This window comes from Eleutherodactylus coqui, chromosome 8 (genome assembly GCF_035609145.1).
Source record: "Eleutherodactylus coqui strain aEleCoq1 chromosome 8, aEleCoq1.hap1, whole genome shotgun sequence".
Taxonomy (NCBI): domain Eukaryota; kingdom Metazoa; phylum Chordata; class Amphibia; order Anura; family Eleutherodactylidae; genus Eleutherodactylus; species Eleutherodactylus coqui.
The window spans coordinates 177,678,864-177,967,221 of NC_089844.1; the positions used below are offsets into that span (position 1 = coordinate 177,678,864).

Here is a 288,358-nt window from a genome sequence, read left to right on the forward strand (position 1 = left end):
GCAATCTCTGGTTTCTGAGTTTTCATTTGTCCATGCAAACAGTTCTTTTGACGGAACAGGAACAGCCGAGAAAGGAAAACTAGTGGCACCAGGTGTGTGTACAAGTCCAAAAGTCTTTCACCTGTGAGGTGTTCAGTCCATCTACCAGTATTTGGTGGTGTCTAACAAAGTGGTTCTCGGCATCGTCTTTTTGCACCCTCTCATAAGGGTGAAGCATGGAGTGAGGAGTCCAAAAGTCCATCAATAAACAAAATGTCCTTCATTTTTCCTTCTCATGGGGGGGGGGGGCAAAGTAGGGCGTGAAAAGTCCCATTAGTCTCAAGACAAGCAACAGTTCCTTCAACTTTCCTGAAGTAGGTGTGGTCAGCAGGACTTGATAGGGCCCCTTGAATCTGGGCCCTAGGGATTTCCGGACACGTCTCTTTACGACCACCCAATCTCCAGGTTGTAGGGAGTGAGATCCCCCTAGGTTGTCTGGGTCTGGAATAGGAGAAAAAGACTAGATTCTGGGTTGATGGTAGTTGGTCACACAGGTGCTTTACATATCCGGCTACTGTGTCATAGCCCTGCTGTAGGGCCTGTGGATGAAACAGCCCCAATCTTGGCATAGAGCCAAACAACGCTTTTAACTTAAGCGTACCATTTAGTCTTAACTTTGTCTAAACTCTGTGGGTGGTATGGAGTGTGAAACGCTTGTTCCACTCCAAGGGCTGACATCACCTCTCGCATCACTTTACCTGTAAAATGTGTACCTCTGTCACTCTCAATTGTCTCTAGTACCCCGTATCTGCGGATTACCTCATTTATGTGCTTCTGTGCGGTTACCTGCTTATTTACTTTGGTAACAGGGTAGGTCTCCGTCCTGAAAAGAAATCAACAACAACAAGCACATATTCATACTTCCCAACAAGTGGGAGCTGAGTGTAGTCAATTTGCAATCCCTGAAATGGGTAGAGTGGTCTAGGCAAGTGTTATGTGGCAAATTTACTTCTGCCCTGTTGCTTATGGCAAAGATCATGCAAAATTGGACAGATGATGATGCAGCAGCTACAGAGAACCCAGGTGTCACCCATTCTTGTTCAGTGTCGACATCATTGCTGTTTTTGATAGGTGTGTCTTTCCGTGCATCAGCTGGGCCATCATGGGGGACAGGGACCTCTGTAGGCAGTTCTGCTGACTGTTCGCCATACGCCGTTCCATTTCTGCTGCTCCCATATTTAGTCCATTTGTCTTCCTTGCTGGCTTGTAACTGTAAAGTCTTTAGCATATCAGAGTCCAAAGTTTTTATCAAAGTCCAAAGTTTTTATCAAAGTCCAAAGTTTTTATCAAAGTCCAAAGTTTTTATCAAAGTCCAAAGTTTTTATCAAAGTCCAAAGTTTTTATCAAAGTCCAAAGTTTTTATTGTTAAATTCTTCTTTTCTTCTTTTCTTCCATGGCTTGAGGGCCGCTGCCTTTGCTGTGTGGTCTGTGATGGCGTTGCCTCTTGTCTCTCTGGTGTAGGAATTGGTGTGAGCTTTCCACTTTGTCAGGTAGAAGTAAGTAGGGCCTCCGTGAGACTCTGCACCACTGCACCATTCTTAATTGGCTGTCCTACTGAGGTAAAAGAAAACTGTCTGGCCTTCCATGTTGGGCCGTAATCATGAGCTATGCCAAATGCATACCGGGAGTCAGTGTAAATGTTTGCCGTCTTACCTTCTACCACTCTACACGCTTCAGTGAGGGCCTGCAATTCCGCTTCTTGTCCTGAGACATGCGGAGGCATTCTGCTTTTAGGACATCTTGTTGTGTGACCACTGCAAAACCTGTTACAAACCTTCCCTCGTCATTTAGGTATCTAGATCCATCCACAAACAGCTCAAACTGGGGGTTCTGCAGGGGCTTGTCTGTGACATGCGCAAACCCAGCCGTTTCCTGGGCCATGAGGGCCACACAGTCATGCTGGTTTACGATGTCAAATGCCTCCTGTTCGTCAGTCAGGGAGTTGTAAAACAACTGATCCCCTGTACTTACTCCCCCATTTTGAATCTACGTCACCTAATGGAAGTAAGGTGGCTAGATTCAAGGTGGTGCACCTTTTGGCTTGAGATGTTTGAGGAGGCATGCACTGCGAGTTCCATTGTATCTGTCTGGCAAAAGACAGATGTCTACGGCTTACCTGTGTCAGGATACCATGTATATCATGTGGGGTGTAGATCACCATGGTGTGATCTAGGACGTCGTCAGAACTTTTGTCCAGCAGTGCCTGGACTGCTAGAACCGCTCGGACGCATGATAGAGACCCTCTAGCCACCTCGTCAAGATGCGCACTGTAGTATGCTACAGGTCGCTTTTTGTCATCATGCATTTGTGTCAGTACAGTGGTGGCATGTCCCGCCATCTCAGTGACGTACATCTGGAAAGGTTTGTCATAGTCTGGCAGCTTCAGTGCGGGTGCACTGGTTATCTGTACTTTCCCTGCGGGGTCAGGGCAAATGGCCGTGAACCCAAACAGTCGTACAGAGGTTGCATGATCATGGAGGCAAAGCGTGTCCACGACCGCCAGTATGAGTCCAGTCCCAAAAAGGTACGCAACTGAGCATGGGAGATGGGAAGTTGCATGTCACTTACCACATTCGTGCGTTCCGGCGTCAGGTGTCTAGTACCTGGACCTAGGCAGTGGCCCAGGAACACTACGTGAGATTTGCAGAACTGAAATTTGTCTTGCTAGCTTTGCAGCCATTCTACTCTGATGGAGGAAACACAAAAGGCTTAGTGATGCATTGAGGCAACTATTTGGATCAGGAGCACACAAAAGTAAGTCATTAACATATTACAAGAGGGCGCTGCCCTCGGGAATTGGCCAGGCGTCTAATACCAGCTTCATGCATCTGATGAACTGGTTTTGTGCTATTCTGTGCCCCTTATGGCAGCACTGTCCAACAGTACTGCTTTCCTCTGAAAATAAATGCAAACCATTACTAACAGTCTGGCTGGCCCTTTAAACTCTTTCTGTTAATGGAGAACAAAAGGGGTATTGGCTGGGAAGACACATTCCTTAAGGGCTTTAAGTTAACATAAAGAAGAGACAGTGTCTGCAATTGCATCTTCCTGGACATGTACCAGGGGGTACTGACGGACCAAGGGGCTAAGAGCTTGTTCCTCTGCGTGCGTAAGAGTGAGGACAGGGAGAGGTGTCGCTTGGTCTGCTGCCATCCGACAGAGGGTCGGGTGACTTTCAGACCCGGGGTGTATACGAGCCTCACCGGACGGGTGAAGTTTGATACAACATCCCAAGGGTCCCATCACGTCAGTTCTCAATATGCTTTCAGGACCTTCCAGCACAAGGAAGCGCGTGAGGCATCGTGGCCCTTTAAACATTACCTCAAGCGGTTCAGTTTCTGCCAGCTGAAACCCCTTGCACCGATTACCGCTAGACAATCAGGCTGGTATTCTATTTCAAATAGATCATAACCTTGTTGCAAGAAGGAAAAGAATTTTTTTTTTTTTTAAATTAAAAAATAGCTGACCTGCAATACCTAGATCACCTATGTCTTCCCCCCCCCCCCCCTTTGAACTAGGGTACTTAATTGGAAGAGTAACCAGGTTCAAGGTAGTAGCAACAGTGAAAAGAATGACGAGCACATTGTAGCTGGATTTGACGGGCCAGAAATAAGTGCTTGGGTTGCACTTGTATGCTCCGGGTGTCATGGGGGGGGGGGGTGAGGACCACTAGGGGGTAGTTCAATACCAACTCCGAAGATTTGTCAACCATTGCCTGTACTGCTGCCACCGCACAAACACATGAGGGAGTTCCTCGAGCCACTGGATACAGCCTCATGGAGTAGTATCCAAGTGGCCGTGGTTGTCCTCCGTGCCTTTTGTGTCAATACTGTCGTCATATTGCCAGAAAATTCAGTACAGAAAAGAATAAAGGATAAAGTGTAAAAGGGTGAGAAATGAGTAGTTGCATAAGAGAGGAAACAGAGTGGACCCATGGACGGCAGTATGAAAAGGCCCAGAAAGGTGCGGAGTCTGGCAGCAGGTATAAGTACAGGTATGGCCGTTTGCGCGTTTCTTCTACAGAACATTCTCTCAGAGGCAGTATAATTGTTGCTTGTTGGCAGGCTTCCAAATTATCAGCACACAGCGCCTACATGCGGTGGGTGGCTGACTGACACCTCATCAGCACACAACACCTACGTCACACATTTTACATTCATTACAGTCTGAGCACGGGTCATTAACTCTCATCCGTTTATGCGGTCAAGTCTCATTCAAATGTTAGTAAGAGTTCACACAGGAAGTAACGCGTATGATGCAACTGTCCTCATCTTGCAAACAAATGCATTCAATTCTGTTCAAGCAAACAAGGCTACTGTCCAGGGTTCTCCGCTCTAATCTTTGGGCTTGAGAAGCACACATTCCTTCTCTGCAAATCTCACTAAACTCTGTTCCTCCTCACTGTACCCCCCCCCCTCCCTTCGGAGACAAGGGGGGGGGGGGGGCGACTTGCAGCTGCGGCTTTTCACAAATCAAGCATTAACCCTCTATTTATTCCTATATATATATATATATATATATTTTCTATTTTTAAAACCATATAAGTCACGTAATTCATTCAACGTCTGTCTTTCTTCTATGACTTTGAATTTTACCTCTCTTATTAAACAGATTTTTGAAAAGCAGCCAGAACATTCAGACTCTAACAACATTAACCCCTAGTAATTATAAGAGGTATATTTCTCTGCACAGACTATCAAACAGACGACAGGGGAATAGTTAAACACATAAAAAAAACAAAAAAAACAAAGAAGACTAAAACGTATAACAAAGATTAGATTACATGACATCAAGACAAACAATATTGGTTATTTGTCACATAATTATCCACAGATTCTGCATGAACTTGCTTTATGTCCCAAAGGAACACAAATAGAGAAGAGCGAGCACCAAAATGCTCGGGTGCTCGTTACTCGGGATGAACTTTTCGCGATGCTCGAGGGTCCGTTTCGAGTAACGAACCCCATTGAAGTCAATGGGCGACTCGAGCATTTTTGTATTTCGCCGATGCTCGCTAAGGTTTCCTTGTGTGAAAATCTGGGCAATTCAAGAAAGTGATGGGAACGACACAGCAACGGATAGGGCAGGCGAGGGGCTACATGTTGGGCTGCATCTCAAGTTCACAGGTCCCACTATTAAGCCACAATAGCGGCAAGAGTGGGCCCCCCCCCTCCCAAAAACTTTTACTTCTGAAAAGCCCTGATTAGCATGGCATACCTTTGCTAAGCACCACACTACCTCCAACAAAGCACAATCACTGCCTGCATGACACTCCACAGCCACTTCTCCTGGGTTACATGCTGCCCAACCGCCCCCCCCTCCCCCCCACAGCGCACACCAACGTGTCCCTGTGCAGCCTTCAGCTGCCCTCATGCCACACCACCCTCATGTCTATTTAGAAGTGCATCTGCCATGAGGAGGAACCGCAGGCACACACTGCAGAGGGTTGGCACGGCTAGGCAGCGACCCTCTTTAAAAGGGGCGGGGCGATAGCCCACAATGCTGTACAGAAGCAATGAGAAATAGAATCCTGTGCCACCGCCATCAGGAGCTGCACACGTGGGCATAACAATGGGGAACCTATGTGCCACACACTATTCATTCTGTCAAGGTGTCTCTGCATGCCCCAGTCAGACTGGGCTTTTTAATTCATAGACACAGGCATGTCCAACTCCCTATTGTGAAGTCCCTGTCGACCGACAGCATGGGTGGCTCCCTGGAACCCACCGGCGATGCACAAAAATATCCCATTGCATTGCCCAACACAGCTGAGGTAGTAATGTCGTGCTTAATGCAGGTGGGCTTCGGCCCACACTGCATGCCCCAGTCTGACTGGGGTTCTTTACAAGTGGAAACAGATGCATTTATAATTCCCTGTGGACCCACAGCATGGGTGGGTGCCAGGAAGCCACCGGCGGGACATAGAAATATCCCATTGCATTGCCCAACACAGCTGAGGTAGTAATGTCGTGCTTAATGCAGGTGGGCTTCGGCCCACACTGCATGCCCCAGTCAGACTGGGGTTCTTTACAAGTGGACACATGTGGTTAAACTCCGTGTGCACCTACAGCATGGGTGGCTCCCTGGAACCCACCGGCGATACACAAAAATATCCCATTGCATTGCCCAACACAGCTGAGGTAGTAATGTCGTGCTTAATGCAGGTGGGCTTCGGCCCACACTGCATGCCCCAGTCAGACTGGGGTTCTTTACAAGTGGAAACAGATGCATTTGTAATTCCCTGTGGACCCACAGCATGGGTGGGTGCCAGGAAGCCACCGGCGGTACATAGAAATATCCCATTGCATTGCCCAACACAGCTGAGGTAGTAATGTCATGCTTAATGCAGGTGGGCTCCGGCCAACACTGCATGCCCCAGTCAGACTGGTAATATGTACCTTAACAGTAACCGCGTTGGTGGTAATGTGGTGGTGACTGCGGACCTAGTAGCGCGGTTTTATTTTGTTGGTTTTCGGAATGTGGCCAGGATTAAGTGGGCCGTGGCGGGGGATGTTTTGAAGGCACTACGTGTCCTCTCCACGTGTCCGTGGTTATATGCACCTTAACAGTAACCGGGTTGGTGGGAAATGGCCACGCCGCCATCATGTCTTTGGGAAGCCTCTGTTTCCACACCCCAGAGACATACCATTAGCAGCGGTATAGGCAGAGCCCAGAATTAGTAACATTTCAGCCGTAGCATTAGCGACAGGCCCCACTAACATATCACTAGCAGCATTATAGGGGGAGCACAGTCTTAGTTCCATTTCAGTAATAGTAGCAGCCTACACAGGCCCCAGTAACAATTCCGAAGCAGCAGTATAGTGGGAGCGCAGTCTTCGTTCCATTTCAGTAATAGTAGCAGCCTACACAGGCCCCAGGAACAATTCCGAAGCAGCAGTATAGGAGGAGCATAGTCTTAGTTCCATTTAAGTCATTGCAGCAGCCTACACAGGCCCCAGGAACAATTCCGAAGCAGCAGTATAGGAGGAGCATAGTCTTAGTTCCATTTAAGTCATTGTAGCAGCCTACACAGGCCCCAGGAACAATTCCGAAGCAGCAGTATAGTGGGAGCGCAGTCTTAGTTCCATTTCAGTAGCTGCAGTATAGCCAAGGCCCAAGTTACATTTATGTAGCTAAAGTGTAGGCCAACCACACACACACTTCTGTACCATGAGTGCAGGCGATGAACATACAAATTGCTATGATTACACTGTAGGTGAGGGCCCCAAAACATTGGTGTACCAACAGTACTAATGTACCTCAGTAAAAATTGGCCATGCCCCACCAAGATGGCAGGTGAAACCCATTAATCGCTTTGGTTAATGTGGCTTAAGTGGTAACTAGGCCTGGAGGCAGCCCAGTTTAACTAAAAATTGGTTCAAGTTAAAGTTTCAACGCTTTTAAGAGCATTGAAACATATAAAAATTGTTTAGAAAAATTAGATGAGTGAGCCTTGTGGCCCTAAGAAAAATTGCCCGTTCAGCGTGATTACGTGAGGTTTCAGGAGGAGGAGCAGGAGGAGGAGGAGGAATATTAGACACAGATTGATGAAGCAGAAATGTCCCCGTTTTGGATGGTGAGAGAGAACTATGCTTCCATCCGCGGGTGCAGCCTACGTATTGCTTAGGTATCGCTGCTGTCTGCTGGTGGAGAAGAGAAGTCTGGGGAAATCCAGGCTTTGTTCATCTTGATGAGTGTTAGCCTGTCGGCACTGTCGGTTGACAGGCGGGTACGCTTATCTGTGATGATTCCCCCAGCCGCACTAAACACCCTTTCCGACAAGACGCTAGCCGCAGGACAAGCAAGCACCTCCAGGGCATACAGCGCTAGTTCAGGCCACGTGTCCAGCTTCGACACCCAGTAGTTGTAGGTGGCAGAGGCGTCACGGAGGACGGTCGTGCGATCGGCTACGTACTCCCTCACCATCCTTTTACAGTGCTCCCGCCGACTCAGCCTTGACTGGGGAGCGGTGACACAGTCTTGCTGGGGAGCCATAAAGCTGTCCAGGCCCTTAAAGACTGTTGCACTGCCTGGGCTGTACATGCTGCTCGATCTCCGCACCTCCCCTGCTACCTGGCCCTCGGAACTGTGCCTTCTGCCACTAGCGCTGTTGGATGGGAATTTTACCATCAGCTTGTCCGCCAGGGTCCTGTGGTATAGCAACACTCTCGAACCCCTTTCCTCTTCGGGAATGAGAGTGGGAAGGTTCTCCTTATAGCGTGGGTCGAGCAGTGTGTACACCCAGTAATCCGTAGTGGCCAGAATGCGTGTAACGCGAGGGTCACGAGAAAGGCATCCTAACATGAAGTCAGCCATGTGTGCCAGGGTACCTGTACGCAACACATGGCTGTCCGCACTAGGAAGATCACTTTCAGGATCCTCCTTCTCCTCCTCCTCCGGCCATACACACTGAAATGATGACAGGCAAGCAGCATGGGTACCGTCATCAGTGGGCCAAGCTGTCTCTTCCCCCTCCTCCTCATCCTCCTCATGCTCCTCCTCCTCCTCCTGAACGCGCTGAGATAGACAGGAGGGTGCTCTGACTATCCAGCGACATACTGTCTTCCCCCGACTCTGTTTCCGAGCGCAGAGCGGCTGCCTTTATGGTTTGCAGGGAACTTCTCAAGATGCATAGCAGAGGAATGGTGACGCTAATGATTGCAGCATCGCCACTCACCACCTGGGTAGACTGCTCAAAGTTTCGAAGGACCTGGCAGATGTCTGCCAACCAGGCCCACTCTTCTGAAAAGAATTGAGGAGGCTGACTCCCACTACGCCGCCCATGCTGGAGTTGGTATTCCACTATAGCTCTACGCTGCTCATAGAGCCTGGCCAACATATGGAGCGTAGAGTTCCACCGTGGGGGCACGTCGCACAGCAGTCGGTGCACTGGCAGATTAAACCGATGTTGCAGTGTCCGCAGGGTGGCAGTGTCTGTCTTGGACTTGCGGAAATGTGCGCTGAGCTGGCGCACCTTTCCGAGCAGGTCTGACAAGTGTGGGTAGCTTTTCAGAAACCGCTGAACCACCAAATTAAAGACGTGGGCCAGGCATGGCACGTGCGTGAGGCTGCCGAGCTGCAGAGCCGCCACCAGGTTACAGCCGTTGTCACACACGACCAGTTGGAGGCTCAGCGGCGAAAGCCAGCGGTCGGTCTGCTCTGTCAGACCCTGCAGCAGTTCGTGGGCTGTTTTCCTCTTCTCTCCTAAGCTGAGTAGTTTCAGCACGGCCTGCTGGCGCTTGCCCACCACTGTGCTGCCACCCTGCGCGACACCGACTGGTGGCGACGTGCTGCTGCTGACACATCTTGATTGCGAGACAGAGGTTGCGTTGGAGAGGAGGGTGGTTTAGTGGAGGAAGCATACACTGCCGCAGATACCACCACGGAGCTGGGGCCCGCAATTCTGGGGGTGGGTAGGATGTGAGCGGTCCCAGGCTCTGACTCGGTCCCAGCCTCCACTAAATTCAGCCAATGTGCCGTTAGGGAGATATAGTGGCCCTGCCCACCTGTGCTTGTCCACGTGTCCGTTGTTAAGTGGACCTTGGCAGTAACCGTGTTGGTGAGGGCGCGTACAATGTTGTGGGAGACGTGGTCGTGCATGGCTGGGACGGCACATCGGGAAAAGTAGTGGTGACTGGGAACCGAGTAGCGTGGGGCCGCCGCCGTCATCATGTTTTTGAAAGCCTCCGTTTCCACAAGCTTATACGGCAGCATCTCCAGGCTGATCAATTTGGCTATGTGCACGTTTAACGATTGAGCGTGCGGGTGCGTAGCGGCGTATTTGCGCTTGCGCTCGAACAGTTGCGTTAGCGACGGCTGGACGCTGCGCTGAGAGACATTGCTGGATGGGGTCGAGGACAGCGGAGGTGAGCGTGTGGGTGCAAGCCGGGAGACGGTCGTGCCTGTGTCCTGAGAGGGTGGTTTGATCTCAGTGGCAGGTTGGGGCACAGGGGGAGAGGCAGTGGTGCAAACTGGAGGCGGTGAACGGCCTTCGTCCCACCTTGTGGGGTGCTTGGCCATCATATGCCTGCGCATGCTGGTGGTGGTGAGGCTGGTGGTGGCTCCCCGGCTGATCTTAGCGCGACAAACCTTGCACACCACAGTTCGTCGGTCGTCTGCATTCTCAGTGAAAAACTGCCACACCTTTGAGCACCTCGGCTCTGCAGGGTGGCATGGCGCGAGGGGGTGCTTTGGGAAACAGTTGGTGGATTATTCGGTCTGGCCCTGCCTCTACCCCTGGCCACCGCACTGCCTCTTCCAACCTGCCCTGCTGCTGAACTTGCCTCCCCCTCTGAAGACCTGTCCTCAGTAGGCTTAGCAAACCAGGTGGGGTCAGTCACCTCATCGTCCAGCTGCTTTTCCTCCGAATCCTCTGTGCGCTCCTCCCTCGGACTTACTGCCCTTACTACTACCTCACTGATAGACAACTGTGTCTCATCGTCATCGTCCTCCTCACCCACTGAAAGCTCTTGAGACAGTTGCCAGAAGTCCCCAGCCTCATCCCCCGGACCCCGGGAGCTTTCCAAAGGTTGGGCATCGGTCACGATAAACTCCTCTGGTGGGAGAGGAACCATTGCTGGCCAATCTGGGCAGGGGCCGAGAACACTTCCTGGGAGTCTGCCTGCTCCTCAGAATGTGTCATTTTCATGGAGTGAGGAGGCTGGGCAGCAGCCAGAGGATTCAGAGTTGCAGCTGTGGACGGCGTAGAAGACTGGGTGGTCAATAGATTGCTGGATGCACTTTCTGCCATCCACGACAGAACCTGCTCACACTGCTCATTTTCTAATAAAGGTCTCCCGCGTGGACCCATTAATTGTGAGATGAATCTGGGGACCCCTGAAACTTGCCTCTCTCCTAATCCCGCAGCAGTCGGCTGCGATACACCTGGACCAGGAGCTCGGCCTGTGCCCACACCCTGACTTGGGCCTCCGCGTCCTCGCCCCCGTCCACGTCCTCTAGGCCTACCCCTACCCCTCAGCATGGTGTATTACGAGATTAGCAGAAACAGAACGCTGTAATTAAATGTGCCGCTTATTGGCCTGTGGTTGGAGGCTGACTTCGCGTACATAACGCACTGCAGAGCAGGAAACAATTATGCGCAAGGCTGGGTATTAATTCAACAACTACTACCCCCACCAGAGACGCAATAAACTGAAGGCAGTGACAGGCAGGCCTAATATTGTATTTTTTGGAAGTTTTTGGGAAAAAGCCCACTGCCTATATAGCCAGTATACCTCTTTCCCTGCCTCACCAGTACTGCCCCTATACTGAGTAAAATGACTGCAGACTGAGGATGCAATGGTCTGCACGCCCGATATACAAAAAAAAATAAAAAATTGTGCAACACTGCTAAAAGCAGCCTCAACAGTACTGCACACGGTCAGATGTGGCCCTAAGAAGGAGCATTGGGGTTCTTGAAGACTAAAATAACACCTAACCCTCTCCCTATAGCAGCAGCAGCATCAGCAGCACTGTCCCTGATCTATGTCCGCATGCATCTGTGGCGAGCCGTGGGCGGGGCAGATTTAAATACTCGGGTGTCATCTGATCTCCCCAGCCACTCACTGCAGAGGGGTGGTATAGTGCTGGAACGTCACAGGAGGAAGTTGTAATGCCTTCCATGTCTTTCTATTGGCCAGAAAAGCGCGCAAATTTCTCAGAGATGAAAGTGAAAGTAATTCGAACATCGCGTGGTGCTCATCTCGAGTAACGAGCCTCTCGAACACCCTAATACTCGAACGAGTATCAAGCTCGGACGAGTATGCTCGCTTATCCCTAATCATCATCATATTTTCATGGTGGGTCACACCTACACAGAGTTATGAAGAAAATATATACTCCAGGGATTATGTGTTCCAAGGTAAGCCACCCCTCAGGGGCTGGAAGGAACTAAATGGGAGTTACCCCAGTGAGAGTTTAAAAACCACACACGAACGTGTGCTTGGCATCAGCCACTTCGAGGTCACTTATGTGATGACTGCCCCATAGTAACCTGCGAGCCTCCATGCATATCAATGGTAACACTCTTCTTTTAATCCTTGCTATTTTACTGTCTGTGATATCATATGTAAGTCTCTTGCCATTTATCTTGTAACATCATTTTTGTATTTTTCTATAAATAAGCACTGCGCTTTTCTTTGAGAATTAAACTTTAAATTAATTAATGAGCCTCGTCTGTGTAACACGAAACCATATTTTCCAAAGATTGTATTCATAAATCGGGTTCCAATTTACTGTTACAAAATTGGTGGTGACAGCTGTATGCATATTGTAGAGCTCTGGAGTGTGTTAGAGTGGATCAGGTGGATGTTTTGAGCTTCCGCTTTGCATGCGTGAAGAAGTCTGGGAAAGCTGGATACAAATCGGCCTGTATTCTAACGACTGCCAGCTTGCAATACTGCAGAGTGCTGAAGGACAGAGGCGGGACAAATTGGTTTACAATGCTTGGCCACGTGGATTGCTGTAGAGTGTGGCTGTGGCTCATGGTCACTTGTCTGGTGTCTTGGAAAGGTGAACACCAGTCACTCCACAATCTAAGAGCCTTTCTCCTTGACCTCGCCCCGCTTCCCCCCCCCCTCCCCCGCCGCTACGTGACACTTAGATATTCTCATGCACCAAACACCTGACTACAATTAAGTGTACTGGTTGAAACCTGTGATAGACCTTCCACACTGCTGATTAATAGTGAAGTAATAGCTTGGGGAGCATCACTAGTATGGGGGCTGGGGATTGGCGATAACTAGTGGCAGGGTAATAAATGGTATATTATGTGATATGGCAAGAGCACTTAATGCTACCTTATAGACCTTTGACTTGTTACTGGTGGATGTACAAGGTACTTAGGATGCCGTTCTATAAAATAGAGCTACAATTGATGTTATTTGATCATAGATGTAAGACATTTGTGGTATTTATTATTTCAACCTAACTGATAATTTGATTGACTTCCTGTTTCCTGGTTCAGTATATTCTTGGGTTTTTGCTTATTTTTCTGCATACTTTGTAGTATAGTGGTGAATTATATATTCCTTAGGTGATCTAGTATTTTTACAATCATTGGTTCACGGGTTCGTTAATATACAGATTTGTAGTTCTATGTTTTATTAAAAAGACTAGCTTACCCGTCGCGCGTTGCTGCGAAGACAGACAGACATACATTCATTCGTTTTTATATATCTAGATAACAACCAATCACAGCGCAGCTTTCATGTTACCTTAGCAGTAAGAGAAATAACAACCAATCACAGCGCAGCTTTCATGTTACTTCAGCAGTAAGAGAAATAACAACCAATCACAGCGCAACTTTTATTCTGCCTCAGTAATATAAAAAATAGCAACCAATCACAGCGCAGCTTTCATGTTACCTCAGTGGTATAATATATAACAACGAATCGCAGCACAGCTTTCATGTTACCTTAGCAATATAAAATATAACAACCAATCACAGCGCAGCTTTCATGTTACCTCAGTGGTATAATATATAACAACGAATCGCAGCACAGCTTTCATGTTACCTCAGCAATATAAAATATAACAACCAATCACAGCACAGCTTTCATGCAACCTCAGCAGTATAAGAAATAGCAACCAATCACAGCACAGCTTTCATGTTACCTCAGCATTCTCAATATCCAGCAATTGTCTTGCGAAACGTTCGGCGGATGCATCATTTTGTAGTTGAATACGCATCCCATTGGTCGTAATGCCTTTTGCTTTTGTGCTTGAGATGGAAATCAAACAATCTTTGTCTGGGGGGCATAACTGTCGACGATGCTCGCACGCGCACCACCTATCGTAGGATAGTTGTACTATGCCTATAATCTTCCCAGGAGTGTACTCAACAACTTCCCAAAGTCTCATGGCAATTGGATGAATGGTGTAGTAATGCATAAAGGACAGACAGACATACATTTATATATATCAGGAAGTGAGAAAATGACATTCCGTACGTAAAATTTGGACGCTAATTCTTTTGCGCTTAGAATTGAATAATGGAGTTGGGACCCATTAGCTTTTCCTATTTATGACATAATCAATGCCCGTGCCAAATTTCAAGTTTCTATGTGAGAAAATTACATTCCGTACGTAAAATTTGGACGCTAATTCTTTTGCGCATAGAATTGAATAATCGAGTTGGGACCCATTAGCTTTTCCTATTTATGACATAATCAATGCTCGTGCCAAATTTCAAGTTTCTATGACATTAGGAAGCGAGAAAATTACATTCCGTACATAAAATTTGGACGCTAATTCTTTGGCGCTTACAATTGAATAATCGAGTTGGGACCCATTACCTTTTCCTATTTATGACATAGTCAATGCTCGTGCCAAATTTCATGTTTCTACAACATCGGGAAGTGAGAGAATTAGTGGCAATGATGGAAATTGAACGATCTACGTGGGGGGTCGTAACTGTTGACGACGCTCGCGCACGCGCCATTTATCATAGAATATTTGTACTATGCCTATAATCTTCCCAGGAGTGTAGTCAACAACTTCCCAAAGTTTCATGGCGATCGGATGAATGGTGTAGTAGCGCATAAAGGACAAACAGACAGACAGACACACAGACACACATACATTCAATTTTATATATATAGATGAAAATGGTTGTTTAGGTGAAATCTAACTCAGATATGACTAAATGGTTGCCGCATGCTGGGATAGATGACGAAGCATGACCAGACATGACTCCTCTGCTTTCAGACCCAGGGTTAGAATAGAGGACTTTACATGGGTGTAATCAGAGGATTATGGATGGTTCCTAAGAACCTCCATCTTCCTGGTCAGGTAAGGCAGTACATTCCCTAGTGGTTAGCTCAAGTTTTTGGAATGAGGGAAGAGGTCATGTCATTGACAGTATGGGGGAGGAGCTGGGTAGCATGATGAATTGGCCGCAAAAGGGGGGACTCTTAGTGAAATGGATATGACTCCATGTTCTATCCTATGCATAGCCATTTTGTAAGCAAGTAGCCATCTTCAGTGTCTCTTTTCACTGTATTCACTTGTCCTCTTTTGGAGGATTTATGGATATTAAGTGCTTATTTAACAAATCTTGAGTGAATCACTACGACTTTTGCTCCAGAAGATAGCTACTGTGGCCTTTAGACTGGCCGATGTGTCAAACTGGCATGTTCACATATGTTCATAAGCATTCTATGTAAACATTTTATTGTTTATATTTACTGTTCGAAGAAGTTAACCAGGTATGGTCCGCTCTGCGCCTGCCTGCATTTGGTTGTAATTTTAGAAGTTAAATCCCTTATCTAGTATTTTTATGTTTTGTTTATATTTCTTTCATCGATCGTGACAGATGAATTATGATTGATTTGAATTATTGCAATTGAACACGTGACCCTATAAAATCTGTCATTTGTCACTGAATAAACAGATTACTTTGGATGATATCCCATGCTGTGTGATTTGATGTTAGTCTCCTGAGCTCAGTTTACCTCTAATAATTGAATTTGGACCCCAATGGCATATTGTATAGCGAATATTGGTTTGCACTAACACAGACATCTAAGCCTGAATAATGCAAATCCACAGTTGTTTCTGTAAATTAATTATCTCTCTCTGTTGATCCAGCACCATGGTCTGTAATCCAGGAAATGTCTCCTGGAAAGAGACACAGAACTCTTGAAGCTTTGTCAGTTGTTTCCACAAGGTGGTCACTACAGGCTGCATTTTGGGCCTGATTACTTTGTAGCAGATTTAGGCATTAGGGTGGAGCCTTAGGTGTAGCAGCCACAGGTGTGGATAGTAGTCAGGGAGGATCCAAGAGTCGGCAACTGGAGGTCTCGGTTTAAAGTACAGAGGAATGAGGTGGGTGGCGTAGTCAGAAGGGGACTCAGAAGTCAGCAACAGGAGGTTTTGGTTTGCAATACAGATTGATAAGGTGGGTAGCATAATCAGAGGGGAAGCCAGAAGTTGGTATCAAGGGGTCTTGTAGTAATAGCAGGCAGAAGTGGAGCTTGACCAATGCTGTGGAGTGGAATAATCATGCAAGGAATGAGTACCAGGGCCAGGCGTTTATAGTAAGTCTTAATCAGGAACAGGTGGAGCTAGAACAGGGGTTTGATAGTAGGATCTGGAAACACGGAAAAGGAAGGCAGGGAAGGAGTAATTAAATAAATTACTCTTCCAAACTCCCTGACTCAGCAATTCCACTAATCCCAAATCACACTTATGACAGTACAGTTATAAGAGAGCCACACAAGCTCATTTAGGTTTTGATTAATATAACACTTAGCTGTAGCACGTCTGTTCCTCCTCTGGATATTGATCTCCTCTGAAGTAAGTATGCTTTTTTTCTACTCTCCTATCTGAGACAACTCTACCTACATGTACACCGAGCAGCGCCGGCATATTTTACTCCATCTAATCATTATGACCTTCTGACAATGCTGATCCCGAAGTATCTGGAACAGTATAGGGATTTGATACATGTAGCGATATATATTTGAAGGCACACTAGAACAAGTGGCATGGGTGCCTGTCATTTGGATCCCCCCTCCCCCCACTAGGTGACTCCACCCCTTAATTCCTTGCTTCATTCCACTTATATACAATTATATATCTTTGGAGCGCCCACAGACATTTTTTCTTGTTGCTGATATTATCAGGGCAGTATATGGAACTACAAATGGCACATGATACACTAGCTGGGATGGATTATGCATAAATGTCAGCAAACTTCACATTATGTCAATTGTACTTGGATTAACACCTGTGTATTATATGGACAGGAACTGGTTGAAATAATAAATCAGGATGAAAGTGTGTGGTGCAAAAATGGCTGGCTATTTGTAGCCCTCCATTTTGTACCCTTTTGTAATGCAAGCCTATATAATTGGCTATTTGTAGCCCCCCATCTTGTATCCATACAGCCATGAATGTTCACTGTATAAATGATAAGGATTGTATATCTGAGTCTTATAGCCTTGCTGGAGACCATGTTAATATCTGGACATACTGTCACCATTGTCTTGTAATTCTACCACCATTGTCTATAGTCTTGTGATCTATTGTCTAATTAATCATGAAAATCTATCCTCATTGTCTTAAAGGGGTTGTCCCGCGCCGAAACGGGTTTTTTTTTTTTCAATAGCCCCCCCCGTTCGGCGCGAGACAAACCCGATGCAGGGGTTTAAAAAAAAAAAACGCATAGTACTTACCCGAATCCCCGCGCTCCGGTGACTTCTTACTTACCTTGCGAAGATGGCCGCCGGGATCTTTACCCACGGTGGACCGCAGGTTTTCTCCCATGGTGCACCGTGGGCTCTGTGCGGTCCATTGCCGATTCCAGCCTCCTGATTGGCTGGAATCGGCACACGTGACGGGGCGGAGCTACGAGGAGCAGCTCTCCAGCACGAGCGGCCCCATTCAGAAGGGAGAAGACCGGACTGCGCAAGCGCGTCTAATCGGGAGATTAGACGCTGAAATTAGACGGCACCATGGAGACGAGGACACTAGCAACGGAACAGGTAAGTGAATAACTTCTGTATGGCTCATATTTAATGCACGATGTATAATACAAAGTGCATTAATATGGTGATACAGAAGTGTATACCCCCACTTGCTTTCACGGGACAACCCCTTTAACCCTTTTCAATCCACTGTCTGACCTGTGAAGACATTATGATTTAAGGCTGTACAGCTCCGATGTTGGAAGACGTCCATCGGGGTTCTCTTACTGTGTATTGCCAGCCTCTCTGCTGTCGGAGCCTATCCAATGTGTCACTTCATGCAGTACTGGCTCTAGCCAGCAGATAGCGCCGTTGTATAACAGCAGAAAAAAAGTAAGCCCCCTAGGAAAACCAGGATACAAATTGGATTGGAAGGGGTTAAGACTGAACTAGAGCCCTATATATATATATTGAAAGCTTAGTGCTGCCATTGCTTTGTCTGATCTGGCTAATGGTCAATTCAGATTGTGACCTTTTCAGACAAGCAACTCTATGCATTGATATTTATAAATAGTCAAGCAATAGATCCTACTAAGTATAAAGTCAGGAGAGGGTTTGGGGGAGTCAGAAGCATTTTGGACCTGTGTTGGGGAATGCCCTCTCACTGTGTAGTTCCCAAGATGCCCTCCTGTTTCTCTGACTTCGCCTTTGCTTCTCAGGCTGATGCACAAAGCAGATAAGTATACCTAAGGATCTTGGTGATGTAAGTATTAATGTAACCCTTGTTTAACTATTTTTACCAAAACGTTTATGCAATATTACCAATTTTATGTAATTGTTTTATCGTAATTATTTTTGTTTATATTAATAAATTGTGTTGTATCAACCTGCTTGTCCTTCTTTAAAGCCGTATCTGAACTTGTTGTTTTCAAGTTGGCAAAACAAAGTGAAAGCTGCTTCAGTTCCTGGAAAGGAGCTGACAAACAGCAAACAGGGAGGAGAAGAATGTACGGACTTTCCTGAGTGCAGTAAACTGATGCAGCAGAGCTATGTTTGCTCTTCTCAGCTATTGTTCATTATTTTCCAGGGCCGGGCCGCTATTGTGTAAATGTAGCCAAGTAGAAAGTTCTACACAACAGACTTGTGGCTTATTAAGTAATGCAGATTCTCTGACATACAACTGACTGTTGTGTTCATCAAAACCCCCAAACCACTTTCTGGCATTTGTGAAGTTTTGGAAGAAGGTTGTGTGGCTTGTAATCTACGATCTGCTGCACCATCGGGGTGCTTTCACGTGGACACATGTTCTATCACAGGATGCAGTGGAATCTACTGTTGTGAAAATCCAAAGCAAAATCTGTGTGTCTCAATGTGGATTTTGATGCGGAATTCCCATTTGATTTCTTCAATTTTCAATTTAACCTCTGAATCAGCACATTAGTCATGTAGATTTTGTAGCAACATTTTCTGCATCCTGTAAAAATCTTCCTCCCATGTGACAGCACCCTGACAGGATAGAACACATTTTCCATACTACCATGGAGTTGTAGAGCTTAGTAGTTAGAAACCTCTGAGAACAATGCTCACGATCGCAGCTGTGATCCATCCACTGCTGGGAAGTCTGGAGGGCTGAGGCTATGCCTCAAGGGTCGCCTATTGGAAGTTGACTTTTCTATCTCCAATTTGCATACCAAATTTCCCAGAGGAGCATTGCATGGCCTAAGAGTCTTCTACTTAGTGCTCTTCAAGAGGAGAAACTGTATTCCTCTAGGGGGGTTAAGAGAATGAAAAACTACTTCATACATTCTAGAGCCACATTCTTCAACTGTTTAATGTGGCGCTGGGGATTGAACTGGATTGAAGTTACCTCCACCACTGTGTACAGTTTGGAGACATGGACCAGGCTGCTGACACAACAGGGTATGCAAGTGTTTGGACTCCTGTGACACCATTGAGGAGTTCATAGTGTATTTGTCAACTCATTATAGGATTAGGGTAATTAGGCCTTCATGGCCCAGGTCAAGCCAGGCCAAATTGCCCCATAGTCTGTGGTGTTCTGTCTCATATACTATTCGGGACTGGTAATTCATACTGTGTGGATAACTCTGGGAAAATGGGACTTGACTTGTCTTTTCTGCTGAAATAACTTTAATTGAAACAGAGGAAAACAAGTCCAATGCAGAGGCTTTACTCAGGCCACAAACAAACTGGTGGTGAACAACTAAAACAGTTCTCTTACAAGTCCTTACTTGGGCTGCGGTGAAATGTCCAACTATTCCTGTGTTCAGGAAACCGCAGAAGCAAAGTCTCTGTATGTTTTGGTAACCAGGTTTACTCACTCTGGTGAGCTGGTGGATTTTTCCTGCCATTCGTCATCTGGCTCATTTGTGGTAGGAAAGCGTGATGATAGTTTAACCAACTCCCAATGATAAGCGGTGTACAAACCTTGTGTGCTGCTCTACACTGAGCCGGCCTATAAGGCATAGCTGGTAGCCTTATAAGGGTCAGCTCTTCCTTGAACATACACACTTCTGATGCTGAGCATCTATCAGAAACTGCAACTCTCATCTGCCCACCATCGCCACTTAAAAAGGGCCCACACATAAAAATGAATACAAAACGTATTATAAAGCTGGGTGAAAAACATAAAATCACCCTTAATATAACCCTCCCCCTTCCTTTTTCATTCACCAGTCCTTTTAACCAGAGAACTTGAACTAAGTTACTAACCAGAACACATCACTGTCAATGAAACAAAAACAAATTTACCAGTTCAGTCTCGGTGGTCAGAGGGTGGTGGTGGTGGTGTGTGTGTGTGTGTGTGTGGGGGGGGGGGTGCCTTTTTGAAGGACAAGTGGGGAAAGTAGAAAACTTTGAGATCATAGTGATTCCATCCCCCTCTTCTACTCTGCTAGTTAACAAAAAATACAGAAGGTTGTAATTGAGACTGTTTCCTGCATCAAAGTCACTTCCCTTGGTAGCTGTTGACACTGTTGGTGAAGAGGGATGCTGGTAGGCTGTCTTTTGAGCCCCCTCAGGATCATCAATCCAAGAAACTGCTCTTTAGACCCCCCTTCCATCCCCGTCTGACCTTCCTAGGATGGACAGTTCTCACGTTAGTAGTTGTCATGTGGTTATATGAAGTGGGATCTCTACTCTCCCCCCATGGAGCTCACTGTAATCTGCTAGACTATGGATGTTCAAGAGATGTCCGAGAATTAAAAGCAATGTGGTGAAGATGGGAGGAGATGGTGGTAGACAGATTGTTACCGAGCCATCATGTGGTTTTCAGTAATAGAGAATATTATTGTGCACAAGAGACCAGATAAACATTCAATTACTGATCTAGTTTCTGGTTTGTACTCAGCATTTTATACATAGAGGATGCATATTAGTAACAATCACTTGGTGCGTTCCTGAAATCCCCATAACATTAGTTATATCCTATAATATATCAGTAGTATAAAATACGTCTTAAGAAATCATTGAGAAATCTAAAGAATTCTCATAATTCTAAGAATTAGACCTCGTTCGTACATCACTGTTTGCACCCTGTTATAGCTTCTGTTGCTCTGCTCCCTCATAGCAACGAATCGGGAAAAAAACAGCATCATTCATATGCAAGACAAAAATTGCGCCTGATAGAGCCCAATGACTAAAATCCCTACTGCTAAAAGAAAAATCTGTTGTGTAGACGGAACTCTCCAGAGGTTCCAATAAAGGTATCAGAACAATTGGATGAATATCCCACTTCTCGTTTTGTTTAGAATATAAAAAATAAAATCCAGCTAATAAATGCGTTTCGGGGTAAACCCCTTTATCAGTAGTCCTGGGATGACTAAGGCTGGCTTTCCATGGGCATTGCAAACTCCTGCGGCAGATCTCTGCTGCGGGAGCCGCCGCCCGGGGGCAGGAGCCGCCACCGAGTCTCTGCCGGTCAGCCCTATCTAATGCCCTAACTGCCTTACCTATCCAACTGTTTAATCAAGCGAGCCACATATCTAAACATGGCTGCTCGATGGGGTGGGGGCAGGTAGACTCCATTAACACCCTGCACATCTACAACCTCATCTCCACACTAGCCTTTAGCACCATCCTCACTGCCAGCCTTAACCTTCTCTTCCTACGCCCTCGCCCAACACACTCCATCCACATTAATTCCTCCCTCCTCCTCACCGATGTACAGCTCTCGCACACTATTCACCTTCCTCTAATGCCTCCATCCCTTCACACCACCAAGAATTATCATAGCCACCCTCACAAATCCCACAATCACCTGCTCACCCTCGCTACCCTACTACCCGTAGCTGTGGGGGACATATCCCCCAACCCTGACCCCCCCCCCTAATATTGCTCCCTACCAAAATCTTCCCCCTAGTGTACCAACCCCCCCCCCCCCCACGCCCCCCGGCCAACCCATTAGCCCACGCACCTCTGCCCCCCACTTCCTCATTCAAATGTGCCCTATGGAACAAACGCCCTACTATCCATGACATCTTCACCACCAAATGTCTCAACCTGCTCATCCTCACAGAAACGTGGATACAGCACTTCGATTCTACCTTCTCCGCTCCATTGTCCTTTCATGGCCTGCAGTTCTCCCACACCCCCAGATCGGATAACAGACGACATGCATCCTCTTCTTGCTGAACAGCCCCTTCCAGATCATTCCCTCCCTTACCTTCCTGTTGTTTGAAGTCCACACCCTATGATTCTTCTGTCCACTGTCCCTGTGCATTGCAGTTATCTACCGGCCTCCAGGTCCCAACCGCCTGTTCCTCGATCTCATTGCCATCTGGCTCCCCCACTTTTTATCCTGTAAAATCCCAACCCTCATCCTCGGTGACTGGAGAAAGTTAAAGCAGCCCACAGACATATTCCACTTCAAAACCTTCAACCTCGCCCTCCCCCATGCACAACAAACTTACTTCACCTCCCTTGTCTCCTCACTATCCTATGACCCCAAAACGACTCTTCAACACATTCCACTCCCTCCCAAGCCCCAAAGAACAGGCCCCCATGACGGATCTCAGAGCTGGAGAATCAGTGGTGCATTTTAAAGAAAAAAAAACAAAAACATCTTAAAAGAATTCCCTGAAAACTGAAAGGCTAGCCCTGATCCCAGTCTCTTCGGCACTGCATCCATCACCTACTCACTTTCTATACTAGAACCAATGACAGAGGAAGTCTCCAAACAGCTTCCTGCTGCTCACGCCACCACTTGAGCTAGCAACCCTCTTTTTTCACACATCTTCCAGTCTTTCTCCGGCTGTCATTACCCACCTCACCACCATCTTTAACCTCTTCCTGACATCTACCATTTTACCCTCCTCATTCAAACACTTCATCATATCCAGTCTGCTAAAAAAAACAATCTTTGACCCGACCGACAATGCCAATTACCGACCCATCTCAAACCTCCCATTCATCTCCAAATTACTAGAGTGCCTGGTCTATTCCCACCTCGCACTCTTTTTTTCTGATAACTCCCTCCTCAACTCCCTCCAGTCCAGCTTCCACTCTATATACTCGACCAAAACCACCCTCCCAAAAGTATCAAAAGACCTGATGACAGCGAACTACTAATCTTCCTTGACATCACTGCTGTATTTGACACCATTGACCACGACCTCCTCCTCCCTATGCTTTGCTCTGTCAGCCTAAAGGACACTGATTTTTCTAGTTCTCCTCCTATCTCTCTGACTGCTCTTTTAGTGGCTCTTTTGCTGGCTCTACCTCCTCTCCACTTCATCTCATTGTTGGGTTCCTCAGGGCTCGGTCCTCGGATCCCTCCTCCTATCTAAACAGCCTCAATCGAACAAATCATCCGCAAATTTGGCCTTCAATATCATCTCTACGCTAATGACACTTCCGTGACATTTCAGCACTATTCTTCCAAAACTTCACACTGTCCACTGTCTTACACCATATCATCTTTTTTTCTCAAACTTAACCTTTTAAAAACTGACCTTTTCTTTCCACCCTCAACTAGCCAAACTCCTGTCAACATCTCTATATCTGTATCGGGCACCATAATAACCCCCAGAGAGAGTACACCCACTATTTTGAGGTCACACTGGATTCTGACCTCTCCTTCACCCCCTACATCCAATCTCTAGCCCGACCATGCCACCTACACCTCAAAAATATTGATAAAATCTGTCCATTTCTCACCATAGACACGCTAAAGACACTTGTCACCCTCATCCTTTCCCGACTCGACTACTGCAACTCGCTGCTTATTGGCCTTCCCTGCACCAGACTCTCTCCTCTCCAATCCTTCCTAAATGCGACAGCTACACTTATCTTGCTATCCAGCCTCTTCTCAGATGCGTCTGCACTATGCCAATCGCTGCACTGGCTGCCCATCCATTGCACAACTAAATTCAAACTCATCACCCTCACCCACAAAGCTCTCCATGGTGCCACACCACCATACATTGCCTCCCTCCTATCGGTATACCACCCAGTCCACAAACTCCAATCAACTAACACATTTAGATTAAACACCCCTCCAGTTCGATCCTCACATGCTTATCTCCAGGACTTCTCTAAAGCAGCACCGGCCCTCTGGAATGTACTACCCTAAAACATCCAGACAATCCCTGATGCACGGAACTTCAGATGCACCTTACAAATGCACCTCTTCAGGCAGGCATACCAAATCTTCTGATCTAATCCCCTATCCCCCATCCCCCAGAACATGCCCCCTCCCCAAAGTTTCCACTCCACCTATCATAAACATTTTCTGCCCGTGTACTTCCTTATCACCCCTCCCCATTTTGTTTCCTTATAGCTAAATACGACACGTACTCTTCATACTGTTTATGTTCCCCCATGCCTCATCTCGTGCCCCTGTACCTCCTGTATCACCCACAACAAATAATACATGTAATTGTTGTATTGTTTGTGTCCCTCTGTGCTTTTAAAGTGCTGCGGATTAAGTTGGCGCTATACAAATGAAGATTATTGTTTAATTGGCGCAATCAATGCCAGTCAGCTGCCGTAAAGGCAAATAATGACTTGGGGTGCATTAAAAGAGATTTAAGGGTGATGGATGAGAACATTATTCTTCCACTACATAAGGCACTTGTCAGGCCTCCTATAGAATACGGAGTACAGTTCTGTGCGATGGTAACAAGAGGGCACCCTCTGTTTAGAGGAAAGAAGGTTCCATCACCAACACAGAAGGGGGTTCTTTACTGTAAGAGCAGTGAGACTGTGAAACTCTCTGCATGAGGATGTGGTGATGGCAAAATAAATTGAGAAGTTTAAAAGGGGACTAGATGCCTTTTCAGAGCGCTATGACATTACATGATGTAGACATTAAATAACCAAAGGAGTTGCTGATCCGGGACTTGGAATTAGGCAGGAACTTTCAAATGTTGATCCATGGATTACTCGGACTGCCATTATTAAGTGGGAAATTAACTTTTCCCTCCAACATGAGGCAAATTGGCTTCTGCCTCCTCGGGGTGTTTTTTGCCTTCCTCTTGATCAACAGGGGGAGTGGAAACAGGCTGAACTGGATGGACATTTGTCTTTTTTCAGCCTTATATAATATGTTACAATGTAACTGATGTTCCATCAGTGATAAATCTTGTCATTTAGTGAGAATTGTTCGGGTAAGATAAGGGATGAATAATGTGAAATGAGAGGGTGTGGCCTGACTGCAGACCGAGCCAGATGCTTCACGGTGAGCTCTGCTCGGATTCAGCCTTCTGAAGGACTAAAATAAACCAGTGGCAAAACTTGAATTCAGTTGTCCGTGTCTCACGTGTACACTGACCATGACCAAAAAAAATCCTCTAAAGCTCTTCCACAGGAAGTCTTCGACTTCTTCACAGTGAGCAACTCTGGCCATAATCAAGCTACATACTCCTGGAGGCTCCCTTTCCCTGTCGGATCCCCTGCGTGTAAGGATGCAGCGTTGGCTTCTTCCCATTCAGTTATTTCTACAGCTGAAACCTCAGCGACCGCTGGACTGCTGCAGAGGGCATTTCCAGGACTTCTCTCTCAAGATGGGGTAAGTGAGGCAAATAGAAAGACACTCTCCATCCCTGCTATATCCAGCAAAATGGTGCCGGAGCACTCATCTTACCTGGTTACCAGTTCAGGGCAAGATATCTTCCCTAGATTTAATCTATATACGGGGCTGTTCATCTAGTATCCTACCTCCCACGCAGGGGTTGGCTGTTAGCCATGCTGGATTGGATCTTCACCTACCCGGTAGGTTGACACAGTGGTTTCACATCCACAGTTTTTACAGTATACTGCAGCCAATCAGGAAGGTCTTTCTGAATTATTCCAGGAGATGATGCAGGAACGTGAGAGGCGGGGGGCTAATCTTGGTATATCTTCACAATGCCGGCAACTTCCTCCAACAGGCTTTGGTGGACCGAATTCCCATCCGGCGTTTCGAGAAACCACTCATGGTTACTATTGTTAATGGCAGTACCCTCTGTGAGATGATCCAGTTTGTCACAGAGCCGCTGGAGTTGAGAATTGGCACTCTCCATTCTGAGAGGATTTTCGTACTGGTGATGCCTGGGGCAACCAGCTCTCAACTTCTAGGTTAGCTGTGGCTCCAATTACACAACCCCACCTTGGACTGGAGTACCGGTGAGGTATAAAGTTGGAGTACCACCTGCTATACCAAATGCTTGCGTCCTGTGCATCCTGTCCACCGGGTTACCATCTAACCTTCAGGGTCTACAGGAACCTTATCAGGGTTATGCAGACATCTTTGACAAGAAAGAGGCTGAATGTCTGCCACTGCATCATCCTTACGATTGCCCAATTGACCTTGTGCCTGGTTCTGTGCCTCCTCAAGGTAGAGTATACCCTCTTTCCTTGCCCAAGACCCAGGCCACAACCGAATATTTTATGGAGAACCTGGCCAGAAGGTTTATCCATAAGACTTCATCTCCTGCCGGAGCAGGTTTTTTCTTTGTCAAAAAGAAGCATGGATCACTACAGCCTAAATACCCTTAACCCTTGATGTTAAGCGCCTGCGGGGGCTGGTATTTTCACCAAGCTTGATCTGCATGGTGCTTATAACTTGATCCGCATCTGCGAGGGAGATGAGTGGAAGACCGTTTTCATTACCCGAGACAGACACTACTTGTTGATGCCGTTTGGTCTGGTTAACGCTCCAGGCGTCTTTCAGGAAATTTGTTAATGACATTTTCAGAGATCTCCTTCAGCAATGTGTCGCTGTGTATTTGAATGATATCTTGATTTTTTTCCCCAGATATACCCTCGCACCAGAGGCAGGTTTGCACAGTGCTCCAGCGATTAAGGGAGAATCATCTGTTTACTAAATTGGAGAAGTGCGTTTTTGAACGTGAGTCACTTCCCTTTTGGGGGTATATTGTCTCCAAACAGGGTTTGGAGATGGATCCTGAAAAAGTCTCTGCAGTACTGAATTGGCCTCATGCCTCCATCCTTTGGGCAATACAGTGATTCCTGGGCTTTGCAAACTACTACCGACAGTTTATCCCACACTTCTCCCTGATTTCTCCCATCTCTGCTCTCACACGTAAGGTAGCTGATGCCAAACAGTGGTCCCTGGAGGCAGAGTCTGCATTTCAAGCTCTAAAGGTAGCCTTCTCGTCTGCCTCCGTGCTGCACCGGCCAGATGGTACTAAGCAGTTATTTCTGGAGGTCGATGCTTCTTCCTCAGGTGCAGGGGAGTCCTACTGCAAAAAGGGGTATCTGGCAAGAAGGTAACATGTGTTTTTTTTTCTCGTAGTTATTTTTTACGGCAGAGCCGAATTACTCTATAGGGGACCGTGAGTTACTGGCTATCAAGATGGCTCTGGAATTTTGGCAGTATCTGCTGGAGGGAGCTTTGCATCCCATCGTAATTTACACTGACCATAAAAATCTGACGTATCTTCAGATGGCACAACGGCTCAACCCCTGTCAACCTCAGTGGGCCTTGTTTTTTGCACAGTTTGATTCTATATTGTATTTTTGGCCTGCCGACCAAAATCTTAAGGCTGACGCACTATCCAGAGCAGTTGACTGTAACGACACTGAAGAGGCTCCACAATTCATCATTGAACCTGCCAGATTGGTGACTGTAGCTCCTGTTCGGGTTAAAGATATCCCACCAGGGAAGATGTTCGTGCTTGAGGCTAAGAGGAGAGGTGTCCTATCCTGGGGTCACTGTTCCAAATTAACTGGTCATTCTGGGCAACACAAGACTAGTGAGTTAATTTGCCATCGGTACTGGTGGCCATCCATGATGAAGGATATCCACAATTTTGTGTCCTCCTGTACCTTCTGCACCCAGTATAAACCACAGAAATGGAGACCTGCATGGCTCTTATGTCCATTACCCATGCCTGAGGCTCCATGGCAGCATATTGCCATGGACTCTATTACAGATTTACCTCTGTCCAGTGGCTGTACTGTTATATGGGTAGTAGTGGACCAATTTTATAAAATGGCCCATTTTCTGCCTCTGCCTGATTTGCCGTCCACCAGTCAACTTGCCGAGAAATTCATTGATCACATTTTCTGCCTCCATGGCTTTCCTAAGCATATTGTGTCTGATAGAGGGGTGCAATTTACATCAAGATTTTGGAGATCTCTTTGTAAATTGATGGATATATCATTAGACTTCTCTTCAGCTTATCACCCACAGTTTAATGGGCAGGTGGAGCATAGTAACCAGATCCTGACTGGATATCTCCACCATTTTACCAATGCTCACCAGGTTGATTGGGTCAGTCTTCCATTCTGGGCAGAGTTTTCTCATAACCAGCACGCCAGCGACTCCACGAAGACTTCTCCCTTCTATATAGTATATGGGCATCAATCCAGAGTTCCCCTGCCAGTCTCCACAATTTCCAAGGTTCCAGCAGCAGCTTCTTCAGCAGAGAGTTCTGCAAAGACTTAGCAGGAGACCAAGGTTAATCTGAGAAATCAATAGCTTCCATGAAGAGGTTTGCCGATTGCAGGCGTCTGTCCTCCCCACAATTTGTCCCAGGGGATAAAATGTGACTTTCCTCCAAACATATAAAGCTGAAAGTTCCATCTTATAAGCTCACTCCACAATTTCTGAGTCGGTTTGAAGTGTTGGAGAGAATTAATTGTTTGTTATAGGTTGTGCCTCCCTCCCTGCGTATCCCCAACTCCTTCCATATCTCTCTCCATAAACCACTTGTGCTCAATAGGAAATGGTCCTGCAGCAGCATACACGGGTGCCAAAATGATGAAAAAGATTTTTATTCTTCCATAGAAACAGCAGCGACGTTTTGATCATGCATCTTTCTGAAGCTTGAGAAAGATCACATTGTGTGATTGAAACGTCGCTGTTTTAGTGGAAGAATAAAAATCTTTTTCATCATTTTGGCACCCGTGTATGCTGTTGCAGGACTATTTTCGATTGCATCTCATTTTTGGGAGCGAGGGCCTGGGCTCCTTTACTCTGTGGCTTTCTGCATTGTTTGGCTACATTTTGTCCTATCCAACTAGGGTTATAAAGTGTGCTGCTGGTTGATGTATTTACTTGTGCTCAATAGATTTTCCAAAAATCCCAGGCCACATGTCACTCGGGTGAGTTCAGAGAACATTGAGGTGAAAAATATTCTTAATGTTAAGAAAGTCAGGAACAAAACCTTTTACCTAATGGATTCATAGGGTTACAGACCGGAGGAGAGGTCATGGGAGCCATCTGAGAACATCAACGCTCCACCTCGGATTCAGGAATTTCTGTGGAGAACCATCAGGAGGAAGAGGGGGCATAAGGGGGGAGGTACCGTTAGGTGCACTGTCTGTTTTTTCCTCCTTTGTTTTTGTACTCCCCATTGTTGTTTTATCTTTGTCTTATAGGTATTCTGGCTCACCAGGGTAAGTCAGCGCCTAGAGGAAGACAGTGGGGTCGTCCTTATCGGGACAAGTGCTCGGCTTGTAGGCAGGAGTCTCCCTCTCCTGGTTATTAGCTCAGGGCAAGAAACCTTCCCTAGTTTCCATCTATATACGGAGTTGTTCATCTGGTATCTTACGTCCCACACTGGGGTTGGCTGTCAGCCGTGCTGGATCTGATCTTCACCTACCCGGTAGGTTGATACAGTGGTTCCACATCCACAGTCCTTACAGTCCCTAACAGCAATGAGATCCCCAGCTTGTTTGTTCTCTACACAGGTCATGAAAACATTAGGGAATTTTGTATGCTGAAATTTGTGAGGGTTATTGTGGGGAAAATCTGTTTCTTGGAGACACAGTATATCTGTACATGTAGAAAGGGCTTCCTTCCATTTTGCGGCTCTTTTAAAGGGGCTGTTTAAACCATTAAACCTTCAATGACATAAATGTAAATGGACCAAAGATGCATACGGTGTCAGATGGCTGTAGGGAAACCGTTCAGTAGCATGGTATATAGAGTACAAAGAACATGAATAATTAGCACTCATAAAAGGAAAAATAACAAATATAACATATGTAAGTATGAAGCAAAAGCAGTAATGTTAGCCTATTGTACCATGCCATGGTTCTCTGTTAAGAATAGGTAAATGGTGCAGTAATGACTACTGCTGAAATTGGGGGTGTAAAGTTCGCCTGGGAAAATGGAACATCCTCTGGGCCTATAAACAAACAAACAAAAAAAAGACAGCACGTGCAAAACGCACTGAGTCTCATTTAGTAGACCAATCTGGGGAAAGGCGACGTGGCGCTTTTGGTTCTCGCCGCTGGGCTGATGTTCATATTTGGAGATTCCAATGCTTGAGAAGGGAAAGGCCTTTTTCTTTTCCATGTATGACATAGGTTTTCGCCATCTCTTTTCACAAGCAATTTACTTGGGAAGCCCCATATATATTTAACGTTGTGTTGTTGCAGGGAAGATGTTTTGACAGAGAATTTTTTTCTCATTTGTATTGTTACTTATAAAAGCTTGGTATACCGGTAGACTCCTCCATAGGGGTCCGGAAGTGCTGAGTTCTTCCTTGCAGTTTGCATCAGGACTTCCTTGACATGAAAATAGTGCAATCTTGCAATAACGTCTCTTGGGAGTTCTTCAGGAATGTATTTGGGTTTGGGTAGCTTATGTGCCCTGCCGATTAGGAGGTCAAGAGGCTAGCAGGATGGGAGCACAGGTTTTATTAAATTCTGTAGGTACTTTGCTAATTTAGAAGTGGGAACATTTTCCATAATGCCTTTAAATTTAACATTGTTCCACCTATTGTGATACTCCATATCTGCAAACTTCAGCTTTAATGCTTTCACTTCTTCTAGAGAATAGTGCGCATTCATCATGTCATAGGGGCTTGGGTTATTTCTCCCATTTTTGTTTCAATATGATCAACTATGTTCCCCACATCTTCTATAGCAGAGTTCATTTTGGATGTAAAGCAGGATATATCTGGTTGCAAGGAACCTCGGAGTGCTAGAATTATCTCCTTGATGAAGAATTCTGAGGCAGCCTTGTTTGTAGTCAAAAAGTCCTGTAAAGGATCATTATCGGGTACACAAAGGGCTAAACCTGCTGTGGCCTTATCTTCCCTTCTTGGTCTTTGTTTAGCTGGACTGTCTGTAGGAGATTGCATGTAATTCTGCTGTCTCTGATAGAGGCTGGGGAGTCTCAGCACGCACTGACTGTTAAACCTGCTGTAATGTTCTCTTTCCCTGGGGGTCTGATTTTAGCCTGGCTGCCTGATGGAAATTGCATGTAATTATGTGCCATGGTCTCACCTTGCTTGTAGGCCGCAGAGTGTTCCTTCATGCTTGTTATTATCCCCTGTGCTGGAGGCTCTCCTCACTGTGTTTGTGGAGGGCTGCTGGTACTACTGGAGAGTCTTAGGAGACATTTGGTTAGCGCCATCTTTGTTGGAAGGGAGCTCACCAGTGAGAATTCTGTGAGCCTGAGGGGCTTCTGTCTCCCTGTCTTCTTCCTGGGCATACTGTAGGAGTTGTAAGGGTCTCCCTGACTGTTTTTGGTGCGCTGAAGGAGTTGCTGGTCATAGCTTACATACATAAATCCCTGGAGCTCAGTAAAGCACAGCCATGTCTGAGCTCAGCCAGACTACACCCCAAAGGTAGTCTTGATGGTGGCTTCCTGGTTCTCATAAAGTGATCTTATCAATTCTTCCTGATCTGATATTCCCATTTGCTTTAGGCATTTCCACAGCTTGTCATGTTCAACACAGTCAAAGCTTTGCTGAAATCGATGAAGCACAGATTCATCAGATATATGACTTTTTGAGAGAAGCGTATGTCATACCAGCAGCACTTATAGTCCAGTAGGGGTGGGACAAACCTATGATGCAACAGCCGTACTGCGCATATCATTCCTTTGATGAGGACTGAGCATGCGTCACAGAAGGTGTATCGGACATAGTAGTGTGTCATTCATTCAAAGATGAATGATAACGTAGTTACATTGGCGATCAATTGTTAAAACAAACGCAGCAGTTAATAGCTTGGTTGTCAAAACTATAATGGGTATAGACAAAGTTAAGTATTGGACAAGCATATAAATACACCTCATACAAAGTGATCAATAGTAATACACAATCACGGGTCCCTTTTACACTTTGTTACCATATATAGCAAGTAATGACCACTATCGGTTCTGGACCATAAGTATACATATGGGCACTAATATAATATTATATGCATAAGGGTAAATAGACAACCCATATTAATGACAATCACAAGATGGCACAGCAGAAAAAAAAAATTTCAAGGTATAGATGTCATCTTAATTTTTATTTTAAACCATAGTCATAATAAATCCAAATCTGCAATTTCTGTGCACATCATACAAACTGCAGTATATGTCATCAAAAGTATAAATGTCACCAGTGTAAAAATGCAAAGTACAATAGCCGTAAGGATGGATCCACTTGCAGCGGAGAAAAAAAGCACATAGACCTATGAGACAAAAAAGTGAGTTAAAAACAACTTAAAAACAAAATGACATAATCAAATATCCTGAAGTAAGCAACGGACCACTTTACTTGCAACAATAATACAGTATAGTTCAAAGATGGGGGGAGTAATTATACTCTAGATTCAATCCCCTAGGGGTCATTGTGTCCAACTCGTGGATCCACTATAACTCTTTATTTTTAAGTTGAAAAACCCTATCACCCCCTCTTAGTAACGCCGGTACGTGGTCGATGACATGGAATTTCAGTTGATAAATGGCGTGATTTATTTCTCCGAAATACTTAGGTATCGGTAAGCTGTTGTTTTTGGTGCGGATAGTGCTCTTGTGGCTGACAATATGTGAGCGGACCTCCATTGTGGTCTCACCCACGTATGCCAAACCACAAGGGCATGTTATCAGAAAGATTACATAGCTCGACGTACATGAAAATCGTCCCTTAATTCTATATTTATTTCCACGTAATGGATATTGGAAGTGGTCACCCTTCAAGAGGTTGCCGCAGCAAGAACACCCAAGACAGGGGAAATTGCCATTCCTTACCGGTGTAAAGGTAGCACTGCCGGACGCTCTCAACATGGTGTCTAAGCTTTCCTCTGCACCCCCTACTCCTGTATGGGTCTTATTAAGCCCTACTGACAGCTCATCAGATCTAGCTGCAGGAAACAGGCAGACACAGTGGGAGGAGATGAAGAACCTGGTGTAGGATAAGGAAAAAGGGCCACATAAATCGAGATACTCAGCACCGGTTCATGCTCAGTTTAGCAAGATGGCCACCGTTGATCTTTCTTGTCCCTCCTCTCATCCCACATCTCTGTCAATGAGCCCAAAGAAAACAGAAGCCTAGCTCTCTTCACCTTCCTCCCCACAAAAGAGCACTGGTGTTGAAGAAGACCTCATTATAAATGTCCCTGCATCCAGCACTCCAACCACAGAGGACTTTATCAAAAATATGATTATAGCTCTGAGGGGTTCATTGCAAAGTGACATAAAGCATATCTGCTCTGCATTTACAGTAGTTAGGAGAGCATAACAATCATGTCAAAAATAAGATGGAAGAATTTTCAACTCTTCGGCAAGATAATATATACCATTGTTATGCCAATAATTTGGCGTAACAAAATCGCTACTTAAATCCCCCCAAAAAACAAATATTGATCAATGAAGCCTTAGGAGACTATTTCGAATTAAAGACTAATGCAGATGTGAGTAAATTCTCTTTATGGAATGCCCACAAGGTGGTCATCAGAGGAGCTCTAATAAAACTGAGTCCCCAACACAAAAGAGCAAACAGACCCAAATAGACAACTTGTTCGCCAAAATTCTGATACAAGAGAAAACTCTACAAAATCCCTAGCTAAATGATTATCAAACAGACCTAATGTCCCTGAGGCGTAAACTGAGGGCAATTCTGCTGGAAAAATACAATAAAAATCATGAATATGCAGGCACAAACTTTTACTTCTCCTTTAACAAACCCTCAAAACTAATGACCAATCTAACAAGGAAAAAGCACGTTAAAGCTAAAATCCCATATATTGTCAAAGCTAATGACTCTACAGCTAAACTATCCTATCCTCAAGCCATAGTGGAGGAATTTAAATCATTTTGTGCCAAAATGCACAATTTTAAAGATGATCCCTCTATATCCCAACCCAACATTACTATCACAAATTATTTTTTACACAAAATGTTCCTCCCAACATAGGCAACAAAAACACAAACTAGACAAACCCATCTCATTAGAAGAAGTAGTTAAAACCATCAGTCTCCTAAAAATCTCTTAGTCTCTAGGCATTGATGGATTCTCAAATGAATGTTATAAAATATTTTTTTACATATCTTGTCCCCCCATCTCACCACTACTTTTAATGAAGCAATAACCACAAGTATTCTTCCTGAAGAGATGCTACAGGGTATCATAGTCACCATTCCAAAACAGATAAACCTTCAGACTCAGTAGCCAACTACAGGCCAATTTCACTCCTAAATTCTGATACAAAATTGTATTCGAAAATCTTGGCCATGAGACTTTTTGAAGTTTTGCCTGGCATAATACATAAAGATCAAGTGGATTTCACTAAGGATAGACAAGCTGCGGATGGCACGAAAATATCTTAGACCCCATTTACGCTAACAGATCGCTCAAACGACAGTTTGAGTGACAGTTTAGAGTGATCATCTTTGCATAGTAGTTACTTAAGAGTTATGCAGGCAGAGCTGGGCACCGCCACTATTGCTCGGTGAACAATATAGCTGTTCTGCGTAAGCTATATTGCTCAATTCAAGAAAACCAGAATTGAGTGAGGAATGACTCGTGCACGAAAACTGCACAATGTCTGTGCATTTAGACCCAACGATTCTTGCTCAAAAGACTGTTTTGAGCGAATTTTAAGCGAGAATCGTTGTGTCTAAATGGGCCTTTAATCTGCTTGCAGCTATGGAGTCAAGTGGGATGCCTTCTCTCCTCCTTGCCCTGGATGCTGAGAAGCCATTTAATAGACTGCATTGGGGGTTTGCTATTGCCACCCTCCAAAAATTTGGAATAGGAGGAGGCGTTTTGCAGGTAATCTGAACTCTTCATTCTACTCCATCTGCCAGAGTCTTAACAGATGGAACTCTATCTTCACCTTTCCCCATATCAAATGGAACACGACAAGGATGCCCTTTCCCCACTAATATTTATTATAATCAGGGAACCTGTGGCAGAATTGATCAGAATGTCTCCGGGGAACAAGGGTTACCTGATGGGGCTTAGGCAAAACAAAATTGGACGATTTGCTAATGATGTGCTCCTATGTCTAACTGATCCCCTTTATTCCCTGAAAGGAGAGAAAGATTATTTCTTCTTTTGGTAAGGCTTCTTACTACAGCCTAAATGTCGATAAATCCCAGATACTGGGTATAAATGTTGAGTCCGCATTAAAACAGGATATAAAAAGGGAATTTTCCTTCTTTTGACAATCAACGATCCTGTATCTCGGCATAAAGTCGTGTTATCCTCTGTCAAAAATTATATCCTCCAACTTGAATCCTTTACTTATCTCAATTCAGGAAGAGCTGTAGTCAGTGGGGAAGGCAGAACCTTCCTGGTTTGGGAGAATAGTATTATGCAGAATTCTAAAGGCAACTATTAAGTTTTATATGGAATAATAAGATACTAGGGTTGCAGCATGCGTATTATACTTACACAGGCAACAAGGAGGCCTAGGAGTTCCTAATCTCTGGTCTTACTACCAAGCATTGATTATGAATCAATCTATGGTATGGCTAAACAAATCCCAGACAACTACTTAGAGCACTATGGAAAAGCTAATCAATAGAAATGGAGCTTTAGTCTAGTACCTTAAGGCATCAATGCCTGGTGTACTATATGTGACACTCTCCCCTTCCCTAGATATTCACAATTTGTCTCCCCCTATGATATCAACTCTTGAAGCTGCAAAAATGCAGAAATTGCAGAGCGTGGCTTGGCAAGCTAAGGGAGAGGAAGCATGTTGCTGAGCTCCACCTCTAGAACCAAAATTTTTACCCGGAATCCAGGTGCCCAGACAGAAAATGGACACAGCACACCTACAGCAGCCCACTGGATACTTTCTCCTGCTACTTTGAGGCTTTTTGGAGCATCTCTGGCGCTGCACAGAGGGTTAGGGGGCTGCTTGCCAGTACAGCCTTTACAGCTGCTCAAATTCCAGGCATGGAAGGACAGAACCTGTTCACCTTGCGGTGTCCATACAGTATAGTGGCGGCACCAGGTAATCCCCTGGCCTATCAGAGGAGAGGTAGCAGAGCCCATTTAAACCTCAGACGAGAGGGTTCACCACGCTCCCCTTGAGCAGGAGGATCTGCAATAAATACATATAACTCCCTGACATAAGTTCAGGGGGAAGGAGACTGCCGTGACACCTCCACTCTTGCATAACTGCACATAACTGGGGATTCATCAGGAGGACCTAGACGGGCAGGGAAACCGCAGGCACCTCCACCAGAGCTCTCAGCCCTGCAGCACCTCAGCACAAATTAAGTTTACAGTGGCTCATTTGGGACTGTTGGTGCTAAAAAAGGTAGTTAGAGATACACAGCCAAAAAGCCTCTTTCTGTTATATAAAAAGGGCCAGATCGAGTTGCCCAAAACAGCTCCGAGCATACCTAGTTCTACTTTAAGGTAGCAATTACAGATGAGCGAGCACACTCGTCCGAGTTTGATGCTCGATCGAGTATTTGGCTGCTCGAGATGTTCACTACTTGAGTCGAGCACCATTTCATTTCCCCTCCCCGCATGTTTAGCGCCATTTTTTAGCCACTAAACATGCAGGGAAGTCATTACCACCTCCTGCTGAGATGTGCCAGCCCTGTGCACGTCTACAGCAGTGAGTGGCTGGCTGAATCAGGTGACCGACGAGTACTTAAACTGGTGCGGCCCGCGGCTCGCCTCAGACGCATGCTGGCAGAGGTTAGGGAAAGAGCTGCTGCTGAGATAGGGAAAGTGGTAGTGTAGGGATCCTGACTTCAAGAACCCAACAGTCCTTCTTAGGGCTACTCCTCATTGTGTGCATTAGCATTTTGTCTGGCTGGGACCAGTAGTGCACCAATTGTTTTTTCCAAGCATCCCAGCTGCATTCTGCCTGCTGGTAAAGGTTGTATGTAGTGTACTGCCAGGGGGGTACACACAGTACATAGGAATTTACCATTTTTAATTTACATTTTTTCTGGCCTTCCTCAGAGTCTATAAAAGCTACCAGTCTCTGTGTGCGGTGAATTAGCCATAGTTCTCATCGCAATACAGTGGGCTAATTTTTTGCTGAGCCTGTGCAGAGAATCTCACATCTACCAGTCTCTGTATGCGGTGAATTAGCCCCAGTTGTCAGCACCAGACAGTATTTTATTTTTTTTCTGGGCCTGCCCAAAGTCTATCATATCTACCAGTCTGTGTGTGCGGTGAAATAGCCCCAGTTCTCAGCACTATACAGTTGGTTCATTTTTTTCTGGAACTGCATATAGCCTCTCTTATCTACAAGTCTCTGTGAGCGGTAAATTACCCATAGGTATCAGCGCAATACAGTGGTTTAATTTTTTTCTGTCGCAGCATAGAGCCTCTGCTATCTACAAGTGTCTGTGTGAGGTGAATTAGCTCCAGTTCTCAGTGCTATACAGTGGGGTAATTTATTTGGGCCCTGCTCTATCCTTTATCTTACATGATGAAGAGTAGGGGTAAGGGTCGAGTTCGAGGACGTGGACGTCCGAATCAGAGTGTGGTCAGAGGCTGAGGTCCTGGGGGGGGGAGGGGGGGGGTGCAACTGTGCCAGGTTTGGCCTGTGGAACTTCTTTGTGGTTCATCCAGTCTTTGGAGCGATGAAAGAAACCGTAACTAACGGCACATTGGGTCAACCAGGTGGAGGCTGGGACCGAACCTGACCCTGGGCCCGCTCACGTGTTTCCCGCACAGAGGATTGTGGGTCCTGCCTTGGTCACAGTTTCTCGGGCTTATTATGCCACCTCCTCCTCCTCCTTGGGGTCTGGGGATCAGCGCTGGTCGACATGTATTTGCTCTTGTGTTACCACAGTTATTTGGTTTGGACCAATCAAAAGAAGTGTAACTGATTTAATGAGATGTTCACAGCAGTACTAGCATCTGAGTCCGCTTTATTCCCACGTTTGTTGTGCCTAGTCGTGCGCTCTAGGCTTTTGCAAGCATCTCGGCTGTATAACAGGTCAACTCATTGTACACTGCCTGCTTTTGGATGTCTGCTGACGTATAATGCCCTGAGTGGTAAACAGCCGGATTGGTTTGGGTCTGTTAAACGCATGCAACACTGGAGGGCAGCGCTGGTCACCATGTATTATCTTTCATGTTACCACAGTTATCTGAGATACTGGATTGGAGCGTTCACAGGAAGCATGACTGATTTCATGAGACTTTCACAGGGTCACTGTATACCTGTGGTGACTGCTTTGGCGACACCTCCTGCTTCAAACCAATCTTTGGTTTAAGAATGTGTTGCTGTATTGTGGAGATGTGTAGAAGTGCTGGCATCTGAGTCCTGACATTTTTGTGACAGAGGTGGCACGGGATTGGAATTATGATCGTACGTTACTTTATCAGCAATTCCCATCAGCATTGTGGGCTATCACCCATACTTTTAAAGAGGGTTGTTGCCAGGCCCTGCCAACCCTCTGCAGTGTGTCTCCGGTTCCTCCTCGTCCAATACGCACTTATAAATATACATGTGGCTGGTGTGGCTGGTTTGGTTATCAAGTGAGCGTGTGGTATGAGGGCTGCGCAGGGAAAAATTTGAGTACGCTGTGGATGCTGGCTCATGCGGATGATTGGACAGCCATGCCAGCATGTAACACAGGAGAAGAGGCAGCGGTGTCACCCACAGGTGGTTGGCCTTGGTTGCACCTAGTACCTTGCTGATTATGGTCTGTCCCAAGTAAATTGTAAGGGGGGTGACCACCAGGCTCTTGCCCACAATTTGGCTTAATAGTGCGACGTGGGAGCCTCAGATGCACCCATGCATGCTGTCCCTGCTCTTTCCTATCCATTTCTGTGGTGTTTGCATCACTTTCTCATGTTTTCAGATGATTCACACAACCTCCCCCATGTGGAGCATTGGTCACCTTGAAAAATGCTCGAGTCTCCCATTGACTTCAATGGGGTTCATTACTCGAAACGAGCTCTCGAGTATGATGAAAAGTTCGACTCGAGCAACGAGCACCCGAGCATTTTGGTGCTTGCTCATCTCTAGTAGCAATCTAATCTCTATTGCAAACAGGCTTCATTCTACTGACCTCAAATTAGTGGACTGTAGCACCACCTAGTGGCTGAAAACAATACAATCAGCAGTTGACTTTATATGGACTCTCTTTTTGAGCATTCTTACAGTTCAACTTTATTCCAATAGTTAGGAAGGCTCTGGGCTTATGAAAAAAATGAACATCCCTTTCAATCAAGCCCAAAGACGCGGCCGCCTTGCCTTCCCTATAATACAGACCGGACAGTCAGGGTTGTGTTTTTCTCCAGGAAACATCCGTTAGACATCATTTGGCCAATGTGGATAAAGATCCCCCTCCTCCCAGCGTAGTGACACGAGAAAGCAGACACAATGGGGAAAACACACTGGAGTTGCCAATCCTGAAACAAAGAAAAATTCTAAAACGCCTAGCAGACTTTTGGAAAATGAAAAAATTTATTAAAAAACTCCAGCCTGAAAACACGAAAGTTCTAAGAACAAATATTATTGCAGAAGAAGATAAAACCAGATCTATGCTAGATCCAATCGCAGATTGTTACTGATTCTGAAGAAGAGACACATGCACGAGATGACTCAGAATTAAGAGACTACAATAAAGCATTACCGACCAAAACCTGTACAAGAGATCTTTTCAAGGAATTACTCATACAATTAAAAAGGAAATTTCGAAATTGAGAAAGGATGTCAAGCAAATCAATTCAAGAGTACAAACCCTGGAGGACACTTAGACGCAAGTGGTTCACCATTCAGAGAGAGTGACAGATCCTCATTGACAAGCAGAAAGAATCCTATTTCCAAACATTACAAATTGACGACCTCGAAAATCACTCAAGGAGAAACAGTATACGAATTAGGTAAAGCCCTGAATCGGTCTCAGACAAAGAAATACCAACGGTCTTGTCTGCTATTTTTAACTAGCTCCTAGACAAAGCAGACTATTTTGACCTGGGCAAGGAAAGAAAGAACGCATCATGTCTTTAGACCGAGATCGATCGATGCAGATAAGCCAAAAGATATATTATGTTGCCTGCAAAGTTTCAAAATTAAGGAAGAGATCTTGTACAAAGCCAGACTGGCAAGAAAGATTGAATATGCTGACAAAGAGATCCTGATATTCCAAGACTTGTCCAAATTGACTCTCGACCTAAGATGACAGCTTCAGCCTCTTACTAAGGCTATTAGAGAAAAAGCTATAGTCTATAAATGGCTGTTCCCTTTTTAGCCTGGCGATATCCAAGCTCAACAGAACATGGACCATCAGAACCCCTGAAGACCTTCCTCCCATCCTGACCACATTAGATCTGGGTAACATTCAAATACTGGACTGGACCACAGATGCAGACCTCTTGAGTCTGCGCACTCTCCCAACCTGCGAGATCTGGTCATCGGTGAAACCGCACAAGTCCAAGAAGTCTCGTACCCTTGACACAGACTCATTTAAATCTCCTAGAAGAGGGTTACCCAATGATAATGCTTGAATGTTATATCTTTTTTATATAACTTAGGTGGTGCTATTTGGCAACACCATTTTCTTTTAATTTCTTTGTCTTGCTTTTTCTTTGGCATATGTTTATTTGCTTCTGCTTTCATTTATTCATTTCTCTACAGATATCAGACTGCAGCATCAAATAGGGTGACCCCGGACATGGGGCTTACGTTGAGGAGCTGCGAGGGTAAGATGATGGCTTGTCATGGCGGCACTTACCCGGCTCCCTCCCAAAGGGACATACATAGCCCCGGCCAGAGTAGCGCTGGGCCTCTTGTGGACACCCCTAGGATAGGGATGCCCAATAAATTGTAGAACAGGAGTAGCGTTTGTCACGGGTGACGCCACTGTTCCGTTACCCACCGGCATGACCCTCGGCAGAGAATAAATGAGCCGCAGACAGGAGTAGCGTACCTCAGGTCCCCAGGAATGGCCAGGGCCTGGCAAAACTTTACTGAACACGAGTTCCAGGTACAGGCACAATTTATAGACATATTACAGTGCAGGAAAAGGAAACAGACTTGAGATCCCAGACTACAAGATGGCCTGGTGTGAAAATAAATTGGTGTAGCTCTACGTGGTGATCCCAGACTTCAGGACGGCTGTGTAGGAAAAGCAACTGCAGAGTACCTCTGCACTGGGCCTGGGCATATGCACCTTTCCCTGCTCACGCTCTCTCTCACACGCGCGTATCAACTCACTCAGCCATGGTTGCTGTCACTCTTGCAATCAGGAATCGCTCTACTTCTTTCATTCTTCACCCCCTGAAGGTTGATGGTACTCCTATGTGGTCAGACCTCTTGAAGTATGGACCCAGAAGAACAGAAGACCCAGAACTCACTCCAACATATTTATAATCTCACTCATACCACGTGACAGGACATAAATTGCTACTTCTTCCAGACATGACCCACACTTTTGCAGACACTTAACTCTTGTCATTCTGTTATGTGTATTGCACAGTTGCAGCAAGTGAAGACACTTTTGCACAGTGTATCAACGCAAGATATTACATGTATGACATTTATGGAGGGGGCCAGGATAGCATGTACTGGGCCACTACAAGACTATGCTGGGAGTCACAAATTCTCTTTGCCTTTCCAGGTCCCCCAATTTTCCTTGCTTGATAACCCAGTTCCAGATAGGACTCCATCCTTAAAATCTGGTCCAGAAGCAAAAGGTCATAATGTGTTTGTTTATTCTTGGCCCAACAAAGGCCAGTTGTTATAGTTTTGTGTTTTCACCTTTTTATATTTTGAATTTTGTTAATAGTCTTGCTGGTGTTTTACGCTTAGAAAGTACTCCCCATAATTCTACTTATGGCTAATTTACACCTAGCTTCATTCAATGTAAAGGATATTAACATTCCACAAAAAAGGTCTCACATTTTGCATTACCTAGAGAAACAAGGTGTAGATATAATTTTCTTTCAAGAAACACATTTCAAAAAAACCTACACCCCTATTACCAAAAGTAAAGTTTTCACTAATTGGTACAACACCTCTTCACCATTGAAAAGGCATAGAGGTGTAGCTATAGTCTTACATAAGAGAGTTCCTTTCCAAATGTTAATCACCTTAATTGAGATGGCAACACTTCCTCGAACAAGCCCCGAAGGCACAGGTTGTTGCACCTGTGACTATTCTCAAGGTTGTCAAGATGCGCCAAAATTTCCACTATTTGAAAAGCTTGTGCATTTATAACTTGGCTTTGGGCATCAAGTATTAGAGAGAACCTTAAGCCTCCTTCACATGGGCAACGCTGCATCGCTGTGAGAAAATCGCAGCAATATCGCATAGCTGGTCCGTGAGATATCGCTGCGTCTTCTTGCGGCAATACCATGATTTTGTAGCGCTACAAAGTCACATGTGGTGCTACAATGTTGTTCGACTTTGTAGCACCACATGCAAGGATTTTTTGGTTGGGGGGCTTGAAATATAAGCCCTACACTGAAAATATACCCTAACTGCTGAATTTTTTTTTTAAAAAAAAGCATACATTACCTAGAAGCGCTGTGCTGCACTCCGCTACAACTTCTTCCCAGGTCCCCTGCATTTGTCTTGTTCATCCCTTCTGGCCAGGGATTGAAAATCCCCGCCTCCTGGAAGCACTGGCTGTGATTGCTTAATGCTTAGCCAACCAGAGCCAGTGCTCGGTGAATGGCTGTGATTGGCTCATCGAGCGCTAGCTGTGATTGGCTAAGCATCAGCCAATCACAGTCAGCGCTTCCAGGAGGCGGGGATTTTTCAATTCCCGGCCAGAAGGAGAATAGTGCCTGGGACCTGGGGAGAAGATGCGGGCCGGGCTGACAGCTCCAGAGAGGTGATGTATGTTTTTTTTTTTGGTTCTTTTTTTTAATTTCCAGCTAGGGATTAGATTAGGGCTTTGACAGTAGGATTTCCTACTGTCAAAGTTGTATTGCACCACACAAAAATCACATTTTTGTGCGATGCGATGCATTAGAGAGGAAGGCTCCTTAGGCAAACATGGCCTACAAAACCTCGAGTGTTTCGGGCATATCGCTGTACCCACGAGGTTTTTGTGTTGGGTTGTTGCATGCTACAAAACATCACATGTATGAATTAATCCATAGGAAAGAATGGTCTTCACATACATGCGATTTGTAGCATTGTAGCAACGCGACAAAATCAAGCACCTCTGTTGCCCGTGTGAAGGAGGCCTTATCTTGAGATTCCTCAACTGCATTTAGGCAATTTCACATTTGTTTGAGCTCCTGTTGTAAAAGGGAGAATGCCTTTTTATGAAAGGCCTCCAGCCTCTGAAAGTCCCTTTTTGTCGGGAGAGCTCTTAAGTATTCCTTCCAATTCCACTCATCATCAGACGAGGGGTCACATGGAGAAAGTGGGTGAGCTGGCATGGTTTTAACTGTTGCAGTATTCCTCCTATGGACCCTTTATGGGAGACTACTACTCCTATCTGACAAGGTGCTTGTGTTCCCAGAGGGACTGATGGACAGGGGTACCTGGCTGCCACCCAGGACTTCCCTAGGGGCCGGCAGCAGTGTTGTGCACTTGAGGTGATTAGAGCTATTAGTGCTATGTGTGGAGGCTGCCTGCTGCACTGCAGCCTGTGAGTATGTAGCCCTGATGGGAGAACTACTACTTTCATTATGTAGAGTGTTGTATCTGAAAAATCGCTACAGTCCTCAGACTCAGGAATAGAGCTACTGTCCTCATTTATAGTAGTGTCAGTCCTGAGAGCTTTGATAGACTTATCTAACCCTCTGGATGAAGGCGATCCCATGTCCTCTCTGCCATGCGTCTCCTTTATGCTGCCTATATTAGGAGGCGAGTGCACGTGGTCTGGCACCATTTTGGAACCAGGAGCTGTCAGCCCGCGGCCCGTGAAGTATCGCTGAATTGTCTTTGGCTCGTCCTCTACTGCCTTCTGCACCCTTCCTGTGACTCTTTTCTTCCCCATGGACCTGGTGCTGCCAGATAAGCAGTAAGCTGGGTTTTACCAGCGGGTGTAGCAGGAGCTCGGCTGTTGCACGTCCGTTGCACGTCCTACCCAGGCATCAGCAAGCTCCACCCCTTCTCATATTAATTATATATCACCATCCTTGATCAGTGTTGGACTGGGTTACCCTGGGCCCACCAAAAGACATTCTGAGGGACTCTTTCCTTCTGTACAAAATTAAGTATCTCCCAAATCCAGCCAGCTCCCAGGCAGATGCTGCATAGTTTGTTCTTCACTCCCAGGAAGACAAAGAACTCATCTATATATATATAAAGCTGAAAGCCCTCACTGACTCACTGACTGACTCACTGACTGACTCACTGACTGACTCACTGACTGACTCACTGACTGACTCACTGACTGACTCACTGACCAACTCACTGACTGACTGACTGACTGACTGACTCGCCCAAAGTTCTCCAACTTCCCGACGTCGTAGAAAAATGAAATTTGGCACACGCATAGATTATCTCCAAAATAGGAAAAGTAATTGGGTCCCAACTCGATTATTCAATTCTAGCGCAAAAGAATTGGCGTCAAAATTTTACGTACATAATCTAAATCTGACACTTCCCAATGCCATAGAAACTTAAAATTTGGCAGGGGCATTGATTATGTCATAAATAGGAAAAGTTAATAGGTCCCAACTTGATTATTCAATTCTATGCGCAAAAGAATTAGCGTCCAAATTTTACGTACGGAATCTAATTATCTCACTTCCCGATGTCATAGAAACTCGAAATTTTGCAGGAGCATTGATTATGTCATAAATAGGAAAAGTTAATGGGTCCCAACTCGATTATTCAATTCTATGCGCAAAAGTATTAGCGTCCAAATTTTACATACGGAATATAATTATCTCACTTCCCGGTGTCATAGAAACTCGAAATTTTGCAGGAGCATTGATTATGTCATAAATAGGAAAAGTTAATGGGTCCCAACTCGATTATTCAATTCTATGCGCAAAAGAATTAGCATCCAAATTTTACGTACGGAATGTAATTTTCTCACTTTTCGGTGTCATAGAAACGTGAAATTTGGCACGAGCATTGATTATGCCATAAATAGGAAAAGTTTATAGGTCCCAACTCGATTATTCAATTCCATGCGCAAAAGAATTAGCGTTCAAATTTTACGTACGGAATCTAATTATCTCACTTCCGGTGTCATAGAAACTCGAAATTTGGCAGGAGCATTGATTATGTCATAAATAGGAAAAGCTTATGGGTCCCAACTCGATTATTCAATTCTATGCGCAAAGGAATTAGCGTCCTAATTTTACGTACGGAATGTAATTTTTTCACATAGAAACTTAAAATTTGGCACGGGCATTGATTGTCATAAATAGGAAAAGCTAATAGGTCCCAACTCGATTATTCAATTCTATGCGCAAAAGAATTACCATCAAAATTTTACGTACGGAATGTATTTTTCTCACTTTCCAATGTCATAGAAACGTGAAATTTGGCACGAGCATTGATTATGTCATAAATAGGAAAAGCTTATGGGTCCCAACTTGATTATTCAATTCTATGCGCAAAAGAATTAGCGTCCAAATTTTACGTACGGAATGTAATTTTCTCACGTAGAAACGTGAAATTTGGCACGGGCATTGATTATGTCATAAATAGGAAAAGTTAATGGGTCCCAACCCGATTATTCAATTCTATGCGCAAAAGAATTAGCGTCAACATTTTACGTACGGAATGTATTTTTCTCACTTTCCGGTGTCATAGAAACGTGAAATTTGGCAAGAGCATTGATTATGTAATAAATAGGAAAAGCTAATGGGTCCCAACTCCATTATTCAATTCTATGCGCAAAAGAATTAGCGTCCAAATTTTACGTACGGAATGTAATTTTCTCACATAGAAACTCAAAATTTGGCACGGGCATTGAATATGTCATAAATAGGAAAAACTAACGGGTCCCAACTCGATTATTCAATTCTATGCGCAAAAGAATTAGCGTCCAAATTTTACGTACGGAATGTATTTTTCTCTCTTTCCGGTGTCATAGAAACGTGAAATTTGGCACGAGCATTGATTATGTCATAAATAGAAAAAGCTAATGGGTCCCAATTCCATTATTCAATTCTATGCCCAAATGAATTTGCTTCCAAATTTTATGTACGAAATGTAATTTTCTCACATAGAAACTTTAAATTTGGCACGGGCATTGATTATGTCATAAATAGGAAAAGCTAATGGGTCCCATCTCGATTATTCAATTCCATGCGCAAAAGAATCAGCGTCCAAATTTTACGTACGGAATGTAATTTTCTCACTTTCCGGTCTCATAGAAACGTGAAATTTGGCACGAGTATTGATTATGTCATAAATATGAAAAGTTAATGGGTCCCAACTCGAATATTCAATTCTAGCGCAAAAGAATTAGCGTCCAAATTTTACGTACGGAATGTAATTTTATCACTTTCCGGTGTCATAGAAACATGAAATTTGGCACGAGCATTGATTATGTCATAAATAGGAAAAGCTAATGGGTCCCACCTCGATTGTTCAATTCTAAGCGCTAAAGAATTAGCGTCCACATTTTACGTATGGAATCTAATTCTCTCACTTCCTGATGTCATTTTATATAAAGGAAACGTCGCATGGTTACCTCCACGTGGTGTTTTCTGGGTAACACAGAGAACTATGCAAAATGGTGAACATATGTTTTTCCGGTATCTCTAAAGTAACCACGACTTCATAAGATTTTCCGTGTGAACACCAGATAAACACCAGTACCAAATTAACTCGGGCGAAGCTGGGTATATCAGCTAGTATATTATATAAGACAATTTTTATAACATGGTAGGCTTAGATAAAAGGGTTCAGCTCTAATATATTTCTAAATTGCAGTCACCATATAATAGATCCCAGCTCTACACAGATAACAGATCCCAGCTCTACACAGTGATAATCATTACAGTGCAGTTACCTCCAGTGATTGTGATTACAGTGCAGTTACCTCCAGTGATCACAGGGGGAATCTTCTTTGATTGATGATGTTCTCTTTTGCTTTTCTCCCCCATCTGACACTGGACTACCACGGAGATTTCATCCAGCCATATGTTGTCTTTAAACACAAACTTGCTATCATGCTGCTACGCCCTCCTCTTAGTGCCCCCACTTAATTATAGAGCCCCAGTCTGAGGCCTCAATAGATCATAGAGCCCCTTCTGTAGCTCGCCCCGTTTATGGAGTTATATTTGTGGCCCCACTTAGCAATAGGCCCTCCACCCCTTTTTTTTAAGTTCGTTTTATTAACAAGTCACAAGATAAGCATCACATACATTTCTGTGTACATACAATTTTTTATTTGTTTTTTATCTTTGTGAATTTGGTATTATTTATTATAACAATAAACAATTAAAACAAAACTCCAATATGCTTGGTGAGTTGCGTGTTTATTTTCTCCTCTCCTCTTCTCGCTATGCTTATTCAATCTATGGTATGGAGTGTGAGTTTATCCACAGGCCCCAAACTTTCTCAAATTGGTCAGGACATCGTCTGTTAATAGAACACTTTTTTTCGTAGGGAATTATTGTGTCAACCACCTTTATCCAAAATGAGATAGAGAGCAACGTCATTGCCATCCACCTCATGGCCACAGTTTCCTGGCCAGGAACAATACTTCTTAATAAATATCCTGTCATGATCGGTCCACGCCTCCTCATCCAGTAATCCAAATAGTGCCACCCTTGGGTCTAGGACCAGAGGAACTAGAAGAAGCGTGGACAAAAAGGTAAAAATTTCTTTCCAAAAATTTCCAATATGGGGGCATTCCCAGATCAGGTGCAAGAAATCGGCATCCGGCTGGTGACATCTATGAAGGGATGATATATTGATTCTGCCCATCTTACATAGTTGGACCGGCATAAGATACGACTAATGTATGATATATATATAACGGTATAAGCTTATTGTTTTTTGCCAGTGACACTTGTAAATGTGATGCCATTACCTCCCACCTGTCTTCTGGTGTCAACCTGGGAATATTCGTTTTCCATTTATCATAAATAGAGGGTGGGTCATGGTCTATCTTGGCCGACAGCAGATGTGTGTAAAGTGCTGAGATAAGTCCTCTAGGTCCTTGTGTTTTTAGAATACCCATTATTGCATAGTTAGAGATTTTGGTAGAGTTCAGTGGGAATCGGGCATTCAGAGCGTGTCTTAACTGAAAGTACCTAAAGAGTTGTAATTCAGGTGCCTGAAAGCTTTCACGAAGCTGTGTGTAAGACAGCAATGTATTATTTTCATATATATCCCCCAATGTGTGTATCTCTAGGGCAACCCAAGATCTAACATCTTGTAGTAGTTGTAATGAAGGTAGAGTGGGTTATTCCACAGAGGAGTATCAGTCATTGTATCCGTAAATCGCTGGATACTGTTAACTGTACACCACACAGATAGGGCCACTTTGAGTATAGATATAAGTCTAGATGATATAGTACATGCCGGGTGTTCCAAAAAGCCAATTAAATTTCGCAGCTTCACCCCATTAGCTAGGTAATAATTAGTTATTGGCATCTCCTACCTCATAAACCAGCACCGCATGTTGAGTAGTTGTCCCGGCATCAGCAATAGGAATGTTTGCACCCTACCTGATTCACGTTCAGAGATTGTGCGCACAATGGAAGAAAATAGACACCGAGACAGACTGTCAGTGTAGAAAGTCTTCCTTGACTCTGCTTTATTAGTAGGCTTTTATCATCTTTTATAGCATTGAGTTAACTGACCTTTATTGGCATGCTGGAAATTGTGTAAGCAATATGTGAAAGCATGTGAGTGGGTGGACCATTTAAGGTCTTCTTACATCCGGTCCTGCATGTGCGTCTGTGGACGTCCAACATCATGTGGTTTCAGTTGGAATGAAGACGACATCTTAGGTGTTTGATGGAGGGGGCAAGGGTGGGGTGAGCAGCATGTTGTCAAATGACGCCTGAGGGTTATGTGTGGGTAAAAAAAATGTGGCCTGAGGTTATGTGCGTGTATTTCTATCAAGCTGCATATTCTGATAACGGTTGGCAGACAGAATATGGCCGGCACATTCCATTCTGCTGGCTCAAACAGTAAAATAGACATTTCACCTTATATGTTCTTCATTACAGACAACACTTGCACCCTGGGCTCTCCCAGCATTCAAAGCTGCACTGCATGTTGCTGATACATAATTTTCGATAAATACGAGGTATTAGTTAATATTTTGGCCAAAATATAAATGCTCACAACCCATGTTCTCTTGTGAGTCCCTACACTAACATCAGTTAGAAACACAGAAAAATGAAAAGGGACATAAGCAAACAAACAAAAAAATGGCCATATACTTACTATTGTGCTAACATAGTAGGGCAGGTAGAGGTACCACAACCCTCAGCATTCTAACGGCCAAGCTGTCTAGGGAGAATGTGTGAGTGGTTTTTAGCAGTATCTTGCACCTGTGCTCCTCCTTATATCAGTTTGGCTGTCTGCATGTAGAGGGATGTGGTGCATTACCTGCCCTCTTGCTTTAGCACAATAATAAGTATATGGCAATTTTTTGTGGTTTTTGTTTGCTTATGTCCCGTCTTTGTCAACGAATCCAGGTTTAGTTTAGGCGCTCATGGTGGTCATGTTCTTGTCTGGAGACCTTAGGGTGAGCACCTCAATCCTGCTTTGCTGCGGAGTTGCACATTGTCCATACTACTGGTGATGTGGTCTGCGGTGCCATCGCATATGACAGTTGGTAACCACTCGTGGTGGTACAATGGACAATGACAGCTCAGCATAAAGTTCAGGACATCTTGCAGCCACATGTATACCTCCCATGGCAGGGCTTCCAAGAGGCATTTTCCAGTAGGATAATGCTTGGCCGCACATGCAAGGTGGTCACAGGAATGTTCCCACAAGATTGCCATACTTCCATGGCTGCTCAGTCACAAGATTTATCACCAATAGAACAATTATGGGACCATCTGGGATACCAACTTTGACAGCATATGTGTTTGCATGATCTAGAGGCTCAGTTACAGCACATGTGGCCTGATATGCCGCAGGACACCATATGGAACCTTCATGTCTCCTTGTCCACCAGTATCACATCTTGTATACAAGCTAGAGGCGGTACAACAGAGTAGTAGAGACTCTCTTCAAGTGTTCAGTTTTCCACAATAAATTATACTTTTGCTCTGATATTGTAATAATTTATTTCAAAGTTGCAATCATACAAAGAAAGCTTAATTCCATTTAGACAATTCTATTAGAGCATGTGAGAGATGAAACAAGCAGCATAGCCCAGTTTATACAAAATCAATGTATCTCTGAAGATGCTCCTTTATTTCTCCCAAAATATAAAAAAAACATGCAACGTTTCAACCCCGCCTGGGGTCTTTGTCAAGCTGAGACAAAGAACCGAGGTGGGGTTGAAATGTTGCATGTTTTTTATATTTTTGGAGAAATAAAGGAGCATCTTCATAGATACATTGATTTTGTATAAACTCGGCTATGCTGCTCGTTTCATCTCTCACATGAAGTATACCTTGGATCGTGGAGTCCGATCCTCACCTGAGCTCTGCATGCCCTATATGCCTCACACCATAGGTGTTACCTTCTGGAGTGCTGCTGCTTTATTTATATTGTGTATGACCTCTATTAGACAAATCACATAATTTAGGTAATACCCAAGGGTATCGTAGCCTTATCAATCAGGTATGCCTAATCATACATGATGCAAAAAAAAAAAATAATACATCACCTAAGAGGCATTGAATGGCTGTGATTGGTTCATGGAGCACTGGCTCTGATTGGCTGAGCTATGGCACTTGAGAACCATTCACAGCCAGCCCTTCCTGGAGACAGGGATTTTAATCCTTCAATCCAGGAAGGGCTGGCAGAAGACTAAAGACAAGTGCCGCATGTGAATAGGAGACACGCGCCGGAGCTGACAGTGCCTCTTAAGTGATGTAATATTTTGTTATGCAGCTAGGGCATACTCTTGGGCTTTTACAGTAGGATTTCCTACTGTAAAGGTTTCATCACACCGCATGAAAATCATATTTTCGTGTGAAGGGATGCAACAGAAAGGAAGACTCCATAAGGAAACATGGGCTACAAAAAAAAAAAAAATATTGCAAATCGCTGCTGTATAGAGCATGCCTCGATTTTGTAGTCTCGCAATGTCGCAGGCTACAAAACATCCCTAGAGTGGAAGAACCCATAGGGTTCTACATATATACGACTTGTAGCACTGTCACATAGCGATAAAATCACGTGATAAAGTTGCCCATGTGGAAGCGGCCTTAAAGCTGGATCATCTTAAACTATATCAGACAAAACAACATCCATTAATTACATGATCCTTAGGGTTTATTCACACGAGCAAATATCGACCGTGTTTTCATGGCTGGACAAGATACGTGACCATCTGATGCATTGGATTTTTGCTGTGTAAAAGCGGACGACCGGATCTATATTTTTGGCCGTAATACGGCGGCCAGTCCCATAGACTCCTATGGGAGCTGCTGAAAAAGGGATGTGGAAGGGAGTTTAGCAGAGGCTCTGCTAAACTCCCTCCCCCTCTCCGCACCTTGCAGGCTGTCTACAATGGGAGGGGATGGGATAGGCGGGAGCTAGTGTGCTAAACATCCCTCCCCCTCTCTGCCCCGCACCAGCTGTGACTTGGTCACGGCTGCCTCTCAATCATGCGACTTTCAGCCGCATTGCGCGGTGCAGCGCCCGTGTGAAGGGGCCCATAGTCTGTAGTAACTTTATGGAAGGAATATCCGTTTCTTTATCAGGGGTCCTTAGTTGAACCGGATGTTGATTGTGCTCTCAGTTTTTTCTTTCCATCTCTTTGATAATTGGCTCATTGTGGCACTTTACAATCTTATAGAACGTATCCTTGTCTTTACGGCCCCAAAACTGCACAAAGCAGAGGAGTTCTCTCATCTGATCCTGAGGTGTTAGCTGACTTGTTATGATACTGCACTGTTCTTCTTTCAGGAGTCCCTTCTTCTTGAGGTCATCTAGAACAGGTTTGATGTACCTCACCTTTTCTATTAGCTGCACACGATGTTTATCCACAAAATGCTCAGGAGTAATTCCTACAAATATAAGAATATAATGAACATAACAACCCATCTCCTCAACTATCTACAGCTCTTTATGTGAACAGACTATAGGACTATACAATGCTACAGTTGCAAAAAAAGCTAAGTGAACCCTTTGGAACTCCCTGGATTTCTGCATTGATTAAAACAGGTATTTTGTAAGTGGAAGTGGAATTGGGAATACTGAATTTATAGATGTCACTTTTCAGTCATTGTGTGCAGATAAAAGCAGAAAGGGGAACAGGAGGGCAGCAGAGAAGATATGCGATACTCCTTTCTCTCCCGCAGTCGCAGGGGTTGGGTGACATGAATTTTGGTTCATGTCATTACCCTCCCCACATCAATCAATGACCATATTTGCTCTATGATTGTCACACCTTTTGCCCAGGAAAGAAGCGAACTGATGAGGACTTGCTCATCTAATCACTGCTCTACATCGTTTAACATAACAGATGCTGCAGTCATTGCTCACTGGAATCTATTCTGTTTTACAGAAAAAAAATTAAAAACCTTTTCCCCCTTTTACAGGGCTTTAATTATTGAAAAAGAGAAAGAACCAAACAACTGCACATAATTGATACCACCACATCCATAACAACCCATACTGTGAAAAAATCATTTTATTTATTTAACAGAGTAAACTTTGTAAAAAAAAAAAACTAAAAGAGAAAATGCCAAAGCAGCCGTCTTCTGGTCATCTCACTTCCGCAAAGCAGAAGTAAATAATAACATAGTTGTATATACTTCTAAATGTTACCAATAAAACTGCACGTTGCCCAACAAAAAGAAGCCCTCATATAGCTCTGTTGATTACAAATTTAAAATGCTCTGGTCCTGGAATGTAGTGCCACACAAAAAGTATTTTAGTTAACAATAAGTGTATATTTTATGCAAAAGTAGTAAAGCATAATAAAACCTCTATAAATTTGGTGTTGTCATAATCATGATTCAGTTTTTTAGCGTTTTTTAATGCTTTTTGCCATGCAGGATAAAAAGCATGTTCAGCTTATTGTACGTGTCTTTACAGACACGATACCAAATATGTGGGATTTTTATTTTTTTCATGCTAATATAAGAAAAAGAATAAAAAAGGGTTTTTTTACATTTTTATTTTTTGTACATTATTTTTCTCTTTTTGTACTCCATCTAGGGGATTTACACCATAGCACCAATTATTGCTGTGATAAGGCATTGTAGGACTTCTCTCCTGCAATGCCTTATCGCCTATCACAGCAATCATAGGCAATGGTAATACAGGACACCTGTAGGTGGTGTCCTGCTACCATGGCAATCAGCCAGGCTCTTTGCAGTTACATCGCGAGAGCCTGCTGACGTCACAGAGGGAGCGCGCCCCTCCTGTGAATCCTTTCCCTGCCGCGATCTACATAGAGTGCGGCAGGGAAGGGGTTAACAGCGGGGGTTGCAGCGGGAGGCCGGCTATTAGTGACAGCTGGCTTCCGCGAGATCTGTCATGATCTCGCGCTATCCCCATGACATAAGGGAACGTCATGTTGTGGGAAGTATCACCCTGCCATGACGTACCCTTACGTCATATGGAGAGAAGTAGTTAAAGCAGAAAACATCAAGAGAAGAAATATTGAAGTGTATTCCTCTGCTTAAAAAGGCTACAGCTTTCCTAGTAGATGCTTCAGTGGAGTCCGTGAGGTTCGTTGCCAGAAATGCAGTATTAGGGAATTCCACCAGGCGGGCATTATGGTCTAGAGCCTAAATCGGGGACACAATTTGTGTTCAATCTCCTTTCAAGGCGGATATCTGGTTATTCCAGTTTTAGATAAGATCCTGGAAAAGGCAGGTGATAGAAAAAGAGGATTTTCAACAGATTATTTACTGAAAGAGATCTCATCCTTTCGGAAAGAAACATACCAACCCAGAAAGGGCAAAACAGGCAGTTGGTCATAACCAAAAGGAGGCAAGAATAAAAGTTCCAGTTTTATCCCTAGGCCCGAATCCAGATGAGACTACAGGTCTGGTAGGGGGTAAGCTCGCTCAGTATCAGGGAGATGAAACCAGATTTCTGGGAATCCCTGGGCTCTAAAAGTAGTATCGTTAGGCTACAAACTGAAGTTCTCATCCCTCCCCCCTAAAGGATTTTTGATCACTCGAGTACGGACCCCTTTTCTTCAAGAGCGACTAGAGGAAGGGGTTTCAAATGTATTGCTAATGGGAGCTATTGCACCAGTCCCTGTGAGGGAACAGGGTTGTGGTTATTATTCTTCCTTATGTTTGGTGCCTAAACCAAATGGTTTGTTTAGAACCATACTTAAATTAAAAGGCCCTTAATGAATATATCAGAGTTTTTTGTCTTAAAACGGAAACAATTAGATCGACAATTCCTATAACTAGTCGAACTAATGTCATGTGTACGGTGCACTTGAAGGATGCCTAATAGAGATGAGCGAACGTACTCGTTAAGGGCGATTTCGCAATCGGGCATCGCTATGTTCGAGTACCTGGCTACTCGGGTGACAAGATTCAGTGGGCGCCGGGGGGCGGGAGGCGGCGTGGTGGAGCGGGGGGTAGCAGTGGGGAACAGGGGGGAGCTCTCTCTCTCCCCCCCCCCACTCCCCTCTGCAACCCCCTGCTCACCCCCCGGCGCCCCCCGAATCTTTTTACCCGAGTAGTCAGGTACTCGAAAATAGTGATGTTGAATTGCGAAATCGCCCTTAACGAGTACGTTCGCTCATCTCTAATGCCTACTATTACATACCCATTGATACTGCATATTAGAGATTTATTAGATTTGCAGTAAGAATGGATGCAGAGATATTTCATTTTCAATTCATTTGTTTACCTTTTGGTATTACCTCAGCTCCAAGAGTTTTTTTTCTAAAATAATGATTGAGCCAATTGGTTTTACTTAGAGAAAAGGGCAACAACATAATTCCCTATTTTGATGACCTTCTAATCATCTCGAAGCATATAAGTTCTATGGAGATTCACCAGAAGCAAACGCTAAAACTCCTTTTGTATTTAGGTTGGCTTATCAATTATGAAAAATTTAGCCTAAATCCGGATACTCTGAAAATCTTCCAGGGGGTTCTTTTAGACTCCTCAAAAGGCGTCAATTTCCCCCAAAACCTAAAATGAAAGATATTATAGAGTTTTACAGGGCTCCTGGTCAACATATGTCAGCTCTCAGTCTTCAAATTATAGAGAGCTTAGAGCAGTCTAAGAGACTCTATATCAGGCCAAGGATATAATACGAGGGAAACGTGAAGATACTATCAGACAATATGACAACCGTATCTTTCATTTGTCATCAGGGCGGCACCAGACATTCTCATCTTCAACAATATTCTTTTGGGCAGAGATCAACATAACATTCTTGTCTGCTGTACACCTAAAAGGGTCACTGAATTATGTGGCAGACTTTCTGAGCCAGGAAGCCTAGAAGCCAGGGAATGTGCCCTGAATATAGAAGAGTTCCATCTTCTCACGTCACAATGGGGTCTTCCCCAAGTAGATCTTTTTGCAAGAAGGACAAATTCAAAATGCCAAAGATTCTTCTCACTGAACCTTACAGACAATCCTGTGGCTCTGGACGCACTATCCCAGGAGTGGGATATGGAACTGACATATGCCTTTCCTCCTCTTCCCATGATTTACCGATCTCTTCGGAAAATGCAGAGCTGTCAAGCTACAGTTATTTTCATTGCCCAACCATGGCCAAAGGGGCCCTAGTTTCTGCTACTGACCTCAATGGTGAGACAGACCCTAATAATGCTGCCTCTCAGGAAGGACCTTCTGTCACAAGGTGTGGTGTTTTGCCAGGAGATTTGTTGGATGAAGCTAACGGCCTAGCTATGGAGCGACAAAGATTAAGGGACCAAGGGCTATCACATAAGGTAATAAACACACTCTTGAAGAGACATTACCTCCAATATTTATTCTAGGATATGGAAAAAATGTTGCCACTGTTATGGGTCAGATAGTCCAGACCTAAATAATCCCGACCATACGAAGATCCTAGATTTTTTACAAAGGGGTCTAGATAGAGGTCTTAGCCCTAGAAACCTGCGAACAGGTAGCGTCTCTCAGTTCCCTTTTCGAAGTCCATATGATAGAGAACAGGTGGGTGAGCAGGTTTCTGGGGGTACAGATAGACTTAAGCCTTTTGTGAGAAAATCACAAAAGGACCTTAATGTGGTGCTAGAAAGTCTATGAAACTCCTTTTGAGCCAATACAGGAGGTATCCCTTAAAAATCTATCTATTAAGGTAGCCTTTCTAGTAGCCATAACAACCCCCTATATGGATTGGGGAGTTACAGGCACTATCTTATAGGCAACCCTACTTAAACGTATTGGAAAATCGAATAGTGTTGAGGCTAGACCCATCCTTTTTTTCCTAAGGTGTGTGCACATTTCACATGGAACAAAAGATAGTTTTGCCCTCCTTTTGTCAAAAATTTAAGAACGACAAAGAACAGTGTTTACACAATCTAGATGTCTGTGGCGCAGTCCTGACATGTTTATCAGTCTCACAAACCTTTAAAAAAAATCGAATAATTTATTTTTTCGATTCCAAGGACATAACATAGAGAAAGCAGCGTCAAAAGACACTATTGATAGATGGATGAAGACAGCAATTCAGGAGCCATATAAATCCAGAAATCTGTTGATCCCAGAGGGGATGAGCTCACTCTATGAGGGCTCTTGCTTCCTCATGGGCCAAATTCAGTGGTGCCTCGACAGAGAAGATTTGTAGGGATACAACGTGGTCTAGTGTCCATACGTTTTCTATGTGGATGAGGAGGAACAAAAGGGGTGGAGCAAAACCCGTACAGTCGTGTTTGTAGTGAACAGTGATACTACATATGTGGTGAAGAGAGTGGAGTGGTAACTTCAATAGTGGAGGTGCTGCCTGACCAGATGACGCACCACCTGGGTGGGTGGGTGCGATAAAGCAAGAGAAAAGGACCAAAAACTGGCAGTGGAGAAGGCACAACACTCCAGGTAATGTTTACTTTATAGCTTGCATATTTTAAACACCAGCCAAACTGATGAAGAGGTTAACCCGAAACGCATTTTCATAAGCTGATCACGTACTTTATTAAAAAAAGGACAAGTTTTCCCCATCTTTGGTCACTTCCTACTTACTTTAACCTAGAGTGTTGCGCCTTTTCCGCTGCCAGTTTTTAGTCCTATTCTCTTGCTCATACATTTTCTAAGCACTATCGCTTAGATCTACATTCTGGTAGAAAACTGACCTTTGGGCTGAAGGTCCTCCAGGCAGTGGTCACCCCCTAAGGTTATGGTGATGATCTGGTATTTCCTCCATGTTTGCTGTCAGGATGGACGGTATAGTAAAACTGTAATTATTCTTTCCGTTAATTCCCTTTCCATGAGTCCATCATGACAGCACATACTTACCCAGCCATGTAAATTAATGTATATTGTACATGTAAACATAATAGTATGTTGATTTTTTCAGCAACAATAGAAGACTGGGCCACGTATCCATTGTGATAGGTTGAAGCCACTGGAGAAAGGTGGCGTGAGTTGGCCTTAAGAACCCTCCTCTTCCTGTCCCAATGAGCACAAGAGGGACAACTTCCATGTGTGCTGTCAGAATGGACTTATGGAAAAGGAATTAACGGTAAGAATAATTAGTTTTTTTTTATTACCCCACAGCAAATAAAATCTACAGTAATAGAAATATTCAATACATTATATGCACCCAAAATTCGTTGCTATGAAAACTAGAACCCATTGCACAAAATACAAGACTGCACAGATAGATTAGATGGATAGTAGAAATGAGCGAGCACACTCGTTTGAGCTTGATCGAGTATTTGGCTACTCGAGATGCTCGCTACTTGAGTCGAGCACCACGTACTACTTGAGTCAATTTCATTTCCCTTCCCCGCATGTTTAGTGCCAATTTTTAGCCACTAAACATGCAGGGAAGGCATTACCATTTCCTGCTGTGATGTGCCAGCCTTCTGCACGTCTACAACAGTGAGTGGCTGGCGGGATCAGGTGACCACCGAATACTTAAACTGGTGCCGCCCGTGCCTCAGACGCATGCTGGCAGAGGTTAGGGAAAGAGCTGCTGCTGAGACAGGGAAAGTGTTAGAGTAGGGAGGATCCTCTCTACAAGAACCCAACAGTCCTTCTTAGGGCTACTCCTCATTGTGTGCATTACTTTGTGGCTAGCTGGGAGCAGTAGTGCACCATTTTTTTTTCATGCATCTAGGCCTGTGCAAAGCATTTCACATCTACCATTCTCTGTGTGCGGTAAATTAGCCATAGTTTTCATTGCTAAACAGTCGGTTAATTGTTGGCTGGGCCAGTGCAGAGCATCTCACACCTTCCATTCGTTGTGTGCGATGAATTAGCCATAATTCTCAGCACTAAACAGTGGGTTAATTTTTCCTGGGGCTTTGCAGAGTATTTCACATCTCCCATTCACTGTGTGCGGTGAGCTAGCCGTAATTCTTAACGCTAAACAGTGGGTTAATTTTTCCTGGGGCTCTGCAGGATATCTGACATTTCCTATTCGCTGTGTGCGATGAGCTAGCCGTAATTCTCAATGCTAAACAGTGGGCTAATTTTTCCTGGGGCTCTGCAGAGTGTCTCACATCTCCCATTCGCTGTGTGCGGTAAATTAGCAGTAGGTCGTTCCCATCGCTAAACAGTCCGTAATTTCTTCTGGGGCTGTGCAGAGTATCTCACATCTCTCATTTGCTGTGTCCGGTGAGCCAGCTGTAGGTAGTTCCCATAGCTAAACAGTCTATTAATTTTTTGGGGGGCTCTGCAGAATATCTCACATCTCCCATTCGCTGTGTGCATTGAATGAGCTGGAGTTCTCATCGCTTAACAGTCTGGTAATTTTTTGTGGGGCAGGGCAGAGAATCTCACATCTCCCATTTGCTGTGTGCGGTGAACTAGCTGTAATTCTTAGCTCTATACAGTTGGTTAATTTTTTCTGCCCCTGTGCAGAGCATCTCACATCTACCATTGTCTGTGTGCTGTGTAGTAGCCGCAGTTATCAGCACTATCCACTGGGTTAATTTTTTCTGCCACTCCATACAGCCTCTCTTATCTAAAAGTCTCTGTGAGTGGTAAATTACCCCTAGGTATCAGCGCAAGACAGCGGTTTAATTTTTTCTGTCACAGCATAGAGCCTCCGGTATCTACAAGTCTCTGTGTGCGGTGAATTAGCCCCAGTTCTCTTCGCTATACAGTGAGTTAATTTATTTGGGCCCTGCTCTATCCTTTATCCGACATGATGAGGAGTAGGGGTAAGGTTCGAGCACGTGGATGCGGGCGTCCAAGTGAGGGTGTGGGCAAAGGCCGAGGTCCTGGGCGGGGTGAATCAGAGCCGGCTGCTGAGGGATTAGAAGAGCGCCGCGTCTCTCCGCTCCCCAGCTTCATGTCACATTTTGCGGGTCCGCATGGTAGACCTTTATTACAAGCACAGCAGTGCGATCAGCTCCTGTCGTGGATCGCGGATAACGCGTCCAGCAATGTATCAAACACCCAGTCTTCCACGCAGTCCACTCCTACCGGGCTAGGGACTGCACCTCTGAATCCTCTGGCTGCTCCTCCTTCCTCCCAGCCTCCTCACTTCAGTAAAAGGAGAGATTCTGAGCAGGCAGACTCTCAAGAACTGTTCTCGGGTCCCTGCTCTGAGTCAGAAAAACAGTTCCTTGCCCACCCGAGGAGTGTGTCGTGACAGATGCCCAACATTTGGAAATTTCCCAGAGTCCGAGTGATGAGGCTGAGGACTTCCAGTAACTGTCTCAAGAGCTTTTTGTGGATGAGGATGATGAGTCACAGTTGCCTCTCAGTGAGGTCGTTGTAAGGGCAGTATGTCTGAGGGAGGAGCGCACAGAGGATTCAGAGGTAGAGCTGCTGGATGATGAGGTGACTGACCCCACCTGGCTTGCTAAGCCTACTGAAGAAGGGGCTTCAGAGAAGGAGGCAAGTGCAGCAGCAGGACAGGTTGGACGAGGCAGTGGGGTTGCCAGGGGGAAAGGCAGGGCCAGAGCAAATAATCCCCCAACTATTTCCCACAGCACCCCCTAGCAGCAAGCCTCCGTGTAGAAGGCTAGGTGTTCAAAGGTGTGGAGGTTTTTTAGTTAGAGCGACGACCGACAAACAGTGGTGTGCAACCTGTGCCGCACCAAGATCAGTCGGGGAGCCACCACTACCAGCCTCACCACCACCAGCATGCACAGGCATATGATGGCCAAGCACCCCACAAGGTGGAACGAAGGCCATTCACCACCTCCGGGTCACACCATTGCCTCTTCCCCTGTGCCACAACCTGCCACACAGATCCAATCCCCCGCCCAGGACACAGGCACGAGTGCCTCCCGGCCTGCACACACCCCCTCACCTCCACGGTCCTCCACAGCCTCCAGCAATGTCTCTCAGTGCAGCGTTCAGCTGTCGCTAACACAAGCATTGGAGCGAAGGGGAAAGACACCACCACCCACCCGCATGCACAATTTTTAAACGTGCACATTGCCAAATTACTCAGCCTAGAGATGCTGCCATACAGGCTAGTGGAAACGGAGGCTTTCCACATCATGATGGCGGCAGCGCTCCCTCTGACCTCGGTCCCCAGTCGCCACTTTTTTTCCTGCTGCGCCGTCCCTGCCCTACACCAACACGTCTCCAGCAACATAAACTGCGCCCTCACCAACGCAGTTACAGGGAAGGTTCACATAGCGACGGACACATGGACAAGTGCTGGCGGGCACGGACACTACATCTCTCTGACGACACATTGGGTGAACTTGGTGGAGGCTGGGACTGAGTCAGAGCCTGGGACTGCTCACGTGTTGCCCACACCGAGGATAGCGGGTCCTACCTCAGTGATGGTTTTTCCAGCGTATTATGCAACCTGCTCCAACCCCCCCCCCCCCCCTCTTGCTCCGCCACCTCCACCTCTCAATTAAGAAGTGTGAGCACGTCGCCAGCAGCCGGTAGCGCGCGGCGCAGCAGCATAGCAGTGGGGAAGCGTCAGCAAGCCATGCTGAAACTAGTCAGCTTAGGTGACAAGAGGCACACCACCCCACAGCTGTTATAGGGTTTGGCAGAGCAGATCGACCTCTGGCTTTCGCCGCAGAGCCTCCAACCAGGCATGGTCATGTGTGACAATGGCCGTAACCTGGTGGCGGCTCTGCAGCTAGGCAGCCTCACACGCGTGCCATGCCTGGCCCACTTGTTCAATTTGGTGGTTCAGCGCTTTCTAAAAAACTACCCCCACTTGTCTGACCTGCTCGGCAAGGTGCGCCACGTGTGCGCTCAGTTCTGCAATTCCACCACAGATGCTGCCACCCTCAGGGCACTGCAACATCAGTTCCAGCTGCCAGAGCACCGACTGCTGTGTGACGTGCCCATGTGCTGGAATTCTATGCTGCACAAGTTGGCCAGGCTTTACGAGCAGCGTAGAGAAATTGTAGAATACCAGCTGCAACATGGCCGATGGAATGGTAGTCAGCCTCTGCAGTTCTTCACAGAGAAGTGGACATGGATGGCAGACATCTGTCAGGTCCTCGGAAACTTTGAGGAGTCTACACAAATGGTGAGCGTCGATGCGGCCATTATTAGCGTTACCATCCCGCTGCTTTGCCTGAGAAGTTCGCTGCTAAGCATAAAGGCCGACGCTTTGCGGTTAGAACAGCAGATAGGGGATGACGGTATATTGCTTGATAGCCAGACCACCCTCATGTCTGTATCTCAGAGCGTTTTGGAGGAGGAGGATGGGGAGGAGGAGGAGGAGGAGGGGGAAGAGACTGGCCACACTGCAGAGAATACCCATGCTGCTTCCCTCTCATCTCTTCAGTGTGTATGGGCTGAGGAGGAGGAGGATCATGAGTCATCTTCCTAGCGAGGACAGTGATGTGTTGCATACTGGGACTCTGGCACACATGGCTGACTTTATGTTAGGCTGCCTTTCCCGTGACCCTCGCGTTAGACGTATTCTGGCCAACATGGATTACTGGGTGTACACCCTTCTCGACCCACGGTATAAGGAGAACATTTCCACTCTAATTCGCGAAGAGGAAAGGGGTACGAGAGCGATGCAATACCACAAGGCCCTGGTGAAAAAACTGATGCTAAAGTTCCCATCTGACAGTGCTAGCAGTAGAAGATGTAGTTCAGAGGGCCAACTAGCAGGGGAGGTGTGGGGATCAGGCAGCATGTCCAGCGCAGGCAGGGGAACACTCTCCAAGGCATTTGCCAGTTTTATGGCTCCCCAGCCAGACTGTGTCAGCACTCCCCAATCAAGGCTGAGTTGGAGGGAGCCCTGTAAAAAGATGGTGAGGCAGTACATAGCCGATCATACCACCGTCCTCCGTGATGCCTCTGCTCTATACAACTATTGGGTGTCAAAGCTGGACATGTGGCACGAACTTGCGCTGTATGCCCTGTAGGTGCTGGCCTGCCCTGCCTCTAGCATCTTATCAGAGAGGGTGTTTAGTGCTGCTGGGGGGGGATCATCACGGATAAGCGTACCTGACTGTCAACTGACAGCGCCGACGTGTTTACACTCATTAAGATGAACAAATGCTGGATTCCCCAGACTTCTCTTCTCCACCGGTGGAAAGCAGCGGATCATAAAGATTCTTATAGCTGCAGCAGAAGAAATATGCATCCTCTCTCTAACCCCCAAAAGGGGGAGAAGTAGCTTGATCTATCCCTCTCGGATATTACTCCTCCTCCTCCTAAAATAGCATGTCATCACGTTGGACTGACAATTTTTCTGTGGGCCAAAAGGCTCTGTTAAACCCAATTTTTTCAGAGGGCTGCCTCCAGACTCAGTTGCAAATTCAGCAACAACCTCTATCTTTAAAAAATGTTTATGGGTTTCACCTGCTCTCGGGGTAAACCAATTTTTCATGGGTACACTTTTACTCTTGGAACAACAATTTTTCAGGCCTTCGCCTGTACTCTTAGCAAACTAATTTTTCCAGGATTCGCCTATACTCTTGGTAAGCAAATTTTTTCAGGTGTTCACCTATAGTCTTGGTACACCATTGTTTCACGGGTCAGCCTATACTATTGCTACAGAAATGTTTGAGGTGTTTGCCTATACTATTGCTACAGAAATGTTTGAGGTGTTTGCCTATACTATTGCTACAGAAATGTTTCAGGGGTCCGCCTATACTCTTGCTACAGAAATGTTTTTCCGGGATTCGCCTTTACTATTGCTACAGAAATGTTTTTCCGGGATTCGCCTTTACTATTGCTACAGAAATGTTTTTCCGGGATTCGCCTTTACTATTGCTACAGAAATATTTCAGGGGTTCGCCTATACACTTGCTACAGAAATGTTTCAGGTGTCCGCCTATACACTTGCCACAGAAATGTTTTTCCGTGTTTTGCCTATACTCTTGCTACAGAAATGTTTCAGGGGTCTGCCTATACTATTGCTACAGAAATGTTTCAGGGGTCTGCCTATACTATTGTTACAGAAAGGTTTGAGGGGTTCACCCATACTCTTGCTACAGAAATGTTTCAGGGGTCAGCCTATAAACGTGCTACAGAAATGTTTCTGGGGTTCGCCTATACACTTGCTACAGAAATGTTTCAGGGGTCCACCTATACTATTGCTACAGAAATGTTTCAGGGGTCCACCTATACTATTGCTATAGAAATGTTTCTGGGGTTTGCCTATACTGTGGGTGCTCAAAGGCTTTCCCATTGCGTTGTTCAGCTATCTGACACATACACAGAATGAATTGGGCAGAAGTGTGGGCCGAGGTCCTGGGTGGGGTGAAACTCTGCCATATTTGGTCACTCTCTTTTCTTCATGTTTAATATTGTCATTGGGTTTCATGGGCTCACCTTTGCTGTGGGTGCACAAAGGTTTCCATAGTGGTGTTTAGTTATCTGGCACAAATACACTGAATGACTTGGGTAGGGTGCAGAAGGCTTTCTCATTGCATTGTTCAGCTATCTGACACATACACCGAATAAATTGGGCAGAAGTGTGGGCAGAGGCCGAGGTCCTGGGTGGGGTGAAATTGCCATGTTTGGGCACTCTCATTTCTTCATGTTTAATACTGTCCTAGGGTTTCATGGGCTCGCCTATGCTGTGGGTACACAAAGGTTTCCCAGCGTGGTGTTCAGCTATCTGGCACAAATACACTGAATGACTTGGGTAGGGTGCAGAAGGCTTTCCCATTGCGGTGTTCAGCTATCTGACACATGAATGAATTGTGTGGGTACACATGGGTTTCCCATAGCTATGAACTCACGGCACCTTGGGTAACACAAGGTGGAAGCTGGAACCGAGCCTGACCCTGGGCCTGCTCACGTACTTCCCACACAGAGGATTGCAGGTCCTACCTCAGTCACGGTTTCTCGGGCTTATTATGCCACCTCCTCCTCCTGCTTGGGGCCCAGGGATCAGCACTTGTCAACATGTATTTGCTCTCGGGTTACCCCAGTTATCTGAGACACTGGTTTGGACCAATCCAAAGAAGCATAACTGAATTAATTAGACGTTCACAGCAGTGCGAGCATCCAAGGATGCTTTATGCCCAAGATTGCTGAGGGTGTAGGCAGAGGCCGAGGTCCAGGGGGTACGCAACTTCGCCATGTTTGGCCTGTGGAATTTTTTTGTGGTTCGTCCAGTCTTTGGAGTGATGAAAGCAACTGTAATTGATTTAATGAGACATTCACAGCAGTACTAGAATCCGAGTCTGCTTTATGCCCACGATTGGGGGGATGCAACTGCGCCTGGTTTGGCCTGTGGAATTTCTTCCGGGTTCATCTAGTCTTTGGAGCGATGACAGCAACCATAACTGATTTAATGAGATGTTCACAGCAGTACTAGCATCTGAGTCTGCTTTTTTTTGCCCATGATTGCTGATGGTGTAGGCAGAGGCCGAGGTCCTGGGGGGTGGGGGTGCAACTGTGCCAGGTATGGCCTGTGGAACTTCTTCGTGGTTCATCCAGTATTTGGAGCGATGAAAGGAACCCTAACTGACAGCACATTGGGTCAACCAGGTGGAGGCAGGGACAGAGTCTGACCCTGGGCCTGCTCACGTGCTTCCCACACAGAGTATTGCGGGTCCTACCTCGGTCACAGTTTCTTGGGCTTATTATGCCACCTTCTCCTCCTCCTTGGGGTCTGGGGATCATCGTTGGTTGGCATGTACTATCTCTTGTGTTACAAATTACCACAGTTATCCGAGATACTGGATTGGAGCGTTCACAGGAAGCGTAACTGATTTAATGAGACTTTCACAGGGTCACTGCATACCTGTGGTGGCTACTTTTGCAACATCTCCTGCTTCAAACCAAAATGGTGTTTGTATGCTCTGCTGCATTGTGGAGATGTGTAGAAGTACTGGCATCTGAGTCCCCTTTATGCTCACGTTTGCGGCTCCTGACAATTGTGTGACGGAGGTGGCACAGGATTAGAATTATGATCTACGTCAATTTATCATCAGTTCTCATCAGCATTGTGGGCTATCGCTCACACTTTCAAAGAGGGTCACTGCCTGGCCCTGCCAACCCTCTGCAGTGTGTATTTCCAGTTCCTCCTCATCCAAGACGCACTTATAAATAGACATGAGGGTGGTGTGGCTATCAAGCCAGCGTGTGGCATGAGGGTAGCTGAACGCTGCGCAGGGAAAATTTTGTGTGCTCTGTGGATGCTGTATCATGCGGTGGGTTGGAAGGCAATGCCAGCATACAACACAGGAGAAGAGGCAGTGGTGTCACCTGCAGGCGGTGATTGGCCTTGGTTGCAGCTAGTGTGGTGCTTAGCTAAGATGTTCCAGCGCATGTGCCTTGCTGCTTATGGTCTGTCCCAAGTAAGTTGTTAAGGGGTTGACCACCAGGATCTTGCCCACAATTTGGCTTAATAGTGCGACCTGGGAGCCTCAGATGCACCCATGCATGCTGCCCCTGCCTTTCCCGATCAATTTCTGTGGTGTTTCCATGATCTGATGTTTTCAGGTGTTTCACATAACCTCCCCCATGCGGAGCATCGGTCAGCTTGAAAAATGCCCGAGTCTCCTATTGATTTTAAAGGGGTTCGTTACTCGAAACGAGCTCTCGAGCATTAGGAAAATTTCGACTCGAGTAATGAGCACCCAAGCATTTTGGTACTCGCTCATCTCTGATAGATAGATAGATCAGTTTCCTCTGGACATCTATAATAGCATCCCTGAAGTGGCTAATGGGCCATTTACATGGGATGTTTATTGCTCAAAATTCATTCGAATACACAAATTTGAGCGATAATTGTGAAATGTAAATGAATAAATCACTCAAACTTGGTTCACAGATCTTTATCGCTGACTATCGCTGGATCGTGGGCTTGTTGTTCTGTATAAGCACTCAGCAGTTCACATTGAAGATGAAGCACATTGAGTGAGAAGCCCACGATCCAGCGGTGAAGTCTATTGGTGTAAACTCTCTACACAAGCGCTAATGACCTTAGCAGTGACGTCAGCACTTGTGCAGTTGCTTAGCTAACTGTCTGCCTGTGTAAAAGAGGCATTAGTCAGCATGTAATGTTTCACCATCAACATTAACAAAAAAAAATGTCAGACCAAGGTTGGCTGGCTCCCACCACCCAAGTATTCTAAGATTTCCCCTTCCCCTCTGTGCTGCAGAGATCCCCTCTCTTCCCATAATGTCAAACAGCTCTGTTGTCTACTACCTTGCACTACACAGCAAGTAGGGTTGGTGGACAAGTGGGAGGAGCCGGTGACCATGCTGTCTCTGCACGGTGGTGAGTGATATGAGTCTGCAGAGGATGCCATGTGACAGGAATTGGTGCAGCGGCAGACGGACTGCTGCACTAATACCAATCTATAAAGCGTTAGTTCTGGACAGCAAAGGAGGAGGAGGAAGAAGCTTGTTATTCCTGTCTTCCTCTTCTGAAAGTGGCATCTGCAGGAAAGTGGGGTTGGACAGAAGTTCAGACTCCCCCATGCCCCTCCCCCTCCCTGGTTTGGCAGCAGGCAGGGTTCATGCACTGTCCAAGGAGTGAAAAAAATAATTCTGTTCTGCCTGCTCCTCAGATCACCCCCATAACTGAATGCCCTAGTCACTGGACTTTGCTTGCTGAGTGACCTGGATGATGTCTGCTATGTCCACCATGGGACGGTCCAAGCTCATACATTCCCCATATGATGAAGAAAAGCCACATGCGCAGATCGTTTAGCCCTAGTACAGTCACATTTGGCTGACCTTTCTGCGCACGTGCCAATGCTTGGTCATACTGCACATCTATTAGAAATCCACAGTCCCGTGGATGACATAGAAGACGCCATCCACATCACTCAGCAAGACAGAGGCAGGGTTATGAAATGAACTGCAGCCAAAAAAAAGTTTGGCAGCTATTACCATACAGCATTAGACCTCTTTAAAGGTGTATTTTACAAGGGTTGCTGCCTTTAGCCACTATAAGGGCTCTTAGTACTTACCCTTATAGTGGCTAAAGGCAGTTTAGTTTAGCATTTTTTTTTAATGCTAGGATAATGCTGCATTTTTTTAACGTGATTGTCAATGGGACTTCCTAATGTTAAAAACGCATCGCACAAAGATCGCACAGCACAAACTTGCGATGCGCTTTTAAGATTAGAAAGTCCCATTGACAAATGCATTAAAAAAATGCAGCGATATTGCAGCGTTAATAAAACGCAGTGTGTGGGAGCCCTAAGTATCTTTGGAATTAGCACTATTTTGGGGATCTGAAGCTGCCAGCGGTTTATTGATCAGTTTATTCCCTTTAACAAATACAAGGTATATTTCTTCCAAACTGAATTATTTTCCCTGAAGGTCACACTCGGCTTCTCACCTTTTAGCCACTACAAGCAGCCCAAAGCTCCTTTTAGATGGAATGATTATATAGTTTAAAAAATTGTTCAAATGAGTGAAAGTGAATGGTGATGGTGCGGCCTAAAGGCAGCCAACGACTGAATGATGATGGCTCACGGTTCGTTCATTGTTCATTCTATGCAGCCATAAAATCCTGGTTGGCTCATTCACTTATGGTTCAGTTTATATGGCCATCAGTCAGTTCTTCCCAGTCACTTATGCAGTTCTTGTTTGAACGAGCGAACAATGTATCAGCAGTATAAACAGTCTGCATGAGCGAAACTCTGATGTCATTCGCTTGTTCAAATTATACCTTTTGGGTGTAAATGGACCCAAAGCCACGAGCTTCAGATCATATAGCAGGATGCTGGATAAAGAGACACGACATCATTAGAGTAGGATAGTGTTACCTCTCTGGACGGCTTGTCCTGACGCTTCTTCTATATCTGCTAATGAAAATAATACATTTATAGACCAGGCAGAGGAGAACATCAGGATTATATGTGAATTATAGAGGTGCAAGATTATAACTTTTGTACAGGTAGCTTGGACATATACTGGATGGCCCCTTTATTAGACCCCCCGGCTCTCTCATAATTGGAGCTTCCCTGTATGGAAATTAGAGCCACAACCGCAGAGCGCGGCATAAAATCACGTGCAAGATTTCAGTTTAAATACGCATAAGATGGGAAAATCCAGCGACTTGAGTGACTTTCAGCAAGGCCCGGTCATCGGTGCTAGACTAGTGGTGGGGCCGGGATTTCACTACTAACTGCGTAGGATTTTCCTGTGTAATGCTGTGGAGCGTATACTGAGAATGGTGTGAGCGAGGAACAACATCCAGCAAAAGGGGGATCCTGTGGATGGAAACAACTCATCACTGAAAGGGGTCAAAGGAGGATGTTAGGAATCGTTCTGAAGTTATGAAGACCAAAGGAGGTCCAACGTGCCACTAGATGGTGGCTCTAATAAAGGTGCCATTTCGTGTATTGTGTGTAGTATTAACCCTCAGTTATTTCTTGTGTATTATTCTGCTCACTCACGTACATCCATTGTTAACTATGTGAATGAAATAGACCATGATTTACAGGGACCCTTCACTAAGGTCCGTATCAATGGACCATCAGGGGTTTGCGTACCGCATACACCATTGCACTGCCAGGGTCTTTGGTTACTTTGTTAGACCAGATCACAATAGCTTCACAATGTTGCATTTAGGCCAAGTCTCCTTTCCCACAAAGCCTAGCAAATTTTAGATCTGCAGCATGCTGACAATTTCACCTCCTCAAATTGAAGCATTCCAAATGATTATAAATAGAGATGAGCGAGCACCAAAATGCTTGGGTGCTCGTTACTCGAGTCGAACTTTCAGTGATGCTCGAGAGTTCGTTTCGAGTAACGAACCCCATTGAAGTCAATGGGCGACCCGAGCATTTCTGTATATCGCCAATGCTCGCTAAGGTTTTCATTTGTGAAAACCTGGGAAATTCAAGAAAGTTATGGGAACGACACAGAAACGGATAGGGCAGGCGAGGGGCTACATGTTGGGCTGCATCTCAAGTTCCCAGGTCCGACTATTAAGCCACAATAGTGGCAAGAGTGAGACCCCCCCCCCCCCACTGTCAGCATAAAGATCGTTCTCCTCTTCCACAGCTGTAACAGCTGTGGCAGAGAAGAACGATGTTAGCCCATTGAATTCAATGGAGCCGGCAATACAGCTGGCTCCATTGAAAGCAATGGGCTGCTGGCGATCGCGGGATGAATTGTCGGGAAGGGCTCAAATATATAAGCCCTTCCCTGCAATTCATCCAGAAATGTGTAAAAATAAAAAAAAATATATACTCACCTTGTCCCGGCAGAACGATGTTAGCCCATTGAATTCAATGGAGACGGCAATACAGCCGGCTCCATTAAAAGCAATGGCCTGCCGGCGAGCGCGGGATGAATTGTCGGGAAGGGCTTAAATATATAAGCCCTTCCCTGCAATTCATCCAGAAATGTGTAAAAAAAAAAAATATATATATATACTCACCTGGTTCCGGCAGACGGAGTTCAGCGCGGCCAGCGGCAGTCCTCCTGAACTGCTCTGAACAGCTGTGAGTAGTATTCAGCAGCCGGGGATTTAAAATCCCCGCCTGCTGAATGAGCTGCCTCTAATTGGTCACAGCCTGACCAATCAAAGGCAGATTCCACTCACACACCCACTGATGAATTTATGAATGGGTGTGTGACTGCTGCCTCTGATTGGCTCAGCGGGACCAATCAGATGAGAGGCAGCAGTCACTCACCATTCATAAATTCATGAATGGGTGTGTGAGTGGAATCTGCCTCTGATTGGTCAGGCTGTGACCAATTAGAGGCAGCTCATTCAGCAGGCGGGGATTTTAAATCCCCGGCTGCTGAATACTACTCACAGCTGTTCAGAGCAGTTCAGGAGGACTGCCGCTGGCCGCGCTGAACTCCGTCTGCCGGAACCAGGTGAGTGTGTATATATATATATATATATTTTTTTTTTTACACATTTCTGGATGAATTGCAGGGAAGGGCTTATATATTTAAGCCCTTCCCGACAATTCATCCCGCGCTCGCCGGCAGGCCATTGCTTTCAATGGAGCCGGCTGTATTGCCGGCTCCATTGAATTCAATGGTCAGTGCTCGTTTAATCGAGACGAGTACCGCGTGGTGCTCGTCTCGAGTAACGAGCATCTCGAGCACCCTAATACTCGAACGAGCATCAAGCTCGGACGAGTATGCTCGCTCATCTCTAATTATAAAGCATGAAACAGTTCTGCAAGCAGCACACAGGAATCTTTTTTGTTTAAAAAATTACATCCTCAGATGCCTCTTTATTATGTCCATTTAAAAAGCGACGTTTCGGCCGACCGCAGGCCTTGAGAAAGGCCTGTGGTGGACCGAAACGTAGCTTTTTAAATTAACATAATAAAGAGGCATCAGAGAAAAAAATAACAGTTCAATGAGGGAGGAATGATGGTGGTAACTATCGTTTGTCCCCTAATAGAGTTTGAATCGGCCAGTGTATTGGCCAGATAGACAAACGCTGATCCAAATGACCGGCACTGGTCTACCGGAGCAAACCCTTACGTGGGGAGAAGTACAGTTGACCAACAATCATTTTTAAGCTCGTATCAATGAGCTGACAAGTGAGCGTTTGCTCATTCGCCGGGTGACCGTTTGCACTTTTACTTGGTCAAATGATCGGGCAATAGAACGTTCAGGTATATACCACTGGATCAGAGTAGGTGACACTTCTAACTGTGCAAGTTCTACTATCATAAGTGGCTGTAGCATCTTCCACTTGACACCAGGACTACTTTTACTACCCCTTTAAATGAGAACTGTGTTTGCATAAAACCCTGTGCTCCAACATTTTCACTTGAACCACCCTATGATTACACCAGGGACGTAGCTGGGCAGGAAATAATATGATCGGATGGGGAAATGGAAATGTGCGCACATAAGGAACGGCCCTTTTTGGCCAACAGCAGAATGAATCCCATATACATATATAAACACTGTGATACCTCTTGAAAGCCGGCATTCCCACACAGGTTCCAACTCTGAACTGTTTTCTGCCACCACTTGTAATGAAATCGGATTTGCACTTTTTAAGATTGCATTTTTTGAGATGTTGATCTCTGCGAAGGGGTGATTGTTGATCTCCTTATGAACTATGAACTGCAAGACCTATGAAAAAAAACACAATAAATGTGTAATGCATTACCATGGGGAGCAGGTATGGAAAAATGTGTTTTCACCAGAGTGTTTTCGCTCGCTATCTTGCTACTACTAGCAGCTGGGGATATCTCTCCCAATCCTGGCCCACCCTCCTCTGCTCCTAACTATTACCCCCTGCTCGACTCACTAAGAAAACCCTCAAGCCCAACTGCTAGCTCATGCAAACCCTCCCCTTTAAATGTGCACTCTGAAACTGCCAGTCAGCATGTAATAAACTCCACACCATCCACGACTTTTTTACTGCTAAATCTCTAAATCTGCTAGTTCTCACAGAAATGTGGATACAACAGTCTGAAACGGCCTTCCCTGCTGCACTGTCTTACAATAGCCTGCAGTTCTCCCATACCCCAAGACCAGATGACAGGTGTGGTGGTGAAGTAGGTGCTTTTCACTCCAAAAAATGTACCTACCAGTACATCCCCTGGTACCCTCACTCACTTTCCCATTGTTTGAGGTACATACGTTACGGCTTTTCCGCCCGCTGTCAATGCGAGTAGCTGTTATCTACCGCCCTCCAGGTGCTCCTCGACAGTTTTTGGACCACTTTGCTGCCTGGCTCCCCCACTTTCTATCCTGCGAAATTCCAACCCTCATTCTAGGTGATTTTAACATCCCCACTAATGACCCCATCTGCCTCTCGGCTGCTATCTCTCGCCTCCTCCCTTGGTCTTAGTCAACTCACAGCCTCTCCCACTCACAGGGATGGCAATACTCTGGATCTGGTCTTTCTCCGTCTCTGCTCTGCTTCCCACTTCACTAACTCCCCTCTTCCGCTCTTGGACCATAACCTCCTCTCTTTCTCTGTCATGCTCCCTAACATCTCTCCAGACCCACCTACCTACCGCACTTACAGGAACCTTAAGGCCATTCACACCAAGGGCTTTGCTGAGTCCTTACAGTCCTCTCTGTCCCCTATCTCTCTCCTCTCCTCCCCCAACCTGGCTGCCGCTCACTACAACACTGCTCTCAAACATCCCCTGGATGAAGCGGCATCCCCCATGACCCAAGCCATCCGTTGTAGAACCCTGGCTCACGCCTCAAACATGCTTCATCCGGCAGTGCTCTAGAAGTACTGACCGGCTGTGGAGGAAGTCGCAAACGTCCACAGACTTTCTCCACTACAAATTCATGCTCAGATCCTACAACCTCGCCCTCCACCATGCCAAACAAGTTACTTCACCTCACCTCTCGCCTTCTCACTATCACACAACCCTAAACGGCCCTTTGATACTTTTCAGTCCCTTCTCATCCTTAAACCGCAGTCCCTAGTGATGGATCTCAGTGCTATAGAGTTGGCTGCCTACTTCAAAAAGAAAATTGATGGCAGTCAGGAAATAACTTCCCAATACCAGACTAGCCCTGACCCTAGTCTAGCTCCAGCTCACTGCCTGTACTCAGACCAATGACAGAGGAAGAAGTCTCCCAATTGCTTTCTTCTGCTCGCCCCACCACCTGCGCTAGCGACTCTCTCCCCTCACACCTCTTCTGATCTCTCTCCCCAGTGGTCATCTCCCATCTCACCACTATATTTAACCTCTCTTTGACCTCTGGCATCTTTCCCTCTTCTTTCAAACACCCCATCATATCCCCACTGCTAAAGAAGCCGACTTGACGCGACTGATGCTGCTAACTACCGACCCATGTAAAACCTTGCCTTCATCTCCAAACTGCTAGATCATCAAATTTACTCCTGCCTTGTAAGCTATTTATCAGAGAAGTCTCTCATCGACCCCCTACAGTCTGGCTTCCGACCTCAACACTCGACAGAAACTGCCTTTACAAGGGTATCAAACGACCTCCTGACAGCCAAATCGAGGGGCGATTACTCCCTACTGATCCTCCTCGACCTCTCCGCAATATTCGACACTGTTGACCACAAACTCCTCCTCAGTATGCGTCACTCCATTGGCCTAAAGGACACTGCTCTCTCCTGGTTTTCCTCCTACCTATCTGACCGCTCATTTAGCGTCTCCTTTGCTGGCTCTACCTCCCCTCCTCTTACCCTTGCTGTTGGGGTTCCCCAAGGCTTGGTCCTCGGCCCCCTCCTTTTCTCCATCTACACAGCCCCTATTGGACAAACCATCAGGAGATTTGGCCTCCAATACCACCTCTATGCTGACCTCACCCAGCTTTACACCTCTTCCTGTGACATCTCTGGAGTTTTCCTCCAAAACATCACCGACTGTCTGTCCGCTGTCTCTAACACTATGTTCTCTCTCTACCTAAACCTCTCTAAAACTGACCTACTGGTATTTCCGTCCTCCACTAACCGACCTCATCCTAACCTCTCCATCTCAGTATGTGGTGCTACCATCACTCCCAGACAGCACGCCCGCTGCCTTGGGGTCATATTCGATGCCAATCTCTCCTTTAACCCCTACATCCAATCTCTGGCCTGAACATGTCAGCTGCACCTCAAGAACATCACAAGAATCCGCTCTTTTCTCACCAGTGCTAAAAACACTTACTGTTGCCCTCATCCACTCTCGGCTCGATTATTGCAACTCATTGCTGATTGGCCTCCCCTGCACCAGACTCTACCCTCTCCAATCCATCCTGAATGCAGCAGCCAGGCTCATCTTCCTGTGCAGCTGCTACTCGGACGCCTCTGCCCTGCGCCGGTCACAGAATTCAGTTTAAACTCATCTCAATCCATCACCCAGCCCGGGCTCTCCACTTTGCTAATGAAACTAGACTGCATGCCTTTTTAATTCGAACTTCTCATTCCCGCCTCCAAGACTTCTCCAGAGCAGCACCAGTCCTCTGAAATGCACTACCAAAAGCTATCGCTCGACCTCCCGCCTCCATTAACCCCTTAGTGACCAAGTCTGTTTGCGCCTTAGTGATGGAGCCAAATTTTGGAAATCTGACGTGTCACTGTAACATAGAATACATCTGTAAAGGTTTTGCATATCCAAGTGATTCTGACACTATTTTTTCTACACATATTGTACTTCAGTGAGGTGTTAAAAATACACCAATAGAATTTGAGGATATTTATTAATTGTCAAAGTGTTATAAAGTGTCAAAATTGGGAAAGGATTGTAATTTTCAACTGCAATATGTCAAATATTTGCAAACATACTGTACAGATTATGAAGATATATATTTCCAGGGATTTACTTTATTCTGGAAGCACATTTGAAAAACTACTTTTTTAACTATTTAATAGACATGCAAATTTAACATTGATTATTAACATTTTAAAAAACATTTTGTTTTCCTATACCAAGACAAGATTGCAAAGGCTCAGAGGTGTCAGAATGATAGATACCACAACAAATGACCCCATATGAATAAAGACATGCACCCCAACATGGATAGCTCTGTTTGTTCAGAAACATACCCCTTGTAGCCCCAATATACTTACAGGACACATGACTAGGCCTATAATGGAGGGAACATCCTTTGGATTTCAGAGCATAGCTGAATAAATTCCAGTCCCCAATTGCTCACTTGTGCAGAAAAAAAAATGGACTCCCTAAAAATAATCCCCCTACCCGTCCTTTTTGGCATTCCCTAAATCTTAGATAAAAGTAATGATGTAAACTGTGTGGTATGTCTGAAAAGAGGGGTAGTTACGGAGGCTGGTTGGGATGGGCACATTGGGCAATAAAACCAGGTATATCTCTCCTCCTCCCGAGCTTGCTACAAACCCTACACATTTTTGGGGGTTACTTCTTGACCTTAGTGACAGGGATGGGGTGTAAAAAGTGGCGCTCTGTGAGGCTCCGTAATCTTGCTGAGGTGCGGCGGTCTCACACAGAAGGTGCTCAAAAAGCTGCTCTTGTAAATTACGTATTACAGGTAGTGATCTGAATAACACCGAGCTCATACGGCCATATGTGGGATTCACTCGTGGAGGCCCGCAGCGGATCCCAGCTGTGAGCCCGCCCATGGCCCTGCATAGGGCCGCATAATATACTGCGCATAACTGCGTACTCACACAAGCGGTCATGCGCAGTACACTTTTATTGTTTATATTTCCTGCACCGTCGCTTGGCAATGACGCGGGTACCCGCAGCCCGTATACAATGTAGTTGCATATAGACTGCGGGTATATCCACGACCATGGAGCACAATGGGCTCTATGTTGCGGATATCCGTGGTAAAATAGAACATGCTGCATTCTGTTTCCTGCAAGTAGATTATGGAATTCCAACCCACTAATATGAGTAGAATTGTGTGCAATGCATTTGATTGATCCACATATTACACGAATGCGGAATCCGCAATTTCTATCTGGTCATGTGAGACCGGCATAACTGGTAGATGGCTAGCTTTTTAACACATGACCGGGTACGACTCAACTAGACCAGGGTTCCCCAACTCCAGTCCTCAGGGACCGCCAACAGGTCATGTTTTCTGGATTTCCTCAGTGTTGCACAGGTGATGTAATTATTGTCGGTGCCTCAGACATTGCCACAGGTGTTCTTACCATAGGATATCCTGAAAACATGACCTGTTGGTGGTCCCTGAGGACTGGAGTTGGGGACCCCTGAACTAGACCACCGGTCATTACTCTAGGTCCTTAGCTACCTTTGGTAGCCGGGAGCAAGGAGACTTTACATTTTTCGGGCCCTCCATGGCTTCTGCGCATGTGTCTGTGAGGGGAGATGAAACAAACTTTTTATACTTTACATGATCCAATGGATAACGGCAATCATGTGAACCGGGGACCGCATACAGTGGTCGCTGGTGACATCTCCCTGCTATCAGCTGGCGCATATGTGCAGGAGTAATTGTCAGGTCCTGGAAGGACCAGAACACCATGGAACATTGCGGACAACGGAGGCGAGTAGTTTCAGCTCCGCTCTTGGATCCAATCTGTGAGGGGAGCTAAAACTTTATTTGACTTTGTGTTTACTTTTATGCAATCGCCGTTATCCATTGGATAATGGCGATTGCATGATAGGTGGTCGGCTTTAATCTCCAGATCGAGCATGTTTTTACAGCCATGGGGATTAAAGCTCACAAAAAGTCAGGAAGTAAAAACACATTTTGGCGGTCACTAAGGGGTTAATAGTAAACAGGCTGTCATTTATAAGGAACGATGGCCTATTTACACAGACCGATCGGTATTTCATTTTTATGCCTGCACAAACTGAATAATGAGCGATAGGCGAACCATGTTCATCGCTGGCAGCATTTACACTGAACGTTTACACTGGGGAACACAACCCTTGCTGCCTAAGATGTTAGAACATTTTTGGGATATTTCTTTGTTGTAGATTCTGAAAATAGCATTCATTTTTGCCTATGAGATCTCCTTTCCACCACAAACTATTTTAGTTCAATATTATACAACAATTAACTAATAATAACATTATTATTTAAAAAGTTATGCTATTGGAAGGATAGATTTCATAAAGTTTAGAAAAAGAACTACAAACAAAAGTTTCTTCGTTGGGACATGTCACTGAACCCTTGTTTCTGTGATTTCCTACGATCTGTAAGGACTGTGCATGTAGAACCACTCTGTCAACCTTCCGGGTAGGTGAAGATTCAATCCAGCATGGCTGACAGCCACCCCCAGTGTGGGAGGTAAGATACCACATGAACAGCCCCGCATACAGATGAAAAATAGGGAAGGTATCTTGCCCTAAACTGTTAACCAGGAGAGGGAAACCCCTGTCTATAAGCGGAGCACTCGTCCCGATAAGGACAACCCCATGGTCTTCCTCTAGGCGCTGACTTAGGGTGACTACCAACTACAGTTTTTTTTCACTGCAAAATTTACAGTGTTTTCTTTTCTCCAGGGGTCTATGGGACTTGTAATGTTAAAATTGCGATTGCGCAAAATTGCGATTTCGCTGTAAATTGTGATTTTGCGCGATCACAATTTTAACATTACAAGTCCCATAGACCCCTGGAGAAAAAAACGCTGAGAATTTTGCAGTGAAAAAAAAACTGTAGTGGGTAGTCACCCTTAAACTGGCGGGCCAAAACATCTATAGGACAAAGATAGAACAACAGGAAGTACAGAAACAAAGAAGGAACTAGCTGACAAGGATACAGAGAAGCGGACAATGAGAAAAACAGACCACAGAGTACACGAACAGAGAACACAAGCGAAACACAAGGTAGCAAGATGACTGCCAAAGCAGTGGCTGGACATGACGTGAACAAACTCTCAACAACACTGCAGCATGGTCTGAAAGGTCCAGGGCAGCTATATAGGAAGGTGATTGAATAAGGAGCATCAGCTGAACAGGAGACCAGAAGCCATTAACCCTAGGAGTGCTGGAAGAGAGTGAATATAACCTCAGGGAACAAAGAGAATGGGAGGACACCCATATTTGCCAGACACAGAAGTAAAAGATTGTGTCTGAACAGTTCACCCAAAATGATGCACTGTTCCTGGACGAGGTGACCAGGACTCATACTGGGTTGAAACGCATCCGTTTGCTCTGATGTCTGCCGGCATTCAGCAGTAATAAAAGCATTTTATTTTTTCACGATAATTTTTATCCTGTCTTGCGATGTTCCTGGACATCCACAATGGATGCTCCAACAGTAGGCTGCTGTCATATGTGCATCCCATCGTCCACAGTATCGTTCTTACATGATCCTTATTTCTTTGTGAAATTATTCCCGCTGTTCACCGCTAACATCACCAAGACACAATGAAAATTGATCCAAATGACTGTACAGACAGTGCAATTTGATACTCAGCTGAGTATACAAAATGCAGTGAGCATACTCTCGACGAGTGCCTGTAGTTAGTGGCCATTCTTTACAACCATACTAAACGATGACCACACACATGACTCATGTTTATAGAATCTTGGAGACACTGATATTTTATGAGTTCCCTGATTAGTGGTGCATTGAATATATCTGCTTATAGTTTCTCCATGCTCAGCCCAGGAGATTTTCTACATATGTAGTCAAAACACGTTCCATCTCTCCCAAGAACATTTACAAATTGTTTCATCAAACCAAGTTTAATGTACAATGGTGGCGATATGATCTTTTCTCTGTCCACTAAAGGTTCTGTGATATTGTTTTCTCCAGGAACCATGTTTTTCTCCAAGGACTGTCTTCTCACCCAGCGTTGATCTTTAGCTCTACTGTCCCACAGACATAGGAAACATGGGTACTTCGTGTACCTGCTCTGCTGTCCTAGAAGGAAATTCACTATTTTCAAATCCACACAGATGATCCATTGGTGATTGTGATATGCTATTTTCTGTAGCACTGTGGCTATTGTTGACTAATCTTCCTGCGTACTAACTGAGTGACCAATAGGAATTGACCTGAATCTGTTTCTGTTATGTGGAAGTAAACATTTTAGGCTGAGTTTGGAGCTATGTAAGAACAGCAATTTGTTTGGTGTGTATTCGATAATATTCAGTTTCATGAGTAACCCTAGCACGTAGTTACAGAAAACCAGGTAATTTTTTTCTCCAAAGAAATATCAGAAACTCTTTGTCTCTGTTGTGGTATACTGTGATTTTTCTTCCCGGTAACAGTAAACTTTTTTCTGCCAGCCAGGAAGTTAACATTTCAGTGCTGGAGAACTAGCCACCTATTTAAAAAAAAAAAAAAAGCAACATCCGGAAAGAAATCTCCGAAAACTGCATGACTACACCCCCCACTCTCCTCAGCACTGCATCCAGCACCTACTCATTTTCTATGTTAGCTTGGAGACTTCTTCCTCTGTCATTGGTTCTGTTTTCCTCTGCTTGCCCCACCACCTGCGCTAGCGATCCTCTCCCCTCTGACCTCCTCCAGTCCCGATCCCCAGCTCTCATTACTCACCTCACCACAATCTGCAACTTTTCCCTAACCTCTGGCACCCTTCCTTTTTCATCTAAACACTCCATCATATCCCCTCTGCTTAACAAACAAACCCTTGACTCGACCGATGCTGCCAACTACCGACCCGTCTCAAACCTTCCCTTCATCTCCAAATTACTAGAACACCTGGCCTACTCCCACCTCACACGCTTTCTCTCTGACAACTCACTCCTCCACCCCCTCCAGTCTGGTTTCTGGTCTCTACACTCGACCAAAACTGCCCTTACAAAAGTATCAAGTGACCTGATGACGGCAAAGTCGAGCGGGGACTACTCCCTACTAATCCTCCTTGACCTCTCTGTTGCTTTCGACACTGTTGACCATGACCTCCTTCTCACTATGCTCTGCTGTATTGGCCTAAAGGACACTGCTCTCTCCTGGTTCTCCTCCTACCTCTCTGATCGCTCTTTCAGCATCTCCTTCACTGTCTCCAGTTCCTCTCTACTTCCTCTCGCTGTTGGGGTACACTAGGGCTCGGTCCTCGGTCCCCTTCTCTTCTCTATCTATACAGCCCCAATTGGACAAACCATCCTCAAATTTTGCCTCCAATACTATCTCTACGCTGACGACACCCAACTATACACCTCTTTCCATAAGATCTCTTAACCATTCCTTCAAAATATCACTGACTGTCTGTCCGCTGTCTCTAGTACTATGTCCTCCTGTTTTCTCAAACTTAATCTCTCTAAAACAGAACTTCTCGTCTTTCCGCCTTCCAACCGATCTCCCCTCCATTCCAGTATCTGGCACCATCAAAAACCCCAGACAGCATGCCCGCTGCCTGGGGGGAAGGGGGGGGGGGTGTCACACTGGTCTCTGACCTCTCCTTTACCCCTACATCCAATATCTGGCCCAAACATGCCACATGAACCTCAGAAATATTGCTAAAATCCAGCTGTTCCTCGTCATGAATACTTGTTGTAGCCCTCAACCACTCCTGACTCGACTACTGCAACTCGCTATTCATTGGTCTTCCCCGCACCAGCCTCACTTCACTCTAATCCATACTAAATGCAGCAGCTAGGCTCATTTTCTATCTAGCCATTACCCAGACACCTCTGCACTATGCCAGTCACGGCATTGGCTGCCCATCCACTGCAGAACTAAATTTAAACTCCTCACCCTCAACCACAAAGCGCCACCATACTTTGCCTCCCTTCTGTCCATACACCAGCTAGCCCGCACACTCCGATTTGCTAACAAACTCAGATTAAACACCCCCTTAATACGAACCTCACATGCTCGCATAGAGGACTTAACCAGAGCAGCACCCATCCTCTACCCCAAGGCATGCAGACAATTCCCAATGGATGAAATTTCAGATGCACCTTAAAAACTCACCACTTCAGGGAGGCATACCAAATCTCCTGATGCAGTCCCCCTGCCCCTCCCTATGGCTCACCACACCTTTCATCCTGCTTATCGCAGTCGACCTCTAACCCTTCAACTCCATACCACCCCCAGGCACCCTGTTTGCTTTCTAATAAATGATTTCTACATGTAATTCCCATACTGCCTGTGTTCCCCCAAGCCTCATCTCCCCCCCTTGTACCTCCTTTATCACCCCACATTGTTTGTTTCAAATTGTTTGTATGTCACATGTAATTGTTGTATTGTCTGTTTCTCCCAGAAAGCGCTGCAAAATAAGTTGGTGCTATACAAATAAAGATTATTATTAATAATTCAGACACTTTTTTTTGGAAAATTTAAGTCTCTTATGAGTTCGTTCAATTTTATTTGATTGAAACCTGATGCAGCTAATGAAAGTCCTTGGAAATCATCGTCATGTTGCTCAGCATAGCTTTCTTTCTCACATGCAGGTTCATCGGTTTCTTCGGAGAGCTCTGGAAGGCTGCTACATTATTAGGTCCGCTGTTCTGACTTGCTTTTCTCTCAGTTTCTGGCAGACGTGGACGTCGCTCAGCTTTTCTTGCAACCTGAGCTTCTAAATACTTTCTCTAGTACAACAATGGTTACTTTCCCTGGTATTCTAGCTCAACTGTAGGGCATGGCTAATAATTGCCTTATTTAGCTGAGCTGGGAATACTTCCCATTGCCTCAGTATTGTTGTTTTGAGTTTCTGAAACCAAGCTTATGTCCTGCTTCTGCATGTATCCCATTTTGTTCATTGTGCTTCTGTTTGCTGTTCTTGCCTCTGCACTCTACCTGTCAGGCAGCTCTTCACCTGTTTCTCTGTCCAGTTCTAAGTCGCTTCTCCCCAGTTCTCGGTTTTTGCTCTTTTGTTGTCCTCAGTCTGTCTTTTGGTTTTTGCATTGTTTTGTCGTATGCCCAGTCAGGGTCAGCTAGGCCATAGAGGAAGACAGCCAGGTCATTCTTCTCAGAATGCCAGTCCTGCTTCTAGGAGCTTCAAAACTAGGGTGGAACAATGAGGCTCTAGTAGTGACATTCTGGGAGGGTTTGGCAGGACGCATCAAAGACGAGTTAGCTAGTCGCAATGTCCTGCATTCTCTGGACACCTTGATTTCTCTGGCCACAAGAATTGACGTTCGGTTCCAGGAGAAGTCTAAAGAAAGAGGAGGTTGCTCCGCCTGGCTCCTAGATTCCAGAAACAGCTTTCTGCTCAACCTATCAGCACCTTGGTTAATGATCCAAAGCCCATGCAGGTGGATTGTCTCAGATTAACTGAGGAGAAATACATGCTCAGATGCTCAAAAAATCTATGGATGTACTGCGAGTCATCTTGTCTGCACTGGCCCCTCAAACTTCTCAGCCTAGGGTCAGTAGGAGAGACTACTCTAAGTGAAGATTGCTCCTCTCCAACATTGAATCTGCCAGTAATGTTGGTTTCCACTGGAGCCCAGATCATGCTGCTGGCCTTTCTGGATTCTGGCTCAGTGGGGAACTTCATACAGCAGGCCAGCGTGGACTGCTACAAAATTCCTGTCCGGCGCCTTGAGAAACCTCTAGTGGTGACTATGGTAAATGGAAGTACCCTTTCTGAGACCATCCAATTTGTCACTGAGCTATTGGAGCTCAAAGTAGGTGTTCTTCATTCTGAAAGGATTTTCATTCTGGTTCTTCCCTGCGTGACCAGTTCCCTACTACTGGGTTTGTCATGGCTCTGGCCACACAACCCTACACTGGACTGGAACACTGGTGAGGTGTTCAGTTGGGGTACATACCAAGTGCCTGCTTCTCGTTCACCCAGCTCACTGTTATACTGCACCACAGAACCTGCAGGGTCTGCTATAGGTTTACCACAGTTTTGTAGAGGTTTTTGACAACAAAGAGGAGTGTTTGCCACTGCATTGCTTCTATGACTGCCTAATTGAGCTCATCTTAGGTTCTGTACCCCCTCAAGCTGAGACTCGGGCAACGGCCGAATATGTTAAAGATAACCTAGCCAAAGGATTCATTCGTACATCCTCCTACCCTATAGGACCACATTCTCCTTTCTCAAGAAGGACTGATCGCTTCATCCCTACATCGACTATCAAGATTTGAATATGATAATGGTCAAAAACAAATATCCTTTACCCTTAATCCCAGCGCTGTTTGACTGCCTGCGCGGCGCACAAATCTTGACAAAACTTGATCTGCAAGGGGCATATAATCCAATCTGCATCCATGAGGGAAGCAAGTGGAAGACTACTTTCAATACTCGAGATGGGCACTATGAGTACTTGGTAATTCCTTTTGGGCTGGTTAATACTCCAGACATCTTTTATGACTTTTGAATGACATTTTTACGGACCTTCTTCACACATGTACTGTCGAGTACTTAACGAATATCCAGTGAAAACATCAGGATTAGAGATGAGCGAGCGTACTCGGATAAGCACTACTCGTTCGAGTAATTGGCTTTATCCGAGTATCGCTGTGCTCGGGTCTAAAGATTCGGGTGCCGGCACGGAGCGGGGAGCTGCAGGGGAGAGCGGGGAGGAACGGAGGTAAGATCTTTCTCTCCTTCTCTCCCACCCGCTCTCCCCTGCTCCCCGCTGCGACTCACCTGTCAGCTGCAGCGGCACCCGAGTCTTTAGACCCGAGCACAGCGATACTCGGATACAGCCAATTACTCGAGCGAATGGTGCTTATCCGAGTACGCTCGCTCATCTCTAATCCTGATGTTATCCCTCACCAAAGACAGGTCTGTACCGTCCTCCAGCGGTTAAGGGAGAACCACCTCTTTGCCAAATTTGAGAAGTGCATTTTCGAGTGCGAGTCCCTTCCTTTTCTGGGATATATTGTGTCCAAGCAGGGCTTACAAATGGATCCCGATAAGGTCTTAGCCGCGCTGAATTGGCCCGTCCATTTGGTCTCTGGGTAGTTCAGCGATTTTTGGGCTTTGCAAATTACTACCAGCAGTTCATTCAACACTTTTCCTCCCTGAAGTCGCTCATCTCTGCTCTAATTCGAAAGGGAGCTGATGCCAAGGAATGGTCGCCTGAGGCTAAATCTGCTTTTCAAGCCCTGAAATTAGTTTTTTCATTTGCGTCCGTGCTGCACCGACCAGAGGTCACAAAATAGTTCTTTTTGGAGATTGATGCTTTGTCCTTGGGAGCTGGTGCAGTCCTATCACAGAAAAGTGCATCAAGAAGGACGGTGCTCTGTGGCTTTTTCTTTGCTGCATAAAAAAATTACTGTATTGAAGACCGTGAGCTACTGGCTATCAAGATGGCTCTGGAATTTTGGGGTTTCTGCTGGAGGAAGCCTCTCAACCCATCGTGATTTACACCAACCATAAAAACTTGACTTATCTACAGACCGTCTCAACCCTTGTCAAGCCTGGGGGTCTTTGTTTTTTGCACGATTCGACTGTCTTACATTTTCATCTGGCTAACCAGAATGTTAAAGCTGACGCGCTTTCCAGAGCATTTGATTCTTATGATTCTGAGGACGTTCCACAGTTTATCATTGACCTTGTCAAGATGGTAACCATGGCTCCAGTGCAGGTTAAGGATATCCCACCAGGAAAGCCTTTTGTTCCCGAGGCTAAAAGGAAGTTTTTCCTGTCCTGGAGTCACTGTTCTAAGGTAGCAGGGCACTCCGGTCAATGAAAGACTATCAAGTTAATCTGTTGCCTTTATTGGTGGCCATCCATGGTGAAGGACATCTACAACTGTCTCTGCGTGCACCTCCTGTGTCCAGAATAAGTCCCTGAAACTGAAACTCACTGGGCTGCTGTGTCTGTTACCCATTAAAAAGACTCTATGGCAGCATATTGGCATGGATTTCAACACTGATTTACCCCCTGTAGAGGATGCACGGTTATCTGGGTGGTAGTCAATCAATTTTCAAAGATGACTCATTTTGTGCCTTCTCCTAGATTACCTTCCGCAAGTCAACTTGCGGGGAAGTTCATCGATCATATTTTTTGCTTCCTTGAAATCTCCAGGCACATAGTTTCTGATAAAGTGGTACAATTCCCGTCTAAGTGTTGGAGATCCCTGTGTAAACTCATGGGTATATCTTTGGACTTCTCCTCGGCTTACCACCCACAGTCCAATGGGCAGGTGGAGCTCACTAATCAAATTCTTACCAGTTGTCTCTGCCATTTCACTAATGCCTATAAAGATAATTGGGTTAGTCTGTGGTCCTGGACAGAATTCTCATATAACCAACATGTCAGTGACTCCAGAAAGAATTGTCCCTTCGCCATTGCATTTGGTCAGCAACCCAGAATTCTCCTGCCTGTTTCGACTACTTCTGTGGTCCCAGCAGCAGCTTTTTTTCAACAGAGAATTGTTCTAGGATCTGGCATGAAACTAAGACAACTCTGGAGAAAACATTCACCTCTATGAAAAGTTTTGCTGATTGCAGGCCCCGACCCTTTCCACAGTTTTCTCCAGGGAACAAGGTATGGCTCTCCTCCAAACATATCAGGTTGAAAGTGCCATCTTATAAACTCGCGGCACTATTTTTGAGTCCATAGAAGGATTTGGAAAAAGTGAATTCCGTTTGTTAAAAGCTATGCCCTCCCCTGCGTATCCCCAATTCCTTTCATATCTCACTGCTTAAACCAATAATGCTTAATAGGTTTTCCAAAGAACCTAGATTGGCTTTGACTCAGATCAACTCAGAAAACATCTTTGAGGTAAATAATATACTAGATAGCAAGAAAGTAAGAAAGAAAACCTTCTTCCTAGTGGATTGGAGAGGTTACGGCCCGGAAGAGAGGTCATGGGAACCTGCTGAGAGCATCAACACTCTTCGTCTGGTTCAGAATTTTTTTTAGTAAGTTCTGAAAAAGATACCGCGGTTCCTGGTGACATCTTCCTGCTTTTGTCTATTCATGCTAGCTGGGAGCAGGTAGATTTTTAATCTACCAGGCTCCCCCGGCCTTCTGCACATGTATCCCTGACATTTTACGTCTGGCATGCATAGGAAGAACAGCGCCATGTCCTGAAAGGAAAAGAATGCCATGGGACATTGCAGAGGACAGAGGTGAGTACTTTCAGCTCCCTTCGTGGATTGGATCCATGAGGGGAGCTGAAATTTTAACTTTTTCTACACTTTTATGGGATTGCTGTTATCCATTGGATAACAGCGATCATGTGATCGGGGGGTGCTCAACGCGGCCCCCTATGACAGCTAAAGGCTCTTGACTACCTTGGGCAGCCAATAGCAGGAAGAGGTCACCCGCACAGACCTCCGACTTTAATCCCCAGGGCCGTAAAAACACGCTTGTCCTGGGGATTAAAGTCAGGGAACGTAGGACGTGAATACACGTATGGGTGGTTACTAGAAGGTTAAACAGGAAAAACTGGGGATAGGCACCCCAAATTTTATAGCACTAGTTCTTCTGTGTTCAGAAATACCCTCATTGTAACCCCAATCTACTTACAGGACACACAGCTAGGCCTATAATGGAGGGAACACCCATCGGACCTCAGGGCACAACTGAATAAATTCCAGGCCTCATTTCACATTTGTACAGTAAAAAAATTCACTCCCTAAAAATAATCTCCAAGTGTGTGTCTGTGTGTCTCTAAGCATATGTCACGTGACAGGGGTTGCAAACCGGCAGAGGCACGTGACAGGGGTTGCAAACCGGCAGAGGCACGTGACAGGGGTTGCAAACCGGCAGAGGCACGTGATACGGGTTGCAAACCGGCAGAGGCACGTGATGCGGGTTGCAAACCGGCAGAGGCACGTGATGCGGGTTGCAAACCGGCAGAGGCACGTGATGCGGGTTGCAAACCGGCAGAGGCACGTGATGCGGGTTGCAAACCGGCAGAGGCACGTGATACGGGTTGCAAACCGGCAGAGGCACGTGATACGGGTTGCAAACCGGCAGAGGCACGTGATACGGGTTGCAAACCGGCAGAGGCACGTGATACGGGTTGCAAACCGGCAGAGGCACGTGATACGGGTTGCAAACCGGCAGAGGCACGTGATACGGGTTGCAAACCGGCAGAGGCACGTGATACGGGTTGCAAACCGGCAGAGGCACGTGATACGGGTTGCAAACCGGCAGAGGCACGTGATACGGGTTGCAAACCGGCAGAGGCACGTGATACGGGTTGCAAACCGGCAGAGGCAAGTGATACGGGTTGCAAACCGGCAGAGGCACGTGAAGGGTTGCGAACAGGCAGAGGCACACAGGGAGTGTGAATTAGTTTACTTCCGTTAGTTCTGGAAGTAAATTTGTAGATCACTAGAATGTGTTCCGTGCTTGACAATGCCATCCAGTGTGCTACTTGTGCAATGTATGCAGTCCTTGATCGGCCGATCGTGGGTGCACACTGTTGCACAAGATGCATGCACATTGCACATTTGGAAGCTCAGATCCTGGATCTAAATGAGCAACTGGCAACACTGAAATATATTGACAATATGGAATGGAGTTTGATGCTCACTGAGCAGGAACTCACTGGGGTAGAGGCTGGGACGGACAGTAATTTGGAAGACCATGGGGAGCAGGCAGCTAGCTGGTTGACAGTTAGGAGGGGTAAAGGGAAGAGAGCCAGGGAGGCTAGTCCTGAACTGGCACACCCCAATAAGTTTGCAAAGTTGGCAGATGAGGGGAATGCCATTACAGAGCCAGCACTGCTGCAGCATGACATGCCCTCTGACTGCCAGGGAGATGACTGCTCCAGTAAGAAGGACACGGGGAACACAGGGCAGGCTAGGCAAGTCCTAATGGTGGAGGATTCAATTATAAAGGGGGCAAACAGCGAATCTGCCAAAAATATCAGGATCGTTGAATGGTGTGTTATCTTTCTGGTGCCCGAGTTTGACACGTTGTGGATCGGGTTGACAGATTACTAGGAGGGGCTGGTGAGGATCCATTGGTACCAATGTGCACCATGACCAATGACAAAGTTAGTGGTCAATAGAGGACCCTCAAAAACGATTTTAGGGACCTAGGATCTAAGCTTAGGGTGAGGACCTTCAAGGTAGTTTCCTCGGAAATACTACCTGTACCACAAGCTACACCAGAAAGACAGCGAGAGCTCAGGGAGGTGAACAAGTGGCTTCAGAGTTGGTGTAAGAAGGAGGGCTTCGGGTTCATGGAGAACTGGGCTGACTTTACTGTTGGCTACAGGCTCTACAGTAGGGACGGGCTGCATCTCAATGGGGAGGGTGCAGCTGTGCTGAGGGAGAAAATGGCTAGAAGGTTGGAGGAGTGTTTAAACTAAGGACTGGCAAAAAGAGTATTAGGAGGAAAGATAGTGTAGCCAGTGACCTGGGACCAAGTACTAGGAATGGGGGTTGAGCGGGGGGAGGGGTAAGTACAGTTAGAACTGACAGAACAGCTAATAGGACCATAAGCAGCAAAATGAATACAAAGAATAACAACAACAGTATAAATTGTATGGCAACGAATGCAATTTCTTTAGAATGTCTAAAGAAAATGATGACATAGTAGGAATAATTGAAACATGGCTTGATGATAAGTGGGATTGGGTGGTGAATTTACAGGGTTACAATCTCTTCAGAAGGGACAATAGGAAACAGAAAGGGGGAGGGTTATGCATGTATGTTAAATCCTACTTAATATTGAAGCTATGGGAAGATATAGGTGTAGGAGATGAACACGTGGAATCGCTGTGGGTAGAAATACAGGGAGGGGAAAATAACAAAATCTTGATAGGGGTTTTCCATAGGGCTCCAAAAATAACAGAAGAAACTGAAAAGTTATTATTAAAGCAAATAGAAGAGGTGTCAAACCGCAATGAAGTAATTATTATGGGAGACTTTAGTTATCCCAATATAATATGGGATGACAAAACCTGCGAATCTCACAAGGGTGATAAGTTGTTGAGAACAAGTAAAGATAACTACCTTGCCCAACTTGTACAGGAACCAACTAGAGGGAGGGCCACTCTGGGCTTACTACTAACTAACAAAGCGAACAGAATCACAGGAGAGCAGGTTGAGGTACACTTGGGAAATAGTGACCACAATATAGTTAATTTCCAATTATCATTAAGAAGCCCTATCAGAGAGCGACAAAAAAACTAAACTTAAGTAAAGCAAAATTTGATCAGCTCAGAACTACTATCGGTAACATTAATTGGGACTGCATCCTCAAAAATAATAGTACAGGCAACAAATGGGAGAAGTTTAAAAACATCCTAATGACCTCATGTAAGCAGTTCATACCTTTTAAAAATAAAAGAACTACAGGTAACCTATGTGGCTTAAAAGATAACCTATGTGGCTTGACAAGGCTGCTAGGGGGGCAATAAGCAGAAAAAAAAGAAAGTGTTTAAATTATTAAAACAAGAGGGTAGTGAAGAAGCGCTAAAAACATACAATGAAAAAAACAAATTATGCAAGGAAAAACTGCAAATGAGGAGGCAGAAAGACTGATTGCTAAAGAGAGCAAAAATAACCCTAAACTATTTTTTAATTATATAAACGGTAAAAGGATTTGCAATGAAAGCATTGGCCCTTTAACAAACAATACAGGAGAAATCATAAAAGATGATGGGGGGGGGGAGGCAAACCTATTAAATAGTTTTTTTCTCAAGTGCCGAGCCCAAATGGAATACACCCAAGTGTTCTAAGGGAACTAGGTGACATGATCAACAGACCACTATTTATTATATTCAGGAGATGAAAAGAAAAAAAATCACCCAGCGCTCCCGAAGATAGACCACCAAAAGAATCACCAAAGTAAACCAGTTATTCTTTATGCAGATGCAATGCGTTTCATCACTCAATCAGGCGACTTTATCAAGCATATAGTTACATTATTCATCCCCAACATTTATAGCATGAAAGTTCACTCACATTAACGCCAGCATGTATGGAAACTAGCACTTCTGGGTTCCATCCACTCGGGTAAGAAATGAGGCATGTCACTACACACAGAGGAACGCAAGATGAAGCGTCATCATGTGATGTGTTCCATCCTGGACGGAAAGACAGCGCTCTCAAATCTCATCCCCGTCTACATGAAGTACATGTTCCTAAAATCCTAAGAACTCATTGTACCCTGTATGTAACATCTAAACAACCATATATACAATGTAAGACATAGATTTAATGTAATATATACATGTGTAGATATAAAAATACATATAAATTTATGTACCATATACACTAAAAACTGTAAATCATATTATAGACTGTACATAAAGTATATATATATATATATGAATAAAATACATATCGGGGTGGTAGAAATATACATAAAAAACTATTAAAAAAATTTATATATATATATATATATATATATATATATATATATAAATAAAAAAATCAACAGTCCTCTTGACAATAAATTATTGGTAATCTAAAATCTCTCAGTACCAATACGTAAAATCATTTTAAAAAAACGCTTGCTAATTAAAAAGGGCATTAAATACTCATTATAAACATTTCCAGCTTCTCCAGTATCTCGTTCAATCCATTTGATTCTAGAGTGTTCAATTTAAAAATGCAATACATCTCTTCAATCCGTAACTCCTGTATTGACTTAGTAGAAATGCATTCCATGGGGGTTACTTTTAAAAGGGAGGAATCACAATTATGATAGGTTTAAAAATGATGAAAGACGCTATGTCGAAGGAAGCTTTTTTTAATATTGCTCCTATGTTTTGAAACTCTAACTCGTAAAGCATTGCTTGTTCTCCCCACATATCATTCGCCGCATGGACATTCAAGCAAATAAACTACAAACTTAGTTTCACAAGTAAGTCTTTGTTTTATCATAACACGTTCATTCTCATCTATTTTTATCTCTCTTATTTTGCTTACTATATTAGTGCAACACTTGCACTTTTTTAGCCCACATTTAAATGCCCCTACTTCACCGTGTTCTATTATCCAAATCGGAGCTATATTGATTTTATTTTTCTTTCCTTTTTTTGCGCATGAAGGGGCAAGTAAGTTTTTTAATGTTTTCTTTTTCGAAATATGCTGTGAGGGATTAACGTCAGGATAAGGTAGCAGCCTGGGCATCCACAGCCAGAGACAGTGACGCGAAGGGTAAAGTTCAAAGTCCAGGCTTTGCCTGGGTTTATTTCAGCAAAACAAAACAAGACAGGCCTTAACTCCAGGCCAACAGAAAAACAACACCTGTTCGTCTGAGCACTTACTATACACAGGAGATGTTCCTGACTATTCACTGCACAACTCCATTTGCTGCTCACAGCCAGTCTGGTCCTCCGACATGCAGAGGTTTTCACCAGCTTTTATAAGGCCTGATACCAGCCTCACCTGGCACGTGGGAGTGCCCATCCCACTCTTCACTTTGACCACTCCAGGAAAAGCCGGCCTGGACTATGTGGCTTGGAGCCACTATCTTACACTACAACGTGTCAGTAACTTAGTGTTACTAACACACAAACGCTGGCTTCCTCCACCGAGCCCAGGCTGCTCGGTGACACGTATCTGCCCAAGTACTCCCTAAAGCCACATAAGAGAGCATCCTAGGTGAAACATATCTGCGCTCAACAACTTTGCCAGTCACTGTCTCACAATGCATACTAGATTTTCAGACAACTTTTTCCCCAAATATGGATCTTCTTTGAGAATGGACCAGTTTTTTTCTCAATATACCTTTGATTAGCCCATATTGAGAGCTGTACGTTGTAATAAATGCTGTATTCTGTTGTCCCTTTCTATCTGGTTTTCTTTCCACCCTTTTTCCTGTTTCTTCATCATCTCTTTCTTCATTAAGTACTTTTTTATATGCTGATTCAAGAATTGTGTTTGGATATCCATTTTTTTTCGAAACCTAGTGTCTATGATTTCTGCCCATTTCTCAAATTCCGATCTTCTGGAACAATTTTGTTTGACTCTTTGTAGCTGGCCATATGGTATGTTCATTTTCCACTTTTTGTAGTGACAAAAAATTCAAGTAGCTATTAGTATCAACAAATTTAAAGTGCGTTCTTGTTGCTATCTTATTTCCTTCTGATCTCAAATCAAGGTAGATGAGTTGGCGTCGTTTATAAAAGAGCTTAATATGAATGAATTTAATTTTAAGTTTACAGACAAAATAAGTAAGGACGCAGTTGTATTTTTGGACCTTGAATTGAAATCAGAAGGGGAAGGGGAAGTCCCGTTTAAATTATATTCCTATCATCGCATTCATTCCAGTGGAGCGCTGTTCTAATCCCTTTTTTATATATTTTTATAGATCTCTTTTATATATTTCTTATATTTAGGGACACTATTGAGACCGGGGTTGTACCACTGGATTGTCGTATTACCAATGTTGTTCCAATATACAAAAAGGGGTCAAGAAGAGAGCCTGGTAACTACAGGCTGGTAAGTCTCACTTCAATAATTGGAAAAATATTTGAGGGGTTTCTGAGAGATGGCATCCTAGAATACCTCAAGGAGAACAACGGAATAAGCATGAGTTCATGAGGGGGCGATCATGTCAGACCAATCTGATCAGCTTCTACGATGAAGTAAGTTCTAGGCTGGACCTGGGAGAGTCTATTGATCGTGTGTATCTGGTTTTCTCTAAAGCATTTGACACTGTGCAGCATAATAGGTTGATATACAAAATGAGATAGCTTGGTCTGGGTGAAAATGTGTGTATCTGGGTAAGGAACTGGCTCGGGGATAGAAAGCAGAAGGTGGCTCGGGGATAGAAAGCAGAAGGTGGAGCAGAATGGTTCATACTCTGATTGGACCACCATTGCTAGTGGGTTACTACAGGGTTCAGAATTAGGCCCCATCCTGTTTAATATATTGATCAATGCCCTGATAGAAGGACTGCACAGTAAAATATCAATATTTGCAGATGATACAAAATTATACAAGATCATTAATAAAAAGGAGGACAATATGCGGCTACAAAAGGGCCTAGATAAGCTGGGGGCTTGGGTAGAAAAATGGCAAATGAAGTTCAATATTGATAAATGTCAGGTTATGCACATGGGCAGGAGAAAAAGATGTCAGCAATACACACCAAATCGGGTACAGCTAGGGAAAAGTGATATGGAAAAAGACCTGGGAGTACTAGTTGACTGTAGACTTAACTGGAACAATCAATGCCAATCAGCTACTGCAAAAGCAAAGGCAAATAATATCTTGGGGTGCATTAAAAGAGTTATAGGGGGCGAGGGATGAAAACATTATTCTCCCACTATATAAGACACTTGTCAGGCCTCACATGGAATACTGCGTACAGTTCTGGACACCAGTGCTCAGGAAAGATGTTGCAGTGCTTGAGGGGGTTCAAAGACGAGCAACTAAATTCATAAATGGAATGGGAGGACTGGAATAGCCAGAGAGACTATCAAAACTGGGATAATTCAGCCTGGAAAAAAGATGATTAAGGGGTGATCAAACAATTACGTGTAAATACATTAGGGGACAATCAAGGATCTCTGCCATGATCTGTTTATACCCAGGACTGCGATGGTAACAAGAGAGCATCCCCTATGTCTAGAAGAAAGCAGGTTTCATCACAAACACAGAAGAGGGTTCTTTACTGTAAAAGCAGTGAGACTGTAGAACTCTCTGCCTGAGGATGTGGTAATGGCAAAATTGGTAGAGGAATTTATGGGGGGACTAGATGTCTTTCTAGAGCACTATGATATTACAGAAAATAGAAATTAAATAACCAGCAGGGTTGTTGATCCTGGTCTTGGAGTCATGCAGGAATTTTCAGATGTTGAAATATTCTGATTGCCATTATGGAGTCGGGAAGGAAATTTTTTCCCCAAAATTGGCTAAATTGGCTTCTGCCTCATTGGGTTTTATTGTCTTCATAAACGCAAAACAATCCAATTGCAGGAATACAGCTTATTGTGGAAAAACTTGCTTTTTATTTTCTTTTTGGTGCTTGAATGATACAGAGAACGCGTTTCGGTTATGAAACCTTGTTCACCTCTGACTAACAAAGCCATTATGCAAACCTTAAAAAGGTTTAGTGAAAATAAGTGAATTAAAAACACATGTGCAATTAACCCATGGCAGTCTATTATTTCAATTACCAAAACCTGTCCATCCTGCAGGAACTTGTCTTGGATGTTATATATATGCATAATATATTAAATGTTATATAGAAACGAACATTCATGTATTATATGCTCCACTCAATAACATAAAATGTGAAATCTATACATCATCATTGCAGAAGCAAAAATAAAAATAAAATAAGAATAAGAATAAACCTTCTGACAGCAACATAGAAATAAAACACAAATTATTGGTATATAGTAATGCAGGCAGCAACACATTATAATTAATGACAGTACATCATACATTACTGATAAAGTGGAATTATGTTGGAATTAATATCCATTTTTTGATGAACAATATTTACTGCAACTAATAAATGTATAAAAGGTCTGTTTTATAATTCATTCCTTTCGGGAATCTTGTGTTTAAGTTTAATATCCAAAACGCTTCCCTTTTAAACACTTTATCCGGGTTAATTGTTCCTTTCTTTTTGTTTATGACTTTTTCAATACCACAGAATGAGAAACTATTTAAATTTCCTTTGTGTTTCTCACAAAAGTGTTTTACCGCACCTGAACTATTCACATTATCCTTTTTAATGTCACGGATATGTTCGTTGATTCGCGTCTTCAACTTCCGTGTAGTGCAACCTATGTAGTTCAAATTACACTCTCTGCAATGAATCATATAAACTACATTAATAGTGTTGCAGTTAATAAAATTGTAAATTTTATACTCTCTATTGCCATCGCTGTCAGAAAAGGTTTTTCTCTTATCCACTAAGTGACAGACAGTACATCTAGGATTACCGCAGCGGAAAAAACCCTGAAATTTCATCCATTGCGGTTTTTCCTTTTTGGAAGAAAAGGTACTAGGTGCTATTAGATCTCCCAAGTTTTTACTTCTTTTTGCAACACATTTAATTCCTTCCTTTAATATCTTATCAACAGTGTCATCCTGTCTTAAAACAGGCAAAAATGTGAAAAATATTTTTTTAATTTCATAAAAATTTCTGCTATATGCCGTCGAGAAAACCATTCCCTTGTTAATATTCCCTTTTTTCTTTGTACATTTATCCTTAAGTAATTCTTCCCTATTAATTGTTTCTATTTTGGTACATGCCTCATCTAATGATGTCTGTTTATAACCTCTTTGATGCAGCCTATTTTTGATATCCTTTTTAGCTGCATCAAAAAAAGCATTGTCTGAACAGGATCTTTTTGCCCGTATTAGTTCCCCTACGGGGATAGCTTTAATAGTGTGTTTGGGATGCCCACTATTAGCATGTAGTATGGTGTTACCTGCTGTCGTTTTTCTGTATAATTTGGTCTCTATTCCTTTGATACAATTACCTCTTAGGGTTAAATCTAGAAATGGTACTTCAATATTGCTATGTGTTACGGTGAACTGTAAATTCACAGAATTATTATTGATATAATTTTCAAACTGACCAATTTGTTCATGTACACTATTTTGTTCCGGACCTTTGTTCCAAATAATTATTATATCATCAATGTATCTCGCATACCACACCATGCGGCCAGCAAAAGGATTATTATGATTAAATATAAAAGAATCCTCCCACCAACTCATAAAGAGGTTGGCTATAACCGGAGAAAATTTAGACCCCATCGGGGCTCCGGAAATTTGTAAGAAAAATTGTTGATCAAAGGAGAAAAAATTATGTGTTAATAAAAATTCCGTGGATAACAAAATAAACTCCTTTAATTCATTACTGTAGTTACTGTACAGTAATGTAGTTACATTTGAACTACATAGGTTGCACTACACGAAAGTTGAAGACGCGAATCAACGAACATATCCGTGACATTAAAAAGGATAATGTGAATAGTTCAGGTGCGGTAAAACACTTCTGTGAGAAACACAAAGGAAATTTAAATAGTTTCTCATTCTGTGGTATTGAAAAAGTCATAAACAAAAAGAAAGGAACAATTAACCCGGATAAAGTGTTTAAAAGGGAAGCGTTTTGGATATTAAACTTAAACACAAGATTCCCGAAAGGAATGAATTATAAAACAGACCTTTTATACATTTATTAGTTGCAGTAAATATTGTTCATCAAAAAATGGATATTAATTCCAACATAATTCCACTTTATCAGTAATGTATGATGTACTGTCATTAATTATAATGTGTTGCTGCCTGCATTACTATATACCAATAATTTGTGTTTTATTTCTATGTTGCTGTCAGAAGGTTTATTCTTATTCTTATTCTTATTTTTATTTTTATTTTTGCTTCTGCAATGATGATGTATAGATTTCACATTTTATGTTATTGAGTGGAGCATATAATACATGAATGTTCGTTTCTATATATCATTTAATATATTATGCATATATATAACATCCAAGACAAGTTCCTGCAGGATGGACAGGTTTTGGTAATTGAAATAATAGACTGCCATGGGTTAATTGCACATGTGTTTTTAATTCACTTATTTTCACTAAACCTTTTTAAGGTTTGCATAATGGCTTTGTTAGTCAGAGGTGAACAAGGTTTCATAACCGAAACGCGTTCTCTGTATCATTCAAGCACCAAAAAGAAAATAAAAAGCAAGTTTTTCCACAATAAGCTGTATTCCTGCAATTGGATTGTTTTGCGTTTATTCAGAGCCAGAAGTAGCCGGATGGCAACAGCTTGTGAGTATACTTGCTTGCGGAACTGAGGCTTGCAGCACATGAAGATAAGGTGGGACTTTTTGTTTTTTATTGTCTTCCTCTGGATCAAGAAGGAGGGCAGGGGGGTGGAAACAGGCTGAACTAGATGGACATTGTCTCCTTTTAGCATAACATACTATGTTAATATGATCCGCGTATTACTGTGGATCGAACGTTTGCAGAATCCACAATTCCTATCCGATCGTGTGAGACTGGCCTAAGGTAGATCGCTGCCATTTCATTACATTGGATAATGGTGATCATGTGACCAGGGTCCGCTTAGTGAGGCCCCTGCTCACTGCCCCAGGCTCCTGGCTACTTTAGCCAGGAGGAAGGAGATTTACAATTTTCAAGGCCCTCCCTGGCTTTTGCACATGCGTCTGCCATTTTGCCAGTGGGCACATTTACAAAAGTTGGGGAAGGTCCGTGGAGGATGATTACGTTGGGGGACAAATGCGGTGGCCTCCAGTAAGAAGATTTATCTCCCCTCATGGATCCAATCCATGAGGGGAGGTGAAATTTAATTTTTTTTAAAAACTTTTATGTGATCACCATTATCCATTGGATAACGGCGATCATTTGACAGGGGACCACTGACCACGGCCCCTAGTCACTGCTTTGGGCTCTCGGCTACCTTTGGTAGCCAGGAGTGAGGAGGTTTTAAATTTCTAGGGCCCTCCCCAGCTTCTGTGCTTGCGTTCACCATTTTGTCAACAAACATATGCGCAGAAGCCGTGGAAATGTCTGTGGATAAAGATTACTTAGGTAAGTAATTTCATCTCCCCTCACGGATCCGATTCTTGAGGGGAGCTAAAACTTTAACTTTTTTTTTACTATTACATGATGGCTGTTATCTTGTTACTTGCAGTACCAAATCGTCGAGAGACATCGCGGAGGCCATAGGTGAGTAGTTTCATCTCTCCCTATGTAATCATATCATTATAACAATATGACAGGAAGAATGACAAGTCCATTGTTCTGTCTGAGCGAAGATAAGCAGCTTTCATCTATGAACTACTGCTGATTACTCTGAATGGAGGCAGACTGCCTGAAGAGATCCCCAGCTGCTCCACCTTCATTCCCGGAATGCCTGTTGCTCCTAAGTGACAGCCAAGGAGTGCATTGAGATGGCTGTCGGGTGTTTAAGCGGCCAACAGTTATCCCATGTAAAAGTACCCTAACAGGGCAAGGCTGTGGGGTGTGTGGGTAACTTTACACTAAGAATGTGGGAATATCTGAGGCTTACTTATGATATTAAAGAGTGCAGGGATAAGGCGAGGGTATCAGGGCAATACTAGTGAACTCACAGAAGAGACAGGGCTATATGGGCAGAACTAGTCATGTCACAGACTTTAATGTCATTGTATGGCGATGTGTATTCAGTAAAATTTCAAACATTAACTGTTACCTTTGGCCATATAGATCGATTCCGCTTTCCACCAATTAGACAGATCATGTAGTTTGTTTCAGTGTACACACTGCCGGTGGTTTGGGATGGTTTATCAATCCTATTAAACCCATGATCTCTCTTCAGGTCATCAAGGTCCTGGGGAGAAAAAAGAAAGCTATGACAAGCGATAGATACAGAAATGTACATTGTAGATGGATTATGTGCAACCTTCATCCCCCTATGAACATGACCCAATACAGTATGGATAATAGGCAGGTACCAGTTACAGAGGGGCTATGGGGTTTTCTCTAAGATTAACCCTTTGCAATCCAGTTTTGGATTCAGGGTTTCCTAGGGGGGTTTCTCTTTCTGCCATTTCACAATGGCATCATCTGCTGGCTAGAGCCAGTACTGCGGTATGGGACATGCTGGAGAGGCCCCCGACAACAGAGCGGACAGTATTATACAGTAAGAATACCCAGACGGATGTCTTCCGATATCGGAGCTCTACAGCCTTCAATCAGAATGTCTTCAGACATCAGACAGTGGATTGGAAAGGGTTAAGAGGAAATGTTGTGCATCCTTGTAGTCACCCGAGTAATCGATGTCTGTGCTTAAAAAAATCAACATTTTTGTAGACGTCACTAAATTCTGTCGTTATAATTTGTAGAAAAATGTTCCTTTATCTCATCAACTGGTGTCTTTGGCTGAGAGTGATTTACTAGTGGAGGTATATACACTATACGGACAAAAGTATTTCGACACTGCATGTTTTTCAGATAAAGTGCTTTATTCTTCTATTTAGTAACGTGTCGGCCCTTCTTTTGCTTGTATTACATACTTTTCACAAGTTCTCTGCAAGTCTGGGCAGGAATAGCCGCCATTCCTCGTACAAGGCTGTGAGAAGAGATTGTTGTGAGGATGGGTGTGGGTGGTGGGGTCATACTGGTCGCTCCAGTCCGTCCCACAAGTGCTTGAACGGATGAATGAATCGTTATTATAAAATGAGCAGCTTTTTATTTTACCCATGCTCTTCCCAGCATGCCATGCGGCAAACCCAGTATTTGCATATTTGCTGATTTTCTTCAGTGTCCAAAGACTTTTATCTATATAGTGTAGACAACATGGCAAGGGAATATTACTGAAGCCAAGTATTTCACAAAGACCCTCAATAACAACAACTGGGGTCTAACATTCACACCCCACATCAGTAAGGTATCAATGATCATTCTAGACCTAGAATTAGGTCACTTCTAATGGCAATACCATCCCAGAAACACTTTAAAAAGTGGGCACAGTCACACATCAGGTGGAGGCACCCTGAGTCACTGATTGATTTGGCTTTGGGCTACCACTGAGGGCGCTCTAAGGGGTCCCCTGCTTTTCACCTCCCTGTATTGGGTGGTTTTTCACCATATTCTGCATTATACAATGATTACTCCAGTTTTACCTTCAAATGGGGTATGTCAGGATAAAGCAGGTAGAGGTGAATTCTGTACTCCATATGATCTTCCTTCTCTGGACAGACTACCCGGAAGTATAAAATAACCTTCCCATTAATTGATTTATCTTGTTCCACAGTAGCAGTAACACAGGAAAAATTGGGATGTTTCAGTACAACAGAAGGTTTAGTACTAGTTGGGGTTTTCAAGACAGTTTTCCAATCTTTGAAGTCAAATGTAATCATTGATTGGTCTTTTAAACCTGTAAGAAAGAAATGAAGTAAAATATTATACAAGTATTCAGCTAGATGCTCATTAATAGCTTCATCTTTCAGATATAGCCAGAAATCTTCCTAGTCCCCTGGGCTGCAGCCTGTGTGCTCCTTGTTGTGTGCTGCCTGTTCACAGACTTCACCTTGCAATGAGCATTTCTTCATTGTAAGGCAGTGCAGGAGAAGATGCACACAGGATCTGCTTACCGTGTATAAAGCAAGAAGTGTTCAGAGTGGGTGATTACAGTAGGTCTGCACTTTAGGCTGGATTACGGAAATGTAACCTCAGTGTTTCCTAATATCGTGGGCATCTGTCACAAATAGTGTGGGTAATGACATGTGACTTAGATCTTTGCATAACCTGGCTAATTGGATTGCATTACTTACCCTGTGCAGCTTCCGAGTACCAGGCCTTCAGCCAAGGAGACAGCGGGGTACAATATAGCAGTAGTTCACAGTGGCTCTACAGTCTCCTCTCCAGATGGCTGAAGAGTAACCCGACCTCATTACCAGCAGGAGAGATAAAGTTGTGTAACCTTAGTTACCTTGAAGTAGTTCTTGATTGTCATCGTGACGCCAGTGTCCCGCCAGTTTGTGGGTGTGCACTAATGTGGTGATTGGATATTGTCACTATTTAATTGGATCATGGATGCTTATGGTATATGCTTGATAAAGACCATAGCAACATTGGTCGAAACATTGCGTTTTTTCTATTGTGGGCTACGATTAAAGATTCTTTTGATGAATAACATCTGGTAAGAAGATTCATTCCCATGTGCTGCCTTCCCTCCTTGTATTGACTACATTTTTTCTGTTGATGCCTGGAGTCTGGCATCTTGGTTGGCGGGCACAAAACAGTTATCCTTTTCTCTCCCACAGCTTATGCTGTTATCTGATTGCTGCAGATCCCTTTTCTATTGACTGGGAGTGTCCCGGGATAAGTGGTGAATCACCCACCCTGAATAAAGAGTAGTCCACACACAAAGTGCTTTTCCAACAAAACTGGGGACGCACGATTTTCCTTTTACTCACTATAACCTTTGATTTCTTCCCCAATACAAAATAATGCAACACTCCGTGTCTCAGAATAACTTCTGGGGTTTACATTTTTTAGCTTTTTTGAATAACGTACAGTTTCTTTCCCCAGTCACATACATCCTCAGTCGCTGTTATCTGATGGATACCTTCATTGGGACAAACACTCTTCAACTTCATGGCCTTTCAAACATATTCATATCTGTGGCTAGCTGTAGTTAGTTCATTACTGGTTTCTTTGAGTTGTGGGGGAGTGTGCGGTTCTTGTATTCTCACAACAACTCTTTCCCTGCATGTCCTGCACTCCAATCCCCGTAGGGGACAGACCTCCTATGGAAAGAGACATCATCCTGGCTCAGCTCTGGCAGGAGCAGCAGCTCATCTCTCCTCCATCTCTATTCTTCCAACTTCCTTCTTTCACATCTTGCTCCCAACTCCTCTCCACTCTCCCTCCAAACTCCTCCCCCCAACACCCAAAACACCTCAGCATGTGCAAACAGAAGCCAGGACAGACAACACACGCAACTAGACCAAACTGATACACTTCTGTTATGGCCCAAATGGGTCCTACAAAGGTGCCTTGCTTTTAAATGGAGATACTCAGTTTATGTATAATCAGCAAGGGTTAACCACTACTTAATTTGCCCTATGACAGAGCTATTAATAATATGCCAGGTGGACAGTTAATTTTGATTGGTTGCCCGCAGATTGAACTGATTGGCTGCAAGCCAGTGGAGTGATGGTTGGGAAGTTGTTGATTGTGTAGGTCTGGGGAGTGAAGAAAGAGAGGTAGGAGAGGGGAGTCGTGTCGTAGTAATAGTGAGATCGTTAGTCAGTGAGATTTCAGTCAGATCAGAACAGTAAGTGCGCAGAGAGTTTGTCAGTAAGTCGGCTGTTAAACTAGTGAACCATATAGTTAGTCAGAGTGACCATGTGAGTACTTGAGAGGAGTTAGTCAGACAAGTGAGAGAGTTAGAGAGTAAAAATTTTCAGGGGTCCATCAGAGAGAGAGAGGGTATAGAAAATGAGTTAGGATTACCAGGAGAAAAAAGATCCCTGTCAGCATTGTAGTCAGGGAGCTGCCTGAAGCTACCGGAATAGTTGTTGCATCCAGAGGTAGGCTGCAGCCTGTCACAGGAGAATCCCTGCGAGGTGGCTGAGACATGAGAGGTAAAACACAGAAATATTCATTTTACCGGGAGGAGAGGGCCCCGAAATACAGAGCAGAGCTATAATTGTGGACACCAGAGCTACGGAATACCCTCACAACCTGGGCCAAAACGAACTGGCTCACAGTTCACACCACTGAAGAGCCATTAATCCGACCCAAGGAAAACTAATAGCACTGTCATATGTTACCCCCCGTATTATCTCTATCTGTAACCTGAAGAATCCCATGTACATTATTCCTGTTAATGATACTCCCAACATGTAAAGAGAATAACCACTATTACTGAAAGGCTTGTATGTGTCCACTGATATATGATCACTACTAACAACAACACAAAGAAAGTTATTACATTTTAAACCCCGGTTCTTGTGATTTCTTAATTGCGTCACATTAAACATTCTTTTGCTAATGTAGTACTGGCGTCACGATTTACTAATAAAATCAAATCACAATAACGCCAAAAAGAGGCTGTTGTGGCTCTGTCTCAGATGACAGGGAGTCACTTCAGAGCACCTACGCAGCCCATTGGTGTCAGCACAGACAATCCTGCAATATTCAACACTCCTAAGAGTGACACACATAAAACATACAGATTCACAAGTACTGGGGGACCCTAACTCTTGGTCACTACACCTCCACTGATCCTCAGCTGTATTATACTCCAGAGCTGCACTCACTTTTCTGCTGGTGGAGTCACTGTATACATACATTATGTATCCTATACTGATCCAGAGTAAAGTTGCTCATCTTGATCAGCTGGGTGATCCAATTTTAGCTAAATTGAATTGGATGGGTTTCAACTGATTTGGGGAGAAAAGAGAAGCAGCATAATGCTTATATGCCCATGTAACATATGGTCTGTTAGCCTGTGGTGCAAATACAATTGCCTATTACTAGCCCTCTATCTTGTATATGAACAGCCATGAATGTTCAATGTATAAATGATAAGGATTGTATAACGGATTCTTATAGACTTGCTGGAGACCATGTTAATGTCAGCACATAGTGCCACCATTGTCTTGTAATTCCACCACCATTGTCTATAGAGTCTTGTGATCTATTGTCTAATTAATCATGCAAATCTATCATCATTGTCTTAAGACTGAACTGGGGCCTTATGTATATTTGAAGCTCAGTGTTGTCATTGTTTTAAAAAACAGTTTGGTTTGTCTGATCTGGTCGATTTGAATTGTCACTTCAGACAAACAACTCTGTGCATTGATATTTGCAATGCAAATATTCAAGCAATAAATCATACTTAAGTATAAAGGCCCATTTATACACAAAGATGATTGCTCAAAAGATGGCTTTTGAGCAATCATTTTCCATAATCTACTAATTGGTACTAATGCCTATTAGTACCAATTAGTACCATGTGAGTTGCTGGGAGCTGAATTTATTCAGAGGACTACGCGCTGTTCTCTGAATAAATTATCTTTGTTCTGCCGGCAGGGCTAGCAGCTGAGAACAGCTGAGGCAATGCAATCAGCTGTTCTTAGCGCTCCCCAGGCAGAGCACAGCGTGCGGTCCATCCTATCAGCTGTTCTGCTGAACGATGGATTTCAAACTGAACTGAAATCTGTCAATCAGCAGAAAAATGAGAGATGGGCACATTTAAACAAAACGTTTATTGTTCAAAAGATGGATTTTCTTTCCTTCTTCTGGCTCGCTGTTCTTTTCAGTTTGGGCCCCGTTCTGCATACAGGCATAATATTAGGGCCACAATGAGAATGTTTCTGAACATGTGAGAAACAGGGGTGTCCATTGTGGGGTGTAAATCCTCATTTTCATGTGCACTATAGAAAAAAAATGGGGGGGGGAGTAGTTTTTTTTTGTCCTCTAAATTGCATTAATTCCTGAAAAAAAAACTGTGGGGTCAAAATGCTCATGACCGCCCTCAGTGAATACATGGGGGGGAGTAGTTTTTAAAATGGGGTCATTTGTGGGGGTATCTATCATTCTGACACCTACGACCCTTTGCAATTTTGGCTTTGTGTAGGAAAATAAAGTGTTCCTCAAAATGTTAATAAGCAATGTTAAATTTGTACGTCTCCTTACTGGTAAAAAAAAACCAAAAAACAAACACTACGTTTTTCAAATGTGCGCCTAGAAAAAAATAAACAGATGGAAATATATAGCTTAGCAAAACTGTGTACAGTATACTTGCACATATTTAAGGTATTGCAGTTGAAAATGTGAGAAAAACACATTTTTTCCCAAATTTTCCCAATTATGGAATTTTTAATAAATATACACAAATTCTATTAGTATATTTTTACCATCTAAATGAAGTACAATATGTGTTGAAAAAACAATGTCAGAATCACTTGTATATGCAAAACCTTTACGGAGTTATTCTATGTTAAAGTGACACATGTCAGATTTCCAAAAATTGGCTCCATCACTAAGGCGCAAACAGGCATCGTCACTAAGGGGTTAAAATTCCTTCTAAAAATGGAGGCAAAATGCTTACTTTGCTTGATTTGTCTCCCAAAAACCGCAATAATAGTGATTTAAAAAGCTGTATGTACCCCAAAATAGTACCAATAAATCCTACAGCTCTTCACGCAAAAATCAAGCCCTAACAGAGCTCCATCCATGGAAAATTATTAAAAAAAAACTTATGGGACTTTGAATGTAACAATGTAAAAATAATGTTAAAAAAGGGTTTTTATTGTGCAAAAGTGGAAAAACTTGAAAAAAAATTATGTTTTTGAGATCATCGTAATTGTACCGACCCCTCAGAAAAAATGTATCCATGTCCAGTTTGCCATGCAAAAAACAAGCCCCTATATGGCCATGTTGACAAGAAAGTAAAAAAGTTTTGGCTTTTGAAATGTGGAGATGAAAATCGTTGCATCCTCAATGCAAAACTAGGTTGTTTCCCTAAGGGGTTAAACACAGATACTCCATTAAGGATATATTGCTATTGGGTATGAAAGATCATACACCAACAGACAACTTAAAGGAAATGTATCAGCTCAAACATGCTGTCCATACTGCCGGCATGATGTTATAGAGCCAGAGGAGTCAGGCAGACTGATATATATATAGTTTTATGGGGAAAGATACAGTTTAGCTTGTATTTTATTCATGTAATCTTTGCTCACTCTGTGCTGAACAGTCCAGTGGGTGGAGCCATCAGTGATTGTACATACAGGGAAGATTGGCAGTCATACACACATAACTGTCAACCACTGATTAAAAAATACCACGCCAACCATCCACAAGCAGAGAGCCTGGACAGAAGCGTTACACAGCTGCTTACAATGGAGATGCTGCTCTTCAGGCTCGTGGACACAAATGCCTTCCGCAAGGTGATGCTCTGTGTTAACCCAAGGTACTAGATGCACCGCCCTGTGAGTGAGAACTGGTGTTGCAGAATGCTTTCAGTGGCAGGTGTCACTTATTTACATATCGATTGCAGGTTGTACACAATCTGTACACATATCCTTAACAGCATACTGGGTCAATGTCCTGCAGGTCGGGCATGAAGCCAAAAGTGGTGGTCCGCCTTTCATGGTCAACCAAGACTGTGGGACATTCATCCATATCTACCCCCTCCTCCTGCACCTCTTCATACCACCTTTAAAACCCTCCACATTAGCACAGATATCAATATGTGTCAAAACCTTGCCTCCATACAGCGATGCATGTGGTAAAAGCCAACATGCTGTGCTAAAACCAATATGTCTAGGGGAGGGCAGCCACATGGCCAACGAGCTGTTGATGGCTCTGCAGGCCTAAGCTGACATGTGGTTAACCCCACACAATCTGAAGCCAAGTAAAGTTGTGTGTGACAATTGAGCCTTCCTTCTGGCAGCCCTAACTGGGCCATTTGCTGAACCTGGTAGTACAAGTCTTATTAAGCAAATACCCAGGTTTACATCCACTGCTGGAAAAAGACAGGAAACTGTGCTTGCACTTTTGGCGTTCACACTCGGCCACCTCTTGCCTGGCGGAGGTGCAGCAATAGTCAGGGCTATCATCTAACCATTTAATCTGTGATGTGCTTACATGGTGAAATTTCATGTTGCATGTGTGGGAGCTGACTGAGATGGTTGCCATTTTATGTGTATTTCCTGTTGTCACCTGTAAAGATTTTAAGATGGGGATGTCACTTGTGTCTCTAATCTGAACCTCTGGTGGAAGGGAACATTCCCCACAAGAATTGAAGGAGCAGTGTATTGCTTCCAAAAGCAGGTCATACTACTTTTGTTTGTCAGAAAAAGACACCAAGGCTCAAGTTAGTTAAAGCCAGAGGGCAAAAGGAATGTCTTTTTGTTAAAGGACAGGAAATGACTGGAGAGAAACACAGGAAGTAATTCTCCTATATAGCAAGTCAAGAATGAATAGAGCATGATCAGGGGAAGCTCCTCCCCAGTGAATGAGTTCACATGACTTATCAGAACACAAAAAGTTGTAATATACCTGAAAGTAACACCTTTCTGTGTTTGAATGCCCATATAAGTTTGTTCTCCTGCCTAAATAAGGCAGATGCCATGTGGAGTACACTCTATGATGATGTGTGTTTATTTGGGGAACTCCAGGCTCGTACACTAAACATATCTAATATGGCAGCCACATAGTGTATCTAATATGGAACCCACATAGTGTAGCAAATAGCGCTAACACATGTGTTGCAGGGTAAGCCAGCGGCAGAAAGCAACCACAGAGTATCAAATGGTGTATGCCATTAACAGACGCTGTATAAAGTTCGGTCACTTGATGCCCGTGGAGCGGCTGGAACAGATGATACAGGGCCTCAGGGACAATGACATGCTGCTGTCACAGGAGGAGGAAGGGATACCAATCTACAAACTATCTGGTCTGTCCGCCATTACTAAACTCTGCAGGGAGGGTGGCTTTGGGCAAGAAAGGGGGCATCTTCTCCAACACATTTCTCCACCCATGGGGAAAGTATAGAGCAGCAAGAGCAAGAGGAAAAAAAGGAAGTCGATAAAAAACAAGTCCAGTGGAAGGGGAGGGGGATACAGAACATTCTTTCCATTCATCACTAACCCCAGCTATTCTATATGGTTCACAAAAAACAGCCAGAGGACACTCTTAGGCCTGAACCCGAGGAATGTGGACAATTACCGTTAGGGAGTTTGAGGCATATGAGAATCTTTATGTTGCGGTGCTTACAGAAGGATTGTCGCATAGCCCACTTCAAAACATTAATCTATCACACAAGGCCTGAAGTCCAATACCAATTATTAGACACAGTCTCAGAGTTGAACCAAAACAAAAGGAAAAAATATTTTTCACTAAAATACAACTTTATTAATATTTATATTCAAGCACTCAAAACTAAATGATAAATAATTAACTGAGATGTGAGGCTACACGGCCATGCAGTGTCTGAAATAACAAAAAGATATTATGCTTCCAGAGCCTAAATATTATACCTTTGGCTCTAAGCACAGAGGGAGGAGAAAAGATCTTGTTTCCCGAACTCAGATATTCTGACAAGGACTCGTGTATTCATAAAGACTAGAGATGAGCGAGCACCAAAATGCTCGGGTGCTCGTTACTCGAGACGAACTTCTCGCGATGCTCGAGGGTTCGTTTCGATTAACGAACCCCATTGAAGTCAATGGGCGACCCGAGCACTTTTGTATATCGCCGATGCTCGCTAAGGTTTTCATTTGTGAAAATCGGGGCAAATCAAGAAAGTGATGGGAACGACACAGCAACGGATAGGGCAGGCGAGGGGCTACATGTTGGGCTGCATCTCAAGTTCCCATCTCCCACTATTAAGCCACAATAGCGGCAAGAGTGGGCCCCCCCCACCCAACAATTTTTACTTCTGAAAAACCCTCATTAGCAATGCATACCTTAGCTAAGCACCACACTACCTCCAACAAAGCACAATCACTGCCTGCATGACACTCCGCTGCCACTTCTCCTGGGTTACATGCTGCCCAACCCCCCCTGCACGACCCAGTGTCCACAGCGCACACCAAATTGTCCCTGCGCAGCCTTCAGCTGCCCTCATGCCACGCCACACTCATGTCTATTTATAAGTGCATCTGCCAGAGGAACCGCAGGCACACACTGCAGAGGGTTGGCACGGCAATGCAGCGACCCTCTTTAAAAGGGGCGGGGCGATAGTCCACAATGCTGTACAGAAGCAATGAGAAATCCAATCCTGTGCCACCTCCATCTGGAGCTGCACACGTGGGCATAGCAATGGGGAACCTATGTGCCACACAACACTATTCATTCTGTCAAGGTGTCTGCATGCCCCAGTCAGACCGCGTTTTTTTATAAATAGTCACAGGCAGGTACAACTCCGCAATGGGAATTCCGTGTGCACCCACAGCATGGTTGGCTCCATGGAACCCACCGGCTGTACATTAATATGTCCCATTGCATTGCCCATCACAGCTGAGGTAATAATGTCATGTTTAATGCAGGTGGTCTTCGGCCCACACTGCATGCCCAGTCAGACTGGGGTTCTTTAGAAGTGGACACAGATGCATTTACAACTCCCTGTGGACCCACAGCATGGGTGGGTGCCAGGAAGCCACCGGCGGTACATAAAAATATCCCATTGCATTGCCCATCACAGCTGAGGTAGTAATGTCATGTTTAATGCAGGTGGGCTTCGGCCCACACTGCATGCCCCAGTCAGACTGGGGTTCTTTAGAAGTGGAAACAGATGCATTTACAACTCCCTGTGGACCCACAGCATGGGTGGCTCCCTGGAACCCACCGGCGGTACATAAAAATAACCCATTGCATTGCCCATCCTAGCTGAGGTAGTAATGTCATGTTTAATGCAGGTGGGCTTTGGCCCACACTGCATGCCCAGTCAGACTGGGGTTCTTTAGAAGTGGACACAGATGCATTTACAACTCCCTGTGGACCCACAGCATGGGTGGGTGCCAGGAAGCCACCGGCGGTACATAAAAATATCCCATTGCAGTGCCCAACACAGCTGATGTAACGTCAGCTGTAATGCAGGTGGGCTAAAAATTTATTTGATTACACTGTAGGCGAGGGCCCACAAAAATTGCTGTATCAACAGTACTAATGTACATCAGAAAAATTGCCCATGGCCAACCAAGAGGGCAGGTGAAACCCATTAATCGCTTTGGTTAATGTGGCTTAATTGGTAACTAGGCCAGGAGGCAGCCCAGTTAAAATAAAAATTGGTTGAGGTGAAAGTTTCAACGCTTTAATGAGCATTGAAACGTATAAAAATTGTTTAGAAAAATTATATGACTGAGCCTTGTGGGCCTAAGAAAAATTGCCTGTTCGGCGTGATTATGTGAGGTTTCAGGAGGAGGAGCAGGAGGAGGAGGAGGAATATTATACACATATTGATGAAGCGAAAAGGTCCCCGTTTTTGATGGGGATACAGAACGATGCTTCCATCCGCGGGTGCAGCCTACGTATTGCTTAGGTATCGCTGCTGTCCGCTGGTGGAGAAGAGAAGTCTGGGGAAATCCAGGCTTTGTTCATCTTGATGAGTGTAAGCCTGTCGGCACTGTCGGTTACGCTTATCTGTGATGATTCCCCCAGCAGCACTAAACACCCTCTCTGACAAGACGCTAGCCGCAGGACAAGCAAGCACCTCCAGGGCATACAGCGCGAGTTCAGGCCACGTGTCCAGCTTCGACACCCAGTAGTTGTAGGGGGCAGAGGAGTCACGGAGGACGGTCGTGCGATCGGCTACGTACTCCCTCACCATCCTTTTACAGTGCTCCCGCCGACTCAGCCGTGACTGGGGAGCGGTGACACAGTCTTGCTGGGGAGCCATAAAGCAGTCAAGGGCCTTAAAGAGTGTTGCCCTGCCTGTGCTGTACATGCTGCCTGATCTCCGCGCCTCCCCTGCTACCTGGCCCTCGGAACTGCGCCTTCGGCCACTAGCGCTGTCGGATGGGAATTTTACCATCAGTTTGTCCGCCAGGGTCCTGTGGTATAGCAACACTCTCAAACCCCTTTACTCTTCAGGTATGAGAGTGGAAAGGTTCTCCTTATACCGTGGGTCAAGCAGTGTGTACACCCAGTAATCCGTAGTGGCCAGAATGCGTGTAACGCGAGGGTCACGAGAAAGGCATCCTAACATGAAGTCAGCCATGTGTGCCAGGGTACCTGTACGCAACACATGGCTGTCCTCACTAGGAAGATCACTTTCAGGATCCTCCTCCTCCTCCTCCTCCTCCTCTTCAGGCCATACACGCTGAAAGGATGACAGGCCAGCAGCATGTGTACCCTCACCAGTGGGCCAAGCTGTCTCTTCCCCCTCCTCCTCATCTTCCTCCTCCTCCTCCTCACCGCGCTGAGATATAGACAGGAGGGTGCTCTGACTATCCAGCGACATACTGTCTTCCCCCGGCTCTGTTTCTGAGCGCAAAGCGTCTGCATTAATGCTTTGCAGGGAACTTCTCAAGAGGCATAGCAGAGGAATGGTGACGCTAATGATTGCAGCATCGCCGCTCACCACCTGGGTAGACTCCTTAAACTTTCAAGGACCTGGCAGATGTCTGCCAACCAGGCCCACTCTTCAGAAAAGAATTGAGGAGGCTGACTCTCACTGCGCCGCCCATGTTGGAGTTGGTATTCCACTATAGCTCTACGCTGCTCATAGAGCCTGGCCAACATGTGGAGCGTAGAGTTCCACCGTGTGGGCCCGTCGCACAGCAGTCGGTGCACTGGCAGATTAAACCGATGTTGCAGGGTGGCAGCGTCCATGTGGGACTTGCGGAAATGTGCGCAGAGCCGGCGCACCTTTTCGAGCAGGTCTGACAAGCGTGGGTAGCTTTTCAGAAAGCGCTGAACCACCAAATTAAAGACGTGGGCCAGGCATGGCACGTGCGTGAGGCTGCCGAGCTGCAGAGCCGCCACCAGGTTACGGCCGTTGTCACACACGACCATGCCCGGTTGGAGGCTCAGCGGCGCAAGCCAGCGGTCGGTCTGCTCTGTCAGACCCTGCAGCAGTTCATGGGCCGTGTGCCTCTTATCTCCTAAGCTGAGTAGTTTCAGCACGGCCTGCTGACGCTAGCCCACCGCTGTGCTGCCACGCCGCGCGACACCGACTGCTGGCGACGTGCTGCTGCTGCTGACACATCTTGATTGCGAGACAGAGGTTGCGTTGGAGGAGGAGGAGGGTGCTTTAGTGGAGGAAGCATACACCGCCGCAGATACCACCACCGAGCTGGGGCCCGCAATTCTGGGGGTGGGTAGGACGTCAGCGGTCCCAGGCTCTGACTCGGTCCCAGCCTCCACTAAATTTACCCAATGTGCCGTCAGGGAGATATAGTGGCCCTGCCCGCCTGTGCTTGTCCACATGTCCGTTGTTAAGTGGACCTTGCCAGTAACCGCGTTGGTGAGGGCGCGTACAATGTTGCGGGAGACGTGGTCGTGCAGGGCTGGGACGGCACATCGGGAAAAATAGTGGCGACTGGGAACTGAGTAGCGCGGGGCCGCCGCCGCCATCATACTTTTGAAGGACTCCGTTTCCACAACCCTATACGGCAGCATCTCCAGGCTGATAAATTTGGCTACGTGCACGTTTAACGCTTGAGCATGCGGGTGCGTGGCGGCGTACTTGCGCTTGCGCTCAAACACTTGCGCTAGCGACGGCTGGACGCTGCGCTGACAGACATTGGTGGATGGGGCCGAGGACAGCGGAGGTGAGGGTGTGGGTGCAGGCAAGGAGACGGTAGTGCCTGTGTCCTCAGAGCGGGGTTGGATCTCAGTGGCAGGTTGGGGCACTGGGGGAGAGGCAGCGGTGCAAACCGGAGGCGGTGAACGGCCTTTGTCCCACCTTGCGGGGTGCTTGGCCATCATATGTCTGCGCATGTTGGTGGTGGTGAGGCTGGTGGTGGTGGCTCCCCGGCTGATCTTGGCGCGACAAAGGTTGCACACCACTGTTCGTCGGTCATCTGCACTCTCAGTGAAAAACTGCCAGACCTTAGAGCACCTCGGCCTCTGCAGGGTGGCATGGTGCGAGGGGGCGCTTTGGGAAACAGTTGGTGGATTATTCGGTCTGGCCCTGCCTCTACCCCTGGACACGGCCCTGCCTCTTGCAACCTGCCCTGCTGCTGCCCTTGCCTCCCCCTCTGAAGACCTGTCCTCAGTAGGCGTAGCAAACCAGGTGGGGTCAGTCACCTCATTGTCCTGCTGCTCTTCCTCTGAATCCTCTGTGCGCTCCTCCCTCGGACTTACTGCCCTTACTACTACCTCACTGATAGACAACTGTGTCTCATCGTCATCGGCCTCCTCACCCACTGAAAGGTCTTGAGACAGTTGCCGGAAGTCCCCAGCCTCATGCCCCGGACCCTGGGAACTTTCCAATGGTTGGGCATCAGTCACGATAAACTCCTCTGGTGGGAGAAGAACCACTGCTGCCCAATCTGAGCAGGGCCCGAGAACAGTTCCTGGGAGTCTGCCCGCTCCTCAGAATGTCTCATTTTCATGGAGTGAGGAGGCTGGGAGGAAGGAGGAGCAGCAGCCAGAGGATTCTGAGTTGCAGCAGTGGACGGCGCAGAACTGTGGGTGAACGATAGATTGCTGGAAGCACTTTCTGCCATCCACGACAGGACCTGCTCACACTGCTCATTTTCTAATAAAGGTCTACCGCGTGGACCCATTAAATGTGCGATGAATGTGGGGACGCCAGAAACGTGCCTCTCTCCTAATCCCGCAGCAGTCGGCTGCGATACACCTGGATCAGGAGCTCGGCCTGTGCCCACACCCGGACTAGGGCCTCCGTGTCCTCGGCCGCGCCCACGTCCTCTAGGCCTACCCCTACCCCTCAGCATGCTGTATTACCAGTAATGCAGAAACAGAACGCTGTAATTAAATGTGCCGCTTATTGGCCTGTGGTTGGAGGCTGACTTCGCTTACGGAACGCCAGGAAATAATTTGGCGCAAGCCTGCTGTAACACCTAGCTGGCTGCGTATGATTTTGTAGAACTACTACACCCAGCACACACAGACCCAGAACACTGAGCACAGTGACAGGCAGGCCAAATAGATTTTGTGCCCAATATTTTTTAGAAAAGGCCCACTGCCTATATTCAATCAATAATATGTCTTCTGTCCCTGCCTCCACACTTCTGTCCCTGGAGTATTACTGCAGGGCGCAATGCTCTGCACAGCCGATATACCAGAAAAAAAAAAAAAGTGCAACACTGCAAAAAGCAGCCTCCACAGTACTGCACACAGTTAGATGTGGCCCTAAGAAGGACCGTTGGGGTTCTTGAAGCCTAAAATACTCCTAACGCTCTCCCTGCCTAAGCACTTCTGTCCCTGGAGTATTACTGCAGGGCGCAATGCTCTGCACGGCCGATATACCAAAAAAAAAAAAAAAATGTGCAACACTGCAAAAAGCAGCCTCCACAGTACTGCACACGGTTAGATGTGGCCCTAAGAAGGACCGTTGGGGTTCTTGAAGCCTACAATAACTCCTAACACTCTCCCTATAGCAGCTCCAACACGATAGCACTGTCCCTCAGCTATGTCAGAATGCATCTGTGGCGAGCCGCGGGAGGGGCCGATTTTTATACTCGGGTGACACCTGATCTCGCCAGCCACTCACTGCAGGGGGGTGGTATAGGGCTTGAACGTCACAGGGGGAAGTTGTAATGCCTTCCCTGTCTTTCAATTGGCCAGAAAAGCGCGCTAACGTCTCAGAGATAAAAGTGATAGTAACCCGAACATCGCGTGGTACTCGTTACGAGTAACGAGCATCTCGAACATGCTAATACTCGAACGACTATCAAACTCGGACGAGTACGTTCGCTCATCTCTATTCAGGACGTGCCAAGCCACACCGTGATTTTTTTTTTTTTTTTTAATATATAAACTATACAACACTCTGCCTGCCGCAGCCTGGGGGCCATGCCCGCTCCACCAGTCCGTGCCCAAAGTTCAATGTTCGGGATGCGCCAGGCTACGACTCAAGGCGTTAATCCCACTCCCCCCAACACCCCACCCAACCTAACTACTACCCAGAACGTGAATATATACATATACTAACCAATACACATGACATACACGATATATATTAACATAACCTGAAAGCCTAAGGTCAGCTTACCTGCAGCCTTACTTCACTCCATCTTGCCCAAACCAAAACAAAAAGCTTCATGGTGCACTCACAGCCCCCCACCAGGATTAGAGGGGATAAGCAGGGCACAGACATCACAAAGTACTATCCCTTGCATTTTTTTTTTAAAAGGTCTCCCTATTCTTTTCCTAATTTGCCCTAGACTGTCCTTAATCTGTCCCTCAGTCTGACCCTTCATAGAAACTGCCCCTGCCCTATCCCTCCTCTCTACCTATCCTGTCCCTCCTCTCTCCCTACTCTGCCCCTAGAAAATTAAGAAAAGACTGTCCCTAACGAAATACAAGCCCTCTCCATAGGAGAGAAGCCTTAGATGTGCCCAGCCTCTCATACTCCACAGAACGTATATCTTCACCAGGTCACCCAGGATGTTCCTGCATACCGTATCCACGAGGAGGACTTTCAGTTCCGTCGAGATTAAACACCGTGCACTCCAGATGTGGAACCTGACCACTAGGCTAACTAGAAATAAAGTGCAGTGGTCCCTGCCACCAAGACCTCTGAAGGCTCCATAATCCCACTCCGCATAGGAGAGGTGTGCCAGCTGAGGCCAGCCTATGGAGACCCCTACCCGTTGGTATACCTCTGTATTAAAGGGGCACTGAAGCAGGAAATGCTCCATGCTTTCCAGCACGTCGCTGCACTCCGGACGGGGGCAACCCCTATCCACCAGAGGCCTGCTCTTCAAGTTACCCCTTACATACAGTCTCCCGTGAAAGCAGTGCCAAGCCAAGTCCCAAAACTTCAAGGGGACCCAGGGTGAATTCAGTAAATGTAACCCTCCCTCCAGGTCCTGACTTGGGCAGTCCTTGAGCACCAGGGGCTCAACAAATGGGTCAACAAAACTCTTTCATCGAGGAACCTCCTCGTTAGAGTCCTGATCTCCCACATCCCCAGACCCCACCGGCGTATCACCTTCAGAACCAAAGTAGCGTAAGCCGGGAGATATCCGTGCTGCGTGCGAAGGTCCTTCACTCACCCTCCTGTCTCCCATTCCTTGAAGAAAGGCTGAAGCCATCCCCGGCAGGAGTAGACCCACGGAGGAGCCCTCTCTTGCCAGAGGTTGCCTATGTTGATCTTAAAAAAGGTGTTTACAAGAAACACCACGGGGTTGACCATAGAAAACCCCCCTAGTTTCCTTGTGCGGTATGTAACATCTCTCCTGATCAGGTTCAACCTATTCCACCACAACATTAGGAAGAACAGGTTATAGACCCGGGTCCAGAGAGGTTCTGGCAAAATGCATACGCTGCCCAGGTAGATGAATAACGGGAGCAGGTATGTTTTGATCAGACTAATTCTTTCCCGAAGGATCAAAGACCAACCCTTCCACTGATTAAGTTTGTGAGTTGCACCATCCAGCCTGTCCACCCAATTTTGCATGGGGTAATCCCTCTGGCTGAATTTGATGCCAAGTACTTTTGCTGAAGTTTGTGGCACCGGAAGGGAGTCCGGGAGATCAAACGCAGGATCCCCCCTTCCTAACCAGAGACTTTCACACTTATCCCAGTTGACCATAGACCCGGAAGCTTCCGAGTAGCGATCCACCTCCGACACCACAAACTCTGCCTCCTCTCTCTCTCAAGGACACGAAGAGCGTGACATCATTGGCATACGCCACTGCCCTATAGTAGCCTCCGGCACTGCCTGGTCCATCCCAACCCTTGCTATAGGTCCACAATCAACCCTCCTAAGGAAGGGATCTATCGCAAACACATACAATAGGGGACTTAGAAGACAGCCCTGACGGATGCCGGACCCCACTTCAAAAGGGCGGCTGGGCCAACCATTCACCAGCGGGAAAGTCTCAGCCCCTACATATAATGTTCGCAGCCAATCAACAAACCCCACTGGCAGGCCGTATCTCACAAGGACTGACCAGAGGTACTCATTATTAACCCGATCAAATGCTTTGGCCTGATCCAAGGACAGCAACTACCCCTCCCAGTGACCAGCCCTACCCTGCTCCACTGCCTCCCGGACACCGAGAACAGCACTAAAGGTGCTACGGCCTGGAACAGAGCAATGCTGGGCCCCCGAGAGGAGCCGGGGTGCAAACTTCACCAGCCGATTAAGCAGCACTTTTGACAGAACCTTCCTGTCCATATTGAGAAGCGCTATGGGACGTCAGTTCTCAATACGGCTCGAATCTTTACCCTTTGACAGAATGATCAAAGCTGACCTCCTCATTCACTTTGGCAGAGTGCCCGAGGAAAGACACTCATTGAATACCTCAGTCAAGAGAGGACTCAAGGGGTCCTTGAAGGTCTTGTAATACTCGGATGTTAATCCATCCAGACCTGGTGACTTTTTGAGGCGGAGCCCATCAATCGCCAATCTTACTTCCTCTACTCTGATCTCTTCTGTCAAAACACCAAGAGAGGTGTCTACCCCCAGCTCAGGGACAGTTTCAGCCAGGAAAGCCGACATCACTTCCGAATCTAGATCCCTCTTTCCCAAGAGTTGCGAGTAGTATGATCTGACGACGTCCAGAATCCCTGATCTGGATCGATTCAGGGACCCCGTACTGTCAATCATTCCAGTGACCACTTTACTATTCACTGACATCCTACAGTTTCTATAAGGGTCGGGCGAGCGGTACTTCCCGAAATCCCTCTCAAAAACCAAGGATGCGTGTCTGTCATACTGGCACGTCTTGAGTAAAGATTTCACTCTGGAGATCTCCTCGCAGCTACCTCCAGTCGAAACGAGATGTTTGAGTTTCCTCCTCAGGCCGTTGTACAGTCCTTTGAGGATTTTCTGCAGAGTGATGGGAAATGTTCAAGAGGAGGGCAGCGAGATTCTTCCATGAGCTCTCCAACCTCAGATGCCTGGACTGTCTTATCTCTGCTTCCTCCAGGAGTGATGAATTCAGTCTCCACAAACCTCTACCCATCCGGGGGGCCTCTGTAACATTCAGAGAAAATAATATTAGACAGTGGTCGGAGAATTCCACCTCAACAACGGACACTGGTGAAGAGATGGCTTCCTCCTTCAAATAAAACTTGTCTATTCTAGACCTGCTCTGACCCCTATAAAAGGTGAATCCCTCGTGGCCTGGGGTGTGCCGGATGTGGACATCCATCAGGCGAGCCTCGCTAGCTACACTATTAAGTGCGATGCCATGAAAAGCCAACCGCCTGTCTCCAGAGCCTCCCCTATCACGGGCTCTTGTGACTGTATTAAAGTCACCTCCAAAGACAACTTGGAGGCTGGTAAAAAGGTAGGGCTTGATCCTCATAAAGAGACTCTTCCTGTCCTTTTTTGACTGGGGACCATAGATGTTTACAAGTCTCAATTCCTGTCCCTTCATGAGGACATCTAGAATCAGGCACCTTCCCATTACTAATTCAATAACTCGTCGGCATTCAACCGCTGCGGTAAAAAGGACCGCCACTCCGCTATACGGCTCGGCCGCAAGAGACCAGTAGGAAGGGCCGGACCTCCACTCCCTTTTTGCTTTATGTAAGGCTGTCACATTGGACAGCCTGGTCTCCTGCAAAAATAAAATGTCGGCTTCAACGCAGCCGAGAAAATCAAAGGCCGCAAATCTAGCCGTATCCGACTTAATGCTGGCAACATTAATCAATTCCAGCGTCAGCGGAGTGGGTGCCGCCATCATGAGTGATTAAATTAGATGGCTTTCTTCCTCACACCCGCTTCTTCGGGGTCGGAGGAAAGCCCCTTGCTTCTTTTTTTAGACATGGATGTGTCCATAGCAGGGGATCCCCCGACCCCATCGTCCTTGTTTCCAGGCTCCAGAGTAGCCCCCTCCCCGAAAGGAACTATGCCTCCACAAGGAGGAGACTCAGCGCCCCCCGTTGACCCTTTCTTTGCCCCAGGCACCTTGCCCTTTGCTTCCCCCTCAGAGGAGGAAGAGATGTCTCGAAGGGCCCGGTACCTATTGGAGAGTCCAACTGCAGACGAGCAGGCTTCTCCTTCTAGTACTCGGCCCGGGGTGGGAGAAGATCTTGAATCCCCACTTCACTTTCTCCTAGTGGCACCAAGCTTACGCTGTTTCTCTAACCACCTCTTTCCTTCCTCATCCACACTCTCATAGTGGGAGGAATCTGAAGAGTTGATCTTTCCCTCCTCCCTCTGGATCCTCCTGTCCTCTTCGCTGTCCCTCAAAGCCTCAACCGCAAAATTTGCTTCAGGAACAGGGGCCACCATTGATCCACCTGCTGTGGGTGCTCCTGTCAGCTCCCTGCTCCGTCTGCATTTGTCCTGACGCCTCTGCTCAGCAGGCGTCTTTTGCTGGTTCTTTCCTGGCTCCTGAGCTCCCCCACCTCTGCTAGTTCCCTCACCCCTGGAGGCCGCACCATGGCCCCCATCCGTAGGGGCTGAGACCGCATTCGCAAAGGAGCATGGACAGTGACTGAATGGGTGACCGAGATCACCACACGGGTTACACCTAATCTCCACACAGGAGGCGGCTAGATGACCCACACCCCCACACAGAGCGCACTTCAAGGTCTTACAAGAGGCGCTCAAGTGTGAGGGGTCGCCGCACCTGTAGCAGAGCTTTGCTGCCCCTGGTAAAATGCCAGGATACGATCCCTGCCGAGGAAAGCTGCAGATGGAATGTGAGCCATTGAGTTACCTGAACACTTCAGCTTGACCATAAATGTCCAGGCCCCGGACCAGATGCCGTGCTCGTTCCTGTTCTTTCTGGGCATGTCCGTCACCTCTCCATATCGACCGAGCCACGTCATTATATCAAAACAAGAAAGCGACTCATTACGACTCAAAACGGTCACTTTCTTGACTTTGTTCTGGCGAGACACCACCTGGACGGCAAAGTCGCGCCAGCCGGGCTCGCTTTTCATCAGCTCATAATTCCCCCAGAAGTGTTCTAGACCCTCTGGGTGAACGAAACTGATATCAAACTCAGACATGCCGTAGGGATGGATCAGGGTAAAGATGTCAACTGCCCTGAAGCCCATCTTTAGCAGAAGCTCCACTACCCTCGCCCAAGGGGGGCATGCATCATTGCCTCTCCAACAAAGACGGACCACATTCCTACGACTGACGTCCTGCCCGGATGTCGGTAGGGACCATACGGTGTCCCCCCTTTGCTCTCGGAAGGCCCCTAAACCGTGTCTCTCTGTCCAAAGAGATAGGTTCACCTCTCTTTCTCCAACTGTGATTGAACTCTCCCCCTTCCGTAGAGCCCCCAGGAGGCGCTGTTGCAAGACGCCCTCTCTAGAGCCTGGAGACAAGGAGGACCCCTCCCCTCCAGCGGCGACACTGGCATAACTCCTCCCAGCTGTTGTCGCCGCCGGAGGGGCAACTGGAACCTGTGATACACCCTGACTATCCGCAGAACCTGTGCCTATATGTACAATAGGTGCCCCTGTGCTAGGAACAGTAGCTGCAGCCCGTACCTTTGAGTGCGTCGGAGCATCAAACACGTGGGCTGCACCAGAAACATCCGCACCTTTCAAACCAATACCCTCTGGACCAGACTTGGGGTTACAAGCGGGTTTTGTTTTGGCCTTGGCAGACCTGGGGGGGTGGCACCGCTGCCCCATCTTGCGCAGCTGCAACCACCGTAATGACCCCCCATGGTCAGCACTCTGCATTCTGGCGCTTTTAATATTTTTATTTTTGCCTTTTCCTTTACTTTTGCCAGCAGCCTCCACATCACTGGGTGCCTGGGACCTAGACTGGGACCTAGACTGAGGGACCCCTGCAGACCGACCTTTTGCACGGGGGACCCCCGATCCCGACCCCGCAGCACCCTCCGCATCACTGGCCTTACTTGCGCAGGCAGTTCCGCCATTGCCATAATCTTTTGCCACCTTGCCTTGTCCTGTGCTGGCCGCCCTGCTGGCTGTTTCTGTCACTACACTAACTGAAACAGGGACAGAGGAGCCGGCCAGTTTAATTCCTTTATCCCCGTTCCCATATTCAAAACCCACTGCAGAGTCTGAAACCGGGGTTCTCAGGGTGGGGGTGCCCTGATCAGACTTTGCAGCCAAACCAGCACCCCCCGTCACATACACATACTTTTCCTGTACTAGGTTTTTTTTTTCCCCTTTTCTTCGCCTTGATTTTCACATCCTCTTCTGGTAAATCACCACCAAACTGAAGGCCGCTCATATTAGGGGGGATTTCAACAGCCGTATCTGCTGCATTATCAAAGCGCCCCAATCGCTTTTATCTTCCTCCGGATCCGAATCCCCGGAGATTGGAGGCAGCGCTACCTGCTCCGGCTGGAGGCTGCTGGTGGTTGTAGTGCCACTCTGGGTCTGCTCTCCTGAGCAGACAGGCTGCTCCCTCAGAGTATCCTGGTAGGTGTCCTCCTCAGAACTGTCACCACTGCTGTCCCCATCGCTGGAGTGATCAGCCTCCTTGTGACCACTGTCTCCTGACGCCATTTTGGAAAATCTATCACTGTTAAGTAATTTTTCCCTAAAGGGACCACTTTGCTCTAGAATCTTGTCCCTCTCTTCCTTGCACCTTTGTATGCAGTCCTTAAAGTCCTGTATGGACTTGCTGATTGCATCTTTGTTTCTTTTAGCGCAGTCTGGTCCTTCAGCAACCTTGCCGACCGCAGCTTCTCCTTCTGAAGGATGATTTCTTTCCCCGCACGCTCATAATCCGCCATGCTGGTGGCCAGACGGGAGGCAAGCTCTACCACAGACTCCCCTTTCTGCCTGTTGCTCCATTGCAGCTTACCTCCTTTGCCAAGCAATTGGCTGCGAGTTTGACTGCGGGTCATGATCTCACTTCCGGCGCTATCAGATGCGGCTGCACCTACCTGTTGGGCCATGTCACTGCGCCTGCAACCTAGACCCTCTCTTTTCGCAGCTTTCCCAACTGCTCCGGCTTTCTTAGTTGTTGCTGCTGAGACCACGTATGCCGCCATCGCCGCTGATGGTGTTGTCGCTGCCTTCTCAGCACTTGCCCCCCCGACCGAAGCCGGGGGGGGGGGGGGGAGGTGCGGGACTCCATAGAAAAAGAAGCCCAGCTACATGCACTGATCCTGGGATCCAAAACAAGCTTCCTGCTGGGACTGCAACCACACCCTGGTTCTCTGAGGAGCTCCAACAAACCACACCTTACTCCAGGGCTGCACTCACTATTCTGCTGGTGGAGTCACTGTATACATACATTACTTATCCTGTACTGCTCCTGAGTTACATCCTGTATTATACTCCAGAGCTGCACTCACTATTCTGCTGGTGGAGTCACTGTGTACATACATTACTTATCCTGTACTGACCCCGAGTTACATCCTGTATTATACTTAAGAGCTGCACTCACTATTCTGCTGGTGGAGTCACTGTATACATACATTACTTATCCTGTACTGCTCCTGAGTTACACCCTGTATTATACTCTAGAGCTGCACTCACTATTCTGCTGGTGGAGTCACTGTATACATACATTACTTATCCGGTACTGCCCTGAGTTACATCCTGTATTATTCTCCAGAGCTGCACTCACTGTTCTGCTGGTGGAGTCACTGTGTACATACATTACTTATCCTGTACTGCTCCTGAGTTACATCCTGTATTATACTCCAGAGCTGCACTCACTATTCTGCTGGTGGTGTTACTGTGTACACATAAGCTCCTCTAAAGTAAAGCCCTGGACCGCACTGCATTTTGGGAGAGTATACTGTACAGTGTCTAATGTGCATGAATCTACTTTTCTGAATGTAATTCATTAGCTGAACACACTGAACAAGGAGTAAATAGTGGGAGATGATCATCATCAGTATTGTGTCAGCAGCTCCAGATGTGACTGGCATATAAGAAAAGATCAGCGCAAGTTACTCAACTTATCACTTCTACACCAATTATGTTTAGCTGTAAACTGTAAAGCTGCTGCGTGCCGGTCGGACATAAACCCCATTTATGATTCCCAGCAATGGAAACACGTCTAACAAGTCAGACCTCATCTGGAATACTGTGTCCAGTTCTGGGCACCGCACTTTAAAAAAGACAAAGACAAATTGGAGCAAGTTCAGAGAAGAGTTACCAAGATGGTGAGCGGTCTGCAAATCATGTCCTATGAGGAACGGTTAAAGGATCTGGGAATGTTTAGCTTGCAGAAGAGAAGGCTGAGAGGAGACTTAATAGCTGTCTACACAAATCTGAAGTGCTGTCACAGTGCAGAGGGATCAGCCCTATTCTCAACTGCACAAGGAAAGACTAGAAGCAATGGGATGAAACCAAAAGGGATGAGACACAGATTAGATAGTAGAAAAAACTTTCGGTGAGGGTGATCAATGAGTGGAACAGGTTACCACAGGAGGCGGTGAGTTCTCCTTCAATGGAAGTCTTCAAACAAAGGCTGTACAAATATCTGTCTGGGATGATTTAGTGAATCCTGCACTCAGCAGAGGGTTGGACCAGATGACCCTGGAGGTCCATTCCAACTCTACCATTCTATGATTCTATAAACAAGAAAAGTGGCAACAGGAATAAACTGTGTAACTTACCGTCCGGACATATATAAAGTGGTAAGTGGACCGCTGAAACAGTGCCAGAGTCACCCTGTTCATTGACTGTGGGCCCCAATAATTCATAATCGTTCTTCTGGTTCAGGTTCATGTAGTCAGTCCCAGACTGCACTGAACATTCAATAATCACTTTGGTTTCCACCTCAATCCTTAAAGAGATGAGATCCCGTAAAACTGAAGTCAGCTCTTTATTTTATACAGTAATAATGTATACAGTAATATTACTAAAAATACAAACAAATTTGAGCAATAATTGTTCAGTATGAATGCGAAAACAATCACTCATCATTAGCGGTTGTGTAAGCTCACTTTTCAGCCATCTTAAAAAAGTCTGCTAGCTCACAGGCTTTTCATTCCGTATAAACACTCCCGACTCAGCGCTTCACATAGGAGGTGAAGCGCTGAGCAAGAAGCGAATGAGAAGCCGGAGATCCAGTGGCAACTCTTTCTGTTTAAATACTCTGCACAAGCGCTAAAGACTTTAGCGGTGACATTCGTGCCTCTGCAGTCGTCCAAAAGACTGACGGCCCATGTAAAAGCACCTTAACCCCTTAGTAACCACCCCATAGACTTTTTACGTCCTACTTTAGTAAAGTTTAATCACCAGGGCTCTATAAACACGCTCTGCGGATTAAAGCCCTGTGGGCTGTGGACATGACAGCTCCGTGCTGCCAGTTAACAGAGGTAGCCGACAACCTGGAGCTATCATGGGGAGCTGCGAGAAGCCCCCCAGTCACGCAATTGCCGGTAATTGCATAAAAGTGAATAAAAAGTAAATAAAAAGTTAAAGATTTAGCTCCCCTCATGGATCGGTTCCATTAGGGCAGCCAAAAATACTTACCCCCGTCCTCCGCAATGTCCCGTGGGGTTCTGGATTCCCGCTCCCGACAGCATCTTCTATGCATGCGCACCAGATGTCATACGTCGAGTGTGTACACACAAGGGCGCAGCCCGGGAAATTTAAAATGTCTCTGGCTTCCAGCTAGCATGTGCAGCCCAGAACAGAGAGATATCACCGGGAGCCGCTGTATGCCGTTTCTGGTCACATGATTGCTGTTATCCAAAGTGTGAGAAAAAAAAAGTGTGAGAAAAAGAAAAAAAAAAGTTTTAACAATTGAAGTTTCATCTCTCCTCTTGGATCATATCTGTGAGGGGAGATAAAATTAAGTACCTAAGGTCCCTGGATTGCCAGTGTAATTTAAAATCTCCATGCTCCTGGCTACCAAACATAGCTGAGAGCTTTGAGATTTCACGGTCCACAACAGATATGTTTCTGAACACAGGACATGGGGATCTATTTTTAGATGTAAATACTCATTTTGATGTGCCCTATAGAAAAAAATCCTGTCTTTAAAACGACATCTTTGCAAAAATATGACTTTTTTCTCCTCTAAGTTGCAATAATTCCTGAAAAGAAACCGCATTGTGCACTTTTCGTCTGAACAAGGATTTTAAGCTTAAAATCCATCCTGTAGCTGCGTGTAAATGGGCCTCCAGTCGACACTGAACATTTAGCTTGCAGTCTGGCTCCCTGCATTCTACCAGGGTCTATGGTGATTGAGCCGCCCTGCAGTTTATCAGATGGAGCATTCTTGGATTACTTTTCTGTGAGTTATGCGTTTGTACATTTTTTCTCTCACTTCTCACCTTCATCTTCAGGCCAGGGATTGTGAAATCCCCACCTTCTGGAAGCGCTGGCTGGGACTTGCTGATGATTAGCTAATCACAACCAGCGCTCGATGAATGGCTATGATTGAACCAATTACAGCCATTTATCGAATGCTGGCTGTAATTGGCTAAGCATCAGCCAATCACAGCCAGCGCTTCCAGGAGGCAAGGTTTTTTCAATCCCCGGCCAGAAGAAAAGATGATGATCAATGCCAGGGGCCCGGGGAGAAGATGCGGCTGGGCTGTCTAAGGTGATGTATGTGTATTTTTTTTTTTTCTTCTTCAGCTATGGCTTATTTTCGGGAAAGGGCTTATATTTCAAGCCTCCCCTGAAAATCCTCACATGTGGTGCTACAAAGTCACGGTATCACCGAGAGAAACAGCAGCAACATCGCATGGACCAGCAATGTGATATGTCTGCGATTTTCTCGCGGCGATGCCGTGTTGCCCGTGTGAATGAGGCCTTAGGAAGGCACCTACAGATGGGATTGGTTCTTTGTCTTTCGCTGCGTCTTCCTTCAGTTGATGTTCCAAGACAGATGAGGTTTATGGGATGTAAGTATATTCATGTGTAATGTGAATGTGTTCATGGATGTCTCTGGGTGATATCAGTATTTAGTCTTTGCCTAAGAAATATGGTAAAAGTGTACGGAATATAAACTATTTAATGTATCTTAGTTTGACTATTACCTATTTTATATAACTTTGTTCAATTCTTATCTTATTAATAAAATTGTGTTTATATTAACCCATATGTCCTCCTTTATAGCCACATCAGAATTTGTTGCCTTTCAATTTGGCAAAACAAGACATCAGACATCATTCATCTGATAAAGGGCCGCAAACGAAGCTCCACACAGCATGCATGCACAAAGGAGAATGACCAGCACCCACTAAGGGCGGGGCTGGAATATATACACTTAGGAAATGGCTGATTGGCTGCCCAGGGAAAACCCCTCCCTGTCAACCAATCAAGCCATTTACCACATGTAATATATTGTAGCAGAGACAAGAAGAAGGGAATACTAAATGGACCTTTTTCAGACCGGAAACCGTAAGGGAATTTTGACTGATGTCAACACATGTTCTGTACTTCATAGAAAATCTGTGGTGGTGAGCTAGGCATGCCTTATGGGTTATTCTCCTCCTACCACTCACATGGCTTTGCTTACCCCTTCCTACAACTGTTCCCCCAACATGCTGCTGGTTTGGGCCCATCTACAACTTAAAACCACTTTGGGTTCCCAATCTAACCCTGCTTACACTTGGTTAGTATTTGGTAGAATTACTTGAGTCACACACTTCAGGATGCCTTCCACAAGCTTCTCACAATAATTTGCTGACAGACCTGTGTAATGAGTCCAGTTTTTCATCCTCCTTGCTTGCACACACTTTTTCAGTTTTGCCTATACATTTTCTAAGGGACTGAGGTCAGGGCTTTGTGATGGCCGTTCCATTACCTTCCCTTTGTCATGACTTTGGAAGTATGTTGGGGGTTAATATAGGCTTTAACTTCCTGACTGATGTCTTGAGACATCATTTGCCTGCCTCATAGTGGCAAATGATGTTTGTAAGGTGCGCCAGTCTTTCCTGCAGCAGAGTGCCACACAACATGATGCTGCCACACCCAGTATCACATTTAGTGTGGTGCTGTTTGGTCCTCCCATTCTTCCTCGATACATAACAATGGTCAATATGACTAAACACTTCTATCTTTGTTTCATCAGTCCACAGGACAGTTCTCTAAGTAGTAAGATCTTTGTCTGCATGGGCAGTTGGCTTTTTTATAGCGGTTTTGAAGTAGTAGCTTCTTTAGTGGTGAGCAGCTTTTAAAGGGGTTGTCCCGCGACAGCAAGTGGGGGTTCAGCACTTCTGTATGGCCATATTAATGCACTTTGTAATATACATCGTGCATTAAATATTGGCCATACAGAAGTTATACACTTACCCCCTCCCGGTGCTGGCGTCCCCGTCTCCATGGCGACGACCAAACTTCTGCTCTGGTCGCCGCAATAGTCGCACTTGCGCAGACAGGAATCCTCTTCTGGATGGTCCGGGCTCACGAGCTGTGTCCTGGCTCCTCCCCCTACTCAGCGTCATCGCGTAGCTCCGCCCCCATCACATGGTGCCGTTCAGCCAATGAGGTGGATGTAATCGGCAGTGGAGCTCAGACTGGAGAAGAACATCTACGGTGCACCATGGGAGAAGACCCGCAGTGCACCATGGGAGAAGACCAGCGGTGCACCTTGGGAAATGACGGCGGCCATCTTGGAAGAAGATTTTTATAACTTCATAAAACAGTTCATGGTGAGCAGAAACGCTCTAAAAACCGATTTACATGGGTAGTTTGTGATGCTTGCTTAACACGGGGGACTGGGGTGTGAAAATTTTTTCGTTTTGGCCGCGGGACAACCCCTTTAAGGTCCTATCAATATAGGACATATTTTACTGTTACATGAGTTAATCAGTTATTAAAAAGCAAACGGGGTGGGGCTGTAAGGAGATGCAGGGATAGGGGTCGCAATAAGCAGGGTGGACGTTGTGGGGAGTCATAGAGAAGGGCAGGGGGACTAAGTCAGGAGATTTGGTATGCCTCCCTGAAGAGGTGCATCTGAAATTTCGTGCACAAGGAATAGTCTGGATACCTTGGGATAGAGTGTTCTTGAGGATGGGTGCTGCTCTGGTGAAGTCCTGTAGGCGAGCATGTGAGGTTCGTATTACAGGGGTGTTTAGTCTGAGTGTGTTAGCGGATCGGAGTGTGCGGGATGGGTGGTGTACGGACAGGAGGGAGGCGATGTATGGTGGCGCGGGGTCATGGAGAGCTTTGTGGGTGAGAGTGAGGAGTTTAAATTTAGTTCTGCAGTGACGGGCATAGTGCAGAAGCGTCTGAGAAATGGCTGGATAAAAATATGAGCCTAGCTGCCGCGTTTAGTATGGATTGGAGAGGGGAGAGTTTGGTGCGGGGAAGGCCAATGTATAGCGAGTTGTAGTAATGGAATCGGGAGTTAATGATTGCATATACACATATATACTTATGGTGAAGTTTGTATTAGTACACTTAAATATGCACAGCACAAAAAAGTAAAACAGAGCAAACAGTACATTATTGTTGCGGCTTGTCGGTCGTGACAGCGTCATGGCATGGTGGCCTCGACGCAGGCTCAGACCTGTTGTCCTGCTGTGCAGGGCAAGGGTTAATGTACATTGTGTGGAGACTGCTGGTTGCTGTCTCTCTATGCTACATGGGTGCATGATGACTATTAGTCATTCCTGGGAGAAGGTTGGAGGTGTGGTTCTCTAGTTGCTCTTCCGATCAACAGGTGTGGAGAGCTTTATATTCTTAGCCCTCCCTGTACTCCCCGCTGCTTATTCAGTTCTCTAGAGGAGAGGCTGGAGCCTGGTGATCCTATATACTGGGTGAATTGCTCCTTATCCAGATAACTGCTGCGGTATCCTGGCAGTTGTATTTCTGTTACCTTTATTGTATTGCTTTGCGGTGTCAGTTCATCTCTTCAGGGTTTCCTATAGGGATAGTCAGGGCCCAAAAAGAAGAAGACAGTGGGGCTGTCCTTACCAGAAGAATTCCTCCACTTTCAGGCAGGGAGCCTTCACCTCCCTGTTTGGTTAGGTACAGGCTTCTATCTTCCTGGAGTGGTGCTCACTGTCCTGCATAGCGTGGTGCACTACTATTACCAGAGCGTGGGGCTCTTGTGCCGCATGGACGAGACATCCAGGCTTTCATCTACCTGGAGTGGTGCTCGCTGTCCTACAGTGCATGGTGTTATATAACTGCATTAGGTGTGAACATCACCCTGCGCCCGTAATAGCGTGGTGCTCTTGTGCCGCACGGACGTGACATACAGGCTTTCATCTTCCAGGAGTGGTGTGCGTTGTCCTACAGTGCTTGGTGTTATACAACTGTATTAGGTGTGACTGTCACCCTGCGTCCGTAGTAGCGTGGTGCTTATGTCACATGGACATGACAATTATGTTCCCAATCAACATGCTATAAATGTTACTTTTAGGGCACTAGGTATACTGGCTGATACCAGGTGAGGCTGGAACCACTTGTCAACTCAGCATGAACCAGAAAAAAAAAAAAAGTCTGCTGTTTGACTATCATACTACAATACATGGATGGTAGCTATAGTAATAAACTGCCCCATATACTTCCAACCATTACATGTTACTCACCACCTTAACGGCCACCCCTAAACCTTTTAACGGTGCTGAAATAAAAGCTTAGCACGGTAATCATCAGACAACCCGGCTCCAGCTCTGGTGTCTGGGATCAGAGAAACTGCTGATCCTTGCCGTTTAGTCCTTTACATGTCGCTATGACTGCATCCATGGCATGTAAAAGGCGGAAGAGAGAGGGGCTTCATCTGTTGCCCATGGGACTCCTGCTGATATGATCACGGGGTCTTGATAGGTTTTATATGGCACCCATCTGTGTCTGCCTTCGGCTGAGCCTGATAGGACAATACATATATATTATAGGAACAATCAACTGTGGGGACATTTAAGTTCCCAAGTAGGACAAAAAAAGTCAAAACCCCACCTTTTCCCCCTAAGCCTAACTTCACACGTGTGACTGCAATATGGAGCCACAGCAGAGGATTGCTGAGTTTTGAAAACAATGGGGCTGGCGATTATGGCGCAGGCCCCACTGAAACAATGGGCGTTGTGATATAGAGACTGGTAGGCTGTCAGACATTTTGTGCATCTCAGGCCCTAGGGGTGTGTTAGAGTCCACTTAATATCAGCCCATTTAGGCCTGGCTGTATGACATCCATGTTGTCTACAGATAGATAGCATTGGTAATTGTCAGGACCCTGGGAAAGCTGAGTAGACTCAATATTCATCCCCTCTTCCTAACCCTCAACTGCCAGACCCTTGCTGTAGATGTGGCCATAGGAAGGTCCTTTGTTCTGGTGGCAATCAAGTTCAGGTCCATTTACATGCAAAGATAATCTTTCAAAAGATTTAAAAGTGTGGAAGTTTTAGCGATCATTTTGCACAAAGTGTTAATGGACAATAGTAACCATTAATACTTTATTACCTTCATTTCAATGTAAATGGGCCTCCAGGAGCTGTTTGCAGAGCTCAGCATGTGGGCTGGGCTCTGCACACAGCTGTATTGTTCTCACACAGGCTGCTGGTAGAATACAATGTAATCTCAGGGGTCCGTGGAGAACACAGCATTTGGTCTGTTGAGAGATACTTTATCTCTCTGTGGCTGAACAATGGTTTTAGGCTCACCTAAAAATGATTATTCAGACGAAAAGTGCATGATGCCCACATTTACATGCCATAATTATCGCTCAGTTGGGTGTAAATAGGCCTTTTTAGTCAGTGACAGGGGGATGTTAATTTATCCCCTGCCAGTGAAGATTGACACCTTAGATATTTGCCATAGATATCCTGGCTGCAAGAGTCACATCAGAAGGAAATCTCTTAATAAAGATTATGGGGTATATTAAGGTCCTATCCCGATATAACTCATATTTTTGGAACCTGGTGGGCCAGCTGAATGAAATGCATCTAAACACAGTGAGGTCTGAAGCCCAGAACACCCCCGAATGGTGTACCCACATAGCTGGTTATAATTTATGGGTCACGCTTTATATCGATGAATAGATAAAATCATAACCAGAAAAATTTGGAGGTTCGCTTGCGGAGATATGGGGGAAATGGGGAATTACGATTTTTCCACAAGAATGCAGGGCCTTCTGAATGACTTCAGAGATACCATCACAAATTTGATATCTCCATGTTGGTAGTGACCTATGCAAAAGAGTTAGTACATTATATAACTGCAAGAGCACACCATGAAAAAAGCATGTTGAAAATAACACATTTTGCATATCTTGCCTCACAAAACTCAAAATAGAAAGATCAAATGTAATAAAAAAAATCACCAAGTTGTACCATTAAAAAGGATAGCTTGTCCTGCAGAAAAACACATCACACATCTCCGTTGACAGAGGGGTCTTTTAATGCGGTGGTAAAAATACAAACTTTTTTTTTTAAAAAGTGTAAAAAAAAAAAAGCAAAACATGAAAAAAAAGAGTTAATTTGGTATCAATATAATCATACTGACCTGCAGAATAAATCTAAAATATTATTTATATTACATGGTGAATGCAATAAACATGCCGGAATTGCAGAAAAAAAAATGGAATTAAAAGTGATGAAAATGTTATATGTTCCCAAAAATAACATCGATGAAGACTAGCATTCATCCTGCAAAAAACAAGCCCTCATAGAGCTCTGTCAATTGAAAACTAAAAACATTAAGGGGGGTAAAGATGGCCAAACGCACCTAGTTGCAGCTCCTCAAGACACCTATCATCCTTTCACCATCCTGCCGTTAACCTGGGACTAAATACACCCCCGGACTCACAAAGCTGCGGAGTGGCCAAGGAGCGTGACGACCGCTGTAGTGAGTAGCCAGTAGGCTCCCACCTGCGGCCAGTATAGAGGCTGTCATGCTGGGCCGGCACCAGGTCGGCTCCCAGTCCAGCACAGAGCGGTCGCAGAACACTGCAGGAGCGGAAGAGGGCACAGGAGGACCCTTCTCCCCCCACATGAGTTAAGAGGCAGCTGTGGAGTGAGGTGTCCTGCCAGGGGAGGACAGATAACATAAGTGGCAGAAAGCCTCTCAGCCTGAACCTGTGAGAGCAGCTGGAGACAGCTCATTAGAATACAGAGCCTCCAAGTCCCCACAGAGAGAAGCAGGCTGCCTATCTGATCCTTGCACCAGCAGAGGGAATGTGTCAGACTGCAAGACTCTGCTACACCAGTGCAGGTCAGATTTGAGTTTGTCATTTGTCCTCAGTCATTGTACTTCTTCCCACTGAGATTCTGAGGACCTGTATCTGTACAGGCTGCACAGAGATGAGTGGGTCACACAGCCATTTGCATCAAGTTTCTTCCCTCTGTGATACTGGAGTCCTACATGCATCCTGATAGAGCAGAGCCGAGTTTGATTTACAACCACCTGCATTGAGCTTTCTCATTCTGAAAAACTAGGAACCTGCATCTAGCCGACTGCGCAGAGCCGAGTTTGTCACACAGCTACTTTCATTGTGCCTCCTCTGTCTGGGATTCGGAGTCTTGCACCCACTCTGGCTCTGCAGCGGCCAAGAATCAGTCCTTCAGCCGATGAGACAACGGGGTACAAGATGACAGCAGTTCACGGTGGCTCTACCCTCTCCTTTCCTCAAAGGCTGAAGCATAACCAGCCACTAGCAGGGGAGATAAGATTGTAGTGGACTCATTGACTGCAATTCAATCCCAGATTATAATCGTGACACCAGTGTCCCTAGATAAGTTATTAGTTACTCGCGTTGGATAAAGGAGTTCACAGACAATTAGGATAGTTCCAACTTTAATTTTCTAATACAGTCAAGTTACTGGTAATTCACAACATGAAGTTACAAGCTTTGGAATAGTTTCCTGAACTTTTGCTGAAGTTCTCTGACAAAAGACGATTCCTTTATCAAGCACAAGCATTTTAAGTCGCTGCTATCTGAAGGACACTTGGTTAGATTTCACGGTCTCTCAAACCACTGTCACTTTGGCCTTAACGGACTTTCATCCCTGGAGGAGTCAAACCTTATAGCAGCAGAGACATAGCCACAGCTTAGCGCCGGCAGGAGCATTGGCCCATCTCTCCCGCGTGCACCTCCTTCCCTGACAACTCACACCACACTATTTCTCTATCTCTCCCTAACTCCTCCCTATTCTACTCAAACAACCAATCATAACATGCTGACAGGACAAAGAGACAAAAAACCTATTTAAAGACAAACAGACTTACAAATGATGGGGGGGGGGGGGGGGGCACTACTCTGGGCCACTACAGCTGCACAGAGCTGAGGTTGTCATACAAACACCTGCATTGGGACTCTTCCCTCTGAGAAACTGGGAACCTGCATCCACCCCGGTTGCGCAAAGCCGAGTTTGTTATTCAGCCACCTGAAGTGTGCTCCTTCCGACTGAGAAACTGAGACCTGCATCTTTCCTGAATGAGCGGAGCCAAGTTGGATAAACAGCCATCTGCATTGAGCTTCTTCCCTCTGAGAAACAGAGGTTCAGATTCTAACCCCATACTACTCTTCTCCATCCACAACCATCGGCTCACAAGTGGGAAGGAGGGGGAGTGAGGGCAAATCATCCAAAATGAACCAACATTCCTCCTCCACAATAGCAGAACGTATGAAGGAGGTTGCACATGAGCCATCTACCAGCAGCGAACAGGGGGTGTCTGGCAGTGCTGGATGGCAGCCTGAAGCACTAGACTCTTTCCCCCATTTTCCAACAGAGCCAAAACCCACACTATATTAGGTTACTGCCCAGCTTCTGTATGCCATGCAGTCCAGTACATCCTCATTAACTGCCATAATTGAAAAGGTCAAGGTCGACACAGGCCTTTTGCGCCATGATATGCAGAATCTTCGCGGCCGTGTGTAGGAGGCTGAGAGACAGATTTTGCAGCTGCAGGACAATGTGGCTTCTGTTCCATCTACAATTTCTGACCTAGAGAAGGTGGCAGACTCCTGGTTTCAACAAGCGGATGATCTGGAGAATAGATTACGCAGGAACAATCTCTGTATACTAGGGTCGCCAGAGCGATCCGAGTGACAAAATGCATGCCAATTCATGGAAGGTTGGCTGAAAGATCTGTTCCCTGAGGCCGTCATCTCTGATTCATTTGCAGTAGAACATGCCCATAGAATCCCATCTCGTCCCCTTCTTCCAGGTGCTCCATCAAGGCGGTTACTTCTCCATCCCATTAGCAGAAAAGATACAGTCATCGCCATACAGACAGCCAGAGGCAAGCAAGAACTCAAATTTAACACTGCCAACATATCCATTTTTTCAGATTTCTTGGCGCCTTCGAAAAATTTAGAGCCTCCTCAACCTCAAGCACAGGCTGCGAGATGCGGACATAAAGTACTCTATGGTGTTCCTCGGTCGCATTTGTGTCACACACAATGACATAACAATGTTTTTCTTGTCACTCAATGAGGTGGAGGACTGGTTAAATCAGCTGCCAAGGCCTGCAAGGCATTAATTATTAAGTCTTATGCAAGACCTGAGAAAACTCCCACCTCAAGGTTGGATTTCAGAAAGGCAGATTTTAATGAACTCAGAAAGAGGGTAGGAAGAATCCAATGGCTGGATGTTCTTAAGTACAGAATGTCCAAGAAGGTTGGGAAATATTGCGAAATGAGATTCTCAAAGCACAATCGTTAACAATCCCTAAAAGAAGGAAGAATGGGAAGCACTTAAAGAAACCAGGATGGATGAACACAGAACTTGCACACGTTAAAAAGGAAGAAAAATATGTTTATCAAATGGAAAGAAGGGGGAATATCTAAAAAAAGAATATAATGCGGTCTGCAGAAACTATAGGGAAAGTGTCAGAAAAGCTAATAATGAATTGAGGCTTGCAACTGAGGCCAAAAGCAATAAAAAAAGGATTTTGGGGGTATGTCAAAAGAAAAGTCAAAGATGCTATTAGATGCTTACAAGATGAAAATGGTGAATTGGCTAAGAATGATGTTGAGAAGGCCGAACTTTAAAATTCCTATTTTGTATCTGTTTTCTCTTAAAAAGTAGAGGGAACATCAACTGATCTTCCCTGTGCTATTGGGGTAATAAAAGAATGCAAGCTATCTGTAAGCAGAGAAATTGTGAGGGAACACTTAGCTAACCTAAATGAATTCAAGTCTCAAGATCCAGATGAATTACATCTTAGGATACTAAAGGAAGCAGCAGACGTAATTGCTGAACCACTCGCCATAATCTTTGAAAATTCCTGGAGAACAGGAATGTCCCCATCTTCAAAAAAGGGAAGAAGAAGGTGGATCCAGGAACCTACAGGCCTGTGAGCCTGACTTCCATACCGGGAAATATCTTTGAACAAATTATTAAACAGCATGTATGCAAGTACTTGGATAAAAATGGAGTAATTAACCAGAGCCAGCATGGGTTTGCAACCAACAAGTCATGCCAGACAAATTTAATTTCCTTTTATGACAGAATCACTGACTAGGTTGATCAGGGAAATGCGGTGGATATAGTAGATCTTGACTTTAGTAAAGTATTTGACAAAGTACCTCATACTATACTTATTGGAAAAATGACCAAATATGTGACTGACAAGGCAACTATTAGGTGGACTCACAACTGTCTGAGTGATCGTACTCAAAAAGAGTGGTCATAAATGGCTGCACATCCAAGTGGAAGAATGTATCAAGTGTGGTACCACAAGGCTCTGTCTTAGGCCCAGTGTTCAACATTTTTATAAATGATCTGGAGGAGGGAATTGTTGAGAAACGGATCAAAGTTGCTGACGACACAAAGCTAGGAGAGATAGCTAACACCAGTGAAGAGAGAGTATTAAAAAAAAAAAAACTAAAAAAGCTTGCACAGTGGGCGGCAACTAAAAGAATGGTATTTAACAAGAAGAAATGCAAAGTCCTACATTTGGGCAAGAAAAATGAAAGCACATACAGAATGAAAGGTATTGGGCTAAGCATTAGAACATGTAAAAAATACTTGGGTATACTAATAGATCATAGATGAAACATGAGTCAACAATGTGTTGCAGCAGCCAAAAAGGCAAACACAATTCTGGGATGTATTAAGAGAAGTATAGAGTCCAGATCATGTGAGGTAATTGATGTATTAAGAGAAGCATAGAGTCTAGATCACGTGAGGTAATTATCCCCCTCTACTCTTCCTTAGTCAGACCTCATCTGGAATACTGTATCCAGTTCTGGGCACCCCAATTTAAAAAAAGACAGACAAACTGGAGCAAGTTCAGAGAAGAGTTACCAAGATAGTGAGCGGTTTGCAAATCATGTCCTCTAAGGAACAGTTAAAGGATCTGGGAATGTTTAGCTTGCAAAAAGAAGACTGAGAGGAGACTTAATAGCTGTCTACAAATATCTGAAGGGCTGTCACAGTGCAGAGGGATCAGCCCTATTCTCATTTGCACAAGGAAAGACTAGAAGCAATGGGATGAAACTGAAAGGGAGGAGACAGAAATTAAATATTAGAAAAAAAACTTTCTGATAGTGAGGGTGATCAATGAGTGGAACAGGTTGTCACAGGAGGTGGCAAGTTCCCCTTCAATGGAAGTGTTCAAACAAAGGCTGGAGAAATATCTGTTTGGGATGATTTAGTGAATCCTGCACTGAGCAGGGGGTTGAACCAGATGACCCTGAAGGTACCTTCCAACTCTACCATTCTATGATCTATGTGACAGTCAGGTAGGGCCCCTGTGTGTATTTGGGCAGTGAGTCTATTCCTTATCGCACCCTTCCACATTCTCCACCCTCCTTCTCCCTTTCCACCACCTCTTTTTCTTTCCTCTCCTCCTCCTTTCCTCGACTTTCTGCTGCCCCATATTTTCTTGAAAATGAAATTATATTACATTATGATTTAGCGTATTTGGGGAAATGTTTTTTTTATATTTGTACAAGGTCTGAAGCTTCAAAAGGGGAAGCGAAAATTCTTAGATTGTGCCCCTATATCAAGGTCCTAACAACCACGTGTCCGTGAGTGCTTCTCATGCTCCACCCCTGATCACATGCTGGTGACGTTATCGCAGGTTCTACAGCATAAAACATGCAAAGTCTGACAGCAACCTTGTGCTCACAGGACCTTTGATTATGTCACCGTCATATGATCAGTCACCTGGGCTCTTTGCTTCGCCTCTAATCACAGGATGCTGACAATATCTCTGCTGCTTTACTTTATTGAAAACCTGCAGAGCCAGACAGCAGTCATCTCCTGAAAGGTGATATGATGATGTCATCGTCATGTGATTAGTCACGGGCTGCTGGCTCTGCCCCTGACACATGATGGTGACGTCATCACAGAATCCTAAACTAGCAGAGGGCAATCAAGACTGTATGCAGCACAGTTGACTGTAACGCACATATGTAGCAGAGCTGTGTGGTGTGTGTGACGCGCATATATAGCAGAGCTGTGTGTGCTTTTGTGACGTGCATATGTAGCAGAGCAGTGTGTGATGCACATGTGTAGCAGAGCTGTGTGTGCGGTGTGTGACACGCGCATATGTAGCAGAGATGTCTGTGGTGTGTGTGATGCGCATATGTAGCAGAGCTGTGTGTGCAGTACTCAGTCTGGAAGTTTGTATCTGGTTGTGAGACAGCTGGACACCTGTGTGGAGACTCTAATAAAAGGACACCTCACAAATGTCCACATACATAGCTGGTGGTGCATACTGACCAACAACATTGAGCATTGAAGCATAGTCCTTCACCACTATCTTTACATCTCCTGAATGTGATATCATGTCATCTTAAGTGCTAATGCTGCCAACACCAGTCCAGTCTTCAACTAATCGTCAACTGTCAAAACAAACCATCGCTGTCATGCAAACATGTCACCACAGAGGGTTTAACGCCACCGTGAAGGTAGTGCAGCTTACATGACGCAGCAAGAAGACATGATTTCACTAGCTGAAGTTTGTAAATCTCGTGCAGCAGATATGCGATACCCAATACCAGGTTTCAATATTACCAGAGTGAACTGAATGATTTTCTGTCCAACACTCTATTTCCAACTCTTACTCCAGATAAAAAAAAATATATGGATGCCCCATTCACATTAGCACAGCTGTTGGAAGCACTTTTTGAAAAGGACAAATCGCCCAGCCCAGATGGCCTCCCAGTAGAAGTGTATGTTAAATATAAAGATATAACTTCCCATCCTATTAGCTTTATATAATGAAGCCTATGACAAGGGATCTTCAGCATTCTATGAAGCAATAAACATACTCCTGCTAAAACCAGACAAGGGTCCTCTTAATTGTGGCTCATATAGGTCTATATCTCTCCTGAATATAGACTACAAATTGTTGATTAAAATGTTAGCCATTGCCTCAATTCCATTACTCTAGATTCAATAGACCTGGAACAAACAGGTTTCATGCCAGGGAAATCCACTAGAGAAAATCTACAGAGGGTACAGGTCGTGGCGCATATAGGAGAGGCCACAAATACAAACTGGGCACTAGCTTCCCTAGACGCCACAAAAACATTTAACTCCATTGAACGGCCATTTCAATGCTCTATAAACCACCTCAGACATTTGTATTGGTAAATGGCTCCTGCTCCCCATACTTCCAGCTACATAGGTGAACAAGGCAAAACTATTCTCTATCCCCCATCCTTTTTGCTTTGGCTATAGAACGCCTGGCCATAATGCTTCAGAGCAGTCCATTATTTGAGGGTGTGGTCAATAGGCAGCGCGAGGATCGAGTGGCATTATACACAGAAGACCTCATGTTATTCATGTTGAGCCCAAAAACTTCTCTTAAGCATGTATTAGAACTTATAAATCAATATAGAGGCTTTTCGAGTCTGCATATTAACTGGGCGAAATCTGCCTTGATGCCTCTCTCTAGAACAAGCCTGTTGTGTAACACTGACTCGCTATGTGGTTTCCAGATTACTGAGGTCTTTAAATATCTTGGAGTACAGATTTCGAATAACTAAGGTCGGGCCTTAGATTTTAAGGTCTACCCTTCTGGTAGACTTATTTAAAACTAAAATTCAAAACCTGGGGATTCTTGCCGATTAGAGTCGCTGGGCGTATCAACTTGATAAAGATTATAGTTTTTCCGAAATGCCTCTATATGATACGACACGCCTCAGGTCCATGGACTCACTCATGACATCTTTCATATGGGGGAGTTCCCGTTCAAAACTAAACATTTCCACTCTTCAGAGACTGAGGCAGGAGGCTGGGGCTGCTCTCCCAGACTTATTGCTATATTACATTGCTAGCCAATTGGTCCACTTAAGATGCTGGGTGAGAGATGACCCGCTCCCTAATTCGCAGTCACATTTAGCTCATTTCCTAAAAATTCCTAATTTGTGGCCAGTGCTCCCAATACACAAACTGGCCTCTAATGTATGGAGACAATCTAAATCAATGAATACATTTACCGATGTGTCTGACACCCCCTTATGGCATAACCCTGGTCTGACAGAGCTGCTTCCCCTGGGTGGGAAAACTATGGAGTACGAACCCTGGGTAATCTGTACACTTCTAACACTTTCTCTTCCCTTGAACAACTACAAGCTAAATACAAACTTCCTCGTACCCATTTCATCAGATTCCTACAAATCAGACGCGCACTACAGACACAATTCCCATGTCCTGGACCCGCTATATCACACTGCCCCCTGATAGACATATTATGCTCCTAAGACCCAGATGGCCTCATATCCACATTGTACTCCTTTCTAATCACAGCAAAGACCTCTTACAATACTATCCCAGCCTTTCTGAAATGGAAAACACGATACCAACTTTGACAAAGAACTCCTTCCAAGATTTACTAGCATCCCCTCTAATTGTTTGCCCTTTGGCTAACATCAAGATGATACAGTTGTATATAGTACATCAATGCTGCCTTACTCAGGTGAGGCTGCAGAGAATAGGAAGAATTTCATCATCTAAGTGCATTAGATGCCCAGACAGCTCTGCTGATTTTGGCACATGACATGGGAGTATCCAGTTATTCGAGGCTTCTGGGGAGAGATCACTGATCTCCTCTCTGAGTTTTTGGAAATCCCTGTCCCTGTTAGCCTTGAAACATGCCTCTTCGGGATACTCGATGAGGAGACTTGGCAGCACAATCTTAGAATATTCTTGAGAGGTACTTCACTTAGCTAGGAAAGTAATAGAATTACGTTGGATGGATCATAGTAACCCCTCAGTGTCAATGTGGTGGAAATTGGTCAATTCCGTTATTCCATATAATTATATAGTTTATAATGGGCACAGATGCCCAGGAAAATTTGACAAGGTATGGGGTCTGTGTGCGGTTTCCCACTAACATCCTACCCTCCAATTCAATGATTCAGAGAAGCACATCTTGGGGCCTACTGATAATATGTCTAAACTCCTTCGCTTTCCTTCTGTGTAAAGACTTGTGCTATTGGGGTGAATTGCCCCCTTTGTCATATGCTCTCATCTGTACGTTAATCTGTCATGCCGTTTGATGTACTACAGTGCTACAAAATATGCTGTAATTCATTTACTTTTCAATAAAAGGGGGTTGAAAAAACAAAAACAAAAAAAAACAAAAAAAAAAGTTTACAAAAAAAAAAGTTTACAAAACTTGGTATTCCTGCACTCGTGCTGACCCAGAGAATTATACTATCATAATAATTATTCTGCATAATGAGGACCATAAAAATGAAATCCAAAAAACAATGGTGGGATTTTTTTTCCAAATTTCACCTCCCTAAAAAATGAAAACATTAAATGTAACCTTAAAAAATACAACTGGAGGCACCATTAAACAAGCCCTCATACGGCTATGTTGACGGAAAAATTAAAAAAAGTTTTGGCTCTACGAATGCGATTATGATAAACGTTAGTTGGTCATTAAGGCCTAAAATGGGCAGGCGATGAGGGGTTAAGCTATTCATTGCTTGTTTGTATAACCGGAGATTAAACCAATGTTTAGGCATAATATCATTGAACCTTTTAGAAGGCCGGAAACACCCTTTAAAAATGTAAACTTCAGAATTAATAGCAGAAATCTCATTGCTTTAGGATGTCCATGATTATAACAGCTCAGTCCCCGGCCTGCCTGGAAATCATGTAATTCCCAACAGTATGTGGGGCGTCACAAGCCATCTTACGATAAACACTTCTATCTAATGATAGTCTTATAATCCATCTCATGACAGTCAAAAGACATGACTTTGGGCGCATTAATGAAAGGTTTTCTGCCAGTTCCTGGCATAAAAAAGTTACCAATTATTGCGCAAACATTTGCAACTTTAATTCTTTCTGCCCGGCCACTATTTCAAAAACTGGGTGGGGCTTTAGGGAGGGGTGTGGTTGTCCTAGACCAATAGATTTATGTACAAACTGGCATAAATTCTGTCAGATACATATGCCAGGTCTGATGTGGTGTACATTTCTGTCTAAGTGCACAGAGCTGCCCTGGATGTGCTGAATACATGAAGAGGCGTAAGCCTGAGGAAACTGTACTAAGCCGACACAGGAAATGCTGGTATAGTGGCCCAGTACATGCTTTCCTGGCCCCCTCCATAATCTCATACATGTAATGTCTTGTGTTGATGCACTGTGCAAAATGGCTTGTCATTCTGTTGTGTATATTGCATAGCTGCAGCCTGTGATGGGTTAATATCTGCAAAGTATGAGCCGTCTGCCTTGAATGTAACAATTATATCCTGTTATGTGGTGTGAGAGAAGGTATAGATGTGAGTGATTGAAAGAGGGAAAAGGTCTTCCATCTTGGGTTCCACCAGAGAGAAAGTACAGAGGCACATGGGGGCACCTTCAGCCCGCATCTGTTGAAGATGGAAGAGGAGAGGTTTTCAGAGTGCAAGGAGCTGCATGAATTGTAAGTGAGCCCCAAAGAGAGAGTGAGCGGAGAGCCAGTCCAATCTGTCAAGGCCTAGTGCAGAGGTACTCAATTGTCTGTTTTGCACACCTGCATATCCTGAAGTCCGGGACCGCCAGTGGAGGTACTTGTCTGATGAAGAGTCTGTGGAGTGACCCTACCCCTCTCCTCCTCTGGAGTGTTCCCCGTCCTGGAGTGGTACCTGTCAGAGAACTTGGCCTGCAGGACCGGTTTCATCCCGTGTTTCCTTCCTCCCTGATCTCGATTCTGCTGTTCTTTGCCTGCACCATCTTTTCTTCAAAGTAGGCCTTGTATTGCTGAAGTTTACAAGTAATAGTTGTTCCATGCCCTGACCATTCTCGGGGACATGAGGTACTTAACCCCTTAATGACGCGGGCATTTTTCTTTTTCCATTTTCGTTTTTTCCTCCCCCCTTTAAAAAAATCATAACTCCTTTATTTATCCATCCACGTCGCTGTATGAGGGCTTGTTTTTTGCGGGACGAGTTGTATTTTCCAATGGTGCTATTTAAAGTACCATATAATGTACTGAAAAACTTTTAAAAAATTCTAAGTGGAGTAAAATGAAAAAAAAACGACATTTTGCCATCCTTTAGTGCGTCTTGCTTCTACGACGCACAAATGGCAACAAAAACGACATAACTTTATTCTATGGGTCGGTACGATTACTACGATGCCAAACTTGTATAGGTTTTTTTTTACTATACTCCTCTTTTTTTTTTTTTTAAGACATAAAATTTTTTTCAATTATTTTCTGCGGTCATTTTGTGCGCGCAATAACTTTTTTATTTTTCTGTTGACGTAGTTGAGCAAGGTTTCATTTTTTGCGGGATGTCCTGTAGTTTCTGATAGTACCATTTTGGAATACATACGACTTTTTGATCGCTTTTTATTGCGTTTTTTCTGGGAGACAGGGTAACTAAAAAAATGCATTTCTGGCGTTCTTCATTTTTTTTTTCGGACGACTTTCACCGTGCGGGAAAAATTATGTGGTACTTTGATAGTTTGGACTTTTACGGACGCGGCGATACCAAATACAGATTTTTAATTTATTATTTAGATTTTTTAATAATAGATATGGCAAAAGGGGGGTGATTTAAACTTTTACAACTTTTTTTTTTTTTTCAATTAAAAAAAAACTTTATTGATTCTTTTTTTTACTTTACTTTGAAGTCCCCCTGGGGGACTTTAAGATGCGATGCTTTGATCGCTCCTGCAGTATGACGTAATGCTATAGCATTACGTCATATTGCTTTTTGACAGGCAGCCTATGAAGCCACCCCACGGGGACGGCTTGATAGGCAGCCTGCTAAGGCAGCCCTGGGGCCTTTCATTAGGCCCCCGGCTGCCATGACACATGCACGGCTCTCTTGATCTCACCGCGGGGGGGCCGTGCGGGACCCCCGAACGATGTTCGGGGGATTTAAATGCCGCTGTCAGAATTGACAGCGGCATTTAAATGGTTAATAGCCGCGATCGGCCGCGCGGCCGCTCGCGGCTATTGCCCGCGGATGTCAGCTGTTATAAACAGCTGATGCCCGCACTGTATGAAGAGAGGTTGCATCGCAACCTCTCTTCATACATACCCCGACGCTCCATGACGTACCAGGTACGTCATTGGTCGTTAAGGGGTTAAACTATTTGTGGCTCATTTATTTTCCCCGCTGATGGTCATGCCTGGGGTACTGGAACGGTGGCGTTACCTGTGACAAATCCTTCCACACCTGTTACCCTGTTTATTGGGCATCCCCATGCCAGGGGTGTTCGGAAGAGGCCAAGCTCTGCCCTTGGCTACGTGTATCCCCCTCCCAGAAGGGAGCCTGGTAAGTGCCGCTGTGACAAGCCAGCACTTTGCCCTCCCAGCTCCTCAGCGTATGTCATGTGTCCAGGGTTACCCTAGGGGACGCTGCACTAGGCTTAGTAAATTCCCCCCTTGGTATACAACTGGTATGGATGGCTGTCATTCTTTTTCAGAGGTGCCGAAAGCCTTTATGCTGTCTGAGACGAAGTGTGAAATAGCCCCCTCACCCCCACCCACCCACAAAAAAACACCCAAAAAACAAATTTTATAGACATTAAATGCACAAGATATCCAATACATATTTGAACAACTAAGACTTAGTGACCCCAGTATGAATAATGTCCCTCATAGTTTACCTCCAGCCGGCCGGCAACCCAACAAGTATTTAACACACTCCATCGCTCACGTCCAGCGGCGGCGCTGCTGCCGTTTTCAGTTTTGACCCCTGACCTCTCAGCCCAGCATCTCTGCGAAGGAACGCAAATGCCGTTTGGGGAGGTCTGGGGTCACAGACCAATTACAGCAGCAGCGCTACAGACAGGAGCAGTGGAGCACATGAGTTAAATGATTGTCGGGTTGCTGCCCGGCCGGCTTGTAGGCGCAGCTGGCAATTATTTTTTACAGGCAGTTATAGCTGGTAAAAATATAAATACTGGCCTAAATTACTGACTGGTTGATAACCCAATGCCGCCTCTCTGAGGCCTTGCAGGGAGCCACATGAGGCAGCAGGTTCAGGTTGCCTCATGATGGGGGCACCACTGACTAGCAGCTACTTTCTGCATTTTATATATACAACATAATGATCTGTTTAAGGGCTAATGCCCATGGATGGATTATCGCTGCAGAATTTGCGGCCAGACGCCCGCCATGAACTTTGCAGCACTAACCATCCATAGACATGCTGTGGTAATCGATTCTCCCCTGCCCACGAGCGGAAATCAACTGCGATTTTCGTCTGGGGGGGGAGAATCGCAGCATGTTCTAATTCGTACGGGGGAAAAAAAAAAACACGGACGGCTTCTTTTGCAGTCAATGGAAGCCATCCATCCCGTGATACTTCTGCTGCAAGTATCACGGGACGAAAGTAACGCAGGAAATCACGGCACCGCCCAGTGCCAGCGCATCATGCCTCACACTGGGCGAGACACTTGCAGCGGATCTGGACAGGCAAGTACAGGGTCTGTGGGAGGCGCCGGGTCTGATTCTGCTGTGATATTTTGTACTCGGAATCTGACCCGGCCGTGGGCATGAGACCCATGTAGTTGGTACGTGGGCATGAGCCCTGAAGGCTGATGGTATGAGGGTTACATTTGGGGACTTTCTAGATAACATTTGGACTGCTGAACTTCTGGTAAAAGGGTTATTTTGTCGTATCATTTACCTGTATTTGTTGTCACCGGTTACCTGCGGTACTAAATCAGATGTATCTGTGCCCTAAAAGAGGAAAGAAAAAACCTCAGGAAATGTATGAAGCCACATTAACCCCTTCCCGCTCCAGGGCGTAATTTTACATCCTGGGGATTGCACGAGATCATAAGCGATCTTGCGCTATCTGGCAGTGGGAGTCAGCTGTCAGTGATAGCTGGCATCCCGCTGCAACAGCGGGGGTGCATTGGAGATGCGCCCCCCGCTATCAACCCCTTCCCTGCTGTGATCTATGTAGATCGCGGCATAGGAAGGGTTCACAGAGATTCCGGGCTCTCGCGATATAAATCAAAAAAGCCGTATGTACCCCAAGATGGTACCAATAAAAACTACAGCTCGTCTCGCAAAAAATAAGCCCTCACAGAGCACCGTCCATGGAGAAATAAAAATGTTATAGGACTTTGAATGCAGCTATAGAGAAAAAAAAAAAAAATTTCCATATTGCAGAAAAGTGGAAAAACCTAAAAAAAAAATGTGGGAATTTTGGTATTGTTGTAATCATACCGGCCCACTGAAAAAATGTATTGCGTCATTTATGCTGCATGATTAATGCTGTAAAAAAAAAAAAAACCCACAAAATCTATGGCAGAATTGATGCGTTTTCTCTCCCTGTTATCATTTTTAAAAAATAATAAAAGTTTTCCAATATAGTCTATGTACCCAAAAATGGCACCAATAAAAAATACAGTTCGCCACACAAAAAAACAAGCCCTTATACGGCCGCGTCGACAGAAAAATTTAAAAAAAGTTATGACTTTGGAGATGAAAATCCACCAAAAATCGTTGCATCCTTAAGCCCACAATAGGTCGTGTTAATGATAATATAATGGTATATTTCCTATATTTGGGGATCAGTGATGTCACTCTCACAATATTCCATAGTGAAGGAAGAATTCCTCCTTCGGTTCAATCTCTGCATATGATTCATATTAATCATGACATATTGTAGGACACAGTATTCACCCCTCAGTGATACGGCCTATTTTGGCCCAAAAGGCACAATGTTTTGGGGGGGATTTTCATCTCCACTTTTCAAAAGCCCAAGCTTTTTTATTTTTCATAGATAAGGCCGTATGGGGGCTTGTGTGTTTGGGTACATATGGCAAGCTGCAAAACTTTGATGTTTTTTGCAGCAGAGAGAGAAAGCGCATCTATTCTGTCATTGGTTTTTTATCTTGTTTTTCATGTCTTTCTGCTATTGCAGCTGCTGCAGCCCCACTCCTTGTTTCCATACTCAGCCTCAGTGATGTCACTTCCTCCTCAGTTCCCATGAACCCTTAGGCTGACAGCACTAGACACGCCCCCAGTATACATACTGGTCAGAGACACGCCTCCTCCCAGAGCTCCACCACCTCCTTCACAGGGAGGGCTGGCAAGGTCTGTGTGTTAGTACCCACCTCTGTAACCCCCAGCCAGCAAGGAAGGACATTCTCTGCTACTGATGGTGGCTGCTGTCTGCCAGTATGTAAATACCCAAGGTTGTGTCCGCTGTCCCAGCGCAGTGGGGGCTCATACACACGGGTGTACCCGAACTGCGCCTGACGCTCCGGACGCCACTTATCACACAGCACACCTCTGTGGACGGTGTAAGACATTGCATTCCAATTCTGGTGCGTGACAAGGAGTGAGCAGGATGTGCTGAGATTTTTTCACAAGGAGCATTGGTCACATGGATAAACGCCCGTGTGTATAGCCTAATTGGCTCTAATGGGTCTGCGTCTGAGATACATGGATGATTCTTCGCATATCCACTTGAAGTGGATTCATATTCTCTCGTTCATATTATATATCACACTATCTCTCACATTCATTCCCCATCATATTTATGCTCTCATTCATCCCCTCTTATTGTCTATCATTTATTCTCTCCCCGATTCTCTCATTCATATTCCCTCTCTCATTCACATTATCTCCCTCATTCTCTTATTCATATTCTCTCCCTTGTTCATACTCTGTCTCTTATTCATACTATCTCTCCTCTCTTGTTCATATTATCCCTCTTTTTCCCTCTCCTCTTTTCATATTATCTCTCGCATTCATATTCGCTCTCATTTTCTATCATTCATTCTATCACTCCTTCTCTCTCCATTATTCTCGCTCATTCTCCGATTTATTCTCTCATTCATATTATATCTCTCATACATTGTCTCATTGTTGCTCATTCATATTATATCTCTCATAGATTGTCTCATTCATTCTTGTTCACTCATTTATATTTACGTTCACGTTCATTCGGATTGACTCGCTCCCCCCCCTCATTCGGATTGACTCGCTCCCCCCCTCATTCGGATTGACTCGCTCCCCCCCTCATTTGGATTGATTCGCTCCCCCCCTCATTCGGATTGACTCGCTCCCCCCCTCATTCGGATTGACTCGCTCCCCCCCTCATTCGGATTGACTCGCCCCCCCCCCCCTCATTCGGATTGACTCGCTCCCCCCCCTCATTCGGATTGACTCGCTCCCCCCCCCTCATTGGGATTGACTCGCTCCCCCCCTCATTCGGATTGACTCGCTCCCCCCCCTCATTCGGATTGACTCGCTCCCCCCCCTCATTCGGATTGACTCGCTCCCCCCCCCTCATTCGGATTGACTCGCTCCCCCCCCCTCATTCGGATTGACTCGCTCCCCCCCCTCATTCGGATTGACTCGCTCCCCCCCCTCATTCGGATTGACTCGCTCCCCCCCCCTCATTCGGATTGACTCGCTCCCCCCCCTCATTCGGATTGACTCGCTCCCCCCTCATTCGGATTGACTCGCTCCCCCCCTCATTCGGATTGATTCGCTCCCCCCCTCATTCGGATTGACTCGCCCCCCCCCCCTCATTCGGATTGACTCGCCCCCCCCCCCCCTCATTCGGATTGACTCGCCCCCCCCTCATTCGGATTGACTCGCCCCCCCCCCCCTCATTCGGATTGACTCGCTCCCCCCCTCTTTCGGATTGACTCGCCCCCCCCCCCTCATTCGGATTGACTCGTTTCCCCCCTCATTCGGATTGACTCGTTTCCCCCCCTCATTCGGATTGACTCGCTCCCCCCCCCTCATTCGGATTGACTCGCTCCCCCCCCCCCTCATTCGGATTGACTCGCTCCCCCCCTCATTCGGATTGACTCGCTCCCCCCCTCATTCGGATTGACTCGCTCCCCCCTCATTCGGATTGACTCGCTCCCCCCCTCATTCGGATTGACTCGCCCCCCCCCCCTCATTCGGATTGACTCGTTTCCCCCCTCATTCGGATTGACTCGCTCCCCCCTCATTCGGATTGACTCGCTCCCCCCCCCTCATTCGGATTGACTCGCTCCCCCCCCCTCATTCGGATTGACTCGCTCCCCCCCCTCATTCGGATTGACTCGCTCCCCCCCCCCCTCATTCGGATTGACTCGCTCCCCCCCCCCCCTCATTCGGATTGACTCGCTCCCCCCCTCATTCGGATTGACTCGCTCCCCCCTCATTCGGATTGACTCGCTCCCCCCCCCTCATTCGGATTGACTCGCTCCCCCCCCCCTCATTCGGATTGACTCGCTCCCCCCCCTCATTCGGATTGACTCGCTCCCCCCCCCTCATTCGGATTGACTCGCTCCCCCCCCCCCTCATTCGGATTGACTCGCTCCCCCCCTCATTCGGATTGACTCGCTCCCCCCCTCATTCGGATTGACTCGCTCCCCCCCTCATTCGGATTGACTCGCTCCCCCCCTCATTCGGATTGACTCGCTCCCCCCCTCATTCGGATTGACTCGCTCCCCCCCTCATTCGGATTGACTCGCTCCCCCCCTCATTCGGATTGACTCGCTCCCCCCCTCATTCGGATTGACTCGCTCCCCCCCTTATTCGGATTGACTCGCTCCCCCCCCTCATTCGGATTGACTCGCTCCCCCCCCTCATTCGGATTGACTCGCTCCCCCCCCTCATTCGGATTGACTCGCTCCCCCCCCTCATTCGGATTGACTCGCTCCCCCCCTCATTCGGATTGACTCGCTCCCCCCCTCATTCCCATTCATTTCCTTATCTGTTCGAGAAGCAGGAAAAAGGAATCTCTGTGGCCAAATGGCTCAGAGCTAAACTGAATAGCACCGGACCGACCCCATTGAGGATAATGGGGTCCATTCAGTTTCTGCTCAGCTGTCCGGCTTCTAGAGCGCTAGTGCTAAAGCGCTGCATGCAGCAGTTTTTGTATTCCTGTATTTTGAGCCGGATCTGCGGTGGAATCTCCGACCAAAGTTTCTAACGCAGATTTTAAATGGGCCTCACTCTTGAATTTTCTACTTTTATCAGCAGTGAGGGAGAACCAACAGACTCCGAGGATGAGAGAAATAGCTGTGTTGTATTGAGTCTGTATGGTTATGCTACAACCTATGAAAAGAGAGGTGAGGTGGAGCCAATGAATTAAATTGGTGCATTCAGGCATGCATATTTTACGCAGTCAAATGTGTATATAATATATATATATATATATATATATATATATATATATATATATATATATATATATATACACAAAACACACACATATGTACACACAGATACATACACTAGCTTACCCGTCACGCATTGCTGCGAAGACTGACATTCGTATATTATATATATATATATATATATATATATATATTATATTATATTATATATAGCAACCAATCACAGTGCAGCTTTCATGTAACCTCAGCAGTATAAGAAATAGATGTACTATGCCAGTAATCTTCCCAGGAGTGTACTCAACAACTTCCCGAAGTTTCATGGCGATCGGATGAATGGTGTAGTAGCGCAAAAAGGACAAAAGACAGACACACAGACACATTTTTATATATATAGATAGAATTAAGTGTAGAGTGTTTTATTTTGGTCTGTATTCATAGAGTCTAAGTCTATGGGTGCATATTAAAGACAACACAGTGACTACAGATTTTACTTGTGTATTCACTGCCTTTTTTCACAAATATTCCCAGACATTAATTGGGCATTAGTCAGTTTTCACGCGGCCGAGAAGATAGAGCGAGATTTGTACATTGCGAGGCGCACAAATCTCACATGACTATGAACCCATTCTTTTGAATGGGGTCATACACACAAGTAATTTATTATCCCACTTCGTGGTGCAGGAAACAGGCGTGGCGTGCCCTGTCTTTGGGCGTTCCCTCGGAACACCTCAGCCATGGTTTTCAATGGGGCCAACACTGCATGCGAGGAGCACGCGAGTGCGATGTGTGGTTAACCCATTGAAAACAATGAGAAACACTAAACTGGCTAAAAGCCACTGCGAAGGATCGCTACTTCCCTGAAGTGATGTGAGGTGGTTTTAACAAAAAACGCCTTGCATCCACGAGTTTCACGGACCCATATCGCACTGGCCTGTGTGAAATTAGTCTTATTTTGGTTTTTTGCACGCATGAAAAACACATGTCACACGGGTACAGCACAGTGGTAAAAAACATGGATGTACACACAGTAAAAACTAAGCGTTTTTTACTGACCAAATTTGCATACGACCGTGTGAATGAAGCCTTACTCTGAGGCAGTCTTATGCACTGTATTAATATATGAAATGATATGTGTTATGCTGGTATATATAACCTGGGTATCCTCTGTATATAATTATATATGTGCAGCTGGTATAGGCTATACATCTCCTGTTTCTAGTGATATGGAGCATGCTGGTATAACCTGGGTATCTCCTGTATATAATTATATATGTACAGCTGGTATAGGTTATACATCCTGTATATAGTGATATGGAGCATGGTGGTATAACCTGAGTATCTCCTGTATATAATTATATATGTGCAGCTGGTACAAGTTATACATCCTGTATATAGTGATATACCGTATGTTATACCAGCATGCTCCATATCACTATATTCAAGAGATGTATAACTTGTACCAGCTGTACATATATAATTATATACCAATGACACCCAGGTTATACCATCATTGTCCTTATCACTATATACTGGAAATGTATATCCAACTTATACCAGCTCTACATATATAATTCTATACAGATAGTACCCAAGTTATACCAACATGGTTAATATCACTATATACAAGATGCAAAACTTATACCAGCTGTACATATATAATCATATACAGAGAATACCCAGGTTATATGTACAGATGGTATAAGTTGGGTACACATCTCCAGTATATAGTGATATGAACTATACTAGTATAACCTGGGTATTGCCTATATATAAACATACATATGCTCTCTGCATAGAGCAGAAACCTAGGGGAGATATAACTCCCCTCTATAATCACACCTCTAATTTTTTCACAAGTGATATGTACCATGCTTGTATAACATGGTTATATTCTGTATATAATTATATTTATACTGCTGGAATAAGTTATACATCTTCTGTATATAACGATGTGGAGCTTGCTGGTATAACCTGGGTATGTCCTGTATATAGTTGGTGAACATTATACTTCTCCTACATATAGTGATTTGAAGCATTCTAGTTAAACCTGGGAATCTCTCGTATATCATTATATATGTACAGCTGGTATAAGTTATGCATCTCTTATATGTAGTGATCTGGAACATGCTGGTATAACCTGGGTATCTTCTGTATATAATTATGCTTGTGCAGCTTGTATACGTTTACACATCCTGTATATAGTGATCTGGAACATGCTGGTTTAACCTGGGTATCTCCTGTATGACAGGAAGCAAGTTATCAGGCAGAGTACAGAGGGGTTTGGTTTAGGGGATATGGTACGCCTCCCTAAAAAGGTGCGGTTTTAGAGCACGCCTGAAGTTTTGTGTATCAGTGATTGCCCGGATATTTTTTGGTAGTGCGTTCCAGAGGACTGGTGCTGCTCTGGAGAAGTCTTTGAGGCGGGAATGAGAGGTTCGAATTAAAGGGGCACTGAGTCTGATTTCATTTGCAGAGCAGAGGGCACAGGCTGGGTGGTGAACTAAGAGGAGAGAAGCGATATAGGGCGGGGCGGTGCTGTGGAGCGCTTAGTGGATGAGGGTAGAGAGTTTAGATTGTATTCTGTATTTGACGGGCAGCCAGTGCAGTGACCGGCACAGGGCAGAGGCGTCAGAATAGTGGCTGGACAGGAAGATGAGCCTGGCTGCCACATTCAGGATGGATTGGAGGGGGTAGAGTCTGGAGCAAGGGAGGCCTATCAGCAGCCAGTTGCAGTAATGGAGCCAAGAATGTATGAGGGCAACAGTTAGCATTTTTAGCGTGTCCACAGTGAGAAAAGGGCGTATTCTAGCAATGTTCTTGAGGTGCAGCTGACATGTTCGGGCGGGAGATTGGATGTGGATGTGGGGGGTGAAGGAGAGATCAGAGTCGAATATGACCCCAAGGCAGCGGGTGTGCTGTCTGAGAGTTATAGTGGTGCCACACACTGAGATGGAGATGTCAGGATGATGTCGGTTAGTAGAGGGCGTAAACAGGAGAAGGTCAGTTGTTGAGATGTTCAGTTTTAGGTAGAGAGAGGATATAGTGTTAGAAACAGCAGACAATCGGTGGTGTTCTGGAGGAATGTTGCTGTGATGTCCTGGAAGGAGGTGTATAAGCTGGGTATCATCAGCATAGAGATGGTACTGGAAACCAAATCTTCTGATGGTCTGTCCAGTAGGGGCTGTGTAGATGGAGAAGAGGAGGGTGCTGAGGACTGAGCCCTGGGGGTCCCCAACAGCAAGGGGAAGAGGACGGGAGATAGAGCCAGCAAAGCAGACACTGAAAGAGCGGTCGGATAGGTAGGAGGAGAACCAGGAGAGGGCAGTGTCCTTTAGTCCAATGGAGTGAAGCATATTGAGGAGAATTTGTGGTCGACAGTGTCGAATGCTGCAGAGAGGTCGAGGAGGATCTGTAGGGAGTAGTCGCCCCTCGATTTGGCCACCAGGAGGTCGTTTGACACTTTAGTTAGTGCGGTTTCTGTCGAGTGTAGGGGGTGGAAGTCGGACTGTAGAGGGGCAAGAAGAGAGTTTTCTGAGAGATACCTTATAAGGTGAGAGTGAACCATGCATTCTAGTAGTTTGGAGATGAAGGGGAGGTTTGAGATGAGTCAATAGTTGGCAGCATCGGTCGAGTCAAGAGTCAGTTTCTTTAGCAGCGGGGATATAATAGCGCGTTTGAATGAGCAGAGTAAAATGCAGAGGTCAGAGAAAGATTGAATATAGTGGTGACCACCGGGGAGAGGGACCGCTGAAAGTGTGAGGGAAAAGGGTCCCTGGCGCAGATGGTGGGCCGAGCAGAGGAGAGTGGTCTGGAGACTTCTTCCTCTGTCGTTGGTCTAAGTACAGAGACTGAACAAGAGCTAGATGCAGTACTGACGATACTGGCGTCGGGGGCTAGTCTAGGATTGGGAGGTTATTTCCTGCCAGATGTCGTCAATTTTCTTTTTAAAGTAAGCAGCCAGCTCCTCAGTACTGAGATCTGTCACGGGGGGGGGGGGGGGGGGGGATGCAGTTTTGGGCTGAGAAGGGAGTGGAGAGTGGTTATGGGATAGTGAGGGGATGAGAAATATGAAGTAGACTTGTTTGGCGTGGTGGAAGGCAAGATTGTAGGTTCTGAGTATAAATTTAAAGTGGAGAAAGTCTGCGGGCTATTGAGACTTTCTCCACAGCCGTTCAGCACACCTGGAGAACCGCCGGATGAATCGCGTTTGAGGCGTGAGTGAGGGTTGCCACGGTCTATATCAGATGGCTTGGGTAACGGGGGGGGGGGGGGGGCGACACTTCATCCAATGCATGTTTGAGAGCGGTGTTGTAATGTGCGGCAGCAGTAAGGCTGGGGCAGGAGAGGAGAGAGATAGGGGACAAAAAAGACTGTAGAGACTCGGCAAAATGTTTGGTGTGAAAGACCTGAAGGTTCCTGTACGTAAAGGAGGTAGGAGGGTCTGGGAGATACTAGGAAGCTTGACAGAGAAAGAGAGGAGGTTATGGTCTGAGAGCGGGAGAGGGAAGTTGGAAGGAGAGCAGAGACTGAGGAAGACCAGATCCAGAGTATTGCCATCCCTGAGTGGGAGAGGCTGTGAGTTGTGAGAGACCAAGGGAGGAGGGGAGCGATAGAAACTGAGAGGCAGATGGGGAGATGGGGTCATTAGTGGGGATGTTGAAGTCTCCTAGGATAAGGGTTGGGATTTCGTAGGAGAGGAAGTGGGGGAGCCAGGCGGCAAAGTGGTCCAGAAACAGGTGAGGAGCACCTGGTGGGCAGTAGATAACTGCTACTCGCATGGGCAGCAGACAGAAAAGCTGTAGGGCATGTACCTCGAATGATGGGAAAGTGAGTGAGGGTACTGGGGGTGGGGTGGGGGAAAATGATCTGGAAGGTGCATTGTGGGGAGAGGAGAGCACCTACTCCTCCCCCTCGCTTGTCTTCCGGTCTTGGAGTATGGGAGAACTGCAGGCCATTGTAAGACAACGCAGCAGAGAAGGCCGTGTCAGACTGCTGTATCCATGTTTCTGTTAGAGCTAGCAGGTTTGGGGGTTTAGCAGATATAATTATGCATGTGCAGCTTGTATACATCCTGTATGTTGTGATATGAACTATGCTGTAATAACAAAGTTGTTAGACAACCACATCTATAGCTTTTTTACCTTTGCAGAGAAACTGGATGCCATGATATGTTCAGCAATGAGCTTGGTTGATGATATGTTGTCAGCTGTCTCTGGGTATGGTTCACTCATTCCTTGATTTAAAAAAAAAGACAAGCTATAAAACACAACTATTAAAGGAATTTTCCAAAATTGCACTATTAAGGAATCATCCTAAGCTTAGGTGATCAAAAGCAGAGCAGTGAGAGTCTGACATTTGGCACCCTCACCTATCTACCAGCTGCTCGCCGGAGCACCTATGTGGCTGGGCTCTGTGGCAGAGCTCATACATTGGGCAATAGCCCAGAATGGTACTGCAGATTTAATCATATTCACGATGAACCTGGACTGGCCAACTGAAAGAATGACAATTTAATTTACTTCTTGGCAATCAGGGTAGATCAACAGTGAGAACACCCTTAAATGCACCTTATTCTTGACCTACATTGGGGTGCACAAATGTTTTCGGTGTAAGGCACATTGTCAGGTTGTTTCACCTTAAGAGGCTGCAATAAAATGTAAGCTGCCTAAAGCGCTAATTTGGTACAGTTCTACCAAGAAAAATCAGTTCAGGATAGCAAAACACATGGTTTATGCAACCCAAATGCCAACTGCATATGTAGATATCTCCCAATGGTCTCCATAGAAATCAGATTGATTACATTACACCTATGTAATAATTGTTGGCGAAGTTCAGTCATTGCAATAAAAACCTTTCCTGGTGCTGACTGCAGCACTGATCGTGGACTGCTTGCAGCTAAGATCAAGAATAAATTCCATAGTATTAAAGGGGTTGTCCCGCGCCGAAACAGTTTTTTTTTTTTTTCAACCCCCCCCCCCCCCCGGTCGGCGCGAGACAACCCCGATGCAGGGAGGTAAAGAAAGCTTACCGGAGCGCTTACCTTAATCCCCGCGCTCCGGTGACTTCAATACTTACCGCTGAAGATGGCCGCCGGGATCCTCTGTCTCCGTGGACCGCAGCTCTTCTGTGCGGTCCATTGCCGATTCCAGCCTCCTGATTGGCTGGAATCGGCACGTGACGGGGCGGAGCTACACGGAGCCTGCATTCTGCACGAGCGGCTCCATAGAAGACAGGAGAAGACCCGGACTGCGCAAGCGCGGCTAATTTGGCCATCGGAGGGCGAAAATTAGTCGGCACCATGGAGACGAGGACGCCAGCAACGGAGCAGGTAAGTATAAAACTTTTTATAACTTCTGTATGGCTCATAATTAATGCACAATGTATATTACAAAGTGCATTATTATGGCCATACAGAAGTGTATAGACCCACTTGCTGCCGCGGGACAACCCCTTTAAGAAAGGGGATCCATTGAGAAAATTCAACACTCTAAAATCCCCCCAATCGTACACTATTGAGGCAGCAAACAGATTCCAACTGCTTGACACATCAGAGAAGCATCCAGAGGAACTATGGTGCGATATACAGTCTACAGTTATGGAAACAGCCAGTAAGTATCTTGCCTATAAGGAGCAGGAAAAACTACATTGTTTGTCCGAGCAAAGCCTCAGAATAGCTGATAAAAGAAGAGCTGCAAAAGTTGTTGGCAACTAAGACGAAGTTCGGCAACTAAATAACGATTTTTCAGAGAGCAGTAAGGAAAGCTAAGGAAATGCACTGCAATGAGCGATGCAAACAACTCGAAGCATAAGGCATGAAAGGCCATATCCGAGGCCTATTCTCACAGGTCAAGATGGCCCGAAAACCTCTCACAGCATACAACAGCACAATCAAAGGCAAAAATGGGAAGGAACTGAATGACCAACAGAGTATCAAGTATAGGTGGAGGGAATACTCAGAGGAACTATATGCCTGCAACCACATACCGGACCATTGTAGGAGGCAGAGCCTGTGGACTTGGAGCCTCCATTATGGAGTCAGAAGTGGTTATGGCAATGAAATAACTAGCCAAGTATATAGCACCAGGCAGAGATAACATACCGGCAGAGCTATTGCTGCCAGTACCAGTGAAAACCATGGCAGCACTGTGCCAGGCAGTATGGGCATCCACACAATGGCCACAGGACTGGAAAAGATCTGTCTCCATCCCTCTATCAAAGAAAGGAGACTAATAATCCTCATGCCGCATGCAAGCAAGATTCTTCTTAAAATTATACAGGAAAGACTGAGATCAGTAGCTGAAGCAGCACTTCCTGATGCGCAGGCAGGATTCTGTCTAGAACGAGATATCCGCAACCACATTGCAAACCCACGATGGACAATGTAAAAAGCTTGAGAATACCAAAAGAATATCTACATGTGCTTTATCGACTTACATCAAGGCCTTTGACTGTGTCGCCCATGACAAGCTATGGCATGCCCTACAAGAGCTGGGTGTATCGGCACATCTTGTCAAGCTGATAAAATCACTTTATACGAATCAAGAAGCCACTGTGAGAACACAGTATGGGGACACAGATTGGTTTGGGATTGGCAAAGGAGCCCAACAGCGTTGCATCCTCTCACTCTTCTTGTTTAACCTATATGCGGAAGTGATTATGCGTAAAATCAGCCTAGACAAATTGGAAATTGGAGTGAAAATAGGTGGCAAAAACATCAACAATCTCCAGTATGCGGATAACACAACTCTGCTTGCAGAAACAGAAGCTGGTCTGAAGCAGCTGATATAGAAGATTAAAACTGAAAGTTAAAAATTGACCTCTAACTGAATAAAAAATAAATAAAAAAAAACTAAAATAATGACAACCGCAAAAAATGGCCAAATTCAAATAAAAATCGACAATGAGGTCATAGAATGCTTGCAAAACTTAATCTTCCTTGACTTAAAAATCTATGCCAGAGATAAAACATAGGATAGCATCGGGGCAAAGCAAGATGCTAAACATGGATAAAATCTGGAAAAGTAGGGATATCGGTATAGCAACTAAACGCAGGATAGTGAAAAACACCATTTACCCCATAGCCATGTATGGATCTGAAAGCTGGAATGTGAAAAATACTGATAGGAGGATTGACGCGTTAGAGCTGTGGTGCTGATGAAAGCTGCTGCACCACAGTGCACTTAAGTAAATATATTCAAGTGTTTAAGTTTTCAAACTTTTTTTGATGTAATGCAAAAAGCAGTGAACAAGCCGTACCCACATAGAAGGTCACAATAAAACTATGAGGTGTAAACAGCGGGGCCATGTGGAGCACAAATACTAGTGAGCACATTGGACAAGGCACTGACCGGTGGCCAATGGCTGCAATATGCCTTGCCTCATATGGGTCTGTGATACGGCTGGGAGAAGAGAAAGAAGGGTGCTTCAGGCACAGTGAAAGGCTCCCCTCCCACCAGAGAAATCCAAGGCTGAGGATGGAGAGCAGAAGAAGCATGGAGGCGCCGGAATATGCTGATTGTGTGATCATTTAGATTCTTATTTGCTTGTCTCCGACCTACATGAACTGAAGACTTATTCTCTGTCCTAGACAGAGAGCCAAAGTCTATGTCTAGCGAGGTATTTACGGCTGTGTAATAAAATGAAGATGGGTATGTCTTAAGAGTAAAGGCCCATTTGCACGCAACGATTGTCATTTGAATGAACGAACGAGTGAACTACATTTTTGCTTTCCAATAAAGTGTTTACATGTAAAGATAACCATTTTCCTCGTTTGCTGGGTCATTTGGTAGTGTTTATACATAAAAATAAGTGGAGGATTGTTTGCTCAGGTGGACGTGTGTATATAGGAAGCAAAGAACCTCGTATTGTGCAAGTATGTGGATCGGATAGATGTTTGGTTTAGCTAGGTGTTTGGATTGGATTTGTATGTGTTTAGGGGGGGGGGGGGGCATACAAAATTAGTGCAAAGAAAAAGGCATAGTCCATTGTGGCAGTAAGTGGATTGGCTTTTGAAAGAAATTCTAGGTTGGCAGTTTTTAATTACTAATAAAAAGAGCCTTTGTCTACTTTGGCAGTATGTAGCCCACCTAAAAGGAAGTAAAATGTGTGTCAAAAACACACTGTCAGAATTACTTGGATATGCAAAACCTTTAAGAGTAATTCTATGTAAAATTGACACATCAGATTGCCAAAATTTGGTCTGTTTATTATGTCACAAATCGTCTTGGTCACAAAGGGGTTATTGAAACTGGCTATTTTCCTGCTGTTACATTTGTGATAGCATGATTTTGTGCACAAAAATTGTAATGACCATTTTTGCAATTGCAGCTCTGCTACATCCATCCAGACCCCCACACATCAGACAGCTGTACTCCATCCATCCTGATCCCCACACAAACATCTCTGTTACATCCATGCTGACGGTGGCTGATCATGTGATGGTGACATCAAAGGTCCTGTGAGCACACGGTTGCTGTCATGCTCTGCGTGTTTCATACTGTAGGACCTGTGATGACATCACCAGCATATGATCAGTATAGTTACATGAGAGGCACTCCCACATATACATACTAACAGACAAGTGGTCGTTAGTAGTTTGATAGTTATGGAATCAATCTCTTCTCTCTCTCTCTCTCTATATATATAGTTATGAGAAAACTCTACTTTGTATATATTTTGCTGTGGGATCACTCCCCTCTCTCTCTCTCTCACACACACACACACACACACACACACACACACACACACACCACTATGTGTGTATATATAATTATATTAGTCATTAAAATCGCTCTCCTCTCTATATATAGTTATGGGATCACTCTCCTCTTTATATTTATAGTTACATAGTAACATAGTTTCTAAGGCCGAATGAAGACAATGTCCATCTAGTCCAGCCTGTTATCCTCCTGTGTTGTTGATCCAGAGAAAGGCGAAAAACCCCAAGAGGCAGGATCGAATTAGCCCTTTTGGGGGAAAAATTCCTTCCCGACTCCCTAATGGCAATCAGACTGTTCCCTGGATCAATCCCTAATAGTTCCTACCTACCTGTATACCCGGATTGACAATTAACCTAAGATTTATATCCTATAATATCCTTCCTCTCCAGAAAGACATCAAGTCCCCTTTTAAACTCCTCTATGGATTTTGCCATCACCACATCCTCAGGCAGAGAGTTCCACAGTCTAACTGCTCTTACAGTAAAGAACCCCCTTCTGTGTTGGTGATGAAACCTGCTTTTTTCTAGAGGTAGCGGATGCCCTCTCTTTACAATCAGTCCTGGGTATAAACAGATCATGGGAGAGATCCTTGTATTGTCCCCTCATGTATTTATACATAGTTATTTGATCGCCCTTTAGCCATCTTTTTCTAGATTGCATAATCCCAATTTGGATAGCCTCTCTGGGTATTCCAGTCCCGTCATTCCATGTATTAGTTTAGTTGCCAGTCTTTGAACCCCCTCCAGTATTGTAACATCTTTCCTGAGCACCGGTGACCAGAACTGTACGCAGTATTCCATGTGAGGCCTGACAAGTGCCTTATATAAGGGAAGGATAATGTTCTTGACCCTCGCTCCTATACCTCTTTTAATGCACCCCAAGACTTTATTGGTTACTCCAGTTTAGTCTACAGTCCACTAGTACCCCCAGGTCTTTTTCCATATCACTTTTCCCTAGCAGTACCCCATTTAGTGTATATTGGTGACATCCATTTCTCCTACCAATGTACATAACCTTACATTTTTCAACATTGAACTTCATTTGCCATTTTTCTGCCCAAGCCCCCAGCTTATCCAGGTCCATTTGTAGCCGCACATTGTCCTCCGTTCCATTAATTATATTGTATAATTTTGTGTCATCTGCAAATATTGATATTTTACTGTGCAGCCCCTTTATTAGGTCATTGATAAATATATTGAACAGAATGGGGCCCAATACTGAACCCTGTGGCACCCCACTAGCAACGGTGACCCAATCAGAGTATGAGCCATTGATTACCACCCTCTGTTTTCTTTCTCTGAGCCAATTCTTTACCCAGATACACACGTTTTCACCCAATCCAAGCTGTCTCATTTTATATATCAGCCTATTATGCGGCACGGTGTCAAATGCTTTAGAGAAATCCAGATGTACGAGATCAATAGACTCTCCCAGGTTCAGCCTAGAGCTTACTTCATCGTAGAAGCTGATCCAATTGGTCTGACATGATTGACCCTTCATGAATCCATGCTGGTGAGGAGTTATTCCATTGTTCTCCTTGAGGTATTCTTTGATGGCGTCTCTCAGAAACCCCTCGAATGTCTTTCTCGTTATTGAAGTGAGACTTACTGGCCTGTAGTTACCAGGCTCACTCTTGGTCCCCTTTTTATAAATTGGAACCACGTTGGCAATGCGCCAATCCAATGGTACAACAGCGGTCTTGATAGTATCCACAAATATTAGATATAGCGGCCTAGCTATCACATCACTTAGTTCCTTTAGTACCCTTGGGTGTATTCCATCTGGGCCTGGCGATTTATCAATTTTAATCTTCTTTAACCAGTTCCACACTTCATTCTGCGTTAGGTATGAGATATTTTGTGAAGGGTTCATTTTATTCCCCTGCATCTCATGTGGCATTTCCTTTTCATTTGTGAATACGCTTGAAAAGAAACTAATAAATTTGCCTTCTCCCCATCATCTTCAATGATTTCTCCTGCATTATTTGTTAAAGGTCCAGTGCTCTCGGTGCAAATCCTTTTGCTGTTAATATAGTTAAAAAATAGTTTAGGGTTAATTTTGCTCTCTTTGGCGATCAGTCTTTCTGCCTCCTCCTTAGCAATTTTGATCTTTCCTTTGCATATTTAATTTTTTTCCCTGTACGATTTTAGCGCTTTTCACTACCTTTTTGCTTTAGTAGTTTGAATGCTTTCTTTTTTTCGTTTATTGCCCCTCTTACCGTTTTGTCGAGCCACATTGGTTTCCTTTTACTCGAAGTTCTTTTATTTTTAAAGGGAATGAACTGCTCACATGAGGTGATTAGGATCATTTTAAACTTTTCCCACTTGTCCTCTGTACTGTTATTTTTGAGGATGTTGTCCCATTTAATGTTACCGATAGTAGCTCTGAGCTGATCAAATTTTGCTTTACCAAAGTTTAGTTTGTTTGTCGCTCCCTGATAAGGTTTCTTATTGAATGACAGCTGGAAGTTGATTATTTTGTGATCACTGTTCCCCAAGTGCCCCTCAACCTGCACCCCCTTTATTCGGTCCGGTTCGTTAGTTAGTACTAGGTCCAGAATTGCCCTCCCTCTCATTGGTTCCTGCACACGTTGGCTAAGGTAATTATCTTTAATTGATCTCAAGAACTTATCACCCCTGTGAGATTTGCAGGTTTGGTTTTCCCATGTTATATCTGGATAATTAAAGTCCCCCATGATAATTACTTCATTTCTCTTTGACACCTCTTCTATCTGCCTTAGTTGTAAGGTTTCACTTTCTTCTGTTGCTTTTGGTGGCCTATAGTAAACCCCTATCAGAATTTTGTTATTTTTTTTCTCCCTGTATTTCTACCCATAGAGATTCCACGCGTTTATCTCCTGCACCTATATCTTCCCACGGTGTCTTCTGAAGAGATTGTAACCCTGTAAATTCGCCACCCAATCGCACTTATCATCCAGCCAGGTTTCCGTTATTCCGACTGGATCATAGTTTTCATCGCCCATTCTCACTTCAAGCTCACCCACTTTACCGAGCAGACATTCGTGGTCTATGCCTCCTTCTGTCGCCCAGCTAGCTGCCTGTTGCCCCTGCTCTTCCGTACTACCGTCCGCCTCCACCGCAGCGAGTAACTGCTCAGTGAGCAGCAAACTCCTCTCCATGTTGTCAATTGCTCTCACTGTTGCCAGTTGCTCATTTAGATCCAGGATTTGGGCTTCTAAATGTGCAACAATATGCACCCTCAATCGGCTGATCAAGGAATGTATACATTGCACAAGTAGCACACTGGAAGACATTGCCAGGCATGGAGCTCATCCTAATGGGGGATCTACAATTTACTTCTGTAAGTAGTGAAGATAGACTTGCTCACACGCTGCCGCCTATGCGCAACCACTCACACGCTCCTGTCGCAGTTTCTCCGCAGCTCTGGTGACATCACCTTTTCTCCCGGCAGCCGCGCTCTCTGCCCTCCTACTGCTCCGCTTCGGGACATGCTACTGTGCTGCTGCCCGCTGACGTCACCTGCTCTCCCGGCGTTCACGCTCTCTGCCCTCCTGCAGCTGTGGGACCTGCTACCTTGCTTCTGCCCGCTGGATCTTCAGCGGGCAATCCTGCAGCCATGCTTCCTCGGACTCCTGGTGGCCTCCGGTACCGGCTCCTGCGCCGCTCCGGTGTCCCCTTCTGCCCTGCTCCTGGTTCTGCCTCTGGCGCCTGTCGTCACTCCTGATATTTATATATAAAGTCATGAGATCGCTCTCCTCTCTATATTGTTACGAGAGTGCTCCCCTATATTAATTTTTGCTCTAAACAAGAGGCTAGGGCTTATTTTCGGTTATGTCTTATTTTACTTACCCAGAAGGCTCTGTCCAGGTCCTTCCAACTTCTCTCCAGAGCCCTGACACAGAGCTCCTCTATATATAGTTTCGGGATCGCCCTCCTCTCCATATATAGTTGTGGGATGGCTTTCCTCTCCTTCCTCTGCAAGGCTTGCACAGAAATAGGACACACCACCATTTGTTTACCGCGCAAGTCTTCACGTGATCACGTCGCCGCTGTCTGCCTAAGATTGCGTGCATGCATGATCCTATAGCAGCGTGCACTGCCAGAAATTCTGTGAGAAATCTCGCAGCGGAACTTCCGCGCACCTGCATTCACCCTAAACTCAGAGGTGATCCTGCTTGTATAAGCAAACAAACACTAAACATTATTAATTTATTCACAAAGTATATTAAGAACACGAATTGATAATTTAGCAAGTGAAGTAAAAACAGAGAGCTGTGCCTCTCCCAAGACAGCAGATAGAAACAAACAAGTGTAATGCCTAGTTTAGACACGATTCTCGCTCAAAAGACAGCTTTTGAGTGATAATCGTTGTGCGCATTTACAGGGCAAGGTGATCGCTTAAACGACAGTTTGATTGATAGTTTTGAGCGATCACTTTGTGCTCTGAGCGGGGTATACAGAAGACAGCTAGAGCGCTGTCTTCTGTATACTCCTGCTGTGTTCACGGAGTGCACAGCTGTTCTCTTCTCAAAGCATGCAGAACACAGCTGGAGCATGTTTTCTTCATATCCTGGCTGTTTTCCTGGAGCGCTCAGCTGGTATACATCTTTGTGCTCTGCGCGGAGCATGCCAAATACAGCTGGAGAGCTGTGTTCTCCATACCCCAGCTGTGTTCATGGAGCACTGGGCTGATATACAGCTGAGCGCTCCGAGCAGGGTATACAGAACACAGCTGGAGTATCTTCTTTTTATAGTGTGGAGGGGGCGTGTGTGTGCGTGCGCGTGCGCATATATAGGGCATGTTTGGTACTATTTTCACTTTCAATGGCAGAGGATCGCGATCCTCTGCTATTGAAAGTACTGCTAGAGATCACGATCTCCTGCTACTGCTGTGACAGCTGTAGCAGGAGATTCCTTCATCTCCCCGGCATGTCCCCTCATTACTGGACACTGGGACACTGTTGTCACAGTGTCCAGTAATGAGGGGACATGCCGGGGAGATGAAGGAATCTCCTGCTACAGCTGTCACAGCAGTAGCAGGAGATCGCACTGCCCTCTCATTGCTTTGAATGGAGCCGGGCGGCTGCCTTCTCCATTATGACGCCGGTCCTCCAGTCATGTGACCGGCGTCATTGGGAGCGCGCACGCTGAGGAGAGAGGCAGCAGTGCATCATGGGAACTACCCAGCGGCACCATCTTTGAAAAATCCTTCAGGCCAGCTTTATAAGGGGAAGAAAAGGAATAAAAAGGTTAACAGAATATGGTTTTTTATGGGTAAAGCTGTAGTGTGTGATGCTTCTACTCTACAGGGCATTAATTGGGGGGAAAAAAAAAAAAATTAGTTTGGGCGGCGGACAACCCCTTTAATGGAAACTGCACAATGCATCAGTGCACAGGGGTGTATCTCTGCAGTGTAAAAGCGCCTGGTCAGGCACTTCTACGTCGGCAGTGGCAGCTGCATTAACTCCTAGAAGAGCAGGAGAAGGGAGGTGGCAGGGAGTTTAGCAACGTAACTGCTAAATTCCGTCCCTTCTCTTCTCCTCTCGCCCCTTGCTGCTGTTTGCAATAGGAGGGCAGGACGGGGGTAAAGCCAAGTCCTGTCCTTCCCATGGCAAACAGCGGCAAGGGGCGGGAGCTCACCACACTATCTCCCGACCACTCCCGTCTCCTCCCCTTGCAGAGAGCCGGCGAGGGGGAGGGAAGGGGGAAGACAGTTTGCCTCTGTTAAGCTGTCTCCCTCGTCCAGAGGGCGTATACACTTTTACGGCCGGCCGATATACGCTCGTGTGAATAAGCCCTTGGGAAGAGACATTCAATACGTATGCTAAGAAGAATGGTAATCTGTGCCAATACCAATAATGATTACAAATACAAGGACATTGTTTAGTTGAAAAGAATAAATTACATTGAAGGAATGATGTGCTTGAAACATTATTCTAGGTCACGTTCGCAGCTGCACACTAACCTCCGCAGGGGGCATTATGGCAAATTTGATATTCCTGCGTTTTTTGCCAAAAATCCTTTCATACTTACCTGAATCGATTTTGCAAAGAACAGAGCAGTTTTATCACTCCACCAATCAAGACAAGCAACACTAGTCATATCTCAGAGTTTAATGCATGGCTACGACAATGCTGTAAAACTGAAGGTTTTTGATTTGTTAGTCATAATGATGGTAGGTGGTCTAAGGGGGAGTTGTTCAAAAGGAATGAACAACTTCAAACAAGAAAGGATGGAAGGCTGAGTTAGTCTTGAGCTGGCTACCTGACCCAAGCAGGGATTGAACCCGCAAGCTTCAGGTTGTAACAGAGCTTAGGAATGCATTTCTGCTGCCTTTGGAGTACTGATTGATAGTCTTTGTGCTCCAATTGGCACATGCCAGAGACCTGGAAAAGTAAAGGCCCTTCCATATGTAACAAATGTCGGGCAACCGATGCCCGACACCCGTCCTCACAGATACTCGCTCCTTTGCTGTTACACAAGAGCGAGTATCGCTGGATCACTCACAGCGCTGCCAGCAGGGAGGCGTGGTGGCTGGAGGAGAGTCCTCTCCCTGCTCTTCCCCGTCCCTCTCCATTCACCATAGGCACTGGCTGTCCAGTACTGACCGGCTGCTGTTTACACCGAACGATAGACGTTCAGGATTTTAAGCGGCTTAAAACTAAATGACTGAACAATTCTCATCCAGTCATTCAGGTTCTGCATGCTTTTACATGGCACGGCTATCCTTCAAAACCCCGCGGGCATGCAGGATTCTGAACAACCAGAACAATAATCGTCCCGTGTACAATGGCCTTAAGCATAGAGGTCTTTATTCTGTGGAACACAAGTAAACAAACATGTTTTGTCTGAGGAGCTGTTGGTATAACAGCAAAATGTATTGTCTGTTTACTTGCGTTCTGCAGAATAAAGACATTTATACTTCTCTTCCTGGGTCGCTGGCGCGCAGCGATCGGAGCTCCAAGACAAATCATCCCATCATCTAGATGCCAGCAAGCACACAGAACGGGCCGCCTGCAGCAATTGCATACAGTTCTGGCTGATGACAGCTAACCCCAGGGGAGGGGGGGGCAGTACTGCCACTGGGTTGGCCAACACTTGCCAGCAGGTATACACATGAGGCACCTCTCTGTGATATGCGATATATCAATTCTTATGGATTTTTGGGTGTAGAATTCGAATTTACCTTTAGAAATGATGTATCACATAAGGTTTTTATGCAATTTAGATTTTTTTTTTTTTTAAAGATTTGTGTTTGTGCTCATTTTCTAGTGAATTATTTATATAAAATTAAATAATTGACTAAGCTAAACTCTTTATTTGAGTGTACTACACAGTGGATGAAATTCTAAAAGTGGTCACTAGATGGCAGAACAATGTAGTTGAGCAGGAAGGTTACTGACATGAGCCTATCTGTACGGCTGTTTAGTGTTTGTTGTAATCTGCATGAAGCTCTTCTCTTCATTCTTACCTCAGCATATCAGTATTTTTTGAGTTTCATTCACAAATACATCACCAGAAAAACATTATTGAGTCCTGAGTTTTTTTGTTTTTTTTTGTATTTAAAACTAGACAATATTTGTCAATACTGTATTATTGTCTATGTAATAGTGCTATGTAACTCAGAAATGTGACGTGATACGTAGAATCTGATTCTTCCACTTCCACTGACTTCAGCACCCCAAAATTAGTTAAATCAACCTGTTTTCAAACCAGATACATTTTTTTTTCTATTTGTTGACCAGTGTTATGGAATTTGTGCCACAATCTAATGCAGCTTCCTTAGTAAATATCTCCCTATAGTCTCATTATCATCTATAGAACATACTAAATAGAAAACTTTATTCGCTGAAACATTTCAATTCGAAATTCAATTTCACGGGAAAAAAAAAATGCTACTTGGAATGGTCAGTGGTAAAAAGGAAACAGGGAAGACAAAAGACACCATCAAGAAAGTAACAGGAATGGGCATGAGGCAATTAAAAGCAGCTGTAGACAACAGAGTAGCGTAGAGAGTATTGGTCTACAGACTATCCAGGAGTCGGAGACGACTGAACGGATAGAACTGAATTGAAATTGATTGAAAGAGAAAGAAAAAAAGTGATTAGATATGGAAAGAACTGTACCTAATGTAATATTGCTCTCTTCCAGTTTATTTGGATATACATAAGACTTCAGTATCTCATAGACTATAGGTTACTATAGGGGATATTTGTAGTAGAAAGGTAATTCAGTGTGTAGGGAAACAAAATCAAAGTTCATTTGGTTTAGAAGGTAAAAAGTAAGTAAATAGGAAGATATGTGACCTCAGTGTTCTCTACAGAGTAGGAAAGAAATGTCGTCTCTGCAGTAAAGTGGGTGAGGATGTTGGTCATACACGTTCTGTACTGGCCTAGTGCTCACCCCCATAGCGGTGCCGTACGATGAATATGTGAATGGGGACATACATACTGGAAACACTTCTAGTCTGTTCTATCACTTGTTATATATATTCCAGTGTGTTGTGTATGAAGTTTCTGTAGCTTCATGTTTTCTACGGCAGCGGGGATTGTTTGCTGTAATGTTCTTAGTGTCCCTGGGATTACCTCCGTTTACATGGGCCAAACTTTTTTATTGTTCTTCTGTTTGTAATGTTTTTACAATTAAGTGATTACAATTTCACAACTACAGAGAAAGTTCCTTTCCATTCTGACGACTTCTAGAGGAGCTGATTAGTTTTGACAATGAGTGTACATACCTGATAGTGATGATGTAATGTGTGACGCAATCTGATGCATTATCCATTGTAAAGATCCTCCTGTATTCTTCTTGTAATCTATATAATATAAGAGACAAAAGGATTATAGATGGAAAACATGTAACTAATGTAATATTGCTCTCTTCCTGGTCACTTGGAAATACATAAGACTTCGCACTCTCCTAGGCTATAGGTTACTATAGGGGATATTTGTAGTAGAAAGGTAACTCAGTGTGTAGAGAATCAAAATGGTTTGGTTTGAAAAGTGAAGAGAGGAAACCAGGAGAATGGATGATGTAATAGGAAGACATGTGACCAACTGATCTCTATATAGTGGGAAGGAAATGAAGTCTCCCCAGAAGGAATATATCTACAGTAAAGTGGGTGAGGATGTTGGTCATACACATGTTACGGCACTCTGACCCCCGAGTGCCAGGTCCCTAGCCAGTGCAGGGACCGCCGTCCAGTTGTCCGCCTGGGGTTAGCCAGGGCCGAGGGAAGTAGGCAGGGACAGTGGGGTGCGGGAAGTTCAGGGCAGCCCACCTGGCGCTCGGGGGGGTCAGAGTGCCGTAACATAATAACTGGCCCTTTAACTGTTTTTTTTTTTCCATGGAGGCGAACAGCTCCCTCACAAAACCAGCTGCAAGCCCTGGTGCCGGTGATCCAGGATTTATCAGCGCGCGCCACCCCGGCGTCGGCTTCGGCGTCCTGGAGCCCTGACGTCGGGGCTCTACCGGCGACGTGGAACGGCTGGTGTGTGGCGGTGTGGGCGTGTCCACCCGTAGGGCGCCGCCCGCACTCCTCCACCTCTTGTGCAGTAGTGGGGGAGCTGGCTCCTCCCACTCTCCGCCCCGGGGCGGAGTCTTTCGTTTATAAGGCTGGCAGTGACCTGAGCTCACTGCCAGTTATTGGTTCTGTTAGCCACTAGTCAGTTCTGCCTGTGTCAGTCAGTCAGTACTAGTTGCTAGTCAGTCTCTTTCTAGTGTGCCTTTTACTCAGTCTGTTCTGGTTCGGTCAGCGTCTAGTCGGTCCTGTCTGCAGCTAGCCTCAGTTCAGCCTCTAGTTTGCTGTCTGCTTCCATCTCCAGCTTTGCTTTGCTCTGTATGTTCTGTTGGTCATTTCCATCTGCCTTCTCTGTCAGCACTCTGTCCCCCATTTGGTTAGTCACATCTTGTCAGTCACCAGGTCCCTAGCCAGTGCAGGGACCGCCGTCCAGTTGTCTGCCTGGGGTTAGCCAGGGCCGAGGCAAATAGGCAGGGACAGTGGGGTGCGGGAAGTTCAGGGCACCCCACCTGGTGCTCTGGGGGTCAGAGTACCGTAACAACGTGTTCTGTACTGGCCTGGTGTTCCCCCCCATAGTTGTGCCCTACGATGACTATGTAAATAGGGACATACATGCTCAAAAAAGTTCTAGTCGGTTCTAACACTTGTTCTGTATATTCCAGTGTGTTGTGTATGAAGCTTCTATAGTTTCATGTATTATACTGCAGCAGGGATTGTTTGGTGTAATGTTCTCAGTCTACCTGGGATTACCTCCGTTTACATGAGCCAAACTGTTATTTTATTCCTCTTCTGTTTGTGATTTCTACTTTACAAATCAATTTGCTTCTATGACAGTGAGCGCCATGTGCCAGATAGCAGACAGTGATAAGGTAGTAGAGGTGACCTGCAGTCCTATGTAACAGCACAGATATTGTAGTAGATGTCACCTGCAGTCCTATGTAAAAGCACATATCTGCCCATAGTATGCAGTATGTTAGCAAGGGTAATATCACATAACAAATGATGATACCATTTTTCCTCTTTCTTATCTTCTTCACCATCTGCAGTTTCCTCCTCACTTGTTCTCTGTCCACCATGGGACGTCTTTGATAGGATGAGGTTTTCTCCTCATGACTGATGAGGAACAGATCTTCAGCCATGTTCATAATACTCGGCTGATTTCTTAAGATGTTGGTTTTCTGCTGGTCACTGCTGTCACTCAGATCATCAATCACCACAATGACCTTCTTCTTCCCTGTGTGCAGAACACATCCTGGTCACCACCATCACACTGGGCATATAATAACCATCCCATCGGTCACCATTATCACACTGGGCATATAAGAACCATCATCACACTGGGCATAAAATTACAATCTCACCGGTCACCACCACCACACTGGACATATAATAACCATCTCAGTGGACATATAACCACCATCACACTGGACATGACACAGCTTCTTTGCTCTGACTGGGTGGAGTCCTTCAGAGATGGTGGTGTTTAATAAATAGCCTTATAAGGGCTGGTGGTGCCCCCAAGCCTGTTGGAGTGCGGCTGGAGGCAATTGAGATATTTCCCTTTTAATGGTGAAGCGTCAGATTTGGGGGCTCCCAGGACCCCCGCCCCCTCTTTCGTGGATGGTCAATTAGTTTTGTTAAAGAATTAATTTATGTTAAAATATTTGTGAAAAAATGGCTGCTGTGGCCAAATTATGCAAAAGCAATTTGTTTATCACTATTTCTGGAAGTAACGGGTGCAGGATTGGAGAGTTGGAAGGCTTTGAAGTCATGGCGTTACGTCAGGTGACAACTCTGGTATACCCGAGTCATGATTTGGCGCACAGTGAATCTTACAGTTCAGGTGCCCCAGCAGGGGTGTGTTAGCTTAATTTTCGCTATTCGATATACTGTGGGTGCCATATTAGATAGGGATAATGTACAGGCCCGGAGACCCTTTAAAGGACCACACGTTTGCATCATGTGCACCAAAAAGGCTCTAACTTTATTTAGGCGGGTAAAAATTTATATAAGCTTTTCAAACACAGGAAGGGAGGTAATTCAGGTTGTGTGCTGATAGGCCATTCTCATAGGGAGGCATTTGTGAGGTAGCTGTGTGATCATTCACCCGGGAGGAGATTCCCTTGAGCATGCTCTATTCATTCTTGACTTGTTGTCTGAAGGAAATACTTCCTGTTTCTCTCCAGCCAGCCATTTCCTGTCCTTTTACACAAAGACATTCCTGGGTAAGTTTTCCACTGGTTAAAACTGGTTTGACCTGTTTTTGGACACAAAGCACTGCTCCTTTAATTCTTGTGGAGGTGTGGGTTGGGGGAGGGGGGAGGGGATGCTCCTTTTCCCCGGAGGTTTAGATTAGAGACACCATATAGCATCCTCTTGTTAGAATCTTCACAGCTGACAACAGAAAATACAGACAAAATGGCAAACCTCTCAGCTATCTCCCACAGGTGCAAGAAAAGAAGGGGCAGTATGCAAGGAGTTAAATTAATTTATTAGCATTTCACAGTGAGTGAAAGATGGAAGTGAAGCAAATACTAAAGCCCCATTTACACGCAATGATTATCGCTTAAAATTTGCTCAAACGATGGCATATGACCGATATTGTTGGTTGTAAATGCTATCTTCTTTCACTCTTTGGCTGAACAATGATTTTTAGGTGAGCTTAAAATCCATCGTTTCAGATGGAGATTAAATAACAGTCCACACACTGTGCTCTCTGTTCTCCATGGGCTGTCAGTGATTACATTTGTAGGAGCTGATTGCAGAGCTCAAACCACAAGCAGCTTCCAGAGACTCATTTAAATGAAGCTGATAAAGTGCTAATGGGCATTAGTGCCCATGAGCACTTTATGCAAAATGATTGCTAGAACTGTCGATCATTTGAAAGATTGTTTTTGTCTTAAGGCATTTACATGCAAAAACAATTTACAGATGTTACACTGAACAGACTACAGCATTAAAGTGAAGAGACACGGTGATGACCTACAGGCTAGGATGCCACCAGGTGCCCATCACCTTCACATACAGTAATCCTCCATGTCTTACCAAGTCTAGAGAGACACACTCCAGCTCCTCATCATACATAGGACCATCACTCCTATCCTCATAATCCTCCCATGTCTTACCAAGTCTAGAGGAGATTATCCAGCTACACATCATACATAGGGCCATCAGTCCAATGCTCACAAATCTACATATCTTGCCAAGTCTAGAGGAGAGATGCTCCAGCTCCTTATCATATGTAGGACCATAACTCCAATCCTCACAATCCTCCATGTCTTACCAGGTCTAGGATAGATGATCCAGCTATACATCATACATAGGACCATCAGTACCATTCATAGAATGCTCCATCTCTTACCAAGTCTAGAGTAGAGATGACTAAGCTCTTCATCATACATAGGACCATCACTTCCAGCCACAGAATTCTCCATCTCTAATCATGTCTAGAGGAGACACGCTCCAGCTCCTCATCATACATTGGACCATCACTCCAATCCAGCTCCTCATCATACATAGGACCATCATTCCCATCCTCACAATCTTCCATGTCTTACCAAGTCTAGAGTAGAGATGCTCCAGCTCCTCATCATACAGAGAGCCGTTCACATCGGTCACATTGATTCTCTCTCCGTTTTTGCTGTGATACAGGATCCCGAATGTGCACCGAGACACATCCTGGTGGAACTGCTGCCACCCGCTATTACGGATACGACAGGGCCGGACCTCAGCGATATCATCCATGAAAACATCTGATAGCAGCAAGCCCACCAGCCAGGAGTACTGACTGTCTGCTTCTCTGGAGAAGATCCCAACGATGGCTTTATTTTTCTGAAACCGACAAAGATAAAGTACAGATTGGTGTCAGCGAGTCAACGGCCGAGAATGGATTTAGTATTTTCTTTATCTTACACGATTGTGTAAGAGTTTTAGGCAGGTGTGGGAAAAAAACTGCAGAGGAAGAATATTTTTCAACAACAGAATGTAATTGTTTGGCTCCACATTTATTCTGCAGCAGAACAACCACCCCCAACATCCACCAATGTCATTAAGAAACCTCTTCAGTGTAATGGCCCTCTGACATGGGCAGAGAATCTAACGTTTCTCTTTTACCGGACGGAACAAGCTATTGACGTCATTACTTCCTCGCTTGCGCTCAAGTAGTATTGCTTTGTGAAACATTCAACAAATAGTGTTTAAAAGGAACGATAATTGCCCGAACCAGCGCTGTTATTATTGCCGGCTGATACTGAGTGACAAGTGAGAACCTCATGATTCATCTTCGTTGGTTAATAGTTTGCAAGCGTTTAAACTAAATATATAAAACTGATAATGGTTCCATCTAAACGGGGCATAAATAAGAACAAGGAGTCCTGACATCTCCATCTCAGTGTGTGGCACTATAACTCCCAGCACACCCGCTGCCTTGTGGTCATATTCAACTGTTATCTATCATTTACCCCCTACATCCAATCTCTGGCCCGAACATGTCAGCTGCACCTCAAGAACATCGCAAGAATCCGCTCTTTTCTCACTGTGAACACGCTAAAAACGCTTACTGTCGTCCTCATCCACTCCCGGCACGATTATTGCAACTCGTTGCTGATCGGCCTCCCCTGCACCAGACTCTACCCCCTCCAATCCATCCTGAATGCGGCAGCCAGGCTCATCTTTCTGTCCAGCCGCTACTCGGACGCCTCTGCCCTGTGCCAGTCACTGCACTGGCTGCCCATTAAATACAGAATACAATTTAAACTCGCTACCTTCATCCACTAAGCGCACCACCCCGCCCTACACTGCCTCCCTCATCTCAATCCACCACCCACCCTTTGCTCTGCTAACGATATCAGACTGAGCGCCCCTTTAATTTGAACTTCTCATTCCTGCCTCCAAGACTCCTCCAGAGCAGCACCGGTCCTCTGGAACGCACTACTATCTGGGCAATCACTGACACATAAAACATCAGGCGTTCTTTAAAAAACACACCTCTGCAAGGAGGCATACCATATCCCCTAAACCAAACCCCATTGGTACTCTGCCTGATAACATGCTCCCTGTCCCACAGACTGCAGTCGCTGCTAGCCTGCAGTCATACCGATTTAGCCACTATACGGCTTATGTCTGACCATTGTCTGTGTGTAGCATCCCTCACTCTCCACCTCGCCATACCGTGCACATCTCCAGCCCTTTACATTCTGTATCACCCCATTATCTGTAGTATGTAAGCTCGTTGGAGCAGGACCCTCACCCCTATTGTATCAATCGATTACTAGATGTAACCGTGGTTTTTGTACTTTTGTCTCTCTGTATCCCCGTCTCTGTAAGCACAACGGAATATGTTGGCGCTATATAAATAAAGATTATTATACGGCCCCCACAAAGGCCTGATCTTATCAGGCTGTTACTTAAGATACAGAAGGTTTTGAGGAAGCTAAAATCCATAGACAGTCTGTGCATAGTTCTCCAAGATGTCTGGAACAATCTCCCTGCAGAGTTCCTTCAAAAACTGTGTGCAAGTATATCTAGAAGAATTGATGCTGAAGCTAATTACCACAGCCAGATTTCTGCCGTTCTATTGAACCTAATAGCTGAATGTTCACACTGTGGAATTCCACCGTGGAATTCTACCACGTAAACAAAAAAACAAAAAAAAAAAAAACACAGCATGCTCTATTTTCCACGGAAAAACGCACAGCCGGCTTCCATTGTAGTCAATGGAAGCCATCCATCATGCTATATTTCCACTGTGAGCACACCTGGGGGGGGGGGGGGGGGGGGGAGTTGAATTCTGAGACTCCCAGGGATTACAAGAATGGTTCATCCCGAGTCAGCTGATGAATGGAGTGGTGGTCACACAGGCTCGGTAGGTCTGCCCCAATTTCTGTATACTCTTATATACAGGCGATTTCAGCTATTGGACAGGCATTCAGTAAGAGTCATCACCAGAAGCGGCCTCTTCTCACCGTCGCTGGACACAATGGAAGGACTTCTGGTTATCGGACAGTTTCTGTTGATTGAGGACCATTTCATGATGTCACATAGAGATAGAGATATATTGCAGCAAGTCTCTTTATAAGATGATGGCCTAATACGCAGTGTAATTATCTAAAGATGCTATGAATGTTTCCTTACCGATAGTCGCTGGAGCGCATTACCAGAACTACCTGTGAAGAGGGAAAGATATGTGATAAGTAACACATGAGATCCTGTGATATACTGCAACCCTCTCCTCCCCACCTGATGGGGCTCTGGAGGCAGTTAGTGAACAGCAGTGGGCAGGAGAGGGTTGAATACTCAGACTATAGGAGTATGGTATAGACCAGTGATGGCAAACCTTTTAGAGACCGAGTGCCCAAACTGCAACCCAAAACCCAGTTATTTACAGCAAAGTGCGAACATCTCAGGGTGTGGGGCTTATCACGACGTATGATTTTACCCCCGTCGTTCTAAAAAGAACAGGGCCGCTTTAAAAGAGACAGTGTGCAGATTAACTGCTTTTCGGATGCGGAAATGCTGCAGAATGTCCTCAGCGGAAATTTCAGTGGAAAACTCTGCAGCATTTCCGCATCCAAAACGCTGTTAAAATCTGCACCCGGTCTATTGTGAAACAGCCCTGTCCACTTCCGCCACATGTAAACATCCCCCAGCAGTAATAGTGACACCCCCCCCAGCAGTAATAATGTCCCCTACACCCCCCCCCCCTTATACCCACGTACGTACCCCACCTCCTTGTGGAAGCGCCGCTCGCTGGTGCACACGGACGTCAGTGTGCTGCCGGACGCCTCCTCCCCTTGCTCTCGCAGAACCAAGTAGGAGACATCAGGGGAGGGAGGGGGATCCTGGCTGCATACTGACATCACAGATAGTTAATATGCCCGCAGATAGCAGTGCGACCCCTGCAGGCATTCACTAATGTGGTAAGCGGCTGATGGTGAAGCGTGCCAGCAGAGAGGGCTCTGCGTGCCGCCTCTGGCACGAGTGCCATAGGTTCGCCACCACTGGTATAGACTATATACACAGTTTTTCACACTTAGAATTGAATATTGAAGCTGCAACCCCTTTACTTTTCCTATTTAGGACCTAAAGAACAGTTGTGCCAAATTTCAAGTTTGTACGACACTGGGAAGTTAGAGAATTAGGGTCGAGTCAGTCAGTGATAAGGCTAGTATATCTGTAAAAACAGACAGTTTCTATATCACACCCATCAGGCTGCATCTTTCCTGCCCTAGGAGCATCCCAGGCCCACACACTACTACTACCCCCAATATCAATAGTGACTAAAGTAAGAATCAGGACACGATAGATAGCGTTCTCAGTCACCTGTACACGACTGTAGGATTTCCCTCATGCGGTTGACTTTTTTCACCATTCTCCTCTCTGCAGACACATCGGCAGTATCTGATGTAATGATCACATCCATCTCGGCCTCCGTCAGAGTCGCCAGGGGACACCGAGGGTATTCTCCCTCTTTCCATTCAGCAATTCTTCTTTTCTCTGATTCAGTGTCCTCCAAATCAGTGATCACCACCATCATGTTCTCTGGCCCTGGAAGTAACAGGTGACATCAGATTCTGAGTAATTACTGAGGACAACTATTCCCATCATTACTAATACACCACTCTTATATTAGAAGGTTTAAAGTTAGCGGCTCTCTCATGTTCTATAACAGGATTTTACTTTTTATCATTTGGGAGACTCAATCCTGGCAAAAATATACTATGCAAATATTCCAGCAGCAATCTTCACCTGAATCCCTGAATATACTGGCACTAATCCCACCCCTAATTATCCTAACACGAATCCCACCCCTGATTATCCTAACACTAATCCCACCCCTGAATATTTCTGCTGTGATTTCAAGACTTCTTGTATTCTCCGAGTCCCCATGTCCTGTGATTCCAATAGCAGCTGTGAATTGTACTCCATGACTGCCTACACTTAGTGTGGCGACCTGTACAGATGCTACACTTCTCAGTACATATGTCTCCCATAAAGTAGTGTCAGCGCAGTAATCACCAGCCACACAGTTGTCCTTCTGCCTTTACGCCCATCACACAGAATTTCTGAACAATACTCTATTGTTTTCACACCACATATGAATAAAAGTTGCCACCCAGCCAGTTAGTGATTGGCTTGACTGGCAATTCTGCTCTGGGGCAAGTGTCGGTAATAATTTTTCTGGCAATATTAAAGGCACCCTGTCACATTCCTACAGCACTATAAACTAAGTCATGGTGCGTGACAGGGACCCGGGGGATGTATTTCTTATACTCACCTGCGATCCAGAGTTGTCATGCTCTTTTTGAGTCCGGTAGGCGCTTCTCCCATAGACTGGATTAGGAGAGTGCTAAATTGTGGTAGTGGCTGAGTGTAAAAATATATCACCCGGCTATTCCCTAATAGTGAATGATCTGTTAACCCTGCTAACAAACTAAGGCCTATATCACACAGATGTAAGCGCACTGACACACATTCGCACAATGCATACCTGTGCATGTTTTACTGGGCTGTTTTTGCAGTCTCAGGGTGCATTCACACGAGCGCATAAACGGCGCGTTTTTGCGCCCAATCGTATAAACGTGACCATCTGAGGCATTTGTTTCCAATGTATTCGTTCACACGGGCGATTTTTTACGGCGCGTAAAAACGGCAACCCGAAAAAAAACGGAACATATGCGACCGAAATACGCGCCAACGCATATTCGATGGCTGAAAAGATAGTTTGCAAAGTAGGAACAAATGATAATACGCATTCTAGCTCTGGTCATGATCGCCGAAAAACGTTCTTTCCGGCGATTAAACGCTGCGCACGTGCGAACGTAAATACGCCTACGCTCGTGTGACCGCGCCCTCAAGTTGTGAGTATGAAAAAAAAAAAAAAAAGAAACCAGCATGCTCCCATTAATTTTAATGGGCAGTTAAGTGCAATAAATTCAATATGTGCCATTTTCCTATGCCAATATGCAGGAAAATAGAACATGCTTAGAAAATAGAACGGTGTCTGGCAGATCCAGGGACCTCTGACCATTGTATTAATTATTAGAGATGAGCGAGCACCAAAATGCTCGGGTGCTCGTTGCTCGAGTCAAGCTTTCCGTAATGCTTGACGGTTCGTTTCGAGTAACGAACCCCATTGAAGTCAATGGGCGACTCGAGCATTTTTGTATATCACCCATGCTCCGCTAAGGTTTTCATTGGTGAAAATCTGCAAAACCCAAGAAAGTGATGGAAACGACACAGAAATGGATAGGGCAGGCGAGGGGCAACATGCAGGACTGCATTTCAGGTTCCCAGGTCCCACTATTAAGCCACAATAGCGGCAAGAGTGCCCCCCCCCCCCTAACAATTTTTACTTCGGACAAACCCTCATTAGCAAGGCACACCTTAGCTAAGCATCACACTACCTACAACAAAGCACAATCACTGCCTGCGGGACACACCGCTGCCTCTTCTCCAGGGTTACATGCTGCCCAACCCCCCTCCCCCGCGCACGACCCAGTGTCCACAGCGCACAAAGTGTCCCTGCGCAGCCTTCAGCTGCCCTCATGCCACACGCTGGCTGCATAGCCACACCACCCCCATGTCTATTTATAAGTGCGTCTGCCATGAGGAGGAACCGGAGGCACACACTGCAGAGGGTTGGCAGGGCCAGGTAGCGACCCTCTTTAAAAGGGGCGGGGCAATAGCCCACAAAGCTGTACAGAAGCAATGAGAAATCCAATCCTGTGCCACCTCCGTCAGGAGCTGCAAACGTGGGCATAGCAATGGGGAATCCATGTGCCACACAGTATTCATTCTGTCAAGGTGTCACATAGCTCAATCGACACTGCAAGGGGAAAGCCGTCTGAGCTCTGCCCCCTACCCAAGTCAGTCAGTGCCTTTGTGCCAGACAGGTCAAACACCGCGATGGGAACTAAGTTTGCACCAACAGCATAGGGGGGGGGGGGGGGGTCCTAGGAAACCCAAGACATGAACAAAAAAATTGATCTGAGTGGCCAAACATGGCAGACTTGCACCGCGCCCACGACATAGGCCTCGGCCCACAGCTTCAGCAATCCAAGGCAAGAAGCAGACTTTCACTGCACCCAGGACATAGGCCTCTGCACAAACCCTCAGCAATCGCGGGCCTAAAGCGGACTCCAATGCTACCGTAGCTGTGCACGTCTCATTAGCGCTGTATTGCTCCTGTAGTTTGTCCCAATGCAGTGCCCCGGATAGCTGAGCTAATGTGAGATAAAGTACAGGTTGGCTTCGGCCCACACTCCATACCCCAGTCAGACTGGGGTTTTTTTATAAATAGTCACAGGCAGGTACCACTCCCTAATGTGAAGTCCGTGTGGACCCACAGCATGGGTGGCTCCCTGGAACCCACCGGCGGTACATAAATATATCCCATTGCAGTGCCCTTGACAGCAGGGCTAACGTCAGATTACATACAGGTGGGCTTCGGCCCACACTGCATGCCCTAGTCAGACTGGGTAATTTTTTTTTGGGCCATGTACGTGGAACACCACGATGGGAACACTTAGTGCACCCATAGTATGCACTGACCCCTGTAATACTCCTGTAGCTAAGGTATACGCACACCCAACTAACAGTTATGTTGCAGAAGTCTAGGGAGACCCTATTAACACTTCTGTAGTTACAGTATAGATGGACCCCAGTAACATTTCAGTAGCTGCAGTATAGGCAGAGCACAGTATCAGTTACATTTCAGTAGTAACGGTATCGACAGACCCCTGTAACATTTCCGTAACAGCAGGATAGGCATAGCCCAGTATTAGTGGGATTTCAGTAGTAACAGTATAGACAGATAGACAACACATATGTGGAAAAGCTAGTATTTTCTGAGACAAGAGAGGGGCATTGATTGCAATGAAAAGGATACTCAAGGTACTGAAAGTCTACACTCCTCCTCATCTCAAGCTGGAAAATGGAAAGGCTTCATTCCTATGGTTTCCGTTGTCCATTCCAAAGTGTTAGCAAATAGCAATCCAAGTTTCCGGCTACTAACGCGCAAGCATCTTTCTTAGGAATTACCAAAGATGATCACAAGTAAAGGACTCATCATCGGTCAGTCCAAAATCATTCAGGGAGTATGTGGTTCTCAGCTGGCCTGCTTCCATTTAGGGTCGGTACCTGCTGCCACTCAGTCTCTTGCCCTGCAGACATGGTGTGTTCTATAGTCACCTGTATTCTGACCTCAGCTGTACGCTAATCTTTGGACTTAGCAGTACCAACAAGTTTTAAGCCACCAATGCTCTACCAGTCGTCTGAAAGCTTCAGCTAGGGATAACGGAATACTACCGTGGTTGTATTTAGTTGGTTTTCAGGATGTGGCCAGAATTAAGTGGGCCATGGCGGGGGTGCTGGGGGGGGGGGGGGGGCTTTCTTATTGTGTCGTTTAAGGTGAAATTCTTGGACTGCCGCCAGATGGACCACTGCGAAAGCATTTGTCAAGAATGTTTTCATTGTTGGAGGAGGAGGGGGGATGTCTTTGAGGCAGTACGTGTCCTGTCTCCGTGTCCGTGGTTATATGCACCTTACCAGTAACCGCGTCACTGAAAAATTGTCACGCCTGTGGACCTAATAGCGCGGCCTCGCCACCATCATGTCTTTGGCAAGCCTCCGTTTCCACAACCCTGTAACATAGCAATAGCAGCAGTATAGGCAGAGACGAGAATTAGTAACATTTCAGTGGTAAGAGTATGGACAGACCCCAGTAACATTTCATTGGCAGCAGTAGGGACAGACTCCAGTAACAGTTCAGTAGTATAAGTCTAGACAGACCCCAGTAACATTTCAGTTCCAGCAGTGCAGACAGACCCCTGTAACATTTCAGTCCCAGCAGTGCAGACAGACCCCTGTAACATTTCAGTCCCAGCAGTGCAGACAGACCCCTGTAACATTTCAGTAGTAGTAACAGTATAGACACACCCCTTTAACATTTCCGTTGCAGCAGTGTAGGCTGAGCCCAGTAACATTTCATTTGCAGCAGTATTGACAGAGTGCAGTAACTTGTCAGTTGTAGTAACAGTATAGACAGACCCCAATAACATTTACGTTGAAGCAGTATGGGAAAAGCTGCAGATTCACATTTCCCTCTCAGCAGTGTAGGGAGAGCATATTTTTTTTAACATTTCAGTAGTAGCAGTATAGTCAGACCCCAGTAACATTTACGTACAAGCAGTATGGACAAAGCAGCAGATTCACATTTCCCTTGCAGCAGTGTAGGGAGAGCTTAGTATTTGTAACATTTCAGTAGTAGCACTATAGTCAGACCCCAGTAACATTTACGTAGAAGCAGTATGGGTAGAGTTAGTTACAGTATTAGTTACATTTCTGTTATAGCAGTATAGACATGCCACACTAACATTTCCATTGAAGCAGTATGGGCAGAGCCCAGTATTAGTAGAATTACAGTAGTAACAGTATACACCAACCAAGGTAACAATTCAGGAGCAGAAGTATCGGCAGACCGAAGTTACATTTCTGTTGCTGAAGTATAGTGAGACCCCTGTAGCATTACTGTGGCAGAAGTATAGGTAGGCAGAACAGAGTTACATTTCTGTAGCAAAAGTGTAGGCCAACCCCAGACACAGTGGTGTAGCATGAGTGCAGGCGAAGCCCATAAAAATTACTTGGATTACATTGTAGGCGAGGGCCCGAAAAATTGTTGTACCGACAGTACAAATGTACCCCACAAAAAGTTGCCCATGCCCAACCCAGAGGGCAGGTGAAACCCATTAATCGCTTAGCGTACTGTGGCTTAAAGGGGTTGTCCCGAGGCAGCAAGTGGGTCTATACACTTCTGTATGGCCATAATAATGCACTTTGTAATATACATTGTGCATTAATTATGAGCCATACAGAAGTTATAAAAAGTTTTTTACTTACCTGCTCCGTTGCTAGCGTCCTCGTCTCCATGGTGCCGACTAATTTTTGGCCTCCGATGGCCAAATTAGCCGCGCTTGCGCAGTCCGGGTCTTCAGCAGTCTTCTATGGAGCCGCTCGTGCCAGAGAGCGGCTCCGTGTAGCTCCGCCCCGTCACGTGCCGATTCCAGCCAATTAGGAGGCTGGAATCGGCAGTGGACCGCACAGAAGAGCTGCGGTCCACGAAGACAGAGGATCCCGGCGGCCATCTTCAGCGGTAAGTATTGAAGTCACCGGAGCGCGGGGATTCAGGTAAGCGCTCCGGTAAGCTTCCTTTACTTCCCTGCATCGGGGTTGTCTCGCGCCGAACGGGGGGGGGGGGTTGAAAAAAAAAAAAACCCGTTTCGGCGCGGGACATCTCCTTTAATTTTTAACTAGGCCTGGAGGCAGCCCAGTCAAAATGAAAATTGGTTCAGGTGGAAGTTTCAATGCTTTAATGAGAATTGAAACAGATAAATATTATTTAGAAAAGTTATATTAGCCTTTTGGCCCACAGAAAAATTGCCCGTTCGCGGTGATTACGTGAGGTTTCAGGAGGAGGACAAATATCATACACAGAAGGTCTTTAGGTAGCGCTGCTGTCCGCTGATGGAGAAGAGAAGTCTGGGGAAATCCAGGCTTTGTTCTTCTTTAGGAGTGTAAGCCTGTCGGCACTGTCAGTTGACAGGCGGGTACTCTTGTCAGTGATGATTCCCCCAGCTGCACAAAACACCCTCTCCGACAAGACGCTAGCCGCAGGGCAAGCCAAAACCTCCAGGGCATACAGCGCGAGTTCGGGCCACGTGTCCAGCTTTGACACCCAGTAGTTGTACGGAGCAGAGGAGTCACGGAGGACGGTGGTACGATCGGCTACATACTCACTCACCATCTTCTTACAGTGCTCCCTCCGACTCAGCCTGGACTGGGGAGGTGTGACACAGTCTTGCTGAGGAGCCATAAAGCTGGCAAAGGCCTTGGAGAGTGTTCCCCTGCCTGCGCTGAACATGCTGCCTGATCTCTGCGCCTCCCCTTCTACTTGGCCCTCGGAACTGCACCTTCTGCCACTAGCGCTGTCAGATAGGAAGTTTACCATCAGTTTGTCCACCAGGGCCCTGTGGTATTGCATCACTCTCAAACCCCTTTCCTCTTCGGGAATGAGAGTGGAAAGGTTCTCCTTATACCGTGGGTCAAGCAGTGTGTACACCCAGTAATCCGTAGTGGCCAGAATGCGTCTAACGCGAGGGTCACGAGAAAGGCATGCTAACAAAGTCAGCCATGTGTGCCAGGGTTCCTGTACACAACATATGGCTGTCGTCACTAGGAAGATCACTTTCAGGATCCTCCTCCTCCTCAGGCCATACACGCTGAAAGGATGACAGGCAAGTAGCATGGGTACCCTCTGCAGTGGGCCCAGCTGTCTCTTCCTCCTCAGGCTCCTCCCCATCCTCCTCCTCCTCCTCCTGCTCAACGCGCTGAGATATAGACATGAGGGTGCTCTTGACTATCCAGCGACATACTGTCTTCCCCCGCCTCCCTTTCCAACCGCAAAGCGTCAGCCTTTATGCTTTGCAGGGAACTTCTTAACAGGCATAGCAGGGGAATGGTGATGTTAATGATTGCAGCATCGCCACTCACCATCTGGGTAGACTCCTCAAAGTTTCCAAGGACCTGGCAGATATCTGCCATCCAGGCCCACTCCTCTGTAAAGAATTGAGGAGGCTGACTCCCACTACGCCGCCCATGTTGGAGTTGGTATTCCACTATAGCTCTACGCTGCTCATACAACCGGGACAATATGTGGAGCGTAGAGTTCCACCATGTGGGCACATCGCAAAGCAGTCGGTGCACTGGCAGATTAAACCGATGTTGCAGGGTCCACAGGGTGGCAGCGTCCGTGTTGGACTTGCGGAAATGTGCGCTGACCCGACGCACCTTGTCGAGGAGGTCTGACAAGTGTGGGTAGCCTTTCAGAAACCGCTGAACCACCAAGTTAAAGACGTGGGCCAGGCATGGCACGTGCGTGAAGCTGCCGAGCTGCAGAGCCGCCACCAGGTTACGCCCGTTGTCACACACGACCATGCCCGGTTGCAGGCTCAGTGGCGAAAGCCAGCAGTCGGTCTGCTTTGTCAGACCGTGCAACAGTTCGTGGGCCGTGGGCCTCTTCATTCCTAAGCGGAGTAGTTTCAGCACGGCCTGCTGTGCTGCCACGCGACACCGACTGCTGGCGACGTGCTGCTGCTGACACGTCTTGATTGCGAGGTGGAGGTGGATGAGGCATACACCGCCGCAGAAACCAGCACCAATCTGGGGCCCGCAATTCTGGGGGTGGGTAGGACATGAGCGGTCCCAGGCTCTGACTCGGTCCCAGCCTCCACTAAATTCACCCAATGTGCCGTCAGGGAGATATAGTGGCCCTGCCCGCCTGTGCTTGTCCACGTGTCCGTTGTTAAGTGGACCTTGCCAGTAACCGAGTTGGTGAGGGAGTGTACAATGTTACGTGAGATGTGGTCGTGCAGGGCTGGGACGGCACACCGTGAAAAATAGTGGCGACTAGGGACAGAGTAGCGCGGGGCTGCCACCGCCATCATGTTTTTGAAAGCCTCAGTTTCCACAAGCCTGTAGGGGAGCATCTCCAGGCTGATCAATTTGGCTATGTGGACATTTAAAGCTTGAGCGTGCGGGTGCGTGGCGGCGTATTTGCGCTTTCGCTCCAAAGATTCTCTTAGCGACAGCTGGACGCTGCGCTGAGAGACATTGCTGGATGGGGCCGAGGAGAGCGGAGATGAGGGTGTGGCTTCAGGCCAGGAGACGGTCGTGCCTGTGCCGTGAGAGGTGGGTTGGATCTCAGTGGCAGGTTGGGGCTCAGGGGGAGAGGCAGTGGCGAAAGCCGAAGGCGGTGAATGGCCTTCGTCCCACCTGGTGGGGTGCTTGGCCATCATATGCCTGCGCATGCTGGTGGTGGTGAGGCTGGTGGTGGTGGCTCCCCGGTTGATCTTGGCGCGACAAAGGTTGCACACCACTGTTCGCCGGTCGTCCGCGGTCTCAGTGAAAAACTGCCACACCTTAGAGTACCTTGGCCTCTTCACGGTGGCTTGGCGCGAGGGGGTGCTTTGGGAAACAGCTGGTGGATTATTCGCTCTGGCCCTGCCTCTACCCCTGGCCACCCCACTGCCTCTTCCAACCTGTCCTGCGGCTGCAATTGCCTCCCCCTCTGAAGACCTGTCCTCAGTTGGCTTATCACACCAGGTGGGGTCAGTCACCTCATCGTCCAGCGGCCCTTCCTCCGAATCCTCTGTGCGCTCCTCCCTCGGACTTACTGCCCTTACTACTACCTCACTGATAAACAACTGTCTCATCGTCATCGTCCTCCTCACCCAGTGAAAGCTCTTAAGACAGTTGCCGGAAGTCCCCAGTCTCATCCCCCGGACCCCGGGAACTTTCCAAAGGTTGGGCAACAGTCACGACAAACTCCTCCGGTGGGAGAGGAACCATTGTTGCCCAATCTGGGCAGTGGCCCGAGAACAGTTTCTGGGAGTCTGCCTGCTCCTCAGAATGTGTCATTTTCATGGAGTGAGGAGGCTGGGAGGAAGGAGGAGCAGCAGCCAGAGGATTCAGTGTTGCAGCAGTGGACGACGTAGAAGGCTGGGTGGTCGATAGATTGCTGGATGCACTTTCTGCCATCCACGACAGGACCTGCTCACACTGCTCGGTTTTTAATAAAAGGTCTACGACGTGGACCCAAAAATTGTGATATGAAGCTGGGGACTCCAGAAACTGTCCTCTTTCCTACTCCCGCGGCAGCCGGCTGTGATTCGCCTGGACCAGGAACTTGGCCTATACCCACACCCTCACTTGGAACTCCGCGTCCTCGTCCTCTACCCCTACCCCTACCCTTCAGCATGGTGGATTAAGAATCGAGCAGACACTGAGCAGTGTGAAAAATTTTTTGAATTATTGCCGCGCAGTTGGTGCCTGCCAACGGTTATGCAATGCAAAAAGAAGCCCGAGATAAATTATAAGGATGGATGCAAGCAGGACTAGCTGTGCACTATGCAGTTGAGATTTACCTCAAGTCCCACAGGCCACGCAGTAATGTGCACTGGCTTACAAGCAGACGTAAAAAAGGATTCCATTTTTAAAATTACTTTTTCTCCAATGCAATGCAGGCAATGGAGCGTCTATTGGACTCTCCCTCTATGGCTGTCTGGCACCGTACACTGCGCCGGCAGCTGACTGGCAACAGAGCGGTGTAAAAAAATTTGTGGGTTTTTTGGCGTACACTTGGAGGCAGACAGCGCTGACGTTACGCTAAGTGCGGACAGGAAAATATTTAAATAAAGGCTGCATGCAAGTCTTGCTGTGCACTATGCAGTTTGGATGGACGTGAAGTCCCACAGGCCACGCAGGCAAATGCACTGGGTCACCGTCAGCAGTAAAAAGGATTTCTTTTTTAAATTTCCTTTTTTTTTCTCCATGCAATGCAGGCTGAGGCTATGCAGTGTGTATTTCACTTTCAATCTATGGGTGTCTGACACACCGTACACTTCTGAGACAGCTGGCGTGTAAGACAGAGCGGTGTAAAAAATTTGTGGTTTCTTGGCGTACACTTAGAGGTAGACATTGCTGACGTTACGCTAACTGCGGACAGAAAATTATTTACATGAAGGCTGCACGCAGGCTCTGCTGTGCAATACTGAGGTACTACAACTCCCAGCAACCACGGAGTTAAATGCACACGGTCACAGGTAGCCCTAAAAAGGACCGTTGGGGTTCTTGTAGAAAGGATTCTACACTACCACTGTCCCTGCCTGACCAATACTGTCCCTATACTCAAGTACAGCCTGCAGCCTGAGAACGCTATAGCCTGCACGCCCGATATACATAAGAAAAAAAAAAAAAAAAAAGTGCAAAACTGCTCACAGCAGCCACAACAGTAATGCACTAGGTGAGCTGTGGCCCTAAGAAGGACCGTTGGGATTCTTGAAGACGCTAACACTCTCCCTATAGCAGCAGTAGCACTTTCCCTGATCTCTCTTAGCGTGTGTCTGTGGGGAGCCGCGGGCGGGGCTGATTTAAATACTCGGGGGTCACTTGATCTCGCCAGCCACTCACTGCAGGGGGGTGGGATAGGGCTGGAACGTCACAGGAGGAAGTTGTAATGCCTTCCCTGTGTTTCTATTGGCCAGAAAATGGCGCAAATTTCTGAGGGAAGGAAATGTAATTGACTCGAGTGCCGCGTGGTGCTCGTCTCGAGTAACGAGCGTCTCGAACACCCTAATACTCGAACGAGTATCAAGCTCGGACGAGTGCGCTCGCTCATCTCTATTAATTATCTGAAGGTGCACTGATGGATCATTGGGAGAACTCAGCAGCCATACATACTGCACCTGCATAGTTCTCCCTCTTCCGCTGGGTCAGTGCAGATAATGCTGGAGATCACCTACATATCTCCCCCGGGGTGAGGGTGCTCCTCTGTACACACAGGGACAAACAATAGTAGCAGCAGGACAATAGATGATATCATAACCATGTGACCAGCGGTAGCTAGAGGGGGACACATATTACCAAACCTGAATGTGGGGATTTAGTGGTAATAAGATCAGTGTTTAACATGGCAGTTGCAGATGAGTGCAGAAGAGTTGTGCATGTTGCTGAGCTGTATATATATATATATATATATATATATATATATATATATATATACACACACACACACACACACACACACACAGTATATATATATATTATTGTGGCAAGTTGGGGTTCCTCGCCTGCCAAACTCTCAGACCAGAAATGGCACACCGCACATGAAAATAGCACACAGGAGATGTGGATTTCTTTAGAACTGGCGCCTGCCAGCATTTGTACCGCACAGCAAACATATCTCAGCATACTATGAACACAGTGCATAAGTTCAGGGTTCACATACCCACAGGGTCTCACCACTAACCCAGCTTGGGGTGTCCTCCTCCATCAGACAGGTGACAGACCCAACTGGTCCACACCAGAGCTCAGGCTCCAAGTCCCTGATGCAGCTCCTTCACCATCTCTCTGGTCCATACTGGACCTCTTGCTCTCTCTCAGCCAACTTCTCTCTCCAGTGTGCCAGAAACAGATTTTTATTGCTTCCTGCCACACCCAGCAGGTGTTAACCCTTTCAGACAGGCTCAACAAAAGCAGTAATCTGCACTCAAAGGCCCTCTACAGGCCACTCTTGCTACTGCCTTGTCACATATCCCACCCCCATTACAAAGACCATTGGTCTTTTCATAAGCATTTCAGATCCCCAGGATCAAATACTTTCTGAACTGTAAGAAGGGTCCTATGTGGTTCCTGACCCTGCCATTGTTTTTTCCCCTTCATCTTCGGTTTCCTGCCTCATGTTCTCAGACACTATAGCCATTGCTTTGATGTACTTCAACTGTCCTGACTTGACAGTAACATATTGCCTAGTTTTCTCAAGATTTCTGCTGCAGCTTCTGCGGCCTCTTTTCCAAGTTTTACTTCAGCAGCTTCACCTTCTGCCTTCTCTTTGGCACTTTTCACTGCTTTGATCTCATTCTTACATTTCTTCAGCAAGATCTTTCACTCGCTGTCTGAACTGTGTCCTAGACCTCTACTCTCTGAAGCCTCCTTCCAGCAACACAACTATTTGACTCCCAGAGCTTCACTTTTGCATTTAACTGCTTAGCAAACTTCTGAAAAACCTCTTTTTCTTCTGACACCACTTTCAGAGTGTGTGTCATGGTTAGCGCTTCAGTCTCTTTCTTAATATTCTACAACGGGGTCTCCATTCCTGCTACCGGTTGTTGGAAACTGCTTTTGAGCTTTTCCCGAATCAGTGTTCGCTTTTCAGCATCTGTCTTGGCACTAATCCAACCTTGTATTTTGGTGCACACCCACTTGTTAAGCCATTCTTTTGAATCTTTAGCAGACATTGTTTTCTCCTCAGTAAGCCACTGTTCAGACATCTTCTATTTCTTCTCCCAGTTGGACGCCATCTGACATTGGTAACCAAGCTCCACACTAAGGTCTTCTACTTCCTGCTGAAGACTCACTGTATACTTCTCAAGTTCATCATAGACATCAGTTTGAAGAAAGAAAAAAAAACAAAAACAGCTGAATAATAGCTTTCACTACCCTCTCCTGCTCTTCAATAGTGACCCAGCATGCAGGGATCTCATCCAGTTTCTCTTCCATCTCTGACACCTGCGTCTGAAGTGTTGCAATCTGTTCTGACAGATTCCTCTTAGTTTTTACATCTTCCTCTACCTGCTTGAGGAACACATCTCTCATCTTAAATTGTCTTCAGGTGTGTACTAAGGCCAAGCCTCTGCTGCGACTCCTCTGGTAGCAACTTCTGGGACTCTTCAGTCTGAGCTTCCAGCTCCACCTGCAGTCTGTTCACCTTCTTAGACAGTTCTGCCTGAACTCTGTCACTTTCAGTGATTTTTACTTGTAGCTGCTTCTCTACTGCATTTTTCTTGCATTCAAATTCTTGCTTGTCTTCCAATAACCCCTTTACCTTTTGGGTCAGCTCAATACACTCACTTTTCAGTGTTAAGTACCTTTTCAGTTTGCTGCAACTGCTTGGACAGTTCCCCCACAACTAGAGCATGACTCCGTTCCAGCTCCTGGATCTGAGTTTCATGTAGTTCAGCCTTCTCATCCAAGCTCATCTGTAACTGGGACACCAGTCTCTCATGGAGTGCTTCCTGGTTTTGCTTGTAACCCAGTCTGTCTTTCAAGATCTCTGCCTGACTACCAGCAGCTTTCCCCATTTCCAGCTTTTCCTTAAGCTGACTTATCTGGGACTCAAATTCACCATTTTTCTTTGCTAACTGCATTTTCAACTCTGCAACTTGATTCTGCAAACCTGCAGTTTGATTACGTGCATCTGTAGAAGCTCTTTCTAACTTGCAGCACGTCATCTCCAACTCTTGGGTTTTCATTTGCAGTTTCTTACAATCCTGTTTATACTGCACCTCTAGACATATGAGGCTGATCGCGGAGTCTCTGGCAAATTTCTGAAGTCTTGTATCTCTTCATGGGCTCTTAAAATAGATCCCTAATTTCTTTTTCACACTTTCCAATTCTTTTAAGGCTTGTTCACACTGAATGGTTTTATGTTTCAACAACAACCTGTGATCTGTTTGTTTTAGCTAAGCTTATGGCATGCTCATTCTCCTCAGCCCAGACCCACTCTGTCAGTGCAGCCATCTGCTTTATTAGGAACAGCTTTGTCTCCCACTCCTGAGCTCTGCTCTGAATCAACTGTTTCAGCAGCTCCTCCACGCTTGTGTCGATTTGCAACTTTTCATTTTCGTTCTGATTTTGGACCTCAGGGTCTGCACTGACTACCTCTTCTATTTCTCTAGAAGCAGTCTTTCTTTACACTGCCTGTCATCCTAGCCGACTCCTGGTTGCTTCTAGCAACTATTTTAGTTTCACAGGAAACATTAGCGGTCACTCCTTCCTTTAAGATTCCCGCACTTATTGTCCTATACACATTTTCACTATTACCCCGCTCTTTTACTGGAGGCCTATTTGCACTCACTCCCACATGGGTGTTGTCTGCACTCTCTGTAGCAGCCTGTTCACACTTCAATTTCATCTGGAAAACATTCCTGGCAGCAAAATGTAACTTTTCTTTTTCCTGCAGCTGAACTAAAGTGTCAAAACCTAAGGGGTTAATCTCGTTAACTCTCTGGGTGCCACACAACACTTTTTCATGGCTATTAGCTGGTTTAACCACACGAGCACTTCCCCACACATGCATTTGTATACATTAGATCACATTGTGCAGATGTCCCTGCACCGACCTGTAACAAAAAACACATGCGTTTCATCTGACTTTGACTTATTATGTTTTTCACCATCCTGCAAGGAAAACACAATCGGTACCACAGTTCTTAGACGAGTCTTTAGTAAATGTCCCTGCACGCCGTACGGCTTCCATGGTGTCCTCCTGCACAAAAAACATTAAATTGTGCAAACATTTTATCACCTTTGTGTCAGTTCTTTTCGGTCCATACTGCATAGACCCACAACACAGCTCTTTTAGGTAGTTTCTCCCAACCATCTTGGTTACACAGTCCAACATAGACAAAAGCACTAGTCCATTAACTTGGTCTCATCGTTGTCCTCTGTCTGGACCTTTGTGGATCCTAAGAAACCTGTAAATTTCGGCCTCCTGCCCCTTTAAGCCTCTGCTCCCAGCAGCAACTGCCAACTTCGGCCTCCTGGCCCTTTTAATTGCAGCTAGCAGATTTGCAGCGCTCTGCACAGAAACCAGAGTTTTTCAGCCTCCTGGCCCTTTACAACTCAGCCTGCATCTTTTGTCATTCCCCCGCAATCGCAACATTCAGCCTTCTGGCCCTTTAAATGCATCCAGAAGAACAGCTCACAGCCGACATCCACTTCATGCGCCACTCTGCAGCATTGTATGCACTCCATGTTGTGACAGCGCATCCTTCACCATGTGGCAAGTTAGGGTTCCTCACCTGTGGATCGCTAACCTCTCGGACTGGAAATGGTGCACCTCACATAAAGACAGCGCTCAGGAGACGTGGATTTCTTTTGAACTGGTGCCTGCCAGCATTTATCTGTACAGCACAGCAAACATACATAGCTCAGCATACCATAAACACAGTCCATAAGTTCCAAGTTCATAAACCCACATGGTCCCGTCACTGACCCCACCTGGGCGTCTGGAGGGTTTCCTCCTCTGTCAGACAGATGACAGGCCCAACTGGTCTGCACCAGACCTCAGGCTCCAATTTCCTGATGCGGCTCCTTCACTGCCTCTCTCTGGTCCACACTGGACCTCTTGCTCTCTCTCAGCCAACTTCTCTCTCCAGTGTGCCAGGAACAGACTTTTATTGCTTCCCAGCAGGTGTTAACTCTTTCGGACAGGCTCAACAAAAGCAGTAATCTGCACTCAAAGGCCCTCTACAGGCCACTCCTGCTACTGCCTTGCCACAATACATATATATATATATATATATATATATATATATATATATATATATATATATATATATATATATATATGTATGTGATATACCCCGCTCCACCCGAGTTAATTTGGTACAGGTGTTTGTGTTCTCACTGAAAATTTTATGAAGTCAAGGTTACCTCAGAGGAACCGAGGAATACAATATGTATACACATAAAGGAGTGTTAGATTTTCCTCAGACTGCATGTACCAATGTCCCTCTGCAGAATGTGCCTCCCCTCCCACTCTCCTCACTTTACACCCTTAAAGCTAACACCCATTTTTTTTCAAATCTACCCCCAGGCAAATCTACCTTCTTAGCCTTAAAGGCATACTCCATCCCTGCAGTCCATGGCCGCTTCCTTATGTACTTTACAGCCTTTCAGTATATACACACAAAGGTCAGTTAGATTCTCCTCAGTATATACACACAGAGGTGGGGTAGATTCTCCTCAGTATATACACACAAAGGTGGGATAGAGTCTCCTCAGTATATACACAGAGAGTTGAGGTAGATTCTCCTCAGTAGACACACACAGAGGTGAGGGAGATTCTCCTCAGTAGATACACACAGAGGTGAGGGAGATTCTCCTCAGTAGATACACACAGAGGTGAGGGAGATTCTCCTCAGTAGATACACACAGAGGTGAGGGAGATTCTCCTCAGTAGATACACACAGAGGTGAGGGAGATTCTCCTCAGTAGATACACACAGAGGTGAGGGAGATTCTCCTCAGTAGATACACACAGAGGTGAGGGAGATTCTCCTCAGTAGATACACACAGAGGTGAGGGAGATTCTCCTCAGTAGATACACACAGAGGTGAGGGAGATTCTCCTCAGTAGATACACACAGAGGTGAGGGAGATTCTCCTCAGTAGATACACACAGAGGTGAGGGAGATTCTCCTCAGTAGATACACACAGAGGTGAGGGAGATTCTCCTCAGTAAATACACACAGAGGTGAGGGAGATTCTCCTCAGTAGATACACACAGAGGTGAGGGAGATTCTCCTCAGTAGATACACACAGAGGTGAGGGAGATTCTCCTCAGTAGATACACACAGAGGTGAGGGAGATTCTCCTCAGTAGATACACACAGAGGTGAGGGAGATTCTCCTCAGTAGATACACACAGAGGTGAGGGAGATTCTCCTCAGTAGATACACACAGAGGTGAGGGAGATTCTCCTCAGTAGATACACACAGAGGTGAGGGAGATTCTCCTCAGTAGATACACACAGAGGTGAGGGAGATTCTCCTCAGTAGATACACACAGAGGTGAGGGAGATTCTCCTCAGTAGATACACACAGAGGTGAGGTAGATTCTCCTCAGTAGATACACACAGATGTAAGGGAGATTCTCCTCAGTAGATACACACAGAGGTGAGGGAGATTATCCTCAGTAGATACACACAGAGGTGAGGTAGATTCTCCTCAGTATATACACACAGAGGTGAGGTAGATTCTCCTCAGTATATACACACAGAGGTGAAGTAGATTCTCCTCAGTATATGCACATAGAGGTGAGGTAGATTCTCCTCAGTAGATACACACAGAGGTGAGGTAGATTTTCCTCAGTATATACACACAGAGGGGAGGTAGATTCTCCTCAGTTTGCAAATCATTTGCCTAGGCATTATGGTTTCTGAGAAAAGAACAATGTCATGTATCATGGATTTTCACATAGTTTTTCATGCTTAGAATTGAATATTGAAGTTGCAATAGCCTTTACTTTTCCCAAGAATGGTCGTGCCAAATTTCAAGTTTATACGACATTGGGGAGTTAGAAAATTAGGCATGAGTCAGTGAGTGAGTCAGTGAGGGCTTTCACCATATATAATATACAATATATATAATATATATATATACACACACAGAGATATATACTTCCCAATTGCCTTATCTGCAGTTTGTGCTTTAGCTGGGACTCAGGGGTGTAACTATAGGGGATGTGGTTGCACTCGGGCACAGGAGCCTTAGGGGACCCATAAGGCATCTCGTCTCCATATAGGGAGCCCAGTACTATGAATAAAGCATTATAGTTGGGAGGCCCGGTTATAGGTTTTGCATTGGGCCCCAGAAGCTTCAAGTTACGCCTCTGCTGGGACTCCTCTGACTTATAAATCATTCTGCTTTACACTTTCTTATAGAGCAAAAAATAAATGTATCCATACTAATATTATTAATGCTAAAAATACAAATAGGTTATGGGGAGGCGCCTTGATGTATTTTTATATATAAAAAAGTATATAACTATAACAATAGTTAAAAGAAATGAGTGTTAACTCACCTGGTGTCAGACGAGGATACCTTTGCCAAGGCACCTCGCTGACACCGTAGTCCACGTTCGCTTGTAGTTAAGCCTTTGGTTCCATCCGACCTTGTTCGGAGAGCTGCAGGACCGTTTCCATTAAGCTTCACCGGGTAACCGGGGCTTAGATAAAGGTATGCAGAGTAGATAAAATAAACTATCCGCGCTCCAAGGGAATACGAGGCTTCAAAATAGGGAACCAATGTCCTTCTTTATTAATATTCTTGAGCAACGCGTTTCGGTAGGTAAACTACCTTTTTCAAGCTCCATACATTTAAAATAACTAGCACATATAAATAGGCACTCACATGTCATTAGGTTTGTCTACAGCACTGTGTATTGCAGTTCCGTAATTAGTGGGGGCGTGGTGCACGTCTCCCAGGTAGAATGCCACGTCATCCAGGTAAAGCACCTGGAACGCTACGATCTGCGTTCCACGATCTTCAATAGAACTTTATTTAGGTTGCAAGGAAACAGCAACCTTCTTGCAGATTTCGTGCACTCCCGCTGACCGCGGGCTATTACTATAGTAAAATTTCAATAAATATACTCTAAACTATACCATATTCAATTTAAAATAAACAAATGAATAAATTTTGCATAAAATAGGTATTATACCCGATATATTCCTATATGCTAACAATATAAAAATCAATTCCTCGCTTAAAAGTGCATATTAGCGCAATACTCCTCTATACATAAACGTATACATTCATTATCCCCACAGATAGTTGTTCAGTAATTTTTTCTTCACCTATATATTATTAACAATCATATTTTTTATTTTTTATAATTTTTCTAATACCTCGTTTAAACCATATGGACATAGAGTATTAAGTCTGTGGATCCAGAACATCTCGCGTCTTCTCAGCTCACTGACTGAGATCTGTTTCTATACATTCCAGTGGGGTTACGGACATTTTTGAAAAATCGGCACCATGAACATCGTTGAAATGCCTCGATATGCTATGGGTACGTAAATTATTTTTGATGTTTAATCTATGATTGTTAATTCTCATTTTTAATTTATTTTTAGTACGACCAATATATTTTAAGTTACACGGGCATTCGATTAGATAGATCACTTTAGTTGTATTACAAGATAGATGCTGACTAGAGATGAGCGAACGCGTTCGTCCGAGCTTGATATTCGTGCGAATATTAGGGTGTTCGGGATGTTCGTTATTCGTAACGAACACCATGCGGTGTTCTGGTTACTTTCACTTACTTCCCTGAGACGTTTGCGCGCTTTTCTGGCCAATTGAAAGACAGGGAAGGCATTACAACTTCCCCCTGTGACGTTCAAGCCCTATACCACCCCCCTGCTGTGAGTGGCTGGGAAGATCAGGTGTTCGCCTAATATAAAAGTCGGCCCCTCCCGCGGTTCGCCTCAGATGCCTGGTGAGTTAGATGAGGGACAGTGCTGTTTGTACTGGAGCTGCTGTAGGGAAAGAATTGGTAGTTAGTGTAGGCTTCAAGACCCCCCAAAGGTCCTTATTAGGGCCACTGATAGCTGTGTGTTGGCTGCTGTTAGCAGTGGCATTTTTTTTTTTTCTCAAAATCGGCTCTGCAGAGCGTTGCACCTGGCATTAGGGACAGAAGTGCTGCATAGGCAGGGAGAGTGTTAGGAGTGAGTGTAGCCTTCAAGAACCTCAACGGTCCTTTCTAGGGCCATATTTATCCGTGTGCAGTACTGTCCAGGCTGCTGTTAGCTGTGCTGCATTTTTTTTGGGCTTCTCAAAATCGCCTCTGCAGAGCATTCCACCCTCCATTGATACTGCAGGGAAAGAATTGTATAGGCAGGGCCACAACACAGTTATTATTCATTGAATATACGCAGTGCGGCCTTTTGCTTGTAAAACAAGTGAAAATAATTCTATTTGTCCTGCCTCTGTCCGTCCTAACGCCGGTGGACACGTGTGAGCTGCGTGAACAACATTGCTAAATCAGACGCACCCAGCTACGCTTTACTGCTGGCTTCGCCATTTGCTTTCCTTAATTGTGAAAAAAAATACCTGCTCTGCCACAGTTAATAACTCTGCTACCCTCACGTTCTGTGACACATTAGCAGGAAAACAGCACAGTTATTAAACTTCTCATGCTCATAGAATATACGCAGTGCTGCCTTTTGGTGGAAAAAAACTGAAAACAAATCTATTTGTCCAGCCTCTGTCCGTCCTAACGCCTGTGGACACGTGTGAGCTGCGTGAACAACATTGCTAAATCAGACGCACCCAGCTACGCTTTACTGCTGGCTTCGCCATTTGCTTTCCTTAATTGGGAAAAAAATACCTGCTCTGCCAGAGTTATAATAACTCTGCTACCCTCACGTTCTGTGACACATAAGCAGGGACACAGCACAGTTATTAAACTTCTCATGTTCATAGAATATACGCAGTGCTGCCTTTTGGTGGAAAAAAACTGAAAACAAATCTATTTGTCCAGCCTCTGTCCGTCCTAACGCCTGTGGACACGTGTGAGCTGCGTGAACAACATTGCTAAATCAGACGCACCCAGCTACGCTTTACTGCTGGCTTCGCCATTTGCTTTCCTTAATTGGGAAAAAAATACCTGCTCTGCCACAGTTAATAACTCTGCTACCCTCACGTTCAGTGACACATTAGCAGGGACACAGCACAGTTATTAAACTTAGATTATTCATTCACTAAAGGCAGTGGGGCCGTTCGTTTTCCAAAAAGTGCAAAAATTATATTTGGCCTGCAGTCTTGCGCCAATTTATTTCCTGCCTGTGAAATCAAATCACTGGTAATACAGCATGCTGAGGGGTAGGGGTAGGCCTAGAGGACGTGGACGCGGCCGAGGACGCGGAGGGCCAAGTCAGGGTGTGGGCACAGGCCGAGCTCCTGATCCCGGTGTGTCGCAGCCGACTGCTGCGCGATTAGGAGAGAGGCACGTTTCTGGCGTCCCCACATTCATCGCCCAATTAATGGGTCCACGCGGGAGACGGTTATTAGAAAATGAGCAGTGTGAGCAGGTCCTGTCCTGGATGGCAGAAAGTGCTTCGAGCAACCTATCGTCAACACGCAGTTCTGCGCCGTCCACTGCTGCAAATCCGAATCCTCTGTCTGCTGCTCCTCCTTCCTCCCAGCCTCCTCACTCCACTACAATGACACCTGCTCAGGAGCGGGAACACTCCCAGGAACTGTTCTCGGGCCCCTGCTCAGATTGGGCAGCAGCGGTTCCTCTCCCACCAGAGGAGTTTATAGTCACTGATGCCCAACCATTCGAAAGTTCCCGGGGTCCGGGGGATGAGGCTGGGGACTTCCGCCAACTGTCTCAACAACTTTCTGTGGGTGAGGAGGACGATGACGATCAGACACAGTTGTCTTGCAGTGAGGTAGTAGTAAGGGCAGTAAGTCCGAGGGAGCAGCGCACAGAGGATTCGGAGGAAGAGCAGCAGGACGATGAGGTGACTGACCCCACCTGGTGTGCAACGCTTACTCAGGAGGACAGGTCTTCAGAGGGGGAGTCAAGGGCATCAGCAGGGCAGGTTGCAAGAGGCAGTGCGGTGGCCAGGGCCAGGGGTAGAGGCAGGGCCAGACCGAATAATCCACCAAGTGTTTCCCAAAGCGCCCCCTCGCGCCATGCCACCCTGCAGAGGCCAAGGTGCTCTAAGGTCTGGCAGTTTTTCACAGAGACGCCTGACGACCGACGAACAGTGGTGTGCAACCTTTGTTGCGCAAAGCTCAGCCGGGGAGCCAACACCAACAGCCTCACCACCACCACCATGCGCAGGCATATGATGGCCAAGCACCCCACAAGGTGGGACGAAGGCCGTTCAGCGCCTCCGGTTTGCACCCCTGCCTCTCCCCCTGTGCCCCAACCTGCCACTGAGATGCAACCCCCCTCTCAGGACACAGGCACTACCGCCTCATGGCCTGCACCCACACCCTCATCTCCGCTGTCCTCGGCCCCATCCAGCAGTGTAGTTCAGCGCACCGTCCAGCCGTCGCTTGCGCAAGTGTTCGAGCGCAAGCGCAAGTACGCCGCCACGCACCCGCACGCTCAAACGTTAACCGTCCGCATCGCAAAATTCATCAGCCTTGAGATGCTGCCGTATAGGGTTGTGGAAACGGAGTCCTTCAAAAGTATCATGGAGGCGGCGGCCCCGCGCTACTCAGTTCCCAGTCGCCACTACTTTTCCCGATGTGCCGTCCCAGCCCTGCACGACCACGTCTCCCGCAACATTGTACGCGCCCTCACCAACGCGGTTACTGCCACGGTCCACTTAACTACGGACACGTGGACAAGCACAGGCGGGCAGGGCCACTACATCTCCCTGACGGCACATTGGGTGAATTTAGTGGAGGCTGGGACAGAGTCAGAGCCTGGGACCGCTCACGTCCTACCCACCCCCAGAATTGCGGGCCACAGCTCGGTGCTGGTATCTGCGGAGGTGTATGCTTCCTCCACTAAAGCACCCTCCTCCTCCTCCTCCTCCTCTGTCTCGCAATCAAGATGTGTTAGCAGCAGCATGTCGCCAGCAGTCGGTGTCGCGCGGTGTGGCAGCACAGCGGTGGGCAAGCGTCAGCAGGCCGTGCTGAAACTACTCAGCTTAGGCGATAAGAGGCACACGGCCCACGAACTGCTGCAGGGTCTGACACAGCAGACCGACCGCTGGCTTGCGCCGCTGAGCCTCCAACCGGGCATGGTCGTGTGTGACAACGGGCGTAACCTGGTGGCGGCTCTGCAGCTCGGCAGCCTCACGCACGTGCCATGCCTGGCCCACGTCTTTAATTTGGTGGTTCAGCGCTTTCTGAAAAGCTACCCACGCTTGTCAGACCTGCTCGTAAAGGCGCGCCGGCTCTGCGCACATTTCCGCAAGTCCCACACGGACGCTGCCACCCTGCGCACCCTGCAACATCACTTTAAGCTGCCAGTGCACCGACTGCTGTGCGACGTGCCCACACGGTGGAACTCTACGCTCCACATGTTGGCCAGGCTCTATGAACAACGGAGAGCTATAGTCGAATACCAACTCCAACATGGGCGGCGCAGTGGGAGTCAGCCTCCTCAATTCCTTTCAGAAGAGTGGGCCTGGTTGGCAGACATCTGCCATGTCCTTGGTAATTTTGAGGAGTCTACCCAGGTGGTGAGCGGCGATGCTACAATCATTAGCGTCACCATTCCTCTGCTATGCATCTTGAGAAATTCCCTGCAAACCATAAAGGCAGCTGCTTTGCGCTCGGAAACGGGGGCGGGGGAAGACAGTATGCCGCTGGATAGTCAGGGCACCCTCCTGTCTATTTCTCAGCGCGTACAGGAGGAGGAGGAGGAGCATGAGGAGGATGAGGAGGAGGGGGAAGAGACAGCTTGGGCCGCTGCTGACGGTACACCGGCTGATTGCCTGTCATCCTTTCAGCGTGTATGGCCTGAGGAGGAGGAGGAGGAGCAGGAGGAGGATCCTGAAAGTGATCTTCCTAGTGAGGACAGCCATGTGTTGCGTACTGGTACCCTGGCACACATGGCTGACTTCATGTTAGGATGCCTTTCTCGTGACCCTCGCGTTGCACGCATTCCGGCCACGACGGATTACTGGGTGTACACACTGCTCGATCCACGGTATAAGGAGAACCTGCCCACTCTGATTCCCGAAGAGGAAAGGGGTTCGAGAGTGTTGCTATATCACAGGACCCTTGCGGACAAGCTGATGGTAAAATTCCCAGCCGACAGCGCTAGTGGCAGAAGGCGCAGTACCGAGGGCAAGGTAGCAGGGGATGTGCGTAGATCGAGCAGCATGTACATCCCAGGCAGTGCAACAGTCTTTAAGGGCCTGGCCAGCTTTATGGCTCCCCACTAAGACTGTGTCACCGCTCCCCAGTCACGGCTGAGTCGGCGGGAGCACTGTAAAAGGATGGTGAGGGAGTACGTAGCGGATCGCACGACCATCCTTGGTGACGCCTCTGCCCCCTACAACTACTGGGTGTCGAAGCTGGACACGTGGCCTGAACTAGCCCTGTATGCCCTTGAGGTGCTTGCTTGTCCTGCGGCTAGCGTCTTGTCGGAAAGGGTGTTTAGTGTGGCTGGGGGAATCATCACAGATAAGCGTAGCCGCTTGTCAACCGACAGTGCCGACAGGCTAACACTCATCAAGATGAACAAAGGCTGGATTTCCCCAGACTTCTGTTCTCCACCAGCGGACAGCAGCGATACGTAAGCAATACGTAGGCTGCACCAGCGGATGGAAGCTACGTTCTCTCTCACCATCCAAAACGGGGACATTTCTGCTTCATCAATCTGTGTCTAATATTCCTCCTCCTCCTCCTCCTCCTGCTCCTCCTCCTGAAACCTCACGTAATCACGCTGAACGGGCAATTTTTCTTAGGGCCACAAGGCTCACTCAAATAATTTTTCAGAACAATTTTTATAAGTTTCAATGCGCTTAAAAGCGTTGGAACTTTAACTTGAACCAATTTTTCGTTACACTGGGCTGCCTCCAGGCCTAGTTACCACTTAAGCCACATTAACCATTGCTTACATGGAACGAAGACTGCGCTCCCGCTATACTGCTGCTTCAGAATTGTTACTGGGGCCTGTCTTGAGTGCTACTATTGCTTACATGGAACGAAGACTGCGCTCCCGCTATACTGCTGCTTCAGAATTGTTACTGGGGCCTGTCTTGAGTGCTACTATTGCTTACATGGAACGAAGACTGCGCTCCCGCTATACTGCTGCTTCAGAATTGTTACTGGGGCCTGTCTTGAGTGCTACTATTGCTTACATGGAACGAAGACTGCGCTCCCGCTATACTGCTGCTTCAGAATTGTTAATGGGGCCTGTCCTGAGTGCTACTATTGCTTACATGGAACGAAGACTGCGCTCCCGCTATACTGCTGCTTCAGAATTGTTACTGGGGCCTGTCTTGAGTGCTACTATTGCTGACATGGAACGGACACGTGGAGAGGACACGTAGTGCCTCAAAAACATCCCCCTCCTCCTCCAACAGGGAAAACATTGTTGGCAAATGCCTTTGCATTGGTTCGTCTGGTGGCAGTCCAAGAATTTCACCTTTACCGACACTACAAGAGAGCCCCCCCACCATCCCCCCGCCACGGCCTACTTAATCCTGGCCACATTCCGAAAACCAACAAAATACAACCGTGCTACTAGGTCCGCAGTCACCACCACATTACCACCAACGCGGTTACTGTTAAGGTGCATATAACCACGGACACGTGGAGAGGACACGTAGTGCCTCAAAAACATCCCCCTCCTCCTCCAACAGGGAAAACATTGTTGGCAAATGCCTTTGCATTGGTTCGTCTGGTGGCAGTCCAAGAATTTCACCTTTACCGACACTACAAGAGAGCCCCCCCACCATCCCCCCGCCACGGCCTACTTAATCCTGGCCACATTCCGAAAACCAACAAAATACAACCGTGCTACTAGGTCCGCAGTCACCACCACATTACCACCAACGCGGTTACTGTTAAGGTGCATATTACCAGTCTGACTGGGGCATGCAGACACCTTGACAGAATGAATAGTGTGTGGCACATAGGTTCCCCATTGCTATGCCCACGTGTGCAGCTCCTGATGGCGGTGGCACAGGATTCTATTTCTCATTGCTTCTGTACAGCATTGTGGGCTATCGCTCCGCCACTTTTAAAGAGGGTCGCTGCCTAGCCGTGCCAACCTCTGCAGTGTGTGCCTGCGGTCCCTCGTCATGGCAGACGCAATTCTAAATAGACATGAGCGTGGTGTGGCATGAGGGCAGCTGAAGGCTGCCCAGGGACACTTTGGTGTGCGCTGTGGGGGGGAGGGGGGGCGGTTGGGCAGCATGTAACCCAGGAGAAGTGTCAGTGGAGTGTCATGCAGGCAGTGATTGTGCTTTGTTGGAGGTAGTGTGGTGCTTAGCAAAGGTATGCCATGCTAATGAGGGCTTTTCAGAAGTAAAAGTTGTTGGGAGGGGGGGGGGGGCCCACTCTTGCCGGTATTGTGGCTTAATAGTGGGACCTGTGAACTTGAGATGCAGCCCAACATGTAGCCCCTCGCCTGCCCTATCCGTCACTGTGTCATTCCCATCACTTTCCTGAATTGCCCAGATTTTCACACATGAAAACCTTAGCGAGCATCGGCGAAATACAAAAATGTTCTGGTCGCCCATTGACTTCAATGGGGTTCGTTGTTCGAAACGAACCCTCGAGCATCACGGGAAGTTCGTTCCGAATAACGAACACCCGAACATTTTGGTGTTCGCTCATCTCTAATGCTGACTAATAGGGAATTTTTTACTGTTGTCGCTCGCATCATAGTGGATTTCTGTTCTTTTATTGGTGATTATTTGGCAACATTTACATTTAGTGTGTCTACATTTATATACTCCCACTGTTTTATTACATTTTTGCTTTTGTTTATGTCGAACGCATTTTTTTATCCGGATTAGAAGGAGATATGATATTCTGGATTGTCTTATTTTTCCTAAATATTAGTACGGGATTTTTTTTCCAGATCTCTGGATAAAAACGGGTCCTGGAATAGTATTGGCCAATGTTTCTTAAGTATATTTCTAATTTTAGAACTATCTGTACTAAATTTGGTTATAAATAGGGATGAGCGAACATGTCCGTTACGGACACATCCGCACCCGGACACCGGCTTTGCCGAACACTGCAGTGTTCGCGCGTAAGTGTCCGGGTGCCGCCGGGGGGCGGGGAGATGCGCGGCGGCGCGGGCGGCAGTAGCGGGGAACAGGGGGGAGCCCTCTCTCTCTCCCTCTCCCCCCCACTCCCCGCCGCACCCCCCCGCGCTGCCACGGCGGCCCCCGAACTTTTTCGCCCGAACACTGAAGTGTTCGCAAAGTTCGGTGTTCGGGCGAAAAAGGGGCGGAGCCGAATGTGTTCGCTCATCTCTAGTTATAAACGATAAATTTTTGGGGTTTATTTTCGTCTTTTTTGTTAATTTTTTGTTGTTACTTGGATTTATTTCATTAGCTATTTTGTTGTATGCGTTTTCAAGGATTTTTTCGGGAAAGTGTTTTTCTCTAAATCTACTTTTTATTAAGGCTGCTTGAACTTCATAATCACTATTTAGGGTACAGTTTTTTACGAATTATTTTTAGTTGCCCGTATGGTATGTTATTAAGCCATTGTTTGGCGTGGCAACTTCTGTAGTCTAGGTATGAATTTTTGTCAACCTTTTTAACGTGCGTTTTAGTGGTAATTTTATTATCGGTGGGAATTAGTTCTAGATCTAAAAACGTTATTTTTTCTTTGCTAATATTACTAGAAACCTTTAAATTATTACTATTATCATTTAAAATTCCTATAAAATCTATAAGACTACTCAAGGGGCCCTTCCAGATTATTAAAATATCATCTATAAAACGTTTATAAAAAGCTAGGTGTTCATGTGATAAAAAGGACTGCTCAAAATGGCCCACGGAACGGCCATGGGATGTAAATTCGCCTCTGCTTTCGCAAATTTATATATGGGCCATTTTGAGCAGTCCTTTTTATCACATGAACACCTAGCTTTTTATAAACGTTTTATAGATGATATTTTAATAATCTGGAAGGGCCCCTTGAGTAGTCTTATAGATTTTATAGGAATTTTAAATGATAATAGTAATAATTTAAAGTTTTCTAGTAATATTAGCAAAGAAAAAATAACGTTTTTAGATCTAGAACTAATTCCCACCGATAATAAAATGACCACTAAAACGCACTTTAAAAAGGTTGACAAAAATTCATACCTAGACTACAGAAGTTGCCACGCCAAACAATGGCTTAATAACATACCATACGGGCAACTAAAAATAATTCGTAAAAAACTGTACCCTAAATAGTGATTATGAAGTTCAAGCAGCCTTAATAAAAAGTAGATTTAGAGAAAAACACTTTCCCGAAAAAATCCTTGAAAACGCATACAACAAAATAGCTAATGAAATAAATCCAAGTAACAACAAAAAATTAACAAAAAAGACGAAAATAAACCCAAAAAATTTATCGTTTATAACCAAATTTAGTACAGATAGTTCTAAAATTAGAAATATACTTAAGAAACATTGGCCAATACTATTCCAGGACCCGTTTTTATCCAGAGATCTGGAAAAAAATCCCGTACTAATATTTAGGAAAAATAAGACAATCCAGAATATCATATCTCCTTCTAATCCAGATAAAAAATGCATTCGACATAAACAAAAGCAAAAATGTAATAAAACAGTGGGAGTATATAAATGTAGACACACTAAATGTAAATGTTGCCAAATAATCACCAATAAAAGAACAGAAATCCACTATGATGCGAGCGACAACAGTAAAAAATTCCCTATTAGTCAGCATCTATCTTGTAATACAACTAAAGTGATCTATCTAATCGAATGCCCGTGTAACTTAAAATATATTGGTCGTACTAAAAATAAATTAAAAATGAGAATTAACAATCATAGATTAAACATCAAAAATAATTTACGTACCCATAGCATATCGAGGCATTTCAACGATGTTCATGGTGCCGATTTTTCAAAAATGTCCGTAACCCCACTGGAATGTATAGAAACAGATTCAGTCAGTAAGCTGAGAAGACGCGAGATGTTCTGGATCCACAGACTTAATACTCTATGTCCATATGGTTTAAACGAGGTATTAGAAAAATTATAAAAAATATGATTGTTAATAATATATAGGTGAAGAAAAAATTACTGAACAACTATCTGTGGGGATAATGAATGTATACGTTTATGTATAGAGGAGTATTGCGCTAATATGCACTTTTAAGCGAGGAATTGATTTTTATATTGTTAGCATATAGGAATATATCGGGTATAATACCGATTTTATGCAAAATTTATTCATTTGTTTATTTTAAATTGAATATGGTATAGTTTAGAGTATATTTATTGAAATTTTACTATAGTAATAGCCCGCGGTCAGCGGGAGTGCACGAAATCTGCAAGAAGGTTGCTGTTTCCTTGCAACCTAAATAAAGTTCTATTGAAGATCGTGGAACGCAGATCGTAGCGTTCCAGGTGCTTTACCTGGATGACGTGGGATTCTACCTGGGAGACGTGCACCACGCCCCCACTAATTACGGAACTGCAATACACAGTGCTGTAGACAAACCTAATGACATGTGAGTGCCTATTTATATGTGCTAGTTATTTTAAATGTATGGAGCTTGAAAAAGGTAGTTTACCTACCGAAACGCGTTGCTCAAGAATATTAATAAAGAAGGACATTGGTTCCCTATTTTGAAGCCTCGTATTCCCTTGGAGCGCGGATAGTTTATTTTATCTACTCTGCATACATTAATGCTAAAAAGTAACTCTGTCTGTTTGTTACCTTCTCAAGCCTAAAATTTGAACTTGCATCTTGAGGAAGGACATGGGCTACGTTTTATCCCAAAATTTTATAGAGTTCTCTAGAAGTAGTGGCTCAGTGGGTCCTACAGAACATTCACAGGAGCACTTGTCCTGTCTCACCTGTCTATGTGCCATCCTTGGACATAGAAGGTGTTGTACATTTGAGAAACCCCGTTTCTCCCTCTCTTCTAAGCCTAGAGCTTAACCTGATGTCAGCTGGTGTCCTATTGGCTGATAGTCAACTTCAAAGTGACTGATGCAGAGTCCAAGGGTGGGGAAGGCAGACACTAGTCCCTATGCAAGAGTGGGAGAAGTCCAGAAAGTGTAGGAAGGAGAAGAGGTTACAAAGGGAGAAGTCAGTGAGCAGTTAGAGAGACTCAGCCAGTGAGAGAAAAGAGGTTGCAGTCAGGTTGTGCCGGAGAGAAGGAAACACACGTACAAGCGAGATCAGCAGTAGCAGCACATTCTTCTCAGGGTTGAGCGAGGTTTCATTCCACTCCCTTGAGGTCCCAGAGGAGAGAAGAGCATTTCTGAAGTCGGTCTTCTACTAAACAGTGAGTCTAAAAACTACCCGGTGATCTCAAAGTCAGGATTAGTTTAACAGCCACTTTAAACTGTTTCATCTACACTTCACTAAACTTAAGTCATCCCTTCAGTTCGGACAACTAGTGGGAAAATTCTCTCTCAAATCAGTTCAGAGAAAGTAAAGGAGAGAGCGTTGAAGTCACTTCTTAAGCAAATCAATATTGCTGTGTTCTACACCGTGTGTAATTTGCTGCATACTGCTGCACCTTTGCCCATGTGATAGCTGCCAACCCATCTCACAGAGAGTTTGCAGGCGCCTCAGCGCACACAGACATTGGAGCCCTCAGTGCGCATATTCTGGTGATTCTGACGAAAGCAGACATGGAAGTGTTCATAAGGAGATTTGAAAACGCAGAGGTGGCAGCAGTGTGCGAAGAAGTGCAATGGGTGGATATGAGAGTCGCCACAGTAGAGACATCCTTGACAGACGTGGCAAATAAAGTGAACGCTCAAGAAGCTGTACTACAGACTCATGCCTTCCAAATACAGTACTTGGCGGACTCGCTGGACAATGTGGAGAACAGAGGGAGAAGGAACAACATCAGAGTCCAGAACATACAGGAAGCAATGGAGCCACAACACCTGGAGGACGCTCTTCACCGCCTGTTTAACCTTATCCTAGATGTCCCATCGGACATCCCGCTGGAGCTGGACCACGCCCACAGATCTCTAGGCCCTAGAGCAATGGACCCAGAGCGGCCACAGAACATTATCTGCAGAGTCCCTAAATATAGGGTGAAGGAAGCTATAATGAAGAGGGCATGGGAGGTCAGCCCCATACAATTTCAAGGCAGGCACGTACAGCTGCTCCCAGACCTATCACGACTTACTCTGATGAAGAGGAAATCCCTGTGCCATCTGCTGGATGCCCTTCGTCAGCACAGCATAGCCTACACCTGGGGGTTCCCATTCCGCCTGCAAGTCCGATGTGGGGGACGGCTAATAGTACTGCAGAATCCAGGAGATCTCGACAAATTCAGCGCAGATCTGGATATCCCCACGCCGACTATTCAAAATTGGCCACACCTCAACCCCCCCCCCCCTTCCCGCCTGAGGGAGAAGCGCCACGACCGCAAAGAGAGAATAGGGGAAGAAGAAGAGGGGATGGAACAGGCCAACGTCGTAGATCCCATAGCCCCCTCACCCGATAGAGGACACACCTAAATCTACAAATCCTAAAACATCAAAGAGACGGGAGAACTGAAGTAACCCATAACCCTACCTAATTCTGAGCACCTTTCCTTTCACCGATAAGCAAGCAGCATCCACAATGAGAGAAGAGTTACAGATCATCCCCCGCATCTTGTCAGTCCTCTCATTCCCTCCTGCCCCCCCCTCCCTTGTTTCTCCTGCTCTTTCTCTTCCCATCTTCCCATCCATATAGACTTTCCAACAACACATCGCAGAGGGGATGGAGAGAGGAAGACCTCGGCACACAAGAGCCTTCACGCCTTGGCATCCAGCAATGGGAGGAGGAGAAGGACTATGCATCGCCACACCAGAAGCCGGCGAGGGTAACGTCCAGATGGACAACTTACACAATGCACATACACAGTTAGTGTCAGGAGATTAACCCGTTACATTAGCCAAACATTCACAGTTATAATGTTATCCTTGGCCATTAAAACTACCTAGCTAGATAATATGATAGTGCCTGATACAGTCAGTTTTTAATAATGCAACATTTCTCAGGGATGAAGGGGAGCTCCATCCATTAGAAAGTCCGCTACCCACTAGATCTGTGTGTCCATTAGAGACTAGAGATGAGCGAGCACCAAAATGCTCGGGTGCTCGTTACTCGGGACGAAATTATCGCGATGCTCGAGGGTTCGTTTCGAGTAACGAACCCCATTGAAGTCAATGAGCGACCCGAGCATTTTTGTATTTCGCCGATGCTCGCTAAGGTTTTCATGTGTGAAAATCTGGGCAATTCAAGAAAGTGATGGGAACGACACAGCAACGGATAGGGCAGGCGAGGGGCTACATGTTGGGCTGCATCTCAAGTTCACAGGTCCCACTATTAAGCCACAATAGCGCCAAGAGTGGGTGCCCCCCCCTCCCAACAACTTTTACTTCTGAAAAGCCCTCATTAGCATGGCATACCTTAGCTAAGCACCACACTACCTCCAACAAAGCACAATCACTGCCTGCATGACACTCCACTGCCACTTCTCCTGGCTTACATGCTGCCCAACCCCCCCCCTCCCCCCCCACAGCGCACACCAAAGTGTCCCTGCGCAGCCTTCAGCTGCCCTCATGCCACGCCACACTCATGTCTATTTAGAAGTGCGTCTGCCATGAGAGGAACCGCAGGCACACACTGCAGAGGGTTGGCACGGCTAGGCAGCGACCCTCTTTAAAAGGGGCGGGGCGATAGCCCACCATGCTGTACAGAAGCAATGAGAAATATAATCCTGTGCCACCGCCATCAGGAGCTGCACACGTGGGCATAGCAATGGGGAACCTATGTGCCACACACTATTCATTCTGTCAAGGTGTCTGCATGCCCCAGTCAGACCGCGGTTTTTAATTCATAGACACAGGCAGGTACAACTCCCTATTGTGAAGTCCCTGTGGACCGACAGCATGGGTGGCTCCCTGGAACCCACCGGCGGTACATAAAAATATCCCATTGCAGTGCCCATCACAGCTGAGGTAGTAATGTCATGTTTAATGCAGGTGGGCTTCGGCCCACACTGCATGCCCCAGTCTGACTGGGGTTCTTTACAAGTGGAAACAGATGCATTTATAATTCCCTGTGGACCCACAGCAGGGGTGGGTGCCAGGAAGCCACCGGCGGTACATAGAAATACCCCATTGCATTGCCCAACACAGCTGAGGTAGTAATGTTGTGCTTAATACAGGTGGGCTTCGGCCCACACTGCATGCCCCAGTCAGACTGGGGTTCTTTACAAGTGGACAGATGTAGGTTAAACTCCGTGTGCACCTACAGCATGGGTGGCTCCCTGGAACCCACCGGCGGTACATAAAAATATCCCATTGCATTGCCCAACACAGCTGAGGTAGTAATGTCGTGCTTAATGCAGGTGGGCTTCGGCCCACACTGCATGCCCCAGTCTGACTGGGGTTCTTTACAAGTGGAAACAGATGCATTTATAATTCCCTGTGGACCCACAGCAGGGGTGGGTGCCAGGAAGCCACCGGCGGTACATAGAAATATCCCATTGCATTGCCCAACACAGCTGAGGTAGTAATGTTGTGCTTAATACAGGTGGGCTTCGGCCCACACTGCATGCCCCAGTCAGACTGGGGTTCTTTACAAGTGGACAGATGTAGGTTAAACTCCGTGTGCACCTACAGCATGGGTGGCTCCCTGGAACCCAACGGCGGTACACAAAAATATCCCATTGCATTGCCCAACACAGTGGATGTAACGTCAGTTGTAATGCAGGTGGGCTAAAAATTCATTTGATTACACTGTAGGCGAGGGCCCACAAAAATTGCTGTATCAACAGTACTAATGTACATCCAAAAAATTGGCCATGGCCAACCAAGAGGGCAGGTGAAACCCATTAATCGCTTTGGTTAATGTGGCTTAAGTGGTAACTAGGCCTGGAGGCAGCCCAGTTTAACGAAAAATTTGTTCAAGTTAAAGTTTCAACGCTTTTAAGAGCATTGAAACATATAAAAATTGTTTAGAAAAATTATATGAGTGAGCCTTGTGGCCCTAAGAAAAATTGCCCGTTCAGCGTGATTACGTGAGGTTTCAGGAGGAGGAGCAGGAGGAGGAGGAGGAATATTAGACACAGATTGATGAAGCAGAAATGTCTCCGTTTTGGATGGTGAGAGAGAACGTAGCTTCCATCCGCGGGTGCAGCCTACGTATTGCTTACGTATCGCTGCTGTCCGCTGGTGGAGAAGAGAAGTCTGGGGAAATCCAGGCTTTGTTCATCTTGATGAGTGTAAGCCTGTCAGCACTGTCGGTTGACAGGCGGGTACGCTTATCCGTGATGATTCCCCCAGCCACACTAAACACACTCTCTGACAAGACGCTAGCCGCAGGACAAGCAAGCACCTCAAGGGCATACAGCGCGAGTTCAGGCCACGTGTCCAGCTTCGACACCCAGTAGTTGTAGGGGGCAGAGGCGTCACGGAGGACGGTCGTGCGATCGGCTACGTACTCCCTCACCATCCTTTTACAGTGCTCCCGCCGACTCAGCCTTGACTGGGGAGCGGTGACACAGTCTTGCTGGGGAGCCATAAAGCTGGCAAAGGCCTTGGAGAATGTTCCCCTGCCTGCGCTGTACATGCTGCCTGATCTCTGCGCCTCCCCTGCTACCTGGCCCTCGGAACTGCGCCTTCTGCCACTAGCGTTGTCGGATGGGAAGTTTACCATCAGTTTGTCCACCAGCGCCCTGTGGTATAGCATCATTCTCGAACCCCTTTCCTCTTCGGGAATGAGAGTGCAAAGGCTCTCCTTATACCGTGGATCGAGCAGTGTGTACACCCAGTAATCCATAGTGGCCAGAATGCGTGTAACGCGAGGGTCACGAGAAAGGCATCCTAACATGAAGGCAGCCATGTGTGCCAGGGTACCTGTACGCAACACATGGCTGTCTTCACTAGGAAGATCACTTTCAGGATCCTCCTCCTCCTCCTCTTCCTCCTCCTCAGGCCATACACGCTGAAAGGATGACAGCCCAGCAGCATGTGTACCCTCACCAGTGGGCCAAGCTGTCTCTTCCCCTTCCTCCTCATCCTCCTCCCCCTCCTCCTCCTCAATGCGCTGAGATATAGACAGGCGGGTGCTCTGACTATCCAGCGACATACTGTCTTCCCCCGGCTCTGTTTCCGAGCGCAAAGCGTCTGCCTTTATGCTTTGCAGGGAACTTCTCAAGATGCATAGCAGAGGAATGGTGACGCTAATGATTGCAGCATCACCGCTCACCACCTGGGTAGACTCCTCAAATATTCCAAGGACCTGGCAGATGGCTGCCAACCAGGGCCACCCTTCTGTAAATAATTAAGGAGGCTGACTCCCACTGCGCCGCGCAAGTTGGAGTTGGTATTCCACTATAGCTCTACGCTGCTCATAGAGTCTGGCCAACATGTGGAGCGTAGAGTTCCACTGTGTGGGCACGTCGCACAGCAGTCAGTGCACTGGCAGATTAAACCTATGTTGCAGTGTCTGCAGGGTGGCAGCGTGCGTGTGGGATTTGCGGAAATGTGCGCAGAGCTGGCGCACCTTTCCGAGCAGGTATGACAAGTGGGGGTAGCTTTTCAGAAAGCGCTGAACCACCAAATTAAAGACATGGGCCAGGCATGGCACGTGCGTGAGGCTGCCGAGCTGCAGAGCCGCCACCAGCTTACGGCCGTTGTCACACACGACCATGCCCGGTTGGAGGCTCAGCGGCGCAAGCCAGTGGTCGGTCTGCTCTGTCAGACCCTGCAGCAGTTCGTGGGCCGTGTGCCTCTTATCTCCTAAGCTGAGTAGTTTCAGCACGGCCTGCTGACGCTTGCCCACCGCTGTGCTGCCACGCCGCGTGACACCGACTGCTAGCGACGTGCTGCTGACACATCTTGATTGCGAGACAGAGGTTGCGTTGGAGGAGGAGGAGGAAGGTGCTTTAGTGGAGGAAGCATACACCGCCGCAGATACCACCACCGAGCTGTGGCCCGCAATTCTGGGGGTGGGTAGGACGTGAGCGGTCCCAGGCTCTGACTCTGTCCCAGCCTCCACTAAATTCGCCCAATGTGCCGTCAGGGAGATATAGTGGCCCTGCCTGCCTGTGCTTGTCCACGTGTCCGTTGTTAAGTGGACCTTGGCAGTAACAGCGTTGGTGAGGGCGCGTACAATGTTGCGGGAGACGTGGTCGTGCAGGGCTGGGACGGCACATCGGGAAAAGTAGTGGCGACTGGGAACCGAGTAGCGCGGGGCAGCCGCCGCCATCATGCTTTTGAAAGCCTCCGTTTCCACAAGCCTATACGGCAGCATCTCTAGGCTGATCAATTTTGCAATGTGCACGTTTAACGCTTGAGCGTGCGGGTGCGTGGCGTCGTACTTGCGCTCAAACTGTGGCACTAGCGACGTCTGGACGATGCGCTGAGAGACATTGCTGGATGGGGCCGAGGACAGCGGAGATGAGGGTGTGGGTGCAGGCCAGGAGACGGTAGTGCCTGTGTCCTCAGAGGGGGGTTGGATCTCAGTGGCAGGTTGGGGCACAGGGGGAGAGGCAGTGGTGCAAACCGGAGGCGGTGAACGGGCATCGTCCCACCTTGTGGGGTGCTTGGCCATCATATGCCTGCGCATGCTGTTGGTGGTGCCTCCCCAGCTGATCTTGGCGCGACAAAGGTTGCACACCACTGTTCGTCGGTCGTCAGGCGTCTCTGTGAAAAACTGCCACACCGTAGAGCACCTTGACCTGTGCAGGGTGGCATGGCGCGAGGGGGCGCTTTGGGAAACAGTTGGTGGATTATTCGGTCTGGCCCTGCCTCTACCCCTGGCCACCGCACTGGCTCGGCCTGTGCCCACACCCTCACTTGGCCCTCCGCGTCCTCGACCGCGTCCACATCCTCTAGGCCTACCCCTACCCCTCAGCATGCTGTATTACCAATGATTTGATTTCCCAGGCGGGAAAGAAATTGGCGCAAGGCTGCACTCAACCGTAGCTGGTTGCGTCTGATTTTTTTACGTTCTCCACGCAGCACAGACGTACCCAGAGCCCTTAGGACTGACACAGGAAGGGCAAATATACTTTCTTCCCTTTTGTTTAAAAGGATAGGCCCACTGCGTCTATTCACTGAATAATAAGTTTAATAACTGTGTTGCGGCCCTGCAAAACTGTCACAGAACTTTACTGTTGCAGAGTTACTAACTGTGGCAGAGCAGGTATTTCCCAGGCAGGAAAGAAATTGGCGCAAGGCTGCACTCAACCGTAGCTGGTTGCGTCTGATTTTTTTACGTTCTCCACGCAGCACAGACGTACCCAGAGCCCTTAGGACTGACACAGGCAGGGCAAATATACTTTCTTCCCTTTTGTTTAAAAGGATAGGCCCACTGCGTCTATTCACTGAATAATAAGTTTAATAACTGTGTTGCGGCCCTGCAAAACTGTCACAGAACTTTACTGTTGCAGAGTTACTAACTGTGGCAGAGCAGGTATTTCCCAGGCAGGAAAGAAATTGGCGCAAGGCTGCACTCAACCGTAGCTGGTTGCGTCTGATTTTTTTACGTTCTCCACGCAGCACAGACGTACCCAGAGCCCTTAGGACTGACACAGGCAGGGCAAATATACTTTCTTCCCTTTTGTTTAAAAGGATACGCCCACTGCGTCTATTCACTGAATAATAAGTTTAATAACTGTGTTGCGGCCCTGCAAAACTGTCACAGAACTTTACTGTTGCAGAGTTACTAACTGTGGCAGAGCAGGTATTTCCCAGGCAGGAAAGAAATTGGCGCAAGGCTGCACTCAACCGTAGCTGGTTGCGTCTGATTTTTTTACGTTCTCCACGCAGCACACACGTACCCAGAGCCCTTAGGACTGACACAGGCAGGGCAAATAAACTTTCTTCCCTTTTGTTTAAAAGGATAGGCCCACTGCGTCTATTCACTGAATAATAAGTTTAATAACTGTGTTGCGGCCCTGCAAAACTGTCACAGAACTTTACTGTTGCAGAGTTACTAACTGTGGCAGAGCAGGTATTTCCCAGGCAGGAAAGAAATTGGCGCAAGGCTGCACTCAACCGTAGCTGGTTGCGTCTGATTTTTTTACGTTCTCCACGCAGCACACACGTACCCAGAGCCCTTAGGACTGACACAGGCAGGCCAAATACAATTTTTTCCCTGCTTTTTACCAGGAACACCCACACTGCGTCTATTCAATGAATAATGTATGTCTTCTGGCCCTGCCTACACAATTCTATCCCTGTAGTATTAATGCCGGGTGCAATGGTCTGCACAGCCGGTTTTGAGAAAAAAAAAAAAATGCAACACTGCTAACAGCAGCCTGGACAGTACTGCACACGGATAGATGTGGCCCTAGAAAGGACCGTTGGGGTTCTTGAAGCCTACACTAACTCCTAACACTCTCCCTGCCTAACCCCCACTTCTGTCCCTATTGCAGGGCGCAATGCTCTGCAGATCCAATTTTGGAAAAAAAAAAATACTGTGCTAACACAGTACTGCACACTAGTAGATGTGGCCCTAAGAAGGACCGTTGGGGTTCTTGAAGCCTACACTAACTCCTAACGCTCTCCCTACAGCAGCTCCAGCACGATAGTACTTTCCCTCAGCTAAGTCACAAGGCATGTGTGGCGAGCCGCGGGAGGGGCCGATTTTTATACTCGGGTGACATCAGATCTCCCCAGCCACTCACAGCAGGGGGGTGGTATAGGGCTTGAACGTCACAGGGGGAAGTTGTAATGCCTTCCCTGTCTTTCAATTGGCCAGAAAAGCGCGCTAACGTCTCAGAGAGGAAACTGAAAGTAACCGGAACACCGCGTGGTACTCGTTACGAGTATCGAGCATCCCGAACACCCTAATATTCGCACGAATATCAAGCTCGGACGAGTACGTTCGCTCATCTCTATTGGAGACCAGACGCTTGTTAAATACTGAGCTGCCCCATACCCTCTCTGGGCACGTCTACTACTCGTATTGGTTCCACAGCGCCAACCCCGACAGCCAGGTGGGTGGGGTCTCTATTGCGATACATAGATCCCTAGCTCACCACCTCCTAGAAAAAAAAATAGATGCTCAAGGATGATATGTCCTTATTAAGGTAAAAATAGGAACTACTAAACTCACAATCGCAAATTGGTACGCGCCAAACTAACAACAGGCAGTAGCTAACCAAGCCTTCCTGAATGTGGTGGCGGAGTTTGGGAGGGAATTGTTGTGGCTGGAGGGGACTACAATATAACCTTAAACCCAGATATAGACGCCTTGGCGGGCAGGGACAATGTTCCCCTTGGGCAACTGCGGACCTTTAAAAACTAAATCCATGCAATCCAACTGGTGGATATATGGAGTATCCTGCATCCACAGGATAAGGATTACACCTTTTCACACCCACATAATGCCTATAGTTGCACAGACTACTTCCTTCTGGGACATCATGCCCTGTCGTGGCAACCTATGGCCACAATAGCTGATATAGTGTGGTTGGATCACACTCCCATTTTCCTGACCCTGCTGGATAAAACAGATCGCCAATGGACGAATGACAACCTCCTGAAAGATAGCGTATGTGAAGCGGAAGTTAAAGAACAGATAGAGACGTTTTTTGTGACACACGCCGCAGACACCACTTCTGCCCCTATTCAATGGGAGGCACTGAAGTGTGTCCTGAGGGGCATACTAATCAAACATTGCTCCTGGCTCAAAATAGAAAGGGCCACTACGATCACTAAACTCCTTAAGCAGATTCACACCCTCGAGTCTGCACATAAAAAACCTCTCTCACCAGATACCCTGGCAGATCTGGTTCGGGTCAGGATAGAGCTGAAATCAAAATTAGACCAGGCATATCTCCACTTAAGAAACCAATATAAGTGCTTTCAATATAAATATTCCAATAAAGCGGGCAAACCCCTGTCCCGTCTGATCCATCCAAGGGCTGTGCAGACATTCATTCCCCGAATCAAAAATGTGATGGGCGCCGACACATTTAATCCTACGGAAATCCTGGATATATTCCAGAAATACTATTCCTAGCTCTACAATCTTTTGGACAATTCGTGGAAATGAACCAAACTTTACTAAAAGACAGAATCTCCAAATATGTAACAGAGACAGCCCTACTGGTAATAAAATATTACCCTACGGCCCTAAATATATCCCTGTGCCCAGAGACGAAAAGAAACACATAATAGAACACTTTCTCTTTAAGTGACAACAAGAGGCCATAAAATATCTAGGAATACATATCCCAACAGATCACTCTAAGCTCTTCTCCATGAACTATTCCGCTCTACTGAACCGCACTCTAAAAGACCTCTCCGCCTATTCCACCAGAGTCATGTCATGGTTCGGGAGGATACATACCTTTAAAATGGATGTCCTACCCCAGTTCTTATACATTTTCCAGACCATGCCGATTATGGTACCCCAAACATTTTTTTAACAAACTCAAGTAGGCACTGATCAGATTTGTTTGGGGAGGACAGAGACCACGGGTGGGAATGCGCACGTTGTCATATCCCAAATCAAAGGAGGGGTTGGTTTGCCCGACTTTAAAAACCTGAATCATATGGCGGCGGTTCTTACGCACCTTTTAGACTGGCACTATCACGCTAACAATAAACAATGGATAGCATTGGAGCGAACCGATTGTACAGTTCCCCTGAGGCTACTCCCAAGGGTGAAAAAAGAGGATAGGGCCCAATCCGTGGGTTCAAACTACTTCCTAAGGGGTACACTCAGACTATGGGATGTACAAACTCGTCAACGGACCCTGTCCAGGGAGAATAGGTCTTTGATGCCATTATTTATCCAGCTTTCCCGCCAGGAAGGGCGCGAGATCGCTTTCTGGGTTGGGAAAATCGTGAGGATACCAGGGTCTAGCAGGTTCTGGGTGGACAATCAATGCCTTCTCTTCAAGAACTCCAACGCCAATTCAGAGATATTTGTATCTCCTGGCTCGAGTATTTCCATTTAAGCTCCTTCCTTGCACATTGGGAAGGAAGCGGCACCCCGGGCTTGAAATTGACACCCCTTGAGGAGTTGTTTGAGTTGCAGTCCCCTCCGGAGCACGTACTGTTGCAAATGTACGGTCTTCTGATGCAGGAGTTGAGTCGCACAAGCCCAAGTTTCAAGTGGGCCTGGGAGCAGGAGTTGGGGAAAGAAATCATGCAGAGCGACTGCCAAAAGTAATTTTTTTCACGCACAAGTTGACCATGGCATGCGCTGCTCAGGAGAAAGGGTACAAGGTGTTGGCTAGATAGTACAGATACCCGACGCAATATTCCCCTCGGTGTCGGATATGTGTTGGCGCTGTGGAACCGATAGAGGCACTCTGCTACACGTTTGGTCGGGTGGCTTGCACCCCTTCTGGGACAGCATGTTTGCCACCTATAACCGATGTGCAGAAAATCAGTTAACAGTACTCCGCAGATAGCTCTTCTCTCCATTCTACCGGGCTCCATTAGGGCTCAAAAGAGAAATATGCTCCGCTTCTGTATTGCAGCAGCCAGAGCAGTTATCCCTCGCCAATGGCGAACCACACAAATCCCCTCCATGAAGGAGTGGCAACAAGAAATGGCGCATCTCAACCATATGGAGGAGCTATGAGCAGAGCACTCTCGAGAACCCAAAAAACAAAGGGAAAAATACAGAGAAACATGGCGGCCCTGGATTATGTTTGAGTCCTCTACAGAGCTCACCAGTCTGTTTCAAAAGACCTGCCCATGAGCCTTGAGTGGGACATAGGTCTGCCAGAATAAAGGACCTAAAGGAATGCTCTCTAGGTGCCCTCCTTCTGCCCTTTTTCTGACCTCTTTTTTTCTCTGTTTTTTGTGCATGAGTGTTTTGTATGTTACTACTAAAGTTCCTTGCTTTTCTGTAATATTTGTTGTTAAATTTCAAAAAATGTTATACATTTTTTTCCCTCTTTTCCCCCTTTTCAATGACAGGGATTTCTATTTTCTAAATGGTAATATTTTATTGTGATATGGGGCCCCACCCCTATTTTCAATCAGTTCTGCAGGGATATAGTAAAGAATAGAGGACTGGGGGAGGCATTCTGGGAGACTATTTTTGGGTTAGACAAAGTATTTGTTCTATTTGTTGTTCATATGCAGATTTGCCTAATTGTTGTACAATATGAATTGAAGGTCCTGCAAGACCTGTCTTTATTTCTATTGCTTTTCCCTAATGTTTGTGAATTTTTTAAAAATTTAATTAAAAGAGATTAAATATAATATATAACAACCAATCACAGCGTAGCTTTTATTTTACCTCCGCTGTGTAAGAAATTGTTTCCTTTTGATAATTATATTTCCCATCCATTTTTTGGTCGTTTTTTAATATGCTGCATAAGTCAGATCTAGCGCATAGTTCTAGCTGCAGAAATTACTAGAACCCAAAAATCTGATGACCGCGCTGAGTAACAAGGCGTCAACAAGTTGATGGACAAGCTGCTCTTTGAGCAATAGAGACCCCGGAGCATCTCAGGCCCGTCGGACTTTAGATTATGAGCATCACGCATCTCTTAGAGACATTGGAGGAATCTCAGGTCCGCCAAACCCTAGATGCTGATGTCACGTGTCTCTCAGAGCTAGAGATACATTGGAGCAATGTCAGGTTCGCCGGACCCTTGATGCTCACTGTCACATGTCACTGCAGAGATACTTAATGACTCACAAAGATCGTGTGTTATATTTGCTGGACGACAGTCAGAAAGGGGATGTGAGTTTGTACATAGCACATACATGGAAGCCCTTGTAATGATTCGGCATTTCATTAAGACCCATTGATTGACCAGGTTAAAGGGGTTGTCCCGAGGCAGCAAGTGGGTCTGTACACTTCTGCATGGCCATAATAATGCACTTTGTAATGTACATTGTGCATTAATTATGAGCCATACAGAAGTTATAAAAAGTTTTATACTTACCTGCTCCGTTGCTAGCGTCCTCGTCTCCATGGTGCCGACTAATTTTCGCCCTCCGATGGCCAAATTAGCCGCGCTTGCGCAGTCCGGGTCTTCTCCTCTTCTCTATGGGGCTCCGTGTAGCTCCGTGTAGCTCCGCCCCGTCACGTGCCGATTCCAGCCAATCAGGAGGCTGGAATCGGCAATGGACCGCACAGAAGCCCTGCGGTCCATGAAGATAGAGGATCCCGGCGGCCATCTTCAGCAGGTGAGTATGAAGACGCCGGACCGCCGGGATTCAGGTAAGCGCTGTGCGGGTGGTTTTTTTAACCCCTGCATCGGGGTTGTCTCGCGCCGAACGGGGGGGGGGGTTTAAAAAAAAAAAAACCCGTTTCGGCGCGGGACATCTCCTTTAATCATCAATAAGTAATCATAGGGAGATTGAATAAAAAATGTAGGCATTGCGAAGCGCTGAAATGGAAGGAGGAAACTGTTGGTATCTGTTGTTCTGATGGAAAAATGTCGCTCCCATCATCAGTCAGAGGAACCGCTAAAAACTCAACTTTTGTATGATTGCAGTGAATCACTGTGTTTTTCAAATATAATTAGGAAATACGGGCGTCAAAGGGGCAGAGGAAGTCCCAATGGGTTATATACAGTGTCACTGAAGAGGACCCCTTTAAAATATAACTTTTATTAAATGAAGTTTAAAATATAATTTCTTTAGACCAGTGACAGTGGACAAACAAACAAATACATATAAGGTGAGGCTGATGCAAACAATTGCTGCATCTGCCGCATTCAGACGCACTTACAGTAGGCTATAGTACTGTCTCTATCACCTAATAGTGAGGTGCTTACAGTAGCCTACGGTACTGTCCCCAACACCTAAGGTTAATAGCTAAGGCACCAGTAAAAGCTCGTACCACTATACGAGTGGTGGTAATTAGAGATGAGCGAGCATACTCGTTCGAGTATAAGGCCTCCCTCACACAGGGCGTTTTATACAGCGTTTAGCGCTGCCTTTTCAGCCCAGCGCTAAACGCTGTACAACACTCCCATTCATTTCAATGGGGCTGCTCACACAGGGCTGAAAACGCAGCGCCTTCCAACGCTGCGCTTTGACAGCGATGCATGTTCTACTTTGGGCCGTTTTCAGCCCTGCGTCACCCATTGAAATGAATGGGCAGCGGTTTCAGCACTGATGAAAACGCGGCAACACTTGGTGCCGCGTTTTTGGCAGCGTTAACCGCTCGCCGATTTTCGGGGTGAGGGCTTGTAATAGAAGCCCTCACCCCGAAAATCTGCCCCAGCTAGGCTAGAGGAAAAAAAGAAAGTAAATACTCTCCTAGCCGCTGCAGTCCAGGTCGCGGCCGCTGGTCTCTGCCGCTGATCCAGGCTTCCTCTGCACTCAGAAGTCTATTGCCGGAGGCCAGGTTTGAGAACCCCGGCTCCGGCAATAGAGTGCTGTGATTGGTTGTCGGCGCCCAATCACAGCCCTTCATTGACTGTCTCAGCCAATCAGCGCCGGCAAGCTCTGATTGGCTGAGACAGCCAAAGAAGGGCTGTGATTGGGCATTGAGCAAGCGCCGACAACCAATCACAGCACTCTATTGCCGGAGCCGGGGTTCTCAAACCTGGTCTCCGGCAATAGACTTCTGAGTGCAGAGGAAACCCGGATCAGCAGGAGAAAGCAGCGGCCGCGACACGGACTGCAGCGGCTAGGTGAGTATTTACTTTTCTTTTTCTTTTCAGCATTCTTGGCTGCGTTTTCAGCCGAGCTGAAAACGCAGCCAAAACGCTGGCATAAAGTATGCCAGCGCTGCTGAAACGGGGCGGAATCTGCAGTAAACGCAGCGTTGCAAAACGCTGCATTTCTACAAACGCCCTGTGTAAGGGAGGCCTAAGGGTGCTCAAGATGCTCGTTACTCAAGACGAGCACCACGCGGTACTCGTCTCGATTAAACGAGCACTGACCATTGAATTCAATGGAGCCGGCAATACAGCCGGCTCCATAGAAAGCAATAGGCTGCCGGCAATTGCGGGATGAATTGTCGGGAAGGGCTTAAATATATAAGCCCTTCCCTGCAATTTATCCAGAAATGTGTAAAAATTTAAAAAAATATATACTCACCTGGTCCCGGCAGACGGAGTTCAGCGCGGCCGGCTGCAGTCCTCCTGAACTGCTCTGAACAGCTGTGAGTAGTATTCAGCTGCCGGGGATTTAAAATCCCCCCGCCTGCTGAATGAGCTGCTCTGATTGGTCACAGCCTGACCAATCAGAGGCATCTCTCACTCACACCCATTCATGAATTCATGAATGGGTGAGTGAGTGCTGCCTCTGATTGGCTCAGGGGCAGCTCTCAGCTGAATGACAGCTGAGCCAATCAGAGGCAGCACTCACTCACCCATTCATGAATTCATAAATTTTAAATCCCCGGCAGCTGAATACTACTCACAGCTGTTCAGAGCAGTTCAGGAGAACTGCAGCTGGCCGCGCTGAACTCCGTCTGCCGGGACCAGGTGAGTATATATATATATATATATTTTTTTTTTTTTTACACATTTCTGGATGAATTGCAAGGAAGGGCTTATATATTTAAGCCCTTCCCGACAATTCATCCCGCGATCGCCGGCAGCCCATTGCTTTCAATGGAGCCGGCTGTATTGCCGGCTCCATTGAATTCAATGGGCTAACATCGTTCTGCCGGGACAAGGCGAGTATATATTTTTTTTATTTTTACACATTTCTGGATGAATTGCAGGGAAGGGCTTAAATATTTAATTCAATTCATCCCGCGATCGCCGGCAGCCCATTGCTTTCAATGGAGCCGGCTGCATTGCCGGCTCCATTGAATTCAATGGGCTAACAACGTTCTTCTCTGCCACAGCTGTTACAGCTGTGGCAGAGGAGAACGATCTTTATGGGGGAAGGGGGGGGGGGTCTCACTCTTGCCACTATTGTGGCTTAATAGTGGGACCTGGGAACTTGAGATGCAGCCCAACATGTTGCCCCTCGCCTGCCCTATCCGTTGCTGTGTCGTTCCCATCACTTTCTTGAATTGCCCAGATTTTCACAAATGAAAACCTTAGCGAGCATCGGCGATATACAAAAATGCTCGGGTCGCCCATTGACTTCAATGGGGTTTGTTACTCGAAACGAACTCTCGAGCATCACTGAAAGTTCGACTCGTGTAACGAGCACTCGAGCATTTTGGTGCTCGCTCATCTCTAGTGGTAATCAGTGTGTATATGCACCTCCCTAGAGATGCATGACCATAGATTTCCACATAGCTAAAGTAAAAATATCTAGAGAAGTTTTGTGCTTTATCACTATTTCAACTATTTACGTTTCAATAAACAGCAAAACACAGATTAGATTAAAAAAAAAAACTGTAAGCAGACAAAGTAGTGGGTAACAAGCTAATATATATATATGACGTGTTGTGCCCTCATATATCCTAACCGTTCCAGCAGCCACTTACCTGGCTCACCGCTATTAAAGCCCTGAAACATTTATTTTAACCCTTTAACACTATAAAACATACATTTACATCCTGCAGCGTCAAGGTATGTATGAAGAGAGATTGCGCAGCGATCTCTCTTCATACGACAAAGGTGTCGTCTGATTCTTACAGCTGACACGCAGCCGTGTGACTGATGGGGGCAGTTAACCCTTTAAATGCTGCTGTCAATCCTGACTGTGGCATTTAAATCCCCTAAATGATGTTCACAGGGAGTGGTGCAGGTGTCATAGCAGCCGGTGGCCTTCTGAAAGGCCCCATGGCTGTCTTAGCAGAATGCCTATCAAGCCTTCCCTGTGGGGTGGCTTGTTAGACTGCCTGCCCAGTCGCAGTATGATTCAATGCTATAGCATTACATCATACTGCAGAAGCAATCAAAGCATGAAAAGCTGTTGTTCCCTCTGGGAACTAAAAAAAAAAAATAGTAAAACTTTATTGTTTTTGTTTTTACTTTATTATTGAAATAAAAGTTTTTTTTAAAAGGGGGGAGGAAAAACGAAAATGGAAAAAAAAGGGCCGCATTATTAAGGTATTAACTATTATTATTAATAACCCTCTTCGCCACACGACTCGGTGCTTGCACCAGGGGACCTTACCTTTTTTACAGTAATAATAAAGTTTACTCTATTAAGGTTAGGGATGAAGCTACATGAGGGTTTCTCTGACTGTTGGGCATCTTTTTGGAATACAGTAAAGCTTTTCTAAATAGGGTCACAGAAAGGGGCCATAATTACTAAATAGAGCTACAGGGGGGCACTACTGTTATTTAGGGAGACAGAGGGGCTACTGCCCCAATATGTGGAGGAATAGGTGCTGGTGGGGCTATGAGTACGAGGGGCCTAAAGCACAGTGTAATGACCCGAAGCTGTAATGTGTATGAATATGGATGACTGTTGTGAGTGAGTCTTGTGTGTGTATCCCTTTAACTGCGTGAGTGACGTGGTTGAGAGACTTGGGTAGTTTAGAGTGGAGAGTTGAAAAAATGTAGTTGAGGAGGCAGACGTTCCTGCGCTAAGGTGAGCGTGGAGTAATGGGTCTCCTGCCACAGAAAAAGATGGGAAGCAGCTTATGAGGCCCGAGAGCAAAATAAGAAACTTGAGTGAATACCGTTAATAAGTCGAGAGCGCCTAGCCCATGGACCCTCTATAAGATAACTGAGACTGAAGACATTCAGAGGTCGGAAAAGTAGAGTATCTCCTGGTAAGAGTATAACATTGAAGGTGTGAAAGAAATGAGAATTTGTAAAGTACAATCGGGCACCTCCAGTTGTTATTCTGCACAATTCATAATTGGACTGTGGACTCTTTATTTCATGTCGTGTGAATAGCGACCTTGAAGAGGGGCTCGTGTCACATGATATTCATATTCTTTACTGCTATGTTTATGTCCTGCAGAGCCACCCGTGACATCCATCTTGGCTTCCCCATGGTCTTCCCTGTCACGGTGGGCCTCTTGTTCGGATCGCCGCAACAGCGCCACAGTACCAACCACTTCTAAGGTTATTCATACATGTCCAGGAGGAATAACAGAGGCAAAATCAAATGTTGTGTTAAGCCCCGAAGCCACTTGGCCTGTACTTTTTGGTGAAAAAGGTGGCACCCTTACATATGAAGAGATCAGGATTATACAGAATTATTACTGCGTTCAGAGTGAGACGTCTCTTACCGTGTGTGGTGAAGCAGGAGTCAAGGAACCTTCTCAGGGAGTCCTCAGACGCCTCGAATGTCTGAGAGGGGCAGAATATTACCACTGAAGAGAATCTATCAGCACGTTTCCAGGCACTCTCATCATCAGGGGAGACATATACTAAGGAGCCAATGTCACAAGAGACACAAATACCCCATAGGAGATCCATCAGTGCCATTACATGCTGATTTGTACCCCAGCAGAAGACTCCAAGATGCTTCATTCTATCAGTACAGCTGCAGATAAGAAACAGAAGAAGAAACATCAGCTTACAGATAAGATACATGAAGGAAACCTCCACCAGTAATGCCCACAGTAACCAATAGAGGCGCTCCACGTCCGCACAGGTTCCAGGAAACTGACAGCTGCTGAGCTTTGTTAGTTGGTGACTGTTGGGGTTAGGTGCCCGCTGCTGGTGAAGACGTCACTAAGTGAACATGGAGGAGCTGCGAAATCTTAGAGGAGTCTGCCTGCCAAACTCTTATGCCCCGCTCCCACCCAATCATATTTAGATACCATGTACATGTTGTGGATTTCCACCCCAAAGATGTGTGGATCTCAGCTGATCATCTGGTGGCAACTGGACTTGTCAACATTGAAACAATGAGAAGTGCAGGTGCAGCCCAGCAATCAGTGCAGATTAATGTGCATTGCTGATGGAAATCGGCAGCGTGTACTGGGCACCCTTATCATGAAAAGCTTTCTGTGATTTATCTCTACCAGCAGTTTTGGACAAGCTCTGCTCATTCTGCAGTAAAACATTACAGTTTTGGACAAACAGGGTTTGTTCTAATTTAAATGGCTTTCTGTTGTATCAGAGCTACCAACTAACTTTTAGTGTCAATTGAAGGCCTGTTTTGCACGACGAAAAAAAATTGTGCAATTTTCTCACAATGCGACAGCACGACAAACTGCATGTATGTGAAGCCTATGCTTTCACACAGGTTGCAGAGAAAAGCAGCAAACTGAACAGCGGCTGTTAGGTGATATATAGTGTTTTTTTGTTTTTTTCTGCACCCAGGGCTTATATTAGGGTTTTACAGTAGGATTTCCTATTGCAAAAGTTGCATCGCACCATACGAAAACCATGTTTTCGTGCGATGCGATGCAACAGAAAGGATGGCTTCATAGGGAAAGATGGGCTACAAAACATTGCAAATTGCATATTTAACGCCTTAGTGATCAAGTCTGTTTGCGTCTTAATGACCAGGCCAAATTTTGGAAATCCGAAGGGTCACTTTTACATGGAATAACTCCGTAAAGGTTTTGCATATCCAAGCGATTCTGACATTGTTTTTTTCACCACATATTTTACTTCATTTGGGCAGAAAAAATAGACCGATCGAATTTTTGTATATTTATTAAAAGCGCCAAAATTGGGGAAATTTTGAAAAAATCATTTTTCCCCATTTCCAACTGCAATATCTCAAATATGTGCAAACATGATATAGAAATTTTTGATAAGATATAGATTTTCATCTGTTTACTTTATGCTGGATGCACATTGGAAAAACTTTCATTTGTTTTTAACCATTTAGGAGACGTACAGATTTAACATTAATTATTAACATTTTGACGAACACTTTGTTTTCCTCCACCGAGCCAAGATTGAAAGACTCATAGGTGTCAGAATGATAGATACCCCCACAAATGACCACATTTTATATAATACACCCCTTAATGTATTCACTAAGGGGGATCAGGAGTATTTTGACCCCACCGTTTCTTTTTAGGAATTAATGCAATTTAGACAAGAAAAAATAAAATTCCGTATTTTTGCAAATACGTAATTTTTAAACATAGGATTTTTTTCTATAGTGCACATGAAAATAAGGATTTGCACCCCAAAATGGATCCCCCTGTTTGTCCTGTGTTCAGAGACATACCCGTTGTGGCCCTAATCTTATGTCCGTATGCACAACGGGGCCAAACCGAAAGGAGCAGCCGGTGGCTTTCAGAACATACATTTGGCTCGAAGGTGATTTAGGCCCCATTGCCCACTTGTAGAGCTTTTGAGGGGCCAAAACGACAGAGGACCCCCACAAATGATGTCATTTTAGAAACTAGACCCCCTTATCACATTCATCTAGGGGTGTACTGCGTATTTTGACTGCACAGTTTTTGAATGAATCTAAGCAAAGCAGAAAGAAAAAATTACAATTTTTATTTTTTTAGCAATTATGTTATTTAAAAAATATTTTTTGTGTACAGCACACATAGGAATTTCACACCCAAAATGGATACCCCGATTTGTCCCGTGTTCAGAAACATAGCCATTGGGGCCCTAATCTTCTGTCTGTATGCACAACGGGGCCCAAACCAAAAGGAGCAGCCAGTGGCTTTCAGATCAGACATTTTGCTTGAAGGTGATTTAGGCCCCATTGCCCACTTGTAGAGCCCTTGAGCGACAAAACAAAGCACAGCAGAAGGAAAAAAAAATTACGATTTTTGTTTTTTTGGCAATCGTATCATTTTAAAAAGTTTTTTTCGTACAGGATACATAGGAGTGAAGACTTTCACCCCAAAATGGATACCCCCGTTTGTCCCATGTTCAGAATTATACCCTTTGTAGCCCTAATCTTCTGTCTGGATGCACAACGGGGCCCAAACTGAATGAAGCATCAAACTTTACCTGTCTTTTAACTTTTACATGATCGCAATTATCCATTGGATAATGGCCATCATGTGACCAAGGAACACTCACTGCAGCCCCCCGTGACATCTCCAAGCTTACGGCTACCTTTAGTAGCCAGGAGCAATGAGATTCTAAATTTCCACTTGCCCTCCCCAGCTTCTGTGCTTGCGTCCGCCATTTTGGCAACGGGCGCATGCGCTAAAGCTGGGGAAAAGTCCACGGATAAGGATCCCATCAGGGGACATTGCCACAGGCCTTGGTTAAGTAATAGGTTCAGATCCCTGACGGTAGGTGAAAATTTAACTTTTTTTTACTTTTACATTATCGCCGTTATCCATTGAATAACGGCGATCACGTCACTGCAAACCACGTACCATGGCACCCTATGAAATCTCCAGGCTCTTGGCTACATTTAGTAGCCAGGTATTGGGAGATTTTAAATTACCCCGCCAATCTGCAGCTTTTGCGCCTGCGTCCGCCATTTTGGCGACTGACACGTGCACAGAAGCCAGGGTAAAGTCTGCGGATAAATCCTGGGGCCTCATGGGAGATGAAACAAACTTTATTCTGTTTTTTTTACATTTTTTTTAACTTCTTTAAACTTTGACATGATCGCTGTTATCCATTGGATAGCAGCGATCATGTGACCGTGAACCGCATACAGCGGCTCCTGGTGACAGCTCCCTGCTCTCGGCTACTCATACTAGCCAGGAGCAGGGAGTTTTTTAATTTCCTGGGCCTCCTGGCTCTCTGCACATGCGCATGACGTAATACGTCTGGTTCGCATGTGCAGACACCGGCGGCAGGTCCATGGAAAATGAGGAAGACGACGTACCTAGCGGAGGATGGGGGGGGGGGGGTGAGTATTCTCAGCTCCCCTTGCGGATCCGATCTTTAAGCAGAGATGAAACTTTGACCTTTTTTTAACTTTTCATTGACTTGAACCCGATTGCGTGACCAGGGAAGAGGTCCCGCTGCCCTGGATGACAGCTCCAGCATGTCAGCCACCTCCGGTAACCGGCAGCATGGAGCTATTACGTACAAAGCCTGCAGGGCATTACTTCCCAGAAGAAGCATGTTTTTACATCCTTTGGGAATTAAGCCCAGCAGGCCTGGATGTAAAAAGGCAAAGGGCTGGTCACTAAGGGGTTAACAACCCGCACTTTTTTTTCTTGCAATGTTGCAGGCTACAGAACATCACTAATGTGAAGAAACCCTTGAAAATCATGAGCTTCACATACATGCAATTTTGTCGCCCGTATGAAATAGGCCTAAAGGTAACCTTTATACCACGTGGTGAGCGCCATATAAGTAGGTAGCAAAAAACAATGATGGAATCGCTTTCATTCTATTGCTTTGCAGAAAAAACGAAATAAAGGGTATTTATTACATTACATGTCCCCGAAATTGGTTGCAGTAAAAAACAAAACTCGTTTCGTAAAATACAGGATGTCATCCAGCTCCGCTGACAAAAATAGGTTATGACCGCAGGAACACAGAAGGGGATACAATTTACTGGCTCTTAAGGGTAAAATTAGTTCTGTCACTAAGGGACCTTCCACAGGGGACGGAATATTCTACAACAGCGTTACAGAATATGCAGCCCCTGAATTCCGCACCGCTAACTGTGGATTTAATGCAGATTTTCTGCAGGATTCTGTTATTTTCAGTTCCGCACCAAATCCATATGGTAGCAGTGTGGATTCTGGGGCTGAATATTCCGCAGGGGGGCATATTCCGTAACGGTGCTGCAGAATATCCTGTCCAAGGTCCCTAAGGGGTTAAAAATGCACTTAAAGGGGTTGTCTCACGCCGAAACGTTTTTTTTTTTATTCAATAGGCCCCCCGTTCGGCGCGAGACAAACCCAATGCATGTGTTAAAAAAACAAAACGGGTAGTACTTACCCGAATCCCCGCGCTGCGGCGACTTCTTCCTTCTTCTTACTTACCTTAGTAAGATGGCTGCCAGGATCTTCACTGTGAGGTCCATTGCCGATTCCAGCCTCCTGATTGGCTGGAATCGGCACACGTGACGGGGCGGAGCTAAGCGATGACGCGTAGAAAGGGGCGGAGCCCGAACTCCGCTCGTGCCGAGACCCAAGAGAAGGGAGAAGACCGGACTGCGGATCCATGGAGACGAGGACGCCAGCAACGGAACAGGTAAGTGAATAACTTCTGTATGGCTCATAATTAATGCACAATGTACATTACAAAGTGCATTAATATGGCCATACAGAAGTGCATAACCCCACATGCTTTCATGAGACAACCCCTTTAAGGGAAATGCGTTCTGCACCACATATAGTTACATGAGACATAAATCCTAAATCTACAGTTCAAAAAATGACATTATCATGAGGGTTTTCAATTGTTGGGGAGTTAATGGAAACTTGTCACTAAATTTTTAGATTTAGTTTCAGCTTTCTAGCTCAGTTTATTCTGTATAAGGCTCGATGCTTATCAGCACCCCCTCCTAAGCCCCTGTCAAGGGTATTCTTTTAGCATTATGCATAAAAAGCAGCTTTAATGCAGCAAGCTTTATGTCAAGTACCTGAGAAGAGTCATGTTGGCAGTCCCATCTTCTGAGGAGTCATGCAGTCCTGGGTCTGATTGATGAACCAGAAGCAGGACACATTACTACAAGCCAGCGGCATCCGGTAGTGAGATGTACTGGCCTTAGCTGGTGCTGGCTTGTAATAATTAGAGATGAGCGAGCACACTCGTCTGAGCTTGATGCTCGTTCGAGTATTAGGGTACTCGAGATGCTCGTTACTCGAGACGAACACCACGCGGTACTCGAGTCAATTGCATTTCCTTCCCTGCATGTTTAGTGCCATTTTCTAGCCAATTGACATGCGGGGAAGGCATTACCACTTCCTGCTGTGACATGCCAGGCCTCTCTCCCCCCACAGTAGTGAGTGGCTGGCGAGATCAAGTGACCGCTGAGTATTTAAAGCGGTCCTACCCGCGGCTCGCCTCAGACACACGCTGGCAGAGATTAGGGAAAGTGCTCCTGCTCATTCAGGGATAATGTTAGTGTAGGATCCTGTCCTCAAGAACCCAAACGGTCCTTCTTAGAGCTACATCTGACCGTGTGCATGACTGTTGTGGCTGCTGGGAGCAGTTTTGCACAATTTTGTTTTTCCATCTCGGGCTGTGTAGGCCATTACAGCTATAGCGTTCTCAGTCTGCAGTCTGTAATACAAAGTATAGGGAAAGTGCTGCTGCTGATACAGCGAATGTGTTAGCAGAGGTGCTGTCTTCAAGAACCTCAATGGTCCTTCTTAGGGCTACATCTGACAGTGTGCATTTTACTTGGGGCCTACTGGGAGTTGTAGTGCTACCATTTTTGCATTATGCAGCTAGGCCTGTTTGCAGCCTTTCGTGATATTTTTTTCTGGATGCAGTGTGCGTTAAAATACCGCTCTCACCGTGAGGGTGCACGCAAATAATTCCTGGCCTCCTGCGACCAAACTTATTTATACCGTTCTGTGTCTGCAGTGAATTAGAAGCAGAGCGTTGGGCCACAGCCATTTCTAGAGGGAAAGTTATATACACTATACAGTCCGTATCCTCTGTGCAAAAAAAATAAAAACTCCATCTCACCGTGTGCATTTTACTTGGTGCCTGCTGGGAGTTGTAGTGCTACCGTTTTAGCATTACGCATCTAGGCCTGTTTGCAGCCTTTCGTAAAAAGAAATTTCTGGCTGGAGTGTGCTGTAACATTCCGCTCCAACCGTGAAAGTGCACGCAAATAATTCCTAGCCTGCTGCCAACAAACTTATTTATACCGTTCTGTGTCAGCAGTGAATTAGACAGCAGTCTCACCGCAAAACAGTACCCTAATATTATCGGGGCCACTGCAAAGTATTTCAGCTCTGCCGCAGTGCAGAGCGTCCCACAATACCATATCCGTTGGTGGGGTTCAGATCGTCGCAGTTACCAGCACTATCCACTGGCTTTAGAGTCTTCTCCCACTCCACACAGCCTCTATTATCTACAAGCCTCTGTGAGCAGTAAATTGCCCCTAGGTATCAGCGCAAGACAGCGAGTTACTTTTTTCTAGTCACAGCATAGAGCCTCCGCTATCTACAAGTCTCTGTGTGCGGTGAATTAAGACCCAGTTGTCAGTGCTGTATAGTGGGGTAATTTATTTGGGCCCTGCTCTATTCTTAATCCGCCATGATGAGAAGTAGGGGTAAGGGTTGAGGACGTGGACGCGGACACGGACGTCCAAGTGAAAATGTGGGCACAGGCCGAGTTTCTGGTCGTGGTGAATCATAGCCAGCTACTGCGGGATTAGGAGAGAGGCAAGTTTCTGGGGTCCCCAGCTTCATATCACAATTTATGAGTCCACATGGCAGACCTTTATTACAAACAGACCAGTGTGAGCAGGTCCTGTCGTGGATGGCAGAAAATACATCCGGCAATGTATCGACCACCCAGTCTTCTACGCAGTCCACTACTCCCGGCCTAGGGACTGCAACTCTGAATCCCTATGGCTGCTGCTCCTCCTTCCTCCCAGCCTCCCCACTCCATGAAAATGACATATTCTGAGCAGGCAGAATCCCAGGAACTGTTCTTGGGTCCCTGCCATGAGTGGGAAAAACTGGTTCCTCTCTCACCTGAGGAGTTTGTTGTGACTGATGCCCAACCTTTGAAAAGTTCCCGGAGTCCGGGTGATGAGGCTGGGGACTTCCGGCAACTGTCTCAAGGGCTTTCAGTGGGTGAGGAGGATGATGATGATGATGATGAGACACAGTTGTCTGTCAGTGAGGTAGTAGTAAGGGTAGTAAGTCCGAGGGAGGAGCTCACAGAGGGTTCGGAGGAAGAGCAGCTGGACAATGAATTGACTGACCCCACCTGGTTTGATAAGCCTACTGAGTACAGGGCTTCAGAGGGGGAGGCAAGTGCAGCAGCAGGAAAGGTTGGAAGAGGCAGTGGAGTGGCCAGGGGTAGAGGCAGGGCCAGAGCGACGAATCCCCCAACTGTTTCCCAAACCATCCCGTCGCGGCAAGCCTCAGTGCAGAGGGCTAGGTGTTCAAAGGTGTGGATGTTTTTCAGTGAGAGCATGGACGACCGACGAACAGTGGTGTGCAACGTGTGTGGCACCAAGATCAGCCGGGAAGCCACCACTACCAGCCTCACCACCACCAGCATGCGCAGGCATATGATGGCCAAGCACCCCACAAGGTGGGACGAAGGCTGTTCACTGCCTGCGGGTCACACCACTGCCTCTTCCCCTGCCCCAACCTGCCAAACAGATCCAACCCCCCTCTCAGGACACAGGCACGAGCGCCTCCCGGCCTGCACCCACTCCCTCACCTCCACTGCCCTCCACCCCATCCAGCAATGTCTCTCAGCGCAGCGTTCAGCTGTCACTAACACAAGCGTTGGAGCGAAAGCGCAAGTATGCCGCCACGCACCTGCACGCACAAGCTTTAAACGTGCACATTGCTGAATTAATCAGCCTGGAGAGGCTACCGTACAGGCTTGTGGAAACGGAGGCTTTCAAAAACATGATGGCGGCGGCGGTCACGCGCTACTCAGTCCCCAGTCGCCACTATTTTTCCCGGTGTGCCGTCCCAGCCCTGCACCAGCACGTCTCCCGCAACATTATACGTGCCCTCATCAACGTGGTTACTGGGAAGGTCCACTTAACGACGGACATGTGGACAAGTACTGGCAGGCAGGGCCACTATATCTCCCTGACGGCACATTGGGTAAATTTGGTGGAGGCTGTGACCGAGTCAGAGCTTGGGACCGCTCACGTCCTACCTACCCCCAGAATAGCAGGTCCTACCTCGGTGCTGGTATCTGCGGTGGTTTATGTCACCTCCCTTAAACCCTCCCCCTCCTCCTCCTCCTACGCAACCTCTACCTTGCAATTAAGAAGTGTGAGCAGCACGTCGCCAGCAGTCGGTATCGTGTGGTGCGGCAGCACAACGGTGGGCAAGTGTTAGCAGGTCGTGCTGAAACTAATCAGCTTAGGTGAAAAGAGGCACACGGCCCCCGAACTGTTGCAGGGTCTGACAGAGCAGACCGACCTCTGGATTTCACCGCTGAGCCTCCAACTGGGCATGGTCGTGTGTGACAACGGCCATAACTTGGTGGTGGCTCTGCAGCTCGGCAGCCTCACACACATGCCATGCCTGGCCCACGACGTCAATTTGGTGGTTCAGCGGTTTCTGAAAAACTACCCACACTTGTCTGACCTGCTCGGCAAGGTGCGCCGCGTCTGTGCACATTTCCTCAACTCCACCCTGAGGACCCTGCAACATCGGTTTAATCTGCCAGAGCACCGACTGCTGTGCGACGTGCCCACATGGTGGAATTCTACGCTGCACATGTTGGCTGTATGAGCAGCATAGAGCAATAGTGGAATACCAACTCCAACATGGGCGGCGTAGTGGTAGTCAGCCTCCTCAATTCTTTACCAAGGAGTGGGCCTGGATGGCAGATATCTGCCAGATCCTCGGAAACTTTGAGGAGTCTACCCAGATGGTGAACGGTGATGCTGCAGTCATTAGCGTTACCATCCCGCTGCTATGCCTGCTGAGAAGTTCGCTGCAAAGCATAAAGGCTGACGCTTTGCGGTTGAAACGGGAGATGGCGGATGAGAGTATGTTGCTTGCTAGCCAGACCATCCTCATGTCTATATCTCAGCGCGTTTTGGAGGAGGAGGGGGAAGAGACATTTGGACACACTGCAGAGGGTACCCATGCTGCTTGCCTCTCATCTGTTCAGTGTGTATGGACTGTGGAGGAGGATCCTGAAAGTCATCTTCCAAGTGAGGACAGCCATGTCTTGCGTACTGGTACCCTGGCACACATGGCTGACTTCATGTTAGGCTGCCTTTCTCGTGGCCCTTGCGTTAGACTCATTCTGGCCAACACGGATTACTGGTTGTACAACCTTCTTGACCCACGGTATAAGGAGAACCTTTGCACTTTCATTCCCGAAGAGGAAAGGGGTACGAGAGTGATACAATACCACAGGGCCCTGGTGGAAAAAGTGATGCTAAACTTCCCATCTGACAGCGCTAGTGGCAGAAGGCGCAGTTCCAAGGGACAAGTAGCAGGGGAGGCGCGGAGATCAGGCAGCATGTCCAGCGCAGGCAGGGGAACACTCTCCAAGCCCTTTCCCAGCTTTATGGCTCCCCAGCAAGACTGTGTCACCAATCCCCAGTCAAGGTAGTTAGCAATAAAGTAGCAGCATCAATGGTGTAGTAAAATAGAAAAAAGATTTATTGCTCCATAAAAATGGCGACGTTTCGAGTTGCCATTTTTATGGAGCAATAAATCTTTTTTTTCTATTTTACCACACCATTGATGCTGCTACTTTATTGCTAACTACCTGGATTAATTTGGGATTGGAGATCCATGGTCCCATAGGTGGCTCTGGATTTCCCTGTGTTGGAACCTCTGCATATGATCTGCATTATAAAGGTATGCTGCAGGACTTATTCACTCCCCAGTCAAGGCTGAGTCGGAGGGAGCACTGTAAAAAGATGGTGAGGGAGTACATAGTCGATCGTACCACCATCCTCCGTGATGCCTCTGCTCCATACAACTATTGGGTGTCAAAGCTGGACACGTGGCATGAACTTGCACTGTATGCCCTGGAGGTGCAGGCTTGCCCTGCTGCTAGCGTCTTGTCAGAGAAGGTGTTTAGTGCAGCTGGGGGAATCGTCATGGATAAGCGTACCCGCCTATCAACTGCCAGTCCCAACATGCTTACACTCATAAAAATGAACAAAGCCTGGATTTCCCCTGTCTTCTCTTCTCCACCAACAGAGAGCAGCGGAACCTAAAGATTATTTTTTCTGCAACCGCAGATAGAAGCATTCTCTATCACTGGAAAAAAGGAGGATTTTGCTTTGTCAATCTCTCTCTGATATTAGTCCTCCTCCTACTTCTCCTGAAACATCATGTAATCACGCTGAACTGACAATTTTTCTGCGGCCCAAAAGGCTCTGCTTACAATTTTTTTCCAATTTTTCAAAGTTTCAAAAGTATTGATACTTTAACATAAACCAATTTTTTTAACAGGGCTACCTCCAGGCTCTGCTACAAATTAAGCAATAGCGAGTTGTATCTTTAAAAAACATTTATAGGTTTCACCTGCCCTCTCGGTTGAGCAATTTTTCCGGGGTACATTTGTACTCTTGGTACACTAATTTTTCTGGCCCTTGCCTATACTGTTATCTAACTAATTTTTCCTGCCTTCGCCTACACTCATGGTATCCCAATGTTTCAGGGGTTCGCCTATACTCTTGCTACAGACATTTTACTGGGGTCTGACTATACTTCTGCTACACAAATGTTACTGGGGTCTGCCTGAACTTCAGCTACAGAAATGTTACTGGGGTCTGCCTATACTTCTGCTACATAAATGTTACTGTGGTCTGCCTATACTACTGCTACAGAAATGCTACAGGGGTCTGCCTATACTACTGCTACAGAAATGTTAAGAGGGTCTGCCTATACCTTTGCTACAGAAATGTCTGTCTATACTTCTGCTACAGAAATGTTACTGTGGTCTGCCTATACTTCTGCTACAGAAATGTTACGGGGGTCTGCCTTTACTTCTGCTACAGAAATGTTACGGGGGTCTGCCTTTACTTCTGCTACAGAAATGTTACTGGGGTCTGCCTATACTTCTGCTACAGAAATGTTACAGGGGTCCGCCTATACTACTGCTACATAAATGTTACTGGGGTCTGCCTATACCTTTGCTACAGAAATGTCTGCCTATACTTCTGCTACAGAAATGTTCCAGGGGTCTGCCTATACTTCTGCTACAGAAATGTTACTGGGGTCTGTCTATACTGTTGCCACAGAAATGTTACTGGAGACTGCATATACTACTGCTCCAGCAATGTTACTGGGGTCTGCCTATACCTTTGCTAGAGGAATGTTACAGGGGTCTGCCTATACTTCTACTACAGAAATATTACTGGGGTCTGTCTATACTGTTACTACAGAAATGTTACAGGGGTGTGCCTATACTTCTGCTACAGAAATGTTACTGGGGTCTGCCTATACTTCTGCTACATCAATGTTACTGGGGTCTGCCTATACTTCTGCTACCTCAATGTTACTGGGGTCTGCCTATACTTCTGCTACATAAATGTTACTGGGGTCTGCCTATACTACTGCTACAGAAATGTTACAGGGGTCTGCCTATACTTCTGCTACAGAAATATTACTGGGGTCTGTCTATACTGTTACTACAGAAATGTTACAGGGGTCTGCCTATACTTCTGCTACATCAATGTTACTGGGGTCTGCCTATACTTCTGCTACCTCAATGTTACTGGGGTCTGCCTATACTTCTGCTACATAAATGTTACTGGGGTCTGCCTATACTACTGCTACAGAAATGTTACAGGGGTCTGCCTATACTTCTGCTACAGAAATGTTACAGGGGTCTGCCTATACTACTGCTACATAAATGTTACGAGGGTCTGCCTATACCTTTGCTACAGAAATGTTACTGGGGTCTGCCTATACCTTTGCTACAGAAATGTCTGCCTATACTTCTGCCACATAAATGTTACAGGGGTCTGCCTATACTTCTGCCACAGAAATGTTACTGGAGTCTGTCTATACTGTTGCCACAGAAATGTTACTGGAGACTGCATATACTACTTCTCCAGGAATGTTACTGGGGTCTGCCTATACCTTTGCTACAGGAATGTTACAGGGGTCTGCCTATACTTCTACTACAGAAATGTTACTGGGGCCTGTCTATACTGTTAGTACAGAAATGTTACAGGGGTCTGCCTATACTTCTGCTACAGAAATGTTACTGGTGTCTGCCTATACTTCTGCTACAGAAATGTTACTGGGGTCTGCCTATACCTTTGCTACAGGAATGTTACACGGGTCTGTCTATACTGTTAGTACAGAAATGTTACAGGGGTCTGCCTATACTTCTGCTACAGAAATGTTACAGGGGTCTGCCTATACCTTTGCTACATAAATGTTACAGGGGTCTGCCTATACTTTTGCCACAGAAATGTTACTGGGGTCTGCCTATACTTCTGCTTCATAAATGTTACAGGGGCCTGCCTATACTTCTGCTACATAAATGTTACAGGGGTCTGCCTTTACGTTTGCTACAGAAATGTCACTGGGGTCTGCCTAAACATCTGCTACAGAAATGTTACAGGGGTCTGCCTATACTACTGCTACAGAAATGTTACAGGGGTCTGCCTATACTTCCGCTACAGAAATGTTACTGGGGTGTGCTTATACCTTTGCTAAAGGAATGTTACAGGGGTCTGTCTATACTATGGGTGCACTAAGTCTTCTCATCGCGGTGTTTTATCTATCTGGCACAAATACACTGACTGACTAGGGCATGAATTGTGGACCGAGGCCAACATGTATTTTCTCTCGTGCTACCACAGTTATCCACGGCAGTGGTTTGGGCCAAACAATAGGAACAATACTACACTAATGAGACGTTCACAGCAGCACTAGCATCGGAGTCCACTTCATGCCTGCGATTGCTGAGGGTGTGGGCAGAGGCCTATGTCCTGGGGGAAATGCAACTGCGCCAGGTTGGGCCCATGGAACTTGTTCCTGGTTAATCCAGTCTTTGGAGCGGTGAAAGGAACTGCAACAAATTAAATGACTTCTCTGCTATACACAAGCATGGAGGGGACTGTCACTATATGATGGGGGTGGGGAGAGGCGGTAGTGTTGTATCTTGATGCCCCCGGAAGCTAGGGGTTTGACAGTCCTTAGATGGAGGAACGCCCCAGTCACACCCCTAGCTCCCGATTGGTTGCATTGTTATGCGGCCAGAAAGATACTTCAGCCGGGAAACATACTTGCAGCTGGGCTGGAGGGCGAACTGGAGAGTTACCGGCTGTCTGTCAACAGCGCTCCGTGACCCAACACAGCTCAGAGGCCGAGAGAGACCCTCAGGAGGCTGCTGCTGGTGGCAGCGGCAAAAGACCCAGCACTGTGCAGAGGCTGAGAGCGACCCCGAGGAGCATCCTGCTGCCGGCAGCGGCGAAGGCAGTGTCACCGCTTAGGCAGCTAGGACCAGCATGAAGCAAGTAGGGCTAGCAGGTTTGCTGCGGTTCCCACGCTGTCAGTGTCAGCGGCCTCCTAATGGGAGCGCACAGAGAGCGATGTTGGATTGCAGGCAGCAAGAGCGCTGCGAGCAAAAACTGACATAACCATCCCGCTGTATTCGCCAGGGTGAGGAGCGATGTCAACTCACCATCCCGCTGTGTTCTGCTGGGCCTATAGCTGTATGTGTGGGGGTGGAACATCTGTGGATCACGAACAGCATCAGCTAATGGGAAGCTAGGGCCCTGACAGGGGGCATACACTGCAGCAAAGGGCAGTCAGCCTCTAGCTTCCGGTGGTGTCAAGATACAATAGTACCGGGAAAGGCCGGGACAGCGCCACCCCTCTGACTTGTTCCAAAGTCATCTCCAATGCTGCAGCATTATAGAATAAGACATACATGGGCACGATGTACATACATGTCCATGGTTTCTGCTGACTGGGCTTCAGGCAGCATGAAACTGATGACAGGGTCCCTTTGAGTCATGACTGCATGACCCCTCAGGATATTGGACCGCCCACATGACTTTTTGGGGGTAATTTGCATAATCGTGGGCTTCATTTTAGCTTCTTTTCAAGCATAAAACTAAATCAAAAGCATTTGATAAGCACATGTTTAGAAAGTTGCTCCTCAGCAGCTGAATATCTAGTGAGAACTTAAATGCCCCTTGAGAATCTCGGGATGCAGAAAACCTTGGTATTAGTGTATCTTGGCGCCACCAGGAAGTCCTGGTGGAGTCAAGATTGACAGGGGGGGACGCCCCCTATACCTAATTGGCTGGACAGCTCAGGTTTTGGCAGCCCACTAAGCTAATGCTGCAGGTGAAATTCGTTGAAATGGACGTCGGCCTGCAGCTATTGCTCGTCGGGGCAGGCGCTGCAGGCGAGGATTGCAGAAGCTGAAACCCACTTTATCCGGTGGCGCAGCAGAAGGTGACACCCCGTTCTGTGTTGAACCGCAGATCGGGGGTCACAGGGTAGGATTGGCCGAGCGTAATACTCCTTTCCTGTTGTCGGACCACAAGCCTGCACCCTGCTTTGTGTTGGGATAAGCAGAGCGGGGTCGGCATAAGTGAGGACACAGAGTGCCGTGAAGCGGGACCCACACCCCTACATATCGGTAAAATTGCAGTACACAGCAGGGAGCACAGAGCGGCAGCCCTCCCATTACAGAAGCACAGCGTCCACACAGACACAGCTGCAGGGAGCGATACAGTGGTTCCCCCGTCCCGCACACAGCCTGAGGAGAGCAGGGAGGCTACAGCGCTGGCCGACTGACAGTGACAGGCTGCAGCAGCATAGACCTCCAGGAGGAGGACCCCTTGGAGCCTACAGCGCCGTGCCAATATCAGAAAAACATGTTTGCCCCCGGGGACGGGCGTTCCACTGTGGGGGGCTGCTCACTTATATAGCAGCCCTTTAGCATCTTTCAGGACCTTCTGCTCTTGACCCTATCAGGTGGTAGGGGTGTGACATGGGCAGTTTACCTGTCAAACTCCTAGCTTCTGGTGGCATCAAGATACACTAATACCGAAAACCTTATGGGTAGGTACATGTAGTACACAAGGGTACACGGTCTCTTCCCCTTCTCTACGGCATTCAGTGCAAATCAGGAGAATTCATTCATACATTTGTTAGGGCGATCGCTGGATGTTACTTACACTCGTCCAGCACCAGATGTTGAGTCTTCTACTTTGGGTATCTTCTCCCAATCTACATTGTCTCTGGTCGCCATTTTATCTGGTTGTGGTTCTGTATAATGATTATCTGAAGGTTAAACACTCCACATTACCCACTGGTGATCCTAGATATCTGCTGTAGTACAGTATAACTGTTATATCCATGTGGGGCTGTATACATCTGCCGTTGTGTCTGATATGTTATCTACAAAAAGCATAGCTCTATAATTACATGCAGATAATACACACTTTTTGTGGCAGCCCAGCAGGGTACTAGAGCCTCCATGCCCATCTGTATCACATCTTGTATCCAAGCTACAGGTGGTACAACAGGGTACTAGAGCCTCCATACCCATCTGTATCACATCTTGTAACCAAGCTAGAGGCGGTACAACAGGGTACTAGTGCTTCCATGCCCCCCGTATCACATCTTGTATCTAAGCTAGAGGCGGTACAACAAGGTACTAGAGCCTCCCTACAAGGGGTCAGTTCTCCACAATAAATTCTCCTTTTGCTCTGATATTGTAATCACTTACTTATATCAGCATTACAATCACTCAGACAAAGTTTCATCCATTCCGACAACTTCTAGGGTTGGGATATTACTGACAATGAGTGCATTACACAACTATCTACAGATCTCTCCTGTGTGGTATGGCTAGCTGGTATCTGCAGGTAGTATATAACATAGTACCTGCAGACAGTGCTGTATATGTATGCTGTTATGATAGATAAGCTACCTACAGGTGGCGCTGTATTACAGTTACACACAGCAAACAATATATTACACTAGCTTACCCATCGCACGTTGCTGCGAAGACAGACAGACATACATTCATTCGTTTTTATATGTCTAGATAACAACCAATCACAGCGCAGCTTTCATGTTACCTCAGTGGTATAATATATAACAAACAATCGCAGCGCAGGTTACATGTTACCTCACCTTTATAATATACTAGCTGATATACCCGACTTCGCCCAAGTTGATTTGGTACTGGTGTTTATCTGGTGTTCACACGGAAAATCTTATGAAGTCGTGGTTACTTTAGAGATACTGAGTATAAACATATGTTTTGCATAGTTCTCTGCGTTACCCAGGAAACACCACGGGAAGGTAACCATGCGACGTTTCCTTTATATAAAATGACATCAGGAAGTGAGAGAATTAGATTACGTACGTAAAATTTGGACACTAATTCTTTTGCGCTTAGAATTGAATAATCGAGTTGGGACCCATTAACTTTTCATATTTATGACATAATCAATGCTCGTGCCAAATTTCTCGTATCTATGACACCGGAAAGTGAAAAAATTACATTCCGCACGTAACATTTCGACGCTAATTCTTTTGGGCATAGAATTGAATAATGGAGTTGGGACCCATTAGCTTTTCCTATTTATGACATAATCAATGCGCGTGACAAATTTCCTGTTTCTATGACACCGGAAAGTGAAGAAATTACATTCCGCACGTAAAATTAGGACGCTAATTGTTTTGCGCATAGAATTGAATAATGGAGTTGGGACCCATTAGCTTTTCCTATTTATGACATAATCAATGCTCGTGCCAAATTTTAAGTTTCTATGACATTGGGAAGTGACAGATTTAGATTATGTACGTTAAATTTCGACGCCAATTCTTTTGCGCTAGAATTGAATAATCGAATTGGGACCCATTAGCTTTTCCTATTTATGACATAATCAATGCTCGTGCCAAATTTCACGTTTCTATGACACCGGAAAGTGAGAAAATTACATTCCGCACGTAAAATTTCGACGCCAATTCTTTTGCGCTAGAATTGAATAATCGAGTTGGGACCTATGACGTTTTCCTATTTATGACATAATCAATGCTTGTGTCAAATTTCCCGTTTCTATGACACCGGAAAGTGAGAAAATTACATTCCGCACGTAAAATTTGGTCGCCAATTCTTTTGCGCATAGAATTGAATAATGGAGCTGGGACCCATTAGCTTTTCCTACTTATGACATAATCAATGCTCGTGCCAAATTTCCCGAATCTATGACACCGGAAAGTGAAGAAATTACATTCCGCACGTAAAATTTGGACGCTAATTCTTTTGCGCATAGAATTGAATAATCGAGTTGGGACCCATTAGCTTTTTCTATTTATGACATAATCAATGCTCATGCCAAATTTCACATTTCTATGACACCGGAAAGTGAGAAAATTAGATTCCGTACGTAAAATTTGGACGCTAATTCTTTTACGCATAGAATTAAATAATCGAGTTGGGACCCATTAACTTTTCCTATTTATGACATAATCAATGCCCTGCCACATTTTAAGTTTCTATGACATTGGGAAGTGACAGATTTAGATTATGTACGTAAAATTTCGACGCCAATTCTTTTGCGCTAGAATTGAATAATCGAGTTGGGACCCAATTACTTTTCCTATTTTGGAGATAATCTATGCTCGTGCCAAAATTCATGTTTCTACGACATCGGGAAGTTGGAGAACTTTTGGCGAATCAGTCAGTCAGTCAGTGAGTCAGTCAGTGAGTCAGTGAGGGCTTTCGTCTTTATATATATAGATAACACCAATCACAGCGCAGCTTTCATGTTACCTCAGCAGTATAAAATACAACAACCAATCACAGCGCAACTTTTATTCTGCCTCAGCAATATAAAAAATAGCAACCAATCACAGCGCAGCATTCATTTAACCTCAGCGGTATAATATATAGCAACCAATCACAGCACAGCTTTCATGTTGCCTCAGCAGTATAAGAAATAGCAACCAATCACAGCACAGCTTTCATTTTACCTCAGCATTCTCAATATCCAGCAATTGTCTTGTGAAACGTTCGTCGGATGCATCATTTTGTAGTTGAACACGCATCCCGTTGCTCGTAATGCCTTTTGCTTTTGTGCTTGAGATGGAAATCAAATGATCTTTGTCTGGGGGCATAACTGTAGACGACGCACGCACCCCATCTATCGTAGGATAGATGTACTATGCCAATAATCTTCCCAGGAGTGTACTCAACAACTTCCCAAAGTTTCATGGTGATTGAATGAATGGTGTAGTAATGCATAAAGGACAGACAGACATTCATTTTTTTATATATATAGATGACATCAGGAAGTGAGAGAATTAGATTCCGTACGTAAAATTTGGACACTAATTCTTTTGCGCTTAGAATTGAATAATCGAGTTGGGACTCATTAGCTTTTCCTATTTATGACATAGTCAATGCTCGTGCCAAATTTCAAGTTTTAATGACATCGGGAAGTGAGAGAATTTGATTCCGTACATAAAATGTGGACGCTAATTCTTTTGTGCTTAGAATTAAATAATTGAGTTGGGACCCATAAGCTTTTCCTATTTATGACATAATCAATGATCGTGCCAAATTTCAAGTTTCTATGACATTGGGAAGCGAGAGAATTAGATTCCATATGTAAAATTTGGACGCTAATTCTTTTGCGCTTAGAATTGAATAATCGAGTTGGGACCCATTAGCTTTTCCTATTTATGACATAATCAATGCTCGTGCCAAATTTCATGTTTCTACGACATCGGGAAGTGAGAGAATTAGTGGCAATGATGGAAATCGAGCGATCTATGTAGGGGGGGGCGTAACTGTCGACGTCACTCGCACGCGCACCATTTATCATAGCATAAATGTAGTATGCCTATAATCTTCCCAGGAGTGTACTCAACAACTTCCCAAAGTTTCATGGCGATCGAATGAATGGTGTAGTAGCGCATAAAGGACAAACAGACACACAGATAGACACATGCACACATTCAATTTTATATATATAGACTAGCCTACCCGTCGCGCGTTGCTGCGAAGACAGACAGACATACATTCGTTTTTATATATCTAGATAACAACCAATCACAGCGCAGCTTTTTTAGGTTACCTCAGTGGTATAATATATAACAACCAATCACAGCGCAGCTTTCATGTTACCTCAGCTTTATAATATATAACACCGAATCACAGGGCAGCTTATATGTTACCTCAGCAGTATAAAATATAACAACCAATCACAGTGCAGCTTTCATGTTACGTCAGCAGTAAAATATATAACAACCAATCACAGCGCAACTTTTATTCTGCCTCAGCAATATAAAAATGGCAACGAATCACAGCGCAGCATTCATTTTACCTCAGCGGTATAATATATAGCAACCAATCACAGCACAGCTTTTATTTTACCTCAGCATTCTCAATATCCAGGAATTGTCTTGTGATACGTTCGCGGATGCATCATTTTCTGGTTGAACACGCATCCCGTTGCTCGTAATGCCTTTTGCTTTTGTGCTTGAGATGGAAATCAAATGATCTTTGTCTGGGGGGGCATAACTGTCGACGACGCTCGCACGCGCGCGCCACCTATCGTATGATAGATGTACTATGCCAGTAATCTTCCCAGGAGTGTACTCAACAACTTCCCATTAACTTTTCCTATTTATGACATAATCAATGCTCGTGCCAAATTTCAAGTTTCTATGACATTGGGAAGCGAGAAAATTAGATTCCGTACGTAAAATTTGGATGCTAATTCTTTGGCGCACAGAATTAAATAATGGAGTTGGGACCCATTAGCTTTTCCTATTTATGACATAATCAATGCTCCTGCCAAATTTCACGTTTCTATTACATTGGGAAGCGAGAAAATTAGATTCCGTACGTAAAATTTGGACGCCAATTCTTTTGCGCCTAGAATTGAATAATCGAGTTGGGACCCATTAACTTTTCCTATTTATGACATAATCAATGCTCGTGTCATATTTCGAGTTTCTATTACATTGGGAAGCGAGAGAATTCGATTCCGTACATAATATTTGGACGTTAATTCTTTTGCGCATAGAATTGAATAATCGAGTTGGGACCGATTAGATTTTCCTATTTATGACGTATTCAATGCTCGTGCCAAATTTCGAGTTTCTATGACACCAGAAAGTGAGAAAATTAGATTCCGTACGTAAAATTTGGACGCTAACTCTTTTGCGCATAGAATTGAATAATCGAGTTGGGACCCATTAGCTTTTCCTATTTATGACATATTCAATGCCCGTGCCAAATTTCAAGTTTCTATGTGAGAAAATTACATTCCGTACGTAAAATTTGGACGCTAATTCTTTTGCGCATAGAATTGAATAATCGAGTTGGGACCTATTAGCTTATCCTATTTATGACATAATCAATGCTCGTGCCAAATTTCAAGTTTCTATGACATTGGGAAGCGAGAAAATGAGATTCCGTACGTAAAATTTGGATGCTAATTCTTTGGCGCACAGAATTAAATAATGGAGTTGGGACCCATTAGCTTTTCCTATTTATGACATAATCAATGCTCCTGCCAAATTTCACGTTTCTATTACATTGGGAAGCGAGAAAATTAGATTCCGTACGTAGAATTTGGACGCTAATTCTTTGGCGCTTACAATTGAATAATCGAGTTGGGACCCATTAGCTTTTCCTATTTATGACATAATCAATGCTTGTGCCAAATTTCAGGTTTCTATGACATTGGGAAGCGAGAAAATTAGATTCTGTACGTAAAATTTGGACGCTAATTCTTTGGCGCTTAGAATTGAATAATTGAGTTGGGACCCATTAGCTTTTCCTATTTATGACATAATCAATGCTCGTGCCAAATCATGTTTCTACGACATTGGGAAGTGAGAGAATTAGATTCCGTACGTAAAATTTGGACGCTAATTCTTTTGCGCATAGAATTGAATAATCGAGTTGGGACCCATTAGCTTTTCCTATTTATGACATATTCAATGCCCGTGCCAAATTTCAAGTTTTTATGTGAGAAAATTACATTCCGTACGCAAAATTTGGACGCAAATTCTTTTGCGCATATAATTGAATAATCGAGTTGGGACCCATTAGCTTTTCTTATTTATGACATAATCAATGCTCGTGCCAAATTTCACGTTTCTATGACCCCGGAAAGCGAGAAAATTAGATTCCGTACGTAAAATTTGGACGGTAATTCTTTGGCGCATAGAATTGAATAATAGAGTTGAGACCGATTAGTGTTTCCTATTTATGACATATTCAACGCCCGTGCCAAATTTCACGTTTCTATGACATTGGAAAGTGAGAAAATTAGATTCCGTACGTAAAATTTGGACGCTAATTCTTTTGCGCATAGAATTGAATAATCGAGTTGGGACCCATTAGCTTTTCCTATTTGTGACATATTCAATGCCCGTGCCAAATTTCAAGTTTCTATGTGAGAAAATTACATTCCGTACGTAAAATTTGGACGCTAATTCTTTTGCGCATAGAATTGAATAATCGAGTTGGGACCTATTAGCTTATCCTATTTATGACATAATCAATGCTCGTGCCAAATTTCAAGTTTCTATGACATTGGGAAGCGAGAAAATTAGATTCCGTACGTAAAATTTGGATGCTAATTCTTTGGCGCACAGAATTAAATAATGGAGTTGGGACCCATTAGCTTTTCCTATTTATGACATAATCAATGCTCCTGCCAAATTTCACGTTTCTATTACATTGGGAAGCGAGAAAATTAGATTCCGTACGTAAAATTTGGACGCTAATTCTTTGGCGCTTACAATTGAATAATCGAGTTGGGACCCATTAGCTTTTCCTATTTATGACATAATCAATGCTTGTGCCAAATTTCAAGTTTCTATGACATTGGGAAGCGAGAAAATTAGATTCCGTACGTAAAATTTGGACGCTAATTCTTTGGCGCTTAGAATTGAATAATTGAGTTGGGACCCATTAGCTTTTCCTATTTATGACATAATCAATGCTCGTGCCAAATCATGTTTCTACGACATTGGGAAGTGAGAGAATTAGATTCCGTACGTAAAATTTGGACGCTAATTCTTTTGCGCATAGAATTGAATAATCGAGTTGGGACCCATTAGCTTTTCCTATTTATGACATATTCAATGCCCGTGCCAAATTTCAAGTTTCTATGTGAGAAAATTACATTCCGTACGCAAAATTTGGACGCTAATTCTTTTGCGCATAGAATTGAATAATCGAGTTGGGACCCATTAGCTTTTCTTATTTATGACATAATCAATGCTCGTGCCAAATTTCACGTCTCTATGACATTGGGAAGCGAGAAAATTAGATTCCGTACGTAAAATTTGGACGCTAATTCTTTGGCGCTTAGAATTGAATAATCGAGTTGGGACCCATTAGCTTTTCCTAATTATGACATAATCAATGCTCGTGCCAAATTTCATGTTTCTACGACATTGGGAAGTGAGAGAATTAGTGGCAGTGATGGAAATCGAACGATCTACGTGGGGGGCGTAACTGTCGACGACGCTCGCACACGCGCACCACTTATCGTAGGATAGTTGTACTATGCCTATAATCTTCCCAGGAGTGTACTCAACAACTTCCCAAAGTTTCATGGCGATCGGATGAATGGTGTAGTAGCGCATAAAGGACAAACACACACACACACAGACAGACATACACGCATACATTCAATTATATATATATAGACAAGTATCTCTGTTCTGTCCTGTGTATCTACAGATAGTATATAAAACATAGCACCTCCAGGAGGCGCTGTATTTCAGTTATCTGCTCATCTCTCACTGTTCTGCAAGCGTCCCTGTATGGGGGGAGAGGGGGTGAGGTTATCTGCTGATCTCTCACCTGTTTGCAGGTGTCCCTGTATAAGGGAGAGGGGGTGGGGTTACCTGCTGATCCCTCACCTGTCTGCAGGTGTCTCTGTATTTGGGTTACCTGTCACTATATTTGTCTGGTCCCCGGCTGTCGTCCCCTTCCCTGTGTATCTCTGCTCCTCCACTGCTCAGACTCTTCCTCTCGCCCCTCCGGGTACATGTATCTAAATTACACCCCAGTTCGGCACTAACAACCAATCAGATTGAATCAGGGAACCCAAACAACCAAGGAGGTTGAATCACACGTGCAAAACAACCAATGAGACTGCTGGAATTGGGATACAGAACCAATCAGGTTGCTGGAATTGCTGCAAAGTGCCGAACTGGGGTGTAATATAGATATATGCCCTCCGAGTAGATAGAACACGGTACTTCCTCTTCTTCGTCTGCGACTGTGAGGCTCATGGGAAAAAAATATCTCTGGGTCACTTTCATTTTCACTCTCAGTAGATTCCACCCTTACAGGATGTTATCAGTGATAATGTACAGTATATTATATATAGGGAAGTAACTGATCATACAAATTATATAATGTATAGAGGAGTCACTGATCATATACAGTATGTCATATATAGTGGAATCACTGATCATGAAAAACATATAGGGGAATCACTGAGATTATATATATATATATATATATATATATATATATATATATATATATATATATATATTAGTGGCGAACCTATGGCATGAGTGCCAGAGGCAGCATGCAAAGCCCTCCCTACAGGCATGTGCCGCCGTCGGCCACTCACCATGTTAGTGAATACCGGCAGGCGCCACGGTTCCCTTGCAGGCATCCACTCAGTGGTGCTGATCCCGGCGCACACTGTGACATCAGTGAGCACCTGGGATCCTCCTCCCCCCTCCCCTGACATCTCTTGCATGGTTCCGTGAGAGCAGGGGGAGCAGGCGTCCAGCACTGTGCAGAGGAGCAGCGGCACTTCGATGAAGAGGAGGGGGTAAGTAGATGGGTCTCGGGGGGGGGGGGGGGTCACTATTCCTACTGGGAGCCACCGCGCGGGTCACTATTACTGCTGGGGCCGCCATAAGGGTTACTATTACTGCTGGTACCGCTGTGGGGGTCACTATTGCTGCTGAAACCACTGTGGGGGTTACTTACCACTGGGGTTACTGTGGAGATGACTATTACTACTGAGGGGGTCACTATTATTGCTGAGGCCGCTGTGGGGGTTAATTACTTACTGGTGGGGTCACTCTGGGGGGTCACTATGACTGCTGATGTCACTGTGTGTGTGTGGGGGGGGGGTCACTATTACTGCTGGGCTATGTTTACACATGGCAGAAATGCTGCAGAAAGTCCTCAGCAGAAATTTCCGTGGCAATTTCTGCAGCATTTCCACTTCCAAAAAGCACTCAAAATCTGCACACTGTCTATTTTGAAACAGCCCTGTCCTTTTTATAATAACAGAGGTAAAATTATACATCATGATAAGCCCCGCCTTTGTGATGAATAAGTGGGTTTTGGGTTGCAGTTTGGGCACTTGGTCTCTAAAAGGTTCGCCATCACCGATATATATTATGGGAGAGTCAGTGATAACATACAGTCAAACTACTAACGACCACGTGTGTGTGTATGTTTCTCATGCTCCGCCCCTGGCAATGCCAATGCTCCGCCCCCTGGTGACCTCATAACAGGTCCTACAGTAGGTACTGGTGCAATATGTCTCCATTAGAACTGTTGGTGGAGACATGGGATGGCCGGCCGCAGTGAGAGGTAACACCCTGGTGAAGCCCCAGCTGTGGATTGGCTGCCGGTTGTACACTAGTAGCCGCACACAAATTCCATAGTGTCCGCAGCTTGCACATGTCAGTTGGTCACCATGCTACCTTTAAGTCTGTCCATCTCTACCTTCCTCGCCGCAGCCTGCACATGGGAGGAGGCAGGAAGTTTGGTCTCTGCTGATGTTGCACGCAGTTCTTCTTTAGTAGGCTGTGTGCTGCTCCGGACCTCTGTATCCCCATTGTGGTACGTCCTCCAGGCAAAAAACGTCCTGTAGCCACAGCCTCTACTCCCCTTTCCCAAAGGCAACGTCCATAGCACCTGGGCAGCAGGTGTGGGGTGTGGATGCATCCCGGGGCTTCAGACTAACACGGCTGGAAGTCACCTCAGCAACAGATTGCTGGAGACGCTGTCATCCTAGTCTTGCAGCACCTGTCTGGCTGTCGGAGTTGGCCCTTCTTTACTGGGCACTCCAGCAGGTGTTGCAGAATCAGGACCTGTTGGTGTGATGTAGTGCTGCAGCCAATCCACAGCTGGGGGCAGACCCCCGTCACTAACGCAGGCCAATCCACAGCTGGGGGCGATTCCCTTTCACAGACCCAGGCTAATCCATGTCTCCACCCACAGATCCGGTGGAGACATATTGCACTAGTACCCCTAAAGTATATATAAAACACAGAGCCTGACCTACAGAAGAAAGAACAAAGTTAGGGATCTTGGAAGGGGAGGACAAAAACACCACAATGAGAATACAAGCTGTTATTATCTCAGACACAACTCAGCAGTCCTGACAGGAGAAGTACTGTCACCACAGAGATCCGGCAGTGGACGTAGGTAGAAACTACCAGGACCTGTGATGATGTCACCGTCATGTGAACACATGTGTGAGTGGAGTCAGAGATCACATAACCAGGGGCTCATAACTCATATCCAAAAGCTGTGTGTGTAATGTGTGGAAATCAGGATGGATGTAGTATAGCTGTGTGTATAATCTGTATAGTCAGTATGCATGTATGTCATGTAGCAGAGCTGTGTCTGTGATATGTACATGTCATGTAGCAGATCTGTGTCTGTATTATGAGCATACCATGAAGCCGAGCGGTGTCTGTGATATGTGCATGTCATGTAGTAGAACTTTGTGGCACATTGTGCCACCAGAAACACTTGTGTTATATAATTTCCTAATAATTACTAGTATATGATATATAGGAGAGTCACTGATAATATATAGTATGTCATATATAAGGGAAACACTGATCATATACCTTATATAACATATCGGAGAGTCACTGATCATGTAAAAAATATATAGGGGAGTGACTCATCATATACAGTATGTAATATAAGGGAGTCATTGATGATGTACTTCACACATGTCAAACACAAGGCCGGCAGGCCGAATCTGGCCCGCCACCACATTTTCTGTAGCCCGACGGCTGTGCAGCAAGTTCTCTCACCCTCCCTGCTGCTGTCAGTATGCATTCTTCAATCGTCTTGTGCTGTCTAGTAGAGCAGACAGTAATAGAGGAGTTGCAATAGCACACTGACAACTGCTGCGTAGGAGGGAAGAAGCCTGCAAAAGACATCATCTCTGGTGCGAGGAGAGTGACGCTGAGGAGGAGCAGCTGCAGGAGAAGAGACTGGTCAGCGCTGACCTCCTCCCACTGGCCCTCCGGGAGACATCAGGGGCCCTAGCATGCAGGAGGGGCCCCAAAAAGGACTGAAAACCAGCCAGTATGCCTGCCCTTGGGACCATATTGGATGCAGGTAAATATAAAAATGCAAAAGTGTGTGTGTGTATGTGTATAGTAGTGTGCGCCTGTGCGTATATGTGTATAGTAGTGTGCGCCTGTGTGTATATGCGTATAATAGTGTACTTTTGTGTGTGTGTATATGTGTATAATAGTGTGCTTTTGTGTGTGTATATATGTGTATAATAGTGTGCTTTTGTGTGTGTATATATGTGTATAATAGTGTGCTTTTGTGTGTGTATATATGTGTATAATAGTGTGCTTTTGTGTGTGTGTGTGTATGTGTTGTAATAACCCGGGGATCATTCGCTCACATCACAGGTAGACACCAAGGGGTTAAACTCCAAATTCTGATTTATTTTCACACTTTCCAATTCTCAGCAATAGTAGCTTGCTTCATACACAACACTTTATGCAAGTAACTCAACTGAAATGTCCTTTTCATTAGGTTCAATAAGCAGTCCAACTGTGATCTCACCCACGCTCCAGGGCGGCTTCATACAGTTGTCTTCAGGACTCACTGTTCTCCCTCAGGAAGGCTTCACCTCAATCTTCCTAAGGCACATGAACAGTCTCTTTGCAACGTCCAGGTCTCTCTCCAGACCTCTTGCATCCAGGTCTCTCTCTGGATCTGTCTTGGGCTCTTACAGCCCAGGTCCCTCTCACTGGACCTCTCTGGCTCACAACCCAGGTCCCTTTCAGTGGACCTGTCTCTGGCTTGCAGCCCACTTCACCTCTGACTGCAGCAGGAACAAACACCTTTATCCTCCTTATGGACCACACCTGTGATGTTCAAGCCCTATACCACCGCCCTGCAGTGAGTGGCTGGCGAGATCAGGTGTCACCCGAGTATAAAAATCGGCCCCTCCCGCGGCTCGCCACAGATGCATTCTGACATAGAGGAGGGAAAGTGCTGCTGCTGGTGCTGCTGCTATAGGGAGAGCGTTAGGAGTATTTTAGGCTTCAAGAACCCCAACGGTCCTTCTTAGGGCCACATCTAACCGTGTGCAGTACTGTGGAGGCTGCTTTTTGCAGTGTTGCACATTTTTTTTTTTTGTATATCGGCCGTGCAGAGCATTGCGCCCTGCAGTAATTAGACATAGTGCAGGGCCAGAAGTGGTGGTGAGGCAGGGACAGAAGACATATATTGTGAGGCAGGGACAGAACACATATATTGTGAGGCAGGGAGAGAAGACATATTGATTGAATATAGGCAGTGGGCCTTTGCAAAAACATTTGGGGAAAAAAATCTATTTGGGCTGCCTGTGACTGTCCTCAGTGTTCTGGGTCTGTGCTGGGTGTAGTAGTCCTCCTCATTCATACGCAGCCAGCTAAGTGTTACAGCAGGCTTGTGCAAAATTATTTGCTGGCTCTGTGTTGGCTGTTAAATCTCCGCTGTATTCCAGTCCACAGTGCAACACTCTGCAGTTATTTGCCATACTCCAGGGCCAGTAGCGGTGACGCAGAGAGAGAAGACATATATTGATTGAATATAGGCAGTGGGCCTTTGCAAAAACATTTGGGGAAAAAAATCTATTTGGGCTGCCTGTGACTGTCCTGATTGTTCTGGGTCTCTGCTGGGTGTAGTAGTCCTCCTCATTCATACGCAGCCAGCTAAGTGTTACAGCAGGCTTGCGCAAAATTATTTGCTGTCTCTGTGTTGGCTGTTAAATCACCGCTGTATTCCAGTCCACAGTGCAATGCTCTGCAGTTATTTGACATACTCCAGGGCCAGTAGTGGTGACGCAGAGAGAGAAGACATATATTGATTGAATATAGGCAGTGGGCCTTTGCAAAAACAATTGGGGAAAAAAATCTATTTGGGCTGCCTGTGACTGTTCTCATTGTTCTGGGTCTGTGCTGGGTGTAGTAGTCCTCCTAATTCATACGCAGCCAGCTAAGTGTTACAGCAGGCTTGCGCAAAATTATTTGCTGGCTCTGTGTTGGCTGTTACATCACCGCTGTATTCCTGTCCACAGTGCAACGCTCTGCAGTTATTTTACATACTCCAGGGCCAGTAGCGGTGACGCAGAGAGAGAAGACATATATTGATTGAATATAGGCAGTGGGCCTTTGCAAAAACATTTGGGGAAAAAAATCTATTTGGGCTGCCTGTGACTGTCCTCAGTGTTCTGGGTCTCTGCTGGGTGCAGTAGTCCTCCTCATTCATACGCAGCCAGCTAAGTGTTACAGCAGGCTTGCGCAAAATTATTTGCTGGCTCTGTGTTGGCTGTTAAATCACCGCTGTATTCCAGTCCACAGTGCAATGCTCTGCAGTTATTTGACATACTCCAGGGCCAGTAGCGGTGACGCAGAGAGAGAAGACATATATTGATTGAATATAGGCAGTGGGCCTTTGCAAAAACATTTGGGGAAAAAAATCTATTTGGGCTGCCTGTGACCGTCCTCAGTGTACTGGGTCTGTGCTGGGGGTAGTTGTCCTAAATCATACGCAGCCAGCTAAGTGTTACAGCAGGCTTGCGCAAAATTATTTCCTGGCTCTGTGTTGGCTGTTACATCACCGCTGTATTCCAGTCCACAGTGCAACAGTTTGCAGTTATTTTACATACTCCAGGGACAGTAGTGGTGACGCAGAGAGAGATGACATATACAGTGTATATAGGCAGTGGGCCTTTCCAAAAACATTTGGGAAAAAAAATCTATTTGGGCTGCCTGTGACTGTCCTCAGTGTACTGGGTCTGTGCTGGGGGTAGTTGTCCTAATTCATACGCAGCCAGCTAAGTGTTACAGCAGGCTTGCGCAAAATTCTTTTCTGCCTCTGTGTTGCCTCTTACATCACCGCTGTATTCCTGTCCACAAGTGTACTGGGTCTCTGCTGGGGGTAGTTGTCCTAATTCATACGCAGCCAGCTAAGTGTTACAGCAGGCTTGCGCAAAATTCTTTTCTGCCTCTGTGTTGCCTCTTACATCACCGCTGTATTCCTGTCCACAAGTGTACTGGGTCTCTGCTGGGGGTAGTTGTCCTAATTCATACGCAGCCAGCTAAGTGTTACAGCAGGCTTGCGCAAAATTCTTTTCTGCCTCTGTGTTGCCTCTTACATCACCGCTGTATTCCTGTCTACAAGTGTACTGGGTCTCTGCTGGGAGTAGTTGTCCTAATTCATACGCAGCCAGCTAAGTGTTACAGCAGGCTTGCGCAAAATTCTTTTCTGCCTCTGTGTTGCCTCTTACATCACCGCTGTATTCCTGTCCACAAGTGTACTGGGTCTTTGCTGGGGGTAGTTGTCCTAATTCATACGCAGCCAGCTAAGTGTTACAGCAGGCTTATGCAAAATTCTTTTCTGCCTCTGTGTTGCCTCTTACATCACCGCTGTATTCCTGTCCACAAGTGTACTGGGTCTCTGCTGGGGGTAGTTGTCCTAATTCATATGCAGCCAGCTAAGTGTTACAGCAGGCTTGCGCAAAATTGTTTCCTGCCTCTGCTGTGCGTTCCGTAAGCGAAGTCAGCCTCCAACCACAGGCCAATAAGCGGCACATTTAATTACAGCATTCTGTTTCTGCACTACTGGTAATACACCATGCTGAGGGGTAGGGGTAGGCCTAGAGGACTTGGACGCGGGCGAGGACGCGGAGGCCCAAGTCAGGGTGTGGGCACAGGCCGAGCTCTTGGTCCAGGTGTATCGCAGCCGACTGCTGCGGGATTAGGAGAGAGGCACGTTTCTGGCATCCCCACATTCATCTCACAATTAATGGGTCCACGCGGTAGACCTTTATTAGAAAATGAGCAGTGTGAGCAGGTCCTGTCGTGGATGGCAGAAAGTGCATCCAGCAATGTATCGTCCACCCAGAGTTCTGCGCCGTCCACTGCTGCAACTCTGAATCCTCTGGCTGCTGCTCCTCCTTCCTCCCAGCCTCCTCATTCCATTACAATGACACATTCTGGGGAGCGGGCAGACTCCCAGGAACTGTTCTCGGGCCCCTGCTCAGATTGGGCAGCAGTGGTTCCTCTCCCACCAGAGGAGTTAATTGTGACTGATGCCCAACCTTTGGAAAGTTCCCGGGGTCCGGGGGATGAGGCTGGGGACTTCCGGCAACTGTCTCAAGACCTTTCAGTGGGTGAGGAGGCCGATGACGATGAGACACAGTTGTCTATCAGTGAGGTAGTAGTAAGGGCAGTAAGTCCGAGGGAGGAGCGCACAGAGGATTCGGAGGAAGAGCAGCAGGACAATGAGGTGACTGACCCCACCTGGTTTGCTACGCCTACTGAGGACAGGTCTTCAGAGGGGGAGGCAAGGGCAGCAGCAGGGCAGGTTGCAAGAGGCAGTGCGGTGTCCAGGGGTAGAGGCAGGGCCAGACCGAATAATCCACCAACTGTTTCCCAAAGCGCCCCCTCGCACCATGCCACCCTGCAGAGGCCGAGGTGCTCAAAGGTCTGGCAGTTTTTCACTGAGAGTGCAGACGACCGACGAACAGTGGTGTGCAACCTGTGTTGCGCCAAGATCAGCCGGGGAGCCACCACCACCAGCCTCACCACCACCAGCATGCGCAGACATATGATGGCCAAGCACCCCACAAGATGGGACGAAGGGCGTTCACCGCCTCCGGTTTGCACTGCTGCCTCTCCCCCTGTGCCCCAACCTGCCACTGAGATCCAACCCCCCTCTCAGGGCACAGGCACTACCGTCTCCTGGCCTGCACCCACACCCTCACCTCCGCTGTCCTCGGCCCCATCCACCAATGTCTCTCAGCGCACCGTCCAGCCGTCGCTAGCGCAAGTGTTGGAGCGCAAGTACGCGGCCACGCACCCGCACGCTCAAGCGTTAAACGTGCACATAGCCAAATTTATCAGCCTGGAGATGCTGCCGTATAGGGTTGTGGAAACGGAGTCTTTTAAAAGTATGATGGCAGCGGCGGCCCCGCGCTACTCAGTTCCCAGTCGCCACTACTTTTCCCGATGTGCTGTCCCAGCCCTGCACGACCACGTCTCCCGCAACATTGTACGCGCCCTCACCAACGCGGTTACTGCCAAGGTCCACTTAACAACGGACACGTGGACAAGCACAGGCGGGCAGGGCCACTATATCTCCCTGTCGGCACATTGGGTGAATTTAGTGGAGGCTGGGACAGAGTCAAAGCCTGGGACCGCTCACGTCCTACCCACCCCCAGAATTGCAGGCCCCAGCTCGGTGGTGGTATCTGCGGCGGTGTATGCTTCCTCCACTAAAGCACCCTCCTCCTCCTCCTCCAACGCAACCTCTGTCTCGCAATCAAGATGTGTCAGCAGCAGCAGCACGTCGCCAGCAGTCGCTGTCGCGTGGCGTGGCAGCACAGCGGTGGGCAAGCGTCAGCAGGCCGTGCTGAAACTACTCAGCTTAGGAGATAAGAGGCACACGGCCCACGAACTGCTGCAGGGTCTGACAGAGCAGACCGACTGCTGGCTTGCGCCGCTGAGCCTCCAACCAGGCATGGTCGTGTGTGACAACGGCCGTAACCTGGTGGTGGCTCTGCAGCTCGGCAGCCTCACGCACGTGCCATGCCTGGCCCACGTCTTTAATTTGGTGGTTCAGCGCTTTCTGAAAAGCTACCCACGCTTGTCAGACCTGCTCGTAAAGGTGCGCCGGCTCTGCGCACATTTCCGCAAGTCCCACACGGACGCTGCCACCCTGCGCACCCTGCAACATCGGTTTCATCTGCCAGTGCACCGACTGCTGTGCGACGTGCCCACATGGTGGAACTCTACGCTCCACATGTTGGCCAGGCTCTATGAACAGCGTAGAGCTATTGTGGAATACCAACTCCAACATGGGCGGCGCAGTGGGAGTCAGCCTCCTCAATTCTTTACAGAAGAGTGGGCCTGGTTGGCAGACATCTGCCAGGTCCTTGGAAACTTTGAGGAGTCTACCCAGATGGTGAGCGGCGATACTGCAATCATTAGTGTCACCATTCCTCTGCTATGCATCTTGAGAAGTTATGAGCAGAGAATAGAGATGGAGGGGAGCTGCTACCGTTAAAAATTTCCTTCTTTATTGAATAAAATAAAGCATACAGCTCACAAGTGCACGCTGAACGCGTTTCGGCAAAAGCCTTTGTCAACAGCTATGAGGTATGGAGTACATAAGACATTTATAGACCAAATACAAATTAAAATCAAAGGAGAGATACCTGTGTATGTTAGCTTGTCAGGGGGGGGGAATGGTTGAGGGATGGTATAGAGGGTGTGTTCAAGAGCTAATTACATCACATGTTACAACCAGCATACAGAGATTTGTGGCAAGAGGATTCAAAACAGACAGATAGAGAAACAAGTATGCATATGGATATCTGAAAAACAATTCTTAAATACATTTACATAGCGATAAATAGGTAAAGAATATGAAAAAAAAAAAAAAAATTTTTTGAAAAAAAAATAAATATATTTTTCTTTTCTTTTCCTCTCCCATTCTTCTCTCTTTTTCCAGATATATAGTTGCACAATCTATTTCCGCATAATAGTAAAGCAATTACAAAGTATATAAATTTACCAGAGTAGAAGTCAGGAGAGGGAAAAAACACACACACAAAAAAAAAACTAAAAAAAAAACACACACACACACACACACACATATATGCATTTTCTCTTTTCTTTTTTACCTTTAATCCCCCCTTACTGTTTATTAATAAACACAGAATAAATCCGTTCTATAATTCATACCAAATGGGAATCTAGTATTTAGTTCCAAAATCCAATACGCTTCCCTGCGAAGGATATCCTTCATTTCTACTTTTTGTTTCCTATTTTTCCAAACTCTGTCTATCCCCAAACATGAAAAAAATTTTGTTTCACCACCATGTTTTAGAATAAAGTGATTTGCAACCCCTGATTTTCCTAATAGATTTTTTTGAATGTCCCTCAGGTGTTCTGCTATTCTAGTATGTAATCTCCTAGAGGTTCAACATGACTGATACAGCATCTTCTTCCTCTGATCAGGATATAAAATTATTAAGATATAACCTGGAAAAACAAAAGAGGAGTGAAATTAAAACCTGGTGGGACAGGAACTCACTGGTTAAGTATCCGGAGCTAAGTATGATTCCTAGAGGATTGCGCCTCAAAAAAATCCCCACCACACTATATAATGAGGAATTTTTAAATAAATGGAATCAAGCTCTATCCACCTGTTCTTTGGAATTAATGAAATTAATAGTGGACCAGGAACAGATTAAGCTGGACACTCTAAAACAGGAGATCAAACTATCTGAAGAAAAACTTATAAAATCAATGGGAAAAGATGAATTTACAAAGCTTTTGGATATATCAATATTAATATGCAGAAATTGGAAGAGAATATATTAAAAACAAAACGTTCCAAACTTGAACGGGATAAAAAGGACTATATGGAAAATAAAGTCTATGGTTGGAGAGATGGGCTTGCTCATCGCCCTAGATCCATTTTAAAAACTAGGAGGGGTCCCACACGACGCAATTCTACAGTCACCTTTTCCTCCTCAGATCAGGAAGGATCAGATAGAACGTATGACACCTCCAGCTGGGAATGCTCATATTCTGAAGAGCAGGACCATAGAGTCCAGCATAAGTCATCTACTTCAAAAAACGACGCAAGCGATACAGACATAAGAAGAAGATATCCATCCAGGAGAAACAAATAGAGGACAACAACATCATAGTCCTCACACCACGGGTTTTGACACAAAATCAGATCAATGTACTTAATAAAGGACTTAATTTTGTTCCTGACATTTCTTTCAACCTTTTTCATACTCTTCTGGATCTCAATAAATTTGTCCGCAATCTAATGGTGAAAAAACATTTCATTAACAGTGATGACTCTTTTACTCCAGCTTTTTTTTTTTTGTGTGTGTGTTTTTTCCCTCTCCTGACTTCTACTCTGGTAAATTTATATACTTTGTAATTGCTTTACTATTATGCGGAAATAGCTTGTGCAACTATATATCTGGAAAAGAGAGAAGAATGGGAGAGGAAAAGAAAAGAAAAATATATTATTTTTTTTTTCAAAAATTTTTTTTTACATTTTTTTTTATTTATTTTTTTTTTATAATTTTTTTTTTTTCATATTCTTTACCTATTTATCGCTATGTAAATGTATTTAAGAATTGTTTTTCAGATATCCATATGCATACTTGTTTCTCTATCTGTCTGTTTTGAATCCTCTTGCCACAAATCTCTGTATGCTGGTTGTAACATGTGATGTAATTAGCTCTTGAACACACCCTCTATACCATCCCTCAACCATTCCCCCCCCTGACAAGCTAACATACACAGGTATCTCTCCTTTGATTTTAATTTGTATTTGGTCTATAAATGTCTTATGTACTCCATACCTCATAGCTGTTGACAAAGGCTTTTGCCGAAACGCGTTCAGCGTGCACTTGTGAGCTGTATGCTTTATTTTATTCAATAAAGAAGGAAATTTTTAACGGTAGCAGCTCCCCTCCATCTCTATTCTCTGCTCATATGGAATCTGGCCGTTTGCCGTCGGCTACTTGAGGATGGAGCTCCTGTTGGATCCCAGATCTTCCTGCAACATTGAAAGTTACTGCTGGTGAGGTGAGCCCACATCTTTCTTTTTTGGCTCTTGAGAAGTTCCCTGCAAAGCATAAAGGCAGACGTTTTGCGCTCGGAAACGGAGCCGGGGGAAGACAGTATGTCGCTGGATAGTCAGAGCACCCTCCTGTCTATATCTCAGCGTGTTGAGGAGGAGGAGGAGGAGCATGAGGAGGATGAGGAGGAGGGGGAAGAGACAGCTTGGCCCACTGCTGAGGGTACACATGCTGCTTGCCTGTCATCCTTTCAGCGTGTATGGCCTGAGGAGGAGGAGGATCCTGAAAGTGATCTTCCTAGTGAGGACAGCCATGTGTTGCGTACAGGTACCCTGGCACACATGGCTGACTTCATGTTAGGATGCCTTTCTCGTGACCCTCGCGTTACACGTATTCTGGCCACTATGGATTACTGGGTGTACACACTGCTCGACCCACGGTAGAAGGATAACCTTTCCACTCTCATACCCGAAGAGGAAAGGGGTTCGAGAGTGATGCTATACCACAGGACCCTGGCGGACAAACTGATGGTAAAATTCCCATCCAACAGCGCTAGTGGCCGAAGGCGCAGTTCCGAGGGCCAGGTAGCAGGGGAGGCGCGGAAGTCAGGCAGCATGTACAGCACAGGCAGGGGAACACTCTCTAAGGCCCTTGACAGCTTTATGGCTCCCCAGCAAGACTGTGTCACTGCTCCCCAGTCAAGGCTGAGTCGGCGGGAGCACTGTAAAAGGATGGTGAGGGAGTACGTAGCCGATTGCACGACCGTCCTCCGTGACGCCTCTGCCCCCTACAACTACTGGGTGTGGAAGCTGGACACGTGGCCTGAACTCGCACTGTATGCCCTGGAGGTGCTTGCTTGTCCTGTGGCTAGCGTCTTGTCAGAGAGGGTGTTTAGTGCGGCTGGGGGAATCATCACAGATAAGCGTACCCGCCTGTCAACCGTCGGTGCCGACAGGCTTACACTCATCAAGATGAACAAAGCCTGGATTTCCCCAGACTTCTCTTCTCCACCAGCGGACAGCAGCGATACCTAAGCAATACGTAGACTGCACCCGCGGATGGAAGCATCGTTCTCTATCACCATCAAAAACGGGGACCTTTTTGCTTCATCAATCTGTGTATTCTATTCATCCTCCTCCTCCTGCTCCTCCTCCTGAAACCTGACGTAATCACGCCGAACGGGCACTTTTTCTTAGGCCCACAAGGCTCAGTCATATAATTTTTCGAAACAATTTTTATACGTTTCAATGCTCATTGAAACTTGCGCCTGAACCAATTTTTATTTTAACTGGGCTGCCTCCAGGCCTAGTTACCAATTAAGCCACATTAACCAAAGCGATTAATGGGTTTCACCTGCCCTCTTGGTTGGGCATGGGCAATTTTTCTGAGGTACATTAGTACTGTTGGTACACCAATTTTTGGGGGCCCTCGGCTACAGTGTAATCAAATTAATTTTTAGCCCACCTGCATTACAGCTGACGTTACATCAGCTGGGTTGGGCACTGCAATGGGATAATTTTATGTACCGCCGGTGGGTTCCAGGGAGCCACCCATGCCGTGGGTCCACAGGGAGTTGTAACTGCATTTGTCCACTTCTAAAGAACCCCAGTCTGACTGGGGCATGCAGTGTGGGCCGAAGCCCACCTGCATTAAGCACAACATTACCTCAGCTGTGATGGGCAATGCAATGGGATATATTTATGTACCGCCGGTGGCTTCCTGGCACCCACCCATGCTGTCGGTCCACACGGAGTTGTAACTGCATGTGTCCACTTCTAAAGAACCCCAGTCTGACTGGGGCATGCAGTGTGGGCCGAAGCCTACCTGCATTAAGCACGACATTACCTCAGCTGTGATGGGCAATGCAATGGGATATATTTATGTACCGCCGGTGGGTTCCAGGGAGCCACCCATGCTGTCGGTCCACACGGAGTTGTAACTGCATGTGTCCACTTCTAAAGAACCCCAGTCTGACTGGGGCATGCAGTGTGGGCCGAAGCCCACCTGCATTAAGCACGACATTACCTCAGCTGTGATGGGCAATGCAATGGGATATATTTATGTACCACCGGTGGGTTCCAGGGAGCTACGCATGCTGTGGGTGCACACGGAATTCCCATTGCGGAGTTGTACCTGGCTGTGACTAGTTATAAAAAACCGCGGTCTGACTGGGGCATGCAGACACCTTGACAGAATGAATAGTGTGTGGCACATAGGTTCCCCATTGCTATGCCCACGTGTGCAGCTCCTGATGGAGGTGGCACAGGATTGGATTTTTCATTGCTTCTGTACAGCATTGTGGGCTATCGCCCCGCCCCTTTTAAAGAGGGTCGCTCCCTAGCCGTGCCAACCCTCTGCAGTGTGTGCCTGCGGTTCCTCCTCATGGCAGACGCACTTATAAATAGACATGAGTGTGGCGTGGCATGAGGGCAGCTGAAGGCTGGGCAGGGACAGTTCGGTGTGCGCTGTGGACACTGGGTCGTGCAGGGGGGGGGGGTTGGGCAGCATGTAACCCAGGAGAAGTGGCAGCGGAGTGTCATGCAGTCAGTGATTGTGCTTTGTTGGAGGTAGTGTGGTGCTTAGCTGAGGTATGCATTGCTAATGAGGGCTTTTCAGAAGTAAAAATTGTTGGGAGGGGGGGGGGGCACTCTTGCCGCTATTGTGGCTTAATAGTGGGACCTGTGAACTTGAGATGCAGCCCAACATGTAGCCCCTCGTCTGCCCTATCCGTTGCTGTGTCGTTCCCATCACTTTCTTGAATTGCCCCGATTTTCACAAATGGAAACCTTAGCGAGCATAGGCGATATACAAAAATGCTCGGGTCGCCCATTGACTTCAATGGGGTTCGTTACTCGAAACGAACCCTCGAGCATCGCGAAAAGTTCGTCTCGAGTAACGAACACCCGAGCATTTTGGTGCTCGCTCATCTCTAGTTAGAACCAATAGCATTCTTCGAAGTTCCTTTACCTCTGACTCTGACTTTTGCTTGGTAGTATTCAGTTCACTGATGAGTTTGTCCTTGGAGCCAGGATCCCTGTGATAGGATTGTACCATTTGGACAAACTGTTTCTCCACTTTCTGGGTTTACTTTTTGACGTCATTATTCTTTTGCTGCAGTTCTTCCAAGATTTCTTCTGCCACTTGTGAGACCTTCTGAGCTTCAGTAGCCTCACTTTGTAAACATAATTTGGCATTCTTCACTACTTGTAACTCTTTCCGATTCTTTAACAAGATCATATTTTTTCTTTTCGGTCTGAACTGCATTTTAGACATCTCTGGTCTCAGAACCCTTCTTCTTTTTAGCTGCTTGACTATTTGATTTCCAGCATGTCATCTTCATGCACAACTTCTTTGAGAACTGCTGAAGCTCTGCTCTTTCTTCTGACACCACTTTGAGGGTGCATGTCAGGGTTAGCACCTCTGTTTCTCTCGCATTAGCCCTTTCTGCTGCATACTCAAGTTCACTGGCATCTCTCGCAGATCTGTCTTTCTCTTCAGTCAGCCCTGTTTCTCTCGCATTAGCCCTTTTTTCTGCATGCTCAAGTTCACTGTCATATCTCGCAGACCTGGCCTTCTCTTCAGTCAGCCCCTGTTCACACAGCTTATGTTTCTTCTCCAGTTTGGACACAAGCTGCTGTTGCTGGGCAAGCTTAACAGTAACATCTTCTAACTCTTGCTGAAGAATCACTTTAACCTTCTCAAGTTTGTCATAGGCAGCTGTTTTCTCCTCACACTGCTGTCTGTAGTTTCTAATTCTCCTTGTATTTCTCTTTTCTGCTCTTCCACAGAATCCAAGCACACAGCACTCTTCTCCAGTCTATATTTTAGGTCAGACACCTCAGCCTGAAGTGTTGCAACCTGCTCTGATAGGTTTCTCTTAGCTTCTGCATCCTCCTCTACCTGCTTGAGGAACACATTTTTCTCATCTTGCATAGTCTTCAGATCTGCACGGAGACCAAGCCTCTGCTGCGTCTCTTCTTGCAGTAGCTTCTGGGACTCTTCACTCTGAGCTTCCAGCTCCACCTGCGGCCTGCTCACCTGCTCAGACAACGCTGTTTGCACACTGTCACCTTCAGTTATTTTTATTTGTAGCTCTTGAAGCTGCATCTCTACTGTATTTCTCCTGTATTCAGACTCTTGCTTAGCCTGTAAAAGCACATTCAGCTCATGGATAAGCTCAGTACACTTGCTTTCCACAACCTCTTCCAAGGTTTCAGTCCTCTTTTCAGCTTGCTCTAACAGTTGGGATAATAATAATAATCTTTATTTGTATAGCACCATCATATTCCGCAGCGCTTACATAGACGGGGGATACAGAAAGACAAAAGTACAAATATTACAGAACCACGGTTACATAGTAATCAATTGATGGAAACAATAGGGGTGAGGGTCCTGCTCCAACGAGCTTACATACTACAAGTAATGGGGTGATACAGAAGGTAAAGGGGCTGGAGATGTGCACTGTATGGCGAGGTGGAGAGTGAGCAATGTTATACACATAGACAATGGTCAGACATTTAGCCGTGTGATGGCAGAAACAGTATGACTGCAGGAGCGGTTTATGATGGCAAGCAGGGATTGCAGTCAGTAGGTCAGGGAGCATGTTATCAGGCGGAGTACAGAGGGGTTTGTTTAGGGAATTCGGTATGCCTCCCTGAAGAGGTGCGTTTTTAGAGCATGCCTGAAGTTCTGCGAGTCCTGGATTGCTCGGGTAGCCCTTGGTAGTGCATTCCAGAGGACCGGTGCTGCTCTGGAGAAGTCTTGGAGGCGGGAATGAGAAGTTCGAATTAAAGGGGCGCTCAGTCTGGTTTCGTTAGCAGAGCAGAGAGCCCGGGCTGGTTGATGGATTGAGATGAGGGAGGCGATATAGGGGGGCGCTGCACTGTGGAGGGCTTTGTGGATGAAGGTGGCGAGTTTAAATTGAATTCTGTATTTAACGGGCAGCCAGTGCAGTGACTGGCACAGGGCAGAGGCATCCGAGTAGCGGCTGGACAGGAAGATGAGCCTGGCTGCCGCATTCAGGATGGATTGGAGAGGGTAGAGTCTGGTGCAGGGGAGGCCGATCAGCAACGAGTTGCAATAATCGAGTCGGGAGTGGATGAGGGTAACAGTAAGCGTTTTTAGCGTGTCCAGAGTGAGAAAAGAGCAGATTCTTGCGATGTTCTTGAGGTGCAGCTGACATGTTCGGGCCAGAGATTGGATGTAGGGGGTAAAAGAGAGATAAGAGTCAAATATGACCCCAAGGCAGCGGGCATGTTGTCTAGGAGTTATGGTGGCGCCACACACTGAGATGGAGATGTCAGAAGGAGGTCGGTTAGTGGAGGGTGGAAATACCAGCAGGTCAGTTTTAGAGAGGTTTAGTTTTAGGTAGAGAGAGGACATGGTGTTAGAGACAGCGGACAGACAGTTAGTGATATTTTGGAGTAAAGGTGCAGAGATGTCACTGGAAGAGGTGTATAGCTGGGTGTCATCAGCATACAGGTGGTATTGGAGGCCAAATCTCCTGATGGTTTGTCCAATAGGGGCTGTGTAGATAGAGAAAAGAAGGGGGCCGAGGACAGAGCCCTGGGGGACCCCAATAGCAAGGGGAAGAGGAGGGGAGGTAGAGCCAGCAAAGGAGACACTGAAAGAGCGGTCAGATAGGTAGGAAGAGAACCAGGAGAGGGCAGTGTCCTTTAGGCCAATGGAGCGTAGCAAACTGAGGAGGAGTTTGTGGTCAACAGTGTCAAATGCTGCGGAGAGGTCGAGGAGGATCAGTAGGGAGTAATCGCCCCTCGGTTTGGCTGTCAGTAGGTCATTGAATACCCTTGTAAGGGCAGTTTCTGTCGAGTGTTGAGGTCGAAAGCCAGACTGTAGGGGGTCTAGGAGAGAGTGCTCTGATAGGTAGCTTACAAGGCGGGAGTAAACCAGGCGTTCTAGTAGTTTGGAGATGAAGGGAAGGTTTGAGAAGGGTCGGTAGTTGGCAGCATCAGTCGCGTCCAGAGTCGGCTTCTTTAGCAGTGGGGATATGATGGCGTGTTTGAAAGAAGAGGGAAAGATGCCAGAGGTCAGAGAGAGGTTGAATATAGTGGTGAGATGGGAGATGACCACTGGGGAGAAGGAACGGAGGAGGTGTGAGGGGAGGGGGTCGCTAGCGCAGGTGGTGGGGCGAGCAGAGAAGAGCAATTTGGAGACTTCTTCCTCTGTCACTGGTCTGAGTACAGACAGTGAGCAGGAGCTAGATGCAGTGCTGACAAGACTAGGGTCAGGGCTAATCTGGGGTTGGGAAGTTATTTCCTGACGGATGTCATCAATTTTCTTTTTGAAGTAAGCAGCCAGCTCTTCGGCACTGAGATCCGTCATCGGGGGCTGTGGTTTAGGGCTGAGAAGGGAGTGAAAAGTATCAAAGAGCCTTTTAGGGTTGTGGGATAGTGAGGAGACTAGAGAGGTGAAATAGACTTGTTTGGCATGGTGGAGGGCAAGGTTGTAGGCTCTAAGCATGAATTTGTAGTGGAGGAAGTCTGCGGACGTTTGCGATTTCCTCCACAGCCGTTCAGCACTTCTAGAGCACCGCCGGATGAAACGCGCTTGAGGCGTGAGCCAGGGTTGCCGAGGTCTACATCGGATGACTCGGGTCCTGGGGGGCGCTGCTTCATCCAAAACATGTTTGAGAGCGGTGTTGTAGTGAGCGGCAGCCAGGTTGGGGCAGGTGAGGAGAGAGATGGGGGACAGAGAGGACTGTAGGGATTCAGCAAAGTTCTGGGTGTGAATGGCCTTAAGGTTCCTGTAGGTACTGTAGGTAGGTGGGTCTGGAGAGATGTTAGGGAGCATGACAGAGAAAGAGAGGAGGTTATGATCCGAGAGCGGGAGAGGGGAGTTAGTGAAGTTGGAAGCAGAGCAGAGCCGGAGGAAGACCAGATCAAAAGTATTGCCATCCCTGTGAGTGGGAGAGGCTGTGAGTTGAGAGAGACCAAGGGAGGAGGTGAGTGAAAGAAGCTGAGAGGCAGATGGGGAGTTGGGGTCATTAGTGGGGATGTTAAAATCACCTAAGATGAGGGTTGGAATTTCACAGGATAGGAAGTGGGGGAGCCAGGCAGCAAAGTGGTCCAAAAACAGGCGCGCAGCAACTGGGGGGCGGTAGATAACTGCTACTCGCATGGACAGTGGGCGGAAAAGCCGTAGCATATGTACTTTAAAGGATGGAAAAGTGAGTGAGGGTACAGGGGGGATGACCTGGTAGGTGCATTTCGAGGAAAGAAGAGCACCTACTCCTCCGCCACGCCAGTCATCTGGTCTTGGGGTATGGGAGAACTGCAGGCCATTGTAAGACAGTGCAGCAGGGGAGGCCGTGTCAGACTGCTGTATCCACGTTTCTGTGAGAGCTAGCAGATTTAAAGATTTAGCAGTAAAAAAGTCGTGGATGGTGGGGAGTTTATTACATGCTGACTGGCAGTTCCAGAGCGCACATTTAAAGGAGTCAGGGGAGGGTATGCATGGGCTAGCAGTTGGGCTTGGGGATTTTATTAGTGAGCCCGGTAGGGGGTAATAGCTAGGAGCAGTGGAGGGTGGGCCAGGATTGGGAGAGATATCCCCAGCAGCTAGTAACAGCAGAATAGTGAGGGTTAGCAGATGGTTAGGAGATTTATGAGGAAGACTGTTATTTTTGTTAGTGGCACTAGGGGGTTTGAGGCTAAGCAAGAAGGTAAAGAGTGCATGCGAGCTGTGCATAGGTGAGGACAGGAGAGAGGCTAATATGAAAAGTGTGCCCCAGAGGTTGGCACTTGAAAGAAGTTCTGAAACTGAGAGCAAGAATAAGAACAGAAGTGACAGCATTAGCGATAGCTTTTAAGTGCAAAGCATTAAGGCAGAGTTTGTGGCCTACCCGTCTCCTACCCTGTCGAACTGCCATGATGGAACTGTATCATACTTTCTCCAGCATACTTCCTACAGCATTATATTCGCGTGGCAGCCACCCGCGTGGCATGCATGCTTACACTGATATTATAGTGAAAGTTTAAGGTACGACTAGGAAACAGCTGGGAGTGGCTAATCAGGTTCCAATTGACTAGCCAGCTGACTTTAACATTGCAAACCTAAAGTTCACTCTTAACTAGCGCATGAGTCTGCTTAAGGTTCTGGATCTGAGCTTCATATTGTTCGATTTCTTCATCCCTGCTTATCTGAAGCTGGCTCAGCACCTATTCCTGACGAGCTTCTTAGGTTTTCTTAAAGTCCAGTATGCCTCTCAATACCTCTGCTTGCTTCTCTGCTTTGCTGCAAGCAGCTTTCTCAATTTCCAGATTTTCTTTGAGCTGATTTATCTGAACTTCCCATTCAACATTTCTCTTTGCGGACTGTGTCTTCAACTTTTTAAAGCCTTGTTCACACCTATGGGTTTGTTTTCCCAACAAAGCCCCGTGATCAGCTTCAGTCTCTCTTATGAGGTGCTCATTCTCTGTAGTTTTTAAAAGACTCTGTCAGTGCAGCCAACTGCTTCATTAGGAGCTGCCTTTCCTCCAGCTGCAACTGCATAGCCTCCACATGGGCTTTCTGTTGCTGAGCCATGGTCTCCTGTCATTGCTCCTTCACTTGTATCAATCGCTTCAGCAATTCCTCCATACTCCTAGAGGCTGTCTGCATTTTTACTGGCGTTTTTGAGCTGGGACATTCACCGCTTATGCCAGCTCATCCTCCACCATATGTAACAACCCAGGGATCATTCGCTCACATCACAGATAGACACCAAGGGGTTAAACTCCAAATTCTGATTTATTTTCACACTTCCCAATTCTCAGCAATAGCAGCTTGCTTCATACACAACACTTTATGAAAGTAACTCAACTTAACCCCTTAACGACCAGCCCATAGTGTTTTTACGTCCTCCCGAAGTGGGCTTTATTCTCTAAGGACGTAAAAAAACATGCGTCCTACAGAGAATAAAGCCCCTCGGGCTGTGGACGTGACAGCTCCATGCTGTCGGTGTCCGCAGATAGCCGACATCATGGAGCTGTCATCCCGGGCTGTGCGGATCCCCCCCCCCAGGATTGTGATCGGCGCTATCCAATGGATAGCGCCGATCGCAAAAAAGTAGACAAAACTGCAAAAAAAGTTACATATTCAGCTGCCCTGATGGATCGGATCCATCGGGGTACCTAAAACTACTTACCGAGGTACGGCGCACTGCTCCCCGCTGTCCCGATGCTCCGGGCCCCGTAGCCGTCCTTCTGCGCATGCGCCCGGCGGCATTACGTCAGCCGCATGCGCAGAAGGCCCGGCGACGCGGGAAATTTAAAATCTCCTGGCTACCGGCTCCTGTAGGTGGCCGGGAGGCAGGAGATGTCAGCGGGGACCGCGGTGAGTGGTCCCCGGTACCGTGATTGCCATTATCCAATGGATAATGGCGATCGCGAAAAAGTTAAAAAAAGTTAAAAAAAAGTAAATGTTTCAGCTGCCCTCATGGATGTCTCCGGTGATCTGGAGCCGCCACGCGCTTCTGCGCATGCGCGCCAAGGGGAAAATGGCGGCGCATGCGCAGAAGCGCCGAAGCGCCGTGAAATTTTAAAATCCCCTGTCTCCCGGCTACGGGAGACAGGCGATGTCACCGGGGACCACGGAGTGCGGTTCCCGGGCACGCGATTAAAAAACAGTTGTAGAAAGTCTAAAAAAGTTGTAGTTTCATCTCCCCTAATGGATCCGATCCATGGGGGGAGATGAAAATGCTCCCCCAAGGTCCCCAAAAGCCCCCCCCCATGCGCAGTAGAGCCTAAGGCAGAGCGATTTGTGACAGGAGAGAGATAGCTGAGAAAAATCGTGTGCCATATAGCGAGTTAAAAAAAGAAAAAAAAAAACCCGTTATTACCCGCCTTCACCTCCCCTTATACCCCTATTACCCTATTTTATCCCTGTCCACTTTTTGGTTTTTTTTTTTTACCCCCATTAAAAAATTTTTTAATAAAATGGAGCGTAGGCGCTACACCACCGAGCAAGCGTACGCGCTGCTCGCTGCGTCAAGCTCCGGTAGCGATGCTACCAGCGAGTCGGAGGAGGAGGAGGTTTTTTTTTGAGAGTGACAACTCTGCCTCCAGCGCTATGGAGGTAGAGGAAGTCGTTGGGGCAGCGGCGCCTGACACTGTCTGGAGTGCCGCAAGTTTATTTGCGCCCCGCATCCCAGAATTTTTAGCGGCTCCAGGCGTTAATCTGGACGTCGCAAATGTCACCCCGTATAATTTTTTTCATTTATTCATTACCGACAATGTGCTGCAGTTAATTGTCCAGCAGACAAATATATACGCTGGGCAATATGTGAGCACGCACCCCACGTTGGTTTATTCCGTGATGTTGACCGCCGTAGATGTCCCTGAGCTAAAAAAAATTTTGGGACTTATTTTACTAATGGGACTAAAAAAGTCATCAATACGGTCCTATTGGTCCACAAGCGCCATTCACGCAACGCCCGTATTTGCGTCGATAATTCCCCGACGCAGATACGAAAGCATTCTGCGTTTTCTTCATTTTGCAAATAATACGCAAATCCCCCCGAAAAGGGACCCAGCGTACGATAGACTGGGCAAATTAAGGCCCCTTATATCGTTATTAAGGAACACATTTAAAAACATTTATACCCCCAAAAAAAATCTGGCGGTGGATGAATCGCTGATGAGTTTCAAAGGGCGTTTATCTTTCCGCCAGTTTATTCCCTCAAAGCGCGCAAGATACGGCGTAAAGCTGTATAAAATCTGTGAGAGCGCCACAGGTTATACTTGCGACTTTTTTATTTATGAGGGCAGGGATCGCCAATTAAACCCCCCCAACTGCCCTGAAGACATTGGCATCAACGGGAAAATTGTGTTGGAGCTCGTGGGCCCTTTTTTAAATAAGGGGTACCACTTATATACTGACAACTATTATACGAGCGTCCCCCTTTTTAAAGTGTTACACGCCGCAGGTACAGGGGCCTGCGGAACTATCCGTAAAAATAGGGTAGGATTCCCACAGCCCCTTGTTTCCAGGCGTGTGTCGACAAAGGCGCGTCTTACGCACTGGCCTATGACCCCTTGCTGGCAGTAAAATGGCGTGACAGAAAGGACGTCTTTATGCTGTCCACTGTTCCCGCAGACACTTCCGTTACAGTTAGGGAGAGGGGGGCTGCAGTGGAGAAAATTATACCAGTCTGCGTCACAGATTATAATAAATTCATGGGGGGCGTTGATCTGTCAGACCAAGCTATACAGCCCTACCTTGTGAAGCGTAAAACGCGAGCTTGGTACAAGAAGGTAGCCATCTACCTTATACAGATGGCTACACATAAGGCTCACGTAATTTATAAATCATCTGGGGGCACGCTGAGCTTCCTCCAATTTCAGGAGGAGCTCGTAGAAAATCTTTTATTTGGGACCACCACACCACAAGACGCATTGCAATCGGAGGAGGTGCGGAGGCTAACGGAGCGTCATTTTATGAATCCCATCCCTGAGACTGCGAGCAAAAAATACCCCAAAAGTGTTGCGTATGCGCTAAGCAAGGGAGGAGGAGAGATACGCGTTTTTATTGTCCCACGTGCCCATCCCACCCTGGCCTTTGCAATTACCCCTGCTTTGAAATTTACCATACAGTTTTACATTATTAATTTTATTTCACATATAAAAAACGCCAAAAGGGGGTGTGGGTGGTGGTGGTGGGGTCTTTTTAGGGAATCAGTTTTACTTTTATTAGTCCATCTCCCCAGTTTTTCCTGCTTGAAACAAAAACAAACTTTCCTAAAAGTGTCAAATTTGGTGAAAAAAATGAAATCACATTTATATTTCACTCACATTATAATTATTTAAAAAAATAAAAATGTAGCGTCAGAATGCCCAGTACACCCCTAGATAAATTAGCTAAGGGGTCTTGATGTCAAAATTGGGTCACTTGTGAGGGGCATTTTATTATTTTGGCAGTTTATTATCTCTACTAGTGTGCAATGGGGCCTGTGAATTATTCAGTTGCGCCCTAAAATCAAACGGGTGCTCCATACACTATAGGCCTAGCCATGCGCCCTCTAAGAAGATTGGGGCTACAACGGGGGTATTGCTGAAGACAGAAAAACTAGTGCTATAATATTTGGGGTGTATCTCCCCAGTTTTTCCTGCTTGAAACAAAAAAACGATCCTAAAAGTGTCAAATTTGGTGAAAAAAATGAAATCACATTTATATTTCACTCACATTATAATTATTTAAAAAAATAAAAATGTAGCGTCAGAATGCCCAGTACACCCCTAGATAAATTAGCTAAGGGGTCTTGATGTCAAAATTGGGTCACTTGTGAGGGGCATTTTATTATTTTGGCAGTTTATTATCTCTACTAGTGTGCAATGGGGCCTGTAAATTATTCAGTTGCGCCCTAAAATCAAACGGGTGCTCCATATACTATAGGCCTAGCCATGCGCCCTCTAAGAAAATTGGGGCTACAATGGGTATGTTTCTGAGCAAAGGACAAACAGGGGTATCCATTTTGGGGTGCAGGTCTTTATTCATATATGTGCTGTACAAAAAAAATATTGCTTTTAAAATGACAGAATTACCAAAAAAATTAAAATCGTAATTTTTTTCTTCTGCTTGGCTTAGATTCATTCAAAAACCGTGAAGTCAAGAAAGACATCGTACCACTAGATAAATTCGATAAGGGGTCTAGTTTTCAAAATGGGGTCATTTGTGGGGGTTCTCCATCGTTTTGGTCACTCAATGGCTCTACAAGCGTGCAATAGGGCCTAAATCTCCTCCAAGCAAAATTTCTGTTCCAAAAGTCACCGGTTGCTCCTTTCATTTTGGGCCCCATTGTGCATACAGACGTAAGATTAGGGCCACAATGGGTATATTTCTGAAAACAGGACAAACAGGGGTATCCATTTTGGGGTGCAAGTCTTCATTCATATATGTGCTGTACAAAAAAACCTACTTTTAAAATGACAAAATTACCAAAAAAATGAAAATCGTAATTTTTTCCTTCTGCTTGGCTTAGATTCATTCATAAACCGTGAAGTAAAAAAAGACATTGTACCCCTAGATAAATTCGTTAAGGGGTCTAGTTTTCAAAATGGGGTCACTTGTGGGGGTTCTCCATCGTTTTGGTCACTCAAGGGCTCTACAAGTGTGCAATAGGGCCTAAATCTCATTCAAGCAAAATTTCTGTTCCAAAAGTCACCGGTTGCTCCTTTCATTTTGGGCCCCATTGTGCATACAGACGTAATACTAGGGCCACAATGGGTATGTTTCTGAGCACGGGACAAACAGGGGTATCTATTCTGGGGTGCAAATCCTCATTTTCATGTGTACTATAGAAAAAAGTCCTGTCTTTAAAATGACATATTTGCAAAAATATGAAATTTAAGTTTTTCTCTTCTAAATTGCATTGACTCCTGAAAAAAAACTGTGGGGTTAAAATACTCATGGCACACCTCATTGAATACGTTAAGGGGTGTAGTTTTTAAAATGGGGTCACTTGTGGGGGTATCTATCATTTTGACTCCTATGAGCCTTTCCAATCTTGGCTTGATGTAGGAAAACAAAGTGTTCCTCAAAATGCTGAAAAGTAATGTTAAATATGTACGTCTCCTAAATGGTTAAAAAAAAACTAAAGTTTTTCCAATGTGCACCCAAAATAAAGTAAACGGATGGAAATATATATCTTAGCAAAAGTTTCTATATTATGTTTGCACATTTTTGAGATATTGCAGTTGGAAATGTGAAAAAATGACGATTTTTTCAAAATTTTCCCAATTTTGGCGCTTTTAATAAATAAACACAAATTCTATCGGTCTATTTTTTCCGCCTAAATGAAGTACAACATGTGTCGAAAAAACAATGTCAGAATCGCTTGGATATGCAAAACCTTTCTGGTGTTTTTCCATGTTAAAGTGACAGATGTCAGATTTGCAAAATTTGGCCTGGTCATTAAGGCGCAAACAGGCTTGGTCACTAAGGGGTTAAATGTCCTTTTCATTAGGTTCAATAAACAGTCCAACTGTGGATCTCACGCACTCTCGAGGGCAGCTTCATACAGTTGTCGTCAGGACTTACTGTTTTCCCTCAGGAAGGCTTCACCCCAATCTTCCTCCCACATTATCCTCCCACTATATAAGGCACTTGTCAGGCCCCACATGGAATACTGTGTACAGTTGTGGTCACCGGTGCTCAGGAAAGATGTTACAGTATTGGAGGCGGTTCAAAGAAGAGTGACTAAACTAATACATGGAATGACGGGACTGGAATACCCAGAGAGGCTATCCAAACTGGGATTATTTACTCTAGAAAAAGAAGGTTAATCGGCGACCAAATAACTATGTATAAATACATGAGGGGACAATACAAGGATCTCCCAGGATCTGTTTATACCCAGAACTACGACGGTAAGAAGAGGGCATTCGCTACGTTTAGAGGAAGGCAGGTTTCATCACCAACATAGAAAAGGGTTTTTTACGGTAAGAGCAGTTAGACTGTGGAACTCTCTGCCTGAGGAAGTAGTGATAGCAAAATCCATAGAGGAGTTTAAAAGGGGACTACATGTCTATCTGGAGAGGAAGTATATTATAGGTTATAAATCTTAGGTTAATTGTTAATCTGGGTATACAGGCAGGTACGAACTATTAGAGGTTGATCCAGGGATTAGTCTGATTGCCATTAGGGAGTCGGGAAGGAATTTTTTCCCCAAAAGGGCTAATTGGCTTCTGCTCTTGGGGTTTTTTGCCTTCCTCTGGATCAACAACACAGGAGGATAGACAGGATGGACTAGATGGACATTGTATTCATTCGGCTTTACAAACTATGTTACTATGTTACAGAATACAATATATAGGGGGAGTCACTGATCATGCACAGTATGTAATATATAGGGGAGTCATTGGTCAGATACAGTGTGTAATTTATGGGGGATTTAATGATCATATCTATCTACATATATAAAGATGAAAGCCCTCATTGACTCACTTACTGATTGACTGACTTACTGACTCGCCACTAATTCTCCAGCTTCCCGATGTCGTAGAAACATGAAATTTGTCCAAATTTTACGTACGGAATCTAATTCTCTCACTTTCTGATATCATAGAAACATGAAATTTGGCACGAGCATTGATTATGTCATAAATAGGAAAAGCTAATGGGTCTCAACTCGATTATTCAATTCTAGCGCAAAAGAATTAGCGTCCAAATGTTGCGTACATAATCTAATTCTTTCACTTGAAATTTGACACGAGAATTGATTATATCATAAATAGCAAAAGTTAACGGGTCCCAACTCGATTATTCAATTCTAGTGCAAAAGAATTAGCGTCCAAATTTTACGTACAGAATCTAATTCTCTCACTTCCCGATGTCATAGAAATTTTAAATTTGTCACGAGCATTGATTATATCATAAATAGGAAAAGTTAATGGGTCCCAACTCAATTATTCAATTCTAAGCGCAAAAGAATTAGCATCCAAATTTTATGTACGTATCCTAATTCTTTCACTTCCTGATGCCATAGAAACTTTAAATTTGGCATAAGCATTGATTATGCCATAAATATGAAAAGCTAATGGGCCCCAACTCGATTATTCAATTCTAAGCGCAAAAGAATTAGCATCCAAATTTTACGTACATAATCTAATTCTCTCACTTCCTGATGTCATTTTATATAAAGGGGACGTCGCATGGTTACCTCCACGTGGTGTTTTCTGGGTAACGCAAAGAACCATGCAAAATGGTGAACATATTTTTTTCCTCGGTATCTCTAAAGTAACCACGACTTCATAAGATTTTTCATGTGAACACCAGATAAACACCAGTACCAAATTAACTCGGGCGAAGCTGGGTATATCAGCTAGTATATATATATATATATATATATATATATAAAGGTGAAAGCCCTCACTCACTGACTCACTGACTAACTGACTCACCACTAATTCTCTAACTTCCCGATGTCATACAAACATGGAATGGAATTTGGCGGAAGCATTCTTTAGGTTCTGAATAAGAAAAGTAACGGGGTCACAACTCGAAAATTCAATGCTAAATGCAAAAGTATCTGTGCCCCTGTGTAATGTACCAAATCTAGTTCTCTAACTTCACAATGTCGCAGAAACATGAAATTTGTCAGGCACATTCTTTAGGTCCTAAATAGGAAAAGTATAGGGGTCCCAATTTGAAAATTAAATGATAAATTTAAAAGCATTGGCACCCCTGTGTAATGTACAAAATCTAATTCTCTAACTTCTCGATGTCGTACAAGCAAGAAATTTGGCACAAGCATTCTTTAAGTCGTACATAGGAAAAGTAAAGGAGTCACAACTCGATTATTCAATGCTAAGTGCAAAAGTAAGTGTACCTCTATGTAATGTAGCTTCTCAGTGTCGTAAATGCATGATATTTGGCGCAAGCATTCTTTAGGTTCTAAATGAGGAGAGTGGGAGGGGTGGCACATTCTGCAGAGGGACATTGGTACATGCAGCCTGAGGAGAATCTAAAACTCCCCTATGTGTATACATATTTTATTCCTTGGTTACTCTAAGTAACCTTGACTTCATAAAATTTTCCGTACAAATAACACGTAAACACCTGTATCAAATTAACTCAGGCGAGGCCGGGTATATCAGCTAGGACAATATATACTACATAGGGGAGTCACTTATGTACAGAAAAAAGTAACAGTATGTTAGATTGAAAAAAGATATATTTCCATTTAATTCAACCTACAATCCACCTCCGAATTTTCCTCATTTAATGGAAAACAATTTCTCCTCAACTCTGATCTGGCAATAAGAATTTTTCCTGGATTACCGAACCTTCTGAAGTAATCAGTGATATAACATGTAGTACTGTAACACCCAAGAAAAGCATCCAGGCCCCTATTGTACTCTGCTCTTACAGTAAAGAACCCCCTCCTATATCAGTGTAGAAACCTTCTTTCCCCTAGACAGAGAGCACCCCCCTTGTTACAGTTACAGTCCTGGGTATAAATAGATGATGGGAGAGATCTCTGTATTGTATTATACATTTTTATTACAGCGCCCCCTTGTTACATTCCGTGGTATAAATAAATGATAGATGATGGGAGATATCTCTGAACGGACCCCTGATATATTACACTGGCTGACAAAATTGAAAATATGCAAACAGTTTCTCTCCATCAGCTATAGTTTCGACACATGCGCATCACCAATCTTATTAGTACATTTAGTTTGTCCCGGTAGTACGGCTGTGTACATTTGTCGTCCGAGATGTTGTGGGGTGTTGTAGCTATACAATCGTTGTGTTCAGGGGCGTACCTAAAGGTTCAGGGGCCAGGGTGCAAAAGTTCAGCTTGGGCCGCCCCCCTTCCTTCCTAAATCATGCTGCAAAACAAATTTCCATACATAATCTAGCCCCTTGGTGTAATCTTTCCAAATTTCATGCATTTTCTGCGCTACATGAAAATTTGTTTGTAGGCCCTTAGGCCACTCTCAACCACACACTAGGGTACTATGTGATTGCTGACTCCTCCCACACTGGTGACATCATCAGAACTCCTGGAAGCTGCTGTCGGCTCAGTCAGTGGGGGTCTGTGTGAGACGGCTGTGAGGTGAGTGATAGCAGCGTCTGTCCTCTCCTCTCCAGGACAAATGGGGTGATCTTCTGCCAGCATCCCTTCCTCCTCTCCTGAAACAGCTACACAATGCTGGTGACTCAGCAATCTCTATATCGAGGTGACCCACTGGGCCACCTGACCGCAAGGGCCCGGTAGGAATCATGACCACTGCTCCCCCTAGCGGTACGCCTGTGGTTGTGTTGTTTGAATGTTTATACACAGGATGATCTCCTCCAGTTGGAGTTGTTTAAATAACCCAAATGTATTTTGCTACATCTATGGAGAATATACCCTACAAGAAAATAGAAAACCTGTATCAGACTTCGTGAAACAGGTCTACCAGGCATACTTTGGTGTAAAGCTTGGTGATCAAGACAACAGTTGGGCTCCACATGTTGTATGTAAACTGTGTGTTTAACACTTAAGACAGTGGAGTAATGGGAAAAGTAGAAGCTTAAAATTTGGTGTGCAGATGGTGTGGAGGGAACAAGCGAACCACAGTGATGACTGTTAATTTTGTAAATAACAGTCTGCAACACACCCTCTCCCACACTCAGATGACGTACCAATTCCTACTTTTCATGAGTTACCAGATGTTTCAGAGGATGAACTGACTGCTTCAGATGTTCACTACGATACAGAACATGGCAGTGACAGTGACTATGTCAAACTTTCGGCATGTCCCCAACGTTTTAATCCAAGTGAGTTGAGCTACTTAATCAGAGACCTTAGCCTTTCAAAAGAAGCTGCTGAATTACTTGCTTCTCGATTGAACGGCAAGAATGTACTTGAACGTGGAACAAAAATAACATTCTACCTTACGATGAAAAAGTTTTGCTACCAGTTTTCTGTAAAGAAAACAATCTTATATTTTGTAAAGATATTAAAAGACTCATAATAAACATGAGACATCCTCAATATATTCCTGACGATTAGCATCTATTTATTGACCGTTCAAAGCACAGTTTGAAATGTGTTCTTTTGAACAATAGAAACATATGGGTCAATACTAGAGATGAGCGAGCGTACTCGGAAAAGCACTACTCGCTTGAGTAATTTACTTTATCCGAGTATCGCTGTGCTCGTCCCCGAAGATTCGGGTGCCGCTGCGGCTGACAGGTGAGTCGCAGCGGGGAGCAGGGGAGAGCGGGCGGGAGAGAGGGAGAGAAAGATCCCCCCTCCGTTCCTCCGCGCTCTCCCCTGCTGCTCCCCGCTCCGTGCCGGCACCCGAATCTTCAGGGACGAGCACAGCGATACTTGGATAAAGCAAATTACTCGAGCGAGTAGTGCTTTTCCGAGTACGCTCGCTCATCTCTAGTCAATACCAATCGCCCACACCACCAAAATGAAAGAAGAATACGAAACCATAGCTTTGGTCTTGGAGAAGATACACTATCATGAACATCAATGGGATATATGTGTTGATATAAAAATGGTCAATTTCCTATTAGGCCAACAAAGTGGATACACAAAATATCCATGTTTTATGTGCCTCTGGGACTCTAGGGCCAAACAAGACCACTGGGTAAAGCTGCAGTCACCTGTGAGGGAGAACATGGTTGTTGGTGAAAAGAATTTGATTCGAGAACCATTGGTTGGGAGAGACAAAATAATCCTGCCCCCACTTCACATAAAGCAGTTTGTGAAGGCTCTTGATTATGAAGGATCATGCTTTCAATATATATGTAGGAAAATGCCTGGCCTAAGTGCAGAAAAATTAAAAGCTGGCATTTTCGATGGTCCACAAATCAGACAATTTATGAATGATAGTGGCTTCATTGATTCCATGAGTAATGTTGAGCGCAGTACATGGATGTCATTCGTTCAGGTCGTTTAAAACATTTTGGGCAACCACAAAGCACCAAATTATGCTGAGCTAGTAAACAATATGCTTAATAATTCCAGAGATCTTGGATGTAACATGAGCATTAAGGTTCACTACCTTTACAGCCACTTGGACCATTTTCCAGATAATTTGGGTGACTTCAGCAAAGATCAAGGTGAAAGATTTCACCAAGACATTAGGACCATGGAAGATCGTTATCAGATTACTGCTGGAGTTTGCAAAGAGACTCTCCTATCAAAGTTCATTCCCGAATGTCCCATAAAAGAAGTTTCCTAAACTAATGTCCGTTTCATTTATGGTTTAATTTTCATTATTTGGGATAATAAATTGTTACAGTCCACTTTGTTTTGTTCCTTGCATCACAATATTGTAGAAAATAACATTAATTTGGACGGTATTTGTTTAATTATATCAATCATATGCGTAATATGGGTTAGGATAATAAAATTCACTCGGTGCCTATATCTCAGAAACTAGAGCTGATAGGGGAAAATGGTTGGCATATTTGAAATCAGCACACGAAATATACCTTATATTAGCTATCAAACGCTCTGAACCGAAATACGTGTTGGCCAGTGTTATACATAGTTATTAAAGGGGTTGTCCCGCGGCGAAACGGGTTTTTTTTTTTTTCAACCCCCCCCCCCCGTTCGGCGCGAGACAACCCCGATGCAGGGACCTAAAGAAAGCTTACCGGAGCGCTTACCTTAATCCCCGCGCTCCGGTGACTTCAATACTTACCGGTGAAGATGGCCGCCGGAATCCTCTTCCTCCGTGGACCGCAGCTCTTCTGTGCGGTCCATTGCCGATTCCAGCCTCCTGATTGGCTGGAATCGGCACGTGACGGGGCGGAGCTACACGGAGCCGGCATTCTGCACGAGCGGCTCCATTGAAGAGAGCAGAAGACCAGGACTGCGCAAGCGCGGCTAATTTGGCCATCGGAGGGCGAAAATTAGTCGGCTCCATGGGAACGAGGACGCTAGCAACGGAGCAGGTAAGTAAAAAACTTTTTATAACTTCTGTATGGCTCATAATTAATGCACAATGTATATTACAAAGTGCATTATTATGGCCATACAGAAGTGTATAGACCCACTTGCTGCCGCGGGACAACCCCTTTAAAGTGCCCCCTTGTTACAGTCCTGGGTATAAATAGATGATGGGAGAGAGCTTTGTATTGTCCCCTGATATATTATACATAGTTATTAAAGCGCCCCCTTGTTACAGTCCTGGGTATAAATAAATGATGGGAGAGATCTCTGTATTGTACTCTGATATATTTATACAAAGTTATTAGAGCACCTGTTACGGCTGATGTGTATGGATTCACTGTGCCAACTTACCAGCTAGGTCTTTATCCTGGACCAAAGAAGTTAGTAGCTGATCTGGTGGATGGAGGTGTAGGAGAGGCACAGATGAGTACCACGTATAGGTAGAGACTGATGTCCTCTGATGGGCTATGGGAGATGGAGGTCTCACCCTAAACTGAAACAGGGTTAGGGGAAAGCCTTGCCTAGAAGCAGGGCAATTGTGCTAACACGAACAGCCCCGCTGTCTTCACCTGGTATCTGTCTATCCCTGACACAGCACGAGAAAGGTGAAGTAAAAACCAAGCGCACACACAGAGATCAATAAACGTAAACAGAAGAGACTGACTACATAGATGAAGGCAATTATCTCCTGCACTGTTGGAAAGAAGTGCACAGCTGTTCAGGTTACCATGGAAACCGGACGACACCTCCGTCTGTCGGAAATAATTGGAGGCAGGTAGGTCTGGCCCACAGGCCTAATAGTACCTCCCCGCTTACACGTTCTCTGGCCCCTGCCAGTCCTTCAAAAAAATCTCTGAGCAAGGCGAGGAGCATAAACATTCTCCGAAGGCTCCCATGACTTCTCCTCTGGACCATAACCCTTCCAATATACCAAAAAAGGGTCTGTTTTCTAACTCTTTAATGTACAAAATATCTTTAATATCATAGGTATTCCCTGCGTTGATCTGGGTTGCTGCCGGTCTAGACGTTCTAGAAAATTTATTGAAAACTAGTGGTTTGAGCAGTTTGACATGAAATGCATTACGGATATGCAGGGAGATGGGAGGCCGTAATTTGTAGCACACAGGGTTAATTCTACTCAACAACATGAATGATACCAAAAACATGGAGCAAGCTTGTAGGAGGGAACCTTCAACCTTACATGTGTGGAAAAAAGCCATACCTCTTCCCCTGGGGTAAACAGAGGCGGAAGTCGATACTTGTGATCCAAAAACCTCTTCATTTGGGCGGTTGCTCTCAAGAGCCCTCTTAGTCTCCTGCCATGTTCTGAAAAAAAACATCTGCAGATAAAGCTGCTGCCAGAACCTCGGATGTGGTGGAAATGGGCAGGGGAATCCTGGGCTGCTGGCCATACATGATGGAAAAAGGCAACCTTTTCATGGATTCACTGATATGCTGATTGTGAGAAAACTCTGCCATGGGCAGCAGACTGACCCAATATCCTGATGAGTGTTGGTAAAATGTCGTAGATAATTAGCTGGAATCTGATTAGTGGAGGATAAGTCTAATGAAATCCCTATGAGCTTACGGTACAAAGGGCCCTCCAAAACTTGGAAGTGAATTGCACCCTTCTATCTGAAACAATGTGCAGTGGAAATCTATGTAGCCAGAAGATATGCTTGACGAAGCTCTCTACTAGCTGGCTGGCAGATGGTAATCCGGACATTGGAACAGAGTGGGCCATTTTTTTAAAAAAAATCGGTCGATGACAACCCCAATGACTGTGTAACCTCTGGCGGGAGGTAAGTCAGTGGTGAAGTCCATAGCAATGTGTTGCCACGGCAGCTCTGGGATGGGCAAAGGAAACAGCCAGTTGACGGGTCTCTGTTTCAGGACCTTGTTCTGCGCACAAGTGGGACAAGTGGCCACAAAGTGTCGAATGTCCTTCAACTTGTATGGCCACCAATAGCTATGTCCAATTAGTTCAGCGGTCTTATGTTGGCCACTCAGCACTCTTATGTGCTCAGCTATTTTGTAAGAATGTTCCAAGGACAAAACTCGTCTCCGGCTGGATTTGTCCACGAAAGTCTTTCCAACTGGAATCTTTTTAACATGGAGCCACGGTTACCAATTTAGCAAGATCCATGATAAACTCAGGGGCCTCCTTATGGTCATTGGAATCAAATGCTCTTGATAAGGTTTGAGCTTTAATATTCTTTTTAGTGGGGCAAAAATGCAAAACAAAATTAAACCGAGCGAAAAATAAAGACCACCCAGCCTCATGGGGATTGAGCCGCTGTGCGGTCTGAAGGTAGATCAAATTTTTATGGTGAGTATAAATTACAATAGGCAGTGAGGCTCCCTCCAACAACAATTGCCAAAAGTACAGAGCCATGTTGATGACCAATAACTCATGATCCCCTATAGAATAGCTCCATTCTGCCACAGAGAATTATTTGGAAAAAAAACGGCATTTCACCATCCTCCCTGAGCCACCTTTCTGCAACAGGACCGCACCTGATCCTGAGGAAGAAGCATCCATCCCTAAAAAAAACTGTCTGGAAACATCCAGTTGGTGCAACACGGCTGCAGAAGAAAAGGTTCTTTTCAAGAGCCTGGAAAGCAGTTTCAGCCTCTGTGGCTCTGGAGATTCTAGGGTACAATGGGATGATGAAATGGCTGAACTGAGGGCAAGCACTGGGTGTAGCATGACGTTCCTAAATGTAACACTATTCCAGTCCTCCAATCCATAGTAGAATTGTGCTGCCGTAGCCAAGGCAGCCCTAATAGCAAAGGACTGGTCACTCCAGGAAGCACTAACAGAGAGATTCTCTCTGAATAAAGAGCACCAATCTTCAATTTCAGCGGTTTCATGACAAAACAAATGGTTTCCAACAGGGTGCTTCCATTGACGGTAGTGATGACCAGGGGTCTCTCGAAGAGTCTGACAGGGATGTGGTAGTGGTCCACCGTGGCCTGCTGCAAGAAGTATCTGGTCGACTCAGAGTCCAAAAGGGCCACCACAGTGACCTGGAAATCAAAAAGGGAGAGAGGACTGATCCTTACCTAGGGAAGCCTCTCCTACTGACCCTAAGCAGAGGAGTTTCCCGACTTGAGAGAACAGGATGATCTCGAACCACATGATCTGATGCTCCACAGTACATGCACAAGCCTTTCACCCATCTGTGCCTGTGCTCATCCTCCTTCAGTCTGAGATGGTCCACCTGCATGGGTTCTGGCTCACTAGCCTGGGGAGATGTACGTGGCTCAGCTAGAGGTCTCTGGAACTTGGGTGCCGGGTGAACCGGTCTCTGCTCCAGTGTACCCTTCCTGCTCCTCTCCTGAGACCAGAGGTCTGTTCTAGTACAAATGCAGATCAAAGCGTCAAGGGAAATTGGGACTTCACGACCTGCCTACACATCTTTTATGCATCCGGCCAATCCCTCCCCAAAAGCCACCACCAGGGCCTCGTTGTTCCAGCCTAATTCAAAGGACAGAGTTAAAAAATTAATAGCATATTGTCTTACAGTAAGATTGTCCTCCCGTAAGCAAAGTAGCGAGGAGGTGGCTGACGCAGTGCATCCTGGCTCGTCAAAAACCATCCAAAAGGTCTCAATAAATAAACTGAGGTTATTCACCACTGGATTGTCTCTTTCCCAAACAGGGTCAATCCAATACCGGAGAGATGCAACATCATAAATGCAACTTTGATATGATCGAAGGCAAACACCTGTGACTGCAGCTCAAAATGGAGGGAACATTGATTGATAAATCCCCGGCACTGACTCAGATCCCCCTCATGACCTGACGGAACAGATCGACGAGGACCGCATCTCAGCACGGAGGCTGATGGCAGATACAAAACCACAGCTGCAAGCGCTGTGGTGGTCTGCGGTACCACTGCAGAAGAAGAAATCATATTTAAGCAAGAACTTACATTATGCAAGTAGGCCAGAACCTGCTCCTGGCACTCACGCTGTTGCTTCATCTCCTCGAATAGCTCTGTGAGCCCTCTGCAAGAGGAATTAATAGAGTCCTTGGCCTTAGTGCACTGTTATAGCTGACAGGTGTGGACCCACTGTGCCAACTTACCAGCTAGGCAATGATCCTGGACCAATGAGGTTAGTGTCCGACCTGGTGGACGGAGGTGTTGGAGCGCGACGCCTGAGTCTATCCAATCCACGAGTAGGAGAGGCACAAAGGAGTAAAGAGTATAGGTAGAGACTTATGTCCTCTGATGGGCTATGGGAGATGTGGCTCTCGCCCTAAACTGAAACAGGGTAAGGGGAAAAGCCTTGCCTAGAAGCAGGGCGATCGTTCTGACAAGAACAACCCTTCGGTCTTTACCTGGGATCTGTCTATTCCTGATAGGGCACAGGAAAGGTGAACTGAAAACCAAACGCACACACAGAGAACAATAAATATAAACAGAAGAGATCGCAGAGATAAACACAATACAAGACAGGAAGGCACTAGGGAACACGAACACGGGAGAAGTAGAAAACGTAGGCAAGCAGACTGGATAACTGTAGCAACGTACACCAGCACTAGGGCAATGATATTAAGATCCCAACTCAGTTAAATAGGAAGTTAATGGCTGAAGCTTGCAGTTGACCTGGAACAGTGCAGGGATTAACCCCTGCATTGCTGGAAAGAAGTGTACAGCAGTTCAAGTTACTATGTAAACCAGACGACACCTCCGTCTGCCAGAAAAAAACAAAGGCAGGTAGGTCTGGGGCACATGCCTAATAGCACCCCATTGTTACAGTCCAGGGTATAAATAGATGATAGGAGAGATCTCACTATTGTCCCTGATATATTTATGCATAGTTAGGGCGCCCACCCACTGGCGTTTGCGTTTTCCGCGGGAAAAAAACGCAGCGTTTTCGCTGCGTTTCCCGCGATTTTCCCGCGCGTTTTTCGCGGCGTTTTCGCGGCTTTTCCGTTAATTTCCATTGACATTCATGGGTGCATTAGGAGAAAAATAAGGACACATATGCAACTGACAGTTCCTATGTTAAAAACGCAAACGCAACGCAAAAAAAACGCCAGTGGACAGAAACACATGTTATCTCTATGCCTGTGCAGGAAAAACGCAAAACGCAGGTAAAAAAACGCCAGTGGGTGGGCGCCCTAATTAGGTCGCCCCTCAGCCGTCTTTTTTCTAAAGTGAATAACCCCAATTTTGATAACCTCTTAGGGTATTGTAGTCTTCTCATTTCATTTTTTACTTTAATTGCCCACCTGTCATCTTGTGCTCCTGGTACCAACGGGTTTCCAGGAGCACACTTCCACAGGTTTGAGATGATTGAGCTGGCTGGGTGTGTTTTGCTCCAGTCAGCCAATCTCTACCGGCTTTTGCACATATATGCCGGACGCTCTTGCTAGAGGACATCGGTCATATATCCTTCTTCTCATTCCTCTTAGAATCCAGGTGCTTGGAATCATGCATGTGTTGCTTGGTGTTGCTGCATGCATGAGGTTCTAGTTGGGATTCCCTCTTCTGTTGGTGTGAACAGTGTCTTGTTCTGCTTGTATGCTGTTTACCATCTATTGCGAGTCAGGCCCTTAGGTTCAAGCGTGGGACGTTCCTATTGGGATGATCGCCCTGCTTGCAGGTAGTACTACCTGGGGTTTTAGTTGTTTTGTTAGAGTAGGAGCTCATGAGACAATGAAGACCCTTGTTGTAGGCTCATGAGCTTAACCTCTTAGCTTAAAGCCTGTTTGGGCCTTAATGACAAAGCCAAGTTTGGAAATCTGACATGTGTCCCTTTAACATAGAATAACTCCATAAACGTTTTGCATGTTAAAGTAATTCTGACACAGTTTTTCACCACATATTGTACTTCATTTAGTTGGTAAAGATAGACCGATAGAATTTGTGTGTATTTATTAAAACGCCGAAGTTGAGAAAATTTTAAAAAAGATTGTCATTTTTTCTCATTTTCAACTGCAATATGTAAAATATGTGCAAACATACTGTACACATTTTTGATGAGATATATATTTCTATCTGTTTACTTTATTCTGGAAGCACATTGGAAAAACTTTTGTGTTTTTTTTAACCATTTATGAGACTCACATTAATTATTAATATTTTGAGGAACATTTTGTTTTACTACACCAAGCCAAGATTGCAAAGGCTCATGGGTAAAAAAAAATATAGATAGCTCCACAAATGACTTCATTTAAAAAAATGTACTCACTGAGGGGGGTCATGAGTATTTTGACCCCAAATTATTTCTTAGGAATTAATGCAATTTAGAGGACAAAAAATAAAATTTCATATTTTTGCAAATATGTCATTTTAAAGATTGTTTTCTCTATAGTGCACATGAAAATGAGGATTTACACCCCAAAATGGATACCCTGTTTGTCTTGTGTTCAGAAACATACCTGTTGTGGCCCTATCTTATGTCCGTATGTACAACGGGGTCCAAACCCAAAAGGAGCAGCCAATGGCTTTCAGAAAAGACATCTTGCTTGAAGGCACTATAGGCCTCATTGCTCACTTGTAAAGCCCTTGAGCTGCCAAAATGATAGAGAACCCCCACAAGCGACCACATTTTGAAAACTAGACCCCTTAACAAATTCATCTAGGTGTATACTGCACATTTTGATCCCACAGTTTTTGAATGAATCTAAGCAAACCAGAAGGAAAAAATTACAATTTTAATTTTATTTTGGAAATTGTGTCATTTTGAAAACAGTTTTTTTTTTGTACAGCACACATATGAGTGAATACTTTCACCCCACAATAGATACCTCTGTTTGTCCTGTATTCAGAAACATACCTTTTGTAGCTCTATTCTTATATATGTATGCACAATTGGACCCAAACTGAAAGTAGCTGCTGGTGGCTTTCAGAACAGACATTCTGCTTGAAGGTGTTTTGGGCATACCTATAGAGCCCTTGAGCTGCCAAAATGCTAGAGAACCCCCACAAGCAACCTCATTTTGAAAACTAGACCCCTTAACACATTCATCTAGGGGTATTCTGCACATTTTGACCCCACAGTTTTTGAATAAATCTAAGCAAACCACAAGAAAAAAATTACAATTTTAATTTTTTTTCCGGACATTGTGTCATTTTTAAAAACATTTTTTTTGTACAGCACACATATGAATGAAGAATTGCACCTCAAAATGGATTACCTTGTTTGTCCCATGTTCATGGCTAATGAGGAGGGAGGGTTTAATGGAGGGAACACCCATTGGATTTCAGTGCACAGCTGAATAAATTCCAGGCCCCATTGCTCACTTGTGCAGAAAAAAATAGACTCCCTAAAAATATCCCCCTGCCCTTTTTGGTCTTTCCTAAATCTACTGTTTTATCAACTTATTATGCATGTTGGTATTCTAGGTGTTTTTGCATTTGTTGGCTGTCTGCTCGAAAGTTCTGTTCGTAATTCACTTTGTTTTAAACATTTTTATATTGTGGTAGGAAAATCAGGTAGTACAAACATTTATGCTGCATCAGAGAGATGGAAGAGACAGAAATCTCAAAATCACACAGCGCTAAACATTTCCCATTTTTTCAAATACGTTTTTAACTTTTTTCAGTCACTTATCATTATTCATAAAATATAATAGTTTTTAGGTAAATAGACATTAAATAACTGAACAAGAATAAGAGCTCTCTTTTGACATTAATATGGATAATTCATAAGCCAGATATTCCACACTTGATATTTGTGAAACACATTTGATCTGAGTACCATCAATTTCTCCATTGTAACATGAGCATACAAAAGGGTATGAAGGTCTTTCTACCTTGGATGGAAGTATAGCCTTCCAGTTTCCAGTAATTAAGTTATATGCTGCCATAAAGATATGGCCTAACAATTTCTTAAGGCTGACCTGGTATACCTCCAAATTCAATAGTAGTAAAGCCGATTCGGGTCTTTTTGGAACCTTGTTGTTCGTTAAGGTGTCTATTATAATAAATACTTCTTCCCACAAAGTTTTTACACAAGGGCAATCCCAGAAGATATGGAGTAATGTTCCTGGGTGACCGCACTCCCTCCAACAATGGTTGACCTCACGTAAAGCTCTATTTTTAGGAATTGCTTGGGTGAGGTACCAGCGGGTTTCAATTTTTGTATATGTTTCCAGGATCGCAGCTCCTCTTGTTGCTCGTGTTGCTAATTTGAGGGCCGATTTTCAACTTTCTGTGGAAAAAATTCTACCCAAATCCTTTTCCCAATTCAAAAGGTGAACTCTTTTGCTAACCTTATGATTCCTTGTTAAACAGTCATATACATTTATAGTTATTGAAATGTTTGCTTGGGTGCCTTTCTGCAATACTTCTAGGACTATTTTAGGGAATTTTATTATAGACATATTAAATGACTTGAGGAAAGATCAAACCTGGAAATAACAAAGTCTCTCACCCTCCTCAAGTCTGAATTGCAGCTGTAAATTTTGGAAAGATTTAATTTTACCATTATCAAATAAGTCGTTTATGTGATTAATCCAGCTATTTTTCCAAGGACTTGTGGATAGACCACTAATAAAACATTCTAAAATCTCTAAAGGTAAATTTGGTTCTCCCCATTGGGAAGTGGTTGATTGATTCATAAGAAATATATGCCAGGCTTCCAGAGAAGCGCCCATAGTTGGGGGTAAATTTAAGTTTGTAATTTTTAACAACTGACTTTCCTGGAACTGGATCAAAGAAGTGTCCCACAGCAACGCTCTCAAAGGTCTAGGGCTTAATATTGTCCACTTAATGACTTTCCAGCCAGATGTTGATGATACATCCATCGCTTTGCTTGATTAATAATAATTGCTTTATAATTTGCTTTAAGTTTGGGAACACTTACCCCTCCCTTGTCCATTCTTAATGCCAAAATGTTCACTGCTACTCTTGTTTTTTTGCCCTGCCAGATGAACTTGGAAATTTGGCTTTGGAACTTATTTAAGACTCTTTTTGGTACGGTTACTGGTAAGGTTCTAAACACATATAGGATCTTGGGTAATATAATCATTTTATACATCACTGTTCTTCTTAGCCAAGATAAACCTTGCATTGTAAAAGAGTTAATATCTTATTAAATGGTTTCCAGAAGGGGGTTGATATTTTTCTCAATGAATAATTTTAAATGGAAGGTGAGAGTTATTCCTAGATATGGGATACAATCTGTTTGAGTTGCTATTTTTAAATCTGATGGGAAGTTAGCTCCCAAGATTTGTGATTTATTTGTATTTAATTTATAGTAGGAGACTAACCCATAATCTTTAATAGTTTGGTGGGCCTTACAAAAAGATGTTATGGGGTTTGTTATGGCAAGAATAATATCATCTGCAAATAATCCTATTGTGTTACTTCGAAGACCTGCGTTAATCCCCAGCACCTCTGGGTCGCTGCATAGAGCTTCAGCCAGTGGCCCTATAGTTATTGTGAAGATCAGCGGTGATAACGGACAACCCTGTCTTACTACGTTAGAAATTTCAAAAGGACCTGATAAGGTCCCGTCTACTAGCACCCTTGCGGACGGATTGGAGTATAAAGTTGTAATCAAGCTAATTGAGTTAGCATCTAAGCCAAATTTCTCTAATGTCGCGAAGGTGTATCCTCCGTGGACCCTGTTAGTAGAGTAGTTAGGGTCTGTGAGCATTCCACACAGTGTAAAAGATTAATAATACTACGGGTGCCATCTGAGGCCTGTCTACCTTTGGTGAAACCTACTTGGTCCAAGTGAATTATCTTGAGTAAGATAATTAAAATGCAATTGGCTAATATTTTTGCAAAAATTTTTGCATCAGAATTGAGTAAGGAAATTGGATGGAAGTTTTCTCGCACGTGGGGTTCTTTGCCTGGTTTTGGCAGAGTGACTACTGTGGCTTGGAGGAATTCCTTTAGAAAGTTATCTGTACAGGAAGCTGAATTATATGCCCTTAATAGGTGTGGGGAAATTTGGGTAACAAATAGAGATGAGCGAGTGTACTCGTCCGAGCTTCATGCTCGTTCGAGTATTAGGGTGTTTGAGATGCTCGTTACTCGAGACGAACACCACGAGGTACTCGAGTCAATTCCATTTTCTTTCCTGAAAGTTGTGCGCCATTGTCTGGCCAATAGACATGCAGGGAAGGCATTACAACTTCCTCCTGTGACGTTCCCCCCTGCAGTGGATGGCTGGCGAGATCAAGTGACCACCGAGTATATAAAGTGGGCTCGCCCGCGGCTCGCCTCGCACACACGCTGGCAGAGATTAGGGAAGGTGCTGTTGCTCATTCAGGAATAGTGTTAGCGTCTACAAGAACCCCAACGGTCCTTCTTAGGGCCACATTTGACCTAGTGCATTACTGTTGTGGCTGCTGGTAGCAGTTTTGCCCTTTTTTTTTATATCGGGCGTGCAGGCTATAGCGTTCTCAGGCTGCAGTCTGTACTACATAGTATAGGGGCAGTATTGGTCAGGCAGGAAAAGTGGTAGTGTGGAATCCTGTCTGCAAGAACCCCAACGGTCCTTCTTAGGGCTACCTGTGACCGTGTGCATTTAACTCTGTGGCTGCTGGGAGTTCTAGTACCTCACCATTGCACAGCTAGGCCTGC

General features: G+C 45.7%; 1 protein-coding gene and 1 long non-coding RNA gene across 2 annotated transcripts; both read right to left on the minus strand.

The window, feature by feature from the left end:
- Positions 1-50,554: 50,554 nt before the first annotated feature.
- On the minus strand, positions 50,555-174,270 carry LOC136578042 (NACHT, LRR and PYD domains-containing protein 1a-like). Its single transcript, XM_066577951.1, has 13 exons — positions 174,126-174,270; positions 173,546-173,577; positions 170,971-171,244; positions 168,423-168,647; positions 166,631-166,708; positions 153,335-153,426; positions 143,741-143,793; positions 122,412-122,581; positions 99,402-99,655; positions 97,970-98,107; positions 71,524-71,686; positions 68,392-68,430; positions 50,555-52,153 (listed from the first exon to the last, which is right to left on the minus strand). The coding sequence occupies exons 1-13, from the start codon at positions 174,268-174,270 to the stop codon at positions 51,882-51,884; spliced, it is 1,935 nt and encodes a 644-aa protein (XP_066434048.1). The 3' UTR covers positions 50,555-51,881.
- Positions 174,271-222,402: 48,132 nt separating this feature from the next.
- On the minus strand, positions 222,403-245,518 carry LOC136577707 (uncharacterized). Its single transcript, XR_010786543.1, has 3 exons — positions 245,450-245,518; positions 237,687-237,792; positions 222,403-222,536 (listed from the first exon to the last, which is right to left on the minus strand). It is a non-coding gene; the product is annotated as an uncharacterized lncRNA (long non-coding RNA).
- Between the last annotated feature and the right edge of the window lie 42,840 nt (positions 245,519-288,358).

What these genes read in the sequence shown, in the direction of transcription:
- LOC136578042 (XM_066577951.1), bottom strand. Translation starts at nt 174,270, where the DNA reads ATGTCAGTATGCAGCCAGGATCCCCCTCCCTCCCCTGATGTCTCCTAC. An exon ending in CAAGGAGGTGGGGTACGTAC is followed by an intron (nt 173,578 to 174,125) that starts GTGGGTATAAGG and finishes CCCTCTTCACAG; the next exon opens with GTAGTTCTGGTAATGCGCTC. An exon ending in CTGACATACCCCATTTGAAG is followed by an intron (nt 98,108 to 99,401) that starts GTAAAACTGGAG and finishes TTTTCTCCCCAG; the next exon opens with GACCTTGATGACCTGAAGAG.